This window comes from Rhopalosiphum padi, chromosome 2, assembly GCF_020882245.1.
Source record: "Rhopalosiphum padi isolate XX-2018 chromosome 2, ASM2088224v1, whole genome shotgun sequence".
In the NCBI taxonomy this organism is placed as follows: Eukaryota; Metazoa; Arthropoda; class Insecta; order Hemiptera; family Aphididae; genus Rhopalosiphum; species Rhopalosiphum padi.
Window position 1 is genome coordinate 28,762,440 of NC_083598.1, and position 241,930 is coordinate 29,004,369.

The 241,930-nt window shown below is 25.9% G+C and overlaps 24 protein-coding genes, 4 long non-coding RNA genes and 1 pseudogene across 40 annotated transcripts; 13 read left to right on the forward strand and 16 right to left on the reverse strand.

Moving 5' to 3' along the window:
* The first annotated feature begins 270 nt into the window (after positions 1 to 270).
* On the forward strand, positions 271 to 10,297 carry LOC132921446 (scoloptoxin SSD14-like). Its single transcript, XM_060984484.1, has 10 exons — positions 271 to 564; positions 6,186 to 6,401; positions 6,928 to 7,148; positions 7,774 to 7,969; positions 8,136 to 8,336; positions 8,575 to 8,803; positions 8,883 to 9,073; positions 9,160 to 9,400; positions 9,871 to 9,984; positions 10,069 to 10,297. The coding sequence occupies exons 1-10, from the start codon at positions 479 to 481 to the stop codon at positions 10,228 to 10,230; spliced, it is 1,857 nt and encodes a 618-aa protein (XP_060840467.1). The 5' UTR covers positions 271 to 478; the 3' UTR covers positions 10,231 to 10,297.
* A 9,397-nt stretch (positions 10,298 to 19,694) lies between these two features.
* On the reverse strand, positions 19,695 to 28,313 carry LOC132920789 (uncharacterized). The gene is made up of 2 exons (XR_009660785.1): positions 27,729 to 28,313; positions 19,695 to 20,515 (listed from the first exon to the last, which is right to left on the reverse strand). It is a non-coding gene; the product is annotated as an uncharacterized LOC132920789 (long non-coding RNA).
* Positions 28,314 to 31,484: 3,171 nt separating this feature from the next.
* LOC132921700 (uncharacterized) lies at positions 31,485 to 35,302 on the forward strand. Its single transcript, XM_060984869.1, has 10 exons — positions 31,485 to 31,682; positions 32,266 to 32,433; positions 32,502 to 32,726; positions 33,025 to 33,225; positions 33,288 to 33,470; positions 33,533 to 33,712; positions 34,353 to 34,542; positions 34,612 to 34,733; positions 34,806 to 34,956; positions 35,112 to 35,302. Exons 1-10 carry the CDS (start codon positions 31,620 to 31,622, stop codon positions 35,261 to 35,263), a joined length of 1,635 nt encoding a protein of 544 aa, XP_060840852.1. The 5' UTR covers positions 31,485 to 31,619; the 3' UTR covers positions 35,264 to 35,302.
* A 6,649-nt stretch (positions 35,303 to 41,951) lies between these two features.
* On the forward strand, positions 41,952 to 52,902 carry LOC132920353 (ribosomal protein S6 kinase beta-2-like). Its single transcript, XM_060982680.1, has 13 exons — positions 41,952 to 42,613; positions 46,553 to 46,596; positions 47,072 to 47,330; positions 47,479 to 47,612; positions 48,545 to 48,607; positions 49,091 to 49,219; positions 49,292 to 49,382; positions 49,455 to 49,571; positions 49,790 to 49,921; positions 49,986 to 50,099; positions 50,363 to 50,617; positions 50,688 to 51,073; positions 51,143 to 52,902. The coding sequence occupies exons 1-12, from the start codon at positions 42,503 to 42,505 to the stop codon at positions 51,063 to 51,065; spliced, it is 1,827 nt and encodes a 608-aa protein (XP_060838663.1). The 5' UTR covers positions 41,952 to 42,502; the 3' UTR covers positions 51,066 to 51,073; positions 51,143 to 52,902.
* Positions 52,903 to 56,642: 3,740 nt separating this feature from the next.
* LOC132922824 (uncharacterized) lies at positions 56,643 to 59,814 on the reverse strand (annotated as a pseudogene).
* A 2,626-nt stretch (positions 59,815 to 62,440) lies between these two features.
* Positions 62,441 to 65,988, forward strand: LOC132921301 (uncharacterized). The gene is made up of 2 exons (XM_060984257.1): positions 62,441 to 62,598; positions 64,788 to 65,988. The coding sequence occupies exons 1-2, from the start codon at positions 62,548 to 62,550 to the stop codon at positions 65,529 to 65,531; spliced, it is 795 nt and encodes a 264-aa protein (XP_060840240.1). The 5' UTR covers positions 62,441 to 62,547; the 3' UTR covers positions 65,532 to 65,988.
* A 3,262-nt stretch (positions 65,989 to 69,250) lies between these two features.
* LOC132922679 (tRNA (uracil-5-)-methyltransferase homolog B-like) lies at positions 69,251 to 71,523 on the reverse strand. Its single transcript, XM_060986323.1, has 8 exons — positions 71,117 to 71,523; positions 70,824 to 71,054; positions 70,558 to 70,728; positions 70,260 to 70,492; positions 69,936 to 70,147; positions 69,710 to 69,852; positions 69,570 to 69,648; positions 69,251 to 69,499 (listed from the first exon to the last, which is right to left on the reverse strand). Exons 1-8 carry the CDS (start codon positions 71,222 to 71,224, stop codon positions 69,285 to 69,287), a joined length of 1,392 nt encoding a protein of 463 aa, XP_060842306.1. The 5' UTR covers positions 71,225 to 71,523; the 3' UTR covers positions 69,251 to 69,284.
* A 4,482-nt stretch (positions 71,524 to 76,005) lies between these two features.
* On the reverse strand, positions 76,006 to 81,219 carry LOC132922294 (E3 ubiquitin-protein ligase RNF185-like). 6 transcript variants are annotated; one of them, XM_060985736.1, is made up of 7 exons: positions 80,964 to 81,219; positions 80,510 to 80,670; positions 78,886 to 79,017; positions 78,492 to 78,546; positions 77,895 to 78,006; positions 77,721 to 77,830; positions 76,006 to 76,669 (listed from the first exon to the last, which is right to left on the reverse strand). In XM_060985736.1, exons 2-6 carry the CDS (start codon positions 80,662 to 80,664, stop codon positions 77,733 to 77,735), a joined length of 552 nt encoding a protein of 183 aa, XP_060841719.1. In that variant the 5' UTR covers positions 80,665 to 80,670; positions 80,964 to 81,219; the 3' UTR covers positions 76,006 to 76,669; positions 77,721 to 77,732. The 6 variants fall into 6 exon arrangements, with proteins under 6 accessions (XP_060841719.1, XP_060841718.1, XP_060841716.1 ...); XM_060985735.1 differs by lacking the exon at positions 76,006 to 76,669 and adding an exon at positions 76,743 to 77,442; XM_060985733.1 differs by lacking the exon at positions 76,006 to 76,669 and having other exon boundaries at positions 76,743 to 77,830.
* Positions 81,220 to 82,616: 1,397 nt separating this feature from the next.
* Positions 82,617 to 84,092, reverse strand: LOC132922395 (uncharacterized). The gene is made up of 5 exons (XR_009661014.1): positions 83,971 to 84,092; positions 83,776 to 83,900; positions 83,573 to 83,701; positions 83,384 to 83,502; positions 82,617 to 83,303 (listed from the first exon to the last, which is right to left on the reverse strand). It is a non-coding gene; the product is annotated as an uncharacterized LOC132922395 (long non-coding RNA).
* A 501-nt stretch (positions 84,093 to 84,593) lies between these two features.
* Positions 84,594 to 86,927, reverse strand: LOC132921800 (uncharacterized). 2 transcript variants are annotated; one of them, XR_009660954.1, is made up of 8 exons: positions 86,598 to 86,927; positions 86,201 to 86,329; positions 86,002 to 86,130; positions 85,803 to 85,931; positions 85,604 to 85,732; positions 85,194 to 85,532; positions 84,985 to 85,113; positions 84,594 to 84,716 (listed from the first exon to the last, which is right to left on the reverse strand). It is a non-coding gene; the product is annotated as an uncharacterized LOC132921800 (long non-coding RNA). The 2 variants fall into 2 exon arrangements; XR_009660953.1 differs by lacking the exon at positions 86,598 to 86,927 and adding an exon at positions 86,410 to 86,492.
* Positions 86,928 to 87,422: 495 nt separating this feature from the next.
* On the reverse strand, positions 87,423 to 92,971 carry LOC132923179 (uncharacterized). Its single transcript, XR_009661111.1, has 3 exons — positions 92,854 to 92,971; positions 89,498 to 89,611; positions 87,423 to 88,190 (listed from the first exon to the last, which is right to left on the reverse strand). It is a non-coding gene; the product is annotated as an uncharacterized LOC132923179 (long non-coding RNA).
* A 10,771-nt stretch (positions 92,972 to 103,742) lies between these two features.
* LOC132920897 (BET1 homolog) lies at positions 103,743 to 104,493 on the reverse strand. Its single transcript, XM_060983624.1, has 2 exons — positions 104,303 to 104,493; positions 103,743 to 104,233 (listed from the first exon to the last, which is right to left on the reverse strand). The coding sequence occupies exons 1-2, from the start codon at positions 104,313 to 104,315 to the stop codon at positions 103,881 to 103,883; spliced, it is 366 nt and encodes a 121-aa protein (XP_060839607.1). The 5' UTR covers positions 104,316 to 104,493; the 3' UTR covers positions 103,743 to 103,880.
* Positions 104,494 to 104,587: 94 nt separating this feature from the next.
* On the forward strand, positions 104,588 to 110,202 carry LOC132920896 (uncharacterized). The gene is made up of 13 exons (XM_060983623.1): positions 104,588 to 104,881; positions 105,473 to 105,754; positions 105,828 to 105,937; positions 106,439 to 106,495; positions 107,630 to 107,904; positions 107,988 to 108,219; positions 108,361 to 108,502; positions 108,559 to 108,854; positions 108,927 to 109,066; positions 109,157 to 109,405; positions 109,481 to 109,641; positions 109,760 to 109,889; positions 110,000 to 110,202. Exons 2-13 carry the CDS (start codon positions 105,498 to 105,500, stop codon positions 110,024 to 110,026), a joined length of 2,076 nt encoding a protein of 691 aa, XP_060839606.1. The 5' UTR covers positions 104,588 to 104,881; positions 105,473 to 105,497; the 3' UTR covers positions 110,027 to 110,202.
* Positions 110,203 to 117,312: 7,110 nt separating this feature from the next.
* Positions 117,313 to 119,549, forward strand: LOC132919393 (uncharacterized). Its single transcript, XM_060980972.1, has 2 exons — positions 117,313 to 117,965; positions 118,463 to 119,549. The coding sequence occupies exon 2, from the start codon at positions 118,518 to 118,520 to the stop codon at positions 118,833 to 118,835; it is 318 nt and encodes a 105-aa protein (XP_060836955.1). The 5' UTR covers positions 117,313 to 117,965; positions 118,463 to 118,517; the 3' UTR covers positions 118,836 to 119,549.
* A 1,451-nt stretch (positions 119,550 to 121,000) lies between these two features.
* LOC132919387 (46 kDa FK506-binding nuclear protein) lies at positions 121,001 to 126,027 on the forward strand. Its single transcript, XM_060980965.1, has 9 exons — positions 121,001 to 121,211; positions 121,429 to 121,524; positions 121,813 to 121,980; positions 122,049 to 122,153; positions 124,001 to 124,162; positions 124,522 to 124,766; positions 124,833 to 125,018; positions 125,088 to 125,266; positions 125,619 to 126,027. The coding sequence occupies exons 1-9, from the start codon at positions 121,205 to 121,207 to the stop codon at positions 125,698 to 125,700; spliced, it is 1,230 nt and encodes a 409-aa protein (XP_060836948.1). The 5' UTR covers positions 121,001 to 121,204; the 3' UTR covers positions 125,701 to 126,027.
* A 2,461-nt stretch (positions 126,028 to 128,488) lies between these two features.
* LOC132919392 (uncharacterized) lies at positions 128,489 to 129,221 on the forward strand. The gene has a single exon (XM_060980970.1). It carries the CDS (start codon positions 128,528 to 128,530, stop codon positions 128,939 to 128,941), a length of 414 nt encoding a protein of 137 aa, XP_060836953.1. The 5' UTR covers positions 128,489 to 128,527; the 3' UTR covers positions 128,942 to 129,221.
* Positions 129,222 to 129,675: 454 nt separating this feature from the next.
* LOC132919388 (replication factor C subunit 3) lies at positions 129,676 to 132,434 on the reverse strand. Its single transcript, XM_060980966.1, has 7 exons — positions 132,037 to 132,434; positions 131,814 to 131,951; positions 131,584 to 131,749; positions 131,314 to 131,513; positions 130,298 to 130,416; positions 130,044 to 130,212; positions 129,676 to 129,975 (listed from the first exon to the last, which is right to left on the reverse strand). Exons 1-7 carry the CDS (start codon positions 132,121 to 132,123, stop codon positions 129,787 to 129,789), a joined length of 1,068 nt encoding a protein of 355 aa, XP_060836949.1. The 5' UTR covers positions 132,124 to 132,434; the 3' UTR covers positions 129,676 to 129,786.
* A 129-nt stretch (positions 132,435 to 132,563) lies between these two features.
* Positions 132,564 to 135,249, forward strand: LOC132919389 (uncharacterized). Its single transcript, XM_060980967.1, has 4 exons — positions 132,564 to 132,696; positions 133,516 to 133,624; positions 134,051 to 134,268; positions 134,751 to 135,249. Exons 2-4 carry the CDS (start codon positions 133,522 to 133,524, stop codon positions 134,880 to 134,882), a joined length of 453 nt encoding a protein of 150 aa, XP_060836950.1. The 5' UTR covers positions 132,564 to 132,696; positions 133,516 to 133,521; the 3' UTR covers positions 134,883 to 135,249.
* LOC132919386 (tyrosine-protein kinase hopscotch-like) lies at positions 134,895 to 145,556 on the reverse strand. The gene is made up of 19 exons (XM_060980964.1): positions 145,195 to 145,556; positions 144,065 to 144,872; positions 143,757 to 144,007; positions 143,205 to 143,324; positions 142,950 to 143,101; positions 142,694 to 142,816; positions 142,485 to 142,621; positions 142,213 to 142,425; positions 140,075 to 140,199; positions 139,769 to 139,922; positions 139,542 to 139,689; positions 139,362 to 139,469; positions 138,903 to 138,985; positions 138,749 to 138,826; positions 137,316 to 137,426; positions 136,563 to 136,691; positions 136,327 to 136,500; positions 135,974 to 136,143; positions 134,895 to 135,911 (listed from the first exon to the last, which is right to left on the reverse strand). The coding sequence occupies exons 2-19, from the start codon at positions 144,821 to 144,823 to the stop codon at positions 135,572 to 135,574; spliced, it is 3,375 nt and encodes a 1,124-aa protein (XP_060836947.1). The 5' UTR covers positions 144,824 to 144,872; positions 145,195 to 145,556; the 3' UTR covers positions 134,895 to 135,571.
* Positions 145,557 to 145,960: 404 nt separating this feature from the next.
* On the forward strand, positions 145,961 to 147,175 carry LOC132919391 (uncharacterized). 2 transcript variants are annotated; one of them, XM_060980968.1, is made up of 3 exons: positions 145,961 to 146,624; positions 146,684 to 146,801; positions 146,869 to 147,175. In XM_060980968.1, the coding sequence occupies exons 1-3, from the start codon at positions 146,470 to 146,472 to the stop codon at positions 147,031 to 147,033; spliced, it is 438 nt and encodes a 145-aa protein (XP_060836951.1). In that variant the 5' UTR covers positions 145,961 to 146,469; the 3' UTR covers positions 147,034 to 147,175. The 2 variants fall into 2 exon arrangements, with proteins under 2 accessions (XP_060836951.1, XP_060836952.1); XM_060980969.1 differs by having other exon boundaries at positions 146,019 to 146,609.
* A 725-nt stretch (positions 147,176 to 147,900) lies between these two features.
* LOC132919385 (protein unc-79 homolog) lies at positions 147,901 to 170,398 on the reverse strand. The gene is made up of 48 exons (XM_060980963.1): positions 170,105 to 170,398; positions 169,870 to 169,989; positions 166,684 to 166,845; positions 165,768 to 165,938; positions 165,617 to 165,697; positions 165,378 to 165,557; positions 164,474 to 164,706; positions 164,199 to 164,407; positions 163,842 to 164,134; positions 163,039 to 163,183; positions 162,795 to 162,971; positions 162,575 to 162,698; positions 162,375 to 162,507; positions 162,159 to 162,295; positions 161,848 to 162,075; positions 161,284 to 161,430; positions 161,029 to 161,128; positions 160,725 to 160,894; positions 159,824 to 159,972; positions 159,339 to 159,496; positions 158,631 to 158,812; positions 158,364 to 158,565; positions 158,069 to 158,260; positions 157,756 to 157,845; positions 157,563 to 157,702; positions 157,381 to 157,502; positions 157,095 to 157,311; positions 156,892 to 157,030; positions 156,677 to 156,827; positions 156,519 to 156,612; positions 156,195 to 156,278; positions 155,986 to 156,131; positions 155,445 to 155,671; positions 155,116 to 155,330; positions 154,757 to 154,893; positions 153,451 to 153,558; positions 153,233 to 153,373; positions 153,013 to 153,167; positions 152,843 to 152,937; positions 150,739 to 150,990; positions 150,535 to 150,645; positions 150,326 to 150,442; positions 150,089 to 150,253; positions 149,842 to 150,020; positions 149,422 to 149,665; positions 149,177 to 149,317; positions 148,958 to 149,083; positions 147,901 to 148,832 (listed from the first exon to the last, which is right to left on the reverse strand). Exons 1-48 carry the CDS (start codon positions 170,124 to 170,126, stop codon positions 148,635 to 148,637), a joined length of 7,509 nt encoding a protein of 2,502 aa, XP_060836946.1. The 5' UTR covers positions 170,127 to 170,398; the 3' UTR covers positions 147,901 to 148,634.
* A 5,736-nt stretch (positions 170,399 to 176,134) lies between these two features.
* On the reverse strand, positions 176,135 to 183,582 carry LOC132921719 (polycomb protein Scm). Of its 2 annotated transcripts, none has more exons than XM_060984890.1 (14): positions 183,432 to 183,582; positions 182,817 to 182,884; positions 182,411 to 182,553; positions 181,161 to 181,293; positions 180,310 to 180,431; positions 179,862 to 180,096; positions 179,596 to 179,781; positions 179,344 to 179,490; positions 179,150 to 179,284; positions 178,868 to 179,065; positions 178,164 to 178,322; positions 177,825 to 178,090; positions 177,615 to 177,742; positions 176,135 to 177,416 (listed from the first exon to the last, which is right to left on the reverse strand). In XM_060984890.1, exons 2-13 carry the CDS (start codon positions 182,836 to 182,838, stop codon positions 177,617 to 177,619), a joined length of 1,872 nt encoding a protein of 623 aa, XP_060840873.1. In that variant the 5' UTR covers positions 182,839 to 182,884; positions 183,432 to 183,582; the 3' UTR covers positions 176,135 to 177,416; positions 177,615 to 177,616. The 2 variants fall into 2 exon arrangements, with proteins under 2 accessions (XP_060840873.1, XP_060840874.1); XM_060984891.1 differs by lacking the exon at positions 183,432 to 183,582 and adding an exon at positions 183,096 to 183,251.
* A 3,629-nt stretch (positions 183,583 to 187,211) lies between these two features.
* Positions 187,212 to 190,311, forward strand: LOC132920566 (large ribosomal subunit protein eL28). Its single transcript, XM_060983052.1, has 5 exons — positions 187,212 to 187,372; positions 187,573 to 187,670; positions 187,754 to 187,882; positions 190,005 to 190,118; positions 190,182 to 190,311. The coding sequence occupies exons 2-5, from the start codon at positions 187,584 to 187,586 to the stop codon at positions 190,275 to 190,277; spliced, it is 426 nt and encodes a 141-aa protein (XP_060839035.1). The 5' UTR covers positions 187,212 to 187,372; positions 187,573 to 187,583; the 3' UTR covers positions 190,278 to 190,311.
* Positions 190,274 to 200,527, reverse strand: LOC132920565 (intraflagellar transport protein 122 homolog). 2 transcript variants are annotated; one of them, XM_060983051.1, is made up of 26 exons: positions 200,313 to 200,527; positions 200,173 to 200,237; positions 199,825 to 199,934; positions 199,478 to 199,598; positions 199,135 to 199,419; positions 198,995 to 199,070; positions 198,742 to 198,933; positions 198,158 to 198,246; positions 197,810 to 197,918; positions 197,584 to 197,727; positions 197,381 to 197,518; positions 197,158 to 197,322; positions 196,983 to 197,102; positions 196,795 to 196,913; positions 196,572 to 196,725; positions 194,194 to 194,355; positions 193,951 to 194,117; positions 193,398 to 193,678; positions 193,191 to 193,335; positions 193,028 to 193,121; positions 191,696 to 191,796; positions 191,394 to 191,502; positions 191,168 to 191,327; positions 190,814 to 191,013; positions 190,501 to 190,665; positions 190,274 to 190,426 (listed from the first exon to the last, which is right to left on the reverse strand). In XM_060983051.1, exons 2-26 carry the CDS (start codon positions 200,229 to 200,231, stop codon positions 190,349 to 190,351), a joined length of 3,543 nt encoding a protein of 1,180 aa, XP_060839034.1. In that variant the 5' UTR covers positions 200,232 to 200,237; positions 200,313 to 200,527; the 3' UTR covers positions 190,274 to 190,348. The 2 variants fall into 2 exon arrangements, with proteins under 2 accessions (XP_060839034.1, XP_060839032.1); XM_060983049.1 differs by having other exon boundaries at positions 200,173 to 200,527.
* A 130-nt stretch (positions 200,528 to 200,657) lies between these two features.
* On the forward strand, positions 200,658 to 205,876 carry LOC132920112 (kelch domain-containing protein 4). Of its 2 annotated transcripts, none has more exons than XM_060982202.1 (9): positions 200,658 to 200,869; positions 200,974 to 201,091; positions 201,412 to 201,582; positions 202,597 to 202,832; positions 203,938 to 204,104; positions 204,161 to 204,310; positions 205,105 to 205,332; positions 205,393 to 205,575; positions 205,652 to 205,876. In XM_060982202.1, the coding sequence occupies exons 2-9, from the start codon at positions 200,984 to 200,986 to the stop codon at positions 205,810 to 205,812; spliced, it is 1,404 nt and encodes a 467-aa protein (XP_060838185.1). In that variant the 5' UTR covers positions 200,658 to 200,869; positions 200,974 to 200,983; the 3' UTR covers positions 205,813 to 205,876. The 2 variants fall into 2 exon arrangements, with proteins under 2 accessions (XP_060838185.1, XP_060838184.1); XM_060982201.1 differs by having other exon boundaries at positions 200,659 to 200,869; positions 200,964 to 201,091.
* A 165-nt stretch (positions 205,877 to 206,041) lies between these two features.
* LOC132920111 (myotubularin-related protein 10-A) lies at positions 206,042 to 219,168 on the reverse strand. Of its 3 annotated transcripts, none has more exons than XM_060982197.1 (12): positions 218,801 to 219,168; positions 217,651 to 217,708; positions 215,525 to 215,661; positions 215,301 to 215,456; positions 215,115 to 215,239; positions 214,892 to 215,029; positions 214,529 to 214,833; positions 214,311 to 214,457; positions 211,500 to 211,672; positions 207,168 to 207,338; positions 206,893 to 207,108; positions 206,042 to 206,814 (listed from the first exon to the last, which is right to left on the reverse strand). In XM_060982197.1, exons 1-12 carry the CDS (start codon positions 218,888 to 218,890, stop codon positions 206,593 to 206,595), a joined length of 1,938 nt encoding a protein of 645 aa, XP_060838180.1. In that variant the 5' UTR covers positions 218,891 to 219,168; the 3' UTR covers positions 206,042 to 206,592. The 3 variants fall into 3 exon arrangements, with proteins under 3 accessions (XP_060838180.1, XP_060838181.1, XP_060838183.1); XM_060982198.1 differs by having other exon boundaries at positions 214,892 to 215,026; positions 218,801 to 219,167; XM_060982200.1 differs by lacking the exon at positions 218,801 to 219,168 and adding an exon at positions 217,785 to 218,102.
* Positions 208,498 to 210,466, forward strand: LOC132920113 (uncharacterized). Its single transcript, XM_060982203.1, has 2 exons — positions 208,498 to 208,633; positions 209,752 to 210,466. Exon 2 carries the CDS (start codon positions 209,755 to 209,757, stop codon positions 210,241 to 210,243), a length of 489 nt encoding a protein of 162 aa, XP_060838186.1. The 5' UTR covers positions 208,498 to 208,633; positions 209,752 to 209,754; the 3' UTR covers positions 210,244 to 210,466.
* A 2,770-nt stretch (positions 219,169 to 221,938) lies between the features above and the next one.
* On the reverse strand, positions 221,939 to 223,417 carry LOC132922233 (small ribosomal subunit protein mS31). Its single transcript, XM_060985639.1, has 2 exons — positions 223,262 to 223,417; positions 221,939 to 223,146 (listed from the first exon to the last, which is right to left on the reverse strand). The coding sequence occupies exon 2, from the start codon at positions 223,114 to 223,116 to the stop codon at positions 222,001 to 222,003; it is 1,116 nt and encodes a 371-aa protein (XP_060841622.1). The 5' UTR covers positions 223,117 to 223,146; positions 223,262 to 223,417; the 3' UTR covers positions 221,939 to 222,000.
* A 1,229-nt stretch (positions 223,418 to 224,646) lies between these two features.
* On the reverse strand, positions 224,647 to 228,663 carry LOC132921755 (wee1-like protein kinase). The gene is made up of 2 exons (XM_060984948.1): positions 228,290 to 228,663; positions 224,647 to 227,550 (listed from the first exon to the last, which is right to left on the reverse strand). Exon 2 carries the CDS (start codon positions 227,458 to 227,460, stop codon positions 225,901 to 225,903), a length of 1,560 nt encoding a protein of 519 aa, XP_060840931.1. The 5' UTR covers positions 227,461 to 227,550; positions 228,290 to 228,663; the 3' UTR covers positions 224,647 to 225,900.
* Between the last annotated feature and the right edge of the window lie 13,267 nt (positions 228,664 to 241,930).

The window sequence follows — 241,930 nt, forward strand, 5'->3', positions numbered from 1 at the left end:
AATAACCATGATCCCTAATAATAATTTTCATTTACTTACATAATTGTTTTATTGTTATTGCTTTATTTGTATAATATATTATAAGTTCATATTATTTTCATGTTTGAAAATCAATCTAATGGGCAGTATATGGTTATTGGTTATCACTTATCAGGTACGTTCGATTATTGAGCATTAATTAGCATCGCTGTAGGTATATTATACATTTGCTTATTGCACTACCGCATACAACATGGCAGTGGATTTTTATCTAATAAATAATAAAAAAAAATACAATCGACTTGTAACGAAAATGTTACTATTTCTACTGATTCCGTTTACCACTACGGCTACTACCGCAATACTTTGTTAAGTGATTCTGAACCACACCGGTCGTCCGGTTTTGGCATTACATTCCGTTTGATTTACATGATATTAAAAATTATAAACATTAGTTTGTTTCACACTCCATAAACGTAATTAATTTTCGTTCATCCAAATGAATGATTCCGAAGTAAACATTTCGGCCTTCGATGTAAATGACAAAACACCGATACTAGGATCTCCATTAAACAAAAATGCAAGGTGAGTTGACAGGAATTTTTTTTTTACCTCCAGATTCGAGACAAGCTTAAATATTTTTTTTAAATAATTATCAATAAATGTATCATCAAATAAATGTTTGTTATTTTTCGATAATTGGTTGACATCATTAATTTTTACAACTAAATAATAATATTTTTAAAACACGAAGAATTTTCATTCATTTTAAACAACTAGCTATATTACTCGGCGTTATCCGAAGATTAATAGAACCGAGATGGGCAATCCACGTGTAGTGGATAAGTAACTTAATGTTATATGTGTAACCAAGAATTAAAAAAATATGTGGCTATGGTTTTAATATTATTAATAACGAGCACGACACTCTAAAAGTACTGTTATTTATTATTTTCTTTGAACCGTCAAAATCTGTCGAGTATTTTTTGATTCCTTAAGCCTCAGCCATATATTTTACCTTTTATATGACGTAATAGCTGTTACATTTAGCTTATATTCTAATGCTCTTAAAACCCGTCCGGGAACCTAAATAAAATTTGTGTATAATTTGGTGCCAATTAGTTAAAAACTGTAGATTTTTATATTATGCGTCATTTAGATTTACCCGACTAATAATATATGTAATATACATATTAACCGACTACCTTTTAATTATTATAATTTATTTATCTATCGTTTCCGTTTTGCTTCAGTTGAAATATTCTAAATTGATTATTGTTAAAATCGGTCGAAGATTTGTTTCAATATATAAACCTCATCTATACATTTTGCTTCATATATTATGTAATAACTGTTACTTAAAATTGCATTTACGTAAAATAGCTATATTTTCCTAAATTACAAAATATAATACAATAAAAAAAATTATGTACAATCGTGATGACTATTTTATTATCTGTAAATGACGGTAATGCTGTAAAAATAAAAAATGTATTCATTTTTCGTTAGCTAAAAGAAAATTCACGTGTGAGCTATGAGCCACCTATATGGGTTGAACAATTAAGTTACATACCTTCCCGAGTCTCAAGGAATATATTAATATAATCTTTATTGAAAACGATCTAATATTTTTAATCCTATAAAGGAAAAAGAAAGAAAAAAGAGAAAGAATGAAATATCCATTTTTAATACACCACTATTCCTTTCCAAAGTGATAGAAGCGAAAGTTCAACAGCCATTCACTAGTAAACACTAAACATTCTAGTTTTCATTTTTTTCTGTTATACCTCTGTACCATACATATTTTCCTTTTTGATTTACATATTTAATTAACATAAGTATTCTTCATTATTCCTTCGGGCCTCGACCATCTTATAACATTTCACAAACTCATTTATCTGTGATATGTCTCATATATTTTCAATTATTCATATATTTATATATCAGCATCGTCGCACTTCTAAACTGTTTAGTACTCACCTACGTCATTTATTTCGTATTTCTACTAAATTTATAAAAATTAAGCTCATGTCGTGTAAACAAAACCATGTATCTTTCTATAACAGTCCTTATAAACATAATTAATTTACGCCTACCGGGTTTATAGTTTAGTTTATTGGCTTACATCCAAAATTCTAAATAAAAACATAAACTATGAGTAACTTAGTAGTCTTGTTAAAGGTTGGTATTTGATTAACATTTTAATAAACTCATTTTTTTATTATACCATTATGAATAACTCTTCAGCAACATTATATTATATGACTACAGTATAACTTGCTAAAATAATTTAATTTGCTTTAAAATATGATGTATAAAGAATAAATTCAGTACAGCCGAATATAACAATCAACGTAATTGACGTATTTCAATAAAAACTAATGTAAAGGGTAATAATTAAATATGCTATTAATTTGTAACGTAAAATATTTTTACTAACGTATAGTACATTAAATACCACGGACTTGGTGCAAATTTTAAACCAATAGATTTTTAAACAATATAAATTCACGTGATATAAACTACATATAGAGCAAAATACACGTGGCTTATTTTAGATACATCTAAATGTCTTATCAGTTATGGGTCTGATAATTCTGATTTAGTACAAATTACAAATATACCTACTCAAATTGTATAGTCAACTATAGTATAATGACCAATAATTGATAACTCGATTGAATAATTTGTTTTAAATGATTAATTTTCTTTCTTGCATGCATTGAGAATGTTACAATATTTACAACTGCGTATAATGTTGGTTCTATTTCTTACAATTTTAAAATTACTGACTTACTCAATATCAATTATTAACTTGTTATAACCGTGATATCTCTGGTATTTTTTTAATGGACACTAATGAATTTAATGACACAAAAATTGAATTAAATAGTAACGTGTATAATATAACTTACTTATACATCCCGTTTACCAACTATTCAAAAAAAAGTAGCTCTATTATGTGCTTAGGTATATGGTTGAAGTTTGGTACGGTTTTAGGAGGGCAATATTATGTAGAAGTACAAAGTACAATGATTGTTTTCAATTAGCAGTATTAATAAATATTTTAATACATTATATCTATACATTGATAGCATCACATAGTGTTATAGTATTAGTTAAGAAGTCCTTATATTCTTATTCTTTAGCCGTGTTTTTTCAATGTGAATCGTACTTACATATTTTATTTATTCTAAATTTTCAAAGTGTTATTCACTATTTTTATATCATTGATTAAAATATGCTTATTAAAAAAACTGACTTATTCATATCATTATAACAATGTGATCAGTGTTTTATTTCAAATCCAAAACAAATATTAAAATTGGTTTGATTGGTTCTGTGAATTATCGCTATTTTTGTTGTAAACGAGAAGATATTTAGATGCATACAATTATTTTTACACCCTGAAAGACTTTTTTTGTTTCAGCTTATTACCTATTACAATCTTATAATTTATTCATAAATCTTCTCATCTTATATTATATTATCAGTTTTCAAAAAAGCTAATACCTAATTTAAACACTCAATTATTTGGTTATAATGTGTAGAACTTATTATCTTGCTTTTAATTTATTCTTTAATAATTTTATTATTATACACATTATTATACAGTAATAATAAATATTATGATTATACATTTTTTTTAATTTTTAAAATTTAATTTTACAGTGATTTATATCATGTTTCATATTATTAGTTTTATAATAATACAGTAATAGTTAGTTATTACACAATTTGTTTAATAATATTTGATTCTTAAAGAAAATTAAATTAAAAAGTTCGACTTATATCTAATGTACTTATATCTTAAATTGGCAATTTTAAAATGCATATAAACTGCTTCAAAATTAAAATATCAATAAAAACCTTCGTGACACCATGATTGATATTCTTACCTCCTTTACATTTTATAACTGGTCAATGATGTAAATCACTCTAATATTAAAATTATCAAAGTAAAATAAATTTTTCTAAATGTAAAATTTGCCAGAGAGACGGACTCAACAATTGTTAACCCATACGGATACGACATTCGTTTGATTGATAATTTAAGTACAAAAATGATTATTACATTGACGATAATAATAGTTATGCAATTAGGTATTCATACTATATATATCCACTCATTAATTTATATCACTAAATTATTAATAGTTTTTTATGTTTCATGCGTTATGCCGTTATATAGTTCTCATTGACTAGGTACTCTAGACTTTTGTTTGTGATAAATAATTATAATTTTATTATTATTTGTTACTGTATTTGATGTATTATACACTTATAGATAACGCGTTTAAAATTTAATTTGATCTTCTCATTAATAATTTCATAACCATTATATTAAGAAAACATCATATAAATTCTCAACGATTATAATTTATAACATTAAATTTGGATTTTCATATTATACTCAATAGCTAAAATTTAATTTTATATGAACGTATTATTACTATAGGAACACTTAAAAAAATAAATCGAATATATGTCTCAAGTTATTCATTGTGCATACCTATTTAAATAATAGATAAATAATAAAAAAGAGCTTTTTAATAATTGTAAATACATATTATAACTTTTTTAATTTAGATTTAGACAATAAATACATGATATCAAATTTTATTTCTTCTTCAATTTTAATTAGCTTTATCACTTAGTTTCTTCTGATAAATTTGAGATTGACCCGATTACTTGTTGATTATTTATTCCACCTGCAGGCACCTACGGAATTTTAAAAAATCATATCAGGTTCTATTTCCACTCCACGTATCATCGATTATTTTTTAACTAGATTAATTGGGTCTATAATTAGAATTATGAACAGTATTCACGGAGCATAAATATTTTATGGTTATTTAGAATCACTAATTATTCATTATTCAAATAAATGATTATTGCGATGAACTTTGTTTTCAAGAAATATTTTAATATTTACCCAAATTACCCGCTATTAGTTGTTGAAAAAATATTTCAAAATACACAACTAACTTGTGTCCGTTTATTTTTATTGAACTAAGGCTTAATGGTTAATGTTTAGACGTTTTATAATACAATTGTATGTATAACTTTACTAGTGTCGGAAATCGTCGACAACGCAAAACATTGCAATAGTGATCGAGAGTATAGAAAAATTCACAATACCAAACCAATTACCATTTATTAATCATTATACGTTGCGTAAATAATGAAAAATATATCAATATCATGTGAGTAAACTGCTAATTATTAGTAAACGAGAAAAATGATTCGTAGTTAATACTTTAATTGAAATATACCATCCACGTGGTGCTTATCACAATTTGCGGTGGTTTTACAGTAGAATAACAATCATTATTTTCAAACAGTGATACAACGTTAAAGTTATTGCATATGTTAAAATAAATGCGATGTTAATGTTGTGAGCACAACCCTTGTACTGAGTAGGTATAAGGTCTCTGGTTGTAACTTTGTAAGTGACCAACTAAATTAAACAATAATAGTTAAATTATATATTAATATTGAAACAGTCTATATTTAGTATTTACATTGATTATACTGACTAATATTTATTTCAATATGGGTACTGTTGCTCTATTTCTAATTTATCATTTATCTTAAAATTATAAATTTCCTATTACTAAAAGAAAATATATTACTTACCAAAAATATAGGTCTTATTCCCCCTCCAGCGAACAACTATTTTCCCGTAACCCACTGGATATTCTCAGGAATGTTACCGTTTTCCAGGAATTCTCTGAACTTTCAATCTCAAATAAGAACAGTTTAATAATACTCATCCCTGATCATTTTTGTATTATTTTGTATTTTTTTCTTATCAATCCATTATTTAAATTAGATACAAATATAAAATATATTATTAAACTTATATCAAACTATTATCAATTAATAGTTTTTCTGTAATTACAAAATCTAGATTTATATGTTAAATTGATACGTGGTCACCAATGAACCTTTTTTAATTTTTTAAATATAATCATAGTTCATTAGCGATTAATAATAATAATTCCTTAATTATTATTAATATTATTATAAAATCGTTATTTATTTGTTAAGTTTATTTTTATAGGAGGTTTCTGGTACTTTTTTATGTTTAAAACAAACTATAATATATTTATTGCTTATTTGGTCATATTATTTTATTAAAAACTGCTATTAGTATTAGACCTAATAAATCATCTTAAAAAATATATTGTTTTTTTTTTCAGATTACTGTCAAAACGATGTCTTATACTAGTTCTAGTTGGTGTCTTGTTATTATTCGCTGTTATAGTTGCGGCCATAGTCATATTTTCACAATACTATGATTCCAATACTAGAACCCCCGACCCAGAATTTCCGTTGCCACCGTCAAGTATGCCAATGGGCTTGTACCGAAAAGTCGGTGTCGTCTCAAACGGTGGACCGTGTGCACAAATCGGAGTGTAATACAAATCAATATAATATATATTTAATTTAAAATATACTCGTAGTAATAATTTGATTAACTTCAGTATTTTGATGACATAATCATTAAGAATATCATGTAAACGTTTAAAACCTGTGAAGTATTTTTTTTTTTTTTTAATATACAGTCGTGTATATTATTTATTTAAGGGTTAATAATATTTATTTTAATAATAATCTAATATACAGTAAAATATTCTAAAAAGTAAACTATTAATTTAATTTTTATCAATACAATTAAAATATAAATGTATATTATAATGTAAATAATTAATAACGAATATCATATATATTCTATTTTTATATTTAACATAATTTCTGTATTGATAATATTCATGAAAATTAGTGTAGGATATTAAAATATTTTAAATTGTCAGCTGCAATATATAATTTCAAAATTATGATAAAATTTTATTATTTTTCTAATATTTCAAACATTTTAGATATTTGTGATTAATAAATATTTGACAAGTGTTATAAATAAAAATTTTTCTTTTTTAACAGGGACGTTATATCGAAAGGTGGAAATGCCGTAGATGCCGCAATAGCCACAATTTTATGTGACGGCGTCTTATGTCCTCATCAAATGGGTGTCGGTGGAGGTTTTATAATGAGTTTCTACAATGCTACGACCAAAAAAATAATGTCGATCAATGCACGTGAAACAGCTCCAGCCGCAGCAACAACAAACATGTTTGTAAAAGATCCAAATAGTTCTATAAACGGTATGTATTACAAATATAAATATAAATAAGCTATATGTTTATTTATTTATTTTACAATATAAGCGTGTATGTAAACAATATTATATAAAATATACGTATTTTCTTTTATTAATATAGGTTCTAATTTGCATTGTTTTATAAAATATAAATATAAATATAAGTCATATTCATATAGACATTGAAATATTCAATATCTGTAATAAAAATTATTAATATTTATCTACTGCTGAATCTACCATGTACAACACTCTATGCTCTTTCAGTTTTAAGTAATCATGTTCTAAATCTATATCTGACATTTTTTTTTTTTAACATAAATAATTAATTTAATATTAAACTAAAGTCTTTACATTTCTTATTAGTGATATCGCTTTAATAACATAACTGACCTAATTTAAAAATTTAAATTCAAACAAAAGTTTATTTGTAAATAAGTATACTTGAATGATAATTGATAAGGTTTGCGAAAATGTACTTATATCGCTTATCAATAAGGTCAATGAGCATGTATAAGCATACATGGGTTTCAGCTATTAGTTTTGAAAATATTAATGCGTGTATAAAAGTACATAGGTGATTATAAATATTCTTCAATTTTTATTATTTTTGATATGAAAATTTTCAGGAGGTTTGGCTGTTGGAGTTTTAGGAGCATTTAAAGGTTATTCAGAAATTTATAAATTATACGGTGGTGGAGTTCCATGGGAATCACTTTTTGAACCAACAATAAAATTATGTGAAGAAGGCATAAAAATCAGTAAACATCTAGAAATAAGTTTGAAGGATGATGTAGAAGTTATAAAAGCTGATCCTATGCTTAGGTATGATATATTATAGGAATATTCATCTATATTCTAAATTAATATTTATAATAGATACCTAAAAAATATGGTTTATACAATTTTAAGACATTTTTTTATGAATTGAACAATGCATATTACTATAAAAGCTTAAAGTTAATTTATTTTATTCGTTAATTGTTTATAGAGAAACATTTTTTGATGAAAGTACTGGACGTTCAAAGAAAATTGGAGAAATTTACACGTTACCAAAATTGGCAGAAACATTAAGAATCGTAGCAAAAGAAGGGGTAGATGCCATTTATAATGGATCATTAACATCAAAAATAGTAGACGATTTAAAAGAAGTAAATGGTATTATTACAAAAGAAGATTTAGCAAATTATTAGTAAGTATACATTTTTTAAATCAAATGCTCTGTAAGTGTTGTGTGGTATTATTCAAAAATATCAACATTTATTTGTAACATAAGTACCTATGGCTAAATAAATCAATTTTGATTTTCGATATTATTATTTCCATATAAATATTTTATTTAAATTGTGAATTATTATTTATTACAATTCATTCGTAATATCCTAAATTACAAATCAATAAAAATAAATATTATAATATTATATTTACAGTGTTGAAATCGAAGAAGCTTTTGCCGTAAAATTAAAGAGCGGATATACGATACACGCAGGGCCACCTCCTGGTTCTGGTATAATATTAGCATTTATTCTCCGTATATTGGACGGAATTTTACCAGCGCCCAATGCTGGCTTAGACGCACACCGATTGGTGGAGGCGTTCAAATTTGGATACGGTGAAAGAACCCATTTAGGAGATCATAAATTCGTAAACGTGTCTCAAGTAGGTTTTATTTTGCAGACACTTAAAACGTGTAATACTAATATATACCTAATACATGTGAATAAATTGCATTTTTCAGATTTACGATAAAGTGAAATCGGACAGTTACATAAAAAGTATACAAAGTAAAATGTCTGATAATTTTACTTCGGGAGACCCTAAATACTATGGAGCCGACTTTTATATGCCAAATAATCATGGAACCGCCAACTTGGCTGTAATCGATTCAATGGGAAACGTTGTCGTGTGCACTAATACAATCAATACACAGTGAATATAGATTTCTTAATTTCCCAAAATTGGTAGTGCATTGAATGACAATACTTATTAACACGTCACCTTTGTATTTGTTTTAGCTTCGGCAGTGGCTTCATGTCTCCAAACACCGGTATTATTTTTAATAACCAAATGAATGATTTCTCGACACCGGGAGTCTCCAACCATTATGGAATCCCATCTTCGCCGTCTAATTTCATAAAACCGGGCAAACGACCAATGTCTTCCATGTGTCCAACTATATTTACCGACGAAAATGGTGATTTCGTTCTCGCGGCAGGAGCGGCAGGAGGTTCGAAAATCACTCTTGCTACTTCCTATGTAAGATTTCTTTGATTCATTAATTTGATTTTGAAATGTTTGGTTATCAATTTATATTGTGTTCTTGCTATACTTATAATGCAGAGTGATTTTTTTAACAGTAAACACTTATTATCTAAATTTGTATAACATTTGTTGGAATTATACAAAAGTTACTTTAAATCGACATTTTTATTTTTATTTAATAATATATGCGTTAGTTTAAATGTTAATTGATTTCAATATGATACAAAAAAAATTTATACAAAATGTTAATACTATATTTTAAGATAATAATAATGTTAACTGTTAAAAAATTACTCAATATTTTATACGATATATAATCCAAACGGTTTTTGAAGAATATAATATTGATCATCTCAAATCCATGGCTTATTAATTATCATTATAATTAAATATAAAAAAAAACCAATACTAATATAGAATTAGTATGATCACCGAAATAATAAACAAAACCATTTTATTTCCAGGCATCCGCTCTAAAACTGTGGTACAATAAAACACTGAAAGAAGTAATAGATAAACCTAGAATTTATCACCAGCTTATGCCTATGCAAGTTCAATATGAATACGGAACGACTAAGGTATAGAATATAAATATGATAGATATATTTCAAAAATGATATTCTATTATTGAAATCTTGTTTTCCTTTTTTTTTTCTTTACAGGATGTTGTACAAAAACTTAAAGATATTGGTCATACTGTAATGAGATTGAAAGATAATGGAGGTTCAGGTGGTTCAGCAGCATCAGCTATTGCCAGGACTCCGTCAGGAATGATCGAGGTTATGCCAGATTTCCGTCGAAAAGGAAATTCGTCTGGATATTAATAAAGTCATATTAATTTATTGTTCCAATCATGATAATGAATGATTAAAATTATTTTTTAATTTACTATTTGATCAAAGTCATGTGAAATTTACAAAATATTACTCATTATTATAAATTAATTGTACGTGTATAATATTATATATTATACATTATATATAATTTAACTACTATTTATAATTGCAAATAATCACAATAACTTATAACTATTTCTTATTTCCACGAATAATACAAATAATTGTTTTCTAAAGTCTTATGCGATGTACCACAAGATTGTATATTTTAAGAAGAAATAAGTTTACGGAAAATTTCAAATTTATTTCACTATTAGTCAAATATAAACAAACACTGAAACAACTATATAGTTGGTTTGTTTGAATAGTTGAATTAAAATATTTAATTATAAAGTTATAACTATGTATAAATAGCCATGTGGGCATGTGACAAATTATATATATTTTTTAAGCTTAGTAGGTATAAAAAATGATTGAAAAGCTGACTTTTTTAAAAATGTCTGTGTATCGAAATTTGAATGATTAGTTTTTGAGTTATTTATTTTTGTTTACTAAGGATAAATATAACAACTATAATATATTCAAAAGATACTGTGGCTATGAATATAATATGAAAAATAATATTTATTTATATTACAATTTTATAATTTGTAAAAAGTACTAAATTAAAACATAGCGTAGGTATTAATTCTATTTATCACTCGTAAAACTAATATAGTTACAGCATATTATCCTTAGCATATAAATATTTAAATAACTTAAAAATCACTCGTTCAAATTTTAATTTAAATACATTAACAATTTTAAAAACTACCATCTACTTAAAAATATACAGTAAAAATGATTGGTTCTTATTAGACAAAAATAAGTGTCTATTTCTACGAAACAATCATTATTAAATGGCTTGATAAAATGTGAACAGTTAAAATACAGTCCTACATTTCGCATTTCAAAAATAATTATTTGAATAAATTAATAATTAAAAAAAAAACATAAAAATAATCATGTTTGGTGAAACTCCCTGTAAAATATTGTCACTTCGTATGCCAATAACATAAGATTAGTACATACTTATAAGATGTGTTAATGGTATATAGAAAATAAAATTTCGTCGAAAATCAACAAATATCACACTATTCTTATACTGATGAACTGCAACTGTGGCTAAGGGCTATTGTTTTTGCTCAACAACACATATGCGCATTGCACATTGCGTCAACATAGTTTTTAAGATTTCGCATAATTTACACACCTGAAGCAATACTGCAAGTATATATTATTAATCTAAATTCTAAATATCTAGATGTTATATCCATAATTTATTATTACAACATAATAGTACATACTAAAGTCATAAATAATTTATTATACAATTTTACACCACATTTTTTTAATCGTACGCATATAAACAACGGAAAAACATTAACATAATATTGAAAATAATATAATTTAAAATTAAATATCCGGTAATTAAATTGTATAAAACACCTACGAATTCCCCGTAGGTCATCTATCGCACGAACGCTAATCATTATTTTTTTAGAAATCTTATGATAAGCACATATATACAACTATAATGTATTATATCCTTATAATATGTTATATAAAACCTACGTGTTTATGATTTCTATAGATTATTATTAAAATACTAATCAACTGCTATTACAGTAAACATTACATTTACCTACAACCAAAACGCATGATATTATGTGCTTAATGCCTTAATACGTCGGAAATATATAGTAATCAAAAACGCGAATTTAATGTATTTACAAGTTTTTCTCTACAGCTTTATAGGAAGAAATAAGTTTGATCGAGTTTGATTTTACTTTATAAGAACCTACTACGCTACACATAATAATCGTATGTTATACGAAGTCCACCATTTTCCTTACAGCCATATTGACGACGACTAACCTAAACTCGTTTATAACAATTATATTGTGTTTTTATTATAATGAACGAAAAAATTATGCACATTTTGATCGTCGAACACGCATTGAAAAATCAATTACAGAGGATCACAAACAATTTTTTTATTATTTCATCACTTTATTAGTTTATTACGCAGTACCTTGTTAATACAGAACCATTTTTCTCTGTTAAACGTATTTAGTTGTTCTTAATTATTATACTCGCGCTGCGTGTAATTGTAAATACATATTACGATGTCTCTTAAATTTTACTCCGTGTAATTATGTTATTAATCATAATTCAAAATTACCTAATATCATATAATATTTTTATTTCGATACGTCAATTAATAAATAAATAAATCATACTTTGCGAGTAAGTAAAGTTAGGTTAGGTAAGATCAAAATAAAAATCAACTATAGTTTTTGATATAGCTTATTTAAAAACAAAGAACAAAATCAGCGATATTTCTTCCACTACATTTATATTAACCATTATCAATTTAATACTATTTTAAAGTTAATATATATACTTATACTTATCTATTTAATACTTGTGTTTATAACTGTCTAAAAATCAAAACCCTACTTAAGAGAACGACTACCGTAATCTATGTTCACACTGCAGTTTCATACATATACACAAAATAAAAAGTTCACAACAAATTAATTAGAAAGTTATTTTAGAGCTGAAACACTTTTTTATAAAATACAGTTTATGAAAACAAGAGTAGATATTATTCCATAAGGTATTTTCTAAAAATTACATAATTAAGAACGTTTTAATTTTAATAGTTTTATAATATTGTTTACTTTTGAGTTTTAACCTAGACAAACAGAGATATATACTATACCTACCTACCTATACTTACCTCTATATCAGATACATATATCTACATCAGAAAAATAAATATACATGATGATGTTAAAACACTCAAACAAATTATGCGAACAAACCTCAGGCCTCAGCATTTCCACCGCTGATAACTTATAAATGTAAAAGTATAAACTATATGAAGGCAGTATTCACTGAATTAAACACAATCTTATACAACTACAATCAGGTATTTTTAAGCGTTTTAGTTTATATAATTGCAGTAGAAATAGTAGGTACTATAGGTAGTCATATTTATGCAGTTTGAGCTGAAAATTTTTTACATAAGAATCCCATTAATATTGAATTCTAAAAAATTAAATAATACAGTTGCCTTAGCTAATGTTCTAAGAAATAATAAATGATTAGTAAGATAATATTTTCCGGATATATATACCAATAAGCCGGTATTAAAAAACAAATAAATACAATTCAACTCAATGGTTTTACTGTACAGCTTACATATTATATTTTATATATAACATTAAAAACGAAAGCTAGTAATATTAATGTAGTGATACCTATATAATATAACACGTTTTAAAATGTTTATCTATATTAAAGCTAATAAAAATAATACAAATCAATGAAGACAAATCTTAGTACTTTTTTTTTTTTATCGCACAATAAAACTTATAATATTATGCATACCATATATTAATATTATATCTATACCATTAATAACAGTTTGATATCCACTTTCGTTTATTTGGACGTAGTTCATGTTCCATGTGTCCAACAGTTATGTTATAATATTTACAGATTGAGTGTATATATTATTATACGCGATGTTAAATCGCCATTTATTTGTTTAAATATAATTTAATAGTATATTAACTTAGAATGAATTATTATAATAACTAAAACAGATAGTGTAATAATTGAGATAAGCTTGTACCTATATGCATACAAGTTCCTAGATATATACATATATATAATTTGCTTTTAATGAAATTCTTACACAATTGAAATTCTAACACACAATTCATAAACATACAGGTATATATTTTAAATTATAAATTATATATTATATTATCTTAAATTAAATTAACATCAATCATATAATTAGGTTGGGTATATTTAAATTTACATTTATACATATCGTTATTTTATAATTTAATCGATATACACATTTTCTTCAAGGTTATTAGTTATTTTACTGATTGATTTTTTACACGATTTTTATTCATATTATCATTGCTACTAGAAGAATAAAACTTATACAAACCTTTACATCGTTTTCAAAATTATTAAGTACTTACCTATTGCTTTTGCCGTGTAATAAGGGAAATTTAGTGTTAGTGTAAAGTGGTTGTATGCACTTTCCTATCCTCTTATCTATTATTTATTTTACATTATGCATGTTGCATGTATATTTTTATGGAAGTTGTTAGAATTTATTTAATTTATAAGTAGACAAAATATTTGTTTGACTTAATAATTCATCTGTTAGGTATATTAATGGAAGGAAGTAGGGTCGTTACTTTTATAATATATTTTTGGGCAATATGAATTATAGAGTTATCTATTTTGTTCGTATTATATTTAATAATATACAACTGGAAAATATTTTTATTTTATTTGATGCAACTATGTAGATTGGTCGTAAAGACAATTTATTGAGTAATACATTTCAAAAACTTGTTTTAATACTTACGTGTGTCCGTATATTATTTAAAGAAAACAAATTAATTATAACAAACGAGGAACTATTATTATACTTATAATAAATATAGCGTGTTAAAATGTTTAATATAATTTGATTTTTGATGCAGAGACTATAAATCTATTATTGTTCAAGACAAAAATAAAAAATAAAAATAATTTTTACATAATCTTATTGAAACATTATTTTTCAATTAAAAACTAAAATAAGCGTATTATAGTATTATACCTATACATTTTATAACTTATACAGTTTATTAGAATAATCTAAGTAAGAAGTACCTTCGTTTTTTTGTAAAATGTATTGTACCACGTCACCAACGAGTCTCTTATTCAAATTAACCATAATATTATTGTATTTATAATATGTCCCGGAGATCTTTGTCAACGATTCACCTATAGGTTCTTATTGTTTTCGAGAAATCTTTATCTGCTCGATGACGTCTTTTTTGGCACGTTCTGTGTTTGAAATATGCAGGTGAAAGTGTTTTAGTGAAACTGAAATTTATATTGTATTCTATAAATTAAAATAGTCGTTGATATTCGGTAGACGATATTATATTTACAGTTAAACTGCATTGACTCTCAATTAGCAATTACATGACATTTTTACGATAGGTGGTTAATTAACGCGTGTGATTGCATAACGCTAAGACAGGAAATACATCTTTGCAGTACTCAATACATTGTTCATTTATCTATGTGCAAAAATAATATACTTCTTCGTGAAGTTATTAATTTGAATAAGATTAATGAATCCACATGAACGATATTTCAAAGGTACCTTTAGATACTACAGAGTTTTAGTTTTAAAATTGTAAATGAAAAGAATTTAAAACAACAATACAGAATAATAATATTAAAAAATAATTAATAGTTAAATATTTACTATACATAAAAATATTTGAAGGAATGAAAACACTAGATGTACGACTAAAAAATAATATACCTACAATTAAATCAATGTAACAAAAATTAAATAAGTACATTTAAATAGAAAATCATCATAACTTGTTTTATTAGCATTAAAAATGAAAATATAATACAATAATTCGTGTTGTATAAAATCCTTAAAATAATCATTTTTTAGAACAATTCAACCTAAATGAATAGTTTATTCTTTTCATTTTATTTATTATTATCTATTTATTTCATTAATTAATTGATTTAATTGTACAATGTTACAACAATATCACATAAAAAAATTAAAGACTATCGTCGTTATAGTTATAATTTAAATTTTTAAGCTAGCCGGTTGGTCTTCGTGGTTTCATAGGAAAATATCTTGAAGTACATAGTTTAAGCCTTATAAACACCTGCAAATATATTTCTTTGAAACAATTTATATAAAAATACAAATTCATTTTTTTTCAATTCATTAAACAACCAATAAATATTGAAGTATAAATTATTATTACAAAAATTAATATTTCAGATAACTAATCTTTATTTATTATTAATTAATATTACATTTAAATAATACAAATATCCAACAATTTAATAAATTTCTTATTAACTGTTGCTAGTTATAATCGTATACTCGTGTATCTCTATTCTCATTACTATAGTAATGTTATGTAAACCTGTGTTCTAATTATAATAGTTATAAATAATATACTTTTAATATATATATTTATCATAATAAGTGTTCTTAAACGAGTTTTCGTAATAGCATTAATTAAGAGTAGAGTACATATTTACAATAATAACAATAATTACGGTATATTATTATTATACTATAGTAGACAATCATTTATTACTCCATTACACTATCCGAGTAACTACAAAATAATAGTTAATGTTTAAGCATGACTCTTAAGAATACGAATCGTGTTTTTGGTCCCAACAAATTCATAAAAATATAATTATACATAGTTATGTTATGCTGTGAAATGAAACACATAAGTACATAACAGATAACATAAAACCTGTCTAAACGGAGATTGAATATTATTTGTTAAAACCGTTATTGACATAGTTGAAAAATAAATAAATAAAACATCTAAATATTGATCAAAATTAAACGATTTTGGTAATAAGTTAGGATACACAATATTTTTTTACGTTTTTGAAAATAATCGGTTGTGATTCAATTCAATTTAATTTTAAGTTTAGATTCAAAAAAACTTATTTTACGTTATATATTGTCAAATGCAAATTTTGAAAATGTATCACCAAAAAAATAAAAAAATAATAATAAGTCATGGAAAATAATTTTAAATTAAATTTAAATTGATTTATTTATGCAGACATTCAATTGTATTTTCTTATGTAGCGTACCTAATTAAAAATAACCTTATATTTTACTCTAATAAAACAATAAAATTATAAAATATTATAATAAAGAAGACATGATTTTTCTTTTTATTTACTGTTTAAAACCTATACCATTTTAAATACTTACTTCTAGTATTTAGCATAAGACAATATAGAATATTTTTAGAGATGGTAAGGTTAAACAAATGCACGTCATACACTATTTTATATATAAAAACTAAAAAAAAAAACAGAAGAAACTAAAATCAACACGATTACTACATCTTTTTTACGAATAATTAATATTATTGATAATAATTTTTAATTAACAAGTAATTGTAATAACTCTACATAAAAATCTACAATAAATATAAAAAAATCAGTACATTTTAAAAATCACAATAATAATAATAATTACATCATAATATAATAATATTATCAAGGCTCAAAATTCATTGTGTCGACATTGACACAACACAACACAACTGTTATATCGAGCCATCGAACCAATTAAAAGGCGTCAAAATAACATTATAACTAAAGTACACCCCCGGCCAAAATCAGCCTTGGTGTTCGCTCACATATGTAACATGTATAATATATAAGTATAATAAAAAAAAAAAATTTTTATAATAGATGATCTGAGATCAATCCATTTTTACTGACAGACCAGCCAACATCATAATAAAACAAAGTGCGTATGTGACTACCGTCACTTTGTTCTGCTCTATATTTGGACCTTCTTCCAACAATTCTTCATTGGTTTTCTTCGCCGAACTCGACCTCCACCTCCACAGCTTCTTTAAAAATCTAAAACCAAATAAAACATAATGCATATCTATACGTTGCATATTATATTGTATACGCTATACACGTTCGATCAATAAAATATTAAAAACATTATTCTAAAAGTTATAATATTGCTCGTTTATACGTATTATACAAATAGATATACACACGGATTAAAATAAGCGTGAACAAACGGAAGTACCTACTGGTTTTAGTTTTTAAACATATATATTTATATATATATAGTCAGAGACAATGTTAAATATCTACATGAGGAAACTAGAATGATTTTTTTCATCCTATCAGATCACATTGTTCTCTACTTCTATATAGACATAATGAAATCTTAAGCCATGTAAGATACCCGAGCCACAAATATTAAAGTTAGATTGATGTTAGTTTTATTTTTTATCTTTAATTACATTTAGTGCTATCAAATAACAATGTATAAATAGCTGTAAGTGAATAATATACAAAAAATTAAAAATAATAATAATAATATACATATATTATGTAGCCTTCTATGTATCAATGCAGGAAACCTTATATAGTTTGATCTACTCCAATAGTTTTATTTTTTTTAATGTTTGCAACAAATAATAATAATTTACCATATTATAAACTTAAAAAAAATATACATTACATACTACGTATATATTTTAATAAATAATAATATTACAAAAAAAAAAAATGATCTTTTGAACTCAAGATAACTTGTACGTTAAACATGTATATAATAGTATAATATTATGAGTGAGAAAATGTGGTCAACCGCATAATACACTGCACCACTAATTATCAATATCATATAAACCCAATACACAATATTTCTACGGTGCATTGTAACTATGTCCAATTCAAGGCTAATAAATGTTCGTACGTCGATTTTTCATGTTCAAGGATAACGTAGGAAGTATAGTTTAATACTATGACAATGACGTTGATGGGACAGTTGACTAAATTCATATACATAAAGTACCTAATACTGTATCGAGAACCTCAAACTGAATACATTACATGTGAATTTTACAGCATTAAATTATTCATACAAACTCGTTAAATTACAAATTACAATTTTTCTTATACTGATCATTTATTCTTTTATTACAAAATTCTGACCACAAACAATCATTTTTTACAAGACAAACTACAATATCTGAAGTAAATATTGTATAGGTACATATTTTATCATGACAATTAAAGCTATTATAATTAGATAGCTATTTGAATTTACATTATTATAATAGTTATTTTGTGTTGATTTTTTAAGAAAAGCTTGAAACAATTTTAATTTCGTTTAATAATGAATGTACGAAACAAATCAAATAAAAACACGATTTGTACGGATAATAAATCTGTATTTCAAGAGCTTGAACTTATACTGTTACATAATAATGTATTTCATAACGTGTCATGAAAAAAAATTGAAAAAAAATCATATCAAATATCAACCTATATCTGTTATAGTTATTAGTAATAAATGATTACAGCATATTATTATTATTATTATGGTATACATTTAAATATTATTTTTGGTTATAGGTTTTGTATACGAAAAAAAAAATGGCTTACGATCTTTCTAATTAATAATTATAATAAATTATGATAGTTGTATTACTATGATGTTGTATAAAATTAGTTAATGTTGTTAAATATAATCAGTGTCGTGTAAAGGGAGGAGGTGAAAAACAGAGCATTGCACTGTGCAAACATTATTTTTAAGCGAACCGTGTATAAACAATTTGTTCAAATTCAATTTGATTGAAGAATTACATCAATATTATGGTTCCGCCAGTTCCAACTGTGGGCATTTTCCTACTATTGTCATATTATCATAAATAAAGAAAGCGTTATTTTTTTGTTTCCGGGTACCATTAAACGGTGTAACAAGACACTGGATATAAATATAAATGATCAATTTGTGCGATTTATAGAAAAAAAAACAAATTATTAAATTTATGAATAAAATAAATACAATTTATTATAAAAATGTATAATAATTTACCAAATTTAATCTAATAAACTAAACAAAAGTTTATAACTTAAAAACAATATGGCACAAAAGATACAAATCATTATAGGAAACACGTTTAGAAAAACATTTTAATCACAATATATTTTTTTGGCAAACTTAGATAGGTAAAATTTAGGTATAAAATAATTTAAAATATTTAATTATGATGGTTGGTTAAAGTGAGGTATATTCGTGATATGAGTAATCGTAATACGTATATAGATTATTTTATTAAATATAATTATTTATACTTTAATAACGAACCTATCTGTTTAGATATTCGTCAGTGAACCTCAAAATAATTAATCTGTCTAATTTTAGCTGTGGTATTACTAGAGACTGACGTATATTCGTCAAGTTGCGTAAATATATGTTGGCCTAATAAAATTGCCAAAATTGAAAACGTAATGAGATATTTTGTAAATATATCACGAACATACCTTGTTTGGTTCGTTTTACCCTATATACATAAAACACATTATCACATTAGGTATAATATATTATAATAGGTATGCTACATTGCTAAATAATAATAACAAAAAAAAATGTCCACATTTTTCTTAAATGACATCGTGCTTTAGTCTGTGATTGTTCGTATACAGTTCTATTTGAATTTTAGATCATACTCAAAGCACCAATAAACATCCAATAATGGTCATGGCCATACCCATGGCATATGTTGTGAACACGACTTTCTTGTACCTACGGTTTACTGAGTCTAACATCAAATCCGCCTCATAATTATAATACATATCATCTTCACTGAAACATAAAAATCACACGATTGCCTAACCATGAAAATCTAAATATCCCAAATATTTATTTTATTTAAGCCTATGCATCATGCGTTATTTATTGCATCAGTGATGATTTCCCAGTGCGATATAGTGCATTTGAATGTATTTCATATTTATAACTTTCATTGATAAGCCAAAAGCTATATAATAATATGTTAGTTTAATTTTGCATCTAATAAAACGATTATTGATAGCAAAGGCATAAGCGCCTTTTCTTATTTTCTAAAAGTAAAATGTGGATCAAATTGTTACATTAATATCATGGTATTAGAACCTCTACATTTAATCGTACTGAATTATAGAGATTTTAATTTTAAACGTAATTCAAATCATAACAAGTTCTGTTGAAAATTAATTAACTATGATCTTCATTAGAAGGAAATGACGTTTTTGTAATATCTCAACTAACGACTAAATTAGCGTTGAACTCTAATGCCTATTATTAATTTATTACCAATTTAACTGACAATTGTGGTTAAATGGTAGACGATGGTAGTTTTAATTAATATGTCAGTTAAATATCAATGGTAACCCAGTATAATTAATTTAATTATTAACACATACTAAGAAGTTTTAATTTATAAATTAATTTATAGTTAAATTACAATTATATAATAGTACTTACTTGCATGAAAATCTCAATACTTTAAACTGTAAATAATTAATATAAATATTGATATATTTACCATACTTAAGTTAAGACAATCCTAGACTGACGACAAATATTAATTACTGTATTTAACTGAAATGTTGTACAATTGTGACAAAATGTTAACAAGTATAATATAAAATACATATAATTACAATGTTAAGAACAATAATAAATAGTTGTATACTTGACAGTATGAGATTAATTTAAGTATGTTAAATTTGTTGGTCATATGAAATAATATTATATTGTCGTTAGAAATAAATAATAATATTCGCCTATATTTTTCAGTTCTTGGTGTAATTAAATTATTAAAACATCTATTTTTTACATCTAATGTGTTTAGATTTATAGCTGATAACAAAAATAAATAATGATCACTACTTATATGTTTATAATTAAGCTGAATATTAAGTGGTTAACCAACAATGGGATAAAAATTGCTATCGCCAAATGCACATGCTTTATGTCCTCATACTTATATGCTATCATTCTACTTATTATATAGTGTGATTTACCAAGCATACTCGCCCCTTCCCTTTATCTTTTAATGATACATTTATTTGAATTCTGATTTTTGATTTTAAGTATAGTTAAAGATTACATTTGAAAAATATTTAGGTGTGTTTTATATCATTAAGGGATTGTTATGTAATGATACAATTTTTTTTTCAAATAAAAACTACCTCGATTATGATTTGTTTGAAAATGTTCTTGCATTTAAAGAAGTGCCTTGTAATTGAATAATTATAGACTTGTACTAAAGATAATATTATATTCTTAAATAAAAAATTGTTTCGATAAAACATATGTAATGTTTAGTCTAGTACTTATTATAGTTATTATACTTAAACAATTTTACAAGTTATAAAATGTTAGTAGATTAGTATTAACTATTAATAACTATAATTTTAAAATCATCATAGTCCAACACAATTATCGTATGAATTATTTTTCTTTGTAGGTACCTACATTAAGTTATTCATAGTATAATTTATAGTTTTTAATCATAAAATAACTATTAGTTCGAGTACCTATAGATTTAATTTCATAAACATTTTACAAAAAAAAGACACTTTATTTTTGTTTAAAAAAAAAGTTTTGTTTACAAGAGTACAAGATAGATACTCATAAAATACCTAAAATATTTGACATTATAATTTATAACCTTTAAAATTACTTACAAATTCCAAACATAGGGATTTGAGAAATTAAAGAAACGATTTGAGAGTAAGCGTGCTAGTGAGCCATATAGTATAGTCTATATTTTAGTTATTAATTGGTATTTCACTTTAGTGTATACACAAAAAAAGTTAATAATATGTATATGTTATTAAAATTTAAGACAGTATTAACTATGGGAATTTTATCCAAAATAATAAATGCAGATATTAGTACAGGGTTTTCAAAATTAAATCGATTATTAAAAACTGATAAAGATACACTTTTCAACACCAGCTATTTCGAATACCGACTACTTCCTACATTTTAATTTGAACTCGGGTATTAGGTTTTTTGAAAATATGAGAGGAAATAAATATTATAATAATCAAATTTTTGTATTCATTTTATAGTTATAGTATATTTTCTATAAACTTAAAAATATATTAAATACTTTTTTCCATCTTATTTATTTTATAGGTACCTATTTATTAAAGATTATTATAAATATTAATAATATAACGTTCTATATTTTAAATAATAATTAATAAAACAATTTTTAAAACTCTGCTTAATAGGAAAAGAATTCATGATAAAACCCTTAATTCATATTTTTGGTATTAGTTTTTTAATTTTAGATTTTAATAAGTATATTATCATTATTTCGAATACTTTAGAAATGTTCGGGTGCAATGCCCTGATATACACTTTTTATTATCACAGTCAATTTTAAATACATTTATTTAATAATGTACAATACATGAATATCAAAGAAAAATCACTTCCCTAAAATACTATAAGTGGTAAGTACATAATTAATACAAAATAGAACAAAAATAGAACATAATGGCATATAATTATACCATAAAATAATAATATAATTTTAACATCTATATCAAAAATCTATTACAAATATTGAGAAAAATAATACAACATATAAATTAATTTCAACATGTATCCGTGATTAATGGGAGCAAAATATTCAAAGCTATATGCCTAATAGGACTTGATAATAAGATCATATAATATAGGTACAACGTATTAACAAGAATACAAGATTAAACCTTTTTGAACATTGATCTCATTTAAATTCATAGAAAATTATAATTAGTACATATTGTGATATAATAAATGAAACTCATCAATTATACCTATCAATTATTGTATCATAGCTCACATGACGTATACCTAAAATTATTACGCAACTATTTTACCATATGGTTTTACAAATATGTTTAAGTCGTTTTAATAAAACTTTGGAGGAAAGTGACTTTTATATTTATTATAAATAAATAATAATACTACACTTTTATAAACAGAAATATTAGATATGATAATTTATTTTATAATAAATTTGTTTTTCTATACTTATTTAGTATAATAGTTTTATAATATTTATAAATATTTTTTTTATAACTAGAATAATTTTAGTAAATATATTATATTTATATTCAGAGTCGTGCCATGGGAGGACCCAAGAGGCCTATGTCCCGAGCTCAAATTTTAAGAAGGCGCCAAAAAGTTAGGTTAGTTAATGGAGAGGTGAATATTTTTAATTTTACTCCGGGCACCAAATTTTGATGGCACGGCTCTGTTTGTATTATCCAGTAGGTTACTATTTTAGTATACTTTATTAATATTATACATTAAATCTTGAGATATATTCAAAATACCGGAGCAATTTAAATAAAATATTATATCAAAGAACATAAAACTCTGTTAAAATTTAAGTACCTAACTATTTAATTTAAAATATTATTTTTCACACAGCATAATATTCTATTTGATAAAAATAAAAATATTGTGATTTATATACCTATTTATATTTTTTTGACTTAATTTTTATAAAATCAATTAATACATAATACTGTTACATTATGACGCACATAACATAATATTATCATTATCATTATTAATATGTTATACATATTTATTAATTGCAATCAACAGAAAATTCGATACGTTTGTTTGAATGAAAAAGAGAAAAACAATTTTCAAGGTCGTTTTTAAACCGTCTAGAGCTATAATATATGTTTCTTTTTTAATGCAAAACAAAACAATAGGATTAATTATGAATCACTATAGTTACAAGCCCACGGTAGTACAGATATATAAAACAATAAAAATACAATATTTTCTATGAATTGTTCTTTATATTTTTTTTTTTACCAAACGTAATTTATTTTTAAACAAAGCATAATATTAAAGAACAAAAACATAAACATTAACAACAAATTTGATTACATATAAATACTTAAGTGTAACTACAATAAACTTCAATATATTGTAAATAATTATTTTGATAAGATGAAATAAAGACTTCTTTTGAAAATTCTATTTTACAGCGTAAAACAGCCAAATAAATCTGTGTATCATAGTATTGTTATACACAAGTACATAACATAATATATTAATTATATTTTACTATAAATAAGATACCATACTCTTATTTAATACTTTTACGATTGAAATATACTTATAATTATCATACTCATAAATCGATATACATCTATCGAATTCCAATATTGGTAGGTACTATATTAATATATGATACCTATTCAAATTACTATTTTTACAGTTTGTATAATACAGAATGTATTAAATAATTAGGTAAAAACTGAAAAGTTTCATAAAGTATTTTTGATAAATTATACATTAATAAGTTAAACTCTATATACTTTGCAAGTCGCGACTTACAGTACTTATAGTGATTAACCTAAAGAATAGAAAAATATTAAAAATATCTTAACAGAAAGTGGGTCAGAGGATGCGATTTTTAATAGATAGGATAATAAATTATTTTACCAATATAACTATGTTCATTGAACCTAATTTTACGTCCGTTGACAATTTAGCTAACAATCGTTTCGCATCCGGTTTATACACAGTAAATACATTAGACATACATATAATAGACACCTTCATCATTTTTCAAAGTACTCTTACAGTTATATTGTATATTATAATAAATGTCAATTTAAAAAAAAATATATTTTTTATAATAATAATTTCATAAATCCCTATAATATATCATACAATATTAAAAATATTAGACTTTGATTTATGAAACACTAATTATTAAGTTAATAACTCATAAATTAAAACCTAAGAAAAGATAAATAATCCAAAAATATATACTTTAAATAAAAGCATATAAAAATAACTACTTTTAAATAAATATTTAGGCAACATACATATTTCATAATAATAAATTTACTTTGTAACATTATAACTATATATTGTATAATCTTTATCAAATTTAATTATTTAAAAAATGTTTTCAACTTTTAGACCTAACTATTATTTACTTTTTCGCCCCTATTTAGTACATATACATATTAAACTAATTTAAATATATATGAATATATATATTTTTTATTTGACTATATTGTATTACAATCTGTTATTTATAAATTAATAATAAATAACATTGATTACAAAACATTAAGAGAACATACGAAAAAAAGGCCATTCAACAACATAACCTCAGAATGATTTAAAGTACATAATTATATGAAGTCGATTTTATTCATGAAAAAATGTAATTTAGTCCTATTTGAATATATAATTTATCATAGTGTTACATTATATAATTAATTTAAATTGTACAGGTATACATTATAATCTAATGTGGACTTCGTATATATCTTTATTTTATATGTCACTTAGATAAAACAACGAATTATAAGAAAAAATTGGATCAAAACAATTTCTAGCGTTATACAGCACACATTAGAGATTTTTACATAACAAAATTTTTTTTTAACGTTCTTCATAAGTCTCCTCACGATCTTTGCTTAAGCCATTTAAGGTCAAGTAAAGGAGTGAATAATGTTTTAAAATTAGATAGGAATCCACAATATAAGTTGTTATGATGCAACATCACAATATATTATGATGTACATTGTACATACGTAGTACTTTAGTAGTACATAATATAATCCAAATAATATCTAAGCGCAAAACAAAAATTACAGTTTTTATATCTATATCCATATTTTATTATTATTATGTATAACTAGTAAGTAGTACCTAAATTAGTATCTACATTTAAGATTTTATTGTTTTTCTACAGTGTTACGTTATAATATATTACTTATGATAATATTATGCATATTTATCATAAATATTGATGCAAATATAAAATATAATATTATAATATCATTACAAAACAAAAGTATATTAAACGATAAAATCTGATATAAAAATCAATCAGTTAATTGCTAACTGTGATCAAATATTCAATTTTTATCGATTATAAAATTGTGTGTAATAGTTAAAATTTCATATTAAAATTAAGACATAGAGTCATAGAATAAACTAACCTAATATTTAATAAACCACCGTAATCATATAGACAATTGAAAAAATCGTTTAAATTGTTCCGTTAAAACAACGAAAGAATATTCATTATTTTTGTGATAATAAGTAAATATAATATAATTATTAACCTAATGATAGTAAAATATTGTAAATAAATTGAATGAACCTTTAAAACAGATGTTTTTCAGATTGTAAACAATGGTTTGTACTTAAATATTAATATTAATGTATAATAAACTAAATTATCAATATTTTTTCGTAAATTTATCGTAACCAAAACTTGTTTTCATCCAAATGGTAAAAAAAAAAATGGTGTATTAAAAACTAATAGTTAATATTTGTTTACAAATAAATAAGTTCCGTTTAGATGTTATTACATGATTCTTCTACGATTAATGAGAAATTAAAAATATGTTTATAGTATATCTTTTACATTACCTGTTTAATTAAATACTTAAAATGCTGCACCATATAAATTTTGAAAATTTTAAACCCAAAAAATGTGAATTGAAAAAGTACACATAGATAATTAAGCAAAAAACAAAATAATTCCACTCAAATACTCAAATAAAAAACATAACCAACATTTAAAATAATATTTAAGAATAATAAATTCTTAAGAAAGCCTATTTATTAAATACATAAAACGATACTTTATTTATAACTTTTTTTAATGTCTTGATATTTAAAATATATTAATCTACAAGTTATTGTAGGTTACAACCCACTATTGTTTATTATAATAATTGAACGTATTAAATTATTGAAATTAAATTTAGAAAAAAAATGTTCTAATGGATCTAAAACTATTTTATAATTATATAAGTACTATGGTTTGTTTTCTAACGCTTTTGCTTTTTCCAGACGCGTGATAAAATTGTTAAAATAAAAAAAATGCCGTCCATTTTTCCATAATATTATTTAAATTGATATATTATTAGACAAAACAAACGCGTATGTATACAATGTAGCGTAAAAAAAGCGTCGAAAACTGCATAAACGAAACTCAAGCAATATCGCACAAACAAAAACACACAAGACTTACTTTAATTTTCGGTATTTTTGTTTGGTGTCGATGACGTTAACTTGTTTCTGGTCATTAGTCGACCCGTACTTAGTGTTTCGAAACACTCCCTTGGTCTTGCCGATTGTTTTTGTCAAGCTACTCCTCTCGTCCAACATCTCAGTCGATTTATTTACTGTACGTGTGTAAAATCAAACAAATAAACCCGCGCCTAGGCCGAATGTGCGCTCAACAAATGATGATTGCGAACTACACGCGGCGACCTCAACACACCGGTTCTTATATTGTTATGAAATGTATATCGATGGTACAGAGCACACCGTCCGACCCGCACCATCTCCCACCGCCCTTATAACCAACACACTCGGCACTACACGGTTTTCACCGGCTTACAATATTTTAGTGGACAACTCGAATAAAATGCTTTATTTTATAGGTAATACTCTCGAACTGAACGATGAAAAACATAGTAAAATCAAGAGTTATTTTTTCATCGCTTAATATAATTATTAGTCGACAGTATATTATAGGTAATATTATTTTACTTACTCAGACCAATATTATTGTTTCTAACGTTTCTAGACGCACGCGCTGCAATGATGATACTATTTTATTTTATTAAAACAGAAATACTATTACATTTATATAGTCGGTCAATACCGATATTATGTAAAAGTAAGAACAAGAAGCTCCGTTTATATGATTAGTACACATATATAATTGGTTATTTTTTCACTTTTTTTGATAATAATATTATTATTATTTAACTGTTATTATTATGTGTCGAAAAACATTAACATACATAACGCATTTAATTATAATATATTCCTTAACAAAATACAACTCCAGTTACGTACTGTAATCTTCACAATAACACATCATTCAAGTGTATTGGAAATCTAGATAACCAGTTTATTAATCAAATAAGGTAACAATGATTTATATGTTTTTAGGTACCTTGTTTACATGTTGTCAGTTATAATTTTAATTAATTTCTTTTTATTGAATATATTTTAATACATAATTAATGATTATTGAAAAATGAGAAACTCGAGTTTCTACACTATATACATCATATACAGTTCATGGTGTAATCGTCATAACTAAGTAAATACACTATTTTTTTTGTTCTACTAATTATTGTTATCAATTTTATCCATTGGAGATAAAATTATTTCAAAATTGAATAAATGGAATTTTTTATTATTATATAGTAAGTATATGTACAGTATACCTACACATACCTAAATATTTAACTGCGTACTTCCTTATAAATGAAATACTTAAAAACAATAGCGGAACCCCTTCAGTCGAAATATATAACCAAGCATATTATATTACTTTTCGGTCAATGCATCAATTCATTACGTAATTATTCGCTACATCGGTACCCATTTAGTCCAATGCTATAATATTAAGTGTAACTAAACAAAATATCAGGAATTTATATATTTTTTAACAGTATTATTTCATGATGATAATAATTAATAATTATTATTCGTCTAAATAGTATTATAAATTCAATAATATTATTAACTAAGACAGTGCTGTGACAATTCATACGATATACTGTTATTAAGTATATAGGTACCTATAGCAAAAAATGAAAGCAGTCTCGAACTCTAAAATTGTTTGCATCGCACAAACTCTAAATTATCTTCAAGGCTGCACGACCATCATCTGTAGGAAAACCTACAAGTTAGGTTACAAAAATCATTGAAAAAATTTAAAATTAAATCTTTTATGTTTGACCCTTTTTACCTAAAAAAAGATCACAGAAAAAAATAAAAACATTCCTATTTATTAGTTTTTGGTGGTTATTATTATTAGTTGGAAAGTGCATAATTAAGTTGAAAATAGACAAACCGATTGGGCTTATTTCTTTCTTGATAATCTAAATACAATTTTTATGGAAAGAAAAATTGAAAGTTGTCTTGAAACATGAAAAAACTGAAAGTGCTTTTTTAATGTGATTTTTATATAACTTACAACCATATGCGTGTATTTGCTGAAATTTGGCATACACGTAGAGTAATGATGGCAACAATACTCTAAAACATTCTCTAACCAATTTAGCTATAAAATATAAAAATTATTCATAGCTAAATTATATCAAATAATCACTATGAATTTGAATTAAAATGTGCAAATTTGACAACCATTATTGTTCAATCAAATATTGTAATTACTTGTCTCTTTTTCCTCTAAAAATTATTAGTGAATCACCCTCTTGATTTTTAGTTCGTTTGTAATTTTGGATACAAAATTAAAATTATTTTCTTATAGGTAGGTACAAATTTCAAAAACTAAATAATTTATAACTAATATTATATATAACAATGAATATAATAAATTTGTTCACTTAAATCAAAATAAATATTAAGTGTCTATGTCCTATATATTATATAGATTCTTAATAAAAATTATATAATAAAATTTAAAAAAATTAAACATTTGGTACGAAATAATAATTACCTACTAATGGGTATCTTTGATAATCTTATATACTACCTACCTATATGCTTATATTGGTTTATAATACAAATACTATTCTATAAACTTTTGTAATATTAAATGCTTAAGTTATTGTAAAATATATTTCATATTTATTTTATTAAGCAAAATTCAAATACAGTGTGTCCCAAAAAAAAACACTTTTTTTAAAATAGCTAAAAAAACATTTTATTTTTAAAAAAATTACAAAAAAAGGATATACTCGTATATACAGTTTCAATATAACATCCAGTTTATGTATGAAAAATAATATTGTTTGATTTTCCTCCACTAGCTTGTTAACAGGCCAGTCTGGTCGAGAAAATTAACAATAACTGCCTCTCAGTTCTCTTTGGTGAGTTTCACGAGGATGTTTTACACTAGCCGGGGCTTTGAGATCAACAGTTGAACCAGTGTTTTCGAATTTTCATTAACCGACGAATCAATAACACACTGGGAGCAACATCACGTTTGAGTAAGATACGAAGTCACTTTCGTTATAGATTGATAAAAGATCTCAACAACCAACATGCGTGTTTCAATTGACATCCAATCCATGGTGATATTTGGAAAAAACTGATTACACAACAACAAACTGAAATTACAGTAGATAAAAAAAATGATAAAAACATAAAAATAAAAAAATAGTTACCGATTTAAAAAAAGGTGTTATTCTTTTTGGGACACTTTGTACATACTGAAAATTAATAACTCAATTATATTAAAATATACACATACGAACATCAAATATCAAACGTTTTAAGAATCAAAAAGTAAATATCTAAACATATTATAATTTATAAATGCGTAGTACGTATAATGTATCTACCAATCTTTAAAACTTAATATAGAAATATATGATTGCTATTTTTTTGCTAATTTGGAAGATTTTAATATCTAATTAATATTTTAATAGTATGGTAAATATGGTGTCATAAATTATTGTTATCGATTATTTTGTTTTTGTTTAGTTATATAACTAACAAGATCGATTATGATTATCTATACATAGGTATAATTGTACGAATAACAATGTTTTACTTATATGTATTCATTAGGATTTTGTGTTCATTAAAAATGTATACGTACAACGGTATTGAACTCTTATTACATCAGTTTCAAGCAAATCGTAAACGATTAATAATCTAATATTCTTATCATAATGATAAAGCCCCCAAGTTGCCGGGGTTACGGCGTTGGTTCAAAGCACGGTGTCATATAAACGACCACGCCATCAGAAATATTATAACGTGTGTATAACACTATACCTACACATTATGCAATAGTAACGTAATTGTTATGTAAATAAAACAAAGCAAGCGGCTAATACAAAAACTATCGGTTGTACAATTTTTTTCTACCATTTCATAACAATTATTATAACACTTATAAGAAAAACCAAAATTGTACATAATAACCATGGTAAGTAGGACTGGTCTTTATGCCAGCGTAGTCAAGGATGATTTCAAAGATATAAATCAGGTAATGTTATAATAATTATTTATACAAATTACTCAGTATTAATGCGCTCCACTTATCGAATGAGCATAGTTTCTGTAAATTATTTTAAAATATATAAGTTGAGATTTTTTTTAATATACCTACTAAAAACATTTAAGTATTTAACTAAAAATGTATGTTTAAATAATACTTAAATTTATGTTATTATTAACGATTACATACATCGCATTTTGTTAGAATAATATGCAATAATAAATTTAAGTATTTAAATTAACAACAATGGCCATATAAAAAAATGTACATATCCCTTCTATATTGTATTATACTATTATCTTATAAACTAATACATATATTATAAATTTACAGTTGATTATTCATAAAAGTAACTAAATTGCCTATACAAACTGCCGTTTTTCTTTTTTTGTATTTGTAGGTACGCAATATCTTTAATAAGTCACTATTAATTAACGAGCAACGTGTGTTACTACTGTAATAATAATAAACATTTAAATTATTCAGAGTACTACTTAAAATTTTAAAATTTTATTTAATGATCCAGTCATCTATGAATAATGTGAAGTTTTGTTCAATTGTTAAAATGTAGAAAGATGAAACAATTGATATTACCGGAGTATCATGCAATCCAGCGCCAATTGTATTAAAACCATTAGCCTCGTTATATAATCCATATCCATATGGCTGTTCAGTGTTGTGCAATCATCCGCTGGATAGCGAAATTAAAGATCTTGTAAAAAAAGCTAAGGACGCTTTGGTAATTTAAAATAACTTATAAGTTATAGAAATAGCTTAGTAAGCCTTTCTATTTTGCTTATTTTGCAGACCTTGGACCCTAAGTCACCTCATCGATATCCTGATGTTGATGAAATTAATATTATCGTACCAGAAGAGCTGTTCAGAAAATATACAGAAACAGATTCTAGAGCAACTAGTCCAATGCCTACAGTCGTACAAAAAAAAAGCCCAGCTGAATTAGAAATAGACAAATCTAAACTTGTATTAGATTTAAATCGAAGTAGAAGTCAACAGTCATCGATAAAATTTTCGGTTAGACACAGCTGAGTGAGACAATAATATTAAGTAAATATTTAAAAAAATGAGAAGAATAAACCATAAATATTATAGTATATAATGATCAATGATCTTTTAAAATAAAAAGCTAAAATAAGCTTGAGAAGTCTATAAAATACAGAACGTTTCACCAAATTGGCTCGATCTCCTTCTTCCTACAATATTCAATTATTCAAAATCTATTTTTAGGTTTCCAAGTATAGAAATATAATTCGATATTTTCAAATCCTTCAAATTTTTTAGTATTTCTACAAAAGTGTAAAACTTATTTTAGGGTGTTGTGGGTCAAGATTTTTGCGAAGCGTTTTCTTTATGCCATGGTTCTGTACTTCATATTCCACATTATTTTCGTCCAAATTATACAACTAGCATTTTAGGACGAAAAATAGAAGTTAAAAAAGAAGTATTTAAAAAAAGGCCTCGACATAAAATCACTATTACAGAAAAACAAGCAGACAACATCGCCGATAATTTGGTGAGTACCTACTTAATTATTAATAAATAAAGTCCACTCTCCATAATTTAGTTTCTTTTTAGCGGCATTTAGATTTACCTGGTGCTTATGATGTGCAAAAAGATACAGAAGAAAACAAAGAAGTTACTTGGAGAAGAGGAAAACCTATTAAACCAGGAAAAAAGAGCAAAAAAAAATCAGAGAAAAAGAAATCAGGGCAAAATAATAAAGAATTTAAAGGAGTCCAAGACTCATTAGAGACTCAAGTCATTATAATTTTTAATATGATGCATTTTATAAAACTACAATATTTTGGTTCAATTAATAGGTTTCTACAATAAATCAAAATTCATTGAATGGTAGTATAACTGCAGAAAATGACGCACTAAAAAGTGAAGAAGAGATTAATGAAGAACCAAAAACAAGTTCATTCATAGACATAGATATTTTAAAAGAGCTTCAAAGAGAATTGTACTTACTTGACGTTGAAAATGAATTTGATGTGAAGGTTAAAATATAATTTTTATATCATTAATATTAATTTTAAACTCTCAAAATTAAATTTATTTTAAAGTACTATGAATAATATTACATTTACCAGTTAAAATGATAAAACATAAAATGTTAAAATGTTTTAGAATTAAAAATATATATTTGCAATACAATTTTGATAACCCTAGTCCAAATACTATGTCTTTTATCGTTCTACCTACAAATATATTTATAACAATATATTCTTTTGTTAAAATTACACATTATTCCAAAGTCCAAACACAATTTATTTACTTTATATAAATTGAGTGATTATTTTATCGAATAACAGTCATTATTTTAAAATCTATTAACGTTTTTGAAAATATTTTTTTTACGTGATTTCTAGTCAAAATAAAACATTCTTAACAAAATATTATCAAAAATATTAACATATTTTAAAATAATAACTGTTGTTCGATAAAAGTATCATTCTATATAAAATGTATATATAATAAAATATACAATATATCTATTTATATAATAAAATATAAATTACACAATTAATTCATGTTATTACATAAAATAAAAAACTTATCAATAATTTTAAAATATAAAAAATTATTGAAAAAATAATAGCATTATTTAAATATTCATATTATAAATTATTTTTTTAGAAACACATGGCATTACAAGAAGCATTCAAAATGAAACCAATATTAATCAATCAAGAAATTAATGATGAGCTAGATGCATTAAAACGTAAACTAGGAGTAAATACAGAAGTAATGTTACCAGGTTTACCAAGAACATTTTCTAGAAAAAACATAAGATTCGAACTACCTTTAGACAGAAAAAGCTTAAAAGGTTACAATTGTTTTAAGTCAAAATAATAATAATAAAATAATATGTATATTATACTCATGTATATTTCAGATATGACACCGTTAGATTATTTGAGAAGTAATACAAGTATCATTGGGAGTTGTCTAGTCATTTATTCAAGAGTTTTTGAAAAATATAACACAAACTCGGAGACAAGAACGATCCATGAAAATGTAAATGATAATTTCACAATAGTGGAAACATAATATTAAATATATTATTCTAACCAATATTCAACTTATTAGAAACTCATACCTGCATTAGGCGAGGTGATGGGTAGACAATTTTCTAACCAGGAAGCAATAGATTTACATCAGATGATTGGATGGTCAAATGGTCAAATTCTGACATATCGTGAATGGTGTGGTTTGTGTGGTGCAGCAGAACGTCTTATAGGTAAATTTATTTATTTATTTCTATGAAAATGTTATACATAACTTAAGTTTTTAATTAATTATTTATTTAAAATATTCTGTATTACAATTCAATTATTTTCATGCCAACATAAAACACTCGTCTGATAAAATTACTTACGAAAAATAATTTTACAGGACATCGTTTTGTTCCCCAGCCATTGAGTAAAGCCCAAGATCCCTGTAACGAAGTGGAAAACGCTGATTTCGCATTATTGGACAGATGGCTTCAAGATTTATCACCAAAAAGTTTATTGTATAAATTATTAACTCTAATAAAAAACACTTAGATATTTGAATTTTATTACTTTTCAATAAAACTTCGTAATGTTTACAACTTTATAAATTTTCCCTGTGTTCAAAATAATTTTGTTAATTAATGTAAGTATATTATATACATGCACCATTATTAATGGTCCATTAATGTTAAACTTAAATTGTAGCCGATCGTCTATTAATAAGGCAATTTTATTACATTCATGTTATTTGTGAGGTATTTTCTGAAGCCAGAGGACATTCCTTATATAATAAAAAAATATACATAATGTATCATTTTACAAGTATAGTATTATATAAAAATATAAAAACAAAAATAATAGTATATTATTATCATAACTGATCTATATCATCAAATTAAATTAACTCTTCTCGCTCAAAATTATTAAATGCATACTAACACACTTATTCTAATTTTTTTCTTATGCTATTCGTTAACGCTTATTTATTATTTTATTTCAAACTTAAAATATATTTTCACGAATAATGCAAGCTTTATAAAAGATAAGTAAGTAAAAGATATAAACATAATTTAAAAAATGTTAAAAGATTTAAAACTTTTATTTTGGTTATCACATGAGTAGTTGTTTATTTTAAATTTGACCTATTTTTTATGCGTTTTGAAAAGTAATAGCAAAATTAAAATAATTTAATTTTAAATTATGAGTTTATTGACTTTAATGCGTTCATAGATGTAATGTATTGTCTTTATACATTTTTTTTTTTTTAATATTTACACAAATGTTACTTAAGCTCGTTTGAGTTGAAAATAAATATATTGTATAGTGGAAAGAAATTGAATATTTTATACGATTTTACATTTCACTATACTATTTAAAAATAAAACTTTATAAAAGAAAAAATACCTAAGTTTTATCTAAAGTCGATTTTGTATGTACAATTAATACTTGCGATTAACCTTGAACTAGATGCAGGTGCTTAAAGAAAAAATTGAAAGTTTTTCTTTCTTGAAAGTACATTGGGCACAATTACGTTTCGCTTTCACTCAGTTCAATATTAGTGGTATATTATTATTTTAAATTTGAAAGCAGTGATAAATTAATAAATATTCCAATTAAAGCGAAATTTCAAGCAGTGTTAAATCACTTATGCTGAGATTCCTTTAAAATATTTTGATTATTGTGAATATTTCATAATATACTGAAAATAACAAGTTAATCTATAAAATAATAATTATGGCTTAAATAACTTATAATATTAATTAATTAATTGAATAAAACATTTGTATATATTATATTATACACTGATTTACAGAAGTAAGTAAATTTAAATTTACTTTCACTTATTAATTAATCCGTGTTATTATATAGTTCTCATGAAATGTTTTAATTTGATTTAGAGCTTATACGTTTATTTTTACTATGTTACGTAACTTGTATGTATACAAATAAATTAACCAACAAATAAAAATAATTGTTCTCAAATCGAATAATATTTTAAAGTATTAAATAAAAAACTTTTAAAAATCTATTATTTTAATAGTTTTTTAAGAATGCATGATTTTTCACTTAGTTTACAATGGAAAAATTATCATAAATATAAAATTAAAATACTTATTATTTTATTATAATATTTTTTACAAAATAAATAATATGTTATATAATAAGATAGATTCTATAAGTATAATCATAATCACATATAACATTTACAATTAAGTTTTTTAATTCTTTTTAAAAAATGAAATATAAATAACATTTTAATAAATGTTCAAAATATAATTATTTTGATTAGAATAAAGAAAAAAGATATTACAAATTACATGTACTTATGTATATGTAATATACATTTTTAAATAATTTTAAAACCTATTTAATGCAAGATGAAATGTAGGACAGCTTAAATTATGGTACAGACATTATTCAATGAAAGTGCTGCATCAATACATGAGAAATCAGAACCGAGACGTGAAAACTAATTTTTGAATTTAGTCCTAATGGAGGAAATTATAGAACTGATTAATAGATGATTATGAAAATCGCATAAGACACCTCCCTTGTTGAAGATAATACAGGATACAGGAAGGTCTACTATTGAGATCCAATTTGAAAGAGACAAAGAGTGATTACTGGTTAGATAGTAGATTAATGGTGGTAAACAGCCTAGAGTATAGGCGTATAGCACGATTACAGAGCAACAGACCTTTAATGGGCATGGAATTAGAGGCAAATTTCCCGATATGCAGAGTAAGCAGAAACTAAGAGCGATCAAATTTAGGAAATGGCAAATTCTTTAGTACTACATATAATAAAATATATCATTCATAATATAAAAAGATAAAAAATAGAAAATTCATTATTTAAGATTTTTTTTTTTCAATCTTGTAATAAATATTGTAACTATGTAAAACCTATTTTATAGTATTCATAATAATTTATAGTTAAATAATTCGTAAAAATAAACCAAAATTTACAAAATATTTATTTAAACGATTTTGAAGATAATAATTTTCAAAATTAATGCATTCATCTCCAACCCCAACTTAAAGACAAAGATAATGTGACTAAATAATAATAATAACTTAATTTCACCAAATGGATCTAAGTATATTTTTATAATTGATATTTAGAATATTTTGAAGAGAGTATTATAATTTGTTTACTTATAATAGGGGTAGTAAATTTCCAATGCCTATAATCGTAAAAATGTATGCATGCTTCTGCATGGAATACAAACGTATTTACATTAATTAATCATGCGTATTAATTTATAACTTATAATGAAAACATATTTTTAAAAATAAGCAAAACAATAGGAATATTTTAGATTATTAAAGTAACATAACTAATAAATGTTTAAAAAAATTGTATTTTATTTATTATAACATGCAAACACATACAAGGCACAATGGCACGTTACCTATTTTTACAAATTAATAATTTTTACAAGTATTAAAAGTAGGCAATATACATATATATGCATTATACTATAAATGTTTGGTAAGCATTCAAAATACCAATAAAAAAACTTATGTCTAAAATATGAACATCTGAATTAAACAAAAATACCTACGATAGACGTTCTATTATGTACTGTATACAGTGCGTATATTATACATCTGTAAACCATCAATTGTTTTTAAATCATAATATGTTTCAGCTTTAAATATAACAATTAATTTTGAATGTATAATCGAATTATGATAAAACTATTCACACTAAATCAAATCACAATAATAGTATAGCTATTGCTACAATCTATAAACATATCTATCATAACATATTATGTTTGTATTATACTATTATAGTCGTACAATACTACAATAATATAATATGTTCTGCTTCTAAAATACAAAAATATATTATTATAACATACTATAGTCGGGAGAATGAAAGTATACTGTATACTACTTAAGAGGACGCCATACCCACATGTGTTGCCTCTGTCTTACTAACATACATCATAATTCATAACAAATTTTCGTTCAGCAGAATACATTTTGTGACGTTACCTTTAATATTAGAGTAAATTTACCTATTATCAAATTTAAAGGTAAGAATATTATTTAGACAGTAGACATATGCTTTTAATGATATTACTATTTTAAAGTGAGTTACAGCTATGTACAATATAAAAACATTAAAATGTTCATAAATCACTTTGAAATGATAATATCAATAAAATCATATGTCATTATCTAGATAATATTCTTACCTTTAAATTTGATAATAGGTAAATTTACTCTAATATTAAAACTAACGTCACAAAATGTATTCTGCTGAAAGAAAATTTGTTATGATATGTACGTTAGTAAAACAGAGACAACACATGCGGGTATAATATCCTCTTAATAATGTTAAACTACGATATTATAAGTTATTTTCTAATATTTGATCATTCATAATTATTATCATTACTCATTGTAATCGATGAAATATCAAACAATTATAATGTCAAATAAAACATATAGATTATTGTAATGAATACAAACAACAAACTGTTTCATACTCTTGTCATGCATAGTAGATATTATGTAATTATATCATATCATTGATATTTTATCTGAAAATTACTGTAAAGAATGCACGAATTATATTATAAATTATGACTTTAATATTTAATTATATAGTTATGATCAGTATATATATATATATATATATATATATATATATAATATAGATATAGCATATTCAATTATCATGTACAATGACGGATGAACACTATTATTAGAATAGTTACACAGTATAATATGTAACCTCATATTAAATTTCAAACCTAAACTATGAAAATTGATTATTTTATAAAATAATTTACAAATATTCATGATTTTGACAAATTTTGTTTAAATTTGACTTCAAAATCGTGCCCAAAAATTTTTAATATTTTTTAAATTTCAAAAAGAACAGATTATGTGGATCTTATATTACATTTTCAATCTTTTTGATCGAGCTTAAAAAAATGTGGCAAATTGGGCATAAACACTTTTTGTTACTAGTTTTGTTTTAATATTAATTAACCCTAACCAACCTGACTACCGACTACGTTCTGATTTCCGACATTTTGGATCTAGCTAACTTAGATAAGCCCTAAAAGAAAAATTCTAGACATAAAATGTATTACATAATAGGTATTTCTAAGGCAAGGTTGCGATGGTACTGGTTTAAACAGAATCACGTTTTGTGCATCTATAGCGACTATAATCAACCAGGTTTGAGCCCTGAAATAGACATATATTTAAAATCAGAACATTCAGAACTAATAAAAATATTAGCGTAGGTATATTTTATTACCCAAAAAGAAAGAACAAAACGTCTAATTCATTCAAACCATGGTTTGGAACTCTCAGTGTCTCAGAACTAAGACTATTAGTCTACTCTAGGTGGTAGCTATCTATGTAAGAACATTTTAAGACAGATTAAAATTAATTTTTATTATTATTATTTATATAATGTATACCACAATGTATTTGTCATGAATGTTATCCTTATTAATTGCATACATTAAAATATAACACCGTAAACACCGTGTTATTTAATCTATATTTGTATATTGTAGATAATATATATACCTACTATATATATATATATATATATTTATACTAATATCGTAATTTATATAAAATAAAAACCTGTCGTTTTCAAAAATAAATAAATACACTTTACGTGTAGTGATGATACTATTATAAATTTAATACAGCAGCCACATTAATCGACGTGTATATCGTTTTCTTCGATAATAATAGTATTGTTGCAATAGGGTTGGCGAATGGCGGTAGACGCGTGGGTGAATTTAAAGACCGTTCAATTGACTTTCAGGCCGAAACAGTGGACACCCCCCTACGCGACTTGCGATGGCGGGAACTTGGCGCGCGTCTTGACGTTTTCTCACTCGCAAGCTCGTACTCCGTCATAACATGACCATCACTATATATGTAGACACAACTTACACTGTTTAATATGATATAGCACTGATACACGACACCGTTTAATATTATTGAACTATTATGAGGATATCAGTATGAAGATGTCGGACGTCCCGTTTTTCAAAAAATATCCCATTATTAGTCTGTTGGTGGTTGGATCTTTTATTTTGGATATTTTGACCGTGGTTTTTATTCCTATTATTACTATTTACTATACACGTCGTGGTTAATATTATATTTTAAAAATATGTAGATTAGTAGTTTTAATCTATTTATATAATAATAACTTGAACCTAGTGCGCCGGTATAACGTAAGGCCAGTTATTGTACCGTTCGTGTTTGAACATTGATTAGCTAATCGGCAAACAAATGTTAATCCTCGATTAAATTTCTGATTAAACTCGTTATAATAACAGTCAACAACTAGTAATAATTAAAATAATAAATATAAAAAATGCGATTTTTTTTTTTTTTTGCAAAATCGCAGTGGTACAACTTACTACCGTACAATTGTATAGGTATAGTTGTATTACTATGGTATAAAAATTAATTACTTACAGTAATATAAATGTATAATAATAATAAATACAAAATATCATTTCAAATGTAATCTAAAAGACTGTTCAAAACTGTTTCAAATTATGCTTAGTAGATTAGTAGTAACTCCCAGCTCACTAAACGGAATAAAATTCGGACTGATTCCAAAAACTGGAAAACATAATACATAACATGTGAGACTATACAATATAATAAAAGTCGGTATCAACCGTCGAAGTATCCAAATGATTTCGAATGCTACACAAAAAGTCGATATAACCGCGGGCAAAGCAGTAGCTGTTATTGGTCGATAGTGGCAGAGGCGCGATAAGTATTGTCTATACTCTATATTATTACTATAAGAACAGAACAATAATATAATGCTAAAAGTTTAATGGTTTTATAATGTTGCACAACGGTATTCGGTAACCATTATTAACCACTCGCTAACCGCACGTCATTTTAACAGGTACACATTCCGCGGTGCATTCCGATCCGATTGCCACTATCGCAAATGCGCGAACACGTCCCCTCCACCATCAGTCGCCACACCGTCATTGACATAATGATAATAATAATAATATTATTGCGGTTTTTGCGTATGCGCACTGCACTATTGCCAACTGCAACTACTACCACTACAACTCCGTAATATTATGTCTGTGATACTACTACTACTACAACTACACTATAAACATTATAATTCGTCGGAAGTATTCGGAACCACCTCTACCACCCACCGACGTCACGCGATTCTACTCGCGTCCCGTTCATCGAAAACATTCTACGTGTGTCCGTGTGTGCGCCCGCCATCCAGTGACTACGTTGAGTGAATGATCTGAGCGTAAAACGGTATCATCGTCGTCGTAGCCCGTGTTGGCCGTCGTGTGTAATAATAATAATAATAATAATAATAATAATAACAATAGTAATAATTAATATTACTATTATTATTGTAAAAATATATATTATTAAATAGTAAATACCTACAACTTACAAGGCTATTAACATTTCAGTGTATGACGAATGACGATTATATCGGTACCGGACATGTTTTATTAGGTGATCGAGAGATACCTACACGGTAAAATATAATATTATCGTTCGTTTAGTTTTCGCATTTCGCGTTTCGTTCTATCCGTTTCCCCGCTCCGACTATAATAATATTATTCTATAATGCCGTCCGTTTTGCAAACGCCGCGGATTTGATATTCGGCATATTATTATTAGCATCGTCTACGCCACCTCAGAGTACGCGTGCGAGACCATCGAATCAAATAAAACGTAAAAAAAATTTATAAATACCAGAACGAAATCACACTTCCGCACTAAAGCCATGGCCGAGGCCGTCGTTTTCGACTTGGAATTGCAAAATAACGAGGCTCAACCCGCCAACGGGCCGAAGAACAACAGCGATTCTGACGACGAAGTGCTCGAAATCGAAGAAGTAAAATATAATTATTATTATTATTTATATGTACTGTTTTATATTACTATTTTGTTCGTATCTGTGAAGTATAGATCAACAGAAACTGTGTGTTTACCTAGATAGTCTATAGTTTTATATTGGTGCTTTAAATAAGTGTTTAACTTTTGGGATTCGTTTCTATTTTATTTTTTATTCGTAGTGTAATTTGTTTGGAAATCAAAAATTACTGATTCTTACAGTTTCCCACTTCTGTATCTACTAGTAATTCAATAACTGTCAAAGGTTATATGCAACCCTAGTTGGTGAACAGAGATATTTCAATTTCCTTTTACTTAACACATGATAGTCATTTAGACTCATTTACATGTGTTTTACATGTGATTTGTTTGGTTTTTAATAAAAGTAGTATAATAGGTATAATATTGTCTTATGACAAACTAAAAAGAAATGAAAATGCATTAATGAAATGTAGATGATATTATGTTAGACATCTGTTTAAATATAACGGTGTTGAATATTGCTTAATAATTATTTTGGTAATTTCTTCTAACACTGGTCACAATATTGATAGGTTACTGTTTTAAATATTTTTAGTTAATAAAACATATAAATATCTATATATCTAATATTGATTATATAATAAATAATAAATTAACTAAATTATTGAATCTACAATAGGTAGTAATAACTAATAAGTAACTATTAATTAAATAAATTTAAAAAATATTAAACACAGTAACCTACAACAATCAATATTGGCAAGAATAATTATTAAGGAATATTTAATCAAGTCTTTAGAATTATGTATTTTAAAGTACTAACTTATTATTATAAACATTCCTCGTGATAAAAGTACAGATAATTTACAGTTTAAAATTATACAAATTAACCAAACTACAAAATTTTGAATAAAGATTATACAACAAAAATATAATAAAAATAATAAATATATTAAAATAATTATATTTACTTATGTTTAATTAATTTTTTTAATTATACTTAAAATAAAATTGATAGTGCAGTGGGTGCAGAACCTATGTAATTTAAAAGTTTAAAATGCAATAGACATAAATATCTATGTACCTAATTTATATATAGTGTACCTAATGCAAATTTCATTAAATATTACCTATGACTTAATACAATAGAAAAAAAAAAATATTTTCTCAATAAGGAAATTAAATGAGTTAAAATTTATCTAAAAAGTTTATATTCCTTAATTCTAATTTGGTAGTTAGAACATTTTTAAATAATCAATAATTTTTTTTATTAATTTATTTCTCCATTTCAAATTTTAAGTAGATATCTGATAACTAAATAATATTAAGTAATTCAATCTTTACCTACTTTAGTTGTTTTTTTTTTCAATTGATCTTTACCTTCGGCGACATGGGCCAATGCTTTAGTTCATTGTTCATACCTACTGGCCACTACAATAAAACTATATTATCTAACAATATTTTTTTCATGCATTTTAATACCTACAAACATTTTTAGTCATAGTTACTGTTTAATTTCAATATTTAAATGTATATATTTATAAACTAGTTTAGGTATTTACTGAGGTAACTACTCTATGCTAGTTTTTTTTTTTTATTAGATATTTATAACTAAACTTTCATCATAATATTGTATGATAGTTAGAATAACAGTTATTATCCCTATTATTATTTTTTTTTTATTAGCCATTAGAATTTTCCTAGTAAATTGAATAGATAAAAAAGTCTAATACAGTAATACTATATATTTTAAAGTAGGTATACTTATTACTTAGATATTATGTTGGTACAATGATACCTAGCTTCTTAATAAATAAGATAAGATTGTTAAACAAAATAATATAACAATATAAGGAACTCTATCTATTTTACACTTGGATGGAATTAGTATTGAATAATTTCAGAATGGATTACCGATTAGCTACCAATTATCAAAACTTTCAAAATTAAAAACAGTATCAATATAAATTGTAACCTTATTGACCTTGAATATATTTTATTACAATTACCTATTAAGAATCGTTGACATTTTATTTTACTTATCTCTATTCTGTATATTGTACATTTGTATCTAATAATATTAGGTACTTAATACTTAAAACTTAACATTTTATATTTTATTAAATAAAATATAAAAGTTAGATATAATATTTACTCTAATACACATAATATGAATATTAAAATATTAAATCAATATTTTAATTACTTAAATAAATACTTTCAATTTCTAACATGTACATACTTATATTGTAAAATATTGTTTTCTTGTTTATGATATATATAAATCTATTATCATATAAAATGGCTTTTCTGTATTTTCGTATTTTCTTGTTTAACAACTGAAAAATAATTTAAAATTATAGAATTTATTAAATAATTACATGTATGTACCTACTGTAAATAAACATTTTATTTATAAAAACCTTCAGTGTTCATTGTTAAAAATAACTTTAGTTACCTTTTAATTATAATGTATAACTAATGATTAAATTAAATCTAACTAATTATAATTGTTAAAAATTGTTATTGGGTATTTGTCTTAAAATCGTCCGATGTTTTATCTTTAATTAAAATTCTTAATATTACACCCAATGATTTAATAGTCGATAGAACATATTATGTTTTTATGATAAAAAAATAAACTGATATGATAGTTATTTTCACCTATTTTACTAATAATACAATTACTTATTAATATAATTATTACTCATACTTATATATGTGTGTGTGTATATTGATATTAATAAATAATTATTAAAAAATATTGTATGTAGGAATTACATGAAATTTCATGCCTAATTATTTCAAAAAGATCTTTCAGGATAATTGACAAAACATTGAAATTTACTACTTACAAATCATAACTTTAGTTTCTTATCTATTTTTATTGTGTAACTTTTTTAGAAGCATATTTAATATTGGTAATATACAAAGCTATTAACTAGCTATTATAATATTATTTAATCAATATTACTTATTTTTGTAACATTTTATTATTAATAAATAGGCAATTGTTAAACATTTATTCACATGTACATTGTACATTGAATGTTAAATGCTAACAGTAATTATAATTTCAAGATAATGTAATAAAAACTATTGGTCATTCTACTTACAAAGTTATGACTCAATAATAATTAATATTATTTAATTTTACATCATTTAAATTAAGACAAAATATTACATTTTGTTTGTAACTAGACATACAAAGTTTAAGGTATTATATTAGGTATATAAACGTACATATGTAACATATTATTTTGTTCATAAACATTTTAGAAAGATTATCTAATAATATTTGTTAAACTTCATTATTTTTAGAACTTAACTTTCCTATCACAAGCTTAGCGTATAGGTAGTATTATAACTATATCAACTTATTCGCATTTTTGTTATGTATTTCTGTTTTGCGATAAATATTAATTTTATTTTAGAAAGAACTTCTTACATTTGTTTTGAATATAAATAATTATTATTATTATATAATCAATAATATCCTTTAGCTAATATTTTAAATTTAACAATAATATCTCAATTTTTAATTATTTATCCTGTATTCTTAGTTATAGATAAAAAAAAAACTCAATAAGTTTGAGTTATAAATATATGTAATTAATGTAATCGTTATCGATGATATAAGAGTAGCTATGTAATCAGTATGTGCCTTGACATGTAATTATGTGTATGTTATACATACATATACAATTAAATTTAAATTAGAACTAAAATTTTTGTCTGTTATGAATATATTGGGAGAAATATTGCTGTTTATAATTGTCTGGTCAAAAATAGAATAAGTCTGTTATAGACAGGTAGTAATACCTATCCTTTTTCTGAGACTTTAACATTTTGTCTATTAAAAGTGGTCTGTTGTGTCAAGTTTCACTATATCTATAATATATTTTTTATCTATAAGTTCTTATTGTATTTTAAAATTTGTATTGTTATTGTTTTTTAGGCATGTTATGCTCAAGAACCAAACATTTATGAATACGATGAAAAGTAAGATATTTTTTTTTATCTCTTTTTTTATATATTTATAAGATACAATAATCCTACATTTTAGATAACATTTGTTTATGTATTGATTAGCATTCTATATTTTTTATAATATTTAGTTGTATGCCAATGTACCTTGTACATTCAAAATATATTTTGATTTATTATTAAGTATTATTCTCAATAATATTAAACATTTTTTTCTATTTATGTCATATGTGTTTTCATAGAAAAAAATATGAAAATTCCCATAAGCCTATGCTTATAATGTTTTATTGTTAAATATTTTTTGTAGTTCATTATAATTTAAAACTAATCAGTTTAATTTTAAAATGTAATAGGACAATTATTTTTTAAAAATAAAATTGAATCTGTTAAACATTTTATATACTTAACTTGCAAATGTATATAATTTATATTGTAATAAGTAATTTAAAACTTAAATTAAACTATTAAAAATATGTTTTTTAAATTATAGATCCAGTGATGTAGAGACATTAAAGTTATCAGATAGAACTGTAAACTCTACCAAAGAAAAGTTATCTCCAGATTGTTTCGAGATATTGAAAGTATTAGGAAAAGGAGGTTATGGAAAAGTCTTTCAGGTTCGGAAGAAGACTGGTAATGATACAAATCAAGTTTTTGCTATGAAAGTGTTACGTAAAGCTACAATTGTCAGGAATTCCAAGGATATGGCTCATACCAAAGCAGAACGCAATATACTCGAGGCTGTTAAGGTTCAAGTTCAATTTTGTTTGTATAATATTTTTATGGTTGGACAGAAATCTGTTTACAAAATATTCATTACTCTTATTTTACTTTTTTTTACAATAAGAGGTGAAATATGGATGAAAATAACATACTTGTATATTTAAATATTTTTAGCACCCATTTATAGTAAGTTTGTTCTATGCATTTCAAACAAATGGTAAACTTTATCTTATTTTGGAATATTTAAGTGGTGGAGAACTTTTCATGCATTTAGAACGAGAAGGAATATTCTTAGAAGACACAGCATGGTATTGCACATTGTTTATTATTTTAGTTATTTATTATTATCAAATATTTGTGTAGTAATGACTGTGGAACCTATACAACAAAATAGTACCAACTACTTACTTATTACTTATTATTTTTAATGTGCTAAGAACATTTATTTTATGATATTTTATTTAATTGTGTTAAATTTGGTTCATATTAAGACATGTAAACACTAAATGTGTTTGTAATAAATGATTATATGTATGTAATTTATTAGATTTCATCATATACAGAAAATTAGGTCATTCCATGCCAATTTGACCTACTGACGTTACTACCTCAACCTTGAGCTACATTTTTATATAGTTATATTGGTAGTATCCAAAGTCAATTTGAGTATAAACATTTTGGAATAGTATACTACCAATATATTGAGAGGTGGTCAACATACCACATGTTGACCATTTACTGATAACAATGTATAATTATAATTTGCAATAAATTAATTATGTTAAAAATTATTTTTATTATCAGTTAATAGTTACTTATATCAAATTCCATTGATGTGGTATGGTTGGTTAGTGAGTGGAGATGTACTACTAAATATAATACTTTCAAACCACCTGTGGTAGTATCTTGTAATGCATGTGGTATAAAAAAATTATGAATACTAAAAATAGTAATTATACTAAAACATTGAGTAATCTGTTTAAATTTGTATTAAATGTTAATATTGGTTAAAAATAAATTAAAAATTATAGTGTGAATTATTATTTTCTTTATAAGCTGAATTTAAATTTTTAGAAAAAAATACTTTTATTTCATATCCTAAAAACAAAATACAAATGTCTTGCATTTTTTTAAGGTTTCACAGTTTACTACTAATTTAATTTAATTAAATGTTGATTTATGATTAGCCCGTATAATTTTCTTATCATGTATTGACACTAGTTTAATTTTAATATTACAGCTTTTATCTGGCAGAAATTATTATTGCCATACAGCATTTACACAGTCAAGGCATAGTTTACAGGTATTAATTTATCTAAAAATATATCAGTTAAAATTCTTAAGTATATTTATTTATTAAATTTATCTAATATATTGTAAATTGTATTTTAATTTTTAAATGATTAGTAAAAAAATGTTTTATACACATCTTCATACAGTTTTAAGGCTTAAAGCTATTGATAGCATTAAAAAATGTATTATATTTTCTTCAAAATTTGTAATAACAAGTTATTATTTAAAACTTAGTAATTCATCATATGCATTGGTTAATTTCATTATAAAATACACTACCTCACAAATCCTTCAAAAGTATTTTGCTAATAAATAGAAATTAACGAATTAGAATTTAAAATATATAGTTTTTATTTATGAATTTCCCTAATATTTAATATAAGCACTATGGTAATTAATATATTTAATTTTTTTAATAATTAAATCTACAAAATATTTTTTTATTCTAACATTTTTTAAGTGTTTAAATTATGGCTTATATTTGTGTATTTAGAGATTTAAAACCAGAAAATGTATTATTAGACCAAGATGGTCATTTAAAATTGACTGATTTTGGTTTATGTAAAGAACATGTTCATGGAGTTAGTGTTACTCATACATTTTGCGGTACAATTGAATACATGTAAGAAATTTCAAACAACACTTATCACATTTATTGAGAATTCAGTTAAAAAATATTAATTTACTATATCAGGGCACCAGAAATTTTGACTAGAAGTGGTCATGGAAAACCAGTTGATTGGTGGTCACTTGGAGCTCTTATGTTTGACATGTTAACAGGAACTGTAAGTAATATTATTAAACTTAATTAAGAGTATTACAATTTTAATTTGTTTATATTTGTGTTTACCTTCAAGCCACCTTTTAGTGCTGATAATAGAAAAAAAACTATTGAAAAAATACTTAGAGGGAAACTTATAATGCCACCTTATGTATCTCCTGAAGCTAAAGATCTTATGAGAAAATTACTTAAAGTAAGTAAAAAAAAACAATTTTTTTATAATTTAATTAATGATATATTTGTATAATACAGTTAGTTATAAATGCTAAATATATATATATATAGAAATATTAAATGGCCAACTTAAAGAAAAAAATTTCTTATAAATAATATTTAAAATATTTTATAATCACTGTTAATAATTATATTAATTAATTGTAATTAAATTAACATTGTTTTTGAAATTGGCAGAGACAAGTTAGTCATAGACTAGGATCTGGTGTAAATCAAGGAGAAGACATACGAAATCATCGTTTCTTTCAAAAAATTGTCTGGAAAGATATAATAAACCGTACTTGTGAAGCTCCATATAAACCAAAATTAGTATGTTCAATTTATGTTCACTTTTTGAATATAATTGTATATTTATTAAGGTATTATTATTTAGAATGGCGCAGACGACACTACGCAATTTGATTCCAGATTTACAAATCAGCTTCCAGTTGATTCGCCTGTAGAAGACTCATTTATGCCACAAGATAATGATGAATTTAAATTTGATGTAAATATTTATTTTTATTTTTGTACTATTTATTGTGATATTTCTATTATTGATTATAGCATAACATTTTTTGTTAACTATAACTTTTTTTTGCATATTTAATTATTTCATGAAGTTAAAAATTAAGTAATTAAATATATAAAATATTTTATTGATATATGCAATTTGATTGCAAATGATTGCATTGCTTATTTTAATTATTTTAGACTTAATTTAATATTTATCTACTACTTTATCATTTATAGTATTATTTATTTTTTCAGGGTTTTACTTACATAGCTCCATCATTATTGGACACTCTTGGTACAAGTACAAGTCGAGATCATGCATTAAACCCACATCAACATTGTAAAACAGAAGAAATGGAAAAACCAATGGATGACGAGGATATTTTCCATAAGAATGTAATGCCAAAAAAACAAAAACTCGAAACGAGAATACAAAAATCAACACCCACACCTATGGTTCAAACTGTAGTATGTGATTCTAGAAGATCTAATGACCAATTTCAAAGAGGGGTACTTATTAGTATTTAACAAGTTACATTTTAACAGAAATGTTCATAACTTTTTTTTTTCATATAATCAGCATGTTCCAAGGAATCTTAATCCATTCAGTGATTTTGAACCAATTGCATCAACATGTGCTCAGCTTTCTGCTACCCGAATTGATGAAGAAATGGAAACTGATAAATCATCTTCACCATCACTGTATCCAAATGTATCAAGATCCAATCCAGTACCAGTTTATCAACCCCGAATTGTGCAAGCTAGCACCACAAATCACAGGGAAATAGATCAATCAAGGTTGTTTGATGCATGTGCTCGACCATTCAACAATCACTCTGCTAGAAAACCATATAGACCTCATGTGTTGACAACAGTCAACAGTAATACTTTCCTGAATCAGAACCAAGATGAGATGATGGAAGTTGCTTCCACATCTAGCATACCGGCTCAAATTTAATTAATTAGGTAAATGAAGGCTATTTTAAATTTTATTTTCACTAATTTATTTATTGGCACTGAACATTTTTATTCTAGGGTAATCAATGTGTTTAGAAGAGACCTGTTTCCAAACCAATCATAGTTACCTTGTTGGTTATAATGCTATTTTCTGGTAGATCTTGGCTACTTTTTACTTGTGGCCTTAAGGATCAGCTAATTTTATAAAGTTTTTTATGCTAATTTGGCTTGATTTAAAGTGATAATTTTTACAAATTTTATAGTATTTAAGGTTATTAACAATAGTAGTTAAAAATGTTAACATTTCCAAAATTGAAGGAAATGTTCTAACTTTATAAATAAGTTATACTACAATATTTAAATTAAATGTTCATGTTTTTTTTCCAATAAGTTTTTGAAATTTTATAATTTCTAATATATTATATATTATGTTTTATAAGTGCAAATTATTATTAGCCAAGGTTTATCTGATCTTAGATAACATTCAATTAAAAAATGTGTGGTTGGGGTGATATAATTTCGATTTTTTTTTTCTGGCAGACAAGGAAATAGTTCTCTTTTTAAATATTATTTGACCATTTTATTTTCTATTGTATTAGAAATATATTCTGTTTATTTGGTTTAATTATCTTATTATGTTAAGGTTATCGTTATTTAGCTAAATTATTAATCGAGTGTTTTATTTTAATTATTATTTTTATTTAAGTAGATTTATTTGCCTATTACAATGTAAATAGTGAAAACTAGATAATTGTATGAAATTAATTATTTAGTAATATTTCCTCCAAAAGAATTTTCAAACACAGATATTAGAATAACATTTTGAACTGAAGGTGGAAGCTTGGTATTGATAGGAAAATATCTATACGGACCATCCCACAGTTCTTAATATCTTGAATAGACTTTAAATATTTATCAATAATCTATTTTATTATTATAATTATGTACTAATAATATACTGTTATAGTCATGCAATATTATGTTTATATATATATTTTTCTAATCTAATCAAACACATTATAAATGAATTACAAACATGTTTGTACTAATATGAAACATTAGGTTGCTACTTTTATGGTCTAAAATATTTTTTTTTCTATTACACTAGTTCCAAGCATTAATATTATTTTAGTGGACTAAACTCTTGTATAATTATTAATTAGAATTTTGAAATTGAGACAAGTGTTAAAAAAATCGCAAACAATTATCGAATTCAATATTGTAGTTTCATTTAATGTATATCATAATCTGTAGGGAAAGGGGGTAAGATTAAAAGATAATCTTGAAAACAATAATTGAGATATTATTGTTGTTTTAAAGGTAGTAATTATAAATATCTCATAGATTTAATACTTTTAAATTTTGTGATTTTTCAAACTGCATATTTTTTATTAATGTTAATGTTTTTACCAAACCATACATTGTGAATGTACTAATATGAAAATGATGTATAAACAATAATACAGCATTAAAAACCATATACTTAAAATTTGTTTAATTTCCGTGTACAGATATTTTAATGAATTTTAAAACGAAACTACTGTGTTCATTGTAGAGAATCATATATTATTAATGAATATCTTTATGATTACTTTAAAAGGCTGTAATGTAGCCTATTATCATATTCCAGTAAAATGATGTTAATCGAATGTATAATTATTGATAATAAATGATTGTTTTTATTACAAAAGTTATTTCCATAAATTAGACATGATTGTTTTTTTTTTACCATTGTACTATTGTCACTTAATATTAAGAGAAAATTGAATGCCAATGATATAAAGTTGCATTGTTTACTATGTTAATTTGTTACAGAATTATAGTTATATTAATTAATATATTTTGCCTGTTCCTTTTTACTTGCATAATTTATAATCGGTAACATTTACCCTTGAATCCCAACTAAAAACAGTAAGTAATAAGGAAAACAAAAGTGCACATCAAGTGTGCAACTGTACAAGTAGTGCGTAGTAATTTCAAATAGAAAAGCATTGGTTAAAAATGTCTAGATTTTTACAAAAAATCTATGTACATCACATGGTGTGATTTTATTAACACATAATAATATTTATATTAATTATGTACTGTCAAGTGATGTGTTGCATGAGGCAGAGGCACTTGCAGATTGTGTCATGATATAATGTAGGCCTAAACATGTTAACACTTAATTGAAGGACGGTGTCGACCAAACTTGAGTCGAACATATATAAGGTCTAAAAATATTAAATAATAACGAAAGAAGGAACCACAATAAATTGTTTTATATATATAAGTTATTTGAAGAAAAAGTTATGGAGAACCTTGTTTTGATTTTTTTAACCTAAGATATAAATTACAAAAATTTTACGAATTTTCAACTTCAAAATAACTTGCTAATTTTCACGATTTTGGCATACCTATTTAGTAAACATTTGAACTTTTAATACTTACAAACAAAAATTGGGCTAACGATTTTTGATTTTTTTTTTTTTACTATAATAAGAACAACTTATAATAAACCTTGTATTAAATTTTAAAGAATTTTTGGAAAGCCAAATTTTTTTTATAGACGTTTTAAGAATAAAAATTTAAAAAAATCAAAAACTTTAATGGTCTATAAATAGTTTAAAATTCTAAATATTTTGAAAATTTAATCGTAAATAGATAATGCTAATATAAACATTTTGTGAAAATTTCAAGTATTTACAATGATTCGTTTTTGAGTTACAGCAAAATCAAAAAATCGATTTTGTTGAAGTGGTTATGCGCAAAAATTCTCGTTTTCCGTTATTTTTTCTGGGTTTTTCCTGACGCTTTTAAAAAATACTAAAAATTTTTTACTTTTGACCCGCCAAAGTATTAACTAAATGAATTTTCCTTTTCAAAGAGAGGCTGAAGTCAAAAATCAAAACATTATTTCTACTCCAAAACGTGATGACAGACACACAAAAAAAAAAACTTACAATCATTGTAAAATCAATACGTTCCTCACCCTTCAAAATCTAAAATTATTTTCAAAAATCTATTAGAATATGATCTTGAAAGTTGAAATTAAACATCACCCAATCAAGTGATTCACGATCACAGTTGCAGATTGTGTCTCACGCTATCCTGTTAATACAATAAAACAAAATTAATATTTTTAGTGAAGACAACAAATATAATTATACAGACAAAATTAACTTTGAAGCTATTACAATATTTCCAAAATAAAAATATATACTTCAGCGTCGCACGTTGAATATCATGGATAGGTACGTACTACGTACAGTGGCTGATTTAGGTTTTTTTGGGGGACGGGAGCAGTATATTATGTATCATCTATAATCTATATATATAAAAATGGAGCCAAAAATGTATAACAATTCATCAATCGAGAACGGCTGGGCTGATTTGGCTCAAATTTTTTTTTTTTTAATTTTTTTGATGATTGATTTTTTGAGTTCCGAAATGTTTTGCAGTTTTTTTTAAGAGTATTTTATTTTTGGCAAAACAACGTTTGCCAGGTCAGCTAGTATCATATAATTTTGTACGCACAATATTTAAGATTTGATGTGAGAACTTACACATATAATATAACTGTCAAGAGGTGGGCCGCGGACCCCTCGGCCCCCTTTGAATTCGCCACTGGGACTGGGTACGTAACAAAACAAATTTAAAAATGGTCTTAGATCTTAAAATCCATTTAAATTTCCTATCATGATGAATCAATGAAAAATATTTTAAATATGCTGTAGTTTCTGAGTGAAAAATAACAATACAATTTTATTTCATCAAGTTACTCAATGTTAAATTTAAATATTTAATTGTCAATAACAATGTTACTTTAAAAAACGTTAATATGTTTGAAATAATAAGCATTGTTTGATAAATGAATCACTTACACTTTGTAATTTAGTATTGTATTTTATTTTTTATGTAGTTTTTTAGTACAACTCAGTTGTAGATACAGGTCGTTTAATGGAATGATAAATAATTTTAACTCAGTTTTGTTGTTCGATCAAAATTTATAAGTATTTTATTAATTAAAAAGTGAACCTAGTCCAAATGTTTAAAATAATAGCAATATTGTGGTAAAAAAGTGTTGCTACTCTGTCTGTTGAGGACCAGTTCCCAATGTTCCCACAACAGATAACGTCTATCAATACTATACATATAATTATGCATAAATGACCATTGACCATATCTCTAACATTATATATATATATTGATGGCAAGTGTATGCTGTATGCACCGGATGTCCTTTATTCATGGTCATCCTACGTTTTGTCACTATTCTAGTGCAAAAACACACAATTCAAGCTCGTGTTGAATGGCAAGTATAACAATGTTAAAAATATAAATTAAATATCATCCGTTTTATGACTTATGTATATCTGCATAGGCCTTCGGTCCCGTTCATGTTATTATTTATGACATATATGTTTACTTGTGTTTATATTTACATTTTACATACTTACTACTTACAGTCATATATGTATAAGTATAATAATATATAATACCTATATGTAGGTATAAGTTATCACAACTCGCCACATACCTCATTGTAGTGGCACCGCGTATATTTCCAACCGATGAGGAGAATGAGATTGCTTGTAATTGATAAAAAAAAGTCCAAAAATATTTTTAAATGTTTATTTAAATTTCCTCAAATAATTCCAAGTATTACTCTAAATTAATTGAAATTATTCTATGTTCCCTATAAATACAATTTAACTCGATAGTATTCTAATTCTCAATATTTTTCCTGATTGATGTAGTGATGTGAAGGTGTTCGCGTAAATCTATAATGAATATGATCTATCTCGGTCTCTCCTATATTGATCTTATTCCCTGCAATCTTCGATAGAATCCTTGGTGGTTAAACGACGAACGTAGTTGCGTGTTCCCTTGATTCGTGTATAGGTACATCGTACATGCATATTTGCGATGATGGCATTTCACAATCCTTTCTGTTAAATGATGTACTTATCACGTGTAAACTCTTTGTACCACAATTATTACGTGCAGCTGCGTTTGTCTAGTTAAGACTACTTCACTACTTCGTAGTTGCATCTAACAAGTTACATTATCCCTACATAAAATGCATTTTATAAGATACAATCATACAAAAGTACTTATAACTTATAATTCATTACAATGTGTAAGTCTATTGACTATTATCTCACAGTAGGTACATATATTATATTATATAAAATATCAAAACACGCGTATAGTACTTCCCAGCAAAAAAAAAGTTTATATCCTCAAGACAAAGTCTAGTACAAGTTAATTAAATTAGTGTTAAATACAAGTTATTTTCAACTTGTTTTCAAATATTTTTAATAAATGTAACATTAAACATAGATTTTTACAATCGATAAGTTTTTACATTTTAGTAGGTACATGAAATATTTATATTACAGATTTATTTTAATACTTTTTCAATATTATACATAGGATATGGATTTAAAAAAATGCGTATGTGCATATTACAATAAGTATTAGATAAATTGGTGACAATAATGGTTATACATATTCTACTCTAACTAAATTTATGTTGGCAAGTAATTCCATGATAAGATTTTTTTGAATAAAACTATAAAAATAAATATTTTATTAGTAATAATAACAATATCCTTCGATTAGTATAGTAATATAATAGTATAATTTTTTTTGTGATTATAATAAAAATGAATAAAATATATATGTATAATGTCTATATTTTGCCTCTGTATAAGGAACAAGGAATAGTTAGTAAATTGAATATCAAATTGTTGATATAAGGATTAGTATAAACTCTATAATTTTAAGTGTATATATGTATAATATATAGTTATGGGGTAATTCGGTTACATCTCTGTTAAAAATGATTAAAAATAAAATAAACTAAACTAAATTTTTTTGATGAGTTTATCATGTTAATTAATTATTTTTAGTATCCTATTTTCCTTTCATATTAGCGGTAATTATATATGATAGTCACAAAAATAATTAGTTAAGTTATTGCAATCGTCTTCGTCATATATATAGCATTTGTGTTGAGAGATAAATATTAATTATTTCTTGGAGTAATTGATTATTTCTATCTATTATTTTGAATTTTAATAGATCATTGAGATTATACAATTCATAAATTCTAAAAATTAAAATTTATTATAATTTAATTTAAATAAAATGTTTAATTAGATTTTCGTATCTTTGTTTTCTGATAACATAATCAAATATACATTTTATAAATTTGACATTTGTTCGAGGGTCATTTGCATAATTCATTTTATGATTTTTTGAGCAAATCATATCATGGGTCTCCTCTAAATTTAACATGGGTCTTGTTTTATTAAATGTACCTATCTCAACTTCAAATATTATTTCTTTAGTATGTATTTTTTCTATCTGTATTGAATACGTTTGATTAAAAGTTTATTGAAACATATAATATTTAAAATAGGAAATTGTTTTATCCCTAACCGACTCAAAATACTTTTATTAGAATCACCATTCCATAAAACTAATACATTAATTTTATTCACTTTTCAGAATATAGTTCTCAATAAATATTGGAGTAAAATTATTAATTTTATTTTTCGAATATTTATTTAATTTCTTCAAGCAAGCATCTCTGAACTCGTTATTACATTTAAATATCTGATTTATTTCTTTAATAGCTTGACACAATTCCTGAGTCCTGGTCCCTCATAGGTCGGACCTCCTCGTTGAGTGCCAATAATAAAGGTCTACCTTCAAGCTTCCTAATCTTAAATCTGTCCAGACTGTTAGATATTGCACCAGATATCAATACGATACTTGTTTTGTTTATCATAGAGAACTCGAAATCCACGATAACGAATTTATGAGTTAAATTATCATTACATTCCATCTTATAAGTAACCTCCCATTGCATTCAAATTATTTAATATTTTGTTTTCTACGAGATTAATATCGCTATATCGTTCAATTCCAATTTTTTAGCGTCCCAATTTCCAAACTATTTATTATCTTAATTTTTTCATTTAGTTATTTTATTTTCAATTGTTCTTTGTATATATAATGTATATAAGTATATTAATATATTAATCAATTATTTTTTTATTCCTATTATAAAAATCTTTGTATCTTTTTTTTATTTTGTAAATTATAAGTATTTTATTAATTTCCCTTGTATAATTTTATTAAATATATATATTTTAACTCTGTTTATATTTAATTATATAAATTATTTTTTAAAAATCTACTTTAATCTTAAGATTATTTTCGTCACAAAACATAAGGACTTATTTCTTTCTAAAAAAAAAATCAATTAATTCTCTATATTATTTTATGTACTGCACTCTTTTTTAATAAAATCACAAAATATAAGGATACACACGGCTCAATCAAATTCTCAGTAAATTCAAAACTATAAGAACTAAAATCTCGATGAAATATTTACTCAATTTAGTCTCCAATTTGTTATTCTACTTATTCTCTTCGAATTATTATTTATTTATTTATTTAATATCTTTCATTAACACATAATAATAATATAATATACCTATAAGTCTTTTCTGCTTAAAAAATTATTATTTCACTTTTATCATCAATTATTACGTCAAACGTATATTATACACGCACAAAAAATAATATGTTATCCTACTATAATTATTATAGGACAATATACTTATAATATATATACACCTTCACTAAAATTTATACAATGGATAATGGTACAGTTCCAAAAGCAACGGATCAGAGCTTACAAAAATATAATATGAAAAAAAAATATTACAACTTACTTATTACTAATAACGATGCCACGAGCTACTCACCCCGATTCCATTGTTGTTCTAGACCAGCTGGTTGTCCCCTGGATGGTTTGCTTGTTATGCGTACGGCTTTTTTTTTATCAGGGCCATTGAAGTGGCCACGTACAACATGTAGCGATCGCTGTACAGGACACGACGATCGGAACCACAACTATTATTTAAATGACGTAGCACGTTTGTTGCAATCTTCAGACGTATTTGAAAAAGATAGATAATAAATAAGTTGAACACTTTACTCTTTACTTAAAAATAAAATAGAATGTTTTTCATATAATTTAAACATTAAAAAAATTAAGCGCACAGTCGTAAACTCACTAGACTTTCGACTACCTACTGCTGACTAGTGAGTAGTGACTATCTTCTAACTATTGATAGATGCTCTACCCATATTTATATGGGTTCTATCAATGACCTATAATATGCTGGTGTGATAAATATTTTATAAATTCTAATATTTCCCTTGGTTTTGCGAACTGAATTGAATTTTTACGCATATCGGTAAAAACAATTTGTTGTTTCCACCTTTGACCTAGGCTTTACGTATTTTATGTTTTGAATATACAACCATATATTACGTACCTTATACCAATCATAAATTATTATACTACTTGTTTAATTTATCATTTATACTATATTAAAATTTATATAGAAATTATTCTGGGTTTTAGGATTACTACATACTGTTGGTCTTTTTCAACAATGATTCGGTGAACTACTGCAGCCTCATTGAATCTGTCGCGTCTGATTATGAATATATCTATGTATATTTTTTAATTGAATACAAATATAAAATAATATTAAGCTTGTAGAATACTCAACACAACTCGATAATTTTTAAATCCAAAAAATATGTTTTATTGAAAAATATTTCAAGTCCAAATAATTATTTGAATAAAATAATGATTCCAAGTCTAAAAATATAAAATCTGGTGCAGACTGGCGTGAAGGTGCTCGCCCTAACTCTGAAATGTCACATCTGCCTAAGTCCTATCTTGGACTCTTCTGTATAGGTCATTTCCCCACTCCTTGGTCAAATCCCTGATCGCCAAAGCAACGTGTGTTATCATATTCCCGCGGTTCACGCGTACATCCGATGAATGATTATCATATTCCTCTCGTATAATATATGTTGCCCGGATTACGTACATCCTACGTCCAAGCTTCGTCAACTACAATCAAGGTAGCTGTTTTACTCGACAATTTTATCACATCGTTGATCATCATATATGTAAATAATTGTAGGGCTATAAGATTTATTTTTATTAATATGAAATTATAATAACAATATGAAAATATATTCTATGAAAATATGCCGATGGGTGCCGGTCTGTTTTCAAAATTACGAACTTTAGTTCCTTCCTTTATTAAAATCTATAGTTGTCAGTCTTATAAAGTATTCGAATACTTGTATTTTAATACATTTCGGCCAATGTATTTTTGAAATACTTAAAAATACTTTTTATTTGTATTTTTATTCTAAAAAATACTAAATACCTACTTTTTCATTTTAGTGTTTTACTCCAAAGTCCAAATTCCAATTACCAATATTTAAAAAAATATTGGACCATCCCGAAATCTTTTTCAGTTACGGCCGGCCTTGTGATAAATACTGTATAAATAATTATCTAATATCTTGTATCTATTAATGTATTATATTTATTAACTCAAACATTTATAAATAAGTTTAATTACGAAATACCTATCTATTTGCAAATAATATTAATTATATAAAAATATGAAATAAATACATAAATATTTTAATAAAAATACTAAAAAAAGTATTTGTTTAAGTATTTTAAATACTTTAAAAGGATGTATTTGAATACGTATTTTAAATACAAATGACTCCAATAATATTTAAATATTTTAAATACGTACTCTGAAAGTATTTTAAAAGTATTCTTAAGTAAAAGTATTTCTATAGTTGTTGGGCCTATTAAAGTGTCTATGACTTGTGTTAATGAGTTCCTGAAATGACTTTCTGCTGGCCATTCCAGGTTAGATTATTATTTACCAATTTATTATGTGTTTGAATAATTGAACATGTAAGCTTACGTCGTAGTATGTTCTATGGAGTATCAAAGCACGTAGTCAATCAAAAGGAGTTTAGGAGTCTCAAAAAGGTTATTTTTAAGTAGTACACAATGTTATTGATTCAAATACATTTATACCTAATTAGAATAAAAATAATATTATTATATATATTAATGCCATAGATAACTTTTTTTATTGGCTTTTAGCGATTCAGAAAGTATTATAATTTTTAGTACTTATTAAAATATAGGTCCATAGTCCATTATAGAATTTTTTTATTTTAGAAACCACGTGGTACCTAAAGTAATTAATGTATATAAAACTGTTAAAAACAAAAATTTCAAAAATATTTTAATTATAACTTAATGTTTGATATCAGTTGATTTGAATCACGTTATATTATAATATACCGTGATTTTAATTAACTATATAGTTGTTCTTAAATTAATTTTAAAATTAATCAACTTCAGTTAAGTAAAAAAATTAATAGGTATAATAATTCCCACTTTTGCATTTTACATAGACATTTAATACCTATATATTATATACATATATACAAATACAAAGGTGTATAAAATAATAATAGGTATTAGGTATAAGGTATTATACGTAACATTTTGTTTTTTTTGTCGATTTTTTTTTGCATGTGTAAATTACACGTTAAAAATGTTGATTTTAAATAAATAAGAGTATATATACTATGAAAACCAATTTAGTCAACAGAAAAATTATAATCATCAAATTCATAAGTGTAGGCGTACAATAACCAATCGATGGTTTCTATACCATATTGAGTTTAGCGTTAGGTCTACTATTATTGTTGATGTGTATAGAGGGTGTCGTCCGTGTTCGTTAACACATGCATATTAATTATTTGGAATATTAACATTGTATTAAAACCTAATTTTAGTATAATAATTATTATTTTTAGAAATTTTTGGTTTGCTAATATAGTAATATGTATAAAAAAAAAATTGGTTTCAAACGTTATCTCGAAAAACGCCATGACACGGAACTTATATAAAACATAGTTGCATGCGTATAAATATTTAAAAAGTTTAACTATCAATTTTCATTAAATAAGATCTTTTATTCATATAATTTTAGCTTCAGACTGTACATATAGTTATTACCTTTATTAATCTGTAGAGTTTTCAAGCTTAGACAAAAAAAAAAGGTGTACCCAAAGAGCGGGAATGGAAACTCAAAATTAAGGGCTGATTTTAAAAATGTTAGTCTCACAAACCGTTATTCGGATCTCGGATGACCTTTTTTGGTTATTTTCTTTAAATAATTCTATAAATACAAATTGTATAACGCAGCGCGGCGATGGAGTTATCCATCCCTGCACTCTGCAGATATAGAAATTCGTATATACCTATATTACTTATTTACTATATATATACTATATATATATTACTTATATGCGTATTGCACCTATTTATGTATACAAAGTGTAGACCTAACATGTGAGACATCCTGTAGACATAAATGTAACTGTGAGTGGATTACCTATAAACGGGTTTTTTCACAATTTTTACACCACAACAGTAATTGCGGTATTTATCATGCCAGGTGTTGTTGACTATTGTTCGCGTGATCCACCACGTACAAAAGTTGCAATAATCGGGTATAAAAATACATAACTGCTGTTAACCTGCGAATACTATACAAAAAAGCTCAACGATGGCTTACATCCAAATATTGGCGATCGTGCTGTGCTCTTGCTTCGTACAGGTAAATTCAAATAAAATAAAATCAATATATTTACCTATATATAAAACGTGAAGACTAATAACTGATATAATTTGACAATAGTTATCTTTAAAGTCATGCGATCTATTTTATATATTATTGACATGTATTGTATATTTGTATATTATTCTGTATTATAAATATTATCATATTCATTATTAGGTATAGACAATATAATATAATATATAGTTACCTATAGCCTATAGGCTATAACTTTAGAGTTCTAAATTTATTTTCATGGAGTATTGTGGTGATATTTTCTAAACACATTAATTTAATGCTCATAACAATATAGTATTATAATCGAACAAATAACTAAAAATTTGATATTATCAAATATGTTCATACCAATTGTGCATTTGTGCCGTTTCTATACATGGCCGACTTAAAATTCTAAGCACCTAGATGATTATTATCGAACAATATTTAAATTTTAAATTAACACCAGCTTTTTGTTGTGATTCGTAATGTTTTTAGTATCCTATATTTATAGGTTATTATTTTTGTAATTTTCTTTGGCCAGCAGTAGGTACAATTTTGGGAATACATCTTATCTTCGGGATTCGTGTATTTAAATTAAATAAATAAGTATAATATTATATTATGTGAATAAAATCTATAATTCAGTGGTTTTTAACCTGTTTGTCGCAGCTCCCAGAGACGTCGTCGGTTTTTATAAAGGAGCCGCGTCCGCAATGGAAACTGAACATTTTTCATATATTATTATAATGTTCTTTATTATTATTATTATTATACGTATGGGACTCGTATATTAGATTTCAAAATCAAAAGGAGTCGAGAACCCCAAAAATTTGAAAACCACTGATCTATATACATGTATATAATTTATTTATTTATTTAAATCTGCATCAGAGTTAAGACGTTTTGCTGTGTAAGTCACGCAAACTCGGATTAAAATTTTTCAGGCTCCATTAAGAAATGAAAAATATTTTCTGTATAGTTGTATTTTTATCTAGCTTATATCTACTAAATTCAATTTTCGTATCATACATCGTATAAATTTCTCATTATACTAATATTAAATTATTTAAATTATTAAATCCTAAAAAGGAAATAAGAAAGTGGTTTTATTTACAAAATCGAAGTTTTTTTTAAGTAAATATTTATATTCGTATTATAAGGACTATAATAATTGTAGTGAGCTAAACAACTAATTATTGATAAATTATGTTGTAGTCGTGGTGTAATAAAATAAGATGATGCAAATATTTTCAATTGCAAATTATTCCATATGTTTTACAACTAAAAAATTAGACCAAGTCCAAATGACTGATTCGTGATGTCGACTGACGTAAAGATGCTCGTACTAACTCTGGTAATTCACGTCTATCGGAGTCCTCTCCAGGGCCCCCTTATACAGTCAGTTTCCCCTGTCCTACTCTTCTCCAGTCCCTTTTGGCCAAATAATATGCGTCATTTGTGTTCACCAGTTATTACGCATTATTACGCAGCTTATGATTCACGCAGACGTGCGATGACCTAAATATATTGTGGCAGGATGACGTATCTATAGTTCAACCAAATCCGTACAAGGCGTACATAGCCGTATTATACTATTCTGCGTAGTTTCTGGTACGGACGAATCTGATTCGTTGTTTGTCAAGGGACTTGAATTCTTATGTTATGGATCCGGTGTATTTTTGGAATACTGGATTTGCTAGGCCTATCTCTGCTTTTTATGTTGTCGTTTAACCTTCACTTTTCCTTGTTATAATCCTGGCACCAGTTACAGGATATCTGAGAGTATATATATAATAGTAGTATGTTTTTTAGTGTTTACTATACATTATGCGATGTAACGCCTACTGTTTATTGTTATTATTATTATTATTACCACTCTGAGATGTCAGAACACGTAGCAAAATATTTAGATATTTTCTTTTGCACACAGTACTTAATAAATATGCTAATAATGAATTACAATATTACAAATGTATATGATGCGAAATTATAGACGCGGCCTTTAAAAAAATGTCAAGTCTTGTGGCCCGGGGGACATTATCCACCACACTTGACTCTCCCCTCCACCCCGCTTAATTCGGGTTTCGTTTTCCGCTGTATGATGTCGGCGTTTTTTGATAAAACGAAAATACGCGTTCGTTTCTCGCATCTCGTTGGGAACTCACCATTTGGACGTTTTCGTGTTGCAGGACGCGTTTTCGGTGACCAAAGTCGTCCGGAAATCGGTAGCACCGGCTACGACCAATGACGTGGCGGATCCGCAGTTTCCGGACGCTAACGACCAGACGGCCACGATGCGGCCGGTGAGACGGATGACGACTACGGTGAAGCGGACCGTGTCCCGAAAACCGACTGCGGTTCAAGCGCCACCTCCGCCGCCGCCACCCAAGTACCCGTACCTGACGGCAGTGAACGACATGTTCTGGGACGTGTGGGAGGATATCAACCGGAACGACGTGGGCAAGCTGAGCACCAGGGCGCTGAGGAACACGTTGGGCAGCGTGCTCGTCGACGATCTGTTCTGGTCGTCGGCGACGTCGGCGGTCAGGAGGCGCGCCAAGGTGACCAACGAAAGTCAACGGGCCGACAACAAGATCCGTATGTGCAACGCGCTCACCTCCGCCCTCACCAGCCCGAACGCCATGCAGGGCTTCAAGGAAGTGGTCAACGAGCTGTACGGAACGGTGTCCCGCATCCGGTCGGACGTTGGCACGGACGCACTACGGCTAGCAACCGAGTTGGTCAACGGCGGCGAGGTGACCAACACCCTGAACATGCTCACCAACATCGTGACCAACGTAAGGCTCAACCCTGAGATGTTGAACAAGGGATTCAACATGTTCCATAAGACGCTAAACCTGGGCGGTATGTTAAACATGAGCGGTGGTATGGCCAAGGGCCTCATGTCGATCACGTCCAAGTTCAACAAGTAACGCGCGCGCGTGTTGCACACACAACAGCCGTGTTATAGTGCCCGCCTACAAGATTATAAAATAAATAATAATACATAGTCATCATCGCGTCAATTCTGTGCAATAATAATAATTATATCGTTTGCCCGTATCATACGTAATATAGTAGGTATATCTCTTACAGGTAGTACTATATATATATATAAATATTTGAGCGTAAGCGACAAAGCATATTATAATATTATACATAAGTACTTCTTATTAAAATATTTACCGACGATTTACATTCGAGCAGCGGCGGCCATCGTCATGTAATAGGTATATTACGTACAACGTTTTGTGTTAACGTGTCATAATATATTGTTCAAGCAACTGCTCCCGTACGTCATTACACGCAACCATACCTAATATAAATAAAATACCTGTATAAGATTGTTATTGAATGTATAAATATAATATATTATTAATATTACATAAACTCGATTTGTTTTTTACACATTGGTAACGACAATACAATTTCTCCTCGCGGACAACTGCAGCAGTGCAGCGCACTGTCTCCAACGCATATCGACATACATATAATATGACCCCCAGCTGACCTTCATATTATATTATATATATTATAAATATAAATGATATTATATGTTTATATGGTCTGCAGATGCACGAATAGTGTCTGCACGCGCCGGATTACGTCCCTTCCGTCATCGCATCGTCACTTTATATATATTCATGCTACGTGCTCTGACATCTCAGAATATAGTAAATAGTAATACGTAATAATAATAATAACAACACATTAAGATGTCTGGTGGAGCATAATAATATAACAAACGGTAGTAAAACTGTTTACTAAACACCCGAATTATCTCGCGACTAGTGCCAGAAAAATTCTAGGAAAAGCTCTTCCAAACGACAACATCAAAAGAAATAGTTCTAAGAAATCCAGCCTACCAAAAATACATACCAACTCCAAAAACATAATATTAATAGTCCCTTGTTAAATAACGAATCGGCTTCGTAAATAGTAATTATAGACTATAGTAACTTAAGTTTATTAATATTATTCTTAAACTTTTTTAATATATTAATTTTGAAACAAGTTATTATAAGTGTTTTAAATATAAAAAAGAACCTATTACGTGATGCTCTAGATCAGTGGTTTTCAACCTTTTTTCGATCGCAATCACCCATTTTTTATTTTTTTGTAATGCGACCCCCTTCAAAAAAAAAAGTTGTTTTATTCATCAAAATTTGATTTAATTACTGATAAAATATTTATATATTATACAATTTTGATTAATTTACATTAAAATTTAATTAATTTATAATACAACATGACAACATTATTTTAAAACGTATTGTTAAGCATACAGTGATACACAATAGATTTAAATATAAAAAAAATTTTAAAAATGTACAATTTAACTTGTTATTCACGTGCTAATGGGATACTTCAGATATTTGAGTTTGAACTTTTGATATTATTGATTCCATATTAGGTTTTATATTAGAGACTGCTACTCTTAAGTCTGATTCTAAATTTAATTTCGTCCGATATTTGTTATATTATTATAGATATAGAACAAAATAAAAAAATTATAACTTGTTTTATTTTTAAATAACATGGAATAATCATTTCGTCTATTATTTTTGGCGACCCTCAAACTTATCATTCGCGACCCCCGGGTTGAAAACCTCTGCTCTAGATAATAGATTTACATTTAAATTTGATAATATATTTGTATTAAAAATGAATGATTATTGCCTATTCGATTATTCTAAATGTTCACTTTTTTATTTGTATCATGTACGTTTGTAAAACGGAAACCACACACGTGAGTAGGTACCTACTTCCTATAACCAGTGCTGTAGTGGAGGGTATATGGCGATATACGCCGTATACCTTCTGGCTATTTTTAATGAACTCCGTATACCTTCTGATTAAGGTCGTATACTCTAGCTCAGGGGTCTCCAATTAATATTTTTGAAAGGCCACATTAAGGATCTAAAATTTTTTCACGGGCCATCAAAATTCTAAGTACATATTTACATTATTTAAAAACCTATAATATTTAACAAAAATAATAACACATATAATGTTGTCGTAATAATGAGTTATTTATTATTTGTTTGCGGGCCAGATAAAATGTGTTCGGGGGCCGTATGCGGCCCGCGGGCCGCCATTTGGTGACCCATGCTCTAGCTGTTGTAGTGAAATCACCATATAATATAAAGAATAAAACCATTAGATTATTATTATTATACCAGATAATTTTAAACCCATTTTAAATACAATCGCATCATTACCATGTTCGACAACTGAGTGCGAAAGAGGTTTCAGCCTTATGAATAATATTATTACACATTTGAGGGCATCACTTTTAATTTCAAACGTATCAAGTTTAATGTTTATTAAAAGTAACGGACCACCTATTGAAGTGTTCAACCCAGAAATGTACGCGAGGCCGTGGCTAGAAGACCATCGATCAGCTGATGACAACCAATCAAGATTGAGAAGAAATGATTTAACAAAATCGGGATCCCGACAACATTTATGGAATATTTTTCAATAAAATATTTTAGTAAAATACTTTAATAAAAAAATTGTTTAGTTTTAATTTTAATTTGTACAAATGTATCTGTGTTGTGTTATTTACCCTCCACTAAAGTATTCGATTAGACGATTATGTGTTTTTGCTACCTACTTTAAGAGTTTAAGACACGATACCTAATGATAGTATAAATATTTAATATTATAACTCATAGTATACCCTCTGCTTTTTTTAGGACTATTGCACTGCCTATAACATTCTCTCAACATAAGAACATAATAAACATAATATAATATATAATATGCCAACAGAGTACTGGAACATACATATCTATTATTATTTATTATGCAATTATTATAGTATTATACAGCCATACAGGTAATATACCAATACATAATACATTGGATATACTATATAGGCAACCACTATTTTTTTAAGTGCGTAATTTTATATTCTGTGCATATTTAAACATTTTTAGTGTATAGGTACTGTGTATTTTGATAGATATTTTAGTGCATTTAAATCTGTACTTTACAATTATAGTTAGTTCACACTTTTATTATTTACTAAACGTGTGGTAGTGTATAGATCAGCATACAGTATTGTATTTCGTTTCCCCCCCACTCCACGTCCAAATGTATAGTTAATGCCATTAGTAGTAAAAAAACTAGTATTTCTTTAGAGAACTGAAATTGCCTCATTCTAAGTAGTCGACGAATTGTTTAACTTTTTAGTTTTTTATCATATATATCGATTTTAACAGCGAACCAATTTATGTGTGTATATTGCCTAACTGAATTTATTTTAGGAGCTAGAGTATAATATTGTTCACAATTAGGGGAATTTAATTTTTCACTTTTTATGGGTTTACATTTGCCCTAAATTATTAGTGAATTTAATTTTTTTTTTTTTAAATTTCAAATTTTACAGAGAACTATTCTGATATTGGAATTTTAAAAAGAAATATCAAAAACTACTAGGTATATAATGAAACATGGTAAAAATTTGTCTGGAGATGAGTAAATTGAAGGAAATATCTTTAACTTGATTTTTATTTATATTAAAAAATAAAATTTCAGGGCTTTTTAAACAAACCTGATTTAAATTACTTTAAACTAGGTTATTTCAAAATATTATACATTAAATCAATCTATTCTGTGATTTAGTAACAAACATAAATTAACATACAAGGTTAGATATTTTTTATTTCATATACATTTTAACGTTTGAACATGAAAATTAATTCACAGTGTTTTGTATGAGGAAACATATCAACTGGTTTAATAGATTCCAAAGTAAAAGGGCGAGATTTTTTGTCATTAACAACTAATTCTACAAGGTTTTTCATAGTTATCGGACTGTCCGCCTTACAAGACACATATGCAAGACTGTTGATCAACCTATTATTTCTAATAGCATTTATGACTTTTGGATCTACAAAAAAATTAAAAATTAATAAAACAGTCAAGATGTTAGTATGTTACACATGTTTATGACAACTTACGCACGCCTGCTCGACCAGGATTTAAAACTGTACACAAATCACTGGTCATGCTCAATTCATCCAAAACTTGTTTTAATACCTTCAACAAAAAACATTATGAGGTACTTCAGTTCATTAGTAACTTGAACACTTGTATTTACCATTTCTACTTTTCCTTCAACAAAATCACAATTGAGTATATTATTTATCTTTGCAGTCTCTTTAGCGTCGTTAACAGCTTGTGCCACAGATTCAATACCAATACATGACTGTACATGTTGACTGCTTAATATACTTACTGTGCCTATGAAAAAAAAAAAATTATTTAACAACTTATTTGTGTAAGTCAATATTCACAATTAATTATTTAATATGAAGAAATTATACCAGTGCCTGAACATAGATCTAGCAAAGTAGATGTCTTTGTTGGATTCATTAATTTGAACAATTCATTATACAAAACTTCAGCAGTTAATGTGTTAATTTGAAAAAATGAGTCTGGAGATATCCTGAACTTAAAATTGCATAAATCTTCATAAATGTACTTTTCACCATCAACAAGAATAAATGTCGAATCTTTTGAACTTCTAGTGTGCAAACTAAAAAAGTAAAACAAAATCTATAAATTATTCTACAGTATATTTAATATAAAATTTCTCAATTAACATAATATTATGCACTATAATAGATAAATAATGTATTATTAATTACCTAGGATGAAAATATAAAGATTGTATATTAATATTAATACTTTTTAAAAAGTCATTAAATCTACGTTGTTCATCTAACATAATTTCATTGGTATATCCTCTAGGATTAGCAACCGCTATAGCCATTATGTCACCTTTTAAATTACTTCGCACAATAATTCCTCGCCAAAAACCACCGTCCATATGGTCATAACTAGCAGGCAATTCAGATTTTCTAACAAAAGTTTCAAAAACCTTAAAATGAAAATATGTTTGTAAATACATTTAGTTGGAACGATTAAAATCAAAATATAAACTACCTGAGCAATATCTTTATGCGATTGCCTCATATTAATTAGTTTCATGGCAGGAACACAATAGATATTTCCATTAGATAGATTATTGACAAAAAATCCAAGGGTTTTAGGATTACCATCGATACCAGGCCGAAAATTAAACTCGTCTTTATTGCGGTATTCATTGATTTGTGGCTAATACACACAGACATAAAATAAAATGACAAATCATAATAATAATACAAGTACTTATATAATCAAAAGTATAGTTGTATAAAACAAACGCTTACAGATGATGAAATAGGGAAAACTTTAGGTAGTCTAATCAGGGTTTTTGCATTATGTAGTCGGCTGCGCAATTCCTTGCATATAGTATTTGTCCATTGTTGTTTCAGAACCAATTGTTTCTCATATGGCACTCGACATAAAGGAGTTACAGATTTCTCCAAAGCATAAAATTGTGTTTCATCAGTAAGTACATCCGTACTGGACACTTCAACTTTGTTTGTAATAACTGAACTCTATTAACAAATCATTTGTATTATTGAGATTTTAAAACTATTTAAATAATGTATTTATATACCTGTTTACGAATGTGCATCCAATGATTAATAAACGAGTATGTCAAGTCTGCGTGCCTTCTAATTTTTAGAATGTTGTGTAAATTATTATTACAGTAAGGTGAAAACATTTTAAATAAAAACAAAATAATGTCTATTATAAAATGTATTTTATAATTTTAAAATATAAATGTTCACAAACGTATCTTATATAGGTATCAACAGTGTAAACTGTTAAATATTTAAATTTATTTGTTTACACCAAAAAGAATAAAAATTAAACGGATAGACTAATAAATGGAAAAAAAATATGGTTCGCTCATAATCATTAAAGCTTAGATTAATTAGTAATTAATGAAGTTGAAATATAATTATTATATATATTGTAACTGACAACTGTATACTTAATAATATTATAGATCACATTTTTTGTATAATGCGGTCTCTTCGTTTTTTTTATTATCACAATAAATTTTTAACAATAACAATATTGACAACGGTATAGATAATATTATCTATAGCCGTGATATAGAATTACCATAATATACAAAGTGAATAATTTCGATACCAATTGGCAATTGCTTCTGTCGTTGTCTAAAACACGGTACAAAGAAATTTTGATGTGTTTTTTGTAAAACATACCAATTGATTAAGTGAAGCGATGAAAAATCTGAACACAGATTTGAATTAATTATCGTTAATCTACTTGATATCGACTTTCCCAAATTTTTGATTTTATCATCTTGAATCTAACAAGTTATATTAAAAAATTGTTATATTTCAATTTTTGAATAAGTTATGTAATATTCAATACATTTAATATGATAATATATTGCTTCTCTTCCGCCCTTCTTGCCAGTCAAATACAGATAATATTATAAAGACTATATAATACACTGAACTAAATACTTAGTTACTAGTTAGTGCTATAATATGACACTATAATTTATAATATTTATTTTTACATCTCAGTTTTTATTAGGCTTAGAGTAAAACCAATAGGTAGCTTGGGAAACCGTTTTATTCATTTTATTTTTTAGATTCTAAGCTGAGCGGTAAATGTGCTGATTTTACAATAATTTGTGATTTTTATAATAATATTGAATATTGAAATGAAAAATAAATTAAAAAATATGTAAGGACATAGTTTTCAAATAAATTTTATTGCGAGTTCAAATATGTTTTTATTTATTTTATGTATCATAAACAGATTAGTTTACACGATTAACCAAAAACCAAAACATTCGACCAAAAAAAAGTAGACACCTTAAGTTATTTTAAATTTTTATGTTCATGATACAATAATTATAATATACAAATGAAGTTACTTTTTTAAAGATTTTTATTAAGACTCGGTAGTGTACAGGTCATTAAAAATTTAAAATCTGAAGATTTTACAACCGCACAAGTAGTATATTATAATACTAATATAAAATTGTTAAAACTACCAGAAGAAAGTTTAGAAAAAAAATAATTAAATTTATTTTTTGGATTTAGCATTTTCGTCATTTTATAATTTTGAATTTAACACGGCGTTTAGCGTATGCAATATTGATACATGTTATACATTACCACCTAAACAATAAAAATAATTTATCATATTGATATCAGTTGATTAACGTAGGTACGTAGGTTTCAACGTAACATACTAACATATACGATATACTTACGTTAAAATGGTAATGAATTCGAGGAGGACTTTGCCCCCATTGTTTTTGAAAATTTTATTTTAAACATACATAAGTTTTACGACATTCTAAATCATAATAACTTTGAATTTATTGCATTACGTAATATTATTATGGATTTACGGTATTACTAGTGGCGTATACACGGGGTGGTTGAACACCCAACCACCCCCCCCTATTTTCATTATACGTAATAAATGTATATAATATATACGTAATATCTAAAAATGAATAATATTAAAAAAAAAATTTTATATTCTCATTTTAAGTGCATATTTTACTTATATTTTTTAATAGAAATTAATTTTTTTTTAAATTGTTAAAAATTTTTTTATATAAGTACCTACATATAAACGAATATTCAATAAAATTAATTAATGTCGAAATTTATCTCATCTGCGAAAACATTTATAGTTGAAATTATGAACAACCAATCTACTTTTATCAACACACAGACTTCATACCAATATATTGTATGCTTCTTATCAGGGGCGTATTTAAAAGAGGGACACATGGGGCCCGTGCCTCCCCCATTCACCGTATTTTATACTAATTTTTATTATATGAGAAATTTTACAATTCTATGCCCTATGTACACAAATTTGAACTTTTTGTTTGTGCCCCCCCCTAAGACATTTCTAAATACGCCCCTGCTTCTTATTATACAGTTATACACTTATGTATAAACGGGTCACGCCGTAACAGGGTATCAATCATTGTTATTTGTTTGATTGTTTCTTGTTTGTCAATTGTATATTTTTTATTATCTAACATGGATATTTCTTAGGTAGTATTTTCCTCACTTGTACTAGCATTTATATTTAAGGTTAGTAATCAATGTTTATATAGTAATTTAGCATATTTTAAGGTTTTTAAGGGCATGAAGTCGGTACATTGGTGCTATGAATTTAATTCCTGAAGAGGTCATTAACGAGTTAGGACAAAAATCCAGAGAATTAAATATTGTTCTGTAGTAAAAATAAATCTTTGTAAAACAACTTAATATTTTAACGCATTGATATATATATATATATATATATATATATATATATTAGGGTGGTCCTTATTTATAGAGGTAAGAAAAAAATATTTATTATTTTAATGTAGAACCCCCTCACTTTTTTCATTGTGATGAGAAAATAATTTTGGTTAATTCTGGTTGTGACTACTCACTCCCTTCCCGTGCCCCTGACGGGTTGAAAAATAGTCAACAAGGGTAATTTTGTTATTTTTTCGACCTAACTAAATAAATATGATACTTAGCGAAAAAATATATAGAGCTTAAATTGTAGAATATAAAAGTTTCAATAAAAAATGTAAGTATATTATTTATTGTAAGTCTATTATTTTCAATGAAATATAATAAAGAACAACATTTTTAATTTTTTTGACTAAATTGATAATTTTTAGTTATTCAAATATATTTGTTGGACAAATAGTTATAAAAAAAATGTTTGAATAAAAATTATATAAAACTATATTTCCTAACAAAATGTTTATATGTAAAATGTTCATTGGATCTTTCATTTCACTGTTGTCAGATTTATTAAATATTATAAATATTATGATAAAAAAACGGTGATTTGCCATTGTATATCAAAAGAAAATATGGTAATTTGGTAATTAAAATTCAATCAAAATATATTTTAATGCAATTTACACACTTAATACTTCAACATATTATATCAAACTATTATACATACTTATTATTAACTATTTATTCTTTTTTGTTTCGACTGATATATCAATATCAAAAAAAGCTAAAGTAACCGATTCAGGACTTAAATACCATAAATGATTTTTAAATGTATTAAATGAAATTCTTCATATACTTTCATCAATTGTTTTATAGTTATAAAGTTTTTACAGTAAAATTAAGATTATTATAAGGTGCGGTCGAAGCTAATGTTACATCAAACCCTGCTTCAATATATACACAGAACAAAAATATTGAAATGTTACATAGCCCTTTCTCTTCTGTTTTAGTTAATTTAAATTATATATTTAAATATAGTAAATTTTTTTCATGTTGCTTTTACAACGAATTTTACCTCTCAACTTCTCAACTTCAGCGCCAGTGTCTTTAAATTTTTAGGCTTTAAACTACTGGATGATGGAAAGGTTATTAGCTCCGGATCTCCCGTCATGTAACACGGACAGAGAAATGAAGTATCTTCGTTTCTTTTTGTATCTCCACTAGAATACGATGGAAGGAAAATCGTTTAATAGTCATTGATAGTGATCAAAATCTTTTGTCTGCAATAAAATGCAATAAAATAAATCACATGCATATGAGATACCAGAAAAACTAATAACAACTATTGACTATAGTGGTATACCTCAATTGCTTATGCCATCGTTTCTCAGCCTGGAGGTCACGATCACATTGATTAGAGGTAACATAAGTCAAAAATAATAATTAATTAAAAATATTTTTTATACATATGGTCAGTGGCACTGAATGGAATTAAAACAGGCAGTTCAAATAATTTGATTAGCCCATCTACAATTTACCACTTCCAATCTATCATCCTTCAAAAATATCTTTTTTTTAAGCATACCTTTCTTTAGATAATAATTCATATATAATATAAAACACAAATAATTTGATGAAATATAATATAAATTAATTATAAAAGATTTTGGGACTCTCGTTTGGTGTTGCAGTATTGCCTGTTTACTAGGTGATAAGGTTTTGAGTGTAGTAAAAAAATATAAATTAAATTGTCATGGTGAGTTGTTTACACTTTAGTAGTGTATATCTCGACATTGAGTAGGCAACTGTTGTAATGGATTAATGGAATTTTTAATTTAAATTCAATGATAAACATTTTTTTGGAATGGCAGATATTTTCCCCCTAACTATTTTTGGCATAGTAGGGCATTTCCCTCCGTAAATTATTTGATGCGAACATTTTCCCCCCATATTAAAAAACTATTTAAAACGAGTATTATAATTATCACAATATTTTCCCATCCATATTTAAAATGTATTTAAAATAAGTATTAAAATAATCACAATATATTTTGCAAAAACCCATTGCAATTATTATATTATTATATATAGGTAATAGAAATCAGACATAAAAGAGTTTTTACAAAATGTTTCATATTTATATATTTTGATTTGTATAATTATTACTACTAATATTATTATGTATTTCAAATCAATTAATAATGTAAAAATGTAAATAATTAAATTTAGTACACATTAAGAAAATAAATAAGAATAATAATTTCATATATTTTATTATATTAATATACTAATTAGGTACATTGAAATAAAAATATGGGAGGGGGGGAAATGTACACTTACCATTTTTTTGATAACTTATTGATTATACATAGAACACGCATAGAAAATAAATTTAAAAAACAACACATATTGTAAAATCAATATTCTACTCAGAATCTACTATTTTGAAAATTGCATTATACTTAATATTATAACAGGTAATGACATTACTTTTACATTATTAAAACACTCATTATTTCATTCACTATTTCTGAAGTGAAACTTTTTTACCGAGGGTACAAAAAAAAAGACAACGGTCGGGAATGGTCAGGCCGCCTCTTTTGCATATAGTAAATAAATAAATAAATAAAATATATAAATAAAAATTTTAAAAAATACAGTTCTATTGAAAATAAGATTGTAAAGTGTTGTTTTTCTTTTATTCAAATATATACCTAATATCAGTTGCATGACTGATAGAAGTTTCACTTCATCCGCGCATACTTGTTACACACACATTTTTATAAAAATGTAAAGTGAATAAACTTACTTAAATCAATAGACAAAATCTGGAAACCTTTTGGGAGAACCAATTTTGTGATTTTCTCATACTTAAACAATTCTGATGTATCCATCAGAAAAATAAATGTCTCCTAAAATATCAAGAATGTAATAATAATGTATTAAGATTTTGTACGTCAGAGTACAATAATTAAAAATAATTAATTTAATAAAACTAGAAAGTGTAATCTGCAGATTGTAATCTGTCATGTCATAATTATAGAAATTATATTAATAAAATAGTTATGTAACACACGTTATACATAGTATATACATAATAAATATTTATAAATAAAAAAGAGTAGTCAAATAACTTATAATTAATGTATACACCTCTGATATAAACCTTTTCAGTTTCCAATGATGAATCGTCAATCAAAATTAGTTAATAATCTTAAGAAAGATTAATGATAAAATATATTCAATATTAATTTTATTTATAGTCTATCTTTAAGCATATCTTAGAGTGGACTGAATTAGGAGCATATAAATGAAGAAAAAAATTAATATTAAATAGGTGTAATGGATAACAGACAATATGTTGAATAATCTTACATTAAAGGAGATGAATACAATGAAAAAAAAGGATTAGTTTTATCATAACAAATCAAAACAAATTATTATACTATATGAATAATAATAATAATTAACTCAAAACAAACCATCATAAATATCATAATAATGAATAAAACAATACTCACAAACAGTAATTAAATAACAATTAGACTGTGAAATTGGAAATAAATACTTTCAATTATAATAACATTATACAATACAAAAATTAATATTTGCTTGGAAAATGTAATATAATTAAAAACATGGAACTGATTAAATTATTGCCTTTTCCAAGAATATTCATGACACCCTAGATTAATAATTGTCAAATTGTTAAAAAGTTTAATGCTAAATTATAACTTAAGTTCTTTATACTATAAAAATAATAATATAACTAACAATCACAGTAAGGATTTCAGACTAAGCACCAAAAAAATAAAAACTGAAGAGACAATTTGAAAAGCTTATATAGTTAATGATTTAAAACTAGATAGTGAATAAAATTATTATAAAATAAAAGAAGCCACTGTGAAGTGCTTACTTTAGTAATTCAATAAATGATAAAATAATAATAAAAAGAAAACATACTGTATAAGTAAATCACGCTAACAATAGCCAAATAATAAATATTACTGCAATCCACAAGAACAATTTTGATAAGTAATGATCATCTTGTTGTAATTGACCAGCAATTGGAACTAATTAAATTAAATCCATTATTGAAAATGAGAACTCAAAATGAATCAATTGTTATGTATTTACCTCCATGTGGACGATCAGAGAAATTAAACGATGTTAAAAATCCAAAAGGAAATGCTCCTATTCCAAATGACAAATGAAACCCGCCATCTCCAAAGTTAAAACCAGGAAATCCCTGAAAGAATTAAAACCAGTTCCATGAAAATAAAAATTTTATTGAGGGAATCAGAAGCGGTGATTTTCTGTTTTTATTTAACACACACACATACACATAACATATAATTATAGACATCTTCTATTCCCAATATGATAAAATGAAGCAATATGAATTCTGAAAACAGATTTGAATTTATTGTCAAGTCTACTTGAGATAAAATTTCCCACCTCTTTCATATTATACTAAAAACATAATATTAAAAAAGAGTAATTAAAATATTGACATACTTCGATTTTTGGAGAAATTAAAATAAAAAAAATTAAAGATATGGAAACATCAATCTAAAGTATACTTGACAAGAAATTCAAATCTGTTTTCAGAATTCTTATCGCTTTGTTATATCAAATAATATATTGAAAATAGTACTTGTCTATAATACTGTTGTACATGTGTTAGATAAAAACAGATAATCATCGTTTCTGATACCCTTATTAATAACTTACAGTATTAGCATCAGGTTCAGTTCTTTGACCAGCAGGCCTAGGTGGCACTTTATTTCTGAAACAAAAAAATATATTTAATAATAAACACTGAATTTATAGGTAAGCATTAATTAAAAAATTAGATAGTACCAAGTCGACATTAAATTAGACTATTATAAATTCATTATTATAAATAATGACTTAAGATTGTTTGACTTAATGTAAGCATTATTTATAAAGGTTACACTAATAAAATATAATTTGTACAATATTGTTAATTATTATAGTAGTGTATAATGTTTAATAAAAGATTTAATTTCAAAATAACAATTTATTTATGATGTTTATTTTAATAAATAAGTTGTGTTAATTTAAATTAACAGTTATAGCTAAAAAAAATTTAGCTTAAATTTACCTGGGATCTTCTTGTTTAGTATTTCCACGTCCATAAATTGGTATTACTTTATCTTTACTTATAACGGCTTTACACACAGGGCATACTTGTCGACTTGATCGAGTTTCTAACCATTGATGCAAGCATGGCCAGCTATAATATTAGAAAATTTTCATTTAAACAGAGTGATAACACAAACAATTTATTATATGACTAAACAATAGTAATTAATAAAGTTCAAATTTAAATACATAAAAAACAATAAAAAAAATCACTTAAAATGAGAAAAAAAACATTTACTGACAAATATCTTAAATTTAACCATCAAAAATATATTTTTATAAAATAATTATATTACTAACACTAAATAAAAAAATCTAAACTCTAGCAATTAATAAGCTTCAAAAAATAAATGGGTTAGATATTTTTCTACATGCCTTCAATTTAAAGCAAACTTAACTTATTATTGTTTCTTCATAACGATAGAATAAAAAATTCAAAAATTTAAATTCATAGGTATTTTGCATATTTCATCAACTTTAGAAAATAAAAGTGTATATTTTTTAACTTTTGTTCAAAAAGTACAATTAAATGGTTTGTACCTAAACAAAATTGATATTTTAATTTTATAATTTGTGTTTTATTTTAAAACTTTATAAATAGTGAAGATATATTTTTATTAATATTATTCAGGTGTAAATGTCATTTTTTCAGTTCAATAACTATCACCAATCTTAAAATCTTTCTTTTATGTAATACAACTATTTTTAATATAATAATATACCAACAATACAACAATTTAAAATTTAAATTTAAAAATGTTGTTTGCGTATTTTGTCTATTAAAGCTCTTATAGCTTCCAAACTGTTGTAATTACTAATTACTAAGTATGTATAATATTATATTAATATATTTATAATTTAATAATATTTTATTATATTATCAATACGGAATGTATTGGATTTCTTACATGAGTTGTTATAATTTTTTGCTAGCAGATTATCAGGATATATAGATACATTTTAACCTTTCTTTTTGATTTACTTTAAAATTGGTAATAGATATTTAAGTTTAAAAATATAAATGAATAATTTAATTTATAATTACTTTACATTAGCAAACAAACCTAAGCTCAAAAAGTTGGTAGCATTTTTTATTTTTATGTTTACTAATTGAGAAAGTAAAAACTTTTTCTTAACTAATGAGATCATATTATATGTTAAATTGTGAGTATATACAATTAAACAAATTTAAAATCCTGTAAGTAGTATCTTACTTTAATTAAAGATTAAAGGATACAGAAACAAGTGACCAGTTATAACAAGTGTTTAAATTATGGTAAAAACCACATTGAAAAATAATGAATGTTTGTACTTCATGACCCAATAATAAACATTTTTCAAGTATATTTTACTAATTCTTATTGACAAACTGAACTAACTTTCTAAATGAGCCTAGCGGTTATATAAAAATCTATTGGATAAAGTATGAACCCAATCAAATTTCAATCACAATTTGATCATTTAATATTTTGTACCCCATGAATATAATAAAACAAGTTATTTTAATAAGGGAAATTTACAAGTCCATAAATAACTAATACATTTACTCGGTACTACAGTTTTAATTTATCAATGGTACTAACCAAAATAAATGGCCACAAACACTGACAACTGCGTCCTTTGCATTATCCAAGCATATGTTACATTCAAACATGTTATTTTGTTCATCTTTGCTATCATTATCTTTATTGTCTGTGTTCTTTCGTGAAGAATCTGACTCGTTGCTAGTAGTTGCCATTGCGTTCTAACACGTTCAAAAACAGACTTATTATAAGAAAGTAATAATTAATAATATTGTAACATTAGTCCTATGTAATACCGTAGACAGAAACGTCACACACACCACCTAAAACCAATAAATATATTTTGGCTAATCAACATTAATAGTATGGTAGTTGTTTGTTATTGACGTACACAGTATTATTATAACTTTGGTTTCGGTTATCTCCTCTATAAAAACGTAAACAACTCCTACACACATAATCCTCATACGTGATCAACGACAAATGATGTAACATTGTTGTTTTTTAGACTTACGACCAGTGACCAGATGAATATATGACGTATCTGCTCAGACTATTCTATTTCTATAAGTCCGTTACAGATTTCAATGGGTAAAATATGATTTGTCAATAGTCGGACATGCACTCCGGGATTCGGCAACAGATTCGTGTCTCGTGAGTCGTGACTGATAGACGACGAAAGACAAACCCAAGACCGAAGTCCGAACAAAATGAAACCAAAATTGCACAAAATTAGAACACGGGGAAGCTTGAGATATAATAATATTATAATAATTGATTACTGATTAAACCCGATGTTCCTGATAATATTATTATCTATTCTATTTCTATACCACAAAATGGGTTACGTACCACCTAGATCCCGCGACAAGTAGATCCACGTACGTCAACTGGATCCCTTTGGACATTTAGAACTTCAAAGACAATTTAGATTCCATATTAACTATAATCTCCCATGTCATTTAGGTACCCAGAAATCGGCGGTAATTTATAAAGCTTGTCTAAAAAAAATACTTAAATAACAATTTAAATTAAAAAAAATATATTATGAAATAGTATGAAGTATAAGTAAGTTACATGGCGTTAGTAAAATCTCTAATTCCATTAATTATGATATTAGATTCGATGTTTTAAATAAGTAGTAACGTTTCATTATATTCTAATATACACGATATATGAATTATCGATTATGTTAATGTAGAGCTTATATATAATTTTTAAAAGAACTTGCTCAAATACCTATTTATTATAATAGGTAAGTACATTAAAATCTAACCATTAACCTAACAGGGTGACTATACTTATTTACAAGAATTGCATGGCCACTTATTCCTTTAATATTAAATTTATGTTGGACTTTTAAATTTCAGAGTTAACTTTACCTAAAGGCCATATTTTTAAATTCAAGTACACAGAAGTTGTATACATTGTTTAAGCTATGTCATGTAACGGTATAGACTTATTTTTTCAAATGAGAAACAACCTTTTATTACGAATAATTAAGCAAATTATTTTTTTGAAAATATTTATAAAACTACATCCACGATCCACATAATAATCCTGAAAAATGGTTTTAAAAAACTTAAAAATAGATGTAACTATGCAAGTAATATTTAATCTAGTAATTACAATAAAACAGTTTTTGCAAAGTATAAAATATTGATGAATTTATACTACCTAATTAACATACTTTTTAAATTAGCATAGCCCCCATATTTTCCAAAACTATAAACAGTAGAACATCGATTATTCGCATTAATTAGGATCGAATGGGTGCGGATAATCAAATAAGCATTAAAAATAAAGTGATTCAGCTACCTAGTAAAATACACAATAATTAGTAAATAAAAATATGTGTAAATTCAATGTTTTAAGTAAAGTAATACTAGTAATAGATACCTACTAACAATATTTCTGGCAATATTAAACTTGACCCGCTTTTGTTAGTGTATTTGTAAAATAAGAACTAATATAATAACTATACTTGTAGTCTTTTTTAACAAGTCAAAGAATATTTTTTAAATATTAAATATTATTTTATTGAAATACTTAATAAAACGTTAATATTTCTCGTTTCTTGATATAAATAATTATTTAATTGGTATTTAATAAAAAAAAATGTATGCAAAGTAACTATAAGAATAACAGTGTTAGGTAATTTTCCACACCACCTTTATTATTAAACGACGTGCAATAACATTGTCCGTATTGTTTAATAACTTTATGAGGTATTACACGAGGCGCGTTTTTTTATTGTGGTGTCCCCAGTAGGCCTAATCCACATCGTAAGCGAGAACGCATTATATGCAGGGGCGTATTTTTAAAGATTTAGAGGGGCAGCAAAATTTTATTTCGTACTTTATGAGTACTGGCGCAGTGACGTCAATCATTAATATTATTCACAACAAATGTGTGCCATAGAGGTGTAAAATACTATAATGTTTATATAAGTATCTAACACGGTATTCTATGGTATTAACAGTTTGACCAATGCGAGGCATTTTAATTTTTTTTTTAATGGGAGGGAGGCAGCAAAATATGTGTTGCCCTTATCATACAATTTCTAAATACGCAACTGATCATATAAATGCATTCAAATAATAAAAAAAAATATACAATAACTTAAACTATATGTAGATATTAATAATTCTATATAATATAAAACGGATAATGTGTATAATATGTGTGTGTTGCCGGCCGGCGATAGTCAATGTGTGTTGGATGAGTGGATGAGAGATGAGCGCTAATGCGTAAGGGGAAAACTTATACTATAATTCTGCCAATCTTCCTCCAGGTTGAAATGAAGCCGAGTGCCGACACTTTTCCCATCAGCTTTGTGACAAATTCTTCTTCACTAATAAATATTATATATTTATGTAAAGTATACTATACCTACTACGATTCTAAAAAATATAATATAATACAAACAAATACTTTCGACAGTAGATTATCGTCAGTTGAATTTCTTTTTGCTATTGCTAGACGTCCTCCGTGTTGAAATACAGCCGAGTGCCGACACATTTCCCATCAGCTTTGTGACAAATTCTTCTTCACTAATAAATATTATATATTTATGTAAGGTATACCATACCCACTACGATTCTAAAAATTATAATATATTACCAACAAATCCTTTCGACAGTTGATTATCGTCAGTTGAATATCTTTTTGCTGCTGCCAGACGTCCTCCGTGTTGAAACGAAGCCGAGTGCCGACACATTTTCCATCAGCTCAATGACAAATTCTTCTTCACTAATAAATATTATATATTTATATAAAGTATACTATACCTACTACGATTCTAAAAAATATAATATAATACAAACAAATACTTTCGACAGTAGATTATCGTCAGTTGAATTTCTTTTTGCTGCTGCTAGACGTCCTCCGTGTTGAAATACAGCCGAGTGCCGACACTTTTCCCATCAGCTTTGTGACAAATTCTTCTTCACTAATAAATATTATATATTTATGTAAGGTATACCATACCCACTACGATTCTAAAAATTATAATATATTACCAACAAATCCTTTCGACAGTTGATTATCGTCAGTTGAATATCTTTTTGCTGCTGCCAGACGTCCTCCGTGTTGAAATACAGCCGAGTGCCGACACATTTTCCATCAGCTCCATGACAAATTCTTCTTCACTAATAAATATTATATATTTATATAAAGTATACTATACCTACTACGATTCTAAAAAATATAATATAATACAAACAAATACTTTCGACAGTAGATTATCGTCAGTTGAATATCTTTTTGCTGCTGCCAGACGTCCTCCGTGTTGTAACGAAGCCGAGTGCCGACACATTTTCCATCAGCTCTATGACAAATTCTTCGTCGGTGGATAGTCGTCCATGATCCAGTTAAATGTTCCGTTACTATTAAACTTCAAATAATATGCAGATTAAATGTATTTTAAACTTATATTATAATGCAAACAAATCCTTTCAACAGTTGACATTAAGATGAACGTCTATTGATGCTGCTAATCTTCCTCCAGGTTGAAAGAAGCCGAGTGCCGACACTTTTCCCATCAGCTTTGTGACAAATTCTTCTTCACTAATAAATATTATATATTTATGTAAAGTATACTATACCTACTACGATTCTAAAAATTATAATATATTACCAACAAATCCTTTCGACAGTAGATTATAGTCAGTTGAATATCTTTTTGCTGCTGCCAGACGTCCTCCGTGTTGAAACGAAGCCGAGTGCCGACACATTTTCCATCAGCTCAATGACAAATTCTTCTTCACTAATAAATATTATATATTTATATAAAGTATACTATACCTACTACGATTCTAAAAAATATAATATAATACAAACAAATACTTTCGACAGTAGATTATCGTCAGTTGAATTTCTTTTTGCTGCTGCTAGACGTCCTCCGTGTTGAAATACAGCCGAGTGCCGACCCTTTCCCATCAGCTTTGTGACAAATTCTTCTTCACTAATAAATATTATATATTTATGTAAGGTATACCATACCCACTACGATTCTAAAAATTATAATATATTACCAACAAATCCTTTCGACAGTTGATTATCGTCAGTTGAATATCTTTTTGCTGCTGCCAGACGTCCTCCGTGTTGAAATACAGCCGAGTGCCGACACATTTTCCATCAGCTCAATGACAAATTCTTCTTCACTAATAAATATTATATATTTATATAAAGTTTACTATACCTACTACGATTCTAAAAAATATAATATAATACAAACAAATACTTTCGACAGTAGATTATCGTCAGTTGAATATCTTTTTGCTGCTGCCAGACGTCCTCCGTGTTGTAACGAAGCCGAGTGCCGACACATTTTCCATCAGCTCTATGACAAATTCTTCGTCGGTGGATAGTCGTCCATGATCCAGTTAAATGTTCCGTTCCTATTAAACTTCAAATAATATGCAGATTAAATGTATTTTAAACTTATATTATAATGCAAACAAATCCTTTCAACAGTTGACATTAAGATGAACGTCTATTGATGCTGCTAATCTTCCTCCAGGTTGAAATGAAGCCGAGTGCCGACACTTTTCCCATCAGCTTTGTGACAAATTCTTCTTCACTAATAAATATTATATATTTATGTAAGGTATACCATACCCACTACAAATTCTAAAAATTATAATATATTACCAACAAATCCTTTCGACAGTTGATTATCGTCAGTTGAATTTCTTTTTGCTGCTGCTAGACGTCCTCCGTGTTGAAATACAGCCGAGTGCCGACACATTTCCCATCAGCTTTGTGACAAATTCTTCTTCACTAATAAATATTATATATTTATGTAAGGTATACCATACCAACTACGATTCTAAAAATGATAATATATTACCAACAAATCCTTTCGACAGTTGATTATCGTCAGTTGAATATCTTTTTGCTGCTGCCAGACGTCCTCCGTGTTGAAATACAGCCGAGTGCCGACACATTTTCCATCAGCTCAATGACAAATTCTTCTTCACTAATAAATATTATATATTTATGTAAGGTATACCATACCTACTACGATTCTAAAAATTATAATATATTACCAACAAATCCTTTCGACAGTTGATTATCGTCAGTTGAATTTCTTTTTGCTGCTGCTAGACGTCCTCCGTGTTGAAATACAGCCGAGTGCCGACACATTTCCCATCAGCTTTGTGACAAATTCTTCTTCACTAATAAATATTATATATTTATGTAAAGTATACTATACCTACTACGATTCTAAAAATTATAATATATTACCAACAAATCCTTTCGACAGTAGATTATAGTCAGTTGAATATCTTTTTGCTGCTGCCAGACGTCCTCCGTGTTGAAACGAAGCCGAGTGCCGACACATTTTCCATCAGCTCAATGACAAATTCTTCTTCACTAATAAATATTATATATTTATATAAAGTATACTATACCTACTACGATTCTAAAAAATATAATATAATACAAACAAATACTTTCGACAGTAGATTATCGTCAGTTGAATTTCTTTTTGCTGCTGCTAGACGTCCTCCGTGTTGAAATACAGCCGAGTGCCGACCCTTTCCCATCAGCTTTGTGACAAATTCTTCTTCACTAATAAATATTATATATTTATGTAAGGTATACCATACCCACTACGATTCTAAAAATTATAATATATTACCAACAAATCCTTTCGACAGTTGATTATCGTCAGTTGAATATCTTTTTGCTGCTGCCAGACGTCCTCCGTGTTGAAATACAGCCGAGTGCCGACACATTTTCCATCAGCTCAATGACAAATTCTTCGTCGGTGGATAGTCGTCCATGATCCAGTTAAATGTTCCGTTCCTATTAAACTTCAAATAATATGCAGATTAAATGTATTTTAAACTTATATTATAATGCAAACAAATCCTTTCAACAGTTGACATTAAGATGAACGTCTATTGATGCTGCTAATCTTCCTCCAGGTTGAAATGAAGCCGAGTGCCGACACTTTTCCCATCAGCTTTGTGACAAATTCTTCTTCACTAATAAATATTATATATTTATGTAAGGTATACCATACCCACTACGATTCTAAAAATTATAATATATTACCAACAAATCCTTTCGACAGTTGATTATCGTCAGTTGAATTTCTTTTTGCTGCTGCTAGACGTCCTCCGTGTTGAAATACAGCCGAGTGCTGACACATTTCCCATCAGCTTTGTGACAAATTCTTCTTCACTAATAAATATTATATATTTATGTAAGGTATACCATACCCACTACGATTCTAAAAATTATAATATATTACCAACAAATCCTTTCGACAGTTGATTATCGTCAGTTGAATTTCTTTTTGCTGCTGCTAGACGTCCTCCGTGTTGAAATACAGCCGAGTGCTGACACATTTCCCATCAGCTTTGTGACAAATTCTTCTTCACTAATAAATATTATATATTTATGTAAGGTATACCATACCTACTACGATTCTAAAAATTATATTATATTACCAACAAATCCTTTCGACAGTTGATTATCGTCAATTGAATATCTTTTTGCTGCTGCCAGACGTCCTCCGTGTTGAAACGAAGCCGAGTGCCGACACATTTTCCATCAGCTCTATGACAAATTCTTCGTCGGTGGATAGTCGTCCATGATCCAGTTAAATGTTCCGATCCTATAAAACTTCAAATAATGTGCAGATTAAATGTAATTTAAACTTATAGTAAAATTTCAATGTTTAAGATATCTATGTTGGTGTTCTTTTATTTTTGAATTTAAATTAAATTTTATATTCATAATTTATCAGTTAAAAATGTAAACAAGAACTAAAAAAATTATAGTATATTGCAGTTTAACTTTCTGTTCGGTGGCCACCTTTTTAATTTCTCACTCTCTTTTATAAGAAAGTTAAACAGCACAATAACTATAAAAAATATAAATTTAAACATACACAAAAACGAACTTGCTTTGTGATAAGAAAAAAAATTGAAAAAATTGGTAATTTTTCAATGTATTTTTAAAATAAAAAGAACACCTAAAACCGTAGTACAGTATATTATCTGAAAAAAACCATAAAAATTAAATATAATTTAAGTAAATATTCATAATATACTGTACTACTGTTCAAAAAATTATAGTATTAAACAAACACGGCCCTGCGACACTTTTTTTTGTTATTCATCAGCTTCCTAATGATACTGCCAATTGTCCTCCGGGTTGACATTATATAAGGATATAGCGTAATTATTTCAGTTTTTTTGTTTTTCCGATATTATGGCAAGATCTGAAATTTTTTGTTTTATTTTATTACTATTTACCACCCAAAGTACCAAATTGATACATATTTGCTACAAGAATTTATGACAAACAAAAAGTAAACTACATAATTGTAAAATCATTATACATTTTTCGCTACGTCCACGTCCAGGATCTAAGGTGTACTATTCTACTACTATTTTAATATAATATAATGCGAATAATACAAATAATACCCGGTTGTTATTTTTCACAATTTTTTTCTACTATAAGTAATGAGTAAAATAAGTAGGCATTGTGTACTATTTTTTCATTGGACCCTGGAGAATAAAATATGCGTCTACATCAACTACAATCAGGGATGGCAAATAGGATTTTTTCTACGTGCCAATTTATGACATAATTCAAAAAAAAATTTTCAGCCGTGCCATAATTATTTTTATTAACACAGCAAAATACAAATACAAAATATAAATGAAAAATTATTGATTTTAATGTAGAAAATTATGTAAAACTGGAAATAATGTGAAAAAAATATTAAATTATTATTGTTTGTTAGAAATCTTTTGCTTCATTTTGGTTGAAAGGTTTTTTATATCTGGTTGATATGATGTTGATTGCAAAGCAATACATGCTGCCGAATCTTCCTCCGTTAATATGTTCCTAGCCTTTGAATGTGTATGATTTAATACCGAAAAGAGACTTTCGCAAGCATATGTTGAAGAAAAAATTGTTAACAATAAAATTGCTAATTTTTTGACAGAAGAAAAATTTTCTGGAATATTATTCCATACTTCTAATATTATGTTGTCAACACCGCAATCTGTTTCTTCGTTATATATTCGATGACGTTCCAATTCTTCGATACGCTCTCGCATATTCACAAATTTATTTGTCCAAATTGGATTAGTTTGCAAATCGATTAACTGCATTTCTAAATTTTCTAATCCCATCCAATTAAGATAGTAATCATTAAAATCTTGCACATCGAATAAATCGGGATAATTAATAATTTTTATAATTTTTTTTATAAATTATATTTTATAATAATAAAGATAAGATATCTGAGCCGTCATAGTTCTGTACTAAATACTATTAAATAAAAAAAAAGATAAGATAACAATACGTCGTTGTGAAATATATATTATTATTATAAATATATATGGACAAATGAAAGTTTTTCGAGTGCCATCGAAAATCTCACGCGTGCCACCTATTTGCCATCCCTGAACTACATCGTCTGACTAGCGCGGATTGTTCATATAAATTAATATATTTTATTTTAAGTTTAAAAAATAATTTTAATCCCAAAAAAGAATAATAAAAAAAACTTACTTAAGCGTCGACTCTTCCCGGGAAACCGAGTTGTACCAATCTACAGTGTATACGGAGTGGTGCACCGCCGCCGAATAAACTCCAAATTTTCTTCATACGATCTTCATCATGATTCTAAATGGGAGTATAAAGATATTTTATGAAAATAAACAGCACGAAATGAAAAGGAGAGTACTTGTCATGTACTGTTGTTTAACGACTGTTCATTAAGACTATTATAGAATTGTTAATCGTCTTCGACGAATGTCGTCGATTGTCGTATGCCACAGATGACGAATATTATAATATGATAAGTCTATGGTTTTTTTTTATAAGAACTCCTTGTGATATTATACGATCTACTTTTCTATCTTAGGTGTTTGACATATTAACGTAGAATTGAAACATATAAACTATAGACCAAGACCAAATCTTTATAGATATTGCAAAGTATTAATATTTTATTCTAATGAAGATGATTATAAATTATTTTATTTAATCTATAAAAATAGTGAACTAAACAAAAATAATTATAGTTATGTTTCTGAGTTATTATTTCTGCATTTTTTTGGTTTTAATCACGCAGTGCTTTAACTTAATCTTACATATTCTCAGTGGCGGCTTTGGTGGTGAGGCAAGTGAGTTACCTAAAATTTTGTAGCAAATAATACTCTAAAAGTGTATATTTTTTGGCTCACCGATAGCAAACATTTCGCTAATAATTTTCAACATTTTTATGATTTTATTTGAAATAAATTCTTCTTTACGAAGTTTAATAATATAAATAATCATTTATTTTATTATAGTATAATATTATTCCGTGTTTATTACCAAAAATAGCGATAAACCGATAAGAAATGCACGAAATAATAATTCCGTTAACAAACGCTCATATTCAGCCGGCGGAAATATTCCCTATGACGTCAGAATTGTAACTTGTGTACATTAATTACACACACATGCGAATGTACGGACTACGCAAATGCACGCGACTGTTAAATAAGCTGAATTGCGCAAATGATCATAGTGAGGCGACTTTTTCATCGCTTCTGATACTAAAAATATATGTGGTACTATGGTCAGCCCGCAGCCATGTCTACGGCTCGTTCAACAACAACATAATATTGATATTGGATAATCATAAACCGTTATTATTGTCACAGCGCCTGATGAAACCGATTTCATTGTTAGTTTATAATGTTTATATCTCTCTCGTTCGAATCATCGCTCGTGCAGTCGTGCTTATTCGTTTAAATTTGTTTACGCGTGTTGTCGTGCTTTGATTTAACATTAAAGTAATTTAAGTATATTATTATATTTTATTATAGTTATAATTATTTTTATATTTTTAAATTCCATTATTATGAAGTTTAATTTTTGTTATGAAGGGGGGGAGTGATACTAAGTTGCCTCACCAAAAAAATACAACCAAAACCGCCACTGCATATTCTTACATGTAAACTTACATATATATATCTGAAGACACCTATCGGCTATCATAATAGAAACAAATTCATACATTTCCTTTATTATGGTTTCATGTAACAAATAGTACCTAGTCAATGTTTTGAGGAATTCAATTTTCAGTACCATTGTCCATTTTACAAAATAATCAAAAATTACATTGAATTAAAGATAAAGAAGTAATTATTACAGTGTTGCTTTATACATTAGTGATTAAGTTTATTACTGTAATTAGTGTGTGAAATTTGAATTTGAAGTCAGTGAACCTTCATTAATAACTAATAAGTGTAATTTTGATGTATTATGACTTATAATATTATATGTTGATTGATATTGCTAAGTATTTTATTTTTTTTTGTGTAAAGTTTGACAAGCTACCTACATTTTTTCCGAAAACATTGCAATAATCATAATATTATTATTATAATATTGTATAAATAATAAATATAATTTATACCGTATTATATTCTTGTTATATACTTTTGAGTTAATAGGTACAACCCTTTCGTAAAATAATTTGAATAAATAATATCTTAAGATTAATCTACGTATGTCAAAAATATCATTGTGTACGTATAGTATAACATGTACAAAAAACTTTTATGTCCCTACAAATAATGTTTTAAATAATAACAAAATATCGTAAATATACATAATTTCAAAATATTTTGAAAAAATACTATTTGTAAGAAATACTCTCATAAGAATTTAATTAAAGTTTTAAGTATCTAAGATTATTCGTTTTTGAACTATAACAAAATATAAAAATTATTTGAGAAAAAATATTTATTTTTAGGGTGGGTGTATAATAAACATTTAATAAGTTATAGGTATAATACTGAACTTCGAATAGTCATAAAAAATAATGTGACTTTCCAGTAAACATATTATTTTTGTTTTTGGTAAAAAAAAACTAATGAGAATTCCAATATAATATTTTTAAATTGTAGATATAAAAAGAAAATATTTATAGGTATGAATATCTAACGAAAAAAATAATTTGAACATTTTATAGATTTAGCCGAATACAATCAAAATTTTAATTTTAAACGTTTATAAAATATACCGTGACTATACATTTTTTATTACAGTAAATTAGTGAACGATTGATGAAGAAGCTTGTATTAAATTTTATATCATATTTGCATATCTATAATTTTTTTCGGCTTAATAAAAAAAAAAAAAATTTAATTGTTTTAAATAATGAAAATGCTTTTAAAATTATACAATTTACCTATAGAGAAATCATAATGTAGATAATTGGTAAATTTTTCAAAATTCTATAATTAGCATTTTTTAATTAAAATTAAATTAATAAATTAATTTTGTCGATATTATACAAGTATATAGCGTAATAATACATTTGTTTTTTTGTGATTTCTATCTTATGACAAGATTCGAAATTTTTTATTTTATTTTACTATTAACCACCCAAAGTACTAAATAGATCATATTTGATACAATAATTTATGACAGAAAAGAAACTACATAATTGTCAAATAAATATACATTCATTGCTATGTCCAGGATCCAAGGTATACTTGACGACTTAATTTTATTCTTGGCTATTTTATACATTGGACCAGTGGTCAACCTTTTTGGACTCTCGGGCCACATTCACAAACTAAAAACTGTTTGCGGGCAAGAAAAGAATAAAAATTTAATATACTTAAATTATTTACTATGCAAAAAAATATTGTTTAGAACTTTAAATTAAAAAAAAAATTCGTCGTTTTAGAATTTAAAGCGGGCCGTAGACAATAGCTCACTGGTTGCCGGCCATTGCATTGGACGATTGGAAATAAAATATAAGTCTGTCATCCAAGTATAGCAGCTTGTACACGTCAATAAATATTTATTTTAAGTATAAAAGATAAATTTAATATTCCATAATTATGGGAAAATTAACTTACGTAAGTATTCTTCGACGCTGTTCGGCAAAATCGAGCTGTACCACATTTATAGTTCAAACGTGCATCGTCACCGCCGAAGAAACAGCTAGCTCTTATTTCTTCATTCGTCTTCTTTGCGCTTCAGAATGAAATTATTGAAATACTCTATAAAAATGAGAGCACTTGTCATACACTAAATGCTGTTGTTTTAAGACTGTTCAATAAACTATTAGAATTATTAACAGTCTTCTACGAATGACGACGATTGTCGATTGCCACGGATGTAAATATTGTAATAATGTGATAGATCATATGTTTTTTTTTTATAGAACTCTATGTGATATTATAGTATTTATTTTTATATCTCAGCTGTCTTGCATACGAAACTTTTGGTATTTAATTAATTTCATACGTAAAACCATAATAATTGTATATCCTGAATTTTTTTTTTTAATTATAATTTTATTATTTCAATAGTTTTTTGGTAAAATTGTTCACCAAAAAATAAAACCATATATATATGGTAATATTTCCAGCTTTTTTGTTTTACCGATATTATGGCGAGATCTGAGTTTTTTTTATTTTATTTTACTATTTACCAACCAAAGTACCAAATAGATCATATTTGCTACAAGAATTCATGGCAGACAGAAAATAAACTACATAATTGTAAAATCATTATACATTTTTCGCTACATATCCAGGATCTAAATTCTAAGGTGTACTTATAACGACTTTGTTTTATTCTTGGAAATTTCATCCTTAATGCATGATCGGTATCCTTTTTGAACTCTCAGGCTACATTCACAAATTAAAAACAGTTTGCAGACCAGATAAAAATGAAAAATTTATATTCTTAAATTATTTACTATGGAAAAAAATATTGTCTAGAACATTAAAATAATAAAATATAAATAAAAAAAAATTTCAGTGTTTTAGAATTTAAAACGGGTCGTATATACAATAACCCGCCGGTTGCTGATCACTTCATTGGACTGGACGATCGAAAATAAAATATAGGTCTGTCATCGGGGTAACAGCTTGTAGAAGTCAATAAACATTTATATTTTATATTATGTATAAATAGTAAATTTATTACTACCCCAAAATAATAGGAAAATTAACCTACGTAAGTATCCTTCGACGCTTTTCGGCGAAATCAAGCTGTGCCGTATTAAAGTTCAAACGTGCACCGTCACCGAAGAAACAGCTATAGTTTATTTCTTCATTCGTCTTCTTTACGCTTCGGAATGGAATTATTAAAATATTTTATGAAAATGAGAGTACTCGTCATGTACTGAAGGCTGTTGTTTGACGACTGTTCAATAAAATTATTAGAATTGTTAATCGTCTCCTACAAATTACAACGATTGTCGTTTGCCATGGATTATGAAAAATATTATAATAATGTTTTTTTTATAGAACTCTTTGTGATTTTATAGGATTCATTATTATATTTCAGCTGTCTTGCATACGAAACTTTTGGTATCTAATTAATTTCATACGTAAAATCATAATAATTGTATATTATCCTGAATTTTTTTTTAAATTATAATTTTATAACGGTTATTAACGCGTGGTTTTAAACGGTTTGGCAGAACTAAATGATTAATAATTTTAAAAATATTTAAATGTTTAATCATTAAACTGATATTACATACTAAATAGTTAATAGATTATAATCTATTACATATAATAAACAAGGACTTACAAAATTAATAAAATTAATTTCTAAATACAAGCAATTATTCACATTCAACTCGTTATACACATATGACATATAGTCACGCATATCATTTCCGTTTCGGTACCCTCCTGTTTAGGAATAATACATACTCATACTATTTTTACTGTTTTTAAAATTAATTGATAAGTTCTAACTAATATGCTCAGATAATTTGCGATATTAATATATATATATATATAATAAATGCATCTATTTATGGTATTATGCTATTGTTATTTTATCCTATAGGCTAAAGTGTATAGTCAAAATATTTTGAAAATTATAATATGTATAAGAAATGCAAACATTAACATTTGGGGAAATTTTCAAATAACTACAGTTATTCGTTTTTAAATTACTACAAAAAAAACAATATCGGTTGAGCAGAAATAGTTATCACAGAAATATGAAATGAAATCTAATAATGTCATCAAAATTCAAACAATTATAAAAAAATATTAATGCGTCTTTTCAGAAAACTTTTTTTTTTTTGTTAGGGATAAAAAAAACTTATATTAGTCGGGTACTCGGCCGGTTAAAAATGAAAAATGCTATTTATACAATTAATATAAATTATTATATAAAATGGGTCTGGTAATATACTATGACGATTATGTATTTTTGGTCTCACGTATTTTATGCATCGCGCGTTCGGTAATAAAATATGCATACGTATACGTCACCCAGCGTGAATAGTAGAATAAAATATGTGCTTACGTCGATTACATCGTCCGGGTAGCCGATTGTTCATATAAATAAATATATTTTATTTTAAGTTTAAAATGTAAATTTAATCCTAAAAAAGAATAAGAAAAAAAACTTACGTAATCGTAGACTATTCCCGGGAAACCGAGTTGTGTCAATCTTCAGTCTATACGTAGTGGTGCACCGACGCCGAAGAAACTGCAAATTTTCTTCATACCGATCTTCATCGTGATTCTAAATGAGAATAAAAATACATTTTATGAAAATAAACAGCATGAAATGAAAATGAGAGTACTTGTCATGTACTAAAGGCTGTTGTTTGACGACTGTCCAATAAAATTATTAGAATTGTTAATCGTCTCCTACAAATGACAACGATTGTCGTTTGCCACAGATGACGATTATTATATGATAAATCTATGGTTTTTTTTATAGAACTCTGTGATATTATACGATCTATTTTTCTATTTTGGCTGTTTGACATACGTAAAATTGAAACATATAAACTAGACCAAATCTTTATAGATATTGCAAAGTATTAATATTTTATTTTAATGAAGATGATTACAAATTATTTAATTTAATCTATGAAAATAGTGAACTAAATAAAAATAATTATATTTTTAAGTATTTAAAAAAAAGAATTATGATTAATATCGTTATGTTTCTAAGTTATTATTTCTGCATTATTTTGATTCTAATCACGCGCAGTGTTTTAACTTAATCTTACTTATCTATTACATTAGATGCAATTACCACTGTCTGTATATATTGTGTCTGAAGACACCTATCATAACAGAAAAAAATTCATACATTTCGTTTATTGTGGTTTCTTGTAACAAATAGTACCTAGTCACTAGTCAATGCTTTAGGTAATCAATTTACTTTTTAAACTTAAAATAAAATATATTCATTTTTATGAAAAATCCGCTACCCGGATGATGTAATCGATGTAGACCGTAGACGCATATTTTATTAATTTATATATAAATTATATAATATTGAACTTCAAACAGTCATAATATAAGTTTCCAGTGAGCATTTTATTTTTGTTTTTGCATTAAAAAAACTAATGGGAATTCCTATAAAACATTTTAAAATTGTAGATATAAAAAGAAAATATTTATATGAATACTAATGAAAAAATAATTTGAACATTTTAAAAATTTGTAATATATAAAAAAATAAAGAATATTGTTTACATATATATAGTTTGAAAATATTTTTAAAATAATAACATAAATAAGAAATACTCTCATAAAAAATTAGTTAAGACTTTAAGTTATCGGTGTATCAGATTATTTGTTTTTAAACTATGTATAGTATTATAGTCTATAACACAATATAAAAATCGTTTTACAAGAAATAGTTTTTTTTTGGGATGAAAAATTAATACTCAATAAGTCATAAAATATTGAACTTCAGTCGTAAAAAATAATGTGACTTTCCAATAAACCTTTTATATTTGTTATATTTAAAAAAAACTAATGAGAATTACTATATTAAATTTGTATATAAAAAGACATTATTATATAAATATCTGATGAAAAAATAATTTGAAAATTGTATAGATTTAGACAAAATTTATCAAAATTTTGATTTTAAACGTTTATAAAAATATAATATCGTGACTATACATTTTTTATTGCAGTAATTTAGTGACTGATGAGGAACACTGTATTAAATTTTAAATCATATTTGCTATCAATAATTTTTATCGGCTTAAAAAAAAAAATATAATTATTTAAAATTGTTAAAATGTTTTTATAATTATACAATGTATAGGAAATCATAATGTAGACAGTTGGTAAAATTTTCAACATTCTATGATTAGCATTTTTGAATTAAAACTTAGTAAATTAATTAATTTTGTCGAAATTATACAAGTATTGAAGTATATAGCATTATAGCGTAATGATTCCAGTATTTCCGATATTATGACAAGATCTGAAATTTTTATTTTATTTTACTATTAACCACCCAAAGTACTAAATATATCATATTTGCTACAAGAATTCATAACAAATAAAAAAAAAAACTAAGTAATTTTAAAATCAATATACATTCATTGCTACGTCCAGGATCCAAGGTATAATTGACGAATTAATTTTATTCTTGGCTATTTTTTAACTTTAACCTTTTAACACATCACAAATTAAAAACAGTTTGCGGACAAGACAAAAATAAAAATTTTATATTCTTAAATTATTTACTATGAAAAAAATTATTATCTAGAAGTTAGAACTTTAAAATAATAAAATATTTAAAAAAAGATTTCATCGTTTAAGAATTTAAAACAATTAAAACGGGTCGTATACAATACCCCGCCGGTTGCCGGCTATTATCGGAAATAAAATATAGGTCTAAGTAATCTAAATAAACTACATAATTGTAAAATCATTATACATTTTTCGCTACATATCCAGGATCTAAATTCTAAGGTGTACTTATAACGACTTTGTTTTATTCTTGGAAATTTCATCCTTAATGCATGATCGGTATCCTTTTTGAACTCTCAGGCTACATTCACAAATTAAAAACAGTTTGCAGACCAGATAAAAATGAAAAATTTATATTCTTAAATTATTTACTATGGAAAAAAATATTGTCTAGAACATTAAAATAATAAAATATAAATAAAAAAAAATTTCAGTGTTTTAGAATTTAAAACGGGTCGTATACTCGTATATACAATAACCCGCCGGTTGCTGATCACTTCATTGGACTGGACGATCGAAAATAAAATATAGGTCTGTCATCGGGGTAACAGCTTGTAGAAGTCAATAAATATTTAATTAAAGTATAAAAATTAAATTTATTCCTCCCCTAAAATAATAGGAAAATTAACCTACGTAAGTATCCTTCGACGCTTTTCGGCGAAATCAAGCTGTGCCATATTAAAGTTCAAACGTGCACCGTCACCGAAGAAACAGCTATAGTTTATTTCTTCACTCGTCTTCTTTACGCTTCGGAATGAAATTGTTGAAATATTTTATGAAAATGAGAGTACTCGTCATGTACTGAAGGCTGTTGTTTGACGACTGTTCGATAATACATTTATCTTCGACCAGCATAATTTTACATTGTACACAATGTATTAATGCATTATATATTGAAAATTGAATTCAAATTGTACAAATTCGTTATAGTGACATACTTAACCTAGTCTACATGTAGTATTGTAGTCACCTACTATAAGTAGCTATACAGCAGTTTACGGGTTGGTTGAACTAAATGATTAATAATTTTAAAAATATTTAAAAGTTTAATCATTAAACTGATATTACATACTAAATAGTTAATAGATTATGATCTACGTATAATAAAGAAGGACTTACAAAATCAATAAAATCAATTTCTAAATATAAGCAGTTATTCACATTCGACTCGTTATATATACATGTGACTATATCATTCCCGTTTCGGTACCGACCTGTTTAGGAATAATATATACCTACTCATACTATTTTTTACTGATTTTAAAATAATCAATAGGTTCTAATGTTAATATATGCTCAGATAATTTGCGATATTAATATATATATATATATATATATATATATATATATATATATATATATATGTATATATAATAAATGCATCTATTTATGGTATTATGCTATTGTTATTTTATCCTATAGGCTAAAGTGTATAGTCAAAATATTTTGAAAATTATAATATGTATAAGAAATGCAAACATTAACATTTGAGGAAATTTTCAAATAACTACAGTTATTCGTTTTTAAATTACTACAAAAAAACAATATCGGTTGAGCAGAAATAGTTATCACAGAAATATGAAATGAAATCTAATAATGTCATCAAAATCCAAAATTCAGACAATTATAAAAAAATATTAATGCGTCTTTTCAGAAAACTTTTTATTTTTGCTAGGGATAAAAAAAACTTATATTAGTCGGGTACTCGGCCGGTTAAAAATGAAAAATGCTATTTATACAATTAATATAAATATAAATTATTATATAAAATGGGTCTGGGATCTGGTAATATACTAATATGACGATTATGTATTTTTGGTCTCACGTATTTTATGCATCGCGCGTTAATAAAATATGCATACGTATACGTCATTCGGCGTGTAGCAGATTGTCCGGTGCAATAAGTATGTATTTATTTTATGTCTAAAAAAGTAAATTAAAGCTCCAAAAGTATAGAAAATCAAACTCACGTAAACATCGATTTTTTTTGTGAAACTTAGTTGTGTCATATTTGATATTTAATGTCCACACGTTCAGTAACCACATCGCCGACCCAGGAACACCTTTCCTCGTCCGTCTTTACCACGTTTCGAATTGAAGATATTGATATATTTCATAAAAATAAGCTGAACAGAACGACATATGCGTGTAAAATATTATATATATTAAAGTACGGTTTATCGATTTGTACGTCTATTTTTTTCTCCGTTAAAATTATTACAACCGTCAATCGTCTCCGACGAATAGCGAAGATTAATGATTACCATAGATGATAGATTAATATGATAGATCCATATCCATAGATTATATACTGTATTATTATGTTGTAATATTATTATTAGCCAGACATTTAAATTTATTTGGGAGTCTGCCGTTCGAGAAACTCAATTGTGTACTTATACAAATTTTATATGCACGGCGGGGTAGATTGTATAGATGTTGTTCAGGACATTGAGACTAGACTCATTCAAAGTTTCTGCCATTGGCATCGCATAAATTTGTAATTAGTTGTTGTTATCGATATTTTTCGACCGTATTATTATTGAATGACACCCGTCTTCTCATTATTAATGTAAAAATATTATAATATTATCAATATTCAATATTAATATCAAAAACCATCATAATTATTTTCCAAATAGACAAAAATATTAAATTATAGGTACTACAATTTTCTTCAAACTTTTTTATTGCTTTACTACTTTTTTTATTGGTGAGTCCGCCGTCTCAAAGACCCCTGATGAGCCGCCACTGCAGGTGTTAATAAGTTTATGGCATTAACAGCTTAAAACTAATCTACATAATATTTTGAATACTATTCACTGTTATAGTGTTAAATAATAATACGCGAATTGGTGTCTTTAAATAATATTTTTGTAATAACTTAAAACAAAATAGATAATTATACTTATAATTTAATCGTTATTTTTCGTTAAAATATACAATTTTGTCAATATTCAAATGTGGTATATGTACTAACAGTAGCGCCGAACACGGGTATGAACTGGTGAAAATTCCCCAGAAATATTTATGGGTGGGTGATAATCAAAAATAGTTTGTTATGCAGTATCTTGTATGTATATAGTTAGAAAAAAATATAGTACCATTCGAACGTAACTAACTAAACGTTTTTTTAGTAGGTGGGTCTAACACCAGCATTTTTTTCCCATAACATGAAATATAGATCGGCGCCAATGGACTTACGACTAACCTTTGAGACTGGGAGTGAGAATATGAATTGAGTTAAGACTTTTAAGCAATAATAATAATATAATAGTAGCTATAGTTATATAGTTGTGTACTAAGTTATATAGGTACTATTCTGATTAATATAAAAAAAATTATAAGATGGTGACCAGACATGAGTTATGGCTATTGTAACTGAGAAGTGAAATGTTCAGTAACTTCAGTTACTACATTTTAATTTTTTATTAGATGTATAAACGAAACCTAACATTATGAAAGCTTTATTTATGAAATAATTTATGCGTGTATTATTAAAACATTAGGTTATAATAGAAAATATTTTTTAATTTTTTATTAAACAAAAATTATATGGATTATGCTAGATAACAACTGTTATATTATAGTGTTACTACGATATAATAACGTAAAAGCATTTAAATACATTGATAATTAAAAGTTAACAATACTAATTATAAAATTAATTAATTTGTAAGATCACTAAGATCCTTATGATTATTGTAATACCCCGACAATTAGATCCTCATGCGTCAATTGGATCCTCTTGCGTCAGTTAGTCATCGGGATCTAGCTGTCGAGGGATCTATGTGACCGTTCACGCACAAAATGCACGAAACATTATTTAAAAATGACTTTCGATCAGCTGATCGGACCGCGACTGTATATCACTAAATTGTTATCTACATGGTGCCCTTGGGTGTGAAGTGGGACAAATGGATAATATCTGTATTCTGTTTTCTGTAGTTCCACAAATCATTTGTTCCAAAAAACCTAGGAGAAAATACTACTGAAAAAAATTATGCTCAACTTTTTTGGTAATAATGTAATTATAATGTAATTTAAATCAATTAAAATAAACTTAAAATTATAAATTTGTAATATGTAATGAGAACTGATATGACAATATAGATTTTTTGTCAATATGCAAAATGCAACTGATGATAAATAAATAAGTTTTAATCACGGACTAAGATTTATACATCTAAAGCCGTGGTCCGTGGTTTTAATAATATTATTATACATATACGGTACCTAATCGACTTCTACACACCGGAATCGAGTTTCACTAGCCCCTATTAATAATATAAAATTATTACATTTTTTTAAAAACTAGAAAATTTGGCGAAGCCATCGCTCCCGTGCACCCTTTATTGTATATCCGTGTCTGCGTAAGAATAGCAAATACGATATGGTTTCCGGTGTTTCCACCAATTGGTTTGGTGGCTGCAACTCAATTGAATGTAGTTTACCTTTTTCACAACCCGATTGAGCGCAGATTTAATCAAACAATACGAATAATAGGATAATTATTGGAATCCAAATATATGTCTATATTTTTATTATTTGTTTTTATTTACTAAATAGGTATTTTTTAATTTTATATATTTCTAAATAATATTGTCGTTTTTCTCCTTCACAATAGTATCGAATTTATTATGTAAATTCCATACAAAACATTTATATTTCATAAAAATAAAATCACGTTTTTTTGCCATTATAGCAGGGCCGTAGCAAGGATGAGGCGACTTTTAGAATAACCCTGCATTCAATTTTTAAGCTTTGAAGCAATATAAAATTTAAACAAATTATGTATTTTTAACAACAAAATCTGAAGCATTTAATAATAAATTTAAAAATACTGTTAGAATTAAACATCCAAATATTTATAATTTTATTGAATCGATACAAATTAATTAATTCAACAACAATGATATCGTTGACAAAAAATAATGATGTTTTTTTTTTAAATAATTTTTTGAAACTTTTAAGCGACATGGAAAAAAACATTGTTTCTATTTGTAATAATTTTGATAACTTTTCAAAAGATGATAAATTATAATTATTATGTTATGCTTAAATTATTTTTTTATTCGGCTATAATAATATTATTTATTAATTTATTATTATGTTCATTTTTATTTTTTTTTAAACAAATAATTATTATTAAATTCTAAAAGTATTATATTATTGAAAATACATTTTAAAGAATGTTTAATTATAAAAAAATATTTTGTATTAAACTTTTAAGCCGGGTACTAATTGTCCAAGTATAAAATTATAACGGGGACCAATTGTCTGTATACGATATTTTTTCGTGGGGACCAATTGTCCTGGATCCCTGAGGCATTTGCCTCGGGCGCCAATGAAATGGGGGCTCTAAACTTTGATACATTTCTTAAATTAAAATTAAATTAAATTAAATTTTTTTAAAGTATTTTTTAAGTATTCTGAATAAATTTTAGAAATATTTTTAACAACATTTAAATATTATAAAGAAATCAGTTTTATCAATTTCTTATAAAAATAAATAGTAAAATGTTAAATATTAAAAAAAGTTCCGATAAAAATTTCGAAAAAATTGACTTTATAAAAGAACATATTTTAACTGTTTTGGGCCAACATGTTATTATCTCTAAAAATCTTCAGAAAATTGATTGTAAAATGTTCAAAATGTACAGTATTAGGTAGGTACGGTTTAGGCATGTAGATTTGTAAAAATTAAAAAAAAAATACTTTGTGAATTGTGAATTTTTGTAAAATACATTATTTTATAAGTATTTTAAAAGTATTTTTAATATTTAACATAAGTCATATTTAACGTAAAAGTATTGTTTTCCTTAATTATTTTTGTGTTTTTCAGGATTATAAAATTTGATTTTAGATATTTTTCACTTTTGACCCCTCCCCCTCCATATAACATAGAAAGAAAAAGAAAAAACACATCATTATAAAATTAATACATTCATTAAAATCTAAAATGAAAAAAATTTCTGTCTGGCATAATATATAAAAAGAACTATCCAAAAAAAAGAGCAATCAATGTTTATAGTTATTAGATGCTATTTTTCTACGAAAGAGCCATATTTTTATTCTTAATTAACATTATAAACATTTTAAATATATGACAGAACAATACTTAATTTTGAATGAAATCTTTAACAATTTTGTATTGATTTACAATATCTCTAAAAATTTAACAACAAATAACAGTAGAATAATCAGATTTTTATTAAAATGTTTAAATAGGTAGGTACTTATAATAAAAATATAAAAAGTAAAATCTGTAAAATATTAATTTATTAAAATGTATATATAATTCAAATCTTTTAATGATTATGTACTTGAAAAACATGGAATTTCAATAACCAATCACAGTAGTTAATAATAATAAATATATAATACATTACAGATTTTTATTTCAGTTTCAAAAATATGTATAGTATAAAAAATACTGCCAAACAAAATAAAATTAGATACAGCATATTATAGCCACCACTATTTCTACTAAGTCTTGTAACTCGACCAAGTGTATTACTCAAAAATCCTCCAGTAGTTTCAAAATCATGATCCATATCTCTTAGTAAGCGATCCTGGTATTTTACTTCTGCACCAATGTCAATAGAGAGAGACTTCAAAGTATTCACCTTATCTTTTAGTTGCTCTGTTAAATCATCGTTCTCTGTTTCAATAAACTCACCACCATATGAACTGCTTGAAGGCAGTGGATCATAATAATTTCCTCCGTGAGATCTACGCATTATTTTATCTGAAATTACAAATAATAAACTGAATAAAATATTTAATTTGTATGCATAATAGTTCAATTATAACATACCTTTATAATCCATCAACTGTACAAATATTTAAATTTTATCTTTTTGTCTTGAAAAAATATCCATTATCATAATTTATGCATCAATATATTTTAATATTTATTAATTCATTAATTTATCAAGAATTATTATAAAATATAAGTTAAGTATTCAATATCTAAATATCTGATGAAATTTTACTTTTTATTATATTTCTTATCAGTGCCGTGTTGTCTGTTTTCCCTGATAAGTGATAACAAATCATATCAAAAGAGAGTACAATTTAGGTATCTCATGGTTTTCACTGTTTACTGTTTAGACTTCAGTACTTCACGTCTTCACTATTTAGAACTGAATACTGAAAGTTGTACCTTACTATTTAGTCTATATTCACTAATGCGACTATTCTTTTTTAATATTTAATTATTTATTTTAAATTTATATTTTGTGCGTTGAAATTATTTAAACATTTGTGTAATGAAACAAATATAATTTTTTTTATTGTACTCTTATGATGTGATTTAACTCTTAATATTCTCTCTAAACAAAAATTCCTATTTTGTTGATTTTCTATTAAACATACCAAAATTATTATTCATACTGTAAGTACATTTAATTATACTTAAACAAAAATACAATTAATTTCATATTTTTAGCACTCTTTACCCATTGGCATTGCTAGAATTTTGTTTCTTTATTTTGTAGGAGAGAGGTGTAATAATTTGTTAATATTGGTAGGATTAACTTGGGTTCCTCATCAATTTAGTATAAAGACTTGTAGTAACCTATATTCAAACAATAATTTTTTAAGAAATGGCTTTGTTTCAATTAATATATTCACAAGATATTAAAAATATTTTTAAATATTTCAAAAATGTTGTGTTGTGCTTGAGGGTTGTAAGGCAGTAAGGCAGTAAGGCCCTGCTATCATAAGCGCAATTTTAGAGAGGCTTGGGGGACTAAGCCCCCTCAAAATCAATCATAGCCCCCCAAAATGGTTTATATATATCCCCTTCCACCTTTATATATCTCAGGGAGCATACATCCAGTACATACATGCAAATTATAATAGCCCCCCCAAATTTAAAACTCAAATTGCGCCTATGCCTGCTATATCACTATACTATATTACTATGTTTACCTTTATTATTAATTTGTAAACATATTCTGATATTAATTTATTCTGTGCATAGAATATATACAAAAAAGTTTATAACAATGTTTCGAAATGGAAAGTTTTCTGAAACAACTCCATCTAAACAGTCCCGAAGTGAACGTTTTCAAGAAATGTCAAAGCAACAACAATTAATTGAACAGAAAAAACGTGAAATTCAAGCTAGATTTGAAGAAAAAAAAAAGAAAATTGCTGAATTAACAGGAGAAAATAAATCACAACAACCTTTGGCTATTACTAAAAATGCAATAAAATTGGACAAAATAAAATCATTTTATCAAAAATCTAAGAGTACAAAAAAGTTAGTAAATTTATTCTTATAGTTTTGTTAATTTTAAAAATATTTATTCAAATCAATACATTTGCTTGAACAGGAACGAGACTTCAGCAAAAGGTTCAAATGAAGAATTACCATATGAGTCAACAGGAGCTCATAAGAATAAACCTAGTTTAGCCGATGTTTTTGAAAAAGATGATATTTCTGGTAAAATCTGTTTTTTATATTTTTTTTATACTTTTCCAATTTTCAATCTTGCTTCTGCCCAAAAGTTTCTTACAAAATTGTTTATAAAAAGAATCCAATGATGTATATTATATAAATATTTTAGAATTATTAATTACAATATGACTGTGCCACTTTGGTTATCTATTGTTTAAGATAATATTATAATCATGTCACTATTTTATTTTCTCTTAAGTTCTAAATATCAGTAACGACAATAGAATAGCATTTATGGGAAATTCTAGCGAAACCGTTGTGGTTGATAAACTTGTAGGTAAGCAGAGTATCATCTGAATGCCATGATCTAACTAGGCCATACATACATAGACCTGAATCCTAAAACAAAATATTTTTATTTTTTTTATATTATTCATAAATGTTTTTAAAAATATTTAAAATAATCTTATATTTTGTACATAAAGTACAAAATATGTCATATTATATGTTTATAAATTTAATTTATTAACATTTTTATATTTTTAGATACAAAAGATCTTGAAAATAATATTGAACCAAAAGTTTTACATGGACCAAAATTAGGTATGAATAAGAATATTTTAAGACATCTAAATAATATAATTTTTAAATTTTTAAAAATATTCTCAAAGAGTATACTATATTTCTAGGTAAAAAAATTGAAGCAAAATTATTGTTTAATTTAAAAGCTGAAATTATTTACAAGGAAATTCTATTATCAGTAAATCATTATAATTTCAGAAAGTATAAGTACTATTACCTATTTTGAAAACTACTTTTAGTCCTTAAAAAAAACAACATAATTATTTTTTTGTATTTTTAACTTTTTTGAATGTTATTATTTGTTTTTAATTTAATATTTCTAAACAACATATTTTTCTGAAAATTTTAATGTCTGAAAATAGAATTTTGAATGAGCATGTAAATAATTACTAATTATTAGTTATAACTACAGCATGCATCTTAATTTCCTAAAAAACAAAATGTCTTAAAATAATATGTTTTTTTGCATTAATAACATTAGAAAACTTAAAAAATACCATAACATTTGTTTTTAACATAATATTAAACAAAATCTATTTGTACTATTTAAGTTTTAATCTTATATGATTTAGCATTATCAGTGATGATGAATGTTTATGTATATACAGTAAAACTTCCGTTAACGATCGCCTCTATAGAACGGTCACCTCTATGTAACGGTCATTATTTATGATCCCTTCGGTGACGGTTAATTGAAAATTTCACTGTATTATAAAATAAAAACATATAACTGTATCTTATTTCCATGATAGAAAAAATATTGTTATTATTATTATTATTAAAAAAAAAAAAAAAAAAAAAAAAAAAATTACTGCATGAAATCTGTGACTTAGTTATAACATAAGAACTTTAAGTAAAAATAAATGAATATGAAACTAAAAATAAATTATGTTGTTTGAATAACTAAAGTACTTAAAAATGATAATAATAAAAATAGTGAGTTATAATTTATATTTTAAATATAATTTTGTTACGACTAAATTTATGTGAACAAAGAAATATTTTTAAAATCATTAATACTTTTTAAGATTATAATTGTTTACTGTTTAAAGAATCACCTCTATATTATATTAATTTAGTAAATAAGTGAAAATATTGAAAATTTTTAAAACTATTAATTATTGTTGATTTTTTTTAATAATTTGTATGTTTTAGAGTCAAATTATTGTATAGACGCATTTAAAGAACCTGAGCCCTTTATTCCAGATCATCAGTTTATTGGATATAATATTAATCAATCATACCAACCATCCAACTTTTATAACACTCCATCTGTCCAAGTAACTTCAATCCAACCTCAACCTCAGACCAATGTGGTCCAAGTTCCTACTGTATCAATAGTTACCACACATCCAATTTTACAAATTTCACAACCAACTTCAATGTATCAACCACAAAATCCAGTATTTATATCACAAAATAATTCAAAAGTAATAAACTAACAAGTATACTGTAGTATTCATAAACATCATAATTATACTTGTTATATACTTAACTTAAAATTATATTACAGATGACTATTCCTCATGGTCCTTATCAACAATATCCGTTACAGACTTCTCCACTAACAGCTACAATAGTTACAGATACTACAACAACAACAACTGTACCTCGTAATGCTGATGAGCAACCATCACTTATAGTAACTGAAACATCTACCGTATCTTTGGGACCAACTCCAGATGCAGCACATATATTGAATGCAACACCTCAGACAATTGAAACTTACACTCCGGTTTCGAGAGGTACTGTTCAGAAAAATTGTAGTTTATGTATAAAAAACATCTATACATTTATAATTTATTATGTAAATTGGGTTGTTTGTGGGAATTTGGGTGAGGGGGTTTGCGTTTAATCGCAAATTAAGCTGATTCGGAGTTGTCTAGCTTTGAATACAGTGATGAGATGTGAACCACAAGCAGTTCTTGACAATCAGGATGTCGAAAGTTTGGCAGCTACAGTTGCTGAATATGGTGATGAAATTGAAAATATCATACTACAAGAACGACCCCAAGATGTTAATTTATTGTATGTATACATATTTGCGTATTTTTAAAATGTTTAAATATTATTAAATATTTTAGATTTTTGAGAAACAAAAATTCTCCAGCCTATACAATTTTTCGACAAAGAGTTGGATACTTAAAAGCAAAAATGATAGCTAATAAATTGACACCAACTGATATAAAACCTCAAACATTATTAAATCAAACAGCAGTTACAGACTTTGATAGTGAAGATGGAACTAATAAAAAACGTAAACGTAAAAGTCGCTGGGCAAATGATAATGTTAAAGTTACAGTTGCTTCAACAGTTGGTGGGAATTCTTCTATTACAATCAATCAAAGTATTCCCCAACCAGTTAATGTTCAAAAACTTGGTAATTAAATACTATTCAACATTTTAACTATTTTTTTACTAATCATTTAATCCTTACAATTTTTTTGATTAGTTGGTATGCCTGGTATGTCTGGACCCATGATAAGTCAAGTTGGACGAAATGATCCTGCTTTAATACAGTATGCTATGCAATCATTTGGAACAATAAATTTATCTGAAGAAGATTGGAAAAAAGCAGAGGATCATTATAAAGTAATATTAACATATATAATGATATATATAAATTAAATAAATAAAATATGCATGGATATTATTTTATAACCAATTATATTATCACAACAGATAAATTTGTTATATCAAGATATGCTAAAAAAACGTCAACAATTGGAAAGTTTACAAAGAGCTGGAAAATTTAAATATGAATATGATAGTGATGAAGATACTGAAGGTGGTACATGGGAACATAAATTAAGAAAAGAGGAAATGGTTGCCACTGAAAGATGGGCTGAAGAGTTAACTGAAAAGTCTAAAGATAAACATCATATTGGTGATTTTTTACCTCCTGATGAACTTGCTAGATTTATGGAAAAGGTTTTGAATTTAAATTATAAGTAATACTTATAGATGTATATTTAGTATATTTACTCAATATTATTTTATTTTTAGTATTCTGCTTTAAGAGAAGATCGCGAGCCTGATTTGTCTGATTATAAAGAGTTTAAATTAAAAGAAGATAATATAGGTTTTCAGATGTTACAAAAACTTGGGTGGTCTGAAGGGCAAGGTTTAGGATCTAGTGGTACTGGTATTGTCGAGCCAGTTAATAAGTAATTTTGTTTGCATACCCTAGATATTGGATATCTTGTTAAAATTTTATGAATAAGTACTAGTGTACTTATTACTAATTTTTGATATATTTTAAAATGAAATATTTGTATTTTTCAGAGGTGGATCTCATAATGAAAATCATGGTTTGGGTGTTGAAAGACCATCAGAACTTAGACAAAATGATGATGAATTTGATGCCTATCGAAAACGAATGATGTTGGCGTATCGTTTTCGTCCTAATCCTTTAGTATGATAAATTTACATTAATTTTTCTTAACAAAATAAAAACCATAATTTATACTCTTACAACAAGTTAGGTGTAATGTGTTTAATCTTAATATTAATTTAATGTTTCAGAATAATCCTCGAAGACCGTACTACTAAACCAATGAAGTGCATTTAAGCAGTTTACTAAATATAGTAATTTATATTAGTTTTTATTATAGTATGTATTTCATATTATTATATTGTTTTTTTTTTTTTATTAAATTATTAATTTCTGCTGATTTAAATTTTTCGATTTTGTTCATCTCGTAAATATATACACTTTTTATAAATCTTATAGTATTATTTTGTATGATGTCATATAAAAAATGGTTTATTAAATGACTATTGATCCTGTTTCACAAAAATGGTTTATTAAATTTCTATCTACCAGAAACATTAGTTCTCACAGTCTCACTTTTATCAATTGGTTGTTAGTCTAATATTAAAACATAGATATTTATATTATCTTATGTTCCAATTGAAACAAGGAATGTGTCAGTTTTGATATTTTTTATTTTATTTTTAGATAAAAATAGTAGTCCATTAAATTCATGCTTACCTGTTTCTGAGTGAAAATATTATGTACAGATTATGGAAAAGTAATTTTTTTACATTTTCATACATATATTGTATAAGCTAAATTCACAAAAAAAATTAGCTACTTTAAAATAATAAATTTATTTACAAATACTACATATAAATTACAGTTATAATAATGTATTAAAAATCAAAAAAGTTATATTGATTAGGTAAATAGTTTTTTTTTATTATTATGAATACAATATATTAATCTTATACATACATTATTAACTAAGCCAATAAGAGACCGGAAAAAATGTATTGATTTAACTCCATGAATAAAAATATAAATTACCAGAATGAGGTGGGTCAATCATGTATACTAATAATGTCTTCCCTAACCCAAGGCCATCCTTAGGGGGGGGAGCAGTATCCTATTTATTACTAACAAAACACAATTTATACATTTGAATAAAGACATTTTTCTTGTTTTGTGTACTTATATAAAATTGTAATAATTTAACACAAAAAACAAAAATCATGCAATTTTTGCCAAGATTAAAAAATTTACCACCCCTGATGGCTGATATAGAGTATACCTACACAATTGTTTTTTAATACCTATATCTAGGGGCATTTAAAAGTTTAAATTTTATGTAATCAGATATTAAACGAAAAATAAAGATGTTAATTATATTTTTGTAATTCAAAATATTATTCATGGTGAATTTAAATTATACTATTGCGTTTATCATTTTACTATGATCTTGAAATGAGTGGTTCTATTCAAAACTGGATAGAAATACAGAATTAATAAGTGTGTCATGTAGTATCTTGTTAAATTTTTCTAGTTACTCCAATCAATTCAAACCACATCAACAAATTTAAACACGCTTAATTTCATCCTTTTCTTTCATAAATAATCCAATAGTTAGTAGGTACGTATCAAATTAACAAAATGTTCGATAACACTACCTTCTAGCTGTCTATCAGACATCAGTGGAATAGACCTGTATTACAAGACGTGTGATTAATGTTATAAAACTAATCAATAGGGCTCGGAACTTAATGCACTTAAAAAAGTACAAATATGCTCTAAAAATATGCACTTATATTTAATTATTTTACACATTTTAATTTTCACAAATATTTTTTTTAAATTTATAAATAAAAAAAAAGCAAAGTTATATAAATAATATTTATTTTAATTTTTTTAATCATAATTGACCTTCACTTCACATAACTTACAGAATAAAATACTTCCGTCGGTTTTGAATATATCCGTACCATATTCCAAAACAAAACTATTCAAACGATTTGTCGCAAATTGTTTGGTTTTTGGCATAATGAATTAAAAATAATATAAGTAGGTAATTAAAACAAGAACGACGCGTACAACTACAACAGATAAGACGGACGTATAAGCCGGAACTGACAAAAACATCTAAGCGGTTTAGCAGTAGATCTATTAATGCCATTAACAGTAATCAATGAGTTATTTTCCTAGAAAAGTATTTATAGAAAATCGTCGTATTTCGATAGCTGTTGTTTCTATTTTTAAATTTGTATAATATTCTATTTTAGATGAAGATAGCTGTAGTTGTAATTTATAAATATATATACATTATATTTTTATAGGGGAAAAACATTGTTTTTAATATCAAATAGAAATTTGAAAAATACGATACAAGAATATCTAGTAAGGTCTCTCAATATGAATGTATTTATTTTTTTTATTTACAAATTTACAAATTTTCATATGGAATCTCCATAAATTATAAAATATGCTCTAAAAAATTGTAAAATTAAGAAATATGCTCTAAAATCTAAAAATCACCAAATATGCAAAAATATGCACTAAAAAATTTTGATATGTTTTTCGTGGTGTCTTGGAATGAATTTCTAGCTCACTTAGCAATAAATCTAACGGTTCAAAAAAATCATGCAAATGCAACAACTTCCGAGCCCTACTAATCAACAAGCATGTGCCCTATTCTATAATCCTGTTCTTCTTGACATATCAGAAACGTAGCCATGAAATATTTAATTAGTTTCCCCACATCCACACATCAACATTTTTTATATTATAAGTTAAATAATTTATAAGAACTACTAAGAGGGTAATAATCAGCCTACCATTAGGCAGGTACTATACAAATAGATTACTTAATTTTATTATTTTGCCAATAAGTGTAATTATAAAAAGGTTAGCAAGTGGGGGTTGCTTTGCAGTCTACTATAGGTATACCTATAATAGATGTTGAATTAGTCGCTGTATGCCTGTATTTAACGTTTGTGTTAAATTTGAATTTAATGATCCATTATTGTAAACAAAAAAACGATTCTGAGCGGAGATGGTCTGTCAGATTACATTACTATAATATATATGTATATTTCATATTGATATTGCAATTTTATAAACTAATATTTTTTTAATTAATTGTTATGGTTTACCATTGATTATATAGTAAACAATGGCTTTACCAAAAAGGCAAAAACATTTAGCATTTGAAAATATTAAAATATATAATAATATACCGTAGTTTGTAATACGTAAAACGTAAAAGTTGTATGTCCCAACAGTGTTTTTGAACTATAACAAAGTAATGAATAGGTATGGTTATTCATGGTTTAAGAATGTAATTTTATCCAAATTTGAATTTCAAATGTCTATAAAAAATAATTATGCTTATATAATTAAAACGAAAATAGGTTATAGGTATATTTATATATTTTTCAGTTCCAATTCTACCTACTTAATACTTATAACTTCAGTCCGGCTATAACGCTCAATGTGCACGCACGTAGTTGCTTATGAGTTCCGTTATCGCATTTGCCGTCCGATAATATGGCAGACAAAGTCCACGACACCGGTGGCGGTCCACTCCAAACGTCTATGCCTAACAAACGTAATCTTTCTAATTCGTCAATTTCTCCAAAAGTTGCCGATAAAAAACCAAAAATATTCGTTACACCCAATCGGTTTGCTGCTCTGTACTCCGAGGATTCTAGTGACACCGTATTTATCACATCCACCAACAGTGCATCAGCTTGTAACGAAAAACCGGGTCCTGCAAATCAAAGTATCGAGCAGCCAACGCTCGATGTACAAGACGTCACGCCACGGGCTCCACCGTTTTACATCTCCAACATCTCAAATTTCTCCGCTTTCACAAATGTACTAACAAAGATAACTGGTCCTAACGCATTTACCTGTAAGTCCACTAAATCATACCTAATCGTTTATCCCAGGGGTGTATATAACTACAATACTATTTTGACTCATCTCAAGGATACTGATTCTAGTTTCCATACCTTTCAAGCTCACGTTAATCGCTCATTCAGAGTCGCAATACGAAATCTCCACCATTCCACACTGTGTTCGGAAATTTCTCTGGCTTTGTCGGAGGAAGGACATTCGGTGAAACAAGTCATTAATGTCAAAAATAAAAATAAATGCGGTCTCCCATTATTTTTTGTTGATTTAAATCGTCAGAATAACAACAATGATATCTTTAATATTACTTCGCTACTTAATACCAAAGTTATAATCGAGAAACCTCATTTGTCCCGTCGTGGTCCACCACAGTGCCACAATTGTCAAGCCTATGGCCATACCGATAACTACTGTCAACATGAATCTAGATGCGTCAAATGCGGTGGAGACCATCGCTCCGAGGACTGTATCAAGGATCGAGCTAGTCCAGCCAAATGCGCGCTCTGTTCTGAGGTTCACACGGCCAATTACAAAGGATGCCGTGTTTATCAATCCGTTATCAAAAAACGCACTAAAGTGCTCACAAGAGTCTTGCCAGTCTCAGATAAGCCCCCGTCCATTCACACCCGACGCAAAGGAGTACCTAGGACTTATGCAGAAGCAACTGTGGGCAATTCAAATAATTTAAACTCTGAACCTATTTCCAATATTATATCCCAATTTATTACGCAACTTAATTCCCTCTTTACTCCATTGATTTCTCTTTTATCCTCTCTATTAAACACATTACTTTCTAAGAATACCTTATCTCCTTAATTGCAAACTTCGCGAAATCATAAATATCTAAACTGTTGTTATTAAATATTCTGTGATTATGTTACTTAATCTTAATTGGATACGAAATCATTTTCTACCGTCTATCATTATTTGTATTAATCAGATTTATTATTATCATGTTTAATATTATTAATTTAATTGTATACTGTAATTGTCGAACTATAATAGCTGTAGCTGAAAGTTCTAAATAAAAAAAAAAAAAAAAAAAAAAAAAAATACTTATAACTTATAATTTTCGTAATTTTAAACTTTAAATACAAACAAAACAGTTGTAGGTACGTATATATTTTTAATATTTTTATATAGACTACAGATATAATATTAGCTTATATAGTTATTATTATTGTTTATTAAATGCCAAAACGCCAATTTTACATAGTATACAAATATGGTAAAAAGTTGTATGTTATATATATGATTAATGATTATATAGACACAATAAGCTAGAACTTATAAATAATTAAATACAAAAATAATTTAGAGTATACATATAATAAATACAAAAATGTATTACATGTGCATGGTAAAAATGTATTTCATTTATTTTTATTGGGCCCTTTCAATATATTTCCAGATTACATTAATTTAGCCTATCCGCCCCTGACAAAGGCATAAGGCCTAGTGCCCTAGGGTTGCGTATGATGAAACCAAGAACTTTGAGTGCTCTGTGAACCATAACATTTATGTGGAGACTAAAACAAAATTAGGCGAGTAGATAATACCAAGATCATTAATGAAGGAAACTCGTTCAGTATCATTAAGAAAGTAGGAGGTTAAAATTGGAGACAAAGATCTGGAGAAGGAATTTACGTTACACTTGGAGTCAGTGGCATCATTCGGGAGGGGACAGGCGGGGCAATTGCCCCAACCTTGATTTTTATGGGCTGGTTAAATGTTTGATACGATAGAGGCATAGGGCCGCTGGAATAGTGGCTGCTCATATAGGGGCGTCATTTAGAGAGGGGCTAGGAGTATGTATTTCCCGAACCTAGATTTTAAAGTAGCCAAATGAGGACAGCCAGTGGCCGGATGCATATAAACGGGCCAGGTTTTCTATAATCTTAATTCTACTGATTATTCTAGAATATACCTACTATATAATATAGAAGTCTGACAAGTCTGTACTCTGTAGTATATCATAAAATAATTAATACATACATACGTACTAAAAACCTACAAGGACCGGGCCTTCAAAAATAAATAAAAAGGGCAAAATCGGGTTTTTTTTATAGAACTTTTTGGACCGGGCCGGACTTAAACCAAAGTTGGTTCAGGCTTTTTAAGGATTTTTTACATCTTGCCCATCAACGATTTTTGATTTTTTTTTATTACGATAATTACAACTTATAATAAACCTTGTATTAAATTTTAAAGATATTTTGGATAGCCAATTTTTTTTTACAGTCATTTCAAAAAAAAAACTTAGAAAAATCGAAAAATTCAACTGTCTATAAATAGCTTAAAAATAGTCAATATATTTTGAAAATTTAATCGTAAATAGATAACGCTAATATAAACATTTGGTGCAAATTTCAAGTATTTACAATGTTTTGTTTTTGAATTACAGAAAAATTAAAAAATCGATTTTGTCAAAAACTGATTATGCGTAATAATTTCCATTTTTCCGTCACTTTTTTAGGGGTTTTCCTAACGCTTTTGAAAACTACTAAAAATATTTTACTTTTGACCCCCCAAAGTACCAACTAGATGAATTTTCCTTTTCAAAGAGAGGTTGAAGTCAAAAATCAAAACATATATTTCTACTCCATATCGTGGTGACAGACACAAAAAAAAAAATTGTAAATCAATACAAATACAATCCTCACTTCGTTCATAATCTAAAACTTAAATAATATTAAATGTCAATTATAATGCATAAAAAAATTATATATTAATACCTATAACCTATTAATTCCTATTTTATAGTCGTTTTCTCAAAATGTGTCCACTTGAATTTGATTGCAAGTATTTAACCGTTCATATAATGTTTTTATATAATTATTTTTTGAATGGCTTTTAATTTTGAGTATTTGGTTTTAGACTTTCCTATATTTTGCAGAGCAAGTTTTACATGATCTGCCCACATTTCATTTTTTATTTTGATAATTTAAGTCCAAACGAGGGGTGAAGACTGAAGATGATTATGTTCATGATCAATTTTAATTAAATGCTTTTTATCCACGGAAGTTTTTAAAATGCATGGACATTTATAGCTATGTTTTTTGCAGAATTTCCACCGTATAAAATTCAAACACTCTTTGTGTACAACATACGTATATTCTTTAAATGATAATTTTTCTTTGCTCTTTTGGCTCTCAAAAATATCCAAACTATCCATAACTTTTATAGAAACAACTGTAGTACTGTAGTACCGAATACATGCAGAGAAATGAACACAGTAACACACACAGAACTTGACAAATTTTACAAATTACCACTTCTATAACATTATCAGAATTCTAAGTCTTAAAAATTAAAATATTTTGTACACATTTTTATAGTCAAAAGTTTTATAGTCATAGGGCCAGTCATTATTATGCCCTACTCTAGCAAATATTGAAATGACGCCCCTGACTTAGACAGGTTTAATTAAAGACCTTAAAGAGAGAGTAGAGACCCAGTCAATAAAAATGTCGAATTGTCTCCTTGAAGCACTTGAAGTAAGACGGAATCTGTAGCCACAAGATAAGAGTTCGGCGCCCTTTGTTGCCTTGATAAGAAATTATAGCTGATAACCGAAATTATGAGTTCGAACTCTAACCTCAAATCAAATTAATACCAACCATTCGATATTGTAAATAGTTCCACTACGATTTTTGACTATGAATTTTTCACCCGGGTTCTTGCTCATAGATTAATATCACAGAATATATTACTCTATAGTCTATAATAGTCTATAGAATATATTATATATGCACTCGCAGTTCGTGGCTTTTGTGCTCTATACTCTATAGTAATAGTATTTTTTAATCTATGAATTATGATAGTTACGGCTGTATGGCCAGTATGCTTTAATCACAGAATAATATTATTCTGTGCTTTAACTGTAGTCACTATCTAATACAATCGTGCTGATTACTTGTGGCTTATAAGTTTTATTACATTATATTTATTGTACTATGTTACAACTTATAAATGTTAACTCTTAACAGTCTTAACCCTCAGTCTTAAACTTTAGATCATGTACTCAATGTTTTATTTACTAAGTATGTTATAAATTATGATCTAAATAGTAAATTCTAAGGTATTGAATCTGTGAACTCCAAACTTACTTATTCTTATTTATAGTCTTGACTCTTCACTTGAATTATGAATCATCCTTTCAATATAAAAAAGATATAAAAAATTATAACTATCTTACTTTTTGTACCCAAATTATTATATCATTTAAATTTTAAATCAACGGTCATAAGTCATAACTAATTAAGACAATAGAATTATAGATTAATGGTTCCGAATAATGAGGATAACCAAAAGAAGCAAGTAAGTATAAATTCGACATTCTAGTCAATTGAAAGTTAATGAATTAATTTGGTTTAGAATATTATTGACCTTTTTCTATGAAAAACTAATTACTTTTAAAGTCTTAGTCATAATTAAAATATGTAAATAAGTTTTAAATTATAACTGATTAATTGATCCAAAAATGAATAGATACTAGGTACCTAACATGTAAGTAGTAACTATACTATCAAAATTAATGTATTTACTACACTTAGTATGATTTAAGATATAATATCTGATATTTAAATCTTCAAACTCAATAATGATATTTTATAAATTTGATTAAAATTACATAATTTTGAGATTGATAATTGTTAATTATAAATATAAAAATGAAAATTACTAATTTCTATTTAAAACTTATTTTGCATTATTCTGTTTTAATTCAACGTATATATATGTTTTTTTTTATTATTAAACCTGTACAATTTATAATTCATAAAGTATTAACTATTTTTAAATAAATTATTATTTAGGTGACTATGGTGATATAAACTTGCTGAATCAATACAGTATTAGTAATAATTGATAATGACGTCAGCTTCAAGTACAAGTGCTAGATCCCTTTTTGGTGATTCAAAAAATTTATTGAGTGAACGGGTAAAATTAAACATTAATAATATGTCATCAGTTATCAAGCAAATCCACAGAAGTTCAAAAAGTCATGATATGTTAAATCAAACGGTCAAAAGTCTTTCATTGTTAGAATCTAATATTGATCGTACTGAACATAATTTAAATCAATTAAGAAATGTTTCAACCAATTTCAACCAACAATATGGAGAATTTAAAAGATCTATACATCTTATTGAAGAAGTAAAGGAACATGTGCAAACCATGCAAAGATAAATATATAAATTAAATTAACTTTAAAGTAGATTTGTGAATTTATTTTGTATTATGTAATAAGTAAAGAATATATTAATTTCTTACTTTTATTTTATTTCTGATGTATAATTATGTAAATATATTTAAATTAATATAAATTCAAATTATTAATTATCATGTACTTTACATTTCACTCTTATTTAAAATTGTTATTTATTTTTTTGTTCGTAATAAGAGTACACACAAAACAATGGAAAAAAAAGTGTTTTTTTATAACTTTACATTACATTTTATTGAATCGCAGGTTGCAGACTACCTATGACAATTGACAGGCTCACGGATTGGGAAACACTATTCTAGATCAACCAAGTTAAAGATTCACTGTTATAAAACTAATAAATGATAAACAGCCCTCATATTAACTTCTCTCTTTATTAGCACCACTGATGATACTTAAGTTTCAAAATACCAGTCTTGTAAAGTATTTAAATACTTTTTAATATAAGTATTTGGAAAGTATTTTAATACTGTCTTGGATGTATTTGTATTTGAAAATCAAATACTTTTGTAAAAATTACAAATACTTTTGATAAACGAATTATTATACTAATTGTCTATATTTTATTTATATTTTCCATTCATAAATGTTGAGAACCTCTGTCCCCTATTGCTGATGTCTCGTTCATTTGTTAATGTGATTATTACAAAATATAAATATACTTAAATGCAATAACATTTTTTGGGAATTATTTTTGTTTAATTGCTTTTTATATCCTCTTATTAATATTTTATTAATAACTGTTCAATTACTAATTAGGTACCTACTACCTAATATTAAAGAATTACTATGATATAAAAATTTTTTTTTAAATTTCAATGTTTAGTATACAATTAATGAATTAAGTAAGTGGTACAAAAAGTTCTAATAATACCAAGTTGAATGTAACATGACAATTTTAAATTAGTTATTACAACATTAATTTGGCTAGTTAACTAGTAGAAAAATGAAAAATAAATAAATTTGAAAAGTATTTAAATACATGGCAATCATTTATTCATTTGTATTTGTTCTTTAGTTTTTTTTTTTTTACAATGTATAATAGTATATGTTGTTAAATCTAAATTTTAATAATAATAATTAAAACATGACAAATTTACAAATTAAAGCGAAATAAAGAATTATAATTTATAACTAAAAACGTATTAAGAGGGAGTCCTCCACAATATTTTTACAATCCCCCTCCCACCACCATCAACCAAAAAATAATCCACTTTTTTGATTTTTCTTTAGATATTCTTACCTTTAAATTTGATAATGGGTAAATTTACTCTAATCATTAATCTCTATATCATATAGAGTTCAATGACTCTAATATTAAAGCTAACATTAAAAAATGTGTTTTGCTGAACGAAAATTTGTTATAACGTTAGTAAGGACAACATACGGTGTCTTCTTAAGAAAAATCAAAAAAGTGGATCTATTTTTTGGTGGAGGGAGGCGTAAAATTATGGTTGACACAGGGCTCAAAAATTGTAAATACGGCCCCTGTATACTATGCTTCTCAAATCTAATATAATAAAATACATAAATATTCTGCTTCTTATACTAAATTAAAAAAAATATGTCATTTATAAAAGTAAAAACTTAAAATATTATAACGATAAAAAATACAAATATTTAAAAAAAATTTTGTTTTATTTTGACTAGAAATTATGTGAAAAATGTTAATACATTTTGAAATAACGAATTTTTGATAAAAAAATCACTTATTCAACTTCGCAAATATTAAATATTTATTTTTATTAATATTGGTTAGATACCAATAATATATATTCAATTGGATATAATTAAAGTTGTCAACCGACAACCAGTTTTTCATATATGAGATCACACAGACAGTGCCGTATTTACGGGGGGAGATTAGGGAGTTTTTAAATAAATGGTAATAATTTCTAAAATAAATTTAATATAATATATTATATTGTTGAGACTGTTGAGTAAATTTAATATAATATATTATATTGTTGAGACTGTTGAATAAATAATGCATAATTTAATAAACGCGCCAAATAATATAATCTATAATGATTCCCTCAATATGGTCATACTGAGGATTCACTGTGTACTATCCCTCGCATTCCTATCGGTCGGTTGGCTCCTATTTATTGTAACCCTTGTTCATTTATGTTATTCGGCTATAGTGTTTTGTATGAACGTCAAACACTGATCATCGTTCATTTTCGGCTTCCTCGTCTTGTTGGAGTCACGTTTTTCTTCGCCATTGAAATTCTATCATTTTAACACGTGTAATTGAAAAAATCTTCAATATTATAATTATTCGCTATTATATTTTTTTATTGTTAAGCTGTCATATTATACCACCTACAAAATGTGGAGTAAGTATATTGTACTTAAGAAGATTTTTATAAACACGTGTGTATCTGTTGAACATTTGTATGTAATGTTATGTGTTGAATGATTTACTGTAGTCAGTTGTCAATATATATTTATTAAATGTATGGCAAGATCAACATTTATGATGCATAACTACTTGTGTTTTTGTTATATTAAAGAAATGTACATATTTATTGACTAACGATGTTCCGTTAACAGGCATAGTAATGGAACCAGGAAAAAAGTACAGCACTGTTGTCGAAAATACATTCCATCTGTCAATGGCTACACTTGATTTAGAAACTGTTAAAAAGGGTATGTATAAAGCATATAACTTGGTACAATTAAATATTTCTTTGTTATTACTTAGTAGATTATCTTTGGACTTCTTTTTGAATTCTCAAATTATCCATTCTATTGAGTTTGGCCTATTCTGTAGTGGACACTAAATACATATTACATATTAGAAACCTTTACAACAGTTTAACTAAGTCTGACTAACAATTTACAAAAAAAAATCAAGAGCACCTTATTTTTGAATTGTTGATGAGATTTAAAAAAAAAAACATAAATATATGTTAATGTTTGTGCTGTTTTATTTAGCTGATGATGTACATACTGTTTATGTCGAGACTGATGATAATCCACGGGTAATTCTTTGTCACCTGTCTAAAGCATCAAAATTGTTCCAATGCCGATTGGATCATATTTTCCCACGAGGAACAGATTTGAAGTTTGTTACATCAGCCACTGCTAACATACATATGACTGGTATTTATTTAATTAGGATTTTACTTAAATAATATAAAATAATATATTTTTTTAAACTATTTTTATAGGATATTTGGACTTGAATGAAGACGATGATGAATTATATTCTGATTTAGAAAGCGAATCTGAAGATGAAGAAACACAAATTGAACAGAAATCAACACAAGGAAAAGGTACTTAAAAAAATATAGTTATTCTTTGTAAGTTCTTATATGAAAACTTTATTTTATGAAAAAATAATTTCTGATTAACACATTGAGTGCCACGTAAATTTAGCGCGTATTGCCTGAATAATCGCGCGTAATCGGTCCCACAATGATGTCGTTCTCCAGTGCAATATGGTGGTTTTTTCGCTACATATATACTTATTATTATTTAGTATCTGAATGATTAATATCCAATAATAAAATGTACAAGTATCTTATACCTGTAGCAATGAATAATAGATTTACGAATAATACAAAATAATATTATAGAGGTTCTTTTATTATTTTCGTTTAATTAAAAATAAAATAGTAAAATTAATAGCTATATATAACTGTATATTATAAGAATAATGTATAAATATAATTAGCTATAAATATGAACAATAGCCGCGGCAACGTCGTCGCTAATAATTATTTCCTAGGAAAATTAAATTCGAATACACCGTTTAAAAGTAGACATTTCACTGAATAACTACGTATAAAAACAGAAGAATTGCGCTCTGATAACCAAGTAAATTATAAGCCCATAAAGATGCCTATACAAATTGTTGACCGCGGCCCCAGAGGCAACGCTACTGTTGTCGACAGAGGCACTCAACGTGTTAAATAATCAGGTTTGCTGTAATTAAAATTGTTATTGTAAATAAAAGAGTATTGTATCTGTATGTGTTGTTTTCGGATGACTAATGTATATCATACCAAATCTGTGTACAGAAGAACCTATTTATTTTGTTAGCTTGTAAATTTTTGTCATATATACCACTTTCTGCACATTTAGTTAGTCTTCGAGTTATGTGCATATAAGTTGCATATGAAAAATAATATGTGTAATAAGTATATTATTTAAGTGTCACTTAGTTTTGATGTTATTACATCATCAATAACCTAATGTTTTAACCACTTGTAAGTTGTAGCCCTAAAGCTTCAAAAAAAAAGATATCTCTTAAATACTGATATTTAATTCTCTTGTATTAATTTTATTGGTAACTTGCTAAGTATGTAATTTTTTACGTAGAAAATGCTACATATAAATTAATTTTGTTTAGTATGCTACCCATAAATTTTAAAATAATTATAATATTTTACATATCCTTTTAAATTATTTTCAGTAAATACTAAATATTGTATTTTTACTTGATCATAATCGTCTATAGTCTGTCTCACGAAAAAACAGTACCGTGTCTTGACGAAATTCAGTTTTTCTTGCGCATCCCCTCTCCACTAGTACCACGATCGTCGTCGTGGTAGGGAGTAAACACTTGACACCAGATCTTGCCTCAGTCTACATGCGCGAAACGGTACCGTTCTTTCATGAGACAGACTATATATAAAAATATTCCATAAATTTATGGTTATCAACACATGCTAAATTATTGAAATATAACATATACACTTAATAAATATTGTTCCTGTTTTATCTATTGTATTTATCTATATGCTAGCCACAAACACAATGGACTCAAAAATATCAAAATATGGCATTATATTTTTTTATTCATAAATTATTCCATACTTTAAAACACTATATTATATAGACACATAATGAAGTACCAGTTTTATTATTATTTTCATTAAATTTTAGTATTTTATGGTGTTTGAATTCTTGGGTAATTTGTCGTATATATTGCTACTACCTCAGTTACTATTAAAATCGATTGCCTAAGAGAACAACATCACCCAACACCAGTTATATGACTAAGATTACATGGTAGAGAAAATTTAATTGGTTGTCCAATTGAGTTGTATCTTGACTATTTTTAAGTGAACAAAATATAATTTGAATAGAATAAAAATTTTAATTTTATATTTTACAGGAAATAAACGTAAGTCAGAAGATAATATTTCAAAAAAAAATAAATCTATTAAATTGGATGAAAGTAATCAGTCTGATGAAGAAAGTGATGATGAAAATGAAACTGACGATGAAACCATGGATTTCGAAGATGATAGTGATGATGACGACGAAGGATTGAAATGTAAGTTTTTGTAATGAAATTATATTTATACATTTATTTACCACAAAAAAATTAATTAAAACAAATCATTTCATTTAATAATTAAAATTATGTTGTTTTTTTTTTATTTTTTAGATATATATATGTTTTTATCTTTTCCAAACAATTTTTAAAATAATTGCAAATTTTATTTAACAATCTTCTATAATTACCACCTAGAACCTTAAGAGATAAATATATTGTGTCTTGTAATTTAAACTATACTTTCTTCTATGATATTTTCTCAATAGTTTTTTATTTTGTTCATTCACCAAGTTAACATGGATCAATTATTATTTTTAATTAATTCTTTTGATACTAATTTATAACTTTATATTTAGTAAGTGACTTAGCTGATGATGATGACGATGATGACGATGATGATGAAGACGAAGAAGAAGAAGATAGTGACGATGAAACTGAAGATGTGCCAGTATTGACTAAAAAAACAAAAGAACAGCAAAAAACTCCAAAAAAACAATTGAATGGAAATGACCTAAAGACTCCTAAAAAAGACCAGATAACCCCTAAAGGTCAAAAAACACCAATGCCCAAAACACCTGATGCTAATCAAACTTTGATAAATGTAAATTTATTAATTGTTTTTTATAATTTATCTTATTTATGTTAAATTTTCATAATAATATTTTAGGGCTCAACGGAAAGTAGTAAAAAAAAGAAAAATAAGGAACCTAAAACTCCACTTAGCGGATTAAAGACCAAACCAGATACTCCACTGCCCAAAGATAAGCAAATTCAACAACAAAAGTTAAATGGTGGAGTTATCATTAATGATATAAAAGTTGGTGATGGAGCTGTAGCTAAACCAGGGAAAAATGTAATAATAATTAAATATTAGTTTTTAGTAATTGAATTTTATACTTATAAATTTTTAAATAAATAATAGGTTAAAGTTTATTACATTGGTCGCCTGAAATCTACCGGTAAAGTTTTTGATTCAATGCAGAAAGGAGCTGGATTCACTTTTGGATTGCAACGTGGTGAAGTTATTAAGGGTTGGGATATTGGTATTGCTGGTATGAAAGTTGGAGGCAAAAGAAAAGTTATATGTCCACCAAATATGGCGTAAGTAATGTTTTCTTACACTTACTAGATAACATTGTTTTGTGGTAACTTACAAATTATTAAAAATAAAAATTTATCCGAAATATTAAAAACATTTTATAGTTTCATATTAGGGATATTGGTATAATACTGTTACTATTATTCTTTAATAAATATTGTGCAATATTCTTCTTCTGATATCCAATTCTTATAATTCATTAGCAATAAAATACTAACTGTTAAAATAATGCAAAAAAAAAAAAAATGAAAATGTTAGTAGTACAGTAACGGTAGTTTATAGTGAAAATTGTTATTATATTGAGAATGTATTTTAAGAAAAATATAATTAATTATTGTGTGTTTTTATTTTCAGGTATGGTGCTAAAGGAAGTCCACCAGAAATTCCACCTAATAGTACTTTAGTTTTTGACGTAGAACTAAAACATGTTAATTAAGTTAATCCATTATGTCTTTTATTCTGACTGATATTCCTATGATTATTTGTTAATTACCAATAATTTTTTTACAACAACCACAAACAACGAATATCAGTATTCCGTTTTTGTTATAAAACAAGATTAAAAGCTGTATTTTTAATATAATATAGTTTTTAAATTTGAGACAATTTTTATCTTAAGTATACAATTGTTTATTATACATCATAATATTTTAAATTGCTAACGTTTTTTGGCATTTGTAGAAAGTATTTGTGTCTAATCTATTTGGCAATAATTTACCAATTGTATATGGATGACTTATAATAAAACAATTTTAATTCTTAATTTTAGAATTATTGAACTGATCATTTTTATTTAAAAACCTAATGAACCAACTTATTTTTTCTGAGTAATTATCAATTTGGTTAACAATTGATGTTTTAAACGACTTAATTTTTGTAGATGCTTATATTTAATCAAATAATGTGAATTTAGTTCTTCTAAATGTTTATAATTTATTAATAGTATATTGATGTTTCAATTGTTTTAATCTATCATATGAATAAAGTACTAAAGACTAATGTTTTATTTTTATCAAGGAGACTTATTAAATGTAATTTCTAGAAATCTAATATCAGTAGTATATTATTTTCTAATTCTTGGGTGTAAATCAGATAGTTTTTCCAACCTTAAGTTTTAAAATTATATTCTAGATAGGTTAACTTGAGGACAGTTTTATAAAAAAAAATATAAGTTTATTAATATTGTCTTATGCATAATACTAAAGTTTTTTTCATATAATTTATTACTAAAACAAATCTTTAATTTCATTTATACATTATTGTTCCTTTGAATTTGTATGCCAGTAATATTTTGAACTAATTAATAACTGAATTAGTAAATTCTAAAATATTTGAATTTGTAATGGTTAAAAAATAATTAGTGTACTTTCAATTTAAAAACTTAGTGATTGAAATGTTCTATTCTGAAAAAAAGATATAAAAGTTGAGAAACTAACTTGCATATGGTATAACATTTTTACATGGGAAGGTATAACTGCTTCAATATTATAAAATATGTATACTAGAGAATTAAATGTTAATAGATGTTTCTTTTTTAATATGTACAAAATTTTTTTTTTAAAAATCTGAAAAACGGGTCAAAACATAAAAGGCTTAGAAATTTGAATATCTGTTGGAGTACCTATGTCAAGATTAAAAGATTTAGGTAACACATTGATTATTTTTTAAATAATCGTTTTTAGCCCAGTCAAAAAATCTAATAAGTTCGAAACTAATTCCTCAAAAGCTGAATTTTGGTATATAAGTACATTAAGTAGTTTATACCTCACTTATAAACACTAAAAATTCTGTCACCTACCCCTTGTACGTAGTTTCACCCTTTTCACTGTTTTCACTTATAACTGGTTCAGCTTTTCAAGTTAAATAAAAATACTTAGGATCAAAATTAAAAACCATAGAATAAACTTATTTTTAATATATATAAATATGTTGGGATAAATATTATATTTTTAAAATAGATAAAAAAAAAAATTTTTATTCTGTTTGAGCAAAAACGTCAGTTATATGCAAAACAACCTATGACAATTATTGTCAAGCATTGTCTTTAAGGGACGAAGATTCGTTATTAGATAATAATGAATCGTGAATTTCTGGGTGTTTTAGTTAACCTTGCTGAAAGAAAGTGTGACATCCACCAATTGCAAATAAAAATAACAAATAATTTCGTTTTTAAAACGTTTTTGCAGATTTACAAAATATTAAAATTTTATTTGTTTTTTTTCTACTAGGTTTTTCAATTATTATTTTACCTACTTTACGGACGACTTAAGAGGACACTACACCCTCATGTGTTGTCTCCGAATTACACATATAAAACATATAGCAAAAGCTATTTTGAGCGGGATAGAAACACTGGCTGTTAGTGATAGTTAAGACTCAAAATTGGTATATAATATAATTAAGAATATTATCTAACTAGGGAGGTTTCAGGACATTTAGTATATCTTTAAGTGAAGTATAAATTACCTATATGGTACCAGAATTCAGCTTTCGACGATTTTTTTTTTAGTATAGGTATTGTAATAGTCAACAACTTGTTCAATTATATCGTTGCTACCGATAAAAACAACATTATGACTTACGATAATTAAAATTGATGAAATAATTTAACGAGATAAAATGTAAAATTATCTGCTCCATAACTTGTCATAGGTTTAAGTTTGTTTTAGCATATGACTGATGATGGTTTTTGCTCAAACAGAATAAAATGGGTGGGGGCTTCGCACAAGGTAAGTGTCAGGACTTTTAGTATACTTATAAGTGAGGTATAAACTACTTATATAACAAAATTCAACTTTCGGGGAATTAGTTCCGAACTAATTACCCTATGAATTTAATGTTGATTATTTATTGCGTAATTGATTTTTTTTTCTGGAACAATGGATAAAACAGATAAGGTATGTTTCTGTCACGGCTAGATATCTATAGCCGTGGTTTCTGTCAAAAAGATTTAATACTAAGATTGTTTTGTCAGTTCTATTGGTTATTTATTGTTTATTTTATATTAATAAAAATAATAATATTTTATTGAATATATTTATCATTTTTTTATTTTCAAACCACAGAATAATGAAATTATTATTGTGAGAACTTATGTAAACCATTTATTTATCTTAACAGTTTATAAGTGACCTAAAAATAACCTAATTTTAGATTAGATTTAAATTTCGTATATATATATATATATTACCAGAAATTGTTTATTACCATTTATTTAATGCATTTTCAGTAATACTTAGTAAATTGTATTGTATCATAAAAAAATGTCTTTTTTTTCATTAGTTTTGACACCAAATGATGTGAATTCGTGTATAAATATGTTTCGACAACATACAGAGACTTTATGTCCCAAATGTGGTATCAATAAAACTGTAAAAGTAAAAAAGACTTTACGTCTAACCATGGCTGTTATAGATATTGATTATGGAGCATTTATTAGACGACCAATGGACTGGCCATTTGAATATGAGACGCCTCAATTTGTGTTGAACAACAGATTTAAATTCACTTTAAAAATGAAATCATCCGCAAACGAACAAGAGGTAATAATATGTCACTTACATGAAGGCAATAAATACCAATCAAATATAGATGTACAATTAGATTCTGGATCAAGTGTTGTGTTTTCTTGTCAACAAACATGTAGCATACATCTTAGTGGTTATTACTTGAATTGAAAATGATGTTAAATTGGTTTTATAAATTATACATTATACATCATATTATTATTTATTACTAATAAAAGCTATTTGAAGTATATATATGATTAATAAAATTATTAAAATATAAATTAATAACTGTTTTTCAAATTATCATTGCCAATCTTTGCTTTCAATTGTTTTGTAATAAAATAATGTATTAATATAATATAAAACTGACTTAATAACCTATCAAACCTATATCATATTCTTATTTTTTTTTAAGTGTCAGTAAGATATTTGTATATATTAACATTATTTTAAATTACTTAAAATGTTACACTTAAAATTAATATTTTTTTTATATTAAGTGTATTATACAGTGGAGTATAACAAAAGAAAAATGTAAATAATTTACATAGTAATTAGCTACTTAATATTAACCAATTAGGAAAATACCAATAAAACTAAAATTTGATAGGGTACAACATGTCCAGGATCATGGCTTATGTAACATACAACTAAAACTAATGTATGAAAGATTTGGAATGGTGAAACATTGTAGTGAAACAGGCTAGGGAAAGGTGGAAGGCAAGTGTCGGTAGAGTCATAAGACTAACAAAGAAGCAATGGCACAAACTCACTTTTTTTGTGAAGCGTAATCTAAAAATTTTCCCAGTCAACCCAATTTATATGATAAACCCATTTAAGAAGTAAAGCAATTACTACACATGACATATGAGTTTGATGTCACTGCAAAAAGGAAAGTGATATTAAAAGAAAAATGTTCAACCTGTGTATTATAAAAATAAGTGTACAATGTATATATGTTTTTACAATTAATTTAAGGTAAACAGAAATCAAGCTATATATAAAATTACAAATTAAAATATACCATTTAATGACTCTTCCATGAACTTTGAATAAAGTAACATAAATTTGGCAACAAATGCCTCTAAATGAAACATGGTTTTATTACCTTTTAATAAACTATGTTCATAAAATGACGCAATTTCAACAATATCGTGTTTCAATGAAATATCACAGTTTTTCACCAATTCTTTAAGTAAAAACTGAAAATTGTATGTTCATGAACAAAAATGTGTCAGTATTAGTAATAATTTAATCTGATTTTACTTACTTTAAAAATCACATTTGTCGGAATGCCATGAACTATCAATTCATAAAGCATAGATCGAACTTCAAGCAATTTTCCAGGTGTTTGTTGGCTTAATATTTGTTTAGCGGTATCACCAATATAAAGTTGCCAATCTGGTACAACAACACTTTGTTTTACATCAAAAGGATACCTATTAATTAAAAATAAATTTAATAAATTATAAATGCAACTAAATATTTTTAATAAGATTAAATAATATACATGTAAATACTAACTGTTTTACTTTACTAGCTTCTAACATTAATATTGCTCGCCTTAAGTTCCGTTCACAATTTTGAGAGATAATTAAAGCCAATTCATCTGGTAATACTAATCCTTCTTTTTTGCAAATTGTCTATAATATTGTAAAATATTAAATAATTATAGTGATTTTCAATGGCTATCTTGTCATTATGTACTCAATGTATTCAATTCATATCTTAATTATCGACACATTTAATGCATTTCTGAGAAATATGACACAAGTATTATATTTATTTATTTTAATTTTATTTTTTCTAATTATTTTTATACTTATAATTATTAATGATAATGAAATAAATGATGAGAAGACGACAAACAATGATAATATATAATAATTTTTAATAATATATTATTTATTTATAAGAATTTTTGTTCGTCATTAAAACCACTTTTACATCATCCATTTATAACGAGAATATATTGTTTAAAATATAGATATAGTTGTTAAGAGGTAAAACATAATAAAGAACATACTGCAGTCACAATTTTGCCAGTAGACTGCATATGACAAGATAGCCATTTTAACACATGTAAGAAACAAATAAATAAAATGCAAATGTTAATTTTACTGTAGATAAAAAATAATAGTACAATCAAATACCATGATGGAAAGCACAAATAACATTTATTAGAAACCATATCATATTTACATATACCTTTAAGTGGCTATAGGAACATACTGAAAAATAATACTCAGTTATCTACGCTTCTGATTAATTATCATTGTGATAATCATTTTCAAGAACACAATATTATATATTCTCAACAATTATTAAAATAGACATGTTGATAACCAACAATGGTTGAAAAGTAAAAACCAGAACAGCTCATTGAATTTTTAAAATCAGACCAAGGCAAGTGCCGTCAAGTTACGTTTTTATCCCTCTTTATCATAAAAAAACGGCACTGTTTTTAACAATTGAATATAAGCATTTAATCTATTAAAGAACTTAAGTATATCTTTTAATTATTGAATATTGATGTTTACTTTTAAAATTTTACAAATATCTTCATGAGTGGGAGCTGGAACACGCACAGCTAAACATCTACTACGTATAGCTGGAATCACTTGACCAATGGAATTGGCACACAAAATAATACGACAAGTAGCCATATATTTTTCCATTGTTCGTCGCAAGGCTTGCTGAGCTTCTTTAGTAAGCCTATCCACTTCAGTTAATAAGATAACTGTAACATAAATATAAAGAGTTAAAAAACAGAAAAATATTAAAAAATGTCTACCTGAGGTGTGTTTTACCTTTAAAATGCCGTTGCTTAGTTGAATCTAATTGATGAGTTTGTGCAACAGTTTTTATGAGTTCCATAACTACAATGCGGTCATACATACCTGCATCACTAGCATTTACTTCTATATGATAATTGCTAGCCACAGTCATGATCTCAAATTTTTTATTTGAAGGAGTCTATAGACAACAATTAAGTAATTAATCAATTAATGGATGACATATATTTATATTAGTTTTATACCATGAAGTTCATATGTTCAGTGCGTAACCTTTCAACACCGGGGCCATACAGTTGTCGTAACAATGCTAAAATACGAGTCTTTTTTCCAGCACCATTAGGTCCATAAAACAATAAATGTGGAAAATCACCTTGATTTACCTATAGAATAATTTAAAAAAACCATTACATGACTATACAAGTATAATACAAATTGATTAATCTACTATTTAATTAATGTACTAACGAGGTTTGTTAAATGTTGAGCTTGATCCAGGTGGTAATCAACTTTTTGTAAAGAATTAGGTCGGTATTTATCAGCCCACAGACTCATTTTGTTTAAATAAATAGGACGAACAATTATAGTTTAAATAAATTATGATTTAAAACAAAAAAATCGTTGATACTAAGCAATAAGCTATTGGCCTTACAGTAGACTACAACACTACAGTCTACAACTACAAAATATAAGAATATATTGGAAACGACGATGTCAATAAGAGACAAGTACTGAAAACTGAAATAATGTGTAGTATAAAATAACTATATAATAAGTATGTAAGTAGCAAGTACCCGATGTGAACTTAAGTCTTAAATATAGACCATAGTGCTGTACGTCAACTAACTACTAAGGGTTAGTTAAAGATTACTAATTATTGTTTATTATCAATTGTTGCTGTAAATATTTGGCGGGAACAATATATAATTTGATAAATTATAGATAAATCAAAGAGATATTTTAAGTTTTCAAAAGTGAACAACTTGCTTGTTGTATTTGTCAAAGATTTATAGGTTATGATATTATAATAGTAGAAAATTCTTTTACTTATGTGCCATGGCTCCGATTTGAAGTTGGTTTTGAGATTTACTGATTTACTTGACGTTACGTGTTGTGCGAAGATAATTCGTAAGTATATTGTTTATTTTTTTATTAATTTTTCTTGTAGACCTTTATAATATAAAAATACTTGTTAGATTTTTTTCGTTGACTTAGGTATTGTTGTATTTATAGGTTAAACACTTGGTTATGTATTATGAAGATTTAAATCATAAATAATAATGCTATTTTCAATAAGCATTTTAATTTACCTAATTTTAATAAATAAAAACTTGAACTTGCCTTTTCGGGTAGTTGGGGTTGCATATCCTAGCACTTTATTATGAATTATGTTTGCAACTTCATTTGAATCATTTAAATGCATTTTAGAGCGTATAATTGCTAAATTTAAAATTATTTACTATTAAAATTAATTCTCTTTTTTCTCTACTTAAATTTTTTAACTGAATTAATTTTATATTTAACTATCCAGGTACAAATTGCAACGAACTGTGAGTACCGAGATTAATGATATCGGTGAAATCTCTTATATCTAGGTAGTTAAATTATTTAATATGACAATTGTTATAAACATTTAATGCATTATCAGATTAACAATAAGATATTTTCAAGTAGTTATCCAGCACTGCGTCGCTAAAAATATTAAAGACTTAAACTTTTTCAACTTTTGTATCTTGAAAACCACTTGTTGAAAATTGTACTAAGAGCCAATTCAATGGTCTACATATAATTGTGATTTATATATTTATAAAATATTCATTAATTTTATTTGAAATACTTACAAAAACCATTTAAACTTTACTACCCACCTAAAAAGCTTGATAGTATTAAGTATTAGGGACTTAAATCAAAATTTTAATATTTATTGAACTTTTATTTTTTTTGTAGGTCAAGATGCAAATTTTTGTTAAAACCCTTACGGGTAAAACAATTACCCTTGAGGTTGAATCATCAGATTCTATTGAAAATGTAAAATCTAAAATCCAAGATAAAGAAGGTAACATTTAATGCTAATTTATAAATCTTGAAAATTGTAATTGTATATTAACTTTTCGATTACTATTGTAAATATAATATAGCACCAAAATCTATTGACACTTTGCTGTTATCAAAATGTTTTATTATTATTTAGAGCAATGGTTTTCAATCTTTTTAGCATCACAACCCAAATTTTTTCCTGACAATCTATTGTGATCACAAAGTCATCCAAAAGTCCATTATATTATGGTTTCACTTTTACAGGTCCAAAAAGTCTTAAAAAATCAACATTTGGATTTTACTTAATACTATAAAATATATAGGTTTATAATGAAAATGATTTTTAATAGTATACCACTAAAATGTATTTGTACTAAATAAATGTTAGGTATCAAGACTATTATTACCTTGTTTTTTAAAACTTATTATTTACTTCATATTTTAGGGATTCCCCCGGATCAGCAGCGTCTTATTTTTGCTGGTAAACAATTGGAAGATGGTCGCACACTATCCGATTACAATATACAGAAAGAGTCAACTCTACATTTAGTACTCCGTTTAAGAGGTGGTGCTAAGAAACGCAAGAAGAAAAATTATTCCACACCAAAAAAAATCAAACACAAAAAGAAGAAGATTAAGTTAGGAATTCTTAAATTTTATAAGGTATGAATTATCAGTTATTGTGTTTTGACCCGTCATTGGTGGCGTCCTCTAAAATCATGCGAAAGGTGTCATCGGCCTTTTTGACCAAAATAATACAAAATAATAAATTTTGATTTAAAATAGACCGCATATTTTAATTAAATATTTAAAATAAGCCAGCAATATATGTTTACAATATTATGTAATACAATTCTACATAAATTAAATATTTTTGCATTTCATTTTTATATATTTTAAAAACCTAAATTAACATTAGCATCGGTTATTTTGACCGATGAAGTATTAATAAACTGTTATTCCGTATACACGATATAAAATTAGAACAAAATACAAATAAACTACTCTATACAGGTAGAAGAAAAGGTATTGAAGTCAACGAGAATATAATATTCAAAATATAAAAAAATTGACGGTCGAAAAGACAAAAGCCACTGATGACTGGTTATACTTGGAATATAATTTATAAAACTCATTATTTATAGGTTGACGAGAATGGAAAAGTGCATAGGTTGAGGAAAGAATGTACTGCTGAAAACTGTGGACCTGGAGTATTCATGGCCGAGATGTCCAATAGATTCTATTGTGGAAAGTGTAGTTCTACCATAGCTAAATAAATTGTATTCTCATTTTAAGTACAATACAGTTTATTTACAAAAAAAAGTCTTGCATTTTTCATTGATAGTATTTTAACAAAAATCATTTGTTTGGTTCGTGTTTGCTTTACCATCATATTATATTATGATTATTAAAAATTAGGTTTCCCGATTCACATAATAGGTACAGTCTTATTGCATACATTTATTAAGTAACATTTTTTTTAAAAATTAAGCAAATAATAACTACAATATTTGAGTAACAACTAGCATACATGATTAAAGTAAATTAAATCTTAACATACCTATGTATATATAGTATTTAACATTATGTACAAAATTATTTGGTTTCTGCTGTTTCTTCATCTAAACTTTAATTACAACAAAATATTTAAAGCTATAAACATAAATAGTAACATTTTGTTTGACTAGATTACTAGTGTGCGATTTTTAAAAATTCCTAAATACTTATCATTTATATTATATTGAATAGTTCATAAAAATTGTATGAATTTATCATTTCAAATATTTTAAGTACTTTTTTTAACACACATCGATTATAATTTTACTATTCTCGTATCTTAAATTCTTGCTAAATTATATAATGTACTATTCTGAACACTTAAATGTTAATATAAGTTGATCGTATCACTTGATTGTCTAGTAAAATAATTAAGTCATGATCAGATAATATCTTGTTAAAAACATTGTTATCCACGTGTAAAATGTTCAGCAGGTTCAATAGTCATTAATGATTTAATATAATTTATTAAATCTGAGAAATTTGGACGATCGCCTGCCACATAAGCCCAACAAGGCCGCATAAGTTTATTATATATGTCTATGGTGCACGGTGGACATGATGGGCATTGTAACCGATGACCTTCTTCCAAAACTCTTATTAGTTTTTCAACATCTAGTCTTTCTTCTAATTTGGAGACTACATTAGGTTCTTTACCCAAAGAAAAAATTTCAAAAAGTAATACACCATATGCCCAAATATCAGTTTTTGGAGAAAATTTCCCATACAAAATAGCCTCTGGAGCATGCCTACAAAGTATAATATTTAAGATTTAACATCAATATTTTAATATGACCATTACAAAACTCACCATTTCAAAGGCAAATCTCGCATCGTTTGTAAGTAATAGTATTTTTCATCGGGTAAAAACTGAGCAAGGCCAAAATCAGAGATTTTAACAGTTGTTGGGCTTGATACCAAAATATTCCTCGTAGCTAAATCCCGATGTATTATATTTAGACTTCCTAAGTATTCCATTCCCTAAAACAATTTATACTTCTAATACATTTTATTCTAAATTTATCACTTATATAATTTAAATATTTGAATGACTGTACTTTTTACAAAGCTTGGTATTGCTAAAGTTCAACATTAAAATGTGTAATAATATAGTATAGCATAGATTTAATTATTAGTTTTTAATATAATATTAATAAAAATTACTTGAGCAATGTCCAAAGAATATTTCAATAATCTATTAGTTTCCTCCACTAGTTCATCTTCATGTAATCGCAAGTAACTACTTAATGAACCAAGTTCAATATATTCCATTACGAGCATTAAATTTGGTTCTTCTAATACACCTTCAATTTCAACAATATTTGGATGGCTAAGTCCCTAAAATAAAAATTAAGCAACACAAATACAACATATTTCTTAAATGGTTAAGTATGACTTACCTCTATAATTCCAATTTCTCTTTGAAAATCTTCAGTTTGAAATGATCTTTTCATATGTTTCACAGCTACTTTTTTGGATGTATTATCACTGCCTTTTATTAATCCTTCTAATACAACTCCATAAAATCCCTAATAAAAATTATTAATTATTATGATTTTTGGTACTTTATGGTAATGGAAAAGAAAACACTCATATGAACACTTTCATTTTATGTGAATTGCATATAAATTAATTAAATTAAAAAAAAAATTTGGATATGAAATAAGTTCTATTTTTATTAACCATGAATGTTTTTGGTTCATTCATTGACAAGTCAGTTTTCATATATAAAATGCTAATTTTATAACTGATATTTATTAAGAGTAGATAATTTATCTTTAAATAAATATTTATGATAATTTATAATTCATAGTATGAATTAAGATATATTAATTTCATAATATAATATATAATGAGTACTCTTTGATTCATACAAATCTGTTTATTTCTTTAGTGTTATTCTTATAATTTTTTTTTAGAAAAATGTACCAAAAGTATCAACTATTTTATTATAATAGTATAATAGTAGATTTACATAATTTCATTAATTGTATAATATTCACTATTCTATCTATTAATTGTAATAGTATAATTTTATCTTATATTTTACTTAAATTATATGAACTTGAACTAATTAATTTCAAAAAAGAACTTTCCTAGGTAGTAATATTTATTATTTTAATACTAAGTTTTAATTTAAAAAAAACATTTACTTGTCCAATAACTTGCTGTAAAGTTAATGAAGAATTATTGAATTGATATGTTTTCTTTTGGCAGTTCATAGCACTTTGCAAATTGTTCTTTATCTCTTCTTTTGATGTAAGCTACACAAAATAAATATTTTTTGTTTAAAATTCTTAGTTTCATATTATAGTCTTTATTATTTAACCCATAATTGGTACAATAAGCACAATTTTGAAATATTTTAACTTTTTTGTAAGTTAATATATTATATTATACAATTATCTTCAATTGACATGTTTCCAAGTAAAATTATGTAAATATAAGAACTTTATGAACATTTCTTCATAACTTATTGATTATTCACTTGCAGTCATTAGTATTCATAAAATGAGCACTGAGTGTCTGAGCATCTCTTCATACACATGAATATTGTATAGCATGAACAATATACATCTGACCACTCGAGCCATAATGAATGATATTAAAAACATGTTATAATAATTGTATATAAAGCAAATAAAAAAAGGAAATTAAAAATAATACTTGTGTTTTTAATTTTTAGTATTTAATGAAAAAATTATAATATCTTTTAAAACACACATGGTTTGGTATTGGTTTCAATAATCTATGTTTATTGAGTATACATATAATAATAATGAAAAATCAATAAAGTGAGTGCAACACTGATTCAATAACAATAATGGGTTAAAAAAATTCAAAATTAATCATTCAAATCAGTGGCGTCATTTGGGTGATGGCAGGGTGGGCATTCCCCCCTGTCATTAGTGGGCTGACTGAGCCAGCCGGGCCAGATATGTGCTAGTTTTGGTTTGTTTAGTTTTATTTTTCGTAAATACCTTTATACTCATATTTGGCACAAATAGGACATAAATTGAGGTAAATTCTCCTCAAAATAAGTCATCATATAGTAGCTAATAGCATTTAGTTTACAATATATCATATTAAATGCTAATAGGTAATATTATAATATATATATTATTTAGTCATTTTTATCTCTCAAAGAAATGTGTTATTTATGCCTAGAGTATAAATAACCATGATAGTAACTACTAGTTACTACCATAGTATGTATAAAATTATGTAAGAAGCATAGGTGGACATTTGATTGAATTTTTAGGGGGGCTATAATAATCCAATGTAAAGTGACCTGCAGGGGCTTCGCCCTCGCCACTCCTTTCTTACACAAGTATAACATATTACCTTCGATTTTTGGGGATAGGCCCTCCAAGCCCCCACCGATGTCCACCTATGGTAAGAAGGCTGTTTATATTGAGATAAAAATATAATTGTTAGTGAGTGGTTTTTTTTTTTATTATTATTATGGACAGATCAAAACTTTTGCCCCCTCCTCTCAAAAACTGAAATGACGCCACTGATTCAAATACAGAGAACAAATATAATTGTTGTTTATTTGATTTATTGACAATTAGCATTTATTTACCTGTTCCATGAATTGATTGAAACTTGTGTTAGTAGCCGCGCTCATAGGATTTTCATTTTGATAACTTCTTCCGTCATCCTGAAAATGAATGAAACAATCATTTTTAATGTTATCTATTTTATGAGATTAATAACTCTATAATATAATTACGAACAGGGTTAGAATTAAAATCAATAAAATCTGATTTTGTTTCACTACCCGAAAAAGAGCTTGATACAGTATCCAAAAATGTTTCGACTAGAAAAAAATAAAACATACATATTAAATATAGTTGCTACCACAATACCATAAGACATATTGTATAATGTACCTACTAGTTGTTACTATTATACAGTGTTCAATAAATTTGAAAAACGTTATTCGACTAATTAGGACTAATAAATGATAATATGATATAATTGATGAGATTATTAAATATTTTACATAATAAATGTACAGATCTGTTATTGATATCTGTAGGTATTAAAATATGCATATTATTTATAATTAAGAATATTCAAACTTATTGAACTCTTGGTATAAAATCATATACATTTACTTTTTAAAAACTAATTCTACATATTAATCTGTAAATTGACTCATATAAGATTATGTACATAAAACTTTAACTTACTTGTGTAATCCGAAGTACAATAAATTGTTGCATCAGAGCAAGTGACATCATCAGAGTATATTTCTTCTTTTTTTAATGGTGTATATTCATGTTGAGGGCTAGCATAAACTTTAATCATAATTAAAAATCAATAATTATTTTGTAGAAAAAGCCAAGTATATTCAAATAAAACACAATTACTTTGTAGCCAAATTTGTCTTAAATCTCTTAAGGTTGCTTGTGGTTTTTTTCTTATAAAAGGGTCACTGTCCCAACAATCTGTCATTATGTGGTATATGTCATCTGTACAGCATTCTGGTTTTGGCATCCTTATATTTTTTTCAAATTTCTGGTAAATATATATATATAATTTTTTTTTTAATAAACATTTTGTTTATTGGCAGTAAGCATAATAAATAGGTACTTACTTTTTTAAAAAACTCAACATTTTGAACATCAGGTAATATAAAACCATAGTTAAATAGCTCCCATAATGTTGAACTAAAAGCCCAAATATCAGCTTGAGGAGATTTTCGAGCAAGTTCCATAGTGTTATAAAATTCTGTTGGGATCCAATACAAACTAAAAAAACATATGTAAATAATAGTACTAAATGTCTTTATATTTTATACTGATACATTTTATGTTTTGACCGAATCTGATTATTAACCATTTTTGTAATAAAATTTAACAATATTTATAAAAAAAATATGATAAAAATTTTGAATACTTACTCATAGTTGGTATAACATTTATGAATGCCTGGATCTGTAAGTTTAACGATAAAGGAATTTTTGGTATGTTCAGCTACTACAAATTTATGACATCGAATTTTCCCATGAACTAAACATGCAGTTTCCTAAAATTAGTAATAAAAATAGAACAAAATTTCAAAAAGCAAATATTGATAGAATTTAAAAAAAAGGTGTATTATTGAGATAATTATGCTTTATATTGCTATCTGTAATATGTATATTGTATATGTTTTATTAAAGTATTCACTCATAGAGAGTTTACATTTAAAATAAATTGTTTTAAATGTTATTAATTACTAATGTCGACCAAACAATTGCCAAACTCTCTAATGATATTCAAAAAACAGCCAAGGATTCATCTACTCAGAGTCCACCCTATTCTCAAACACCCAACATATCACTAGAATTAAGACAACTCATTGCTGAAAAACGCCGATCCAGATCTAAATGGCAACAAACTCACTACCTAGCAAATAAGATAAAGTACAATTTTCTTTCCTATAAACTAGTCACTACCATAGGCGTGCATGCTACTATAAAACAGATTTAATATTTTTTAATTCATTAAATATTATTTAATTCGGTACCTAAACACTAAACTAAGGTGAATACACTAGGGGTGCAATTGCATACCTTGTTCCCCCCCGCCCCATACACTTGCCAATGATCACTTAAAACTCACAAAACCAACTTTTACAAAAATCATAAATAAAACCTTTCTTTTTCAAACACATCTCTATGATGTAAAACAAAGTCAATATTGCAGATTAAAGACTCCCCTCTTTCTATACAGCACCCAGACAATTCACTTGCTTGTTCAGACAAGGAAAAAGCAGATATTCTCACCAAATAACTATCAGAAGTATTTAAACCACATCTCATTTCCACACTAGCACTACATATGTCAACAGTCATAGAATCTCTTCAGTCAACTTAACCTATGACCCTCCCTGAAAAACCAACCTCCTCAGCACAAGGGAGGATTCAGCATATTGGGCACTTTATAGGAAAAATTATATAATATAGATATGGCCCCTCACCAAAATAAAAAAAACAATATGATAAAAATGTATGTCTTTTAATATTATTTTTTTCCAAGGGGATGGCACTTGCCCCTAGTGCCCCCTCCCAGGATCCACCCTTGCCTCAGCAAAGATAGTAAGCATTATTTAATAATAGTATTCCAAACTTCCAGTTTGGCTTCTGTTCTCACCATGCCACAACTCATCAACTTTAATAGTAGCGGACACTATCTCATATAATTTAAAAATAAATAACCTTAATACCAGAGATCCAAAACCATTTTACCCTCAATTTTCAAATAAAAATTATATTTTAAATTCCCCTGCTTATCTCCTCATGGTAGCTGGTAAAACCTACCCCTTTGATTTTATATAATTTGTCTATTATCTTTATTATATACCTTAACACACTATAATTTTCTTATTATATTCATTTAAATACTATTAGTTTTATGTATAATTTTTGTTATATTGTTTTTTTCTTGTTTACTAATTTTATATTATACAATTATTAAATTGTAATAGGACTTACGTCTGTATATTTGAATAAATAAATAAATGCAATGTCCATCTGTTTAGGCCACCCTTTCGTTCTAACCTGCCTATACCTATCAAAATCATTCTATACAAAACTCTTCTTCAACCAATATGGATGTAAGGCATTGTAATCTGGGGCTCTGCCAAAAACTTAATAAATTATACAAGCTCTCCAAAACATCTGTCAACATTTAATTACTGGTTCACCCTGGTTCATCTCAAATGAATCTTTAAATTCTAAACTCAAATTGCCACCCATCAACAAAACTGCTGCTATCTACTAAAAACGCTTCCACTCCAAATTGCAAGATAATCCCAACCAACTAATCAATGAATTAGCCTCACTAACACTTCCTGGTAACCCAACTTGATGCCTCAAAAGGAACTGTTGTCACGACTTGATAACTTGAAGCTTAAGTACTTAATAATATTTAGGGGTGTAACAAATGTGTGATTTCCTCTTCGTGTATATATTACCTATTAACTGTCTGTAAATTATTTATATTACTTATTGTGCAAAATGTAAAGAAAAAATGTTACAAAATAAAGGAAAATTACCATATCCCATAATGCTGTAGCTATATATGTTGCAGCTTCAACTAAATTGCTAAATAATATATTATCTTTATTGGTTCTCAGATATGTATCAAGAGGTCCTAATGCAAAATATTCACTGACTAAGGCAGTTGGTGTATCAACACATAGACCAAATAATCTTACAATAGCACTTGAAGACACAGAACTCCATCTTTTTGATAAACTCAACAAATCCTATAAAAATTAATAATTAATACATTTTAATGTTTATTTATTTTAATAAAACCAGTTACCATTAAATGTAAATTTATGTTAACATCATCCTGAAATAATTTAACAACAACAGTAGACTCATTTCTTTTAGATTTGCACCATGTAGCCACTCGAACTTTCATAAGTGATTGCATTTTTTTTTTTGGTGAACAAATGGCTAATGAATAATAATTAAAGTTACTAGAGTAAGCAGGTTTATATTTTTAATGAGATTTAAGTAAATGCTTACTTTTCAATAGATGTATAGAATCACTATTAATTAAATGAGGACCAGTGACTTTATCATCTTCATCATCATTACCTATATTATGTTTAATACTAGTATTTTGACATAATAATAGTTCATTCATAGCTAAAAATTAATGCATAGTAATAATTATAATATAAATATATTAAAAATTATTAAAAAAATATCAAGTTTTACAAACATTTAAGTATATATCTACATAGTGTATATACTTTATTTTTTAATCAATATAACTTACCAATATCTGATGGAAAAATGCATTCAATAAAGTTCAAAGTCATTTTATTGTTAGTTATAAGTCTCCAAATAGAAGGATATTCTATTTTATCATCACCAGCAAGCTTATAAAATCCACCCTTACTTTCTATTACATATGTCATTGGCTTCATGCTAAAAAAAATTTTTTTTACATTATATTGTAACTTAAGTCATCTATTATCATTATGTAATTCATAGTTGTAATTAATAAATATGTAAGATATTATAATGTTACCTCTGATTGATACAGACATCAATAACATAGTTATCATAATTCTTCATGCTTTGTCTAAGTATAAAACTTCCATGTTTCTTTGACATTTTTTTTTTCAGGATAGAAGTAGATTTCATTATGCTATAAAATAAAATATAATTTAAAAAAACTTGAAATAATATTTTCTGTAGTTAGAATAATGATTTTAAAAAATAACTGAAATAAGTAAATTGTTAAAGAAACTTCAAACTTGTTTTAGATATTATTATAATTCACTTTAACATTGTTCAATTCATAATAATTATAATTTATAATAATGTAGGTACTATAATGTTTATAGTATTATTGTATATAATCTTGAATATAATCTATTTATTTAAATTAGTTTTATAACTTTTTGAACTAGCAGATGTAGATATTTATAAATAACAGTAAGTATTTAGTTTTTGAAATATAAAACAAGTTAACAATGATATTATGAAAAATGTCCTTAAGGTAGAAAAAATAACTTATATAGTTGTATTATTTAGTTAGGAAGTTTTCCTAAATAATAATATACATAAAAACAGGTACCTGATTGGTCCATGACAACGAATTGATTTAAGTTTGCTCAAAGATGGAGTATTAGTAGATGCGCATAAATCAAAATTCCAATTAACCATTAAACGATAATAACCATTCAGTAATGTTATAAATGAAAACATTGTACTTGTACTTGAGAATTTCAAATGAATAGGTATACCAGTCTTTCTAGATATTTCAACAGTGCCATCATCAGTAGTTGATAGAAAACACAAGTCTTCAATAGCTGCCAAATGTACCCACTGAAACAGGTGTTGGTTAAGACATTTATCTATCTACATACCAATAACTTAACATACTTCTTTTCTGTTTTCAGTACACATTCTTATACCAGGCATTTCAGAATGAAATGGATTTACCCTAAATGCAACATTAACAGAACTGCCGTTTTCACTGTATAAAGCTTTATATTCTTCTTCTAAATAATCTGGTGCAATAGAATTAAATTGTTCTAAATAACTTTCTTTTATAACAGGTACATAAAGAGTACCAATTGTATTGTTATTTATAAGTATTTTTAAAGTTTCTTGGACAGGCTTTTTCAAAAAAAACATGTGTTGCTTAACTACTTCTTGGGGCATAAAGTGTTTATAATTTTGTTCGACAGTTTCTCTAGATTTTTCTTCTTCTAACATGGACCTATACATGTCGGCAACACCCATGCCAATGAGCTCTCGTTTGCATGTGTCATAGCACAATCCAGTTACTTTACTCTTCAACAGATCAGATTTAACTTGATAAAAATAGAAATTATAAGCATAACAATCTATTGACTTGAGTCGTTTGACATCAGGCATTTTATACCTCAACTTGTACTCATAAACGTGATGTTCATTTTTAGCATATAATATAAACAAAGAGGGGCTCAACCACAGGTTGTCGTCAGTAACGCTCAAGACTCTCAATCCAAATAAATGTCTGGCCACCGGGCCAATGTTTAATAGCTTCGAGGTCTCTATAATTACATCTTCCACAGTCGTGTTGATGGTGACAGGTAACTCGTGAGGAGTCGCTTGGACAGCTACGTGTACTTTGATCGAAATGGACGAATCCATCATTTCGCAGTGTGACGGTTGGACACCGGTATTATTTCCCCGCGGCAAAAAACTACGAACATTCAACAATTAACTATATTTTTCAATGAAACACACCCGATCCGCAGATTATAAAAGATTCGATTATTGGTTATACAAATGAATATAAGGATGCAGATGTTCCTTTTTTAGTGGGGCATAATAAGCGTAACGACGTATTTCCAAGAAAATCACGACAAATAATCAGAAACCGTAAACACTCATTATAAATTATAATAGTCTTGTAATCGCCAATCGGCATTCGGCACATATCATTATTATTTATTACTTTTTATTATTATTTTTTATGGTAGGCATTATTATTATTATTATTTATTAATTTATTATTTACTCACTCAACACGGTAACCCAGCCACGGGATACGGTCGTGCCGCGGTATCTTAATAATAATAATAATATGTCAATACGTTGATAAGTGGTGTCCAATATTCTCTGGAAGATTAGATCGGCGGTGTTGCGTATGACGTAGCCTGTTGTAGTAAGGTGCAATAAGGTAGTTTTAGCCGTTTCAGCTCTAGCCTAGACCATAAAAAATATAAAATATAATATGATAAATAACCCCTATTAACACAGAACAATATGCTAAAAAATATTAATAATGGACGGCCAGATTAATGCGAAAGCACAGAATAGATACAATATTTTGATTTGCTATTTTCTGTGGTTTTAGAATGATAATGATACCCGTCGTCTGATAGATCAGTTTACAGTTTTCCATGTAATAGCAGATGACACCGGGCAAAGATAAAAAGACCAAGGGGCAGCAATAAAATATTTCGAGATAAATATTAAAATATTAAATATTATGTTCGTGATTACGATAGATGTTACGAACTAATAGTCAATAAATAGTTGATGCATTTCTATTTGTCGGCATTTTGTCAACAATTTTACTTTAAAGTGAACTGAGTTTAGAAGTTAGAAGTCTGGAGTTCTCAACTAGTGTTTACATAAGCCTATTAACTTTAACTAAGTCTATTACTGTTTACTACGTTTATCATTATCAATAAAAAACTGACAAATAAACATATTTTTTTATGTATGTTGTGGTTCTCGATCATATAGTTTATGATCTAAGATTCAATGGATGCTGTGATACGCATATCTGTGGACCACATATAGATAATAATTTAGTTTATTATATACATAGACAAGACATATAATATGTCTATGATTATATATTATCTTAACTGCATCGAGATAGATAACAATATTGTTATCTATCTCGATGCCAAACTGTGGATTCGACTATCAACAAGTGTAAACAGTAAACACTAAACGACTATCAGATTTTTTTACACAAAGCGGCACAGATTACAGTCGTTAGTCCATTAACGAATGTCTAATGAAGTATTCACTGTATTATTTATTTTCGTGGTAACGAACTAACTACTTACGAGACTCGGGGAAAGACTTAAGTGTTTTGAACTTGGGTAGTGTAAATTGTGATGTTAAAACTTACCAACTCTAAATAGATTAGTTTACATAAGCTGGAATTCATAACGGTTTAAATTAATCGAATATATCATTTAAAAAAATATTCTATAATACCTATGTATGTCTGTAATTTTTAATTGTATAAAAAGATATATTAATTTAAATATAAAATTATGGAGAGAAAGACTCGTAGGATGAAAATGAAGACAGTGGAAAGTTTAGTCTGTTTAGTAAAATCAGTAGAAAATCAATATACTACTATTGATTTACAAAACGAAACTTCTGTGTATGGACTTGTTAAAGAAGTTGATTGGTACCTATTACATAAGTATTAATATTTATAGTTAGAAAATAAAAAATTTTAATTTTTGTTAATATGCTTTATAGTGATATGAACGTGACCTTATGTGATGTTACTCTTACTGATCCAAATGGTAATAGATATTCCTGTGATAATTTTTTTTTAAAATCAAGATTGATACGTTATGTTCATTTATCTCGAACAGTAAGTTGAAACAATAATATTAAGTAGGTACAATTTTAAACGAAATTTATATTTGGTGTTCCTCTAGATTGATATATTTCAAGCTATGAAAGGCGTAATTAGAAAAACATTTCCTGCTAGAGTTAAGAAACCAACAGCTTATTCCTTCAAGAAAAAGAAAACAATGGCTAGACAAGAACAACTTAAAAGGGAAGTACAAAATATGAACAGTAGTAAAGATGATAAATCCTAGTTATATTATACATTGTTAATTTAAGATATTTTTTTAATTGTAGACATCAGATATGATTAAAAACTAGTTTTTCAATATAATAATTATGTATGTCATAGTTTGCTTTAAATACGCTAACTAAAATATACATCTGAATATAATATATTTTACTTTTTATAAAAAAAGTTATTTAAATTATTTTTATAAATTTTTTTGAGAAGTGCATCAACTTTAAAATACATTTAAAACTAACTTATATCGTAATTTAATAATTCATATAACTATAATCAGTATCTAAAAATCTCTAAAAGTAGTTAAAATGGAGTATACTTCATCAATTTTTATTTTAAATTATTAATTTATTTGAATAATCCTATAACTGCAATGTAATACATATTATACATAGATTATTATGTTCTTTAGAACTTAATATACTGTTATAGTCAGAAATAATTATAAATAAATTATGTATAAACAAGTGAGTATAGGATTGGTTGAGGACCCAGTTATTAAATAGATAGGTATGTACTATAGAGAACATTTTATAATATTTAAATCAACTGTGGGAACAATACTAAGAACCACCATAAAAAGTTATCATATAAATATTGTAAAAAAATTATTATATATTAAAGGATATTGCATTGAATTATTCATAGGATATAGTACAAATAATTGTTAGTTGGTAATTATCAACATATGATTATTATAATTAGGACTATAAACCACAATAACTTAATATGTTTCTAAATTAATATGTTATTATCTATTTCCTGTATAAATAAAAATCCATAATATATTTTACATAAAATTTATAAATAGTAATACATCACTGATTTTTTTTTATTATTGTGTAGAAATTAAATACAAAAATAGTTATTTACTAAATTAAGTGTTATAATGAATTTATTTCACTAGTATTTTAATCTATTTATTGCATGTAATGTCTACATAAGACACAACAAACATTTTAACTACATCTAAGTATTGGTTAAAATTATAAGTAAAATAATTTTTTTTCTATGACAATCATACTCAAGCTCATGAATAAAAAATAAAAATATATTTTACATCTATTGTATAAAAACTTGTTACCTCCAGGCACATATACAAAAAAGAAATTTGGTTGAGGGGGGGGGGTTACAAAATTTAACAATACAAATTGTGCCGCAACATAATAAAATAATTTTTTCCTCGTTAATCGAGGTTTGACCCCCCTCTCCCTGTATACGTGCCTGGTTACCTCTAATATGAAAATGATAAGATCTAAAAAAACATTTGTCAAATAACTGAACATAGTATTTATAATTAGTTATTACAAGTTACTGGTTGAAAGAAAATACAAAGATTAGGTTTAATTAATTTGTGCATAATCATTTTTTTAGATGATTATAGTGTACTGATCCTATTCAAATTATCCTTATTTAAAGTAAAATATATAATAAATATGTAATAAATAATATTTATTTATATGGTTAATTTAATATTTTTTTATACATATATATTGGGGTTTTATTCTTTATATAAAAATTGTCAGTTTTTTTTTAAGTAAAGTATATATTTTATTCTAATTTATTACACTATGCAAAGTTATTCTTTTAAAGTAATACACTTCCATTATTTTAAACATTATAAAATTCATTGACTTGAGATGATTGAAGTTCAATTTGTGCCATTTTAAACTGTAATGTTTGTAACCATTTAAGAGTATCTAAATTTACTTCTGATTTAGAAAGATCAGATCTAGGCTTCATTGTTGGAGGTTCTCTAGGTTCAAATTCAATACATGTATCTAAACGTAATTTCATATGGCCCGGTAACTGTAATCAATAAAAGATTTATAATTTATTACTAAATATATATTAGGTATATATGCTTTGTACTCCTCACAACATATTCAATTTAATATGTCAAGATATAATTAATGTATTAAATACAATTATACCTTTATATTTTTATCAGTAAATAAAACCTCTTTCCACATAGGTATAAGTTTACACAATGTTACTGTACGACACTCCAATAATGCTTCAAGTAAACTCAAAAAATGTAAGTTTACCATTTCTCCCATCTAATATAAATAAATATACATAATTTTAAATTGTTTATTGTTTATATTAATAAGAGTAATATTTTTCTTATGATTGATAAAAATTTAACATACCGTTTTAGATTTTGAAGACAAGTTTAGCATACTTTGAGTAACCTTATTCCAAAAATCATGTAATATGTTCATTGTAAATGAATGGTGATCACCAGCTGTTACCATTTGTTGAGCTGTTTGTTCCATATAAATTGTCCACAACTAATAAATATTTATCATTATTATGTTTAAACTTTATGGATTTTGTTTGGTGGTTATAGACATATGAGTCTTATTTTATTATTTGTATAATTTTTCATAGTTACTTGACAAAGAACAAAGGCATGGAAAAGAGATGACATATGAATAACTGATGATTTTGATTCTTCTGCAAATCCTGTCATTATTACATTAACATGATCAGCTATTTGACATGAAACATCTTGAGATAGTGGTAGACAAGGTCTATTCTGCATTGTAGTATATGAGAGTGATCCAATTAGAATCCAAGATAATAAACGTATATGACTGAGACAATCCGAGAAGTCTTTACAATTGTATATAAATAATCTAAAATAAACATTTATTAAACACTATAAATAATTATATAAAATAATGTATATTAAATATAATGTTAAATCTTAATATATATATATTGTATTGGTTATAAATATAACTCCTACAAAATAAATAACAAATTAGTTTTAGTTATAATTAATGTGATAAAAAAAAACAAAAAAATTTACCCAATAGTTTGTATCTCATTAGGTCCATAATATAACCAAGGGAATATCTTATGTAGTGATCTTGCATCTCGGGTGTTACTTTTTAATAATTCTAATGACAGGTACTGAGACATACCAGCTTTCACAGTACTTCCAAACGTATCCTCATTAATTCCTTCTTCGGGTGTTGTACATCGACTCTAGACATATTTATAGATTTACATTTGTAATATAATATATTTAAATAAATTATATTTTTAGAATAAACCTTTAATTTTGTTAAAGTATTAAAATCTGTTAAGAAATCTAAAATATCTTGTAAATTATTCCGCAGAAGTTCTGAAGCACCTGTTGGTACACTAGTTACAATTGCTGGAAATGTTGGCACTATGTTATCAATTGCTGAGCATTCTGGTAATATTCCACCGATATCCTAAACAATTGTAATAATAATGTACATTAAATTTATTCATAATGTATTAGATATGTTTTTTATTAATATTACTTGAAGTATAAATGAAACATAAACCAAAAGGTTGTTATTAAGATTTTGTGTTTTAAATTTTAATGCTTGTATTAACTCTACTGTGACAACTCTTGTTAGTATTGTTTTTTCTCTTTCCTATGCATTAAAAATGAAAGTATATTGTTTATTAAGATTCATTTTCATTATAGTTATAGTATTTATACAATGTAGTATTCAACAGTTCTTACTCTTGCAAATGTTTTGTAACTTGAAGAACAAAGGTCAACTAATAAATAATAATTAATATAGTGTTGTTGAAGGGCATAAGTTAATATTTTTGAAAATGGATCCAAAATACTCTAAAAATACAAAATATAATAAATTGTTATTAAAAAGATATTAGTTACTATAACAAGGCAAAAAGTGTTTAATTTTTGAACATAATAGTATACCTTAGTTGAAATAATTCCTGGTATTCTCAATACTATAATCATCAACTTTAATATAAAATTAATATTTTCAAAACTACTTATTGTTAATTGAATTTTTCTAAACAATGTGTCAAATTGATTCAGAATGGTTGTCCATATCAATGTTGATGTGGTGGCTATAGTATCTGTAGTTAATATATCAATATAATATGTAATATTGGATAACATTATACAACAATCATCTGTTGACAATGATTTTTTAGAATTTAAAACCTGAAAATTATATTTTTAATTAATATACTAAATTATGAGAAAGAAGTAATAAAAACCCAAAGTATTACACCCTAAATGGGTCATCTTAAGTGACTTATGATGACAAAACATGGATTTTATAATTTTTTATACATAGAAAACTCTGAAATTTAAAAATATGTATGAAAGATTTTTCAATGAAAATAAAACAACTTTATTTTAATGGGTTTTTGACATTGTCTTATTATATAAATAGTGTGATTCGCCATGCTACCCATCCATACTGTAAATATTAAAAATCTATCGAATCAATGCACAGAAAATACTCTTCTTTATAAAATATAAATAGGTGCTTTTGTCCTAAACTGAACCAGATAGTTGTAATCTTGGAAATACGGAGTATCTTTGTTCCTATATTATGTGGGAAATAGACAGAGAAAACAAATGCTGGTGTAGTGGCCCCTTAAGTAATTACTAGGAAACGGATTTTATTGTTATAAAAAATCAATATATGTAATATATCAATTTTTCTTAAAATATGGAATAATAAATCCAAAATATGTAAATATTAAAAAAATGTAATAGTGTTGAAAATTACAAAAAAATAAATATTTTATAAATAAAAGTATTACAAATGATGTAGGTATATAAAATTATGAATATTAATCTGGAACAAAGCAATGAGAAACAACATATTTACATATTGTTGTAGGTTTACAAATAAAAAATTACGACAGTTTGGTCGGAGAATAATTGGCTAAAGGGCCGTTAACATAAACAGATGTGATAGGGGCATAATCCTTATTCACTATATCAGAAGGAGTGTATTCAATTTTCAAAGATCCTTTTTGAATTTTTCCTATTAAAATATCTCTGTCAAAAATGATATATTTTGTTGTTTTAGACGAAGTAAATTATGTTAAACGTCGTCAAAAATGAATGAAAAAATCAAAAATTACTAAAATAAGTATTTATACCTAATTATGTAAAAATATGTAAAATAAATTTGGGTTTATTTCAATTAAAATGATCTAAATTGTACACATTTTTAATCAGATTTAAAATATCTCATTCCAATAAAAATTTATATTTACAACAAAATCCGTTCCTTAGTAATTTCTAACTTGAGTACAACATGTTTTATAAAACTTTAAAATGAGCATGCATTAATCTCCTAAGAAAATTACTAAATATATCCAGAATGAAACAAATTTAAAGGCTGAATAAATAATTTTTCGAAGTGAATTTTTTTTTATATATCGTTTCTGTCCACACCTATTTTGTTTTATTAATGAGTTACTCAAATTTTGATTTTTAGAATTTTTAATTGCTTAGATTTTTATACTAATTACAAAGTATTCTGTGGTGAGTCAAACTTTTTTTCAAATTATGACTTACTTGTTTTACTGTAAAATTCCAAGCAGATAATTTTTTCAAATAAAAATTGATCTATTTAGTTCAAAATTCAAATAATAGTTTTCGAATTATTAAAACGTATGTATGTATCGAGTGACTTTTTTATCAAACAACTTATTATTTCAAAATCTAAAATTAAATCTCGGAAATTAAAAAAAAAAAAAACAATGAATAAATGAGGGTTAACATGCTTATTGATGAATCAATTTATATACAAAACTAAATAACTATTTTTTGTAAATATTATATTTATGTTAAAAGATAATATTTTTTCCCACTTCTCAACTCTAAAATAATGTTTGTCTATCTTAATATGAATATTATAACGTGTAATCAAAAATAAAATTTTTATTTTTTTTCCAAAAATTTCCTTTTTTATACTCGTGAAAACTGTACTCAGGTAAATTAGATTGTAGTTCCCTTAACATTAATTTAATATATATAATATGTTACTTACTTCTAGAACCATTTGTAATGGTTCGATAGGATTCATTTCATTAAAGTCCATTAAAGCTTGTATAATACTCTTAAAGAAATTATTATCATTGCTTTCTATAATTATAAAATGATTTATATTATTGATATAAAATAATATAACTTATTGTATTAAATTATTATGAATATTACCATTATGTTTCATTTGAAATATTTGAGTAAACACTCCATTTGGTGCAAGTTGATAAAGAATACATCTTAAGAATTTTTTTGCAATACTAGTGGAACCGCATGGCAAAAACTTTTGACTTTCTTTTTGCCATAGAAAAGTAGGTTTAGAGTGACATCTATTATTCAAAATTGCATACGTAAAAATTAAAAATACCAAACAAGACAATATTTAAGTGAGTACTTGGCTAATATAGTTAGTATTTCAGGTAAAAGACATGCAGCAACTGAAGGAGCTCGGTGTACAAAAGTTCCCAACAACACAATGCAAAGACCAATTTCATCATCGCTATACTCTTCTTTGCGCGTTCCGCAATCACTACACCTATAAATAAATATTATAATTTATTATTTCTGTACTTATGTACTTTTTACATATTAATTATTAAACACAATGTATACCTTTCTTGTATACAATCTATTCCGATGCGACTTGTGCTATTGCTAACATTTTTATATGAAGAGAAAGCTTCATATATTGGAGACTCTGAATTTTGAGCATGGATATTTCTAAATAGATTTGTTGAAAAAAAAATTATTACATAACATTTATGGCATAGTAAATTATTGAATATTATTAATTGTTATTTAGAAATTAAAAATGTTAATAATTAATTAGAAGAAAAAAAATAGATTTTATAAAGTTACTTTTGTCATGTAACTTTAATGTATATAATGAACTCATTGTCGTTGATAAAAATTATAACAATATGTAAACCACAATATTATACATAATTATACATTTATACATATCATCAATATCAACAGTAAAATGAATTTTATAAAACATTTTTATCATTAGAAAACATGAAACAATATCATTAATCAATTACTTTATTAATTACTTTACATTTGAAAATTACTATTTAAAAACAGGTACTTAATAAAAGTTTATTCTAAAAGTCAAGACAGAGATACTTCAAGATTTTTGTAGGATAGTAAATATTATAAATCCTTATAAAATACCTTTTATTTTTTCAGTATGAAGTAAAATTCAAAAGTAGTTAACTAAATTTAAATTTCTAAATATATTTAGTCAATCTGATTAAAGACGAGTAATGAACATATCTTTAGTTAAATTTATATAAACTAAGTCAATTTGAGAATTATTAAGATATTATAAATTTAAAAAATATCAATCATTGAATCAGTTTAATTTTAAGCAAATAAAACCTTAGTATTTTAAGATAATCAAATGATAAATGATTTAAATACTCACTACAAAATTACTTCTACTTAGGAAACATGGGTTTGAACAACTATGTTGTCATTATTGATACATAGTAAAGATCGCACATACTAGTATAATTTAAATCTTAATCTTATTTAATTTTTAGTTAACAAATTAGTCAAAATCTTTAACACTTTCAATGCGATGATGCATATACATGTCAACAGAGTTTATTCCATTGGGCCAGTGACGCGTTTACATGTCAGTAACATGTACTCCGCCATAATTTTATCGATTTTATTTTAATTAACTCTGAAATGTACACCGGCTGTAGACAATAAACTCTAAATTAAAATCTATAGTTGGTTTGAGTTTTTGTTATTTTTAGATTCGTGTTATCGAATCATCGCGTCACGGTATGAACAGCGCGGCGTCGCGATATAACCTACGAAATCATGGACGGCGTTGAAAGTGTTAATAAATATTAATTAAATCTAATTCAGTTAACTTGTATTCTATAAATCTTTATTATATTACTTATAGTTAGAACTCTTTTGAGAGTCATTTCCATGAGCCATGGAGCGTCGTGCAGAAGAAAGATTTGATGATTTGTTGTCTTCTGGACTATCTAGTGCACTTTGTTTTGTTAATTTCCGTGGACTATGTGGATTTTTCTAAATAAAACAAAAAGTATTATTTATATTCAAGTTATTTAAATTAAATTTTTGAAGTATATTAGAATTATCTATATGTATATATATAATTTTTTTTACTGAATCAAATTTAAAAAAGCAATATATCATGTATAACAAAATCTATTTAGATTCAATAGAAAATGATTATATCTAATTCAGTTTATTTTATGCATGTTAATAAATAATATTAATATAATATACTTGTTCTTTTTCAGAACTATCTTCTCTATTTAGAGATGATGATTGTGATGCTGAGTCTATGTCTCCTAATCCAAAAGTCTTGTTAATTTTTTGCACCAGATTAATAGTTGTTCCAATTGGTAAAAGACGTTCTTGTACTGGAATTTCCAATGGTTTTTTTTCTATATTAACCTCCAATTTAAATCCCAAATTAGTTTGAATTTCAGTAGTCGATTCTAAGAATTTAGATTTTTATTATTATTTTAAATTTCAGTAAACATAAGTATTTAATATATAATATAAGCATATTATAATTATTATAATTTAAAATCATAAGATTATGTTATTACCTTTAGAAAAAGATGAGTTTTTATGAACTTTCATTTTTGATAGAGGAGACTCAGGACAGTTATATAATTTAGGAGTTGGTTTTTGTAGTAATATTTTATCTTTTATATTTGAAACAATTGGTGGGTGAGATGTAACAGAAGAAGATGACGTAGACGTTTGACTGATGTCTTTTGGGTTATAAAATGTTGTTTGTTTTTTTTGTACATCAATTACTTCTTCAGATTTTCTGTAAGAATAATCATTAGCTGTTATATATTTAGTAATAAGATAATTTACACAAATCAGAATATTATACATCGTAAAACAAAAATTGGTTTAAAGAATTAAAACCTAATAAATATAAAAAGATAAAAGAATATTATAGTTAATAAAATAAAAATACTACAATTACAATACAATAAAACTGATATTATAATTACAGTTTAATGTTATACTCAATAATAAACCACATTTTTCTAATGAGTAAAAATTTAAAAAATTCATTGACTACTAAAATTGTTTAAATTAAATTTATATTTATACTCATAAACTGATAATTACTTTAATGTTGTGTTTATTTCAGGTGATGAAGTAGAAGTTGTTCCTAAGATGGGTTGAGATAAAAAATTTTGTTGATTAGCCACACTAATTATTGCCGAAGTTGCTAACATTTTCATTCCTTCTTTTACACCCCATTTATCTGCTTTCTACTTAAATTATTTAAATTAATTTTCTTATGATTATTGGTTAATATGAATATATTTTCTTACATCAACATTATTTTCATTAGACCAAAATGATCGAAGTGGTCCTTTTTTATTAAAAGTCTCGTCTGCTGACTCGTCAAATGATCCCTGAAATGCATATAAAAATAATAAATACTGATTATAATAAACTATCTTTATCATATTATTCATAGTTGACAATATAAGAAAATATATTGAATGGGTAGTTCTGTGTTTTGTGTGTTTATTTATAATTATAAGAAAAAAAAATGTATAATTAAATAGGTACACAAAACGGCAAGTTGACCAATTTTTTAAAAGCTTTTAATTAAAAGTAACTTTTTAATTTTTAAACGTGTAAATACATACATGTGAACTGTAATGGCCAGTTGTACTATCTGATTTATATTTTTCCGGAGCAATGGCTAAATCTGATTCTGTTTCATCTGGTTCAGTTGAGCCACTAATTTAATTATTTAAATTAATTTTAGTTACATATGTTGGAATAAACTGTATAAAAAGCATACGTAGATCCTTGTTTATGAGGAGTTCTTTTATGAAATGAAATGTCTTCTTCCCAGTGAGTTTCCATACTTGTTGGATATTTTCTTGAGGTAGATGGCTGGGATTCATACAATTTTTGCGATTCCATGTACAAAGATTCGCCATTTTTTTCAACTAGAAGGTATTCAATAAAAATATTGTGCTGTGGAAAGCATTTAATTTAATTTAAACAACAAACCTTTGGTTTTCGAGGTATCTGGCATAACAACTGTTGGAGGTATTCTATTACACACATGTTGTTGTGCATTCAGTGTATTCAAAACAATTTCCATTAATGACACTACAAGAAGGCTGACTGGTTCCTTATCAAAATTGTACTAAAATAAAATATGGATAAATTAATCAGAACCCAGTAAAATGTTTTATTTATAAATAATATACCTTATACAAAAAAACCATTACAGACATGAGCCATGACTTTCTAGCCATTGGTTCTAAAAACCATAAAGAATAAGTAGCATTGATAGAATGTGTTTCAGGTGAAGGGCAATATTGAAGTAATAACAGTGCAGTTGGTGCAATAACGTGGCCCATTGTAAAATTTTGGTCTAACATTTGTGGTAAATTTGACAAAAATGAATTAAAAACTGGTAAAACCCTAAAATATTTTTTTAACATGATAAATAAATAATATTTTTTTTAAATATTTCATATATTATATAAGTACCTTAATTTATCTGGTGGTATTATAAATCCTTTTTCATTGTAATTATAGCCCAATAATAAGTATAAATGCTGTAACACAATACCTTGAACTCTTATTCCATGTTTTGATTCTTCTGGATATGCCTATTATGAAGAAATTGATGGTTTCATAAATGTTAAATTGATTAAAATACTTTAAATTACATGCTCGGGTCTTGACATGTATTGCATGAGCAAAAAAACAATCAGACTGCTTGTCTCTTTATCTGATTCTTCTAAATCAACAACTTTTTGTAAAAGTTCACTAGCATTATCTTCATGAGAATCCATTCCATAAGAATGATCTAAAAATAAAATTTTTATAGTATTGGTTGTTATAAAAAAATATTAATTATACCTGGAAGGATTGACAGAATTGGTGTAATAAGCTGTGAAGTTTTTCTTTTCAAAATTGGAGCAGAAAACTGCCTGTTATAAACTTTATCACCTAGACATTTTTTTTACACATATTACTATAACATGATTTTAAATTATGATTAAATATCAGAATTATATACATCTATATATTTTAATGTATTTTTATGATTTTATAATTTTACCACTATGTATTACTTGTACATTTCAAATCTTTGGCATATTCATATTTAAGTAATTTAAAATAAGTATTTAACTTTTATTTAAATAAAAATAATATGTAATGTATGCCTAACCATTGTGTTTAGGTCCATTTTTTGTTAAAGTAGAAGCGGGTGCAGACATAGTTCTCTTATAAGGCCATTTTTGACCAAAACTTGCACTGAGAGTTCGAACAGAATTTGATTCTGAAGAAGACGCCATAGATTCATGAGCTCTTTGAACTTTTTTAATAAATGAATCGCTAGTGATGTCAGAATTTCTTAAATCTGTAATAACAAAAAAAAACAAGTTTTTGTTTATTAAATTATATATTTTGTTATATACATTAGTTTATAAATAATTTGAAAAATTAATTATGTATTATCTTACCTCGTACATGAGTAATATCACCACTTTTTTTTAACTGTATCTGAGCTTCTATAAATAGGGCATCAAACCGACCTAAGAAGAACTCCCATGAAAGTATTTTCCTGTCATTCAGTGTATTATGTAATTGATAAAGTGATTGTAATATCATGGGTCTATCCACCATGACGGTATCAAAATGCATTTCCATACAATGAATTAAATTCTATTTAAATTAATAATTATCATTGTATTCAAAATAAATAAGATATTTATGTTGATTAACATTACCTTTAATGCAGAATCATGAATGGTGGGTAATAAAAGAGTTGCTCTTGTAGCTACATAAGTACTGCGGTCATCCATACTTGATAAAAGGTAACAAAATGCGTTTGTTATACATGACTGAAGAGTAGGATTATTTCTTAATGGTGTATTATCTACAAATCTAGATATTAGCACCACTTTTTCAACTTAAAAAAATAATAAAAACATTATAAATTAAGTATCATAATTAAATATTAAATTACCTATTTGATTTAATTATATATTTACATAAATAATAAATATATTAAAAGATAATTATTACAATATATTATGTTGAAAATATAATTCAGTAGTAAGAAAGTGTTATTGAGAGTGTATAATTTTAACAATTAGATTAAAACTTGATTTTTAAATACATTCACTTTTTTTATTGGTGGGCGAGGGTGGAGTTACCAAAATATAACAATATTAAATCTATATAAAAGTCTTATATTATTTAAAAATTACTTTTAATAAGACTTGAAATTTAATACAATATTAAGCTTGTATGTAATATTTATAAATAATAACTCATATAGGTACACTTAAATTTAAACATTCATATATTATATAAATATCTAAAAACTTAACTAAAATAATATAATTAGAATTAAGCTATGTAGTTATTTACATGTAAGTATTATTTTAAAATATTATTTGATGTAATATAAATATAGTCTGTATAATTTATACCTGCATTGAAACGAGTACGCCAATCAGAGCTATGAAATTCATCTTTAATAAGTTTCCAAAAAATATCACTGCCACATGGTAATGATAAACAATGAAGCATAACAGGTATAGCTACTTCACAGAGATGAGATTTAATACCTTCTATACAGTCCCAAATGCTAAAAATAACATAATTCATATTAAAAATGAATGAAACAATTTAAATCTTAAATATTTATTTGCATTATATTACATTTAGTTATATTCATTATGCATTTAATAAAAGTTATGTATTATAGGCTAAAATTACAAAAATGGACAGCTTTAAAGATGTATTTAAAAATAAATTTATTCTTTCTATTAAAAATTAAATTATAATTTATAATGATTCTTTATGTGGTAAATGTATTCTCAGGCCCCTAACCTTATATAATACTATATTAATAATAAAATGTAATATTTTAGTTAAATTAAACTTTAAATATTATACCAATATTTGTACTTACTTCTTAATTATCAAATTTTCTTGACACCATATAACAAATCCTCTATGCTCTTTAACAGCTTTAGTTAAAGTATCACAGTGTAGAACTACAAGATGCAAGGACTGTAATAAATAATACTTGAAACTGGTGTCATTTGTTTTAGGGAACTCCTAAATAAAATATATTACAATTAAATAATTTATTATTTATAAAGTATAAAAATGTAAATTTATAATAATCATATACTCTTAATTATTTATTCTTCTATTAAATTTTATTCTCATAACTTTTTTTATTTTAATTATTGTAATTTTAAAATATACCTACTAGATATTCTCTAAAATATAAATTAGATAGATATATAAAATAATGTTATAAAACTATATGCATAGTCATTACTCATTAGAGCTTAGGCACATTTAAGATTATCTGAAGAGAGGATAATAATGATAATATATAATTCAGTAATATGTATAACATTTTAATTTTTAATTTTTTAATATATTTATTATATCCTTTTTGGTTATTATTGCAATTTTACTATATGTTTGCTGATTTAGGAAATACTCAATTTCTGTAATTATATAAATATAAATAATATTATTATAAAAATATGTGTTGCTATAATGATATTTAAAAAAGTACAAATTTTACATTGTATATGCATACTAGAAGAGTTAAAACTGAGATTTTTTTTCAAAATTTAAATATGTTTTATAGATACTCTATAGTTTGTAAAAAAATACCAGATTCAATATTGCAGAAAACAGTAGAGAAATTGAGTGTTCCTTAAATCAGTGAACATAAGATATATAAATTTGGTTAAAAGTGAAATCAGTTCTTAGCCCAGCAAATTTAAATATTAGTTTTGCAATAACTATTCATTGAGATTCACCAAATATATAAATATTGAAGTGCATACTTTAAGAATATGATACACTAATTGTAACTGGTCAGGAAGTTCATCAATTTTAATACGAAACCGTCCTTGAGCCGTTTGCCAAAAATCTTGAATATTATGGATAGATTCATCAATTGGTTCATCATATTCGTTCATTAATTTGGCTTGTGCGACTCTTGCTGTTGCAACTCCTTAAAAATAGTATGCATTAATAATTATAATTAATAATCTCATTATTTTATAAATAAATAATTAAATCAGTCAATATGCGGTTTAAAAATTTAATTAATTAATTAATAGAAACATTTGTCAAAAAGATAATTACCAACATCAGATTCTGTTAATGTAATAGCTCTGGCAATAGCTGGCATTACTGGAGTTAAATCTAATTGCTCTACTACAGTTTCGACTGTTGCAGTCATTAGCTGAAAAATTATTTTTGTTTAATTATTTTATCATAAACTTTTTATGTAATTATGAAAAACACAATAATTATAATAAAAAAATGTTACTTTCGAAAATTATATTTAATTTTGTTTAAAAACTAAAGCTTTAAATTATTTATTTGTAAACATTTTACTTGAGGCATATTAACTAAAAGTCCACCAATAGTGTCTGGGGTTAGCATAAATGATAAATTAGTTCCTTCACATTTTGATTCTTTTTTATCAACTTCGGTAGGTGTTTTTTTTGTATCATCAGAAAAACATTCTTCTATAATCGGATCCTTTAAATACAAATTTTTATAAATATAATACATCTAGATAAGGTACTTACAGCCTACAGGGTCGGCGTGACCAGAGCCGAAGGGCCGGTATTCCTGCCTGGGCCCTTGTACTGTGATACCCCAAAATACAGTATAAAATTATTGGGCCCCAGAAAATAATTTCTGCCTGGGCCCTCAGGTACCCAGACCGACCCTGGGTAATTATAAATAATGCTAAAGGCAAGTTTAGGATATTTTCAAGAATATCCAAGATCTATGATCATTTGTGAACGATTTATATTAATATACAATTATAAGTCATTGATTAAAAAATACTAAATTATACCAATACTTATATTATAGCAATAGACAATATTATCTTTATTCAGAAATAGATCCTTGGAAATATCCTTGTAATATTGATGGTATTTTACTTACATCAGGAGGATGTGCTAAATTTGGTAAGGAAATATATTCTACTAATGAACTTGCTAGTTGATGCCATAATACAATTAATTCACAAGATATACATTCCATTTTGTTTTCACAATCTCTGTGTGACTCAGTAAACCATCCAGTAATTAAAGAATTTGTAATTAATTTACATACTTCATGGTTCATTGCACTTGCAAATCCTGTATGCCGTTCAATGCCATGTAATTCCATCTAAGTTAATTTTAAATTATTTACAATACATTTGTATATCAATAATAATAAGTTGATACAATTTTATTTTTATTAAAACACACCTGTTTAGATGTTATATCCAACATTAACACACAACAACTGAGTTTCAAATCGTCTTCCAACAAATCTGGTCGAGTATAATAATTTTGTTTATCTTCATCATCTGTAACGCTTTCTGTACGTTTAATTATAACAGGATCTGAAATATATAACTATTGTTAAAAACTATCAACTTGTTTTTAATTTATTTTCAAACATGTTTATGAATAAATACTAACCTAAATTACTCTTCACAAAATCAGATGCTTTTATATTTTCATGGTTATAGATTTTTTTAAGGCTGTCTAATCCATCTTTAAAGAAGTTAAATAGTAGATGAATTGGTATAATAATCTCTAAGCTAGTTAATACCTGCAAAATATATAATTATAATTTTAATCAAAAATATTAAGTACTCTAATAAGTAAAACTATTTTACCTGAATCCAAGTTAAAGCTTGTTCTTGTACTTTGGCACTTGTGCCTTTAAAACGTACCCCTATGAAATTGTATAGTTTTGTAGCATCAAATCCTAAAGGATTCATATCTGAGTCTAATATTTTGCTAAACATGAATTTTATATGGTATTAAAATAAACAATATTTTATATTATTCTTAATGATTTTATTTTTTTTTTTTATTAAGTAACTTTTATATTACCATAAAAGCATCCGTAATTCTGGTAATTCGTCAGGTGGAACATCCCGAACAATAGCTTCTAACCAATGTGGCATGATTAACTCCCATATTTCAGAAGTGACAATGTCATAAGGAACTAGACATAGCAATTGATTTAAGCCATTTTTAATTAGTGCAGTTTGACTTGCTAACATATCCCTAAATATTAAATGTATTATTATAAATAATATATTTTAATAATATCTCAGATAAGTAGACAACATACCAATTACCACCAACTTGTGCATATTCTGGTGGACATGGTAATAAACAGTTGACAAACGCTTCAAAATAATGTTGTCTAACACCTTTTAGCCACCGTTCACCTATATATTCTGTTTTCATATACTCTAAGGTACATTCTTGTTGGTCTATAATAAGAGTTAATAGAATAAAGTGTATAATTGTTGTTTGTATTAATTGTTACAAATTAATTATTTACTGGTGAGTAATTTGTAGATACTAGATTTTTAATTATAAGTAGCATGTACAATCATTTATCATTACATAAGTAGATTTTTAATTATTAGTATTTTTTATGTTAATCATTTTTATTTACAACAATTCTATTAATATTTGCAATTATTTATTTTATTTTACTTGTAATGTCAAGCATCTTATAAGGTAATTGTGTTTTAGAACAATACAATCAATATATATATATATCATAAAAATATGAATAATATGATAAAAAAAATCTTTACATTTGGTTTTTATACAAATTGATTAGGTAGCAACTGAATTATATGCTACATATAGCATTTAAAGTGTTTATCTAACAATTTTAAGTCAAATCAGAAATTCATTTTTTTTTTACAACTGTTATATATAGACCTATATTGCTAAATGCTAACCCTGATGTCATAAGTCTAAATTCTCAATGTACATTATGGAACTTTGGAAAAATTTTTGTTATAAATTGTGTGAATAGTTTTCTAAAATCTGCTGTAAAACCAATAACATACTTTACCAAGAATCAAAAACAATTTTTAAGAAAACAATTATAATATATCTGAGGTTCATATTTACCATCATAAGAATAAGCAGTGACATGAAACCAATGAAATAATATAGATAATAATCTTCCCATTATACTAGAACGAGGAGGTTCCTGATCTTCTATTCGATATAAAGCAACTAATAACCAAACACCAGTTCTGCCCATAAGCTGTCTATCATTTATTGTGACTTCTGGTTGTTCGTCCTCTTTGTCTGTCTTGCTAGATGACATTGTACCTTTTACCTTAGCTCCAAATACAGCTGCTTTATTTTGGCTTTCTTTAGTAGCCTCAGAGATAGGTGCCCGTACTTCTTTTAATAAACTAAAATATATTACATAATATAATTTAATTTAAATACATTGTATATAATCTTTTGAATATTTACCTAACAATTGACTCAACCAAATAAGTTTGCATCTCATTGTCTAATTCTCCAGCTGATTTTAAAGTCCAGTGAACAATATGGTCTATATTTTCTGAATGAATGTGTTTATTACAATCTGAACATAATCTAATGGGTCGATTATTATTCATGGATGCACACTCAGGTGAAAAACATGTCACACTAATCATAGTATTTTGTGATTTACATTCCTTAAAATAATTTAAATATAACTGTAAAATTTAAAATTAAGATAGTTATAACTTAACTTTATTTACTTGATATTCACATTTCCATGTAGCTAAAAGTAATGGTTGTAAAACAATATGGAATTGATATGATGGCTTTTTATTATGTAAATCTTCTGCACAATCAGTACATAAGTAAAATGGTGGTGGACAGTTTTCAGCATGTTTCATAGATAATTCATGATTTAAACATACACGTTCAGCAGGACCATAACCCACTTTTGGGCAATTTTTTTTTTGGCATAATAATGCCAACCAATTTCCTTAAAGTAATGAAATGTTACATTAGTTAAATTAAAATTCAAGTATTTTTTTTAATTATTATAGATAATCATCATAATAATAATTTAATATATTAACACAATATTATACAGAAAGAATAGTTAAACCTACTAGTAATTACTTAATAGTTACTAGTATATTAATTATAATTTACCTTAATTGATCATTTTTAATTATTATATAATATATTTTTATAAGATATATAAGAGTATCTATATAGTTAAAATTTCCTAAAATGTTTTTATAATCACATATTTTGTAAATTAATTAAAAATTGGACTTAGGTACAATGCAGATACTTTAAAGTTGAAAATAATTAAAATAAGGAAATAGGTAATTTGTATTACCTAAGTTTCAGTTTTAATATAAAATATAAATTAAAATAACATACCTATTAGGCATTAATTTAAAAAAATACCAATTACAAATACCTAAGTTATATTCTTTATATAAAGTGCTACGAGTTTAATAAATTAAAAGTGATAAAATTACAAAAACCTCAAAATTATTTTTAAAGTAGTTAATTTTTTTTTAATAGATAATTTAACAATGTATTTATTTAAAGTGAGAAAAAAAGTATGTGAGTAAATCCAATTTATATACTTAATTAAGGAATCATTTTCAAATATGAAACAATAATACAAATAATTACCAATTGATTTAGGTTTATTTCTGTCAAATTTATTGGCATTGTACAAAGGCCAATAATTGAATAATAACCTTGCAGCGTGATATCTTGCCACTGAAGTTCCATATGCAATTACCACAAGTAAATCTTTTTTTATATTTTTTTTGAATGTCATAAGACGTTCAACTAGTTGTAAATGTAATGCTAATAACAAACCACAACACATAAAAACGTTTGATATTTTATTTAGTATTTTAATTTACCTGTATCAAATGTATTTTGAAAAACTAGCAATAAAATCCCAGCTACAGATAATGCCGCATTGTTCATGCATTTATTTCTAGCTAAAAAACAAAATTAATACGCTTGTATTATGGTTAAGTTAAAAAAATAATATGGTATTAATAAATTTACGTATAGTAAATGGTATCACAAAATAACATAATGTGTTGATCAAGTCGTGGTGTACTGATGAAGGTAGTACTTGAAAAGCAGTTGCAATCATATATGGTAAGCTTTCCAAAGTATCACCACCAAGAAAAGGAACCAAACAGGCCACACATTGATTGAATGCTTCTCCAAACGCTAATCAAATGTATTATGTGTCATATAAATGTAGGTATCCAAAGTTTATTTTAAAACTATAAGTACCTACCAATTTAATTTTCATAAATAGAATGACTTTATAGTAAAGGTAAATGTCTAAAGAAATTAATATACTATACAGGGTGATTCTTTTATCATGAACTGCTCATTATTTCAAAAAGTATTCATGTTTTTGAAAACAATTTTTGATTTAGTTTTGTTATTAAAAAGTTATATTTTTTAATATTTTTATCCTTATATTTTTTTAAGTTTTTACTTTTTTGAATGACAACATAAAGTTTTAATTTCATATTCCAAAGCAGAATATTTTTCTAAGTAATTAGATACTTAAAAATCGAATTTAGGGCGAGTAGTTTATGAGTTATACATATTTAAAGTTTAGACAAGCTTATAAAAATATAAGGATAAGAAATAATAGAAAATATAATTTTTTAATAAAACCGTTGTTTTTTTAACAATTTGAAACTATGTAAAAAAATGTTTTCAAAAACATGAATACTTTTTGAAATAATGAGTGGTTCATGATAAAAGAATTAACCTGTATACTTAAGAATTAATAATTTTTTTGTATTTGATATTAACAATTAATTTGTAAATAAATTAGATAAAAATTACAGAAAATTTATATTATAAATGTAACCCACCTGTAAATAGCGATGTCAAAGTATCCCCCCCTCCCCAAACTCATTCCTTGAAAGTATCTATAGATACCTAAATTACCTACCTTGTAAACCAGTATTAATAGAAGATGCAGAATGAAGTAAAGATTCAAGGGCAGAATACAAGCCAGTGTAATCCAATGTTGGATAGAGAGCTAAACGATTAGCATCCATTTCTGGGTGTAAAATCATTTCATGTGGTGATTCTGAAACTTCTTTTAACATTGCTAAAACATAACATAATACATATTTTTAAATAAATAGCTTGTAATTACAATAAATACAATAAAAATTTTACTGTAGAAATAAAAGTAATGGTACCTATAATTATTGAACTGTAATAACTAATAATATTATTATTTATTAGGTACCTATATAAAATATAATTTCGTTTGAATAACATTGTAAAAAGTAGAAATATTAAAGAAAAATAATATTATCAGTTTTATTTATTATAAATACTAAAATATTAAATATAGTTAACAAGTTTATTATTTTTGTTACTAAAAAGTTAGCGATTATTTTATTTATTAAGTTCTATAGTTTTCAAGAGAGCTAATAGAAAATAGTTGTGTAAATACAAGATAATATGTAACTATTTTAGATTTTGAACGGAGTGATAAATGTATTGAGTCTACAATGATGTGTGTTTTTTTTATTTTTGTGTGTCTGTCATCACGTTTTGGAGTAGTAATAATGCTTTGATTTTTGACTTCAACCCCTCTTTGAAAAAGAAAATTCATCTACTTAGTACTTTGGAGGGTCAAAAGTAAAAAATTTCCCATAATTTTTAAAAGCGTCAGGAGAAACCTGAAAAAATAACGAAAAACGGGAATTTTTACGCATAACCACTTTTCAACAAAATCGATTTTTGGATTTTGCTGTAACTCGAAAAGACGAAAACGAATCATTATAAATATTTGAAATTTTCACCAAATATTTATATTAGCTTTATCTATTTAAGGTTAAATTTTCAAAATATTTAGAATTTTTTTAAACTATTTATAAACTATCGAAATTTTCGATTTATCTAAATTTTTTTTCTTAAAATGCCGATAAAAAAATTTAGCTTTCCAAAAAATCTTTAAAATTGAATACAAGCTTTATTATTAATTGTACTTATCGTAGTAAAAAAAATTCAAAAATCGTTAGTCACAATTTTTGTTTATAAGCATTTAAAGTTCAAATGTTTACGAAATATATCAAAACCGCAAAAATCATTGACTCATTGACTAACAAATCATCTCCGTTCAGAATCGTTTTTCGTATTACAATTTTGCAGTTGAAAATTCATAAAATTTTTCTGATTTATACTTAAGGTTAAAAAACCCAGTACAAGGTTATCCATAAATTATCCTTCAAGTAACTGTAAAAAAAAATTCTAACGTCAATATAGAAAAAATTTTATGAGCGTATAAAATGAAAATTTTTTTCGAAATCCAGTAAAATAACGATATATTACAATTTAAATATAGGTAATACAATATATCCTACTAATTATCATTGACTGATAAATCATCTCCGTTTAGAATCGTTTTTCGTTATATCCGTTATAGTGACCAGTGACCTACTCTCCATCTCTACTATACAGCAGAGCGATACCCACTTGCCCACCTTTTTTTTATAATTATAATTATTTTATCGATTATTCTGTTATATTTACTTATTTTAAAGTACAAAATATAATAATCCTTTGGAAGATTGAAATACACACTGACTAAAATTATATTTTGAAATTACAAATTTATTACAAAAAATGTGATGGCGTGCAGGCACGTAATTTAGGGGTCGATAAGAGCGATCCCCCTCCCTAAAGATCGTATTGTAGTAACTATAATAATTAATAAAAACATTTTTAAAGCCTCAACTATTCTGAAAAAGGTTAATCGCTCCCCCCCTTCAAAAAAAAATAAGCACCTATTTACGTGTCTTATGGCGTGTATAGTAATAGCTATAGGTATGAAATATCACAGTATTGCTGAGTGACTCAATAATTATCTTACACACTTTAAAGATGTGTTAAACGATTAAACAATTTTAATTAGGTAGTGACTTATCAAACACTTACTATAAAAAAATTTAAAATCCAAATTCATATGATGGCACTATTTGCACGCACGACACACAGAGTACAGAGATACTTTTAGTCTTTACCAACTAGAGCCGACTAGCCGATGAACTGAATATCAGCCCCCCCCTATCATATTATTTTTTCAACTACGATACTGAAAATAATTCCAAGCCCTTATAGTATATTAGTATTTATAATAATTTTAATATAAATTGTAACATTTAATTTTTTATTTTTACAAAAGATATCAAAATATTGGTTACACAGCTTTTTTTTACTATTATGCACCACTATAAAATGTAAATTATTTTAGTTGCCGTAAAATAAATTTAAGATAATTTAATACAGTTTAATATAAAAGTCAATAAGTATAGTCATAAGTATTTATTAATAATGATATACAATGTTGATTAATCATCTCAACTTTATGAGGTAAAAATAATATAAACATACTAGGACGCTAGGTAGATTGTTACACAAAATTATGTAGTAAGAACTCAAATTATTTATATACTAATATTGTATAAAGATAATATGGTGACTGAAGTGGTATATGACTCGTTTTTTTCTTAATTTAAATTAATAATATGAATATATTATATTTTTTTCTCGGCCGAAAGCTCAAGCCCCGGGACTATGGTATCATCACTGACTCATCCCCCCGTTAGGAAAAAATTACTTAAATAAAATAAAATCATTTTTCTGACATGTGGTATAAATGGGATCGGATAAAAAATTATTAAATTTATTAAAATGCAATAGCCAATAGATACAGCCATACATACAGGTATATCAAGAAAAGTACCAGGTTTTACCATACTATTAGGTATGCATTACTATAGTTACCTATTCATTTAAACTAAATAGATATAATTTAAAATTACGTCAAAAATAGAAAATTTAACATAATACACTGTTATTTTACAAAAAAGTGTTAGAGCTACCTATATTATACATAATCAAGTGACAAGACTATATCTCTATGCAAAAATTAAAAAAAGTTTTTACACCTTATTATTTTTAAGCATTTTATTAATGATAGTTTATGATAACAAAACTTATATAAATTATTATTAAATGTTTGTGCTTTAAACTTAAAGAGTGCCTAAGTAATACATTTTTGTTGAAATTCCATCCAAAAAATTATGAATTATAAAATATTTTGATATATCAAGCTTACTCAAAAGTACTTGAGAAAAATATTTTAAACAATTAGCAATGTCTAGCCCAGTTGGGCAGGGCAGCATGTTATAGCTCAGTCGTAGTTGATAATCTTGAAGGTGTCTGATTTTAGCAATAACTGAAAGAAAAATTAAAGTGCTTTTAACTTTTTTTGTTAATTTGTCAGTATTCAATAATATATGGTAGGTAATAGGTATTTGGTTCGTATACAAATACCTAAGTTGCCAACTTACACGATACTGATTTAGTAACCATGATGATATTACTTTGTGATTTACTATAACATTTACTATATTTATACTACTACAATCTACCTATAGATCAAAATAATCTCATAAAATAACTATTATGTAAAATTAAAAATTTTTCTTTTTTTACATTATTGACTTAAGTATATATTAAATTTATCGTTAAAAGTTGTAATTATTACAAAGCTAAAGCAGAAATTTCAACGTTAATAAACTACAATAAGTAATAGGTACAATATGATGCTTTTCAGTTTTCACATACACCGCTACGGCTCCGCGCTGTGCCGCTGTTCAAAGTTATTGATCTGATGCTGTACTTACTACTTAGCAGTAACACCACGTAACCAATAAAAAATAACTTTTTCTGACAAACACACATTAAAATATAATATAATATGTAATTACCTACTAACTAGTAACTACAAACAACAAACATGCTTGAGACAATATAGTACCTATTACCTAATTATAACTGTTATTAATTTATTATATTCTGTTTCTGTGCTATTGAGCATTGAGCATATCATAAATTAAAAAAGTATTGTGATAGACATATATAAAATAGTAAGTGATATATAAGTTTTTAATTTTTTAAAAATGAATAACAAATAATAAAAATAATAATAGGCAACTGTTATTGAATATAAGTTAGACAAGTATTGTTACACATTAAATTAAATAGTATTGTCATTTAATATCTGCCTACAGCTTACACATGTTACATAGGCACATAGCGCTGTATAAGTATAACTCAGTAACTGTATAAGGAATTCTGGTATCTATTAAAGTACAATTGTATAAATGTAAGACAGTATAAGTATGTTGGATTATGTAATATATGTAGTGAGATACAAATTAAGAATAAACTACACTAAATCAAATTACATCACTTTTACCGTAGACAAAAAAACGCAACCCAATTCAAATTCAATTAAAATGTATGATATAGAGTAGAGATGTTCCGGGTAGATATTTTTTTATAAACCGGGTACAAGTATCTACTGGCCGAGTAAAATTTTTAATACTAACCGAGTACCGAGTAATGATGGAGTAGAAATGTTTAATGTAAATACAAAATGGGTATCCGCGATTATTGGTTGAAAAATTATAAATAATATTAATTATAAGTTAATAATTTAATTAGTTAAGCAATTATAATATACAGATATACTACTTAGCCAAACAAAGAAACACTATTGAGTATTAACATAAAAACAAAAAATAAAACAAATAAAATTATAATAGGTATTAAACATTAGATACCCTATTAGTAATTAATAATATTATTTCTATACAATAAAAAATATTTAAAATAGTTGTATCGTACTGTCATAGGGAATCCCTCTACCGAGTCTACCGCGACTACCAAGTAAGAGCCGTGTAAAAATGTAGGTATTACGCCGGTACCGAGTAAATGCCGGGTACAAATTTAGTATTACGACGGGTACCTACCGGGTAAGGGCCGAGTTTTAAATATGATATCGAGTACCTAATTGTCGGGTACTCAGAATATCTCTAATATAGAGTATAAATCTAATAATTGTTCATGTAATACTTTAAATAAAACGGAAAGTATAAAATATTTAGGTATTACATTCGATCAACACTTCAAATGGGATATACACATAAATAACACAATAATGAAACTACGGAAATTGCACTATCTGTTTGTTAACGCAAGAAAATTCCTAAATAATCATGCTTTACGTTTGTTATACTTTTCCATGACACAATCTATTCTACAATACGAGTAATGGAGCACGATTTAAGATCTTAAATCGTGATGTGGAGTAACCGCTTGGGGTGGCTTAGGTATTATAGGTAGCAATAAAATATTCAGAACTCAAAAAAGTATAGTTAGTAAGTAAGTTTTCACAACATAACAATTATATTACAGAAATGCCCTATATTATACCTATTCAAATTTAATTTAATTTAAACATAAATGCTATAACACATGTGACATGTTTAAAAAACAATTTAAAAATCCCTACTGGTCGTTTATTAAAATCTAGTAGGTAGTTGTTTTTCGCAAGTGGGTTTGAGATTACTGAATGATATTCCTATGCAAATTATTAATACCTAATACGTTTTATAAAATATACAAACAGTCAATTAAATATAATTATGGTTATTGGTTGATAAAAAATACTAGTAACTTTCAGCTTACGTAATGTACCAGTATATAATATTATAATGTAGACTATTTATTTATTCTTTCTCTGTTCTTATTTATAAATATATACCTATATAGTTCATTTTAGTTGTTTTTACATAGGTATTCATTTATTGTTATTTATGTTTTTATTATTATTTCACTAATTAATAATTACTATTAGATATGTATATCTATGTTTTTTAATTATAGGTACCTAGTCAAATGTATCACAGTTTTTTATGGAAAGATCAAAAATATTATAAAATGTTTAAATGTATACTTCTTTAATAGTACTCCATTATCACCGATAAGAGGTTAACCTCAGTGGTATCTCAGTGGCCATCTCGGGCCATTTAACTATGTTATATATAGGTACACTGAAAATTGTAATTTATTGGCCAATAAAATATTATTATTTAATTATTTTCAATAAAATTAGACAAATATATACTAGGTATTGCAAATTGAAATTGAAAAGATTAAAAGTATAATAAATACTTTTAAATCTCGAATCTTTTGATTTTGTAGATACCTGCATATCTTAATATTATCTTATTATAAATCTTATATATTATCTTATGTATTATCTTAAATAATACATAAACAGATCAATATTGACATTTTTATGGTGCTTCAATGCTTCATATAGGTAATCATATAAAGTAGCATAGGTAATAGATATTTATAGCAGCTAGGTGCCTAGATTAGATATACCCATACCGGCCATACCTAATATCTATTGCCTATTTCGTATGCTCTCCACTATACACGGTGTATCACTTTCAAAGAGGTACAGGCGATTTCTACTTTAATTTTGTTTTTTAGTTCATCAATATTTCGAGGTTTCTGTGAATAGACATTAATTTTTAAATACCCTCACAAAAATAAAACACATGCTAATAAATCAGATGAGCGAGATGACCAATGAATATCAGTATAATACTATTTTTAGCAGTGTTTGAAAGGAAATGAGTTCCAAAAGGAACGAATTCCTTTTTAAAGAACAGCTCTTCGTTAAACAAATTCCATTTTAAAAAAAAAAACGTGAAAATAAACTTTTTTTTAAAAAAAAAAAAAAACGAAATTTTTTGTTCCTTTCGAGTTTCAATTTACACAGATATTTAAATAATTGAAATTAAAATAAATTTTTAAAAGTTCACTAAGAAGTTATGAAAGTATTTTAGTGTACAATATACAAAGTCCCTACTAAATTGCTCCTGTCGAGAGATTTTTTTCTACTGGATCCAATATGGTTCCAATGTAATGAATAATGATCGTCAAAAGTTACAGACTAGATGATTAACTATTTGAGAAATTAGTTCTTCTAAAATAGGACAAAATTAGCTTATAGTCTAGTATTATTTACTATATAATATTAATTTAGATATATTGTTTAAAAATAACGCATAAATGAAAAAAAACTAGAGTAAATAATTAATATTATATATCCTTTATTAACTAAAATAACTAAAGTAAATTATAAAATAATGTAACTGTACTCTGTGGTATGTATAATTAAAAAGTGAACTCAAAAATAAATAACTTACAACGCTAATTAATTAATATTATATGAATATATTTTTCATTTAACCAGTATTGCTATTTCTATAAAGTATAAATGTATATATAAAAAACATTGATGTTTAAATGAGAATATTTATTTTATTTGGAACTAAAATAGAAACTCGTCCATTTTTTAAAGGAACAATTTTTTTTTTTTTTTAAGGAACAAGGAACGGAATGAATATCGATAATACGAGTTACAATTCTTTTACAAATTAAACTATATATAAAAGTTGGAAAATTATTTATTTTTATTTTGTATATAGGTAATTAATAATATACCAATGTTTTTTTTTCAATTAGTTATTACTTAATATTAAAACCTGACACCTGTGCATTAGTCGCAGTGGCGCCATTTGAGTTTTATAATAGTGGTGCCAAAATTTAAGCAGGCCAATTTTTTTTCAAAATATTAAATACAGATGATATGATAGTATGTGTGTAAGTCGCTTGAATGGGGCTAAATTCTTGAAGGGTAGGTATATTTTAACGAATTCAAATTATTCATTAATAATTTATTTGCCTTTTGGTATAGATCCAAAAATATTTAGTATAGGTATTTGCATTTAATCAATGCAATTGTAATTTATTCCAAATAAAATTAATATATTATAATATTACAATAAATAATAATACAATATTCCATACAAAATACATTAGTTTTTTAAATTAATTACCTATGCTATTTTAGCTTAAACCTTCTAGTTTTTATTTTAGAAAATCGATCTACTGCTTCGTCTAAATATATTTTGTTACTATCTTCTTTTTCTATCACTATGACCATTAAATCACTTAATCGTTTGTCACCCATTGAAGATATAATATTGTACTAAATGTAACCGTAGGTAGTCTGTAATGACATCATAGAAATGTTAGAAATATAAAATTATTCTGAATTACAAGCATAATAATATTGTGTAATGGAATACCCACATACGCACGTACGTATGTATTATAATATATTATAGGTACGCTATATAATACTATATACTATACTATATATATTATATATTTATACTATATTTTATTATACCGCATTTATACCTACAACCTAATAACGAAAAAAACATTATCTGGAAAGTTGGAAATATCTTTGTTCAATGATCATCGACGTATAGTTCATGCTATAATCTAATAAGAATCTAAAAATAATAAATATTATGCGTTATTATTTATTACCTATCTACATACATAGATACATAATAATATTATATTATATATTTATAATTTATACCTACGCATGCGTAGAATATAGTATTCATAACAATTAATAATATATTTTAATTTTTACTTATAGGCCATAGACCATCGCCAGAGCGCCGTCAACGCATTATAAATTTTAATCCAGGCTTATAAGACTCGGAAAAAAATAGAGGAGCCAAAGTATACCCTGCTTCCCCCCCCAGCATTAGTGAATAGACTGGAAGTCTACCAGAGACGTCCAGATAAGATTTTTAAGATCTTCCCTACATGGTGAGTGGTCACATACCTACTTACATCAGTTCTTTTTCAGACGACCCATTGGAAATTTAAATAATTACTGAATCCTTTGTAGTTTGTATGGTATTTTGTAAGTAAGAGTGCAAATGTGATTAATATAGTGACATATATTCATAAAAGCGTACCGAGACATATTTTTTTGCCCAAAAAATAAAATAAATTATATTCTTTGTCACTAAAATAGTGCTGAGAGCACCTAAAAAATTGTTACGCCACTAGGCAACAGTCTCTGTTTCCCCCGATGGGGTAGCTACGTGCCACTGAGTAAAGTTAATGTTAAAATGCAAGTCTTTAAAGGTTGAGTTATGCTGTGTAAATCGTACATCTTGTTCTTAGGGAAAGTTTTTAACGGAATAAGAGGAGTCTATGTAATTGAATTTGTTAATTAAGCATTTGGTGCTTAACTTTCAGGTGATAAATCCAGGTGAGGCATATGTTAAGAAACGAGGATAGTATATCTTGGGTCCTAGGGTATTCTTTTTTAGGTTGATAGGGATTTGAGTGTTGACAATGTATAAGTTGGATAACATTCAATAGGGAGTAGAATCAGTAAATGTCTATATATGTGTTTTACTTTGAAGTACTTAGGTCACCAGTGTATACATTTAGAAACAGTTCTATATCACTACCTCAAGAGACACCTACATTTGCTGTTTTTAAGTTAGAGAAAATATTATTAATCTTAGTAAATAGGTACTTACAATTAATGTTAGTTAGTGTAGATAAGATTTATAAAAGTATAAACCAATATTATTAATAATAGTTAATGTGATATATTTATAAAACAATACAAATGCAAACAAAATACTATATTTATTAAAAAATATAATTTTCAATACAATCAATCAAAATATTTCTAAAATCACAGAAACAATTGCCATTACATTTTTCTCCCATTGCGGCTACTAATATTACAATATAATTAATAAATAAAATAAATATTTCTATTACTAAAAATAAATTCAAATAAACCTATATTACAAAAGTTGAATTATGATAAAATATTACAGATTTATCTTACACATAAATTAAAGCTAATAACAAAAAATAACATAAATTAAAAGTACAAAACCATGGAGTGTAAAATGTTATAACTTTCATATGATCACAATTACCGTTTTTAATATTATAAAATTATTTGTTTCTAGTTATTTACTTGTTACTACTAATTAAACTAATAATTTTAGCTAATAGGATATTATGGACTATAGTTTAATGTTTGTGCTAAGCGAGGTTTTGGTTCCCAGAATATTAAATTAATACTTACGATAATATTATTTAATTAATTCAATCACTAATATAATAGGCAATATAAAACTTATAAATATACCCAATAAAAACCATTTTACAAAGAAAAATATTCTGATTTTATGGTACAAAAAAAATAAAATTCATACAACAATTAATATTTTCTAATAAAAATTCATATGGTATTTAATTATTATTTCTTAGTAATTTCTGAAAAACTTGATAATACACTACTAATTATAAGAAAGTTATTCTTAAAAACAAAGTATGAAACATATTAAAAGTACAAATGACTATTAATTTTTTTCCATTGTACAACATGCCAAATTTGTGTATTGTTTAATCACCACTGAGCACAGAGAAAATAAATTAGTTGAATTGCATATTGACTTAAAGCTTACTATTAGTCTTATGGTGTAGACAGAGGTAAAAATACAATATGTAACATCCTCTTAACATATTGATTATTAATTAATAATTAGATTCAATGACAACAAATATGGTTCAAAATTTAGAGATAAGAAAACTATACCTATATTTTATATTTTATCAGATAAAAATATATCATTTTCCATATAAATTAGAAAACAAAAATGAATCATTTAAAAGTTAGTTAATAGAAATGTCATAAATAAAATAATATATTTATTAAGGAAAACATAATTACTAATAACTAAAAAACTTTTAAATTTATGTGATTTCATAGTAAATATCTATTACCTAAGCACCAATCATTCATAATACATTATAATAGTTGGAGAAACAACTTTTAATAATCTAAAATTCACTGTTATCAACCTTGAATAATAAGCTCCCAATGCTATTCACCTGTAAAACAAAAATTAAAAACATATTTCTTTAACAAAAAAAAGAAAAAATTACAATAATTAAAATTCTCATATTTTATTCTAGCTGATTCTATATTATCTATATTTATTGTGTATGTTATGTGACTCGAGTATTAATAATTGAGAATATAAAATTCAGAATTTATTATAAAATAGGTTTTTAATAAATACAACTTACTTTTATCTCCGTCGAGGTTTTAATCTATTGATTAAATTTTGAAGTTTTAAAGCAGGCCCTAATTTAAGTCCCATGTATTTCATCATTGTATCAGAGTTCAATAATAGTAAAGCTTTCCCATCAATTTCCTTAAATAATAATTTTATTTATTTAACATGTTAATATTAGTATAAAGTTTTTGAAAATTTAATCTTAAATAATAAATCTTACATGTTTTCTAAAAAGATCAGCAAATGTATTTAATTGTAAGTCTATACAATTTATATGTTGTATAACATCTTCTACGGACCATTCTGCAGGGTCTACAGGTAATCTTAATGGACCTTCAGTTGGTGTTGTTGAAGATGCAGCTTCCATTTCTGGTTCTGTTGTACATAATTTTTTTGTTACTAATGTTACTTCATCTGGAGTTGAACTTTCTGGTGAACCATGTCGTTTTATACTTTTGCTATCGTTTGTTATTACTTCGTTCACGTCTAAAATAAAAACAATTAGTTTAACAATATAAAACTTTTTATATTATTATAACTATTAAATAATATTATTTACTCTTTTCTAGTTTACACTCGGAACAAACATTTAAAGCAGGACTTAACAAATTTTTGCAACATGATAGATCTTCTAACAGAGTTTTGATATAGTCCCAAAATTCATCTGTTTTCTCAATTTTTGGTAATTTAAAAACTCGAGATTTTCCTTCATATGTAGCTGAATATCAAACAAATTGTATAACATTATGATTTTATTATGAATTATAAAAAATAATTATATTATTTTTTTACAAAAATTGAAATTTTGTTTTCGTTGGAATGGGGATTATTGAGGTTAGTATAAGTTCGGTTAGTTTTTATAAATGCAAACTGGGTTAAGTGTTTTTGAATGGAAGGTTCTATTCTACTCATTAAAAAAAGTTCTATTGTGATGCAGAGCTTATTTAATTATTATAAGGTTTAAAAACATGTAAATTAAAAAAAAATTATAATGAATCACTAATTTATATTAAAAATGATGGCATAAATAGTTTAAACTATATCAGAAATTCATACACAGTTGGTTCATGCCTTTTTAAAACATATTATCTTATACTATATAAATTTATTAAAAATTTTAAAAATACTTTTTTTTTATATTTTGTTAAATTATTATATTATGATTTAATATTAATGAAAAAGATAACAAAAAATTAACATAAGTTAACCACATAACTGATCTAAAAATAAGTGTAGTGTATAATTAATATTTGTTGAGTTTACCTGTTATTGTACATGTACTATCACCTTGTTTCTTCATCAATGTTGTAACCGATTGTATATCATGTGCAGTGTTTACTAAATGTTGTATAGTATCTTTTAAAACTTTTTGTACTAATCCAGGCCCTAATTGCTTGGGAAGTTCAAATAATTTAGAAGAATCCATAAATGGGCCACACTTACACTCGTGGTTTATAAACACTGGAAATTAAATTGTTTTAATTAATTATAAATAAATCAAATTTATAGATTAATTAAATAAGATTAACTAAAAACTTTTTATACCAGAACATGATTCTTGAATACCAGCTTCAAGATCACTTGCACTATCTGGAGTTAAATTTATAGAATCATTAAAATTGTGTTTCATATTTGCTGAAGATTGTGCACTATTTGGTCTACCCCCTGAATAACGAGATCCTGCAATAGTTGATTTGTTAATTTTTTTTACTATAATTCCCAAGTGTAATATTTATTACCTTTGTGACCAGGTGGCTGCAGTGGATGGCCACTTTTTACACACCATCCTACAGGAAATATATCTCTAGAATCATATGAACACCAATAGTCAAATGCACCTCTCCATCCATCAAATGTAACAAATATATTGTTTTTATTAACATCACCTAATACAATTAATATGATATAATTATTTAGTTGATTAATTTTATTAAATATTTAAAAAATAAGTCTACTGATTATAAAGAAGTTAATATAATTAATTAACTTACCAATAGTTGCTACACAAATTAAATGTGGATTTTTTTTATCAACTGCTTCAATTTTTTGACCAACTTTAAATAAATTATCAGTAGGAGTATCTGGTTCAGATTTAAAAGCAGTATCTGGAGAATAAAAAGCTCCATTAAGGGTTTTCACTAGGAACATGGGGAAAAGTGAACCATTCATACGAAAGCCTAAAAATATATTTAAAAATGTATAATTAATTTTCACTAATAATAATTAAATACAAATATATAAAATATTATGAATTTACCAAGTGGAGGTTGTAACATTCCACCTTTTTTTTCTGTGTAACCAATGGGTTTTAATTCTGAAGAGTCAACTAATCGCCAAAAATCATTTTTATTATCTCCTCCATCTAGACGAAGACGTATTCTAGGGCCAACAACACCTATGACAGTTGCAATGCACATAGATGTTATGTTCCGAGGATCAACTGCTTCCAATTTCATACTTGGTTTAAATTCATTATCCGGGGATACTTCATGCTAAATATAATAATATTTTATTCTAATAAGTTAGGTAATAATATATAATTTAAAATTAATTTAAGTTTGATGAAATCATATTTTTTAAACCTAGATAAATTTTAAATAATTAATTACAACCAAAAGTATTGAGGTATAGACAAAAAATGTATATAATATATACAGTATACATATTCAATAAAAATCACTCAAGATTTATTAACTTTATTTAACCTGTTTAAAACAATAAGTAGGAGCTGCTGAGCTTGAAGTTTCTTTAAGATAATTATCCCAATCAAATACTGGATTACCATGAGCAGAAAATGGATTTTCCACTTGAACATCTCCAAATACAGCTAAAACATTGAAAAAATATGAAATAATATACATATTTCAATATTTAACATCAAAATAAAGTTAGTAATTACTACCTAACTATTATTGAAAAACACTAATTGAACTATTGGAAAACAAGAATGAATTGCTTTTTAGAGAACTTAGTAATGAGTAATTTGAATTAAAATATATTTATGTTGCAAACTAATATAATTAAGAAACTAAAAATTGATAATTGTCAATTATTTTTATATAGTAAAGACAAGTCAATATTATATTATGATCAGTTGGAGAAATAATAAACTGTTTTTATATATATTTATTATTTGTTTTAATATTTTTATAAAAGGATTAGAATATTAAATGAAAGTTTAAATTGAACGTCTTTTAGTTACAAAATATTAAATGATATTTTTTGTATAAATTAAAAAATGTAATAAGATCAAACTTCAAGTTCAAGTTAGAATAGGTTAACCTCATCGGACTAACCCAAAACTATTAGCTATAATTATAACTTATAACTTATAAGTATTATATAATTTACTAATTTTGAAATTTAAATAAAATTATGCCGTTTTTGTGGGAAGGGAAGGAGGGAAGGAGAAAGTTAGGTTTGGGCGACATGGGCTGGTTTGATCCATATTTACTGTGCCGAAAAAATTCACTAAAACACCCCTGTAGGTATTATAACACAAATATACAAATATAAAAGTTTAGTAAGGGTTTTAAAATTAAATATAAGTACTAACTTTTTTTGGTTTGTTCTTTTCTTTGATGTTTATTTAAACAAGCAGTCGAACAAAAGTTTTTTGGTGTAGAATCTTGATTTTCTTGTTTAACTGGAGAGCCTTTAATTATATTATCACAATTTGCACATCCGTTCTAAAGTAATGGTAACTGAGTTAAATTTAGTTAAATAAATACAAAGATTTATATTTAGTACTAAAAAATAAAATAAATGTCATAAAAAACTCACATAATTTAACCTGTTGTGTGATTAAGCAACAGTTCTTATTTAAATTGTATAACATAAATAAATAGATTAAGATATTTTAAACAACAATATTAATAAAATACAATCAAATATTACAGTTTAATGATTATAGCTTAAATTATCAAAATTGAATTATTATTAAATAACAAAACCTAACAAAAAAATGAAATACAAATTTAAGATAGCCAAGTCCTATAAATATAATTAGCCACTAATCGGTTGATATGACAGCATTATTATGGGTACCTAACTTTAGTTTTATTTTTTACTGTGAATGATTTGAGAAATAAATTTCTAACTATTTTTAATTAACTTAAATTTGTTTTAAGTATGTGTTTTTAAACAAGATAAAATTAAATAAATGTGGTTAAGATTAGTAACAGAAAAAAAAACCAGTATTTGAATTATATACATCCACATTTGTAACTGAGTTAACAAATATTCTTATGAAAGTATAAAATTTGGGTTGTAAAATATATTCTGAATCTATATTGTACTCAGAAATATTAAATGCTAACAAATGCCATAAATTGAATAAACCTGGAACTTTAAATTGATTGTTTATATTGCAGGGTGATTTTTTTATTTTTAAATATAAAATTTAAATAACAGAATTTTAATGAATTCATTATTAAAAGAAAAATAGGATGAGCATACTTGATATATTTCTTTAATATACTTAATGGTCAGTATGTACATATTTATTATTTATAACTATATAAAAATGTATTTATGAACTTTATTATTGATTTATATATGATATATGCAACATGTAAACAATAAAAATGTAAATTTATGTGTCTCTAATAGTTAAATTTTGAAAACAAAATAAGTCTTAAAAAATGTGATATCTGCCTTAACATATTCATTTTTAAACTTTTATTTAGTACACAACACTCACTTTCATATGTTATTTCTAGCCTCACTGTGGTATAATAATATTTTACTGTTACTCTAAATAGCTAATTAACTAATTTACACATATTATTAAATTATAATAATTACCTTAACATATTCTTTTCGGAATTCTGTAAGACAATTGACAGAACAAAATTCTTTTTTTCCATTTTGTGTAGGTAATACATAATTTAAAGGATGCTTTGAGTCATTGCACATAGTACATGTTGACTTTGCCTTTGGAGGGCGACCTTAAAAAGGCAAAATATTAACTAATTAGAAGATTTGTTTTATATGTATAAGTAAAAATGTAAGATCTGATTAAAATTGAGTCTTATAATAATGTAATTTTAAGCAGACTTCTATTATATTCAATTTCAAACTATAGATTCACTTTTAGGTTAAATTAAGTTAAATTGACTTTTCTTAGAGAAAAAAATCACTCAGTATGTTTACTTTATATATTTAATATTTATTAGTTATTACAAATTAGTAAAATATAGTTGAAACATACCTCTCATCTTGTTGGTTTGCATAAGTATAAAATTAAGTCCAAATAAGTTCTTAATTTTCTTTTTTAACCTAGAATATAAAAAATTAACAATAATAAATTGTTATCTAAAGATTTAATATAATTGTTATAATTTGGTATCCTTTAACAAAATTAAAATTAATTTAAATATTATAAGTGTTCTCTATTTTAATTTTTTTAATTTTATAATACAACTACTACAATATCATTTTCATAGTTTAGTTAAAATAAATTACTGATAACAAAAATTCAGGTACTTACTCAATTTTTTTTTATTATGTTATATAAAAGATACTAAATGAACACCTAAACTATCTGCCAAGCTTATTTAATGTATATAGCTATTTATAATTATATAAATGTATATATTCATAGTAGTTTAAGTATTATAATTTATAAGTAATAATCAACTATTGACAAATTTAATTAATATCAAAAACTTGATATTTGATAATAGACATCATGTTTCACGACTAAGAGAATTTTAAATTTAAAAAAAAATTATGTAAATAAAAGTCATATCCAGATGGCTGTAATTCGTTCGTTATTTATTTATTAATTGTTCAATAAATTATGCAATAAATAAATTAAACTTACTTTAAATTTACTTGTATAAAAGTTTTGAAGTAGAACAACTAAACAGTAAACTAGGACAATAGTTTTTAAAAGTTGATTAGATAAATAGCATTATCGGCTTTTTAGGAGTCTAAAGAAAAAACGTCAACAAAAGAACTTAGTCCGCCATTGGCCGGATATTAAAGATAACAGTGGCTTACAAAATGCAAAGTTTACATAACAGTAGTATCTACAACCATGGTTAATTTGTAAATACATATTTCATGGAACATAGTTGATATCTCATAGTATCATGGGGCAGTTTTTCCCACGAGATAATAGTATGACCTTTAAACCTCAGCTCTAATAAGCTTTAAACAGTTTAAACACCATTTCAAATTATCCAGATAAATAATATACCGGTGCCAATGCGCCATTGACTATAGTACCCGGAATATACGAGGCTAGTTTTCAAGCTACGATAGCAAACTAGCTTATAGTTATTCCTAGTTATTCCTATCCAGGCTTGGAAGAAGCTAGCTTTAAAAAAATAGAACAAATTAAATTTAAAAAAATTAAATTAGTCTGGCTTGAGCGCTTGACATACTAACTTACTAGAATAATCACTAGCTTTCTAGTTTAAAAACAAAGCTAGCTCTGTTTACACAAAGCTAAAATTACTAGTTTTCTAGCTTACTATATAGTATTATCTAGTTATATTGGAGTGGCATGGGGGTCAGATCCCCCCATTAGCTTTTTTTTTGCTTATATTATGCAGTATGCACTAATGCACTACAATGTAATATTTTGTGATATTATGATCTATCAAGGTATTGAATTTTGACAATTTTGTCAATACTGAATACCATTATAATTTTATTTTATTTTATTTGTAGCAAAGTAATGTCTATTTAGTCGAAATGGTCAATGATGAGTGACGACTATGATTATTCTTTATTATAGCTTATCTTATTATTTATATACAATACTTTATATATAATATGTTATTATGTTCGTTACTAGTGTGTGCCAAAAACAATTGAAATTTGAAAATGTCTGAGAAAAAAAAAAATTATCTCAGTGGTTATGTAAAACTAAAATTGCCGAAGACGCAGTAAGCAACTATCAACAGTGCAACGAAGTAACTAACACAGTTGATTTTTCAGATCTAATTCAAAAGTTTAGTGAACTAAAATCTAGAAAAACAAGTAAAAACCGTTGTCTTAAATTCTAAATCATGTGAATTTTTTTATTATTTGCATTGACTATAGGTATGTTGAAAAAGAAACTAGGTCAAAATATTCAAATGTATCCGTTTTTCCGAAAATAAGTGCATTACACTTTACTTGCTAATAAAATTAACACAAATACTCAAATAATATAAGCATTTTGACAAGAAAAATAAAATTCTATAAATAAAAAAAAATGTATAATATAAAATAAAAGGATCAAGGAACTGAGCCGGTTTCTATATAATTTCATAGCTTTCCCAATCCACCTCTGAGTTGAGCTTTTAATTGTTGTTACTTGTTGATATATATATATATATCAGGGGCGTATTTAGAAATGTCTTATGAGGGGAGTGGAGGGGTACAAACAAAAAGTTCAAATTTGCGTAGTAAAATATCTTATATAATTAAAAAAATACGAGGCTTGTTTATTATTTATGACAATATATTATATAATATTAATAAAGTTCGCTAAGCTCAGCTCATGGAAACATGGGCTGTATACACATACACGCACCTACGATAAAGGTAAAATTGTATGATACGCATATAATAATAATTGTATTTCAATCTGGAAATTTCACGAGACGCTATGCCATAATATAACGTATCTTATCGTTTACATACTCGATAAGACAAGTGTGAAGTGGAGTGACTATAATGATTTTATCAGATTATTATTTATTATATTTTGTTATATTGCACCTGCCACCTATACGGCTACGGCCATACGGACTATAAGCTGTGGCTGTACCTACCTATATTATGCGTCTGTTTTCCAAACTCCGACAAATTACAGTTATCATTACCTATAAATCTAAAACACGTCATTATTGTCTTCATCGACGTCGTTGTTTGGTTTTCGTGTTATAGTGGAGTGCAGTCTATAAATGTATTAAAAATTAATAATATGGAAATAACGAGTTTAAACAAAGGTGGTTTAAAAGCGTTATTTAGTGGGCATATCGCATATGTATACTAATAAATATAAAGGTATCAAAAAAAATATCATGGCGCTGCCGCTGCGTGAAATCAAATTTATTAAAATGTCCAGGAATATTACAATCTGAATTGGACTATTCTGAACTGCACGTAATAAAAACACATCTGATGACATGTACCAAAAACACAGAGAAAATCAATGCAACAAAATGTGTGAATAAAATGCTTCAACTTGCTAAAGATAGTGAAAAAAAGCCAGGACAAATATTTTTTGAAGTGGTAGCAAAAGTGGACTAATGCTAGCCGAAGACTTATTTTCGGAAAACTTATTTTGTTAGCTAATTATTTAATATTTTATTTTATTGTGTGTATAGTATACTGTATTTATAAAAACAAATTATTTAACATTTTATTTTATATTATTTGACTAATGTGTATGCAGTATTTTCGGAAAAACGGATACATTTGGGTATTTTGACCGATTACCGTTGAAAAATGCATTACCACTTAGATTTTGTCGGTCTTTGTACATGATGTATATCAATAAACACTAAACATTTGTTTAAATTAAAAACTGTATCTACACTTTTTTACTTATATTTATAATTTTAATTTCATCGTTTTATTTATATTTATCATCATTAAATAATTACTTATAGACTTACGGTAAAAATTTATTTATAATCTTATAAAATAAATTGAATAAAAAAAATCCATATAACAAAAAGACTGCATTTATAAGTTAATAATTTAGTTTTAGATAATAATTAATTTTAGGGCCCCATGAAAAAATTAGACCCGGGCTCTAAAATTCCTAATTTGGGCCCTGAAAGAATGCATTATATTTTCATATCGGCAGTTTGGTACTACGAGTTTAGTGAGTTTACGATTTTTAAAACTGAGTACAAATCACGATTAAACATGTATCTTTAATCGTGGTAAAAATTAATATTAATACTATAATATATATTTAAGTTAAAAAAAAAAAAGAATAGTAGAAGTATTATACATATTACATAATAATAATAATGAAATATATTAAAAATAATTAATAAATTAAATCATTGAATAACCACATCAACACAGAAATGAAAAACAAAATTCAACTTTTAAAATATGCTAATTGTTAATAAAAATATAAAATTACTATTGATCTTTTCAAGGCCGTAACTAAAAGCCCCCCTTTTTTTGATATTTTTAATAGAATAAATTATTCTGTGATTATATCTCATCGCGTTGATCGCGATCACGCACGATTACAGATCAATATAGTTTTAGTCCTTAGAAGATCTTTCTCTAAGATACAATATATTTTAAGACCGTGATCGTGGCTCATTTAGTACAGTGTTTCTTAACCTTTTTGATATCACGGAACACCAAACAATACAATTTTTTGTATGCGAAACCCCTATGAAAATTATATTTAAAAAAGAAGGGTACACAAAACATGGCAATAAATCCTTATTATACTAGTATAATATGCTCCAAACCCTAAGGTAATTTATTATCTTGCCCACCACATTCTATTATCACTTTATCAGGATTTACATTTTTCGATTAAATCCATAGACATATAATATATATATAGATATATTATACGTCTATGATTAAATCAGTTAAATCAGTAGTACCAACAAATATGATTTGACAAACACTGTTATTTTAAGTTTGGGAATAGGTTGTATTGAATGAACATTTTTTTTGAGGTTACTTTTGAGTTGGATTGACATTTGTTATAATTTCACATTTACTTATTATTCATATTAAGTATCGTACTAAAAGTTTGTAATTAACTTCAAATTCGGACAATATGTAAGTAAATTTAAATTCTATTTTACAAATAAGTATAGAATTATTATGTTTCGACACTCATTTGTATAATAAAATGTATTCTCTTGGTGTTATTGTTTTTAATGTAACATTACTGAATCTTTCAGTAGAACCATGTGTCGAGTTGTTTACTTATTTTTAATTTGTGAAAGCTAAACATGTCATTTTATGTTTCCTTTTAGACTCATTCACGATGTCGGCCGATCTCAGCTGGATGATAATCAGGAACAGTAATGCGTTTTTGTCTAAGAAAACTAACATTAAGAAACCATTCAGTAAAGTATGTTGAAATTCAGTTATCTATTTAAATCTAATATATTCTATGATTTTTAAAATATGGCTTAACTTGGAAAATTATTTTAGGAACCAATGAATTTGACAAACTTGGCCTCAAAACGCTACAATGGTCTCGTACATGATAACAGTATTGGTGTGGAATCTGCTCCTAATAACAAAGGTTTCACTGTCATTACTAAAAAGCGCAAGTTGGCAGTGAGTATTCAATGATTATAGATTGTTATGTTAATACTATAGTTGGCGATAATGCCTTATATAGTGGATTCCACCTAATGTGGGCACTAGTTAATATGGCAAAAATTGTCTGGTCCCAATACTAATAAGGTTAAAAAAAACTGCGTAATATGGATACTCAATTCTGTTAATGTGGGCAATTTTTATTTTATCATAGTGTTAGAATATACATGTATATATTTAAAAGCGACTAATTTAATCAGGTTTCGTAGTATCTATAAGATATGTTTATCAAAAGTATTTATAAGCATTACCATTTATACCTTAAAACCTCTTTCTGCATATTAGTACCATAAATGGTATAGATTAGTTTTTCGTAGTTTCTATTGTTGAAAATAAAAGTTGCAATGTTATTGCATATACGGCTAGATTTGACACAAAAATGCAAACAATTTTGATGTAAGGTGCATCAACCTAGCCGTACAGTTGTGAACTTCAGATGAAAAATAAACGACTGAAAATATTATTGTTGTGCAAAGTGAAAAACTATCCACTTAATGTTATTATAACAATAATAATTTGATACTAATGATAATACGATCATAAAAAAAATACTAACTTATAGTACTTTTTATCCAGAATATATTAAAAATAAGTATAGATTTTTTTTTGTTTAATACTTATTGAAATATATCATAAACTAATTTTATGCCTGAACTAACCAACTTAATCAACTTTTAGTGGTAGTTTCACTTGAATATTTTTCGCACCACCCTGGTGTTTGTTTACAATTAGTACATTTTTTTTGGAAAAAAAATAAAAATTCATGTAGATAGGGATTTTGTTGACTTTTTGATATGATAATTTTTTTTTAACTACTTCTGGTTAATTTGAGCAAACAGGGCAGATCCCAACAAGCCCACATTAAGCGGAATCTACTGTATTATCTTAAGTCAATTTGGTATGTAATATATTAATAAGTAATTATTGGTTAATACTTTTAGGTAATTATTGGGAATTCCAAGTTTATTGTAGGAGCAACTAAGTCTTATTATTATGATTATTTAATACCTTAAGATTTTGATTTTTATACATTTATAGAACACAATTTTTATTAAATAATGTTTAGTTATTAATGTTATTTATTTTGATTAAACAAATATTTTAATACATAATACCAACAATTAAGTGATGAATAAAGCTTCACCAACTCTGAGATAAATTGAAGTTAACATTTTTTTAATCTGATAAATTGTTGGTATACTTCATTACATTTTTCTTTTTGTATAACAAATTGGTCATGTTCCCCTTTAACATGGGCCTATGCATTAGAGTAAGTGCCAAACTTTTATTCCTGAAAAACTAAATGACAAATCATAATTTTGATGCAACTTAGAAAATATATACACAATCTTGTTTATAGCTTGGTAAAAAAATGTTTATTCTACTCCTTGTGGGTGGACTAAGCAATATAAGAGTTGCTGGTTACCATCTTACCATGAGAGGAGGAGATAATATACATCTTAGACGTATGAACATGATTTTTTTGTTTTTGCTAGGTGTTTTTTGTATGATTATGTTAAGAATTTGTCAAAACTTTTATTATTCTATCATATCTTTATAGCTGTTTATAAATGTTTATAGTAAAAACACTAACTAAAATTTAATTATTTTTGTTAGTTGATATTTTTAGATATAAATAAGTGATATGTGATACAGGATAAATGGCTCACACTTATCAACTTGTGATAAATGTATAATTGTTATTATTTTTTTATAATTTTAATTAATATTCATTTATTTTAATAGTTGAAGGATTAAAATTGTTCCCAATTGATGAATATAGCTTCACCAACTCTGATATTTTTTTGAAGTGAATAACTGTATAACTGATGGGTATTAAAAATGGTTTTTTTTAAACTCTTAAACTATATTTTATATTTCTATTAAGAAACTATATATAATTTCTTTATCATTGCCTGTATTGTATAGTATATTTGTAAAGGTTTCTGTGAAGTAATTTAAAATGACTAGAGTATCCTAAATTTGAAATGAAATTAAACCCTAATTTTCTATATTACATTAGACTAGATAGTTTTATTTACTATCACAATTTATAATTAGTTCTTTCATTATTTTTTAGAATAAACCAGGAAAGTCTCTGGTTAAAGTTAACTTTACTAGTGGCCCAAGAAGATCATTGTTCAAGTTGCGGAAATATTTGCTTGGAAACAACTACAGAAAAGACCTTATTCAAGTACTAAAAAATCACTGAAGTTAGATAATTAACAATTAAATTTATTTATGATTGATGTTTTAGGCTTCTTTGAGAAGGGCCAGTGCCATTTTGGAATCACAAAAACGAGCTTCGTTGACCCTAAAGAAGTTGGGTAAAAGCAAGAAACCTGATGCTTAATATTTTTAAATATATATATTTTTTTTTGACTTAATCTACAGTTGTATTTTCTTCTTATCCTCATTTTATTACTATCCTGTCTTTGTTCTGCAAAATGGACAATGACCTAATCTTAAGATTTCAACTTCATATTCATCTGAATGAAACATCTGAAAAATATTATCACAAAATAATTATTATGTTATAAATATTTAATATAATATACATATATTTATATACACACCTTAAAACAATTTTGACAGTTTGTCACAGAAAATCCAGGTAACACGTTTCTGTAATATTTAAATTTTAATGGTCTTGGCCATTTACAAACTATAATACTAGTAGTGCTCATTGATTGTAATATAGTTTTGTTAACTTTTATGGGTTGATAAGTATTTTCTTTATTCTAGATAAAAGAAAAGTCAAGCATAATAATAAATAATTATAAATATATATGGTTATACGACATTTAAAAAATAATATAAAATAAGGATGACTTAATGAACTATAAAGATCATAAAAATGATTATCATAGAAGTACTCCACATTTTTACCTCAAAATTCATAAGTTTGTATGTGAATGGATCAACTAAATGATCTTGATTTTCTTCATCTAAAATAAATTTATCCACATTATAAGGTTTTTCTTCAGACTCAATTGGTTTATGTTCATCATAAGAATTTTGTATTAATTTTAATGCCTCATTGTCTGATATGTTATCTTCCAATTGGAATTCGATTAATGGTAAAATTTCTAATAAAAACATAAAATTATTTGTTTTGACATCTGTTACTTATTTAAACTGCTAACTTATTGACTATATTATCACTTAAAGCATTAAAATTTAAAAATCAAGTTTCATAATGAATCAATTTAAGTAAACAATCCATCATACTATAATACAAACCAAATTTTATGTATGAAAATATAAACTTATGGTTGCATGTGATACAAGTTTGAACAACTGGAGAATTATAAGTCAAGCAACGATAACACATTGATAAAAGATCTTCATTGTCATGAAATGGCTTTGCACGAATACTCAATGAAGCTAGATCTACATAGTCCTTGATTAATAAAATAAAATAAATATTTTTTAATTTTTAATTTTTAATTAAAATAAATTACTATACTTGATATTCAGGAGGAATCCTCAGCTGTTGTAATTTTGTCAAAATTTGTCTTGCTAATTTAAATGCTCTCATGGTAAGAGCTTGTTTTGATAATGAATATAAAATTGCACTAAAATGATTAACAGTTAACTAAAATATTTGGTTCATAATCTTTAATTTATGAGTGACCATTTAGTAAATTTAAGTAAAATTTTCCTGAATGGTATGTCTTTAGAATTATTATAGAAGTTTTCAAATATTTAAAGTTTATTACTTGATCAATACATAACTTAATATTGTTTTATTAAAATTAAATAACTTACAATTTTGAAACACCTTTTAGATGTATATTTTTTGTCTCATTCATAAGAAACCGTGATATATTAAATAAAGTTTCTGGTTGATATGACATAAAAGGATCTTCCTGTAAATCAAAAGTGCAGAAAATAACAATGTGTATTGTGTATATTAAAGAAACAAGCAACCAAAAAATTAAAGATCATGATCATATTTATATTATTTTATAATTTAAGTATGTATGCAGGGAGTATTTTAGGTCAAATCTTTTATATTTTTCTTTTGTGTATGCGGCTGGCTGTTTGATACAGTAGTTAGTAGGTATACAGTGTAAACTTGATTTTCTGTGGAACAAACTATGAAGATATAAAAAAATAATGTGAAAAAATTTGAATTGCATGTTAAAAAAATGTGTATTCAAACAAAATACAAAAAAACAATTTGTTACAGATTATTATGTCAAAAATTAAATAGTATAAATATTATATGCCATTATGACATTGTCATATTACATGAATTTTTAAATACAAATAAAACGTATTCTCATTTAATTTCCCTTAAATACTTTATAACATAACAAGATTTAATTAGAATAATTAAAATAGAATTTTTAAACAATATAATTATTGAATTCTTGTTTCAATTTGAATTTAGCAGATTATCCGTGGAAGCCACACCACCCTATTATGTGAATAATCGAGAGTACATTTGTATTTAAATTAATATCAAAGTTTGATATATTTTAAATAACTTGACTATAGGCAGTACTTTGATCTTAACGTGTTTCATGAGAAAACATAGGCATGCACACGGGTCGTACAGATTGTGCTTATGTACAACTCGCGGACCAAAATATTAATGCTGTGCCTTCAAGACAGCCCTGATAATAATATAAAAAATATCCTTAAAGAAAGAAAAAATGTCCCTTTAATGATTTTGCACTACCAGTCAAATATCTTTGTGTACACCTATGAGGGAAATACTACAAAAACATGTGAAATATATATATTATTTTAGTAAAAAAAAAAATGTTTTTTTCATCTAGAAATGGCTCATGGTAGAGAATGATAATAATAATAAATTAATTATTAATATGGGCTATAGCTATTATTATAACTTAGAGTAATAATATAATACCGTAAGTAACATAATTAACAATTAAATATAATTTTCATTTTAAGGAAATTATATACATAATAAATTATTTATAACATTATTACTATTCTGATATATACAAATTTAAAACTTATTTTAATATTAATTTCTATTATTAACGTCTAACACTAATTTTCTGTAAAATGGTATGAATAAAAGTATGAGTACTTAACAATAAATAGGGCTTAATGATTTGTACAAACCATATAACGGTGAATAGCATTGTACGCATAATATATTGAAGCATACTTGTCATATAAATTGTATTGGTTTATCATTTTGTCCGAGTTATCATTACTGAAATAAATAACTTTTTGCTAAGCATAATAATGTCTTTTCATTTAATAAGTAAAGGATAGTATTTACCTATTTGAAGCAATATTTAAATATTGTCTACTTAATAACCAATAATAATGACCAGCATCTTGAAAACGTTGTTCATCAACAGCATTTTCAGTTAACATCTGTAATACTTGAAAGGCACGTTCTGGTCGACCACCTTTAAGAAAAGCTAAAAAAAAAAAAGAAAGAATACAATAGAAATACAAAAATACGAGACTATAAATTAAATACCCTTTTGTGCTTCAACAAATTTATCATTTTCTGCCAACCATTCAGCATAAGGTAAATATACTAGAGGAGCAAACATTGGATTTTTTTCAACTAGGGCAAAAGCTTGATCCCAATTATGAGCTTCTACATGCAAAGATACCATGTCAGGGCCCATATCCTTGCCTAATTTAGAATATATTTCAACAGCACTTTCTGTATCACCTAGTTTACGAAGTTCATCACCAATTCTACTTAGAACTACTTCTTCAGCTTTGTCAGAATGACGTCCAAGTTCTAATAACCTATTAAAATGTAAAATATATTAAATAGTTATTTGTTTTTCCACATAGTTAAATTATATACAAAATCATGAGTTTTCCATATGATTCTTATTATCTATATAAATAGATTAATCAATAATAACTACTATAAATCTTTAAAAATTCAAACTTCACTTTTTTCAGTTCTTTTATTCCCTAAAATGCTAGTAATAAATCTATATTTGAACTAATTTTGAAAAATTAATATTTACTTAATATAGAATAAAATTAATGGACAATAAATACAAAATTACATATGTGTCCAACAATTATGAACCATAATATCAATAGCACGGTCAAATTCTTCAGCTGAAATATATAGTTCTGCTGCTACTTTATGTTCATCAATGCTCATTGCCCATTCTGCACGTTTAATAAGTAGTTCTTTATTTTCACCAGCAGTATTTGATCCAATAAATTCCTAAGAACCAGTTAATTTATTTATTTTGTATTATAAAAATTATTATACAAAAAATAAAAAAATAAATGTATAGTACTTGTGCTAAATCGAACATTCTCAAATCAGTAAACATGGTGAAAGCTTTATGTTCAAAACCCCATACTTGATAAATTCTAGCGGCTTCTTTGAATTTCCCTTCATAGGCAAGTACATCAGCTAGTAGACAGTGCTTATCTTTATCATTGTGTGATCCTTTTTCCTTTTAAATATTTTCAGTTATACTCATATAGATGTCAATATTATAGTTTTTATATATATATATATATAATATTTTAAAAATGTTGTTATAACACTAATTGTGTCTAAACACTATAACTATATTTTTAGATTTAATTATTTGAAGCATAATAATAGTATAAATAATTAAAATTTTTATAAGTCTTATAAGCTGATTATTTGATTACAAATTTAAAAGGTCTCTTCTTTGTCAATTAATCAGTTTTATACAGAAGCTAAAAAATAAAAACTATTAGTTTAAAATTCAATATGCATACAATATTAAAAAAGTATTGCTACTAATGATAAAATCAAAAATGTAGATTGTTGTTTAAAAATCCAAAATGTATAGTTGTAAAACCAACAAACACATTTCAAAAGACTGTATAAAATGATACTGATAAAAAAATAAAATACAATTATACATTAATTAGAATTTATAATAAATAAATATTTAAAAAAAAAGGGTGGGCAAGTGTGTATCACTCTGCTGTATAGTAGAGATAGAGAGTAGGTTACTATAATGGTATCGCGAAAAAATAACCCCAAATGAGATTTTGTAAGATTTTTAATGATAATAATTGTATAATATTCAAAACTAAAATGTATATTCTAATAAATACCGGTATGTGAATATTTTATTTTTTATTTGAATTATGAGCATTTTTAAGTATTTAATATTTTTCATACTCATAACTCACCTAAAAATTAAAATATCGTAAAAAAACAATGAGAAAACACAGATTATGTTATTACCTAAAAGTTTGATAACAGTTCAATTCACTCTAATATCAATATAGGTATTAATATAAACTTTTTTTTACGCATTTTAATTGACATTTAATATTATTAATATCATATATATTTTTCATGGGCGTAGGTAAGCGGAGGGTTTTGGGTGTTCAAACACTCCCCGAAATTATATAAAACAATTGTATTATTTAATACATACAAATAAATTATTCATAATTTTATAATATTAATATAGATATAGACAAAAACCACCTCCGAAAATATTTCCTACCTACGCCCATAACGTTTTTTTATTTATATATTTTGACCGTAATTGAAAAAATTAACTATTTGTTTAAAAAAATTATTATTAATTATTTATTTATATATTATTGATATTTCAAACTAATATACTAAGTAACATGGGCAGATTAGGAAGTCCATATTTTAACAATATAAGTATAAATATAGGACTTATAGATATTAAGATATACCATATCTTGAGAATGTCGCATCCATAATATACCTAGTGTGCTTTTGTTTTGATATTAAAGTGAATTGACCTATCATTAAACTTTTAGGTAAGAACATAATCTGTATTTTCTCGTTGGTTTTTTACGATATTTTAATTTTTAGGTGAGTCGAGTATGAAAAATATTAAATACTTAAAAATGCTCATAATTCACTTAAAAATTAAAATATTCACATACACGTATTTATTAGAATATACATTTTAGTTTTGAATATTATATAATTATTATCATTAAAAATCTTACAAAATCTCATATGGGGTTATTTTTTTGGGGACTAAATTTCCAGGGTTATTTATTAGGCAAATCCACTATAATGGATGTGTTAAATTTGAATGCAATGGCAGGTATCATTGTACATGAAAAACGATTCTGAACGAAGATGATTTGTCAGTCTAAGATATATTATTATCTATATTTAAATTCTATTATATATTGTTATTTTATACGATTTAGTAAAAAATTAAATTTTATGCGCTCATAAAATGCATTTAAATAAAAACAAAACTTAGAAAAATCGATAATTTGAATTGTCTATAAATAGCTTAAAAAAACTCAAAAATATTTTAAAAATTTAATCATAAATAGATAACGATAAAATAAACATTTGTTGAAAATTTCAAGTATTTACAATGATTTGTTTTTAAGTTACAGCAAAATAAAAAAATAGATTTTGTTAAAAACTGGTTATGCATAAAATTTCCCGTTTTTCCTGACACTTATGAAAACTACTCAAAATTTTTGACTTTTGACCCTCCAAAGTACAAACCAGATTCAATTTTCTTTTAAAAGAGGGACTAAAGTCAAAAATTAAAGCACTATTACAACTCAAAAACATGATATCAAACACAAAAAAAAAACAACATACAACATTGTAAAATCAATACATTCATTATTCCGTTCACTGTTCAGAATCTAAAATGTGTTACAAACTTACTTCATATAGTGCGATTAGCTCCAAGTACTTAAATTCTTTTATATTAGCAAAAGCTTTTTTGGCAATTGAGAGTTCAAAATTTTCTAAGGCTTCTCGAGCTAATATTTTCCAATCAGTATCAGTGACATTAAGACAGGCAATTTGATATGCTTTGCTAAAAAATAAATAAATAATACATTAATATAATTTTGATTACACATATTTATAAACAATTTTTACATACTTAAAATATTTTTTTTCTAAACATTGATATAATGGAACTGATAATGCCACTTCAATAACAGATACTATAGAATCATTTAGAGAAAATATTCTAGAGCCCCACATGCCTATTACATGTCCCTAAAATATTGAAGCATTTTATTACATCATATATAAAAGTGGTTTATACTAATTAAATTAATTTATTACTATAATACGTTGTTGATGAGCTGGAAATTCATTAACTTTGATGTTAAATATATGTTTACCCGAAAAACATGCCATATCAGAAAATTTTGAATTCCAAACCACACTTGTAATATCAGACTCCTAAATCACATAACATGTAGTTTTAAGTTACAAAATTATACATTAGATGATTTACTTGAAAAAGAAGCTTTTTTGATTTCATATCAAAAAATGAACACTTGTTTTCATCATCAACAATAGCCGCTTTGTCCATTGATATATTCACATCAAAACAACGAACGCTTTTAGTAACATTAAATAATTGCTGTACTACTAAACTATTAACATGTAACATTAAAACCTATAAATATTATAACTTTAGTATTTAATTGATTTTATAAAACAGAATTAAAAAATACTTGTCCATTATGTAATCCAACTAAAATTTGTTCTTTGCCTGGAGAACCTCCAATAACTTTTAAATATTTCACAACAGAATTCATGGTCCATTCACGTTCGTATATACCAGCTAGTGATAAACATTGAAGTCTTGTTTCCTAAAAATGTAAATTAGAAACAAATTAATATTTTATTTTTCTAAAAAGTGCTTAAATCTCCTTACTTGACACAAAACTAAATTATTTGAACAAACTACTAGTAGATTACAAATAGCATTTTCAGCCATTTTTTCTTTGATCCTGTAATGCATTTCAGATGTTTGATTTACAGATGATTCATATACTACAACTTTAGATGGTAATTGAACCTAAATAAAGTTATTTAAAAATAAAGAATATATACTTCAAAATGTATTGAATGATATTGAAATATAATAAAATTTAACTTACAGCCAATCGATCTTTATAAATTGCAATTTTTTTAACTAAATCTCTGCATTTTATTCGTACTTTTTTGTTAGTAACTAAATCTTGAACAACAACATCTGTCATGTTTTCTCTAATGAATAATAATAAAAAAATTTAATTAATAATAACAAAATGTATATATTTATACAAAAGCATTATCTTGTTAGTAAGTGAAAATCCATAAAATAACGAAATAATCAACAGTGCCATTTATTTGAATAATAATAGGTGATTTCAATTACATCAAAGTAATTAATTTAAGAACTTATGTACCATAACCTTATAAATGTATTTTGTGTAACTGTGAAGTTACAATTGTAACTTTTATACCTGTATGCATATTTTTCTTGATAAAGTCCATGTATTACACTGAACTCGATTTTGTAATAAGCTAATGTTCCATCTTGACAACCTAACGCCTATTAATATAGATAGATATAACTTATATTTAAGTGTCAATACTAAATATAACATAACTACATTTAAGAAGTAACTCAAAGAGAAAAAAATTTGGAAATTGTAAACATTTTTAAATTATTTAAGTAAATATTAATGCAAAGAGGTTGTATGTTTTTAAACATTAATCAATAGAAATCTTTTCAGTCATTGTATTAAAATATTAAATATAAACAATATACATAACATGGATATGAGACACAAATATTGTGTCTTAGACGGATACAAACAAAATTTGTATTTTTAATTTTAAATTGAAAGCCATTTATTCAGTAAATAATTTTGTTAATACAATTTATAAGAAAAATGTTTAAATTTATGAGGTTATAAAAAAATGTTCAAAAATATTTTAGTTATTTGATGAAATCTTAAAAATGCATTACAAATCCTTGTTAATATCATTTCTTATCATAAATAAAAATTTGAATCAAATAAATTGTTTATTTAAAGAAACTTACAAGAAATTTTGAACATGGATGCACAGAAGATGCCCAAATCCAACTGTGTTTATCTTCAAATTCACTCAACTTTATTCCTTCAAAAGAAAATATACCACATTTTCCTTTACAACCACCAATTAATAAATAGGAATCATTGCACATGGTTTTAATTGTTAAAGCTTCTAAGTGTATATTTTTATTCTTTAAAGTCTACAACAATATTTTGGATATTTTTAGTTATTTATCAAGTGAATATTATTTAATTAATTACTTCAGAACCATTTTTATTATAAAATGATAATTTTTGTCCCCAATCAGTAATGCATAAAATTTCATCTTCATTATATCTGTAATATGCATAAATATAATTAACACAAATTTAATGCAAAAATTATTAATTTCAATAAGTACCTAGATGATAACCATGTAATTGCCCAAACCGATTGTCCATCAGATAGCTCAATATTTGCAACTTCTTCTCCACTTCGATTACGTAAGGAAATACATCCATTATCATATCCAAGGGCTAATGATTGACCATCTGTTGACCAGGCACATGTATTTATTTTAAACAAGATTTTAAATTTTTGAACTGATTTTTGTTCTAAGGAATATAAACCAAATTCCATAGAACTGCAACTCGCTAAGTGATGAGTAATTGAATTAAAATCCATACACTGGACTGTGTCATTGTGGCTGAATAAAAATATATAAAAATTCAGTAACCATTATGAAAATAATTTTTACTGATTACTTGTATTTTCCCACTGGTTCAAATTTAGATGACCAGAGAATAACTGTTTTATCTGCTGAGCCCGAAGCAAATAGTTTACCATTTTTAGCATTTGTTAAACAAATAACGTTTTCTTTATGTCCTAAAAGTAAAAATATTTGTGTTATGATAAATAATACATTTTAGTTTTGTAGTATAGCTATAATTACTTAGTCTATAATTTTAAATTTTGCTAACTACATATTGATAAAAAAAAATATAATCATGGTACTAAAACAAAAAGTATAAAATTAAATGTAGAAAAATTATTACACAACATATTATAAAATTATGATACAATATACAATGCCTAAGTGATACACATTTACCTTTTAAAGTATGTAGAAGATGTCCATCAATAGATCGGTAAATAAGAACATCATGACCTGCTGTTGCAAGTAATTGGGAACCATCAACACTGAAGCAAATACTGTAAATACTATATATATAAAAAAAAATCATTAGCAGTATTTTGTTTGGTACTCATTTAAAATCTATAATATTTTATATATAAAAATATAGACTTAAAGCTATAAATTATAATTTATAAAGAATTGTTTTATACTTGTTATTTAAACAATAATTAAAAGCACCAAATCAAAGTTAACTTTCAATTATAATAACAAATTAATTATCTACTAATTTTTATGTTAATATAGGAAGAATAAAAATAATACCATTGTTGAATTTTATCTTTATCTTGTATTTTATGAAGCCAAATGGGAATACAATGCATCCTTAACTACCAACAAATTGTATAACTGTTAATAACTAATGTGAGTAACAAAACTAATTCGATAAAAGAAACAACACAAACTTATAAGTGTACCACATATATATATTATTTATATAAATTAATGACAAAAATGAATTCTAACACATCGCAACTGTATGTTTACTGTTTAATAACTGAATTTAGAAGATAAACTTAAAATTAAAAATTTGAAAAGCTGTTGGTATTTAAAAATACTAAATTTCGAGATTCAGAGATTGAATAATAATTATTGAAGATTATTGAATACAAATTGCAAATTTAAAATTTTGAATCATTTAATTTATCTACAACCATATAGAAAACCAGGTTATTGGGTATCGACCGCCGTAGATACAAGATAAACATAATATGATAACGATTTGCTTATCTAAATTATCTAAACTATAGAACTTTAAAGTATAAACAAAACAACGTGGTTAGTGGTTTCAAAATATTATTTATTGTAATTGAAATGTAAAATTCTTATTTCTTATTTGCTAAATTATGAAATTATAAGAAATAAAAACCTTAAACATTCATTAATAAATTTCACAGTTTAGTTCCGTAAGCATAGATCATATTAATCATAATCATTAGTCAATTGACAATTGTTTAAAGAAGTAAGTTGGTTATTATTGAAAACTTATAATTTAGAATGTTATACTTGTTAAAGATTGTTATACATACTATTTATAAAACTGAATATTAATTTAGATAATTAAAGGTAAGTGATCATGGGCAAAAATAAAAAAAAAGGAGCATCACGTATTGAAAAAGCAACTGTCAAAAGAGAAAAAAAAATAGCCCAAAGAATTAAAAAGGATATTGGAAAAATTGGAGAGGTATATTGTTAAATTATAGTATATTTAAGGTAGGGGCAGATTTATTCCAAGAAAATCAGTTTAATGACTTATTTTAGTTTCTAAAATATAAAACAGTCACCATAAATCATTATGATGAACTCTTCTAGTTAATCTAAATAATACTAAAATCAGTTTTATTTATCCTTATTAATATAAAAAATATACTCAAATATTTCTAATCATTTTTAATAGCATTATGTTGTCCCATGACAAAATAATAAATTTATTTTGTTATGGATGATTGTTAGTTTATGTAACCTTATTTTATATCACATTCTTTTTATTTTAATTTTATTTAGCCTGAAGTATCCACTATAGTGGCTCATATTGAGGCTAAGAATAAAGCAAAAGTTAAGGTGACTGAAACAAAAGTTGATAATCCATCGAGAAGATCAAATTTTTCATTTGTTCCACATCCAGATAAAGATGAAATTATTCTATTTGGAGGAGAATTCCATAATGGTAAAAATGTAAGTAGAAATTTCTATTTTCTAAGTTAAGTTCTAATTGAAATTACTATTTTTTCATTGGAAACTCAGCATTAATTTTTATTTAAATTATTAGATTTGCTTAAGATAATTTTATTTAAAATTAACTCAATTTTTAGTACATAAATTTAAAATAAAAAATAATAGGTACATATATGAATGTATAATAATTTATTTATATTACTATTAACAGTAGTGTAATATGGTTATATATATATATATATATATATTGGACTAATTTTTGCAAAATCATAGCATACATTTTATTGTATCACATATTATTGTTATTAACTTAGAAATCTGTTACACTTTACTGGTATGATTAGATTCATTAAATAAATACCTTAAAATGATACACATAGATATAAGCTAGGTTTCAAATTTATTCATGTTTTTTGAATTATAACTTAATAACTAAAGCTGTTAAAAAAAAAAATATTTTAAATTGATTATTATTTGAACTCATATGTCTTGAAAAACTATTGTGCCTATGTTTTATAAAAATATTAAAAACCTTTTATGATATTTTCAAGCTGTATTTTTTAATTTAATATTTTATAAATTTTTAACTACATAATAATATATATTTTTTGGTGATTTTGACATATATTGCAGTTTTAAATAATTAAAAAAATTTGTTGCATGTATAAGTGCATACTAGATATTTTTAAAGTGTTACATATTATATGACTTATGAAGACATTTGTCAACATTCGTAGGAAAAACATTAATCAAATAAGTCAAAATTTAACAATCATAAAATATTGTGAAAATAATTTTTATGTTATTAATTCAACCGTTTTTAATGTTCCTAAAAGTGATGAAAAAAATAAAAAAAACATTAATGTAAGACCTGTAGATTCATTGTTCCGATTAGAATTATCCAATGTTATTTCTACAATTTAACCTTTAATTACACGTATTAATTTAATAAAGAATATAATTTAATTCCTTTTTTTCAAGTAAAATTTGATAATTCATCATATCTTGTTTCAGACAATTATGTACAATGATTTAATATTTTATAATATAAGTCATAATACATGGACATTAGTGGATGCTCCTGGTGCACCACCTTCTAGATCATCACACTCTGCTGTAAGTGTTGCTGTAGATAATGGACAACTGTGGATTTTTGGAGGAGAATTTGCCAGTCCTTCAGAGTATCAATTTTATCATTATAATGATTTGTGGGTTTTTGGACTAAAGAATCGAAATTGGACAAAAGTTATGTAAGTCATTACTATTTAAAAGATCAATTATAATTGTATTTAAATCTAGTCAGAATTTAAATTTTTCACTCCCTAGGGAAAAATTGTACAATCTAGCTTGGTGTGTTAAGTTTAGTTTAAAAATGTTATCCATTTCAAATTTATTTATTTATATACATTTTTAAAATATGTTACACACCCTCATCGTGATTCAAATGAATGTTATAAAAATTATACATAGTAATTTCATTGATCTAAAATCCAACCAGAGCTGGTAAACCCTATTTAGCCTTATTAAATGCCTTATCTTTTCAACACCTCTTAGTTGCTAAGTGTAGCCACTATAGGCATGGGCAGACTTTAATTTTCGGTCAAGCCTGAAAAAATTAGTGCCCCAATACTTGGACAGTGCCCCTAATTTTTTTTAACACATAAACATACTATATATATTTTAATTGTAAATTTAAAACTGTATAAAATTTATATACCTATAAAAATAGAATCAAGTTGTATGTGCACACAACATTTATGTACTAGACATAGTTAGGTACTTGTATAATTTTTGAAGTTAAATTAAAATACATACATAATGCATATTTTTATATGTAACTATACATATAAACTTAGTAGGTAATGTATAAATGTGTAATTATGTAATAATTGATAAATGAATTTTCTTATTTCCTAAAGGCGATAGGCCATTGTCTATACTAGGTATAGAGTATAGACTCTTAAGTATTCTGTGGTCATACTAGGTACATATTTTGATATTTTGTGCACAATGTTTTTGTCAGATAAATAAATCAATAAAAATTATGTAGTGGTACACAAATATTTTTAATTTTATTTCACTGTTACGACAAATACAATTTTCATGATCTCCACAAATATAATGATAGAGTTAATATAATATACACAAATTTGAAATTTTACTATGCCCCTAAAAAGATTCCGGACGAGCCAGGGTTCGCCTCGTGCGCACGCCTATAGTAGCCACACTATAACAATATACTTTATTCAATTCTGATTGCATCATTGTTTTCATTTTGTTGAAAAAATGTAAATAGAAATACTCAGATATGTGGTAAACTAGTTTGTTCTGCGATTTTAATAATTCAGTATTTAGGGCAGAAGGAGGACCTTGCGCCCGTAGTGGTCACAGAATGGTACTTAGCAAACGTCATTTGGTATTATTTGGCGGATTTCAGGATAATACTCACAACTATCAATATTTTAATGATTTATATGCATTCAGTTTGACTGACTATAAATGGAAAACCATCAAAACTTCTGGTATGATCAATATTGGTGTATTTTTTATTTAAAAACTGATTATGAATTATTTTTAGGGCAAGCACCTTCACCAAGATCTGGTTGTCAAATGTTTGCTATGGATGATGGTAGGATTGTTGTCTATGGTGGTTATTATAAAGAAAAAGTTAAGAAAGATTATGATAAAGGAACAATTCTAATTGATATGTATATGTTAACTCCTGAAAGTAAGTTTAAATTTTAACAAAAAAAAAAAAAAATCAGTATTTATAATATATTATTAATATATTAATATATGTTTAATGTTTATAAATGGTTCTTAATAAATTACTAATAGTAGTAATCATACTGCGACATTCTGAATAGCATCCAAGCATACAATTAGATGAAACTAAAGTATATAAAAAGTTTATCTCATTAAAAATGTCAAAGAAGATACTTTAAAAAAAAAATTAGAATCAATTAAACTAATACTATTGAATATTTCTTCTCCCACAATTTTTTTCATATATACACAATGAGAGGATGTAATACTATTTGATTACTCTTTTTGACCCATGTGCAACAAAGCAAATTTGCGATCAGTACAACCTAGATGAAATTCATTCTGTGGTAGAACAATCTTTATGTTGGTTGGGCTTAGTATTAAAGTGTATTGACCTACTATTAAACTTAAATTTAAAAATTCAGTGCCTTACCTTAGCTTTTTTATATTTTGATTTTTATCCAAATTTAAATATTTTAAAACAGCTAATAACTCGGACAATGATCTGAACTTAAAATTGTATAATAAGTCAATTTACTCTAATAGGTGCTAACGTTGACTAAACAAGGTTGGTTTTGCTGAACTTAAATTTGGTATATTGTGCATAAGTCAGAGAGAGAACATAAATATTGTTTTGACATCCTCTCTCTTAAACTACTATCGCTATATTATTATTATACTTACTATATAGACATATAGTAAAAAATAAAATACACATTGTTTACTTTTATCAATTAATTTTATTTTATTTTAAAGAAGGTGATACAGATTTTTCAAATTATCGTTGGTCAAAAGTTAAACAAGCTGGTTCTTTACCAACTGCTCGTTGTAGTTTATCTGGTTCCTCAATTATGGGACATAATAAGGCATATTTATTTGGTGGTGTTTATGATGAAGAACACGGAGAAGATGATTTAACTAGTACATTTTATAATGATTTGTACATGTTAGATATGGAACAAAATACACCTACTTGGAGATTAAGTATATAATTGCTCTAATAAGTAATATAACATTATTATTTTTACTCGTGATTATTTTTAGTTTCAGTTAAAGAACAACCAAACAAACTAGATTCTGAGGTAGCTCAATGTTCGGTTAATTCAGAGACACCAACTCCTCGGTCTCATAGTGGTTTAGCATTTAAACATAATACTTTGTTTGTCTATGGTGGAATTGTCGAAAAAGGCTCAAAATCGCTGACACTCAGTGACTTTTATTCATTAGGTAAAAACAGCATTTTATAATTTCAATTAATTTAAAATATCTGAATACTTAATTTGCATTTAAATATGAATTTCAGATATCAAAAAATTAAAAAAATGGAATGTGATTTGTAGTGATGATATATTAAAAACTGTGAATTCGGACTGTAGTTCTGATGATAGTATGTCAACTGATGACTCATCAGAATCTGATGAATCTGATTCATCATCATCAGACGGTCAAATGGATACTGATTGAATTAAAATATTATTTTGTGGAAATAAATTATAATAAATATAAATTGTTTTAAATCATAAGAAAACTATTGTTTACTTATTATGTATTATATGTATATGAAAATCTATTAATATTTAAATGTTATGAATGAAGCAATTTTACAATTTCATTACAACAATAATAATAAGAAAATATGTTAGAATAAAAAAATCAGTGGCTGTGTTTAACAGTTGTGTTTAGACTATGAATATCATGTTTCCTGTTTAGTTTTTATTATATATCACATTTTGATTTTAATACAGATTTGTACCAATACTTTTTTTTTCAAATAAATTAATACATAAACAGTATTTAAAAATAAACTTAACAATAACACAATATATCTTACAAAAATAAAATATTTTAAAATTAAACTGTAAAAAATAGTTTTAAAAATAAATTATTATAGAAATAACAGTATTTAGGTAACAACACACACACACGCACATAGATTCATTTTCAGCTAAAATAGACATTGGAATAAAATATAGATATATTTTTTAACATTCAATAATACTATTTGCTTTCTTTTATTAATAAAAATTGCAAGTGTATTATTGTAGAATTTGTGTCAATTGAAATAGTTACTAAATGTTAGTTAGTTTTTCAAAATGTATTGTACAATTATTTTATATGGTTATCAGTAGTATTAAAATTAGCCTTATATTATACCTGTAAATAGCCCGCCAAAAATAAACAAGCTGAACTACATTTTTTATCAGAATAACTAGAACGAAATATTTTTATTATGCTATTGCTTATTTATAGATGTTCGGGTATTTCAACCAATGATGTTTCCATTTGTAAATCACTAGTGTTTAAAGATAAGGAGCTAATTGTTAATGTTGATGGAGGAACTGAATTACTAGATCTCCAATGTGTAAATGGAAAAAAAGATCCAATGTTAGATGGTGTACAGACTTCTTGAGCATCCTTAGAATCATTATCACTCATATTTATAAGTGTTCTGACTGCAAAATCTTCCTAAGATAAAAAATTAAAAATATTTTATTTTAATTGTTAAAAAAACAATTTTAAAATTGGATATAAACAAATACTTACTAATGGTTTACCACCATTTGATATTTCTAGAGTAGGCAAAAACCTATAGTAACATTGTGTCCAAATACTAAGACATGAAATTTCTGTTGATACTTTTAGTAGATCGTCTTTAACTTTAGAGGCATTGTAAAGAGGATTATGAAATTGGATCAAGTCATGATCCATAAATTGTTCTTCCCAATCCCATATTGAACGTAACATCAGTGGACTAACATCCTGAATAAAATTATTGTATAAGCTAAAAATATTGAGAATTAGATAAAATAAATCCAAACCTTAGTAGCACAATGACGATCACGTTCACAATCAAATAAAAATGTATCAAATATGGAAACATGTGATGCATCCCAAAGAGTTGTTAAGTAAGTCTCGGTAAACTCAAATTTTGAGGGAAATTGTTGAAGTAGTTGCCATACACAATCCAAAAATAATAATAACAATGGTGACTGCAAAATATAATTAAGAAAAAATTATTAAATTAATATTTATAAAATTATTTAATAATTATTCAATTAACCTAAAAATACACTATAATTTTTGTAATTAATAATAATAAAGCGAGGTACAATACCGATTTGCACTTAAACTGAGTTACACTAAAACTAAGGTATAGCGCCTTTTTTTATTTAAAAATGTTCATTTTTTCTGGGCAAAATCGGCTTATATAACTAGAGCTGGGTTTATATACAATATACAATTTTTCTAAATAATAGCATATTAGCATGTGAATATCACGAATCTAGGACAAAATATCCAAATGTATCCGTTTTTCCGAAAATACGTGCATTCACTTTACTTTCTAATAAAATATAAATATATTATATTATAATACATAAATTACGTTAAAAGAAACTAGTAATATATCCCATTCCAATTTTTTTAAATGCTATTGCTAATTTTATTAGAAAATAAGATAAAATTTTCTAATTTTTAAAACGTTTTTCTAAATTTTTAGAAAATAGTGTAATTATTTTTTTAGTATACTGTATATATAAAAACAAATTATTTTACATTTTATTTTATATTATTTGACTTTTTGACTAATGTGTGTGCAGTATATTTTGTGATATTATTTCTATTAACGTAATTTATGTATTATAATATAATTATAATATATTTATATTTTATTAAAAAAGTTAAGTGTAATGCACTTATTTTCGGAAAAATACATAAGTACATATGGATACTTTGACCGATTACCGAATATCACATGCAATAGTTACAATTAAATATTGCCAAAGATATTAACTCGAAGTTTGGTAACTGGTGTCTGGTATAGCTTATAATATTATAAATAGACTATTTATATATGTTAGATTAGAAATCATTTTTAATATATTACAGAACTTGAAAATTTGATTTTATTAATTTTTTTGGGATTATTATTGCACAATATTTATAATTTTATTTATCCATAAAAACAACAAAATATCGTTATTGTTTGTAAAATTTTTATCTTATAAAAATTTAGAAGGTAGATAGCTCTAGTAGTTTAAAGATAATTGTTATGCTGTATTATACATGAAGGCCTTCATGGCTGTATAGTTGGTATTATAACCATAGATAATATGTTTATACATATTATACATATTATACCTTATATCACAATTTGTAAACAAAAAAATTACAACTTTCTAATCAACAGATAACAATTGATAAATAATTTATTTTATATTATTTTTGTTTAGTAAATACTTAATTGAACTCGTCTAATTCGATTTACATAAGTCTAAGATCAGAGGTAAATTAAAATCGTATTTTATTTTTTTTATCTTAATGTAACTTTTCTTCTAAATACCAAATTATTTTGTTTAAAATATAACAGAAAAAACAAATTTGTAAATATAATAAAAATGTTATGATTTTAAAAACACTCCATATTTTACATACTATATACTAAATGACATGTCTAAGGAATAAGGGCGTAGGTACTCTGTAATGTGTATCATCAATTTTTATAATAAATTTACATTCATTAAAATTGTGCGATTCCAAAATAAATTATTCAATTAATAACTATAATAATAGATTTTTTATTTAAAGACATTAAAACTTGTTTGTATTATAAAATGATTGTATAAATATTTAGGAATTTTTTAAGTGAAAAGTATCAAAGAATTTTAATATGATGAATTGATGACTAATAATAATAAATGCTAAACATTTTTTTTTTTATTTATCAAATGGAAGAAATTTATGGTACACATGTCGTATGCTATCTACAGTCTATTTATTGGTGTTGTATGCTATTTACATTAATAAAGTTATCTACACATTTTAGAGGCACTAAAAAACATTATTACTAATAATAATTTAAGAAATAGAACCAGAATCAACAATTCATTCAGATGAGTGGAGGACATACAGCACTTAAAAAAATCACAATTTTATTCACCAAATTGTTAACCACAACAAGAACTTCATAAATCCACATACAGGTGCTCAAACACAAACAACTCAATTGTTTATGGAGACACGTAAAATTAAAATATAATACTATAAAATCACGTGGAGCAATAAATTTACTAGAAAGGCAATTACAGGAAGAATGGTAGCATTCAATCAATACGACCATTGTGTTTGAAAGATTTTTAAGAGATATAAAAAACACAATTGTATAACTGTTATAATTTCAATGACAACTGTAAGACTACAAGCTCCAATAAAAATGTTTAGGGAAGTTTGGAATATATTTTTTTCGCGTAAATAGCATACGACACATAAACTCAATTTATAAACAATTAATAAAATATCAGTTAAAATTTGCCGTACATTATTAAAAAAAAAATATAAAAACTAACCAATAACTGTTTATAATTAGAATAATAGTAAATATATATATACTTTTTGAATGTTTAGAAAATGGATAGAAACGAAGGAGGCATTAAATTTGTAAATTGCATTGGATCAGACATTAATATATGGAAAAAAGGACCTTATGATGAAGATTTTGAATGTGAAACTTGTTTACTGTATGATGAACCTGAATATCAGCTTGATGGTCAAGAAGACATTAATACTAGTTGGAAATTTTTTGATCATATAACAAAAAGATATCTATTAGGGAATGGAAAAAAAATTTTTCATTACCAAAAATATGAATGCCCACCAATCATAGTTAAAATTAACACTCCATTATATACTTTACAAGAACTTTGCACATACACGATTTCTAGAAGACTTTTGGCTAACAACATTGGAGATACAGCAATTGATGAATTGGAATTACCTGAACAGTTGAAAATTGATATCAAAAGTTGTGTAGAGAATTTAAAAGAAAGATATGAAGCAGATGGAGATGATTTCCGTCAAGATTGGACAGTATATCATGAAGAAGAATATCGCTATTAAAATGTTTTAAATAAAAGTTTTTATTCATATTTTATTTTACATACTATAGTTTATTTTTAAATATAATATAATATTTTTTTTTTCATTTTTCATTGAATTTCAAAAAAAAAATATTTAATCTTCGTATCGTTTTGTTTTAATACTTGACTTATATTTTTTGCTAGAGACTAAGTATTACTCATTATTATTAATTAATATAAAATATATAGTTAAATATTTATTATGTGGAAAATTGTTTTGGTCACAACAATTCAAAACACCTTATAATACAATACTGTTTTATCTAGGCATATTTAGATTGTTGACACCAAGTTTTGGTTGACACTGGTTACAAGTTATAAATATGTTTTATATAGTACTTTGCATTGTAGTCATAGTGAGTAAACTATTATTATTTTAATAGTTTTAATTTCATACAATATAAGTATGCATTAAACTGTAAATTCAAAGTATTAATAGAAAATAAGAATAGGCATACAAGATACAAATAAATTTAAAATTTAAAATATGAATGACTAAAAATTTTACAATTAAAATATAAATTCTGAAATAAATATATTTTTTAAATCAATATTATATTTTTATTGTATATTTATATTATTATTATAAATTATACAATTATTCGTTTTTGAAATAAGAAAATTAATTTTGTCCAAAACTAGTTTTACGTAAAAATTCCTATTTTTAACATTTAATTTAGATTTCCTAAACATACCAACTATATTTATTTTCTTAACAGAAAAAAATATTGAAGCTGAAAATTCAACTATTTTTATCTATGTAGAAAAAAAAAAGCATATACCTAGCTCTAACTTAGCCAATTTTGGGTTTAGAATACAAATTAATAGATAAAAATTGCTTGAAAAAAAAATGATTAATTCGAAAATGATATTAAAAATTGGGGTTGCCATAAAAAAAATATGAAGTTGTGTTGCGCATGCGCAAAATACAGGAGTTAAAAAATTGTAAGTTAGGAATTTATGATCCATTTGTCTAGTTTAACGTCACGCAAACAGAATTGAAAAATATTTAAAGGGTAAAGAGTGATAAAGTGTACCCTGTTTTCTGGGACACAGTATATACTAACTATATAGTGTACAATAATTTCACTTTGTTAATAATATTTCTAAAAGTGTAAATTGTTTAATAACTGTTCAATTCATCAATCTGGTAATCATAAAATAGCCAAATTTCAGAAGCTATATATTTTAATATTAAAAAATATAATTTATATTAAATATATATATATACTTTACTTTAACCGAATCAGTACTATTAACATGACCAAGTCTTGTACAAAATTGATGACCCATAACAACCCATTCCTTTTGGATTAATGTTTGTAATCCAACAATGGATCGGAAATGAGAATCTATCATCAACTGTGTTAGACTAGAAATTACACAGCATAAATCACGTCCATCTCGTTCTATAACATAAAATAATAATAAATTAGCATTCACTATGTGTTATTATTATTATTATAATAATTAATTGTAGAATTTTACAGTTACAGAACTTTAATAATTGGGATGCTATCCATATCTAATCAATAATTATCAATAATAATGCAAGTTTAAAGTAAAGTAGGTCTAAGAAGGAATTTGAGAAAATATTGAAGGGTCAATGGTCATATACCTAATATGTTAACCGAATTCTGATTGAAAGGTACAAGGACAAAAATTAAAAATACAAATTATTTAATTCAGAATTTTTTTTTTTGAATAATCAAAATATATATTTAATTTTATTTATAATCGCCAAGTACAATACAATGAAAATCAACTAAAAAGATATATATATATATCAATCTTTTTGTTTATTTTGTCTGTAAACAAACCTATAATTTATCTATTAAACTCATCAAATTATCTGTAAGCTATAAATTATATTATTATCTTAATATTTAAATTTAGATAACACATATATATATATATATATATATATATATATATAACTATATAAGAATACATTTAATCTTATCTATGTAATTTAATGGACATGAATTATAAACAGAAAAAAAAGTATGCTTATTTACTTTTTCAGATTTATTTGATTTCAATGTAAACTACTAAGGAACTTTGTGTTACATTTTTAAACGTTAGGTATTAAAATTATGCATTTTTAAGTGCAAAACTATTTGCAAATTCAAACTTCAAATTGTTACAAAAATAATTTGTGTTTATGTATTTTAAAGATTTTTACACATCTACAAAAACAACTTAAAAAGAATCTTATATTAAATTTTAGTTTTTTAATCGTACAAAATTATTTATATCAACAAGTGAAAAAAAAAACTAAAAAAAAAGTTGGGAAGTGGGTAAAGTAGTCACTTTGCTGTATAGTAGAGATGGAGAGTAGGTCACTATAATGGATGTGTTCAATTTGAATGCAATGAGGTATCATTGTAAACGAAAAACGATTCTGAACGGTGATGATTGGTTAATCAATGATAATTAGTAGTATATATTATATTATTACCTATATTTAAATTGTAATATATAGTTATTTTACGCGATTTCATAAAAAATTAAATTTCATACACTCATAAAAATTTTTTTACATTAACGCTGGAATTTTTTTTTACTGTTACTTGAAGGAAAACTTATGGATAACCTTGTATTGGGTTTTTTAACTATAGGTATAGATCATAAAAATTTTATGAAATTTCAACTTCAAAATTTCTTACAAATTTTCGCGATTTTGATACATATTGTAAACATTTGAACTTAAAATGCTTATAAACAAAAATTGTGGCTAACGATTTTTGATTTTTTTTTTTACTACGATAAGTACAACTTATAATAAACCTTCTATTATATTTTAAAGATTTTTTGGATAGGTAATTTTTTTTATACTCATTCCAAAAAAAAAAAAAAAATTAGAAAAATCGAAAATTTCAATTGTCTATAAATAGCTTATAAAAAGTCAAAATATTTTGAAAATTTAATCGAATAGATTCACTAATATAAAAATTTGGTGAAAATTTCATGTGGCAAAATAAAAAAATCCATTTTATCGAAAACTGATTATGCATAAAAAGGTTTTTGTTACTTTTTTAGGGTATTAGGGTATTCCCTGACGTTTTTGAAAACTACTGGACATTTTTGTTTTTACTTTTGACCCCCTAAAATACCAACTAGATGAATTTTCTTTTTCAAGGAGAGGCTGAAGTCAAAAATCAAAGCATTATTTTTATTCCAAAACGTGACACACACACACAAAAAAAACAACATACATCATTGTAAAATCAGTACATTCCTCACTTCATTCAAAATCTAAAATTGAAATTGTCTATAATCTATAAATCACAAGTCACAACAACAAAATTGAAATATTTTGATAATTTCAAGAATCTACAGTTATTTGATTTTAATTACAACAAAATGTTAAAAGGCGTTTGAGAAAATATTATTTTATTAGTGAATAAGCATTGTCCTAAGAATGTGAACTGCAAACATGTTGGTAAATTTTTTTATAATCAATATGAATTAAAATTTCAATTCTTATTTCTTAGATATAAAAGACAAAAATTGATTTTATGACTAAATTGCCATCAAAATTGCCTTTTATCTTTAAGTTGTTTTCAATTTATTTTGGAAAACGCTGAGAATTTTTAATTTTGACTTTTTTAAAGTAAAAATTAAAACCACTGTTATAAAGAACCAAATAACTTTCATAGTTTAAAACAAAGAATTTTTTCATCTACTTAAAGAATATACAGACAAAAAAAATACACATAATTTTAACTTAATATAATTCAGAGCTTCGCTCAAAATCTAAGACATAGATCAGCAAAAAATATAAATTTATAACATTTATGTATTTTTACATGGATTAATCAGTAACATTTGTAAATTATAGATATAAGAAATAATAATAAAATATAATTATTGTATAAGAATATGTTGTATATTGTACTATCTTAATTCGTGGAATAGGCCTTATATGAATCTTATAAAGTACCATTTCACATTATTTTATTTTATTTAAAATATAAAAAGTATATTTGCAGTGATTATCAATTTTTATGGTTTATCTCTATTTAAAAATGTAAGTATACATACCTTGTAATACAACTGACTCATTCCTATTAAGTTTATTAGCAGTTGTTAAAGCAGAGCTAAGACAACTCGAAACGTACTGTAACCATTTACTGGCTTCCAAAAGTGAGTAAAAATGATTATCTTGCACCCAAAACTGCCGAGCACTTTCTAATATATTAAATCCATTTTTAATATAAATAATGAATATAAATAATTAAGTATTAACTAAAAGAACAAACCAGGAGCACACAGTTCTCGTAATTTAATAAAACTCTGATTAACATCTTTTGGCGATGGCAAATTTTTGGTTAAATCCATTATAAAAGGTCTAAGAAGGCCAGGATGCGATTTCCTTACTATTTCTAACATAGCATTTTCTTGAGTTAGATTTGATGGATCCACAACATCTGCCTTTCTAGATAATGTGGCTCCATTTACAGTGCTCCAACACCAAGTTGGTAGTCGTCCATCTCGAAAATGTTGCATTGCTATTCGTAAATGAGTGTCAATAACTGCAGATCCGATAACAATAAATTGTGGCAAGCTATAAACATATTATTTTTCTATAGAAATAGTTATAGTTCTATGAAGTATTAACTTACCTCGGAGATAAGCGAAATTTATTATTAGATGAATTTAAGGTCCAACCAAGACATTTGGTACGTTGAAGTTCTTTTTCCCAATCATCTCGACATCTAAATGTAGGTGTTGAATATCTACTTTGAACATTTGGCTCCCTACTTAAAAATATAAATTTTAGAACTTAACACATAATGATACATATATATATACATATTTATAATATTTTGAATAATAATCAATTACCTGTAGTCATACGCAAATAATAGCTGATGTCTTTTTGGGAATGCATGATGCAATAAAGCATTCGCTAATATTTTACCATGGCCAAGTGGTGAAAATTTAAAACTATATGATAGTGTTCGCATATTCTATTTTCATAAATAAATTATTAATTATATATTTAAAAAAAAAAAATATTGTTTCCTTTACTTTGCAGATAATATGTAATCCTTTGACTTTATCATTAAAACGATGACCTATCATAAGTCTTTTTTTTTTGTCACCTGTCAATAAATAAATAATATCTATATTGGAAAGACAAACATCATATTGACCCAAAAGCAAATTTTCTTGATATGATGTTTCCTGAAACAATTTTTGAATAAAATAAAATACAATATACAAATAATATTAAATTTAGATTTAAAATTTACTTTTAAATGTTTTTCGTTTGAAGTAACAAAAGAAAGTCTGAAATTTGTAACAAACAAAAAACCTGATATGCCAGTTTTTTGTTCGTTTACTGGAGTGAATAATAAAACACTTTGTGCTTCAGCAATTATCATTTCACCTGAAATATTATTAATTTTGTAATATTAATATTTTTAGATTTAATTATTCACACACACATATATATAAATGATATATTCATGATGTTTTGTTATGAAAGATTATAATAATAGTTATTTTAATTTGTAATGCAGAATATGCACATGATACAGAAAAGTTTATTATTATTTTTTTTATCTGTTCTAATTTTATGTAATTTTGTTTCCTACACCCCCGCTGAAAATAGTATAAAATATACTCAAAATCTACACCAAAACCTCATGTTCCAGTACAAAAAAATGTTGGTTAGTGATATTAGTAGCTGATATGAGTATTCTATCTGTCCCCTGCAGGCTAAAATGTTGCTATACGTTTTTGAAAATTATAAGTTTTTCTTTCATATTCAAGTTTGTAATATGTTACCACAGAAGCACAATGTGAGAATCAAAAGATTATGTTCATATAAAATAATATTGTTTACTATAGTGCATAAAAGTATAGGTACCTTCTGATTAAAACATTGGGAATACTGTGTTTATTTTCAAAATGTATTATAATAACTTTATACATCATTGGTAGATCATATTTCATAATATTACAGAATGCTACAGAAAATTAAAGTTGTAGGAAAAAAAACCTTTAAGACTTAATTCAATCCTTGAGACTTCTATTAATGTACTTTCATAATGCAATAAACACATTTTTCCTAATATTTATAAACTTTTTCAGATTTTTTGCATGTTGCCAGTATTAACAGTTACGCTGGTGAGATTTTTTTCAACATTGAAATGACTAAAAATTTATTTAAAAAATTCTATGGGTAAGGCATATACAAATTAAATGTACACTTTAATATTTTTTTTGATTTTCCATTTTTTATGTAAAAGCAAATAAATAAGCTTGGTTAACTGTTTATCAGACAATACCTACGTCCTACATTACCCTATGAAGTAATTGACATAATGGCAGACTTTTAGGAAATAACATTTTTTTTATAATAATATAATATATTAATAAAATAAAGTGTATTCAAATATTACACACGTGTACTTTTATATCCTCCCAATGAGAAAATTCTTGATCTGCCACTTAATTATATTATAAATCACTGAATAATACATATATCTAGTATGTATTACTATATCTTATATACATAGAAATAAACTTATAAATATATGGACAATTTTGTCCTCATAAATCAATCATACAATGCCTTAAGTACATAAAACCATTTGGGGGGAGATTGGAGGAAGTAGCAAAGAAAACTGGTTTATAAATAAATTAAGGCAAAACCCGAGTATATGTTAATGGGGAAAAGGGATAGTACGGGAATGTATCCTTCCTTAAAAGTGGGTAACTAAAAATTCATTCAAGTCAAACTATTTAAATATCTAAGTTTGATATTAACTAATAAAAATGAAATTGAATGAAACTAATTGTTATGTATAGAAAAATCTGAAGAAAGATTTTTGGTTCAGTTAAAAATTAAGTAACCGTCAAATGAAAAAGAAAAAAGAATTAGAGGAACTTTTTCAGAAACCAGAAATCTATTAAATACAATCTAGAGTAGAAGATTACAGTGGGTTGGTCATGCATAGCAGTCATAGCTCACTATCACACATAGTTATGACAAAGAATACAAAAGGAAAAAGATCTCTTTGATGACTGGACCACCCCTTTGGGACTACCGTTTGAAATGGCAAGATGTGGTAAAGAAACAATCTTTAAATGGAGGTTCTGACTGGAAAGCAAGAGCAGCTGATAGTGAGAATGGGTTGTAATACAGAATGATTCTACAATCTGTTAAAATTTAAGAAAAAGAAATAATTAAATTTTAGAATTATTTCAAATAAAAAAATTGATATAAAATAATAATAACATAAATATATTATTAAGTAACAATAAATTCAATTTATAGATTACTTAAGCATTTATAATGCTCAAGCTTCAAGTAATTATAGTTACATAATTATATTAATTTATTGTAAATATATACATTGTTTTTAAATACCTGGATGGAGTTTAGGTGAAAATTCTTGCTCAATAAATGATGTTTCACAACTTGAAATCTAAAAATTAAATACACAATTACTATACTGTTCTTTCTATCTATTTTATATAGATTACAAATAAATAATTATTTACAATTTTAATTTGATATTCAAAGGTTTGATGAAACAAGTTAACACTTTGACTGCTGACATCGACAAATCATATTTGTTCTATGCGGCGGGTGTCGACAACCTGTATTACTTTCTGATCTCTCCCAATAATATCAGCATACAACAAGCTATTTGTGCTTGCGCCACCGCACAGATAAACGGTTAAAATTGTTTAATTTGCGGTGGTTTGAGATTCTGGATATTTTTTATATTTTTATTATACTTACTACTATTATTACAAAAAAATGTTCCGCACAGGCAAATCGCTCAGGTCAAACCATGTCGCAGTCAAAGTGTTAATTAGATACAGTTAACAACAATTTTACAACACAGCCATTATAAAAAAAATTTTGAAATACTTTAAATAAAACTTTTTATTTGGATTATTTTTTAAAGTATAAACAGCTTCTACATGTCCAGCTTATCATGACTGATTATAATATGTGTTAAGTAAGCATTAATTGGATATTAACTATTGTCAAAAAAAGAACATTTTCTGTAGTAAAAATGTTATAAGCTTATAAGATATAACTATAAGCAAAAAATAAATTTAATCACATTATACATAAATAATAATAAATATTTTTAGATAACTATTAGGAAAATAAGTAGTTCTTGATCCTATTGAAGACATTATAAAAACGTTCCAAAAATATTTTTATTGAAAACTCAAAATTAACTATAAATGAACACAAGTATACAATACGAAACATTTTTAGAATTTACAATAGTTTTACAGTCTGGAATTTATACCAAAACAATATTATTAACATTGTTCTTTGTATTTAAATGTAATGGTTACTTATTCTAAGCTATACCTTTTGTATTATCACTACTATGATCACTGCCATAGATCATTAAATCTATTGCCTAAGAACAAAACCTATGATGCACGTTTGATATATAGCCAAGCCCAGTGTTTAAAATATATTTCGTCAACTAAAATAGAGTAAAATATAATATATTTTAGGTATTAAAATAATACTTAAAATTGTTTACCTGTTCGTCATCGTCCCAGCCAACATAACTTTTGAAGCTATTTGTTAATCGATTTTCATTCATCATTAAAGCTACCTCATATCTATGCATTAGGTTAATTTTTTCACAACAAAATGTTATTTAAAACAAATAAAATTTAATAATCGACAAACTAGTAATAAAAAACATATCAGAGTATAGTTTAATGACATCAACAACTAACTAATTAATTATTTATACATTTATATCACGATTTAGGATGAATGATAATTATTGTAAATCGTCGTTTATTCGTTTAGAATATGGAATTACAGGTATATAAACCTATATATTTATAAATGTATGTAAAGAATATAATATATTATATGAATTGATAAAGTTTTAAGTAATAACAATTAATAATATTTTGATATTTTCAACAATTTAAAAAAATTATAAAACATAACCAAAAAATATAACAACAAAAACAATATGATAAGATTGATAAGCAAGATGTATAACATACCATTGAGCAATATTTTACTCTATGTAACATACCTTCTGATAATGTCTGGGGAACTAGTGTCGTCGGTAAATGACTATTAAGCCCATAGGGCATAGACCATTTACTATTAAAAAAAAAAAAAAAAAATAGTAGGTATATGATTTAGCCACGACCACTAAAATAATATAGTTAAATAATCATATTACGTTATTTACAATTTTTATGTACAAAAGTTGTTCAATATGATATGACCCCCGTTAAGTTCAATGCACTTTTCCATGCGACGATGTGATGAATTCCAAGTTTTTCCCAACAAATTTGCGGGTGTTTGACGAATAATATCAGCTATATTATTAATTCTCATTAAAAGTTTTTTCTCGATTATTCACTTCTTTAGCATAAACTTGTTCTTTCATAAAATCCCATACCAGAATTTCAGTATTAAATACACAAATAATTGATTCCTTTTATCTCTAACTTATGACATTATGGATAAAAGTTACCATATTTTATTTATCATACACTTAAAACGCGTAACATGACAATAAATTAGATCACTTCAAGCTCTGTTAACCCTAATTGTGTTATTAATTCATCGTTTTAATTAGTTTACAATGTAAATATATAACATAAGCAATGTGTTAATTAATCATATATGTTAAATGACAACAAATAACTACCACCACTGTTAATCTTTGCAGTTTTCTGAGTTCTCATGCAAATCGAAGTGTCACACCACTTTTTTTTTAGTCGGTGATTTGAGCGTGAAAAACGCACGACAAGCTTAAAACCGATGTGACGTTTCGACTCGTATGAGAATATTGCAAAAAATACAACTAGAGTGTTTATTTTTACTTTTAAGATAATATAAAAATAAAATAAAAAAAACCCAGATTTTCAAGATAGAAAAAAAGTTTCTATAAAATCATTCATCGCAGTGAGTACGCCGAGTACTGGCGAGTACACGTATACTAATACTAGTGACTTCATTTTAGAAACACTATGCTAAACATTTCCAATAAGATTTATACCTGAAAAATAGTGAGGTTGAGGTGAGGTGACCAGACAGTTGACCCAAATTCAAACTGCGACTTGCCGACTTAACGAGTTCAAATGTAAGGCAAATAGCCTAACCTAATGTTTTGAGGACATTGGTATTTTAAATTTTTAAATTAACCGTGCTTTTATTAATAAATCTTAGCATCTTAACACTTTAACAGTATACAAAAGAATGTTGTAATTTACTTTATCAGATGCTTTTTGAAGTCAGTATAAAACTATTAATAGTATACATTAATTAAGAGCCGAAAGTCTAATAAAGTAATTAAGTAAATTATTAGTCAAAGTCAACATATATATCCAGAAACCATGTTGATTTTTAGTAGGTAACAAGATATTCAAATATTTTTGGAATAAGAGCTCCCCCTCCCCCTTGGTTATGCAACTGATTTATAATTAGTGACATTATGTTTATCTCTTGACTCGTGTATTGGTGTTACAAAAGATTTTTTCCAAATATTATGAAAGTAACTGAAGCTTAATGATTTATTGAAAATTTAATGAAGCGGCTGTCCACCAACTACAGAGTTACACAATTTTAAAAACGTAGTTGGTGTACTGGTTAACTCGTTGTATCGGTTCCACACCCCACGAATCGAGGACGAAAAGTTCGGCGACAAAAAGTCTGTTTTAAAAAAAGTTGGACAAAAAGTCAAGATTCAGTTTTTATAGTCGAACAAAAAGTCCGAGCACATTTTTAGGGTCGGACAAAAAGTCCAAAAATTAATATTTATTTTAAATATTTAAAAATGTTTTTACACATATTATATTATTATATTTTTGTATAACTATCAAAAATATAACGGAAATCCACTATAGTTAGGTATCTATTATAGTAATGACAAATTTATATATTTTTTTTTAATTTTAGTTTAATTGACTTGTTTATAAATAAAATAAAATTCATTGTTTGTTGATATGTATTTAGTTACAAATAAATGTTGATACTGTTGTTCCTAAGATATTGTGTGATTGTACATTTGTACCTATGTTAATTTTTTTAAATACATGTATCTATACGTACCTATTAAAATTAATAATAAATTATATAATTATAAATTAAAATAAGAAAATTTAATATTATAATGTATATGATGTCTACAAACATTTTTAAATTTTTAAATAAATATTATATTCTATAAAATATTTTGTATTTCGGACTTTTTGTCCGACTATAAAAACTGAATCCGGACTATTAGTCCGACTTTTTTTATAATGGACTTTTTGACAGATTACCACACCCCACGTATTACATTGACAAATATCATGTATTGATATAAATTAATAATTATTATATTATAACAGTATGTGTAAGATGATCTACAAGTTGTATAAAACTTTACTATAACAACACCCATATCAATACCCTAAATACGTCCTTGCAATTATTTTTTATAATTTTATATTTTAATATAATAAATATTCTAGCTTGAATAATATTAACAAGCTAGGTCCAACATAGCCACATGCATATTCAATAAACTGTTACATTTTAACATTTAAACTAATAAAAAAAATAAGCAATGATTATTTTTTAATGTTGGTTTTGATTTATCATTTATTTGTAAATAAATAATAAATAATAGTTAAGCTTTTTGAAATAATAAAACTATACATATGTTGTAAATATTTTATTAACTTTTTATATGCTCTATACTACAATATTTATTCATTTATTTTATTCGTCTGGAATTGTAGGTTTATAATATTCCTTAACATTTTCTGGTAATGATTTAATTTCGAATGCGCCAATTTCATTCAATAATTGATTTTTTGCATAGAAATATTGTCGGAACCAATTAATATGATCTTTCTTTTCTTCAACAGACAAAAATGGATTTTTTGACAAACCAACACATACTAATTCCATAAAATGTCTAATTGGTCCTTTTTTTGGACACCATTCATCAATTAATGGTTCTAAAAATACATGTTCAGCAAAAAATACATTATGTTCATCATTCATACCTTGTTCGTTATTAATAGGAAATTTCCACAATTTTCCTTGTTCTGTCCAAATAATCATTTGTTCATAAATATTTTTTGGTGGATGTGTTACTGCTGTTTGTAAACTTTTTTCATGTAATCTTTCCCAAGTAGGCAAGATTGGAATGTCTTTATTCTTGTCAAATTCTTTAAATATACCAAGTGGATCACTGCTAAATAAACTAATTGGCACATAATTATCCATTGGCTTTTTGTACTTTTTAGTTCTTTGATGATCACCAGAACCATGGCCTAACAATTCTTTTACTCGTTGGGCTCTATCAACATTGCTAAACTTTAGGGACACTTCCTTTGGTTGAGAACGATCAATTTTCATTCCCGATAGTAGATCATCTAATTGAACAGAAGATTTCACCTTTTTTTCAGAAGAATCATTAGGTTCATTGTTGTAAATCCTCAGCAAATTTAATAAGTCCGATTTAGTTTTATTTGTATCACCTCCAATTGATTGAGCAACTTTGGTGGCTGCATCAGATAATTTTTCGCCTAATGGTTTGTTCTGTTTGGATTCATCAATATCTTTTTTATTTTGTTCTGCTTTCCTTGCCATTTGTCTAGGTTGTGCCAAATCAATGGTTTTAGATTGTTGAGGAACCATATTGGTGTCATTTCCTTTCTTCATAGTTTTCAGTAGATTATTTAGTTTTTCAACAGCTGATTGGTTATTTTTTGAATTATTATCATCATCTGATTTGAAACGTTGAGTTAAACAAAAAACGCCACGAATAGTATTACGTTTTGAACCATTAATATATGGTATGCACTTGATAGATAGGGTGGGATTCATTTTGATATATATTATGTTACTGAAAATTCCCTAAAATTAATTGAAGACATTAACATTAATAGGATTCTTAAATAACACAATGAAAAATATAAATAAAAAGGTTATTCAGAATGAAATAGAAAACAAAAACAATCTTTCTTCTTACTTGTGTTTTCGAGGAGTTCCAACTTCACAATATCAACTTTAAAAATAAAAAAATTAACTTTACAGTTTACATGCTATTATGTTAGCACGATGAATTTACTTTATACATTGATTAAATATTGATATTTAATCAATGCTTCATGTCTGTAAATAATAACATTGATTATAATATCTTTAGTTAATGATAACAATAATGATTACTGTGATAATATTACTAATATTTATTATTTATGCCTACAAAGTACAAGAGATAAAATAAGACACAATATGACTTTACTGAATTATACTGTAAGTTGTTCTGTGGTTATACTATTTTTTTTATATAAGATTTATGCCAAAACCAGTGTTTTAAATCGTGTTTGCAACTCTGATAACAGTACGATAAATCAAAATAAGTAATAAGTGATAAAAATTAACTGAATCTTGGACATTCTCAAATTGTCAATAATAAAAAATATTGGTATTATTAGTAATAGTCTTCTCATTTTTGGATTCTGAATACTCATGATTGTGATTCATGTCGTATTTTTGTTTATGAACTGAAATACGGAATGACAGAATAACAAATATATGTTTTGGGACCTGAAGCAGTTGAAGCTTCTGTAGACACCACTTATCTAACTTAAATCCCCAACCACTATAGGATCAGCATAGTTTAGGATACTGTAAGAGTGTAAGAATTGTTAATTACCAACTTTCAAACACAGCATGGAATTGTATAAAGTAAAGCTGGTCTCAGCAAAGAATAGATAAAGTATAATAATTTAGTCAGTCTATGTTAATAGAGAGAACAAATGAAATAATTTGGAATAAGGTTTTAAATTCTATAGGTATTTGATAAAATTACTGTTTTGCACAAAATAATTTGTAAGGTTCATCATCTGATAACTACTATAGAATAGAAAATTAAATTTATTCTGTGACACTCGTAGAGTAAAGAATATTGTACATGAAAGAATTTGGAACAAGGTTTGTTATGTGATCAGACTAATGTAGAAAGGGGTTGTGTAATGTGTATAATAGGATTGGATAAAAGTGAGATCACTAGAAAGGCATAATTGTAAATAAAAGCTTATTATGTTCTTAATGAAAGTATTCTTAGGTATAAGGTATATAAACTAAGATACAAATATAAATTAAAATAACTATATACCTTTTACATTTTATTTATTTATATTAATTAAACAAAATTTAATATTGATATAAAATTTAATGATTACAGTTCATTATTTTTAATGAATCATTTATATTAATGACATTATATATAAATAACAATGTTTTTATGTTTCTTCAGAACGAGCTTCCAAAATCAGCATATATCAACAATTATATAACCAATGTTTTAGCTGGGTTCTAATATACTATTAGGAATTAAAAAAAAAAAAATTTAAAATGTTAGCGTTCATTGTTTATTTTTAATCAAATATAATAACATCAATTGTTACACACAAATCTCTTAACATTAAAAATGAACATAGGTATTCTTTAACAGTTCAGTAACTTTTTTTAACTAATAAATTATAATGCATAATAAACATACAATGTAACATAAACTTAAACATATTAAAATGATTGTTACTAAGTATTAACAATAATAATAAATTACAAGTTATTAATATTTGTATAGTATTTACGCTAGTATTCTTTTGGCATTGAAAAGAAAATTATCTTAATTATTACAGTTTAAAACTTAATGAAAAAACATAAATAAAACTTAAAGACATAAGTAAACTATCCATTATGCATTTTATGCAATTTAAGTTTTTTTTTATTTATAATATGGGCATAATTTAAATATTAACAGTGGCAGTTTTTTTTTATATATATAAAATAAATGTTACTAAAATATATGCAAAATAGATTATATTATTATTCAACATAAATAATGAAATAAAAATAAACATTTTTATAAAAAAAAAATAATAATACCAAGAACTTTTTATACATTAAAAATCATTTTGGCCAGTAAATCATTAAACATTATCAAAATTATAAAAACAAATTATTGTATAAAAAAGAATTTAAATTATATTTGTTTTATATGATAAAATATAAATATAACATAAACATTACATTTTAATTGTTTAATATAAAAACATAATGTACCTAATGTTGTTAAACAATATTAGTTGTTATATTAATTGCATATGAGAACATTTAAAAATTATCAACATTATGTAACCTGAGAAGTATTCAAATTAAAGATCCATATTTTTCATTTTTTTCTGTAATAAAAGGACTTTAATAATAAAGTTTGTAATCATACAATTTTAAACAATATTTTTTGCAGGCCAAAATGAATTTTAGAAGTATAATGACAATATGACAACTTCAATTTATATGCACAATGTGCAAAATAATAAAACGTAAACCATGATAATAAAGAATGCTGTATCACAGCCTGTGACGAAGAAATATTTATCATACCACAAATAACTTATGTTATTTATAACTAGCGTAACAATAGAAAAATCACATATTTTTATAAAACGTATACAATAAAAATTCACAGACTTTATATAAAATAATTTGAGACCCTTTATACAAAAAAAAAAAAAAACTATAATTATCATCACAGAGTTCAAGTTACTATCTAAACATAGAAAAAAACAGAGTAAAGTAAGTTACAATATTGTACTTTCAAAATGAATAGTAACGCTTTGACTTTTGTCCAACCAGACGCCTTTTATGCCACGTGCTTAAAGCTATTGGAACTCGTTTAGAAGTAGTGGTAATTCTTTTAGTTGGGGAACATTGAGTAGACCGTGTTTTTGTACAGCTGGCTAAGTATTCTCTTTTAAATTGTAAAGAAGAGAGCTCAGTTAACTCTGACATTTTTAATGTAATATTCTTGTACACATCAATAGCGTTTGGTCGATTAAGAGGATTGGGGTCAATCATATTTGCTATAAGTAAACTTAATCCAAAATCTTCTATATCTGGTACAAATCCATCTCTTAAAAAATGCCATTCTGGCCCATCACTTGGCAATCTTAAAGCTGAAACAGCTTCATATGCAGTCATTCCTAACGAAAATATATCAACTTTCATAATTGTTGAACTATCAAATTTTCCACTTAACATTTCTTTAGGTAAATATCGGCCATCGCCATCTTCCACATCACTTAAATTGTCTGTATGTGCTACATGACCGAGATCACCAATTTTGTAAATTATATCTCTATCAACTTTATCTTCATCTTTTTCCAGGAATTTAGAATGACTTATCATGATATTTGCAGGTTTTATGTCCAAATGAACCATTTTTGATGTATGCATATAATGAAGACCACTTGATAAATGAGATAATAGGCGCTCGATGGCAGCATCATTGAAATTGTGGTGTTTTGTAAATATCATTTCATCTAGATTTCCACCATCACAATATTCTAGTTGTATAAAAACTGAATTACTCTCATTCCATGCAGAATGATAAGCAACTATATTTGGATGACTAAATAAAGCAGCATTTGCATATACTTCTTTACGAGCATAATTTTCTCGTCTAGTTCCTACTACTTTCTTAAGTGTTTTTTTAATAGCATATGGCATTCCTTCTAGCATATTAATACACTTATAAACCTCACCAAAATCTCCTTTTCCAATAAGATCTTCCACTTTGAATTCTTTAAAATATCTAGATACTTTAAGATCAGTTAGTTCAACATTTGTTAAATCTTTAGACCAGTTGTCAAGTGTTGATGATTCATTATTGTTATTGTTGTTATTATTATTTGTCCATTTTAACCGTAGGTCAGTTGCTGCAGGAGAGAATGGGTTAATGCTAAATTGTTTAGGTTTAGATATTGTTGCTTCATTGAGTAATTGGTTTGAATTTCTATTTTCAAATAATTTAGATTTTATAGAAGAATGGGATCGATCTAATATACCTTCTTCCAATTTAAGGACACGAATCCTTTTTATAGGAGGCGAATAGGATAATTCATCCTTTTGAGGTGAATCAGCTTTTGAAGGTGAAGCTAAATGCTCAGCAAACCTTAATGGAAGTGCCGATCGATGTTTTCGACTGGCGGGTGTCATGGGTGGAATATGTTGAACATGGTTAGGTGGTGTTTTAGGCGATTCTTGAATGTTGGCAGCAATAAGGCAAGGTGAAGACTCATCAGAGTCACTGAAATTTAAACGTCTAGGTAACAATGTAACTGGACTGAAAAACCGTTGTATGTCCACTCCGTCCATGTTTGGTCAAATGAATTGCAATTTCTTTCAGATATAATATGTCAACATACAAATTGAACATTGTTATTCAAGTCTTCAATTACACAAAACCTGAAAAAATATGTTAAAATAGATTTCATTATCATGAACTTGTTAAAAAAAATATTATCTTTATAATATTTAATGTTTAGATACAACATAACTGATAATATGAAAAATAAAGAATTATCAACTTCAAGGATTAAATAATTTTGTAAACTACCCATTTTTCTTATAGGTAAATATATATAAAAAAAATAGGCATGTGTACACATAGGTATTAAAATGTAACAACATACATTGGTAAAAAAAAAATGTATAGTACTAAAAATAAATAATTGGCTATTAAAATTAATATGATTAAATTAAATGATGATTGGTGGAATTCCCCATAATTTTACAATGCAAATTAAATATAATAACGAAATTAATTACAGATTGAAAATAGTAAGTACCAGGATCTATAAAAAAAATTGATGCCTATCAAACATAGTTTCATGATTTTTAAAAATGAATGTAAGAAATAAATTTATTTTTTTATTTTTTGAAGGTTAAATACTTTGTTTCTGAATTGTATAAAATTAGGTAAGTAAATTTGAGATTGAGAAAATATAATAAAATAAGTTGCGACATGACCAATTGACTAATTAGTCAACAGAAGGTATTAAATAAAACAATAATATACATATTATAATACAATAATTAGGAGTCCGGTGTTAAACATAAAATCTTGCATAAAACAATTATTAATTACCGCAGTTAGTATTAATATACTATGATAATGTAGAAATTATAATCAGTCCGTACTTACATGATTCTGGTGACATTTTTATCGTCTGTACTAGGGTCCAACAGATGTGAGAAACAAATGATTTTCTTAAAAAAAAATCACTTTCACCACGGATAAAAAAAAACACTATTTCGAAAGCGAATACTGATAGTCGTGTTCACGGGCAAGTCAAGAAAGTGGGAAAGACACAATAACAATGAAAAACGAAAGAACAGTGGCGAGAAGGTAAAATCTAAAAGACCCGTCGAGCGGGATTTAAACGCGATTAGATAAATTCAAAACAAAAATTATACGAGCGAGAACTCGAAACTGGCGATAAAAACCTGACTGGCGGGCTAGGGCGCGCGCATGAGTCATCCGGCGGTCGAATCGTAGAGATAATTGTAAATTTTATTATAATATCAAGAAGTGCCGAAAAATGTGCGGCATGTAGGGCACCGAGTTACCGGATTGGCCGGTGTGAGTCAGGTGACGACGGTACGGCAACACTGCAGTGTACAGTGCGACCAACGCAAATGGTCGGGCGATTGTTGTTGGGCAAAGGTAAAGCGCGGGAAAACGACGGCAGCTGTTGCTCGCCGTCTGGAGGGCTGTTACTGCATTATGCACCGCTGTCGTAATTCGTAACCGTATTGTATGATTGTGGTGTTATTTGTTATTGTTATCGTTATCGCCGGCGAAGGGGGAAAAATAATAATGTGGAAATGGCGGGACGGTAACAGCAGCAGCTGCGGCAGCGGCAGCCACACTGCATCAGCTGCATTCTGGTTAATGCCTATTTCACGTTCGTCCTAATACTACTCCAATACAACATGACGTCGGAAAACCTGCCAAATGTTGTTGTTGTTATTGTTATTGTTGTTTTCGAGTCCCACGTGCGTTTGTTTATCATTGCGTCCGGATTAATTTTCGATTTGCGTGCATCGTTTTATGTTATATATATATATATATATATATAGACACTTATTACTTATTAGGCGGACATGACCGGATGACTATGTATATTGTAGATTCAAATCTTTGAATTACATTATAAATTATTTTACCTTTTTTTTTTTATTTACAAAAATATTAAAATACACTCCGACATGCTATATTTTCTATTGAATTAGTTTTAAAAATATTATTAAACATTGACTTATGTTTTCCATGAAAAATATTAAATTTATAAATTTATTATAAATCAGTTTTTTAAGTTGTAAATGTTATTACAAATTTAAACTCCTGGCCATTCGATAAATTCTAGTTGCTCCATTGACGTTTTTTTGATCTTTTTGAGTTATGAATTATGAAATGATACTGGACTACGTACCACTGCAATATGTCTTCCCGCTAAAATTACTTCTTGTAATCGAGAAAATCCAGATATATGTATAAAGTAATTTTACGTTTACATAAATCGATTTAAATGAGGTTCAAGATCATCTATATTGTATAAATATTATACCTGCATGGCACTTAGCGGCATTACATTTAAACACTATTGCGTTAAAATGATTAATATTTAATAGATTCTATTCAAATTTCAGGCTTACACTACTGAACTATACTTAGCGAAAAGATATCTAACTGTACTAATAAATACTTGAACCTTGGACAACAGGAAAATGTGTACATTAGGTTATTAGGTATTTAAAAAATAATAAAACAATTTTACTCGGTAATAAAAAATATAATATTATTTAATTATTGTGAAATATACCCGATTTATTTGGATCATTACAAGGTAATGGGTAGTTGGTAGTCATTAAAGTCAAAAACCAAAAAAAATGTATTTAGGTATATAGATAATGTTATTGTTTCTAATAAGTAATAACATTTCGTGGGATTTTTACTGTTTAATTTCATTTTTATAGCATATACCTATTATAATAGTTCTAGGTAATAACTTATTGATCTCTGATCTACAGCATAATGAAATTAAAAAATAATAATTATTGACAGGTGGCAGCTAGTAACAAGGTATAAATATAATTTTTATGATAGTTAGTAATTATACCGGAAATTATTGATATTGGAACACATAATTAAATAATAAAGGTTTGATTACAATTTTATATTAGATATTGTAATTTTATCTTTCTTAGTATTTATATTTTAGAATATATTTTTAAAAGTAATAAGATTACTATTGTCCATAGGTTTCAGGTGAGTCAAGCGATAATAAACTATATATAGTGTAGCTAAGATGACGCCACGCCCGAATGGGTGGAGTGGCGTATATAGGAATTAATTTCGTGGGGCCCTGGTTAAACCCTTAACCCCCTATATATGCCATTGCATGGGTGTCTCCGTATATGTTTAAACGTAAAACATAATAAATTTATTTGCATTCAATAGAACCAATTAGCTTTAATATTAGTTTAGAGTGAATTTATCTGTTATCAAATATCAAAATCTAAAGGTAAAAATAGTGTCTTTGATCTCTCGTTGGTTTTTTACAAGAGTCAATTGACCACTCTAATATTAAGGCTAACAACACATCAGTCAAAATGTGTTCTCTACTGAACGTAAATTTCCTGTTGTACGTTTGTTAGACGCAATAGACGCAGTGACGGATTAACCTTCACAGCGCCCTGAGGCACGCTCAGTATTCACAACCCCCCTTTTTTAATACTATCCAATGTCCAAGGATCGTAGTTTAAATGGACTAACATTGAAGAGTGATGGGTAATCGGGTATAGCCATCTTGGGAGTGAAAAATAGTATTGGTTCAACTTTTTTTTTTTCATTTTTTTGATAATAAAAATAAAATAACATAACAAATTTGCCGCCCCCTATAAGTTGCCGCCCTAGGCTCGAGCCTCACGACACTAGTGAGTAGTGGATAATCCCCCACTGGTAAGACGGAAACAACGCATGTCGGGTGTGGCGTCCTCTTTGATATTGCAGCTGCAAGTCAATAAATTATATTATTTCATTTTGCTTGAATTTTTTTACTTTCGATTGTACCTATTTGTATAATTGTAGGTCAATACATTTATGAAATACAACCAGCGTCCGCCGTAAATTTGTTATCTTGGTTAATGGAGGTTTTTATTTTACGATTAATTATTTATTGCTAATGTAATATCTAAATATTTTTAATATTTTCATTTATCATTATTATTTATTCCTGAAGATTTAATTACTCAGATTTTAAATGATGAATTAATAAACTACTCAAACGAAAAAAAAATGTTTTATTTTGTTTATATTGTAATTTATATTACATTTTTTTTTGTATAAAAATTATTAGTTTGAATAAATTTTTATGTTTTTATATATATTTATATTATATAAGTTTTATATAATAAAATAAAATAAGGGTACACGTGTCGTATGCTATCTACCGGCGTATATGCTATCTACACAAAATGAATACTTGTGTCGCATGCTATCTACGTGAAAAAATGTATTCTCACCTTAGCTAAATAATATTATTAGAGCTTGTAGTTTTACAGTTGTCATTGAAATTATAATAAATTTATAAAAATGTATCTTTTATGTCTCTCAAAAAATTTTCAAATGTATTGGTTGGATTGACTGAACGCGACCATTCTTCCTGTAATTGACTTTCCAGTAGGTTTGTTGCACCACGTGATCTTATATTGTAGTTGACCTTTAGGTGTCTCCATAAACACTCAATTGTTTTAGTTTGAGCACCTGTATGCGGATCTATGAAGTTCTTACTATGATTAACAGTTTGGTGAAGTAAACCGTGATTTTTTAAAGTGCTGTATGCTCTCCACTCATCTGCAGAATGAATTGTTGATCCTGGTTTTATTTCTTGAATTATTATTGGTAATAATGTATCTCGATCCCTCTTATTGACTATAAAAAAACGGCGTTCCGAAATTCCATCTTCACGCAAACAGCACATGCCTAACACCCAAGGTCCTTGAACTCGGCTGCCATAATTTCGATTAGTATGATAGTTATGATTTTCTTTGTTAGAATTATCCTCGAAAGTATCGGTAGTATTACCATCAGTATCTTCATTATCAACAGGTTTACAATCTCCAAGGCGAAGTCTTCCTCTGTAATAATCCTCTACAATAATGTAGATAGCATACGACACCAATAAATCGACTGTAGATACGACACGTGTACCAAAATAAGTAGAGAGGGTTAGTACCATTTTTTTCAACGTCTTCTCGAGTTCCGACTGAAAGATTCACGCGTTGTTACTGACTTAGTGACTTTACTGAGTATATAAGTAGTATAATAATCTATATTAATGCAATGTATGTAAAATATAAATAAATGATTTTAACTTGTCCTAATCATATATTTAAGATTTAAATACGTTGTCATAAAATGTCAATAATGTAAGTTTTATACGTATTAAATTAATAATTAAGTCAAATTTCGTCACCATTTCCGGCTGAATGCGATTGTTGATAATGCAATTTGCGTTAAATTTCGTGAATAAAACGTTGTTTAAGTGGTAGTCAATTAAAAAAATCCTGTCTATTCTATCGTTGCTGAAAAACTAAAATTTATAACACAATAATTAATCTGTTTTGTAACTCGTATAGTATTCGTCCATACTTGATTAATTAAATCATTTTAAATATTATTAAGTAATTTATGCACATTTATAATTCTTAATTCTTATGGTTAAGTAATTAATAAACGTTTTATTCAAATTTGTATGGTAGTAAATTGTTTAATTAAGTAGTTAACCTATATGACTATGTATGTAAATAAATACTGAGTATTAATTAATTATACTTAGGATTTGCTACATCTACCGTATATGAAGGATGTACATTGTAGTATATATGAAATAATCTTTATCCTGTATAATAAATTTTGGATTTATGATATTAAATAATTTTTATCTTATAAAATGTTTTGCTTTTAGGTACATATTAATATATTATATTTCATGGTCGCATACTCGCAATGAATAAATAATACTACCTATGTAGTGGTATCTATTGTGTAGAGGAGCTAAATAATATTATAAAGAATAATAGATGTATTTTTTGGACATCTGTAAACAGTGTAAACTGTAGTACAATTTTTTGAAAGAAAAAAAACCATCTGTTATATAAGATGTCGAATTATAGAAAGAAAAGTGTCAAAATAATTTTTTTAGCGTCTCTGCGAAAGCGAACGACAGGATAGAATTGTTTTCATTATTTTTACCTGGTAGTATTTTCAGTTCGATCTTAGATGAAACTCCGCACTAATGGGGCATCTTGACAAGTCCTACACAGCAGATGCGCGTTTTTATATTATTATTTTTACCGAGTCTTTTGTGCGCTTGTATGTACGTACTACGTATACAGAATGATTCACCAAGCATATTCACTTTTTTTTGTTATTCAATAATGCTTTTATTTGAAATCTGATTTTTATTATACATAAAGAAAATATTTTAAAACTGTTGAGATATTTTATATTACTTAAATACAGTTCTATGGGCACAAACTTCTTTTTTTTTTTAAATGAAAATCCACCTTGTCTACTGTAAATTATTTAACATAATATAATTTTAAAAAAATATATAAACGCCAAAATAAAAATTTGAACGAGTAGTTTTTTAGTTATTTAACTTTATATAATAAGGATAATAGGTCCATGAAAATTGGCTTGGAAGTCAAGCTACGAATACTACGGTGATTTGAAAATGTTGGTAATTAATATTAATTTATTAGCACTTATATAATTATATATATATTATATAAAAATATATTAAAATGGTTTAAGAATAATAAATAATAGATACCTACCTGCAGTATTACATTTATTTTATATTTTTGAAAAAACTATTTTTAAGGACTATTATCCTTAATATAAACTAGTCATTTTAACCTGAAAAATTTAATATTTTAATTTTTAATTAGGTACTTTAAAATTTTGTAAACATCATTCTTTAAATAATTTACTATAAAAAATGGTGTTACACTAAAAAAAAAAATAAAAATTAAAGTTTGTAGCACCATAAAACACTTTTTAAGTAATATTTCGGGGTAGCAAAGGGTGTAATCGAGAGACAGACGACTCTGAATTTTTTAAAAGGTGGATAAGCAATAATTTAGTATTGACTAGTATTTTGGCAGCTATTATTAAAATAGGTATCTAGTTAAAAATATGACCGTAAATGTTTCTATCATTTTTCTAGGTGGGTGTAATATTATCGATTTGCCTCTGAACAATTTCATTGGCTGCATACGAACTGAGTCCCAATAAAATCTTTTAGGATGAATTGAGTCCCTGGTTGTTGTTTTAAAGTATATAGTATATACTAATTGAGTCAGTGTACAGACTTAATTTTTTTTTTTATTATTATAATACAATAATAATGATTATAAAATAAATAAAATAATTTAAATGTTACTTGCATATAATAAAATAAATATAGGTTATGATAAAATTACATTTTTTATATTAGTAAAAATTAGTGTTATTAACATTGTATAAAATGATATCAACGATATAATGTAGTTGTCTCTATATACGTAAATTATGGTTGGTTAATGGTTTTATATTTTACTCAAAGTAATTCTCGGACTCAGAACTCAGTTAGTATATATTTATGATTTCCTAACCACGGATAACGGACTCAATTATGATATTAATTTTTTCCCGTTCAGGTACTGGGATTAAATTAGTATAAGTATAGCGATTTCATCACGTCACTGAGTAGTACAATGGTCAATAATTAATCTTAAACTTGAAATTATGGTCTTTAAATGTATTTAAAAATAGTAAAAATTAGAATTTGAATGAATTCTTTATTGCTTGGTGAATCACCCTGTATAATTTATAAGTATAATATAACTAACGGAAATATGGAACTATTTGGAGCTGTTTTAAACCTGGGGACGGGGATCAGTATTCGAACTATTTACTGCTTTCCGTATATAATGTATAATATAATATAATTTATAAATATACGCATTTAATACTTGCGTTTCGTTTACTTGAAATATATAAAAGACGAGTCTCGTGTGCAGTGTATATATATATATATATATTTAATATTTATATATATATATACCCTTATGTGTCTTACGGAGTATTACTTCTCTTGAGGCGGAATTAAATGGCAGATGTACACACGGAACCGTTATACAAAAAACCCACGCACACACGTAAGATCTCACCTGTTCGTCATATATTTATGTAATTTACACAATAGTCATAATACTATATATATATTATATACGTGTACACATGATGTCGTATATTATAATGAATATATATTATATATATATATATATACATATACATATACACGGTCCGCGTGTTACGGCCTACGGGAAACACGAAACTTGTTCCCACGCATTTGTACCCCTTTTTGATTGCGATATGCTTGTGCGTAGACGCATGCATTTACAAAATCCTTCCGGTGAGACGATTCAATTTCGACCGTTTATAAGAAAATCGAACGTACCCATTAGAACCAAATTATATTGTCAGTACACTTAGCACTTGGCCACATAATTTTGTAACAAAATTTCGCGTTTTTTGCTATCAAAGAGATTTGTGCGTCTTGCACTTTTTACCGACCTATCTGCAATGTACTGATAAACGCTAAAAATGCATATAAAACATAAAAATGTCAATAAATAGTTATATAATGTACTTAATATTCTCAATTAATAAAGATATTATATATTGTTCATTTAAAACAAAAATATGATAGGCTATAAATACTTATAAATTATAATACATTATGTACCATATGTATACGTACCTATATGAAGGTACTTATAGTATCTAATAATATACTTATCTATTTATATACCATATTAAAAATTAAATAACAGTGAAAACTGTTTAAGGCGGAATCATATGGGACCAACTTTTCAACAATTAAATTTAAACGTTTAGGTTTTTCAAAAATCACTAAGTGTTTTCTTATTTTTTCATGGTTACTGCTATTTTTCCTTCTGTATCTATGGTTTGATTGAAGAAACCATTTAGGGGCCGCTACAACAACATTTGTTTTCTCTGTTTATTTTCCATATAATATACTAATATATGGCCGTTGTACACGTGAGTGTCATGTTTCTGGTTTATGCAAGGTTTTTACTTCCACAGGACCTACATAATCATCCAGTTTCCGCGTTAGGAAAGTTCGGTTTTATTGCGAGCTTTAACGTATAGGTATATATTAAGTTATAGAAATATGACGGCGGGACCAAAGAAAACTTTCTTATTGTACACAGGGTACGCCGTAAACAATTTTCATTGTATTTAAAATTACTTATAGGTCTATTGAATTGAATTGGGGATATACAAGCATCTTTTATGAATTGCATATTTACAAAAAATATAACGCGGAAAACGCGTTTGAAAAATAAACAAAAAATGTTTAATTCAAATAAACGATATCGTGGTATACCACTGACTAATCAATTAATAATTTTTATACTTCAGCGATAGGCCAAGGCCGTCAATTAGACTGTAGGTTAAAATATAATACTTTAACTATAATGACAGAGATTATTAGAAGTGTTATAGAACGGTTGATAAATGACTATTTTATTGATGCGGAACTTTAGGGAAAAAAACGATTTCCCTATTAAATAATTTTTTTTTATCAAATTTAAACTAAAATGCAAAAATGAAAGTTTTGATATTGAATTTTCTATTTCATGTATAACTTAATATATCGAATTATAAACTTGGAAATGGAAAACATTTTGTTAGGGCTTAGAAAATAAAAAACAATTTTCACGGAAACTATAGGACATATATTATATTGATAGCAAATAAAAATGATTTAGTCAGCGAAATAGGTAATAAAACTGATTAGATTAAAGCGGTTTGTTTTGCTGGATTAAGTTATTAAAAAGGTTTTTGATCGTCACCATTATGCCGTGGTCTGGTGATTAACATGATTTCGTTATCGAGGCATTTTTTAAAAACGCCGAATGTGTGGCTGCGACACAGAGAGCATTTCGCACTCGGTTTGGTTTGAATCCAAACGAAAGTGTCCCTGATCGGAAAACGATTTTGAATTGAGTACAAAATTTAAAAGCGACGTAGATCCCATTTAAGAACTAAAGAAGGCTATCCGTTAAGAAATCTCCGGGATTCCACTCGATATGCTGGTGAGAGTGATGGAAAACTTGGAAAACGAGAACGGCTCCATATGATCGTCGCTTGTCAAGGCAATCATTTGGACGAAAACATTAAAAAAAAATACTTTTAAAAACCCTTGTATAGTGTTGTTTTTAAAAATAAATTTTTTTTTCTATATCTTGTATTGTTCTTTTTTAGTTCACTTCGGAAATGTGGGAGTCCATTACGCTGAACCCTGTATATTAAGCATATCCTTTTATAATGACTGAATGATAATTTGTTAAATTTTTAAAAATTTATCAAATTTACCGTTGAAATTTCGTTAAAGTATATTTATTTGTTAATTAAACTCATACACTATATTCAAATTATTTTTCTATGTTATATATTTATATAAAATGAATGATGGAAGTAAAATAGTAATAATTAATTTGGTTTGGTGTTAAATCATTATAATATAAAGGTGCCTAAATCACGGAAGTTGGTTTTGTTATATAATAATTGTGTTTTTGTTTTATTTTAAGTAATTATATAATCGTTTAATTGTATGATCTCTGTTATACTGGAAATCATCATAAAATGATTTTGTATATTTAAATTAATTTTTTTATTAAGCAATGACAATAAAAATTAATTAAAAAATGTTAGTTATTAATTAGATACATTTTAATATTATTCTCTATTACTATACATCACATACCTACTATAAAGTATACTCTTTATTCAAAATTTTGTTACTAAAAATGTCAATAATCAAGAAGTTTAAAGCATGCTATTCAACTAAAGTTGAAAAAAAATGAAATAATTTGCATGCATAAGCATAATGTAGTATACAAATATAAATAGTATAATAGTAAAATATACATAAAATCTAATTCCAACTTTCCAAAATACCTAGGCACCTGTTATCTGTTTATACATAATAATAATATATAAGTACAATATGTACAATTAATATATACGAATTAATAATTAGTAATTACCTATATCAGTGGTATTCGCTTAAATTGTCCAGAAAATATTTTGTGCAAATTGCTTATTAGTATTAAATTTTGTTTAAATGTTATAACCATACTGAAATTTTTAATTTTCAATAAGCTCTATATTTTCATAAAAAAATTACCGTTTCTATTTTTATCTAACTAACTAACTAACTATGACACCAATTCATTGATATGATAATTTATTATCGAATATTCAATGTCTTTATTAGTACAATTTAATATTATTATTATTTATTGAAATGTTCACTTTTAAGTTTTGTCCCCTATATATCAATATATTCAGAGAATTGGAGCACATTATTTTCTAGAAAAAAAAAATTATAATAATATAATGAATTAAAATATACATAATATTAATTTTGTTGTATAGATCTTGTTTAAAATACATTTAAATCCATGAATAAAACAATCAAACATGAAACGAGTGTTTTTTTTTATTTAATAATTTTAAATAATTTGATTTTTATATAATATATTTATATAATCGGTATGATCAGAAAATTCCTTGAAAAATAAGACTTCTACATACAAATTAACCTGTGTTACGTAAAGTACAGGATCAATTAGCAGATACAGCAATAATTTATAATAGGTAGGTGAAATTTTAAGTTTTTTAACTTATTCAAGGTATAAGGTCTCAACTTTATTGCAAAATTATCAGCAGTTTCTATATAAATTTAAATTGTAAAGTAAATTAATAAGTACTTAGTTATGCTCAATTGTATAGAAATTGTAATATTTTACAATAGGTACTACTACAATAAGTACCATACATGGTACTAATACATTTATACAGCTGACTAAGTGAATAGTGAGTACTTAATAGTAAATTGTAAATATATACAGCGTAATTATTCAAGTATTTTTAGTTATAGATAATATAGCTAATAAGTATTCTAGCTATATAAATTCATAACAATCGATAATATTTATGCCACTGAAGTTTTAAAACCGGTTGTCTGATCTCTGATAATTTATTTTTTATTTTAAAATGTTTTAAATTTATTTATTGGTTATTACTAACGATTGAAAATAACGAATATTGAATTTTTTTAAATTATTTAAACTTTAATTAAATTAAATCTAAACATTATGCATAATATGTTAGTAATATGTATTGCACAAATAGTATTATAAATTATAATAGAATTTAGAACATCATATTTATACAGTTTGTAAATACAATCTTATCAATAACAAAATTATTTACTATTTCTAATGGATATTACTGATAAGTAGTGATAAAAACATAAGTTACTGTTAATTTATTTTGCAATGGAAAGTAGAATATTCAATATACAATGATTTTATAAAAAATAAATAAACAAAATAAAAGAGAAACATCAATATATTTTATGTTAAATATTTTAGTAATTTTTTTAAAATTAGAATAATCTGTACGAAAGTTGCTTTATAGAAAAGAAATAATTTAAAGCCAGAAATCAATTTTATAACCTTCGTTTTCAAGGTTAACTTCACCAGAAATGAAACTAAGCTATCCAAAATACGTTAAATAAAATGAAAATAAATGTGAATCAATATGCAAAGTACGTACAATTTTAAGTATACTCTATTTATCATTTTTTTAAATCTATTTATTTATTTGTTGTTTAGGATGAAGCGAAGAATTCGTTCATTGGCTTATATATGAATTTTTTTAATTCTTAGCTTCATAAGTATAAATTGCTAAAAAATATATTTTATACAGGGTTAGACACTATGAATTGAAAATGTGGTAATGAAAATATTTTTAATAAATTTCTGAAAAAAAAATATGTTAAAACCATAAAATGTTGAATTCTATTATAGTTAAATCCAATAAAACATAGAATTTTGAACAGAGTTACAGAATTGTTATTTAAATGCAAAATATTTAATTTATATTATTTTTATACTCCAGTCAACCGAGTGACCTACCAAAATTAAAATACTTGCCATAATAAATCTCGGTCAAGGACCATAGCAAATTAAGAGATATAAGGGATCGCATGGGAATCATGGATCCGATATTTTTCTTAGACCTTATATCTGATCCTGAAATTTTTACTTCTTGGTTAATATCTTTACATTTATCTACTTTATATTAAATTTAATGTTAACATTCATGTATAATATAATGAATTGTTTACAAAATTACATATAAATGCATTTTAAAAGAAATACAAAAATTTAAAATATTTAAACCTTGAATGTCTATGTTTGTACACATTTTGAATTTTTAATACATATTATTTATATTATACAAATCTCCAGTAACCATTGTGAACGTCCTTGACCTGTGATTCTACCTGGCTTAAGAACGATGAGTGACTGCTAATTATGAATTAATTTACTTTTGTTTGGACTAGTATATTATATTTTTTACCAATTAAGTAATTTACTTACATAGTTTATATAGTGTATACATTGTAAACATTTTGTATATTTTGTTTATTATCTTTGAAATATTTTATTGATTTATACCACGCTAAAATAATTTGATATTAAAATATTCAAAATTGGAATACCATTAAGTCAAAATTAGATTATTAAAATAATATACAATGTCCTTGACAATGTCAATAATATTTCGGTAAAATAATAATTTATCTATACACATTAATTGATTGTGCTATATGATATGACATTGGAGATTTGCAATATGTAAACATTGGTGAATACTATGTGATCGATGGCTATAATAGTGTAATACTGTGGTATTACAAAACACCTGTGTCAACATAATGTTGATAAACAATTTTGTATTCCGAGTGTATTAATTAATTATTGGACTCGACAGTCATCAAAGAGTTGTACCTATATAACGATTTGTCTTCAGTCCACATCGCAGTCTCGCGTGGTGTGCTATCACGGAACAAATAACAATGCGCCGCGGATTCATACACTCACGTCCTTTATTCGGCGTTCTGTTTCATTTTTTTTCTTCACATACGTATCTGCAAAATAAATAATTAATTTTGACGCAAGCACATTAAAACCGCGTAAAAACCTGTCTTCTTTGAATTGAAAATCATAGTAGGAAGGCTGCGGGCATGTAGGCTAATTATTAAGACCGAGGGTCAGATTGCCAAGACGGCACCTGTATAGTATATATGTCCCACATTCGCTGGATTCTCTAACGACATACAGTATAATACAATAATGCTACTACTTAATTTATATTGGTATTTTCCATTACTACAATTACTATTACTACTACGTCCACTATAATACATAATACATAAAATACTCGTAATAAATCTATCGCTGGGTTCGGCACAAGGACGGTGATATATATGCATGGCGGCGCGGAGAGTACCTACTACCTATATATCGTCTAAACAACCGGTCAGAAAATTTATCACAGCAAATAACAATAATATTATTGTGTCTTGTGGAGATAATTAAAAAGGGTGTATCAAAAATCACCATTAGTATATATATAGGTACCTATATATACTAGAGTGTATAAAAACATTAGGAAATCTACACTATAGTAAAACTACCTATGCCAGGAAATCTGATAAATATATACATATCAGATTATGTATATATATATAATACCACAGCAACACATCCTATTGACTTAACATTACTTCTAAGTCTTACTGTAGTACTATTGTAAAATAGTAGTATATCTGTATATAAACAA

Coding starts and splice junctions, on each gene's coding strand:
- LOC132922679 (XM_060986323.1), bottom strand. CDS start 71,224: ATGTTTTCACCTTACTGTAATAATAATTTACACAACATTCTAAAAATT. Junction 70,493..70,557: donor CGCATAAAGATATTGCTCAG/GTAGTTTATATT, acceptor TTTCATTTTAAG/GTTTTTGAAACTTTTGTTAG. Junction 69,500..69,569: donor TCCTGGTCGAGCAGGCGTGC/GTAAGTTGTCAT, acceptor ATTTTTTTGTAG/ATCCAAAAGTCATAAATGCT.
- LOC132920111 (XM_060982197.1), bottom strand. CDS start 218,890: ATGCATAGATATGAGGTAGCTTTAATGATGAATGAAAATCGATTAACA. Junction 215,457..215,524: donor CAAACGAAAAACATTTAAAA/GTAAATTTTAAA, acceptor AAATTGTTTCAG/GAAACATCATATCAAGAAAA. Junction 206,815..206,892: donor CAAATGGTGGTAAACCATTA/GTAAGTATTTGT, acceptor TTTTTATCTTAG/GAAGATTTTGCAGTCAGAAC.
- LOC132920565 (XM_060983051.1), bottom strand. CDS start 200,231: ATGCATTGTATTCCCATTTGGCTTCATAAAATACAAGATAAAGATAAA. Junction 194,356..196,571: donor AGCTAATCGCACTATATGAA/GTAAGTTTGTAA, acceptor AATATTTAAAAG/GAAAAAGGATCACACAATGA. Junction 190,666..190,813: donor ACAAACTTATGAATTTTGAG/GTAAAAATGTGG, acceptor TCTTTTATCTAG/AATAAAGAAAATACTTATCA.
- LOC132921301 (XM_060984257.1), top strand. CDS start 62,548: ATGGCTTACATCCAAATATTGGCGATCGTGCTGTGCTCTTGCTTCGTA. Junction 62,599..64,787: donor TGTGCTCTTGCTTCGTACAG/GTAAATTCAAAT, acceptor TTCGTGTTGCAG/GACGCGTTTTCGGTGACCAA.
- LOC132919386 (XM_060980964.1), bottom strand. CDS start 144,823: ATGATGGATTCGTCCATTTCGATCAAAGTACACGTAGCTGTCCAAGCG. Junction 143,102..143,204: donor GATGTCTGTATCAATCAGAG/GTAACATTATAA, acceptor AATTTTTTTTAG/CATGAAGCCAATGACATATG. Junction 142,817..142,949: donor CATTTTTCCATCAGATATTG/GTAAGTTATATT, acceptor ATTAATTTTTAG/CTATGAATGAACTATTATTA.
- LOC132922294 (XM_060985736.1), bottom strand. CDS start 80,664: ATGGCAACTACTAGCAACGAGTCAGATTCTTCACGAAAGAACACAGAC. Junction 78,547..78,885: donor ACTAAACAAGAAGATCCCAG/GTAAATTTAAGC, acceptor TTTTTGTTTCAG/AAATAAAGTGCCACCTAGGC. Junction 78,007..78,491: donor CTGAACCTGATGCTAATACT/GTAAGTTATTAA, acceptor TAATTCTTTCAG/GGATTTCCTGGTTTTAACTT.
- LOC132921700 (XM_060984869.1), top strand. CDS start 31,620: ATGGTAAGTAGGACTGGTCTTTATGCCAGCGTAGTCAAGGATGATTTC. Junction 32,727..33,024: donor AGTCATCGATAAAATTTTCG/GTTAGACACAGC, acceptor AACTTATTTTAG/GGTGTTGTGGGTCAAGATTT. Junction 33,471..33,532: donor AAGACTCATTAGAGACTCAA/GTCATTATAATT, acceptor TTCAATTAATAG/GTTTCTACAATAAATCAAAA.
- LOC132920566 (XM_060983052.1), top strand. CDS start 187,584: ATGTCGGCCGATCTCAGCTGGATGATAATCAGGAACAGTAATGCGTTT. Junction 187,671..187,753: donor TTAAGAAACCATTCAGTAAA/GTATGTTGAAAT, acceptor AAATTATTTTAG/GAACCAATGAATTTGACAAA. Junction 187,883..190,004: donor CTAAAAAGCGCAAGTTGGCA/GTGAGTATTCAA, acceptor ATTATTTTTTAG/AATAAACCAGGAAAGTCTCT.
- LOC132919392 (XM_060980970.1), top strand. CDS start 128,528: ATGTCTTTTTTTTCATTAGTTTTGACACCAAATGATGTGAATTCGTGT.
- LOC132920112 (XM_060982202.1), top strand. CDS start 200,984: ATGGGCAAAAATAAAAAAAAAGGAGCATCACGTATTGAAAAAGCAACT. Junction 204,105..204,160: donor GAAAACCATCAAAACTTCTG/GTATGATCAATA, acceptor AATTATTTTTAG/GGCAAGCACCTTCACCAAGA. Junction 205,576..205,651: donor CAGTGACTTTTATTCATTAG/GTAAAAACAGCA, acceptor TATGAATTTCAG/ATATCAAAAAATTAAAAAAA.
- LOC132921719 (XM_060984890.1), bottom strand. CDS start 182,838: ATGCAAACCAACAAGATGAGAG. Junction 179,066..179,149: donor TATTCAAGAATCATGTTCTG/GTATAAAAAGTT, acceptor TTTAATTTCCAG/TGTTTATAAACCACGAGTGT. Junction 178,323..178,867: donor TAGTACATGTACAATAACAG/GTAAACTCAACA, acceptor TTTGATATTCAG/CTACATATGAAGGAAAATCT.
- LOC132919389 (XM_060980967.1), top strand. CDS start 133,522: ATGCAAATTTTTGTTAAAACCCTTACGGGTAAAACAATTACCCTTGAG. Junction 133,625..134,050: donor TAAAATCCAAGATAAAGAAG/GTAACATTTAAT, acceptor TTCATATTTTAG/GGATTCCCCCGGATCAGCAG. Junction 134,269..134,750: donor GAATTCTTAAATTTTATAAG/GTATGAATTATC, acceptor CATTATTTATAG/GTTGACGAGAATGGAAAAGT.
- LOC132919388 (XM_060980966.1), bottom strand. CDS start 132,123: ATGAGTCTGTGGGCTGATAAATACCGACCTAATTCTTTACAAAAAGTT. Junction 130,417..131,313: donor ATATTTGTAAAATTTTAAAA/GTAAACATCAAT, acceptor ACAATATTATAG/ACAATTTGCAAAAAAGAAGG. Junction 130,213..130,297: donor GAAGCTAGTAAAGTAAAACA/GTTAGTATTTAC, acceptor TTTAATTAATAG/GTATCCTTTTGATGTAAAAC.
- LOC132919391 (XM_060980968.1), top strand. CDS start 146,470: ATGGAGAGAAAGACTCGTAGGATGAAAATGAAGACAGTGGAAAGTTTA. Junction 146,625..146,683: donor GATTGGTACCTATTACATAA/GTATTAATATTT, acceptor TATGCTTTATAG/TGATATGAACGTGACCTTAT. Junction 146,802..146,868: donor ATGTTCATTTATCTCGAACA/GTAAGTTGAAAC, acceptor GTGTTCCTCTAG/ATTGATATATTTCAAGCTAT.
- LOC132919387 (XM_060980965.1), top strand. Junction 122,154..124,000: donor GAAATCAACACAAGGAAAAG/GTACTTAAAAAA, acceptor TATATTTTACAG/GAAATAAACGTAAGTCAGAA. Junction 124,767..124,832: donor CTAATCAAACTTTGATAAAT/GTAAATTTATTA, acceptor ATAATATTTTAG/GGCTCAACGGAAAGTAGTAA.
- LOC132921446 (XM_060984484.1), top strand. CDS start 479: ATGAATGATTCCGAAGTAAACATTTCGGCCTTCGATGTAAATGACAAA. Junction 6,402..6,927: donor CCGTGTGCACAAATCGGAGT/GTAATACAAATC, acceptor CTTTTTTAACAG/GGACGTTATATCGAAAGGTG. Junction 9,401..9,870: donor TCACTCTTGCTACTTCCTAT/GTAAGATTTCTT, acceptor TTTTATTTCCAG/GCATCCGCTCTAAAACTGTG.
- LOC132922233 (XM_060985639.1), bottom strand. CDS start 223,116: ATGAATCCCACCCTATCTATCAAGTGCATACCATATATTAATGGTTCA.
- LOC132920113 (XM_060982203.1), top strand. CDS start 209,755: ATGGATAGAAACGAAGGAGGCATTAAATTTGTAAATTGCATTGGATCA.
- LOC132920896 (XM_060983623.1), top strand. CDS start 105,498: ATGTTTCGAAATGGAAAGTTTTCTGAAACAACTCCATCTAAACAGTCC. Junction 105,755..105,827: donor AAATCTAAGAGTACAAAAAA/GTTAGTAAATTT, acceptor TTGCTTGAACAG/GAACGAGACTTCAGCAAAAG. Junction 105,938..106,438: donor TGAAAAAGATGATATTTCTG/GTAAAATCTGTT, acceptor TTATATTTTTAG/ATACAAAAGATCTTGAAAAT.
- LOC132919385 (XM_060980963.1), bottom strand. CDS start 170,126: ATGGTTACTAAATCAGTATCGT. Junction 157,846..158,068: donor AAATGGACCTAAACACAATG/GTTAGGCATACA, acceptor AAAAATGTCTAG/GTGATAAAGTTTATAACAGG. Junction 150,646..150,738: donor CAGGAATTATTTCAACTAAG/GTATACTATTAT, acceptor TTGTATTTTTAG/AGTATTTTGGATCCATTTTC.
- LOC132919393 (XM_060980972.1), top strand. CDS start 118,518: ATGACGTCAGCTTCAAGTACAAGTGCTAGATCCCTTTTTGGTGATTCA.
- LOC132920353 (XM_060982680.1), top strand. CDS start 42,503: ATGGCCGAGGCCGTCGTTTTCGACTTGGAATTGCAAAATAACGAGGCT. Junction 47,613..48,544: donor TTCTTAGAAGACACAGCATG/GTATTGCACATT, acceptor TTAATATTACAG/CTTTTATCTGGCAGAAATTA. Junction 49,572..49,789: donor TTATGAGAAAATTACTTAAA/GTAAGTAAAAAA, acceptor TGAAATTGGCAG/AGACAAGTTAGTCATAGACT.
- LOC132921755 (XM_060984948.1), bottom strand. CDS start 227,460: ATGGACGGAGTGGACATACAACGGTTTTTCAGTCCAGTTACATTGTTA.